General features: G+C 33.1%; 12 protein-coding genes, 4 long non-coding RNA genes and 1 pseudogene across 38 annotated transcripts in view; 7 read left to right on the top strand and 10 right to left on the bottom strand.

Moving 5' to 3' along the window:
• Positions 1-5463: 5463 nt before the first annotated feature.
• LOC117212951 (28S ribosomal protein S24, mitochondrial) lies at positions 5464-6903 on the bottom strand. The gene is made up of 4 exons (XM_033458121.1): positions 6824-6903; positions 6549-6724; positions 6282-6459; positions 5464-6101 (listed from the first exon to the last, which is right to left on the bottom strand). Exons 2-4 carry the CDS (start codon positions 6573-6575, stop codon positions 5812-5814), a joined length of 495 nt encoding a protein of 164 aa, XP_033314012.1. The 5' UTR covers positions 6576-6724; positions 6824-6903; the 3' UTR covers positions 5464-5811.
• Positions 6904-9783: 2880 nt separating this feature from the next.
• Positions 9784-136484, top strand: LOC117212947 (tetraspanin-5). 5 transcript variants are annotated; one of them, XM_033458111.1, is made up of 10 exons: positions 9784-10304; positions 88135-88255; positions 101586-101659; positions 107629-107703; positions 109457-109555; positions 112454-112582; positions 113389-113439; positions 117435-117545; positions 128476-128592; positions 130738-136484. In XM_033458111.1, the coding sequence occupies exons 1-10, from the start codon at positions 10215-10217 to the stop codon at positions 130804-130806; spliced, it is 936 nt and encodes a 311-aa protein (XP_033314002.1). In that variant the 5' UTR covers positions 9784-10214; the 3' UTR covers positions 130807-136484. The 5 variants fall into 5 exon arrangements, with proteins under 5 accessions (XP_033314002.1, XP_033314005.1, XP_033314004.1 ...); XM_033458112.1 differs by lacking the exon at positions 9784-10304 and adding an exon at positions 76208-76368; XM_033458114.1 differs by lacking the exon at positions 128476-128592 and having other exon boundaries at positions 10215-10304.
• On the bottom strand, positions 33999-38712 carry LOC117212942 (histone-lysine N-methyltransferase SMYD3-like). The gene is made up of 6 exons (XM_033458101.1): positions 38458-38712; positions 36226-36948; positions 35520-35761; positions 35229-35390; positions 34838-35158; positions 33999-34321 (listed from the first exon to the last, which is right to left on the bottom strand). The coding sequence occupies exons 1-6, from the start codon at positions 38615-38617 to the stop codon at positions 34283-34285; spliced, it is 1647 nt and encodes a 548-aa protein (XP_033313992.1). The 5' UTR covers positions 38618-38712; the 3' UTR covers positions 33999-34282.
• Positions 136485-141604: 5120 nt separating the features above from the next.
• On the bottom strand, positions 141605-143082 carry LOC117212958. Its single transcript, XR_004488568.1, has 2 exons — positions 142569-143082; positions 141605-142464 (listed from the first exon to the last, which is right to left on the bottom strand). It is a non-coding gene; the product is annotated as an uncharacterized LOC117212958 (long non-coding RNA).
• Positions 143083-148012: 4930 nt separating this feature from the next.
• LOC117212952 (NADH dehydrogenase [ubiquinone] 1 alpha subcomplex subunit 2) lies at positions 148013-149218 on the bottom strand. Its single transcript, XM_033458122.1, has 3 exons — positions 149075-149218; positions 148843-148949; positions 148013-148247 (listed from the first exon to the last, which is right to left on the bottom strand). The coding sequence occupies exons 1-3, from the start codon at positions 149155-149157 to the stop codon at positions 148153-148155; spliced, it is 285 nt and encodes a 94-aa protein (XP_033314013.1). The 5' UTR covers positions 149158-149218; the 3' UTR covers positions 148013-148152.
• Positions 149219-150564: 1346 nt separating this feature from the next.
• Positions 150565-151699, top strand: LOC117212955. The gene is made up of 3 exons (XR_004488565.1): positions 150565-150862; positions 151248-151449; positions 151625-151699. It is a non-coding gene; the product is annotated as an uncharacterized LOC117212955 (long non-coding RNA).
• LOC117212944 (E3 ubiquitin-protein ligase MSL2) lies at positions 150982-159887 on the bottom strand. Of its 2 annotated transcripts, none has more exons than XM_033458105.1 (5): positions 159168-159887; positions 153188-153351; positions 152532-152726; positions 152106-152421; positions 150982-151317 (listed from the first exon to the last, which is right to left on the bottom strand). In XM_033458105.1, the coding sequence occupies exons 1-4, from the start codon at positions 159745-159747 to the stop codon at positions 152149-152151; spliced, it is 1212 nt and encodes a 403-aa protein (XP_033313996.1). In that variant the 5' UTR covers positions 159748-159887; the 3' UTR covers positions 150982-151317; positions 152106-152148. The 2 variants fall into 2 exon arrangements, with proteins under 2 accessions (XP_033313996.1, XP_033313995.1); XM_033458104.1 differs by having other exon boundaries at positions 153116-153351.
• On the top strand, positions 152421-153071 carry LOC117212957. Its single transcript, XR_004488567.1, has 2 exons — positions 152421-152644; positions 152766-153071. It is a non-coding gene; the product is annotated as an uncharacterized LOC117212957 (long non-coding RNA).
• Positions 159888-160473: 586 nt separating the features above from the next.
• Positions 160474-168455, top strand: LOC117212940 (U2 snRNP-associated SURP motif-containing protein). 2 transcript variants are annotated; one of them, XM_033458099.1, is made up of 20 exons: positions 160474-160756; positions 160828-160867; positions 160960-161076; positions 161149-161245; positions 161504-161818; positions 162174-162238; positions 162545-162710; positions 162922-163085; positions 163241-163303; positions 164026-164069; positions 164156-164260; positions 164341-164568; positions 164655-164897; positions 165048-165234; positions 165332-165518; positions 166012-166145; positions 166332-166420; positions 166588-166747; positions 166866-167017; positions 167741-168455. In XM_033458099.1, exons 2-20 carry the CDS (start codon positions 160844-160846, stop codon positions 168018-168020), a joined length of 2820 nt encoding a protein of 939 aa, XP_033313990.1. In that variant the 5' UTR covers positions 160474-160756; positions 160828-160843; the 3' UTR covers positions 168021-168455. The 2 variants fall into 2 exon arrangements, with proteins under 2 accessions (XP_033313990.1, XP_033313991.1); XM_033458100.1 differs by having other exon boundaries at positions 160474-160628.
• Positions 168456-168717: 262 nt separating this feature from the next.
• Positions 168718-179044, bottom strand: LOC117212946. 4 transcript variants are annotated; one of them, XM_033458106.1, is made up of 3 exons: positions 178821-179044; positions 170065-170232; positions 168718-169930 (listed from the first exon to the last, which is right to left on the bottom strand). In XM_033458106.1, the coding sequence occupies exons 1-3, from the start codon at positions 178846-178848 to the stop codon at positions 169083-169085; spliced, it is 1044 nt and encodes a 347-aa protein (XP_033313997.1). In that variant the 5' UTR covers positions 178849-179044; the 3' UTR covers positions 168718-169082. The 4 variants fall into 4 exon arrangements, with proteins under 4 accessions (XP_033313997.1, XP_033314000.1, XP_033313998.1 ...); XM_033458109.1 differs by lacking the exon at positions 178821-179044 and adding an exon at positions 170369-170647; XM_033458107.1 differs by lacking the exon at positions 178821-179044 and adding an exon at positions 170338-170647.
• On the top strand, positions 172200-176678 carry LOC117212949 (elongation of very long chain fatty acids protein 6-like). The gene is made up of 3 exons (XM_033458119.1): positions 172200-172283; positions 174765-175171; positions 175867-176678. The coding sequence occupies exons 2-3, from the start codon at positions 174843-174845 to the stop codon at positions 176402-176404; spliced, it is 867 nt and encodes a 288-aa protein (XP_033314010.1). The 5' UTR covers positions 172200-172283; positions 174765-174842; the 3' UTR covers positions 176405-176678.
• Positions 179045-180622: 1578 nt separating the features above from the next.
• On the bottom strand, positions 180623-184379 carry LOC117212941 (annotated as a pseudogene).
• A 9067-nt stretch (positions 184380-193446) lies between these two features.
• Positions 193447-201904, bottom strand: LOC117212938 (GTPase-activating protein). Of its 6 annotated transcripts, none has more exons than XM_033458095.1 (16): positions 201800-201904; positions 200478-200598; positions 200246-200352; positions 200083-200173; positions 199692-199848; positions 199388-199575; positions 198900-199235; positions 197658-197859; positions 197345-197563; positions 197139-197263; positions 196929-197060; positions 196346-196387; positions 196163-196269; positions 195820-196063; positions 195415-195756; positions 193447-195251 (listed from the first exon to the last, which is right to left on the bottom strand). In XM_033458095.1, exons 1-16 carry the CDS (start codon positions 201852-201854, stop codon positions 194705-194707), a joined length of 3015 nt encoding a protein of 1004 aa, XP_033313986.1. In that variant the 5' UTR covers positions 201855-201904; the 3' UTR covers positions 193447-194704. The 6 variants fall into 6 exon arrangements, with proteins under 6 accessions (XP_033313986.1, XP_033313987.1, XP_033313983.1 ...); XM_033458097.1 differs by having other exon boundaries at positions 195171-195251; positions 195415-195470; positions 195548-195756; positions 200083-200352; XM_033458096.1 differs by having other exon boundaries at positions 197441-197563; positions 200083-200352.
• Positions 201905-211051: 9147 nt separating this feature from the next.
• On the bottom strand, positions 211052-212433 carry LOC117212959. The gene is made up of 2 exons (XR_004488569.1): positions 212306-212433; positions 211052-211702 (listed from the first exon to the last, which is right to left on the bottom strand). It is a non-coding gene; the product is annotated as an uncharacterized LOC117212959 (long non-coding RNA).
• A 75-nt stretch (positions 212434-212508) lies between these two features.
• LOC117212954 (putative SERF-like protein) lies at positions 212509-214335 on the top strand. The gene is made up of 3 exons (XM_033458123.1): positions 212509-212655; positions 213330-213441; positions 213786-214335. The coding sequence occupies exons 1-3, from the start codon at positions 212649-212651 to the stop codon at positions 213862-213864; spliced, it is 198 nt and encodes a 65-aa protein (XP_033314014.1). The 5' UTR covers positions 212509-212648; the 3' UTR covers positions 213865-214335.
• Positions 214336-217964: 3629 nt separating this feature from the next.
• LOC117212948 (glucose-6-phosphate 1-epimerase) lies at positions 217965-256192 on the bottom strand. 3 transcript variants are annotated; one of them, XM_033458118.1, is made up of 6 exons: positions 256043-256192; positions 255216-255267; positions 222995-223053; positions 222290-222627; positions 221511-221819; positions 217965-219028 (listed from the first exon to the last, which is right to left on the bottom strand). In XM_033458118.1, exons 1-6 carry the CDS (start codon positions 256110-256112, stop codon positions 219020-219022), a joined length of 837 nt encoding a protein of 278 aa, XP_033314009.1. In that variant the 5' UTR covers positions 256113-256192; the 3' UTR covers positions 217965-219019. The 3 variants fall into 3 exon arrangements, with proteins under 3 accessions (XP_033314009.1, XP_033314008.1, XP_033314007.1); XM_033458117.1 differs by lacking the exon at positions 217965-219028 and adding an exon at positions 219771-221414; XM_033458116.1 differs by lacking the exon at positions 217965-219028 and adding an exon at positions 219771-221419.
• Positions 256193-256859: 667 nt separating this feature from the next.
• Positions 256860-288358, top strand: part of LOC117212937 (FERM domain-containing protein 5) — a 58092-nt gene continuing 26593 nt past the window's right edge. For 4 of the 7 annotated variants that reach the window (XM_033458088.1, XM_033458089.1, XM_033458085.1 and 1 more), the window contains exons 1-7: positions 256861-257241; positions 269819-269923; positions 272867-272909; positions 275548-275724; positions 279578-279789; positions 284651-284803; positions 288328-288342. In XM_033458088.1, coding sequence (XP_033313979.1) covers positions 257146-257241; positions 269819-269923; positions 272867-272909; positions 275548-275724; positions 279578-279789; positions 284651-284803; positions 288328-288342 — 801 coding nt within the window. In that variant the 5' untranslated portion in view covers positions 256861-257145. Of the gene's footprint in view, positions 257242-269812; positions 269924-272866; positions 272910-275547; positions 275725-279577; positions 279790-284650; positions 284804-288327; positions 288343-288358 lie in introns of those variants that run through there. The other 3 variants (XM_033458091.1, XM_033458087.1, XM_033458090.1) reach the window with 3 other exon arrangements.

A 288358-nucleotide genomic window follows, 5' to 3' on the forward strand; every position in this document is an offset into this window, starting at 1 on the left:
TCACTGATATGGCATACATATTTGTGTGTATATAAAAGAAATCAACTGTTTACAATTTAATTAGATGTAACAGTATTAACAATTGATATATGTGATAAAAAAAACGTATATAAGACGTTTATAATGAAGGCAGTTAACAAACATTCTAGAATTTACATTATTTTGTTTAACAACATCCTTGTTTAGCAATATTTCATTTTAATACATATGAAACAATACTTCTTCTACTATATTAAAACAAAAAGTCTAGTCAATTAGCGCTGTATTAAAATTAGATTATTACACATTTTTTAATAAACTCTTCTTTATATATCAATATTTGTAGAATTGATTATAAATAAATGAATTATTTAAAAGATGAGATGATTACATACGTATGACAATAAATGGAGTACTTAGATAGAATTAAAGAATCATTTAGATAAACATTTACTTTTAATGAACAGAAATCATACATTAATGAAATACATTAGTTCATTTCAATCCGCTTTGTGTGTAAAGATATGAGTTTGTGAAATTTTGTTTCAATTAATATTAAATTTTTTCATGTTTAATGAATTAATGCTGCAGGAAGGATATATCAATATTGAACGATGTATTTTTAAGATAAAAAAAATATAATTATAAAATTTATTCTGGTATTAGTAAACAAGCAGTTAATTACTTTATATACATATACATATATTTTAATACAACTTTACACACACTTTACATTCCATATTCATAAAGATATAAATGATCAAGTAATGATTTTATTGTGAAATATTATATTTTTGAATATAATATTTAATACCTTAATTAGTACTTATATTAGAACAAAATTTCACTAGAAATCATAGATTATTTCTTTGTGAAACCCACTAAATTTTATAACAAAAACAAAAATGTACTAAATTGTTATAAATGTGTAGAATTAACTGGAATGACGCTGAATAATAAAATGATATAAAATATTGACAATATGAGAATTCATCGAACTGATATAATATGATTTCAATTATGAATTTAAAAATATTTTTTGCATATAATTTGCATATTTACAATTTTATCTTATTAAATTCATAAATAAGTTTAAAAATAGTTATGGAATTTTTTAAATATGTTAATTTTCAATCTTCTGAGCTCCTCCATACAATATGTAGAAGATTCAACATTAGTTTTAATTAACTAGTAATAATAAACATTTTTATGTGATTAAAAATATATTAGTTATCAGTCTTGTATGATGTGAACACAATGTTTTGTTTGAAATATTTGGTACATCTTTAACAATTTGATCAAACGTATGTAGTCAATGCCTTTACCTTTCTGTACTCTGTAATTTTGGGCATACTACGTAATATAAGTATATATACATAAATACAAAATGACACTATACGCGCAATGTTAATAGAATAATATTGCTTTTAAATTAAGTCCAACAATATAACAAAACATATAGATTTGAAATTACCACACTGTAATAGTGTTTAATAATAATAATTTATCAGAATGTAGTATATAATATACTTATTTATTAATATATACGTACATATATGTAACATAATATTTAAAAATATATTTGCATTTAGCAGTTATATGGTACAATATAACAAACGACACCAAAAGAACCATTTTTAATACAAGACACTTTATAATAATTATTTATTCATAAAAATATTACTTTTTTTAGTTTGTCGCACGTGATACTAGAATTCTTACTAATATCTTAATATTGAACAAATATTTTATAATTATCTGGTTTGAAAAAAATATGGCTTATTAAAATCAATATACTACAATTATAATTTGCAGTATATAGCCATTTTTATATATTATGTTTCTGCAAACGATCTTATATTAAGTAGAAATAATACAATAATAGAACTAATGCAAAATACGACATAATTTTTTTAACATAATCCCAAAGATAATTTGATATAAATTATTCTATAATTTCATTTCGTATTGCCTCGTGTATGTGATTTATTTGCTTGAACAAAGTGCAATGTTAATTATATTCTATATAATATTGCGTGATAGTGTCGATTTTTGACTTCCATAAATAAGAATAGAATTATATTAGAGTACAATAAGACAAGCACAGCACATTTCAGTCTGTACTTTTATAAGAACACGATAACAAATTATAAACATTGGAACATAATTCTTGCGTCCATCATAAGAATAATTACATTTCAGTGTTAATATTGTAAATTCAATCAGATTTCGTGTACGCTTTTGGAAATTTTTTACCTGCTATATTGGAAATGTTGGAATCAAGACTTATTTTATTAGAGTCTTTGTTTTGTCTCTAAAGGTAAAAAATATTAATTTAAGCAAATAATTTAATCACTGAAAGAATAAAATTCTTTAAAAACATATGATATAATTATTATAATATATGGTTACACAAAATTTTTTAAATATCAATTTTTTAATCAATGAATTTTTAATGATTAAATATCTTCTAAAAATATATTTTTAAAGCGATGTCATTTTTACTTAAAATATGTCATGTACAATATACTGCATAATCATAAATTTGTAAATTCTATTCACAATTTTATATAAGAATGTCTCATCATAATAATTCTTCATATAAACATATTATAAATTTATTGCCAACTATAATTGTAATTTTAATTTTTTCACTTAATTAGTTAATGATGATTCCTCATTACTATATACCTATATAAATACTCAAAGATCTATTGAAAGTACAAATATGTAGCAACACGATCCTGATTGAATAATGGAAGAAAAGAGTTGTAAAGACATACTAGAGGAGAGAATGTGTCTAGTAGAATATATAAAAGTTTGAATGCTCTGTCAGTTTGCACTTAAATATCTTTTTATTTAAATACCTATCTTAAAATAATATGTAATTTACTTTTTATTGAAAATGCAATGATTGTATATGGGCTGCGTTTGAGTCATGATTGAATGTAACAGTTTATTAACTAACATAAAATAAATTAAAAATATTCAGAAAATAAAATAATTACATGCTTATTATTATATGGAATAAAATTATATATGAACTTTTTTGTTCTATATAAAATTTGTCAAAATTATATGGGAAAAAACACTATTGAATTATATCAAAATATGATACTTTTAAAGTTGTATTTAGAATATATTTAATGTTAAAAGTTGTATAGTAAAAGAATGCATATTGTAGTAAATTAATAGTACATATATCATAGATTTATGTTTATTTTTATACAATATAATTTTTATGATAATCATAGCTAACATTAAAGTCAGTCACATGTCAAGGATAAATTATATTACTTATACATATACATATATAACATCAGTTTTGTTTTATACTGTTACTATTAGTTTCATTTTAACTGAACAATGTAACTAATTGGTTAAAGGTAAATATAATCAAAAAGTAAACTTTAGTAGCTGATATTTCATACAAAAAAATATCGGCTATTTTAATTATTTTATGTTTATTTTTACATTTCTAAATTGAATATAAGCGGTTACAAACCAACTTCCTTACATATAATTTCGAGTAATAAAAATCTACAATAATCTTCAGTGACTTATTATCATCTTTTACTTCGTAGTAAATATGCATTCGTAATCGGAGTGTAATTTAAATAGATGACCAAACTTTGGTATCATATTTTACTTTTTCTAATAATCATTCAAATTAAGTAGTCGCAAGTAATGATATTATTTCTGCTCTTGAATAGATTAACATGTATTATAGTAAATCGATCTCTGTTTAAATATTTTACAAACGTAATAATCACTCTGGTAAAATCCAAATCTATGAAATAGATTTTTAATCTCACGTTTATACCACTTTTTCGTATTTTTAGGAAGAGCAGAATACAATATCAAACTTTGATCGCCTATTTTTAATGCACCGTGTATATTTAAATAATGTGCTTAAAAATAAATAATTAAACTTAAAGAGTAAAGAACTACAAATTAAGAAATTTAAACTATATCAGATTTTTACTTTTATATAAAGAAGATTATTATTATAGAGGATTCCAAAGTTAAACATACTTTTGTCAATAAAATAAATTAAAATTACTTCAAAATTGAAAATACGCGTACGTATCTTCCATGTATTCGCTAATAATATAATAAAAAATATTCCCTATTTAATATATCAATGGTTGGATTTACATATAACATATATAAATACTTTACAAGTCATTGCTTAATATTTGGGAATAAATAATTTTTACTTTGACTCAGGTATAAGGTTATATTATATTTATATAAACAAGTCTTCTTTTTATACGAGCATCTATGTCTATGTATTGATACAATGAAATCTCGGACTAAAACTTAACCATATATGTAATATGTATTCATGCCGCTTGATGCTTACGGCTCGGGTGAATAAATTAATTGATTACTAATAAAACGCAGTACAGCGTCATAGTGTAACCAATGTAATTGAGTAACCCAAGACGTCGAAGTAATGCGGTTCACCCGCTGTTAGCCACTGTTAGGGCAGTAGTTAAAGTTTACAGTTTTCGATGACCGTAACAAGTAATTAGGGATGCATTGAAGATTACAACTTGTAACTTACAAGGAACCAAGTTCTCTCTTTGCGCTATATCTAACAAGATTTGCCTCCTTGTGAAAGAGAGTGGATATGAGTCATATCTAAGTTATATTCTGGAAGTTCCAATGTTATAGTTCATCGTTCAATTACGAATGATAGTAGAAATTGATTACAAAAATCTGGCGCAAGTTACGTGGATGCGAAATACGTACAGCCCTAGCTATATCACTTTTATCGAGTGTAACTAATTCTTGCTGATACATCATCATCATCTTTTTAGTAATTAGATTGTTTCAGATTTTAGTCAATATTCTGATTTGAATCAAATTCCTCACAAATTTATATAAGGGGTAATATGCAGCTGGTAAGACCTATAAAAGTTAATGACCTTGTAATGTACCCCCCCCCCTTCAAATATTAACATATAGACCTTATTTTTTAAAACATTGTTGGTTTACTTTTATTACATATTTTATAGAGCCCTGGTTGCACAGTTTACGGTATGGCCGGATAAAAATTGTACCTCACGTCGCCATAAGTGACGTTTATTTGTTTCTTTTTATATTTTATGTTAAATTATTTTTTTATGTATTGTCTTGTATCTTATAACATATTTCACATATTAAAAATAGTGTCAAGCCTGAAATTACTACTTATTATAATTCTACAAAATATAATATGACTTATATATTATATATAGTATGCTTTAGACAAATTTATGAGATAATATTTATGTTAGATGATATATACACCCATCACTATTTTTTTCAATTAAAGTAATATTTTATAGAAATGAGAAAAAAGACATTTATGAATGAATTAAGAAATAAATCAGTACATAAATCTTTTTAAGAGAACTTGCAAATATATTTCTATACTGATTTATTTTTCATATAGTAATAAAAGAATCAAAGAATAAAATTAAATGTATAACTTGATAAAATAATAGCATAATTGTAATGTAGAATCGAACCTAGTATTTGTACAAATTTCAATATATTATATATATTTTACAATATTTGTTACTTTATTTCCATATGTTTTAACCTTATATATAAGTATATTAATTGCAATGTTATGTGTAGACGTACTTAATTTAAAAGGTTGTGCAGTAAAATACATGAGTTAATAGTAGTACATGTAATGAATACATGTAATTGTAAATTTACTTTTATTTATGCAATGTAATTTTAACAACTATAGCTTAATTATAACAATTATGCTACGATTAACATCTTCACAGTTCTTAGATCTATATATCAGAATAATTAAGACCTATGAACATGTTAAATAATTTTATATATAACGTCATCTTTGTCATTTACTGTTGATATTTCCATCTTTACTGGACAATGTAACCAATAGCTCAAAAGTTCTTCAGTATAACCAAGTAAAAAGTGCATTTTAATGGGTGTTACTTTGCGCACAACAATGCCAGCGATCCTTATGATATTGTGTTGACGCTTAATAATTATCTCGCTTGCAAACAATCCATGCCAAGTTCCTTGTACAAAATTTCGAATAAACAAATCTTCTATGGTAGTTTCTGATGGCCTATTACCATCCTTTACATTTGCTAAAAAAAAAAAAAATACATTTAACAATTCATATATATTCAAATAACGTGTAAATATATAAAAAGTTGAATGAACATAATATAAAACTAAAACAAATTTTAAATTTTGTATATAATTTTAATTTAATATTACCATTAAAAGTTGTTTTATTAGTAAAACAAATTATAAAATATGCCTACATGTATTCCATGAGTTCCATGACTTTTTAGAAGCAATTTCATGTGGTGGATATGCCATTTCATATGTCAATGGTTGCAGTACCTTTGGTTTTGGTCTATAACGTCCAGCTTGTACTTTATGAAGTACTGTGCTGACATGTAAATATCTTTTCGCAACATTATTTTGATTAATTAATATCTGAAAAAAATATTTCATTTCTAATTTAGTTTAAGAATAGGGTTATGTTACATATGTATTTCATGCACCACATATAAATGTGTACATACAGGTCGTAGATATGGTATTAAACTCATTATTTTTAATTATCTATGCGATAATTAAACAAAAATTATATTTATATTATATTTCAAATTTGGTAACATTTAATACATTGAACACTGAATTTAACAATTTGAATTCGTGGCAGTAGTTTCAAACTCTCAAGACACATTTAGACCTTCAACTGTATAAATAAAAAAAGTGCAAATTAAAATGAAATTAAATTAAATTAAAAATGTTACTTACTTACTAATAATTAATTAAAATTAAAAATGTTACTTACTTAGTGATAATTTAAAAATTGATTTTACATGGGCTGGCATCCATGAAACTCCAATTTATCTCGCTCAATAAAAGGCGCGAGAGATTGAAAAGAGCTATTCGAGGGTAAAAATAACTTTTGTCATAGAAGTCATTGATTCGAGATATTATTGTTTAATTTGAAAAGTTTCTTTTTTTTCTTCAGCTCTATGCATCTTTCTTACCTAATCCAAGGTGTTTTCCTTAGATTTTCATGATCCAATAGTAAGATAAGTTTCACCTCATCGATCTAAAATTTTCTCCTAGATTTCGTCTTCCATCTCTCAGGGTGGTAGAATCGCTTCGTGGTTGTTTCATAATGTAGAAACGAAACGAAAAGACACCTTCGATGAAATTTATGACCATTTTATTGTTAAATGCAAAGTAATCAAGATTAAGTATCTGTAAACAGAACACTTTTCAAGGATCGTACGTGACTTTAACGAAAATTTACCATGGTCGCTAATAACTAAACTCACAGCATTTTAACACTAGAACTACCACACTAGTCAAAACGACTGGTTTTACAATTTTATTTTAAAATTCCTACTTCATGTTATATTTTTTCCGCAATGATGTAATGACTTTCGCAGTGATAACTAAAAGAATAATATAATGAATTTTATTTTGTTTGTTATGTATTCAAACTCGAAATAATTTTGTATCAAGGCTACTTATACCAATACCAGTCGAAATGACCGATACTTGTCAAAGTGTAAAAGGGTCCTGTAACCTGTTTATCGAATCCCAATTAACCAATTTTCTCGTTTTGTACAACTTCCCACACGTTTTTACAATTTTTACTGCGTATCATTCAATATAATGACATCAGTTATCAGAAAAATTCCGGGACGATCGCTAGATCGCTAGATGCTAATACGTATTTTGCGATTTATGTACATATATACAGGCAATTTCAAAGCTCCTAATATACATATATACATATCGATATTGATATACATAAAGCCGAGTTTATACGATTGTGTGAAAAAAGTAGATAATATAATACTTTAAGCTTAAATATTGTTAGTAGGCATCAATATTTTTTTATCAACATTAATCAATCATAACTTCAATAAATTATATAATTTTATATGTGATACACATTCGTGGTTTTGGAATAAACATTTAAAAAGATGATTCCCCTTACTTTTTAAACTTACATCTACTAATATAATTTTGTGTATATGTTATATACGTTGTGTATACACGTATTAGCTTCTAAAAATTTGTATGAAAATTTAATAACTATTGTTGCTTATCATAATTAAAGTACTGTTTGTAAACATCGATGGCACTTAATTACACCCAATAATCATGAATAATTTCCGCAAGTCGCATAAGTAAACATAAGTTTTATGTTTATAATTATAGACAGTAAATACTATGTTGACAAAGAATTCGCTTGTCATCTCTTGTAGAAGAAAGAAACAAATAATTATTAAACTGAAGGCTAGCGTTGCGTATTCTGTCACAACGAGAATTTCTTTTAATATATTAAATAAAAGGTACAATATACGACACTACTATTATTAATAATAGTAATAATTACTTACAACGAAATTGAATACAAACATGCTGGAACAGATGTTAATTTGACATCGAAGAAAAGAAATTCATTATATATAAACTTATTGTTGTAAAATAAATGGATAAAGAAATAATTTTTATAGAGGAAGAATATTTTTCAAATTCTAATATGAATGTAGCAACTATGACAAAATTTGTTATATAATTATACTTGATATAAAATACAAGCCACAGTAAATAAGATAATAACCTGTGAGAAGTTTGAATGAAGTAAGAAATTAAGAATAGTCTAATATAAACTAAATTATATACGAGCAGATATATAATATATGTACACTTATGCAGTATAATAGATAAGTATTGTATAATATATATATAATCATACATATAATTATACATATATAACATTAGCAACATTTTACATTTTCTTATATTTGCAGGAATTATTAAATTGATATCTCGCATATTAAAAAAAAGATCGAAATTCATTCCTGTATTAAATGTTACGATATATAACGATATATATATATATATATGGTTACAGATATTTAAAAAATAGTTTTGTAGGAAAAGATACTGAAGGGAGAGAAAAGGAATCGCGTCGATGATAATCGAGGGCAAAAACAAAAAAGGAGGAACATAAAATAATAAAGACCCGATGCACACAAACGACGCGGCAGCGACACGTTGCCGTAGCAGTGTCGCTGTGCGATTGTTGTAAATTATAGACGTGCGATGCAATATCGCTCGTATGCATTGCACGATTATGTCCGATGCAGACGAGCGGTTTACGGCAAATCGCCGCAATGGCAACGGGTTAGAAGAACAAGGAAGTACATATATATGTATTCTTCTTTTGTGAGACAGAAGATCTTTATTTCTATGTTTTTCCAACGACAGCAGAACGATGTCGTACAGGAGAAGTTGGTTGTCTGCAACGAGTCTTAAAAACATATACGTAGCCGCCAAACCTATAGAGATATAAGAATAAAGTGTGCGAGTCACATGTACCGTGTAAGTGGATACAACTAATACGATATAACGATAGAAACAAAACAGAGGCCCTTTTCGCCCTTGTCTGATTAGACGTGCACACTGACACCGCTCGTTGGTGTTATGCTTACATATTTACTATACGAATATACATGCGTTATTAAACAAGGATACAAGGACCTCTACTCAGCGTTCTCTTTCTATCCTTGTATCACTTTTTCATCTTGTTCATGCACTCTGTTACTCTTTATGGCCGAATCGCACAAAGTTGCTATATCGCTGCGGCATCGTATACCTGCCGTGTCGCTCGTGTGCATTGGGCCAAAGAGTAGCATAGTTGGTTCGCGGGAGGTGGTAAGGTGGGGAGCATCGAAGGGTGGAGGATCGAGCGTTGGAGGGGCAAGCGAATGAGATTTAGTTGGGTGGGAGAGTCGGAGGGACGAGTGGAAAGTCTGAGCTGCTTGCAGTCTCGTTGATCCAGCCTCGGGTAGTATGTACCGTGACGTGACAATGGCGGTAGTCGTAATTACGAAACGGTACGTTATTGTGATCAGCTGATCAAGCGAGCCCAACGGAAAGAGCAAAATCGAGAAAATACGCGCGATAAATAATAGAACGAGGATTCGAGACGGAATCGAGGTATCGAAGCTCTGCGAGATAATTCGAAGACAAAAAGTCAAGAGAAGAAGGGAATTGGATTTTCGGCTATGTCATTGCGCTTGTGATTTGCTCTGCCTCTAGGGCACCGGTGCTCTTTTGTGTTGTGTGAATAGTGGCTTGCGTTTTTGCGGCTGTGTTGTGTGCATGTGTGCGTGAAATTCGCAAAAGCGATAGATAAATGTGTCTTAGCCATGCCTGCTGTGCGGAAGTATAGAAGGGATACCAGTGAAGTGAGCTGCTGTCTCAAGTATGTGATCTTTGGATTTAACGTGATGTTTTGGGTGAGTATTACATCTCGATATTGCATTTCTAGCTTTCTGTCTCTATTAGCAACGCATCTCGTTTTCTATCATGTTTTTGCAACGTTATTGCTAGACTACGAATATTCATACGAAGTCATATCTTTACAAAGATAATTTAGAAAATGTAACTTGAATGCACAACTCTTCTACATGTAACATAATATAATATTATCTTTTAGCTACTTTATGTATATATCGATACATATTACACGCATTTCTAACGCCTCCATAAATGAATAAAAATCCGCTGCTTAGTTACTATACTTTATCAAGTCGATTGTAATTTTCATTCGTTTGAAGTTGAAATTTAGTTTTCATAAAAACGCGAAGAGCTAGTAACTTTTGGCAGTATGTCTTGTTCTAAATGGCAAATAGGGGTTATGTCGTGATTAATGATTAACTTATTGACTAATCTGGTCAGTGATTAATTGACGAATTAACATTTTGTTTGCAAAAGTATATTTTATCGTTTCGTATAATATGTTATTAGTTAATATATAAGTAGAATATACGAAACTGAGCAAAGATTTATACACGAGTGAACTGTTTGTTTTAAAATATACGCGTGAAAGAAATGTAGCTCATCGAGAAAAACAACAAAGTATTTTAAACAAAGAGTACAATGAATAACCTGCAATGCAGCCCTTGTGTACTCCAATTGCTCCAACTGCGAAAATCATGATACAGGACGTCCATTTACATACGTTATGATTTCGATGCTGTATAAATATATATATAGCATATTTACATACAGACTTCTCAGAATTAAGAAGTATACAGCTCGCTTTGATTTCTATTCTGTAAAACGTAATCTCTTTCTTGTAGATTTTGAGTTCCAAGTTGGATAAGTAGTTCTGATAACGTGACACTATAATTTGAAATTATGTGTCTAATAAAATTATATATAGGTATAGACTTAAATGGATGTTTGTTTTCGTCTGTTGTTTAAAGATAAATTTATTTGCATCTTGCACTTTCCCTTTTAATAATTATATATATAAAGTTTGGCGATTAAAATTATATTTCTGCTTCAATAGTATGAAACAGAACGAATTTGCATTACGACGTGAATAGAATGTAAAACGAGTCGTATTTCACTCATTATATTTATCGTAATTTGAATTAATTAACAGATTGATATTTAATTTCAAAGAATTAAATCCAGAAATGTCTGCATTATTAATTGCTTGAATAATATATTATGAATTATGCAATTTTTATTATATCATTCGTTTGATGATCATTTAAAAAGTATAATTTTCCTATTTGAACCAAAACATCTTTCGCAACATTTTTTCTCGTCAACAATAAGAAAGTTACTATAATTTTTAATTTATAATTTTTACCGTTAAAATTATAATTATTATCGTTGGCCAAAAACTATATAAATATTATTACTTTGTCTTTACAATAGAACAAGTTAAAGGAAGAGAAACCTTATTAGAGATGTATTTACATGCATTTCTACGTACATGAATTGTTTACGCTATTTATTCGTTATCTGGTTGAAAATTTATAATAATCGCAGTGAACGTGATAAAAATCGCCATAGCGTTTCGGCGTTCTGATAGACGTTATTATTACGACGCTGTAATTTATGACTTATGAATATAACCTGACCTCCTGATCTTTCTCAATCTTCTCATTTAACTCGCTAGAGGACAAAGGCAAATTGAATAGACAAGATAAAAAGAAAAGCAAAAGAGGGGCAAAATGATTCGGAATGAGCGTACGCCTGGCCCTGACATTTTTTAAGCTACAAATCCACCTATAATTGGCATCGCGTTATTCAAATATATTTATAACGTAATTTACATATATTAGCAGTAAAATCGATAAAGCGCGATAGTAAATTAGAAAATTAGCCAGGATAGTGCGTGTTTGGTTTGGGACGCATTAAGGGGAGGTAAGGTTAATTCGTACAAAAATAAGGCATGTTTTTGTGAATTATTTGTGACGACACAGTTAAAATCTCTTTATTAAAATCAATAGTACATTAAAGTATGACATTCGAAGAATATTGTATAAAATTTTCACGGAGAAATATTAGAAATTACGGCAATGGCAGTAATTATTCGGACGTGTCTCGGAAAATTGCGGTGCCCCTGATAACTTGGTGCTGGATCATCTGAAATCAAAAAATCAAAATTCATTCGTTTGGTAACAGTTTTCTACAGGTAACGCTGGGAGGGTTTTTCGAAATTTCAATTTTTCACTTTTTTGGAACACTTTGAAGGGAAAATTAGCCGCAAATTTTCGCAAAATCGGCTAATTTATCCCGGGGGGATTCTCGTGTTAGTAAACTCAAGTGACTTTCATGAATGTTTTTTTTAGACCAGCTACTAGTTATATGGGGCGAGACCTTTTTAAGATGTAAATATAGTCTTGAAGAACAAATATCACTTTTAATTCAGGTCTTATTGTTCATTGTATATTGTACAAGTGATTTGATCATCTTTGACGATGTAATCATCGTTACCGTGTAGTATAGCGTCTATCGCAGCCATCGGTAGACTGCGGATGTTCATGCAATTCTGTGCTTTTATGAGCATAATTAATGAAAGCAGATCTACATAGAAATTTGTTTCATCTACTAAACATCATAGCAAGTGCTCTACTTTAAATATCGTTGTTAATATACGAAAACCATTTCTTAAATCAGAAATAGACTAAAAAATTACTTGTAAATTGATATCCTGCTTATAGTAGTGCGTTAAAAGTATACGGTATCAGGTTCCTGTTACCTTTTACTCGATAAAAATTGTTGCCCTAGTAAAGATTAATCTGTTATTGTTAAAGGTTAGAAGATATGCTTTTGAAATGGGCGGGAAGAAATAGAGAGCAGTAAGATAATTGTAAATGGAATTCGAGATTCCTATCTTCTCCTATAACATATCTCGAATTTCTGTTTTGAAAATCAAAACATGTAAGCTTTAGCTTCCGACAGATTTTATATGCTGTATACTTACGTGTATTATGTATGAGGCGTGTTCTATTTTTCCGGCTAAGCTATAGAGGTATAATCTACAAGTGAAAATAAGAAGAAAATGTTCCATAAAATTTGATCATAAAGGTTCTGTTATAGAGCTACACGTAAATATTGAATGCAGTCTGAATATGTGTGTAGCAACAGATTCTACATTATTCCTATTATTATTATTTATTTTATCTAAGGCTAGTTTTATTAATAAATTTGCCGCTCATATTTAGTTCGATTCTCAAGAAATTCGGAACGTAATAAATTCCATGCTACATCGATGTCGAGTTTGTACTGCGAATATCAGCGTACTGTAACAATATGCTGTGGTCAGAATTTAAGTATTCAAGCAGCTCTAGTTGCGTATAATAGGAATAACGTAGAAACGTATAGAAGTTCGTAATTCGCTTTACCGTATCTCATGTCCCGCTTTCTGCATATTCCTGTTATACACTTTGTTAATCGCTTAAAATGCCTTAAATAAAATAAATAACAATAATAAAGCATTTACGCATAAAATCTCAACATGTGACATTTTCCTCTTATTTTCACTTGTACATTATATTCCTACAATTTGATCGGAAAGTAGGGAACCCCCTATGCTATAGAGCTACTCACATTAATATTCAGACACAATACTACGTATATCCCTGTATTTGTGGCTTCGTATAAGAGGGGATGATTTAAATATCCTGCTGCTTATTCTATGAAAATATGAACCACTTCTCGTAGCTCGACAGTGCGTAAATTAATTTTTCCCTAGCAATTTTTTAATTAAACAACGTTTAATTGTACATACAGCAGATTTTTACCAAACAATTGTCTTATTTTCACGTCATACTAACATTCGGACTCTCCGTTCCGTTCTGCGATTTAGCGATTTTTAAAAACGTTTCCAAACGCGAAATAAATTTATTCTGTATAATTAAGCCAGAGAGAGAAGAAATCAACGTGAATATTTTTATATCGCATCAAAAATTCTAGCATGTTACGAAAAGGAAAGAATACTAGTTTTGTTAAAAGACGATTCGCAATTTATTATAGAGAAAAGGGTAAAAGTTGTGGTGAAATTGCTAAATTATTGGTATTAATTGCAGCAGATATTAGAATACGCGAAAAAGAGGACCACATCGAATTTAAGAAACAAAGAGAATAATCTTCTGTTTGTTTAAAATTTATTGTACAATTATACGCTAGTTTTAGAAAGAAATTCAAGCTACAATAAATGCTTCATTATATTCGTAGAATAAGCAGCACAACATTTAAATCATCTCCTCCTACACAAACCAACAAATACACAGACACTGTTGTGTGCGAATATTAATGTGGATAACTGTACCTATTTATTGCGAGTCTAATTATAGAGTAAGCCTGTAATTTGCGGAACCTTTCAAACGATATGGTTGAATTCTTTCTATCATTTGGCAGAAAATTATGTTCTATATTTCAGAAAATGTAGACACAATTAATATATATATATGTCGGAGATGAAAGGACATCGGGCATTTCTTTTGGAGTTTTGGGAGGATCCCCAATGCTTTGGTCTAGACTGTTCATTATAGCTGTACTTAAATGATAGAACGATGATTATGTTTGTCCGAGATTTGTGACAATGGGCTTGGTCTCGAGGTGACACAACTAGTCGCTGAACGTAGCCACGGTCACGGGATGAACGTTTTTACCTAACAGAAAAAGTACCAATATTGAGGGACACACGTTGTATTAACCGCTTCCCGTGCTATTTAGTTCGACGAAACTCGGGCCCAATCGGTAGACATCGACGCGCGCTAAACAGACCAGACTGATGCTTGTAAACAGTCGCAATACGAACCGAAATGTAGAAACTAACATTCAGTGACGATCGTAACGGGCAAAAAACAGTCCGCGAGCTCGGTTTGTTATGTTTACGTTTGGCCCAAGTGTCTGGTCGCGAGTCGGACTCGCCGATATTAATGTTTGGGCCAAAATCTTCATCGCGAGTCTGACTCGCTAAAGTAAGAGAGGGGGTTAACAAAAAACCCCGGGCAGGAGCAATGTCGGCTCTACGCGGGTCTGCCTAGTAACGGCGCCTGGAATTTTGTTGATATCCCCGGTCAATATTCAATTGACAAATGTGATCGTATCAGTCTTTTATTCTTGTGATCACCTTGGACAGTTTACACACATCGTCTTGTCAGTCAGTCAGAATGATTCCGAGCGTCACAGCTAATGTCACTTTATGTTTCTATTGAACAAAGAGTTTTCCCCGTTGACCGTGGATTCGTTATTGAACCTAAGAACATTGTCTTTAACATCTAGAGTGTCTAATCACTACGGTTAATTGTCAAACTCTGTAAAATCAACATTTGTAGATATAATTGAAAATATAATCTTCATTGAACAACAACGATGGCTTGTCCTAATGAAGATACGTTACACGCCCCTAAGTCTAACGATAATCCGACATATATATATAAATATATACAGCCGGTTGGTAACTGGTGGTACAAGCGGAAAGGGGGTGATTCTACGCGAAAAAGAAGTCGAAAATATAGAATAAAAATCTTTTTTTAATTTTTTTTCTAATTTTTTAAAAAATCTACAGTGAGATCCGTTATAACGAGACGTGATAAAGTGCACGTGTACCGAGCGAAAATTCAAAGTCGATTTTCTCGAAAACAAAGCCTCGAACGAAAAATTTTTATTCTATATTTTCGACTTCTTTTTTCGCGTAGAATCACCCCCTTCCCGCTTGTACCACCAGTTACCAACCACCCTGTATATACATATAGATATACTAGTATTCGTATGCCTTCTACGTATTCATAATAAAAGACATTTATAATAAAATGCAAATATTAGAGATATGAGATGACGATCCTTTCGAAATTATTCAATTTTGATGTAAAATATTTTCATTTCGGCATCATCAATTTCGAAAACGTTCGCATGGACAGATTTAAATGGGCCATCTTAAAAAAGGATCGTATGAATATTAGTTGATTGCTTCTGGCTGTATCCATATATATACATATGTGTGTACATACATAGTATGATATAACGAAAATGGTATATCGATTTTTATTGCGTGAGTGTAATACTTGAATTTGTGCGATTACTTAACTCGCCCTGTTCGTTCCAAAGGCCACTGATTGTCCATTAACAGGATAAACGAAATACGATCGTATTTCATGTAATTAATGATATTGTAATAAGTCAAATGAGTATACAAAGTATTACAAGCCAAACGCACAAACAAATACATATAAACGAAAACAGATATATAAATATATGTATACATTTTATTAGTTTTCGCCTACAAAAACGAGATTGATTTACATAGATTTCTTATTCAACTTCAATTAGGCTATTACATATATATTTAAACTTACTCTTAATTATACACTGTTTACTTTATAGCCAATTACTTCAGAAATACCTATATTTAAAGCGATATCACTTTTCACATTTCGCCATTTTTCCAAACCTCTACTTTCGTGTTATTTTAAATAAATACAGCAATATAAATATAGTAAGAGGTAAAAGTATTTCCAATGTAAGCTAAATTAAAAGTATTAATGCATCGTTGACGCATGACGATTTTCACGCGACAAACATGAACATATTTTTCGAAAATATGCGGGAATTGCAGTAAAATATTTATTTCACAATTATATCGTGTACTTTTCTACCTTTTGTTTTTTTTACCTTAATAAGGTTGAAAGGGAATAAATCGTGTTATATTTTAAAAGTATGCATCTTAATGGGACACAAGGATCCAACACGATATTAATATCTTAATTAATATGCAGATTGTCAACTAATTTACAAGGTTTGTTAGTTGAGAGTTGAAAAGGAAGAAAAATATATATGTATATGTATGTGTTACCAGTGACTCATCGGAAATACTTGATGAGGACACCTGCACTTACGACTCTTCGGAAACGGTTGAACGGCCTTGAACTCGGTGAACAGATGTTCGGTAATGAACTGTTTCTCATTCATAGCAACGGGTTGTACTGTTCCAATGTGTTCATAGTCTTCATAATTTCTATCGAAAAATCTATCTATACCTGTACCTTTGGAATTGATAAGAAATATAGAACAATGTTTAAAACGTTTACTATAGTAACGAGAATATCATGAGGTAAGAGAAGATTATGAAAAGATTATATTAGAGACAGTCACGAAGATTTACACACACTCCTTAAAGTCCTTACTATGATATAAAATATCATAGCTCTGTGAATTCTTTTTTCTGTTATTAAGATACATATTTTTAAAATGTAACACAATTTATTGATCCTCGTTTTTATTAAGAAAAAAACAAGTAGAAAAATACAAAATGCATTGTTAGAAATATTCTATATACCCGTTGTATCTACATGAAATCATAAAAATAATAGGCTTAATATTATATGAATATGTTGTTGAATCTTTTTGTCCCATTAAGACACATGTTTTTAAAATGTAACGCGATTTATTCACTTTCACCCTTATTTATTAGAAAAAGAAGGTAAAATATGTACAAGATACAATGTTAGAAAAATTACAGATACCCGTTAGATCTGCACGAAATCATAAGAATTGTAAGCTTAATATTATATTAATACAATCTTGTAGTCTTACGTAAGCTTCAATACATAATATATTACAGCTGTCTGTCTTCTTGACGTTGAAAAAGTTGAAGGTTTTGCAATTATTTCTGACTTATTCTGACTTTCCTTCAGTGTTTCGTCTTCAGTTTCTTAAATCAGATAGACCAAATCCGATAAGTATACCGAGTCTCTCATGACTGACATGTATCAAGAAGAATACTGATTAATTTATTTTTAAATTCGATCGAATTTCTTTGCAAGTATTCGCATAAAACTCTATAGATATAAAGATCGTGATCGATAGCCATACTATGTCGCCCGAGTGGTTTACCTGAATCAGCGTACAAGGTACTATTTATTGGCATTAACTGCCACGTTTATTTCTAACCGAATCGCATGCAAAAGATTGAGTCAGCTTCAAGTAGCAGCATATTTTAAATTTCCAGGGAATTTTGCCCAAAAACATTGCAATCAAATTTATTTACAGCTTTCGGAATACGAAAATGGATTTCTGCGTTTAATAAAAATTATTCAATAAATCTAATTCTTGTTGGTCATGGTTAATGATTTCGGAGATAAAAAATGATCTAGGTTAATAAGACATGTTAAAGCCGGAGAAATTTTCATTTATCGAAAACGTCTCATCTCACAATGAAACGTGTCCTTTTCTATTGCGGACATTTAAGAGAAATTAGGAAAAAATATAAAATGCAAAACAATATCAGTGAAATCACGAACATACGTGAAAATATTGACAACGTAATTATATTCTTCAAAGAAATCAAAATTTATGCTTAATTATAGAGACAAGAGGAAATACTTAATATATGCATATACCTATATAAGTTTATAGTGATGTACGGCTTTTTATTACATATACCACGTAAAATCATATAAATAGGAAAATTTTCCAATCTCTATATACCTTACTCATTGATTATTATTAGACTCTGAATTTCTATGAACTTATAAGAAATTTGAAGCCACAAGAATACCTATTATATACCTCTATATACTTTACTCATTGATTATTATTAGACTCTGAATTTCTACGAACTTATGAGAAATTTGAAGCCACAAGAATGTACAGAATGCAGGTAATATGCAAAAACGTATAGAGCATTCAAAGTAGAATACTCGTTATAGTATTTAACACCTAAATTCCATTCATTTAATTACATTGATAGCAATATGAATTTCCATAAACATGCGCAACCTAGTTACATATGCTTTGACAGTATATTTGTATAAAATTTCCTGCTCTGAATCACACTCTGACTCAATTAGCCAATTTTTATTCATCAGATTGGAAAGTTGGCATTGGAGTTGCCCTTAGTGGAAACGTTGCTTGTTTTCCATCATTACTACTTCCTTTCTGTAGCTCTTCATCCTTATTGTCCCACTCGTTGCTAGGACTGTTTGAGGAATCTCATTACAAAACTTGCCTGTAAAACCGGTTTCTAACCAGTGCAACCGGCCACCATGGCATGGGTTTGCTTTTCTCGAAGGAAGTGTGACTTCTTCGATTCCTTTGCGCAGTAAGAAGGCAAACTTTCGGTATCGTAAAAACTCTCGTGTATAGTTGCACCTTAAAGATGCTTCGCTTTACACGCTTTGCAGTTTGCTTGGAAAAATAAAAGAACGAAACTAAGGGAGAATCGTTTAATCGAACACACAGTGATTAGAATTTTGTTAATTCGTTAAGGACCGAACAACGGTTTATCAGAATGTCAAGAATACCTCGATTTCTTTATATTTTGTACAATTGCAAAATCTAGCTAGGAGAAATAGCGACGAAAAAGATATTACGCGAATTTTTGGAATTTGCTTTCGTAACCACAATATTGAGAAACAGATTTGGTAATATAAGACGATCGAAAGAAATGTTGCAAACGACGAGTGATTTTGAAATTATTATTTTTTAATTAAATATATAAGATACAAATTTCTTGCGGTTAAAAGAAAGCTATGAGAAACTTCATTCAGTAAATTCTTCATTCTATTGAGCAAATATACTTCATCGAGTTTTAGCATTGCTTCACAGCTGTGTATTTATGCCATAAGTATGTTTTAATGACCTCTTTGAAGTCGTGCAGCAATGTTTTCCTAATGTAATTTTTGTATCATTATTTTAAGCGTAATCTCTGAAGTATACAGTTGTATACAATATACATACAATATACATTGTGTACAATATAGTTTGTAAGTATACAATCAGAGAATAAAGCACTTTATATATTATTCTAATATATTCCTCGTCCTATTTTCTTCTCGTCTAAATGATTTCATACTTGAACGTCTGAAATTTAATACCTGATAGATACTTGCAAACTAAAATAGAAATTTGCATTAATATTAGATAGCCGAAAATGTGATTCTAAGAATTTACAATATATAGAGGAGGATGAATTACTTTGAACAATATTATATTTAATTAATAATATAAAGTTGTTCCTAAACCGAGAAACCTATTTACGCATTACATGTTATTTAAAAATAACATCTTTAAACATCATTGGTACGTAATTAAGTTTATAGAGTCATCCTGCATTTACATAATTAATTAAATAATTAATTAGAGTATATCCAAGTATATTCTCTTTGCTTCCTTAGATGGCTTCTGTTTTCGAATTATTTTATTCACAAAAAGTCTGGAATATACAAAAGATAGAAAAATTACATTGAATAGTGAAACGAAATATTTAGAAACTATGTAAAATTCCCTAATATCTGAGACGGTCGTTGGTGAAGGTGCCCACAAGAGATACTCTTCGTGTTCAACAATAAAGTTTATTCAACTATTAACGATTAATAACTAACAACGATTAACGATTAACAACGATTAGTCCCTTAACCTACTATTTACGTTCGAGAATTTTGGGCCGAAAACGTAAACAAGCTATTATATATTACATTATATATTATATTTGGCCCTATCATCGTACTACGGGCTATGCCTCTAACACTTACGTTTGGTCCGATCATATACTACCGGCCATGCCCATAATATTTACGTTTGGCCCGATCATCGTACTACGGGCTATGGCCGTAGTTGTAGGTTAAGGGATTAACGATTAATAACAACTAACGATTAACGACTAACTATCAAGAGTTATAACCGCGTATCTCTAATAGTGTTTACTTCGCTATGACACTTAACCTTTCGCACTTGACAGCTCGGGGCTTCTAGAAATCTTTTCTTTGTTGCCCCTCGACATCCCTACTACGCACGCGTTTATTAGATGTCGCGACGGTTGCCACGTATGCATTCTTCCGAATATTCGGCGAAAGAACCGTAGGGATATCGATGGTACATTAGGCATGGCGGCTTTACGCTTTGAAAGTATAGCGCTTTGTGTCGCGAAGCCGTTGAAAAGTACACATATCTATATCACAAAGCCACATATCTATTGAAATGTAACGTCTATTTTGGATCATATAGAACCGAAAAGAACAGTAGAAATTTCATATCATTTAAGCTACTAGTTTATAGACTTATCCTGCAGTTTGGTTAGAGCTGAGTGTAATACGAAAACCACGTTGCAAGAAATTTTATTGAATAAACAGTAATTCGTAACATAAGACGTAGCATATTATAACGGAGCGTACCGTCGGTTCGCTTTCTAATGATTACGTAACTCTTAAGTGCTATAACAATATAATAGTCACTTAGAACCTACTGTTACAGAAGACAAATTAACCCACTTTTTACAAATTAAGTATCGATATAACTCGATATCGAAAAGAAAATATAAATAATATTAAAACAATGAAATTTGTCATGCTATAAAATAAAGTGACTGCTGCGAATTATCTGCACAATGTATGTATTTACTGTAGCATTTACATATTAATTAATCTCTTCTTCACGTTTGTATCTCTTCAGATATCTTCCTTTTCCACTAATTTCTTCGTAGAAAGTCTGGAATACACAAAAGGTAATTCCAAATAAAGTTCCATACCTATTGAAATATAAAATCCTTTTCTGGTCATATAGAGGTCAACAAGGACAGCAGAAATTTCACACCGTCTAAACTATGGAAATTTGATATTATGAAAATGAAATTAGAATTTAATAAAAATACACTTCATAGGAAAATGAGGATATGCAAATACTTTTTGTTACTGAATAAAGGACTTTTTTTACACTTCTGTGTACATTGGACTTAGTGTCTAGAACAATGATATATCACTTCGATATTGTATTTCAGTATTTACGAGCCTTATGGTGTCGTGACTTATTAATCCGGTTATAAACAGCTTCCGTATAATATAAGAAGGATTATGACTATTAGTTTTAAAAGCATTCATAGTGTCGCTGTTATGTGATTAAATCTGACAAATCTATTCAGGCCATCGTATTGCGTAACGAAGTATAGTAATCTTTTAGTAAATCTTTTCCATTTTTCTCGCAATATCTGCAACTTATAACTGATGGAAATTAACACTGGGAAACTACGTATAATTAAAAGAAATTTTAAAATCAGATTATATCGGTTATTACTATATCGACACTGTGGAATCGTAGAGTACTGGCGTTGAAGTCATAAAGGTATCGTGATACCTTCTGACTATTACTTTTTGCATCGTAATAACGCACCGTAATAACACACGTTTATCACTGCTCATTTCGTATACCGTTTCTTCTTGTTATAACTCTTTTTAACGATGCTTCCAATGGCATATGTCTATATGACATTTTCTTTTTGTCTTGACCTATAGAATATAATGACAACGTTTGGTAGGGAAAACTGGGACCCCCTGTATATCCATAAACTGAAATCAAATTTAATACACAAGCACCATTTCGTAGGATTCGACTGCCAGCTTCGATACTGCAAGCTCATTACTCAGTCAATAGATTAAAGGCATAATATATGAACTGTTTTTGACGTTTTAATAGAACAACAATCGTGCTGTATATATTTTTGCAAAAATCGTTCTGTTAAATGTCAAACGTTTTCTAATAAAGAAAGAAATTCGAATATTGCTGATAAGAGAATACGGTTCGTTCATTATGCTTGCCAAGTATGCGATCTTCACAAGCTGGTTTCGAACCTCGGAACGAGTTTCAAAAATCTACTCGTAACGAGATCTTAAGTTAAAATTCGTAACAGAAGAAGAAGACTGCTACGTCCCTGGAAGAAGACTACGTAGAAACACACGAATGATCTTTTTCCTTGAAATGATACGTTACAACTCTGTGCTGATGTGTTCTAATGAGAAATGCATCTACGTAATATATAGCTATACATTGGCTAAATCGTAAAGTTTCTTCGAGATACAAAAAAAGAAACTTGTAACAGCTTCGATATCTGAGCGAATCGAAGCCCTTGCGAGTATCACTCGAATCACGTGTGGCGGCACTCAACAGCAAATACCTCCACTCGACACTAACTAGCGTCGGACGACGACAGCGCAGTGGTTAGCGCCTTAGGTTACGAACGTTCGGAACCCTGGTTCGAATCCCGGCGACCGGAATTCGATTCTTCTTCTACGCATCGAAAACGGAAGAAAATCAGCGGTATCCCATCAGCGACACATCCACAGCCAGCAAATTAGAAAGACATTATTATTACATTGGAACAAATGTAGAACTTGGAACAAATGTAGGAAAATTATAGTAGGAATTATTAAGAATATAAACAGAGGACTCCTGTAGATTTTATTTGAACGTTTGTGATTGGGGGGTTCAGAAGTTCCCATGAAAAATGACTTATGCCGAGTAAATAGCTCCTCGTTATATTCGGCGACACTGACAGTTTATGATGAAGGAGTTATAAATGGAAAACTGATTTACACCGATTGACTTCTGACGTATATTATTTAAGAACATCAGTCTAAAAATATGATTTCATGTGAACGGGGAATTTCTTGGCGTGTTCATTTCAATTCTACTTGGAAGTACTTGTTTTATTTGCCAAAGTAGGTTCTCATGGATGTTCCAATCTGTCGCGTTTAGGTTGCAGTCTATTTGAAAGTACAGCTTCTTCTTTTTCAAAACACTTGTAGAGGATTCGGATCTGGTCAATGAATATTCCAAATTCGAACTTAATCACGACGTATTTCGACCTATCGCTAATTACAATTATTTGTCTCAATAAATCTCGTGCACTGACTGATTAATTACCCACAAAACAAACGTAGTAACTGATACTAATAACAAAAATATCGTACTAAAATACGGTATGTCATAGCTGTTATCCAAAGTGATAAATGTAATTCTAGAACTGCGTTTATTTTTCTTACCTGCTCCACTTCTTTCAGCTACCTAGGCGAGTAGAGTTAGAGAGAGAGCAAAGATCTTGCGTCATTAATTGGCTCGAATTAACGAGCCATAAATCCTAGTAGAAAAAGGAAATCGAAATGTTCTCCAGTTTTTTTACTTCGATTTCCATTTATCCGGATTCGTGCAGCGTATATTTTCACAGTCGGTGCAGGTTTTTATGCTCGAAAGAGGGTTCGATGACCCTTTGTCATGAGTTACATGGACGAATAAGTGTAGCATGCGTGCGTGAAACCCTATCTTCCGGCCACCGGAAAATATTATGAAGAGCATTATTACAGTATCCTCTCTCGCAACTACATATTAAATGCATTTCCGACCAAGTAAACCTTTTGCTCCGATTAAACCGATACGACACTTTGAGGTTTGACACGCTCTATCAACTAACCAATCTTCTAAACATACCGAGTTATTGCAATTAACTCGATACCAGCTGGAAACTATATCTATTTGCAAAAATGCACGTGATAATGTGTATAGTGAGTAGATTCTGAAAGTCGTTGCTGCTTTTTTAACAATCGCGTATCTCTAAACAGAATGGGTACGTACCTCGAAAGAGAATAGAAAATGTAAGGGAAAAGTAATTAAATTTCGAAGGATCTGTAGCGGCACAGGAGTCAACGGAAGATTGGAATCGCAAGAGACTCGTGTTGTTGTGCCTTGGAGTGCCAACGTTGTTTTGGTTTGCTACGTTCAAAGGTAAACGAACTCTGGACAAAACATTCTCGCCGTTATTTGTAATCGTCAACCGGAGTTATACTCGAACTTTTTATAATATCACCGATCGATATAAACAGACGAACGTAGTCTATAGAATTATTATAGCGAGTCATACTGTCGCATAGCGAGCCTAAAGTTGAACAGTGCCATTGAGCGAGTGACGGTTATCTCTGTACTTGTATTTAAAGTGATTTTAATATACACCGACTATTACAATTTTATCAGTCATCTCTTTAATAAACCAACATGTATAATAAACCACCTCAGATCGTTTATCGTTCAATAAGATAGTGATCGAGAACAGGAGGCAAAAATGCATAATGGATAGTTGCTACAAATGCCATCAAACGACTTAATATATTCTTCAAATGTAGGTATGCACGTCGGAGTCACCAACGAAGTGAGGTTTATGTGAAAAGGACGTTGGTACGTGAGGTTTAATGACGAGATTGCTCGTTGTTGAAACCATCGAATATATTTAGAATAATAAATTAATATACAGCCGTATACGTGAATCGTCAGTACAAAGTATAAATCGCAAAATAAAATCGCGGAATAAATACTTGTAAATGCTCGTCGCGTAACTTGGTAGATACTCGAAGATATTATAGGTATTTTTAGATACTTGTGATGCTCGGAGATACTCAGAGATACTGTGTAAATACTGTACGATACTGTTAGATACTCGATATGTACTGTATGATACTGATTACTGATTACTGTAGATTATATGATTACAACATTTTAACAAAATTACGCTAAAATCAAACTGCAATGATTTCATTTCTTATAAGCATCATGGCTAGATATAATATTTAATTATGTAATATTACCATAGGTTATGATATGATTAAATTAGTGTTTGGGGTATTGTCTATATTCGACAATAAATCTGGCTTTTGTAACCGTGAAACTTTATAGAATTACTTTGTTGCTTGAGCAACTCTTTCTCTAGATCTCTTATCTTTAGATTCTATGATTTTTAAATTATAGGTCGGTTTGAGAATAATATGCTAAACTGATGGGATTATTTTCCATGTTAACATTACCAATGATAATTAAATAGCAAATGTATATAGTAAAGAGAAAAATACATTACTGCTATATTTTTGATAGGTAATTCAGATCTGTAGCCTGAAAAAAGTACCCTTCTATAAAAAAGTAGCAAATGTTGTTTCTAATTACTAATTAATTCATCATTAATTTGTACACATTGATAGAATTCACGTATTGTTGTTATAAATCCATAAAGCGTCCGCACAATTACGAACGACGATATAATTCTGGGTGTAAATTCCGAATATCAATAGTATGAGATAAAAAGACGAGTAAAACAATTCGTAATTAAGAACAAACAAGAAATAAAATTTGAAATATCAACTAGTACCTTACAAATGAGAAAGAACAAAAACGAAAATGCAGAGAATCGGCTGTTCGTTAGTTGACAAAATATCAATAATAAATTGACATTGCGCTCACTTTTTTATCTTCATTTTTGACACATGTACTATTTTTTGTATCTAGTTGAATCGTTAATGAATGAACGCACCTCATTTACCTCTTGTACAAATTTGTATTACGCACTTCTTTTTTTTTTTATTTGGTGGGCTATTTACAATCAATTCTCGTTGAGAATTTTAAATAACTTCATTTGGCGCGGTACAATAGCTTAGTTTATAATAATTTATATTATGTTGATTCTAGTTGAATCTAATACTTCAATCTAAAGGGTATTTTCCTTTTAATCCGCAGAAAACGTACCTCTTGTACCAATAATAAATGTTAAAATAACGCACGTAATAGTTATTTGCTGAAATAATTTCCTAATGCGGTACACATTTTGATTGATTACGTGGATGTCTGCGAATCTCATCCAATACTGAGGCACAGACTTGGTACATCAACAATTGAGGACACGGATGCAAGAACAGTATAAGTGCACTTACCCTCCTTATGCGTCCGAGCGCATCATCCAGCCCTCCATACCTGACCTACTTACACGAAGTATACTTGCGTAATAAAAGGTCGGTTAAATCATACAGTAACGAGAAAGTCATTTTCATTTATTTTTAAATCATACACAGTGGCTGCAGAAAATATCTGTGCGTAACCTTATTTTTCAATGAAGCGTTTCTTCTATCAGCTTCCACATTTCATTTTCGTAGCATTAAATTTTTGTAATTATATAGAAGTACCTGATAATATCAAATGGCCGGAAATTTAATATACTTAATTAATTAGTATATCGATTGTAATAAATATAATCCTGTACAAATACTTTCTGTAGTCACTGTATAATGCAATGAGAGTCAAAAATAAATATATACCCCGTTTAAAAAAAAATTTATTCAACAACTCTCACACATATTATAGTAATTAAACTATAAGTAAATTCTAAACCATAATGCATATTTATACGTTGGATATGAATTTTCTCAGCTAATGAACGATCAATATCTTTGATTTTCGTCAAACTCTACTTCCCCCGCCTGAAATCTAATTAAAAATTGACAAATTTGCACAGGCTTACGAAAGTGTTTGAATACTCGTAGATGCGTTTTATAATGTATTACGTGTATTATACGGAACATTTCGAAATTTAATTAGTACTATTACGAGACTCGACTATCGCAACACTGTTACAAAATATTTAGTACAAATGTATGTTTCGCAGAAATCACAAACATTCAACAATCAATTTGCATTGCATATATTAACAAACTTCGATGTTTCAATGTGACTAATTTTTTAATAAATTGTAATTTCGATATACACTCGCATTCCGTATGAATTTACTTAAATTCGTACCTCTATGTAAATTTGTCCATGTAAAATTATCATTTTGAGGATGTTCTTCTTTCTGTAAAAATCTAATGTAGACTACTGTTCGATAAAAATATTGCTTTAATAAGCAACACTCGCAATTTTTGTTTAACACTCCGTCTGCAACTTTATTAAGCAGCCTTTTTTAGGCTTTCGAGTTTTAAAAAATCCCCCAGTAATTTCTTTAAGAAAGCAAAATTTGGACAGAAGCGTGGAGGAAATGAAAAATTACTTCAAATTACTGGCCGAGAACGACCCAGTAAGTTAAGTATACTGCTATGCAAGTAAAGTACATCATTTTCAGAGTTTTATTATTTTATTCTTAAGATCTCAGTTTTACTCCAGTTTCCCTAATGTAGAACCATGCACGACTCTTCATGAAGAGTTGTTAGAGCTTAACAAATAAATAAATAAAAAGGCATACGAGTTAGTAAATTCGAGACACTTTAGAACTTTACAGGTACATACTATCTCATAATTGAGAATCCGCTGAAAAAGATGTTCATACCTCTTCCGCATGAAAAGTACCGTGTGAAATTATATTCAAGTTCAGCGATTCGTTTTAATTTTTAAAGCTCCTTTGCCACGGCTGGTGGTGGGTTCGTTCTGCGCGAGTGTGCCGTATTCATTGTGTTTGATCGACCGTACTGTCCCCATGTACGTCGCGTTAGCCTCGCCCTTTTACGCAGATTTCATTTCCCTCCGTTTATCATTCCCCCGTTTCACTCCATACTCATTATGACCCTCGTGAAAGTGAAGTTGTTTCTGTTGGGGTAAAACTTTCAAGCACATTGAGCACAATGGCCACTGTTGTGTCAACAAGAGATTGATGTTGGCGTAAAAGTCTTTTCAGACTTCTTAAAGCGGCATTATTTTTAAACAGTTGTGTCATACAGTGGCGGGCAGAAGAAAGTTTCAAATTGATGCTCGTGTATATACAAGTGAGATTTCTACTAAACAATCTTTCTGTACTAAACACTCGTCCGTTATAGAACGGGCAATTATATTCTGCATTCGTCCCTTTTGTCAACTATACAGGGTGGTCGGTAATTGGTGGTATAAGCGGAAAGGGGGTGATTCTACGTGAAAAAAGAAGTCGAAAATATAGAATAACAATTTTTCGTTCGAGGCTTTGTTTTCGAAAAAATCGACTTTGAATTTTCACTCGGTACGCGTGCAGTTTATCGCGTCTCGTTATAACGGATCTCACTCTAGATCGTTGTCTCGATTGACGTTACTTTTTTAATTTTAAAAATTTTTAAATTTTTAAATTTTTATTCTATATTTTCCACTTCTTTTTTCGCGTAGAATCACCCCCTTTCCGCTTGTACTACCAGTTACCAACCACCCGGTATATTAGTTTAGTAAAATTACAGCGTTTCTTCCGTTTTACTCTTCCAACTTTCCTTTCACCGTATCATTTCATACGCAGTACAGCCTTCCTTATCTGGGATAAGGAAACTATTCGGTTAATGGAACCATGAATCATTTTTCTCATATGAAATTTCGTTTATTCAAATACGCATTAAGATTAAGTAAATTAAAGAAATTAATGGTAATTTCTTTAAACAAGGGGAGAGGAGAAGGGATGGGGCAGAAGGTAATTGGCAAGAGCAGGGTGCGCAGCTTGGAAAATGCACGTAAATGTTGAACGACTAAAGAGGAAAGGAGCTTATTTCGTAAAAGCAGTGAAGGGACATTTGAACACTGGAAGTGGAAAGAAATTGATAGGACAAGCCTAAGCATGGGACAAATACTATCGGAGGAAGAAAGGGCGGAAGTAGTCGAATGAGGAGTAGAGACGGAGGAGAGACGAACCAAGGGGGCTGTACAAAATGTGAAGTGTAAATAGCAACCAATGAAATAGTTTCAGTTAGTTTTAAAAAAGAAAAGTGTTTTATAACAAAACCAAAGGCAATTTCAGAATAGAAAGCAAGGAAATAAATAATTACGTAAGGCAGGTTCGGCAACGAATTATAAACATAATGTATATATCGTAACCTATGTAACCAAGTCGAATTTCTGGGCTAGTAAGCTGAAACGAACAAACTACTGCTAGTTTTGTTTTTTAATGCATGTATTTCGCTCTCTTTGGCTGTTAGACCACGTAATTCTTTCAACACAAGTAACTATATTGAATTAGATTTATTTTGTATTTCGAACCTTCCCAGCTCCTTTTCAAATTCCACGAATGCTTCGGCATGAGAAGCCATCGTATCATTATCACTTTCGTTAGCTGTTCCCATTTGTGTAAAATCATTTACACAATCAATATATTTGCAGCTTTCTTACCGTTGCCATGGAATCTACGTGCTTCGCATAATTTTCATGTATCATGTTTTTGTGTTTTAATGTCCGTGTTTGCGACTCTTGCAGCGCCGTGTATTTTTACTAATTCTGTTGCACTCGCACCGCATTCGAGTGTTTGAATCGTGTCGTATTTCCTTCCGATAGTTATCACTTTCGTACTAAATTCTTACAATCAGAATTCACTGAATCGCATGAAGGGATACATTTTACGTGAAGGTTAATAAAATACGAACATGTCTGAAACGAAAAAGGCATGGGAAATATTACGTTCGGGTAATAGAGCGGTCGGATAATAGAATGTCCGGATATTAGGGTATTTGGATAATGGCTGCTCGAATAAAGGAGCTCTACACTGTATTAAAGAAAATGAGACTCACATGAAAAATCATTAGGGTCTTGCTAAAGCTTTTGTGGCTATGTCGATGGAAGCACGGGCAGGGGAGAATCCACATGTTCTATAATGTAATAAGAATTTTATAAGTGATAAAATTCAATATTTTTTCTCCAACTCTGTTTCCTTTAACTTTGGCATTTGTATTGTTAAATATTCCATTTGTAGCGGCACATGAGTCAATGGAAAATTCCAATCGAGAGAGACTCACGTTATTGTGCCTTGGAGTACCAACGTTGTTTTGGTTTGCTACGTTTAAAGGTAAACGAACTCCGGACAAAATATCATCGCTGTTGTTTGTAATCGTCAACCGGAGTTATATTCAAACTTTTTACAATACCATCGGTCGATACAAACAGACGAATGTGCTCTCCAGGACGATCATTATACTGAGTCATACAGTCGAATAACGAGCGTAGAGTTGAACAGTAGCATTGAGCCAGCGACGATTACCAGCGGCATAAACTACCTCTGTATTTTGTATTTAAAGCGATTGTAACACTTTGACTGCCACGTTGATCATATATGACCGGCCACGGTTTTTCCTATGACGCCACAGTGGTCACCGGAGCGCTTGAGCTTCTTACAATTGTAAAAATTGTATGAAAATTGACAGTTAGGGCATTTTGAATATAACCGATAAATAGAAGAGACTTTGAAATAAAAAGTGCCCCATTGAACAATTGAACATTTTTATTAGAACATCGATAAAAAAAAATGAGAACAAATCTTGCATCTAACTGTGCACTGTGTTTGCATCCATATCTTCGAGGGGTAATCTACGAATATTATTATAAACACAGCTTAGAAAATAATCGTAAATGCTGCTTTATAATCGTATAATTGAAGTTAGAAGTGTGAACATACCTTACTATTACATATAGAACGAGCAAATACCGTTTACTAATATCTTCTACACGTTTCAACAATATATTCTGGACGTTTTGCTTACGACGAAGTAACGAATGCCAATGGTTTGTTGAAATAAACGAAGCCTCGTTATAATATGTCGCTATCAACTGTTACCAAGACGCCACGATGGGCACCCGTGATCACCAATAAGATAAACGGTCCATTGGGGAAGAATGTTGTCTTACACCATCGATTTATTATTATTTTGCCATTATATGCTTTGAATAATAAAAATACTCCTATAGCGTCCTGAGCGAAACGTGTGATTTTGGCGTGGCAGTCAAAGTGATATACACCGACTATTACAATTTTATCACTCGTCTCTTTAATAAACCAACACGTATAATAATCCACCTGAAATTGCGTATTGTATATGTTATTCTAAGGTTTCATGCATTCTATAAATGTATATTTCACTAGTGAAATTAGATGGCTTTTTAAATGAGCTACTTAAATCAGTCCATGATTATATTTGAACATGTATAACCCTATATGGCCGCAAATTGTTCTAAAATAATTATACGTTAGTTCATTCGAAGGTGAAATAATTCTTGTGTAAACCGTCTCATTATTTGGCTGTGAAGCGAAAGAACCTTTTACCTTATTCCTTATCTCGAATCTCAATACATTTTTAAGGGTGGTCCGAATCATAAGATCGCGAGGGGTATGAGATCCCAAACTTATTATATTTTTCTATAACTTTTGCCAATGACTTTCCCAAATTTTTGTGATCGATTAGTCGTCCTATTATCCAGATCAATTTTTATTGTCTCGCCTGAAATTAATAGTTCTAACATTTATGAACGAGAGTATGTACGTATCGCTCATTTGCTAAAACAATGACGTAACTCCAGGATCACGATTTTAGAGAAAACAAGCTTAAATGTTTTAAATTGGTACAGTTCCGTGGTGATTCTGTCGTCGCGTGATGAATATGTAAAGTTCACTTGTAGAACTCCACCAATAGAACGTACAACTGTGTCTTTTGTATCAGCAACCCAAAGACTACGAATTTTAATCGATATCGATCAAATTTTACGTGGATATCGCAACAAACGAGCGTATGTACCAGGGCCAGTCAGATATCAACCGGACTGCGCGCGACATGTCTGCACTGTGTCACTTATTCAGATGGAACTGCGTAGGAGTTCAAATAGGCGTGTCTTAAAGACTTTCCACCCCACGTGGTGCTCTATTTACCATTTCCTCGGTACACAACTCAATGAGCGGGAAGGCAGTACCGTCTTCCGTCGCACGATGCATAATTATTAAGTTTCTAAAGGTTGGCTGCAGAAAATTCATTAGAATTTTGCATAGATTGCGACTACGGTTTTAGGAATGGCACGTTATGAAGAAGCCAAGTGTTCGCGAGACGTAAACCGTTTTTCAATGGACGTCGATACGTTCAAAACGCATCGCATCCGCGACGCTCCGAGACGAGCGTAACATCGGCAAACGTCGAAGCTGCTGGGCAACCGATCGAGCACGATCGATGCACAACGATCGACGAAATTCGCTGGAAGATTAATATTAGTCGTGCAAGTGTGGTTTCCATCGTTCGGAAGGAATTAAAGTTCCGTAAAATCATAGCCACTTAAAGAGGCGTTAGGAGGACAACGTTTCAACAGCCACGAAGAAGTAGAGCAATTCGTGCGTAATTGGCTCTTGACCCAGCCCTGCACTTTCTACGAAACTGGGATGAAAAAATTAGCAATCCCGTGGCGGAAATGTAGAGAGGCAAATACATAGAAAAAATAACCGAACTGTTCTTTTTGAAACATTTTACTGAAATATAAAGTTACAAAGCCCGGTTTATATTTGACTTACTCTCTGATTGACTTTCCTATTAGACATGCACATGTGATCTAGGTATATGTAGGCTTACAAGTGTATGCATATGTACCATTTGCAAGGATTTAACAATGGATACTTAATGACTTAGTCCGTTAATTTATTTACTTTACCGATTTATCGAAGATTTCGCATTTATCTTAGTTTGCAACTATAAAGGCAGATCTCGGAGAGTTCAGATCGTTGTACGTTGCGAAGCTTCGTTAACTCAGGCCGTTAGGTTTCATCCTTGGCCTAATTGCATTGCAAGTAGGACGGCAGTGAATTTGTATCGATACCCGACTTAGATGAGTAGAAATATACCGAAGCATTTGTTCGGCCTCTTGTTTTATAATTGCGCATTGATATTTTACGAAGCACAAACCGTGAATCGTGCACGTAATTTAGTCGCTTATATTGAAAGAATTTTGTTGTTACAAAGATATTGCAATATCACGAGGATTTACATGTTCAAAAGAATAATTGACGCGATATCCATTTTCATATCGACCGCATAGAATTTGCTTGTATTTATAAATATACTTTAAATTTGAAGGGAATTTAATCGAGTTAGGCGAATCACGAAGAAATGAATATATATTTTATATTTGACCATTGTGAAACATAAAATACGAATGGTTAGAATACTTATAAATGTGTGTGTTAAGTGGTTAACTCTGTTATATCGTAAGAATGAAAATACGAGGAGAGAAAAATGAACATAACACGAAGAAGTTGCACATATGAAGTTATCAATATTAATATTTTTTGTTAGACTATATTAAAAATAACGTTACGAGTTAACATGTAGTTAACATTATATACGTATATTAATGTTGTTTTGTTAAAACTAATTGTATGGATAGGAAATATTATAACGTATCTAATTATAATAAAATATAATATAATTATAAAATACTGTAAGCAAATAATACGGATAAATATAGAGATAATAAACAAGCAAAGATAAACACCGCATAAAAGAGTAGAAATGAAAATTTTTGTGTGCCACTAAAAATACGAAGTAAAAAATTAATATTATAACATTAAGAGAACATTAGAAATACGAAAGATTAAGGTTGTTATGCATTCTGCTGGAATCCTCGTATCATAATCAAGAACAAGACTCGTTTACGAAAGTCCAATTAATTGGTATAGGACGTCCAGTAGCTGAAAAACAGTTGAAAATAAATATAAATTAATTTGTATTTAAACGATAGCAGAAAAAGAAGCAATAAGATACAAACTATGTAAAAACTGAAGATTAACAACTTTGATGAAGTGATATTATTCATTTAATAGGCATATATACAGGGTGAACACTGTCTATAATAATTCTTCATCTTTCTTAATAGGTAATAGTTTGTTTTAGGATTAAGTTAACGATACAAGTAACTCTACAAGTTAAGAATAGTGTCTTGTAAATAGTTTTTGCCAATTTCCTACGTAATCAATAATCTGTTTCCAGGGAAATTTGTTACGCATAGATAATTTTGTGACAAAATGCGCGTTTAATTTCTTTGGTAAGATACGCAAAATTCGATAAGCTATTTGCGCAGGCTTTCGCCACTGACTGTATGTATGCGTATTAAATTGAGATAAAATATTTCAAGCTCAATCGAATACAATGCAAGCAAAATTTAGATTTGCAGATAAACCTGTGTGAATAAACTTCGAAATACTTACAGTATCCCGCTTTCCCAAATAGATATCTGGAAGGGCAGCTTTCAAGAGTTCCGCTTCTAAACACGGTCGGCTTCTCTCGTTGTTAATTATTTTGAGTAATTCCCACAAGCTGTCCATATCGAATCGCTTTTTGCGTAGGCGTCTTTCTAATTCTTTCGGTATTTTTAATTTCCCACCAAACTCAAGTTTAAAATCATAATGATATTCACAAGCCATGCAATTGCATAAAATACGTTTCTCTTCTTGTAGGACTATTTGTCGTGATATAAATTCGGTTATGAGAGTTACGGACCGACTTGTACGTAGAAAATTAAAAGTTATCTGCAAAACACTTCATTAGACAAATCTTTATTTCACAAGTTAATAGCAACGAAAAGACGAAATTTATTACCTGTTCACCTGGTTTCATGTCTTTAGCTGCGCGTACAGCTATCACACCATTTTTATGTATCGAATACACTGTATTCGCACAACAAGAGTGAGGAAACAAGCTAAGCAAGGAATACAGATTGTAAACTCCACTTACATTATCTTTGTCAACCGATATATCCTCCTGGAAAATATATGATTAGTAGCTATTACATGAAAACTTATTCAATCAGCGACTTCTTACATACTGTAACATGTATTTTATACAGCAGCGGTTTGAAAGAAATGCAGCTAAAAATTGATTGATACTCACCAGAAAGATGTGTGCATGGAAGATGTAGAATAATCGGAATAATAATTTAGCGACACTTAAGACATCGTTGTGTTCCCGCATATAATTGGTCTGATTTCGTAGGAATGAAGCGGTATGGGCTGATATCAATATATTTCTTGCATTTTTCTTGTCATTCTCCTTCATCGATATACTTAAATTGAGGACGGATTTCAAATTGTCTCCCAAATTATCACGTATCGTACGAAATTCTTTCATCGAATCTATTAAAAATTGAAACGATGTTGTTAACGACGAAGTTACGAGACGATACAAAATTTCTTCCTCATTGATGGATTATGGATGTTCGTGCAAGTTCGCACTCTTACGAATACAACGAAGGAAACAGAAACTGAATCGACGTCTATTTCACCCTTAAAATATTACGATCGGTAATTCTATTTGGAATATGCTGTACATTTTTTGTATTACGTATGTTTAATTCATTCGCAATTTATTAATAAAGTCGAGCCTCTATCGCGGATATATAAAATACACTTGCGAGTAAAAGAGAAATTGTCAAAATTTGGCACGAAGCTTTAAATACAAGACAGTAGTACAGAAAGAAAAAAGAATTAACGTCGAAGAGTATGCTTTTTCTCTCCACAAGCTGGTAACTTCAATTCACATTTATGTTTATATCGATGATGACGGAATAGAGAATTACGAATTAATAAATTATCATTACCTGCATTCATAGTATCGAGCTTCTCGCAATATTTAATGGCTTCTGCAAGTTTTTCGCCGTTTTCTGTAATCTTCATAAGCAAGATTATTACAAGTTGAACATCATCTGGAAAGTTTTTAGAGTTGCATTGAAATTGATGGTATTCTTCGTATGCTTTTGCACGGCATTCTTTCGAACAATATAGCGCGCTATTGCACCGTTCACATGGAAGTAATGCCCTGCGCCGGTTTAGGCAATAGTGACACACGCGTGCAGGAGCGACAGTTGAGTTAAGTACAGACGTTACTTGTGGTTTCTCGATTAGAATGACGTCTCCAGAGCCGATGGGTTCCGTCGCTTCAAAATTTACACCATATTTTGTACTATGAACCAAGCGAACAGCATCGCTCATACCAGGAATATCTTTGTTTTCGTTGTGCGATAGCGATGGTATATCCTCGAAGTGATTTCTGTTATTTTGTTTCGTATGCGGTCGAGAAGCTTTTTTTTCCAAATCCATTTTTGTATCAAGGAAATGCTTGGTGAATTCGGTATTGGGAGAAATTTCGATCGCCCTATCGATATCTATTAAACTCTCTTCGTACATTTGAAGGCATCCTAAGGCCTTAGCACGATTTGAGTATAATATTGCAGACAATTCGCAGTACGGGAAGACCTCTTGCAATGCTTTCGTATAAAAGTTGACAGCCACTTCATAATCCCCGCGCGATTTGGCTCCACTTGCTATTTGCGAAAAAATGAAGCAAGAATATTATTCCTGCATTCCTCGATTATTTTCTCTTCAACGTGTTCGGAAATATGAATTTTCGCACTTTGTTAACTAACTGACGTGTAATGGATCGTGAATAGATGTTGCAAAAGGTTTTATTTCGATATGACGTTTCAGCTCCTTCCGACTAATCGCGATACGCCTCGGACGAGATATCTCACGTCTATGTGTTTTAATATGACAATCAAACGTCGCTCATCGGTTGCGCAGTATTCCATTTCTAATTGAAATTCATAACTACAGTTTTCATTCGACATTTCACATTCATTTATTTAACACTCCGAATAACAGATTTTGGAGGTTTTCAAGTTTACGATTTTCGCTATTCATACTGCTACACTTAGCGGTTAGCTCTTACATTAACCACACAGTTTTTTTCTTTTTTTTTTTTTAGAATCGATTGAACCAACATTTTTTTCAGGCTCGTGAATGGACCTACATCGCTTAATATATTGTTAACGTCTCGACGGAAAATGGACTTACGCCAATCTCAAAGTAAATGATCATGCAATTGCATATACGTATGAACGAAATTTCATTTGATCGAAGCAAACGAATACTTTAAAATTTAATTATAAACTGTTAGAAATGGAAGGTTCACATCAAAGTATATATAAATTTGTTGATGCGTTTAACATTGCTTCGTGTAACGCTGTTTCTTCTCAACATAGCTTTTTCCTGGAAGTCTCGATCAGCGTTAGACGAAGCGGCGTTAGATCTATCAGTGTGAATAGCGATTGTTAGTTGTCTTCATATTCAGAAGCGGACTGTGTCTTACCAACTGTCTTCTATCCGAGACTTTGGGCTGGATATTTTAATTTCTAACGAAAAGATATCCGAGATATGTCGTTTAAAACGTCAACATGAACGACATTGCGATTGCACGATATCTCGTCCGAATATGAAGAGTATTACGTGCCGAGATATTTAATTCATTCGTAGAAGTTAAGCTTCAGTGTTTTAAATAACATTACTATTTCTAAAGATAAAGTTGCAAATCAGGTATTGAAATTTGATCCAAGTTTATGATCGTATGCGATCTGTACATATGTGTATATTTCCTGGTACTCTAGTATCATAAATTTACGATATATAGCTGAGTGTATACTTCCGTTTACAGAAGGACACAAATGCCAATTAGTCATAGTAAGTTAGTTTTGTTAATAATGACTTTTAATATGTAAATTATAAAGACTAAATTAGTGATTATAACGACTAAGCTGTTCCACCTACTGATGGTTTATAAGTAATTTTTAATGCGAAACTCACCTGCACTGATTAGTTCAATTCTATACCGACAATGAAAAAAATTGCAATACGTAATTTAATAAACAGACCACTATATTATATGTGCATAGTACATTTTATGCCAAAGTAAGTTTAATGTACAAAACTAAGAGAAGATCTGAATATCTGGAAATCTGAATATAAGAGATATAATATTCGTTTATTATCGTACTCACCCAAAGCACCATACATTTCAGCGTTATCTGTGGATCTTGTATCTTGAATTATTAGAGGGATTCGGAATAGTTGATCGATGCACTTTTTCAGTCGGTCTTCATCTGATTCAGCTCCTTCAAAATGTAACGAATATGCAAATCTCTCTTCGAAGGAATTCATGATAGGATGCAAAAGTTACTAAAAACAAAAAAAAAATGTTCCAGTTACTCCTCCGCACTAATCACCGTGTAACGTTGTGGAAGTCACGCCGAGGAATGAACCTCTTTTGATTCTGAATATAACTACGTATATATATGTATATATATGGTGGTGATATGTGGTCATATATATATATATGACGACATAAAATTATCAATAGAATGATATGAGACAATAAGAGATATATATCGTAGCTTCGTCATCGACACTTGTGTATTTATTGATAATTCTATGTGACAATACTATGAAATGCACACACATATATGTTATGTCCAAATGATGTCAGATATTAATATTTTTTAAAAGTATAGCACACCGGAGATATCGTATACCACACTTTTTTGCAAATAAAATTCTCCATATGTGCGGTTGTAAAGCATTATTATAAAAAATGCTGTGACTCATACAGACACAAGAAAAATTATGTAATTACAGATAATTATAATTCCCATAGAAACTGTAGAACAAGTAAATTCAGTTACATGCTATGTAGATGAATTTGTAAATTATATAAAATAATACCACTGTTCTGTGCAACGTTAAATGATATCTCCAGAAGTTTTTACGAAATAAACCTATTATTATTACAGGATTATTTATTCAGAAATATTAGAAATTAGGATTTCCAATGATTTCTATCCTATATGATAAATTTATCGATAGATGGATCTATTCACAAATAACAATTTATGACTCGTAACAACTCGACAACTTTCACTGCACTCAACTCTCGACTCACAATCTACCAACTCCTGACAACTCGACTCTCAGATAACGACTGCCTCGCAATTCGTCTTTCTCCCTTAAGCATCCCTTTGTTTTTTTTCATATCCCCACTACGTACTTGTTCCGTAATCGTCCACGATCATGGTCGCATACTTTTTCTTTCGCGTCACTATTCGACTGAAGGACCGACGATACATTGATGGGCCGCTTGGGCCATTGAAATCTCCAGACCCCATCTGGCTGTTGGCACTTAGGCCTTCTCGCAACATTGTTTATAGTTCACTCGATATTTCTTAGATAATCCACGATACTACAATATTTCACTTTATCTTGTATTATAATTGGTTCATTCTCTTGTTCATTCTCAACGCGAGAATTGATTGTAATTTTAATAAATAAATATAAAAAAAAAAAAATTCTCTTGTTTAAACTAGATTTTACGAACGGTGGTTTGTATCAACTCCTAAAATAAAGTTTTGGGTATCGTGCTATTGTATCTGAAATATTATTGTACAAATCCAAGGAAAAATTCATCGTAATGGATATAACATACATTTTTGTAGTTATTGTATGTGCACTGTGTGTGTGCAACGTGACATACATGTTATTTATATGCAACGCATGTATACATACGCATAAAATGTAGAAATAGGAAATATAAAGTGGTAAAATATCCACGTAAAATTCTTTCTTCAACTTTAATGGATAAAGTTAGAGTATAACAATTTTTTGTGGGATTATAATACTACGAGAAGTGCTAAATTGCAGTTTTACTTAAATTGTAATACATATACACATACAGAATATTTCTTTTATTTGAAAGGAACGTAATCACGTTACACTCAAACAATTTACTCAGTACGTTTTGCACTATTTTTTCTGTCTTTCTTGCTTCTTAGTAATATACGTTTTATTATTTTAATGAATTATATATGGTCCATTTTTATTGTTCCGATAGAACAAACAATAAAACCAAATGGATCATACGTAATTCAATAAAATAATATAAAACAACAAGTATTCTGTCTCTATTATTTGCTTATACAATGAAAGAAACTTTTCGGACAATCTAACATTTATCGATTTGCTTTAAAAAAGCTCAAGTTAAACGAAAAGTAAGAATTTTAAACTCCGGGGATGAAAAAGTAACTGCGGCGGAGTAACGCAAGAATTTGGAACTTTCTTGCTCGGTTAGAATTATACGAAGAACGTCGAAATTATTAAATTTCTTTAAGCAAATAGCAAAGAATACTGCACATGTCTTTTCTGGGGCTGTTTTTTCCAAAAGATGAATCTGTGGCTTGTCGCAAGAAGCGCCAATGTCATACTTTTGGAAAAACGAATTAAACCCGGTATTGAGTTCTATCTAAACAGATGCATGTTCTATATGTCGGAGATGAAAGAACACCGGAGCCTTTGGAATTTTGGATAATCCCGCAACATTGTAACCTAGAGTCTACTATAGCTGTAATTGAACAATTGTAGTTATTCAATCCGATTGTAATTGTTCGAGAGTTGTGATAATGAGCTTGGGCTCGAGGCGACAGTCAGTCGCCGAACGTAGCCGCGGTCACGGGATGAACGCTTTGCCTAACAAAGGTATGGAGTAATTCTATAGCTCTCCTTAAAAGAAATATTCGTGGCGACACGCGACAGTAAACATTCCAACGGTTTCTGTCCCGTGGCTCGCCACACGCAGACCCTATTCTTCGAGTAAGATGATTGCCAGATGTCGATGCGTCTCCGCAGTACATGTTCGGCTAGCCCGAGGGCCCGTTATAAATCTTAAGGTTTAGTTAACTAAAGTCCTTCAAACAGACAAACAGTCTTTGTCCCAACTACGGGAAGATAGGGGAGACATATTTTTCAACGAATTGGCGTCTCCCACTAGCAACTTTCCCTCGAGGGCGGCTAGCATCTTTTTCTAACCACCGATATGGAGATTGACCAATTAGCAGCAACGCCAATTTCCCTTACTTTCTGAACGAAGGCTTTTCTCGACGAATCCGATGATCTCGTATCCTTAGACACTCCCCATTATAGTTTTCCTCTGTGGCATCATCGGGACGGGAAAGGCATTCTCGCTCGCGATCTCATTGATGAAAGGAGTAACCCTTTACGACCAGTGAACATTACGCGTCCGACTTAGATTTTGTGAGTACGTTCATCTATCATCCCGTCGACCGCGGATTCGTTATTGAACCTAGGATCATTGTCATTAGTTTCTCGAGTACCTAACTACCACGGTTACTTGTCCGGTTCTATAATAATCGTATTTGCACTAGTCAATGTCTTCTCTATTGCATAACGACAACGTGTAACCCAAACGAAGATTTGTTTCACGCCCCTAACCCTAATTCTAACGTAAACCCGACATATATAAAGAATGACAATTAAGAATTCTATCTAGGAACGACTTGAATGACATTTGTATATGACAATGTCAAAATTTTTCATGAAATAAACTTTCTGCAGAAAATACCTAAATTAACATACGAGACTCAAATAGCATAGACTTTGGTTTTCTATTTTTGCGTTAGAAAAGATACTTGAAACAGCGGAAACTTTCGTATCAGAAACTATTTCAAGTGTTAATATCTCAACTTCAGAAATACTGACATTGATGTTTTCTGCATTCAGCCACAGATATAATCGGTGAAAGATCGTTCCGGGAACTATACAATGAAATGTAATAAAATCCAATTGAAATTATATTATCGCATTTTTCATTGTATTGCCAATATTTTTTGTTATTAAATGAACGATGAGAAAGAATTAAAGACTATTAGTCTTTAATTCTGTTTTTAGATCTTTTTAAAACAGATAGCATTGTAGCTGTTTTGATATAGCAGAAGGAGTATAAAATAAGGTAATATCTATAATAATTATTTTTACTATAAATTGTTAATAGAATAATGACTGTTTGTTAATCAGACTGTTTTTTAAATTGTTAATCAGAATAATGACTATCAGAGAAAAAAGACTGATAACACGGTTCTTTTTTTAACGCGTTGATAAAATCTTTTGAAACCAATGAACAATATTAATCAACCATTATCAGTGACGAAAACGGCTTTTTCCACAATGCCAACGGCAAAGGTAATTATCATTTTAAAATATTCGAGTGAATTTCTTTCATATTTCTGGTATATTAAAATTAAGACAATCTAACGAAACAGTATAAAAAGTTCACGTTTATAAGAATAATTTGCGGGACACTCGGGCTGTTTTATGCAAAACCTTATGAACCCACAGTGATCTAAAATCGAGAAAATTTAGAATAATTTGTAATAAATTCAGAATTTTTTTTTTAGTTGATTGAATTATAAACAAGCGGTTGCGGAGCATGTGCGTGGTGGGGCTAAGACAAAAGATATAAGGCTAAGACAAAAGAAAAGGGGTTGCTAAGGGACATAAACGAATCAACAGCAGTATGAATTGAGAAGCCAGAGAGTGCGAATTGCGTTGTCGAGAGAGAATTGTATCCGTGGTGACGAGAGTTGCAAATTAATTATCTAATTGTCTTAATTATTATACGTTATAGTAATTAGTTCACGTTAAATAACCATCTTTTCGTGTTTAATCAACATCTGTCTAATCCATTTGTTGTAAATAAACTGATTGTAGTATAAGATACTACAATAACAATAATAATAACACTAAAAGGAAACCCCACTAAGTGTAAAAATATATATTATATAAGACTTTTTAGCTTCTTTAGTTTATTAAACTGTTCGAATCATTATTATGCATATATTTTGCCAATTTTTGGATATTTCTTATTATTTTCACAAACATATATATATGATCATACAAAGATGTATATAACATTCCAATATAGATTTTCCATCCCTTTTTTTATGCAAATTATTTTCCTGTAAGGATACATACACATTTTTTATTTGTTAAAATTTTATTAATGGACGATGTTCTACAATATTTTTCTTTAAGTTAAGTACCGTGCGAATACTTCTTACACTGACTGTATATTTTCATACATATTACATGATACAAAGCAAATTACAGAGAAAACACAATTATTTTGTGACAACCTCCTAGCGAAGATTTATAACGTTTAGCGCAATTTTTCATGTGTCCGGTTGTAGAAATAAGACGGAAAAATAGATCGATTTTATGATACACAAAGCGAAGGAAAGAAGACAGGAGAGTTTCTCAGATGCCTCATTTTCGTCGATCTCGCTGCTCGTCTATATAGTGAAATTATTAATCTGCAGCAATAATTGTCCTTTCTCGTCCCGGATTTCGATTAGGAACGCTTGGCCGGCTCCTCCCATCGCACTGGAGTCCTTCGTGCATGTGCTCCCATGTTCCGGAAATTATTTTATCCTTCCCACGATCCTCAAGCTCGGCGAAGTTTTCTGCTGTTCTACTTTAATCTAGAAATTTCAATATACAAATAAACCATCATCACTGTCGATCGTGATTTTATCTAAAAATTCAAATAACAAATGAAAAATAACGTCTGTTGAAAATATAATTTCTTTTTCGAGAAAATGTTGGGAATGCAGCGAATGTGTATGCATCTAATTTTTAATCCATCAAGGAATAATGTTGTGCGTTAACGCACTATTTTAATCGCAACCTTTTTTTCTTTTAGTCAAGTGACACGATCGAATCCTATTTTCTCCATTTTGTTATCTTAGGGGGAAAAATTTGTTTACTATTTTTTTTTTTTTTTTTTGGCTACCATTTTTCGGTTCTTGTACCCTACAGTCTCGCGAAGTTTGAAGACATTTGCAGAAACCTTTATTTTCGACTTTAAGTACGTGATATGATATGTAATTCCGCTTAATGATAAATAATAAACTTTCCCAATTCTTTCATATGTATTTCTTCTCATACTTTTATTATCGTAGATGGATAGATTATAAATATTATAGATGGATGCATTTATAGAAAAGGGGGACTCAATTTGATATTTTATTTCTGTTTCAGGTAAGTTCTGACAACTAATTGGGAAGAATAGAAGTACCTAACGTAACTAGATACATCGTAAATTGTAAGTGAATAGTTCATCACACACACAAATATACTCACGCGTGCAGTATAAAAAATGTAGCGCGATATAAAATACATGTTATCTACAACGTCTATAAATATATACACACTTTCGTATTTGCGGATTTGGCATGATTACATTACCTCAGTTTCATTTATGGATTTATTATGTCGTCCTACAATCTTGATGTTATTTTTTTATCAATATTAGACAAGATTGTTAGAATCTTAAATTTCCCAGAAATACATAAACATCCACGGTCTACTTATCACCCGAGTCATCAATAACACCAAAGTGAAATTTTATTTTCTGAGCGTGTAAAGGAGGCTATTATACTACGTAAAAATTGTTTTAGAATATTTTGACTTTTGGCGTAGTTGTAAAGAAGATATAATCTCAATGAATCATTAAATCATTCAGTAATTGATCTCCTTCTAAAATATAAACGTTGAGTTCCGTTGAAAAATTTGGATTAGTCGTTTGTACACTTAATATTTGAGTATTTCGATTGATTCATATCATATTCACCTAACGAATGTTGAGAATTGATTGTAAAAATAGTCTACCAAATAATAATAATAAAAAAAAAACAAACCTAATGAATGAACACTGTCAAACGCAGCATCAGATGCACAGTAGAAGAGTCTGGTACAGATCAGACGGCTGTATCAGATGCACAGTAGGTGTGCTCCGGAAAGATTAGACGACACAGCGTTCATATCCAGAGAATCTGAATATAAAGAGTTAGTCAAGTAATTAAACAGTTCTATATGGTTTGGCGATTACGAATGCCAGTTTTATTATTGCATATCGACTTTCAAAATTCAATTTAATCGGATTATGATATATTATTCTATCTAGGTATGGTGATTATTAGAACTTGGATTTTTATGCAAATTTATATTTTGACAAACACAAGTAAGGAAATATAGAACTTAAACAGAGATTCGTTTCGTCGATTAAAAATTATAATAAATATTCTACAGTAATAATTTGTCGTGTTATTAAAAATATTTTAATTTCTTTAAATTTTGTAAAATCGTAGAATCTAAGTGGAAAAAGGATCTGACGAAAAAGGATCCCTGCATCCTTTTTGTAGCCACGATAGTAAGAAAACAGAATTCGATAATATAATTTTTTTTATTATTTAATTTTGTACTTTACAATTTGTCCAGCTGGACATTTGGTAAATTTTTCTAACTTAATTGCTAAATAACATGTGGATGGCTACCCCCAGCTGAATACCATCTTCGAGTTTCACTATTTTATTTCTTTAGTCAGATCAGTGGGATGTTTCCTTTTTAGTCTTCTTTCTATCAGAGTTTTGCTCGCTTCAGCAGCCAGCTGGTTTGGATGTGTTGCCGCTCTTTCCTTGTATTTTTCTGCGTACCTGCCGATTTCTTCTTTGACCGTTGGTATTTCTAAGTCTTTGCGTATATCCTCGTTTCTGACATACCATGGGACGTTGACTATTGTTCTCAGTATCTTCGATTGTAGCGACTCTAGTTTATTTATGTGGCTCATTGATGCTGTCTCCCATAGCGGTATTCCGTACGTCCAGATTGGTTTTACTGTCGTTTTGTAGATTTTTAGTTTATTTTCTATGCGGTATTTAGAGTTTCGACTAGTTAGCCGGTGCATCTGTCTTCTTTTTATCCGTATTTTGTCTACATTTGATTTAGTATGTTGTTTCCATGTAAGTTGTGTGTTTAAGTGGATTCCTACGTATTTCACTTGCCTTGTTTGTGTTACGTGCGTGCCATTCAATTGGATATTTGGTGGTTTCCGTTTTCTTAGTGTAAATGTAATCTGGTTGCACTTACTAGGGTTTGCCTTTATTTGTTTATCTTGTAGTCATTTTTCTATTTTTGTGGCGTGCTCTTGTAGTAATGTGACTGCTGTTTCTGGATTAGTGTGCCTGACTAGTACAGTGTCGTGTAAAATTAAGGTAAAAATAAGGAACTTGTTAATTTCCGAAAAGGAGATTAAGTTCTTTTTATTTTTTACTCAATTTATACAATTTTTCGGTTCGCGATGATACACTTTCGATACTTGGATTAGTTAAGAATTTTTTTATTAGACTGACTAGATGATTTTGAAGGGAGCATTTATATTCTTCCATTCGTTGGAGTGGGAGAAGGTTTTGTTTATACTTAGTGTAAAATTCGGAGAACGGCTGGAGTGATCGAATGCCACTCAGGCGGCTGAGAACGGGTGCTGACCGGACGGTCACACGCGATAAGGCGTTCGGAATTTCGGTTTGTTATATACAGTTGCTCGAATTTCGTCTGTGACAACAGCAATGTCGTCCGCGAATGTCAGTATTTTGCTGTCGATAGTTGTTGATATGTCGGCCGTGTATAGTGTGTATAATATTGGTCCTAAGACGCTTTCCCTGCGGTACCCCTGCCTTGATGTCTTTTACTTCAGAATATACATCCTTTATTTTTACTGCAAAAGTTCCGTTGCTTAGGTATGATTTGAGTCAGTGGTGTCATATGTTGAGCCATATGTTGTCTGCTTTTCTGATTTTGTTTATTTTGTTCGTGGCTTTCCATAGAGAGTAATTGGCATTCTAGTGCGCAGAAAGCGATTATATGAATTTTAAGAATTCGTTATTGTTATGATCTTTTATCTTACTTTTTACTTCTTTTGCGAGTTTGTTTAGATGTCTTTTGTTTTCACGTGTTCTATGTTTTTGCCATTTTGCTTTCGCTTTCCCTTTTTCTCTGATTTTGTCAAGGATACCTGTTGGAATTATTTTTGTTTGCCTGTTGTTTGGTTCATCATTAGTAGTTGCTCATACTGCTTCTTGTATAATTTCTATCAATGTTGTTACTGCCTGTTCTATATCTTGGGGTGTTTTTAGTGGAATATTGCAGTTGCATTTGTTCTAGATTAATTCTTTAAATGTTTGCCATTTGATGCTTTCATTGCAAAGCGACTCTGATTTGCTATAAAGTATTGGTTTGCTTGTGTATTCTATTATTATCGATGTATGATCGGAGCTAAGCTCAAGACTGGGTGTTATTTTTAACTTGTTCGCGTTTAGTCCTTTTATAACTGCAAAATCAAGCATGTCAGCAGTTTTGTTTAGGTCTGTCGACCAGTATGTTGGTCTTCCTGTGGATAATATGTTGAGATTACTAGTTCTAATGTATTTTTCTACGCTGCGATGCATTTGTCACCTAAGGATTGAAAACACTGTTCCCATTTTTGCAATGTCATTTTGTGTCGCGCTGGTGTATACAGGGTGGTTGGTAATTGGTGGTACAAGCGGAAAGGGGGTGATTCTACGTGAAAAAAGAAGTCGAAAATATAGAATGAAAATTTTTCGTTTGAGGCTTTGTTTTCGAGAAAATCGACTTTGAATTTTCGCTCGGCACGCGTGCACTTTATCACGTCTCGTTATAACGGATCTCACTGTAGATCGTTGTCTCGATGGGAAAAATTAAAAAAAAAAATTAAAAAAAGATTTTTATTCTATATTTCCGACTTATTTTTTCGCGTAGAATCACCCCCTTTTCGCTTGTACCAACAGTTACCAACCACCCTGTATATTGCTTACGTGTGGAAGTAATTGCCGTTAGTTTCTATTGTAACGGTGGTTGCTCGAATGTGTTCCTAACTAATTTTACTGTGTAAGTGGCGTATACATTTTACATTTTACCATTGTGAAACATAAAATACGAATAGTTAGAATACTTGTAAATGTGTGTGTTAAGTGGTTAACTCTGTTATATCGTAAGAATGTACAGGGGGAGAAAAATTAATATAACACAAAGTTGCATATATGAAGTTATCAATATTAATATTTTTTATTAGACTATATTAAAAATAACGTTACAAGTTAACATGTAGTTAACATTATATACGTATATTAATGTTGTTTTGTTAAAACTAATTGTATAGATAAGAAATATTGTAACGTATCTAATTATAATAAAATATAATATAATTACAAAATACTGTAAGCAAACAATACGGATAAATATAGAGATAATAAACAAGCAAAGATAAACACCGCATAAAAGAGTAGAAATGAAAATTTTTGTGTGCCACTAAAAATACGAAGTAAAAAATTAATATTATAACATTAAGAGAACATTAGAAATACGAAAGATTAAGGTTGTTATGCATTCTGCTGGAATCCTCGTATCATAATCAGGAACAAGACTCGTTTACGAAAGTCCAATTAATCGGTATAGGACGTCCAGTAGCTGAAAAACAGTTGAAAATAAATATAAATTAATTTGTATTTAAACGATAGCAGAAAAAGAAGGAATAAGATACAAACTACGTAAAAACTGAAGATTAACAACTTTGATGAAATGATATTATTCATTTAATAGGCATATATACAGGGTGAACACTGTCTATAACAATTCTTCATCTTTCTTAATAGGTAATAGTTTGCTTTAGGATTAAGTTAACGATACAAGTAACTCTACAAGTTAAGAATAGTGTCTTGTAAATAGTTTTTGCCAATTTCCTACGTAATCAATAATCTGTTTCCAGGGAAATTTGTTACGCATAGATAATTTTGTGACAAAATGCGCGTTTAATTTCTTTGGTAAGATACGCAAAATTCGATAAGCTATTTGCGCAGGCTTTCGCCACTGACTGTATGTATGCGTATTAAATTGAGATAAAATATTTCAAGCTCAATCGAACACAAAGCAAGCAAAATTTAGATTTGCAGGTAAACCTGTGTAAATAATGGCTTCCTTCGTTGTTAAATCCCGCAAGCTGTCGTCAGCTTATGTAGGCGACGTTCTAATTCCTATCTGATGTTCTTAATATCCTATCACGCTCAGGACAACGACTCAATTCACAAGTCGAGCAATCGCATAAAATACGTTTATGTTCTTTTAGGATGACTTGTCGCGGTACAAACTCGATTGCTAAATTTACGAAATTTGTACGTAGAAAATTAAAAGTTATCTGCAAAACACTTCATTAGACAAATCTTTATTTCACAAGTTAATAGCAACGAAAAGACGAAATTTATTACCTGTTCACCTGGTTTCATGTCTTTAGCTGCGCGTACAGCTATCACGCCATTTTTATATATCGAATACACTGTATTCGCACAACAAGAATGATGAACCAAGCTAAGCACGGGATACAGATCGTATACTCCACTTCTACAGTCTAACGATGTATGCCTCTGGAAAATATATGATTAGTAGCTATTACAGGAAAACTTTATTCAATCAACGACTTTTTACATACTATAGCATGTATTTTATAAAATCATATATTGACCGCAGCGGTTTAAAAGAAATGCAGTTAAAAATTGATTGATACTCACCAGAAAGGCGTATGCATGGAAGATGTAGAATAATCGGAATAATAATTTAGCGATACTTAAGATATTGTTGTATCCCCGCATATAATTGGTCTGACTTCGTAGGAATGAGGCGATGTAGGCTGATTTCAATATATTTTTTGCATTTCTCTTGTCATTCTTCTTCATCGATATACTTAAATTGAGGACGGATTTCAAATTGTCTCCCAAATTATCACGTATCGTACAAAATTCTTGCATCGAATCTGTTAAAAATTGAAACGATGTTGTTAACGACGAAGTTACGAGACGATACAAAATTTCTTCCTCATTGATGGATTGTGGATGTTCGTGCAAGTTCGCACTCTTACGAATACAACGAAGGAAACAGAAACTGAATCGACGTCTATTTCACCCTTAAAATATTACGATCGGTAATTCTATTTGGAATATACTGTACATTTTTTGTATTACGTATGTTTAATTTCTGTGTAAATGCTGGAACATTCGCAATTTATTAATAAAGTCGAGCCTCTATCGCGGATATATAAAATACACTTGCGAGTAAAAGAGAAATTGTCAAAATTTGGCACGAAGCTTTAAATACAAGACAATAGTACAGAAAGAAAAAAGAATTAACGTCGAAGAGTATGTTCTTTCTCTGCACAAGCTAGTAACTTCAATTCACATTTATGTTTATATCGATGATGACGGAATAGAGAATTACGAATTAATAAATTATCATTACCTGCATTCATAGTATCGAGCTTCTCGCAATATTTAATGGCTTCTGCAAGTTTTTCGCCGTTTTCTGTAATCTTCATAAGCAAGATTATTACAAATTGAACATCATCTGGAAAGTTTTTAGAGTTGCATTGAAATCGATGGTATTCTTCGTATGCTTTTGCACGGCATTCTTTCGAACAATATAGCGCGCTATTGCACCGTTCACATGGAAGTAATGCTCTGTAATCTCTTAGGCAATAGTAACACATACGTGCAACATCAACGTCTGTTTGAATGATAGACGTTACTTGTGATTTCTCGATTAGAATAACGTCTCCAGAGCCGATGGGTTTCGTCGCTTCAAAATTTACACCATATTTTGTACTATGAACCAAGCGAACAGCATAGCTCATACCAGGAATATCTTTGTTTTCGTTGTGCAATAGCGATAGTATGTTCCCTGTGGAAATTGTCTTAATTTGGGGCCTAACCGGAGCATGATCTTCGATCCACTTCTTTGTATCTTTGAAATGCTTAGTTAATTCGGTATTGGGAGAAATTTCGATCGCCCTATCGATATCTATTAAACTCTCTTCGTACATTTGAAGGCATCCCAAGGCTTTAGCACGATTTGAGTATAATATTGCAGACAATTCGCAGTACGGGAAGACCTCTTGCAATCCTTTCGTATAAAAGTTGACAGCCTCATCATAATCCCCGCGCGATTTGGCTCTACTTGCTATTTGCGAAAAAATGAAACAAGAATATTATTCCTGCATTCCTCGATTATTTTCTCTTCAACGTGTTCGGAAATATGAATTTTCGCACTTTGTTAACTAACTGACTTGTAATCGATCGTGAATAGATGTTGCAAAAGGTTTTATTTCGATATAACGTTTCAGCTCCTTCCGACTAATCGCGATACGCCTCGGACGAGATATCTCACGTCTATGTGTTTTAATATGACAATCAAACGTCGCTCATCGGTTGCGCAGTATTCCATTTCTAATTGAAATTCATAACTACAGTTTTCATTCGACATTTCACATTCATTTATTTAACACTCCGAATAACAGATTTTGGAGGTTTTCAAGTTTACGATTTTCGCTATTCATACTGCTACACTTAGCGGTTAGCTCTTACATTAACCACACAGTTTTTTTCTTTTTTTTTTTTAGAATCGATTGAACCAACATTTTTTTCAGGCTCGTGAATGGACCTACATCGCTTAATATATTGTTAACGTCTCGACGGAAAATGGACTTACGCCAATCTCAAAGTAAATGATCATGCAATTGCATATACGTATGAACGAAATTTCATTTGATCGAAGCAAACGAATACTTTAAAATTTAATTATAAACTGTTAGAAATGGAAGGTTCACATCAAAGTATATATAAATTTGTTGATGCGTTTAACATTGCTTCGTGTAACGCTGTTTCTTCTGAACATAGCTTTTTCCTGGAAGTCTCGATCAGCGTTAGACGAAGCGGCGTTAGATCTATCAGTGTGAATAGCGATTGTTAGTTGTCTTCATATTCAGAAGCGGACTGTGTCTTACCAACTGTCTTCTATCCGAGACTTTGGGCTGGATATTTTAATTTCTAACGAAAAGATATCCGAGATATGTCGTTTAAAACGTCAACATGAATGACATTGCAATTGCACGATATCTCGTCCGAATATGAAGAGTATTACGTGCCGAGATATTTAATTCATTCGTAGAAGTTAAGCTTCAGTGTTTTAAATAACATTACTATTTCTAAAGATAAAGTTGCAAATCAGGTATTGAAATTTGATCCAAGTTTATGATCGTATGCGATCTGTATATAATTCGCAATGAAAAAATTGCAATATGCGCATAATACATTTTATACCAAAGTAAGTATAATGTACAAAACTAAGAGAAGATCTGAATATAAGAGATATAATCTTTGTTTGTTATCGTACTCACCCAAAGAAAGAAACAGTAGAGCATTATTTGTGGATCTTGTATCATCAATTATTAGAGACTTCTCGAACAGTTGATCGATACACTTTTTTAGTCGGTCTTCATCTGATTTAGCTTCATCAAAATGTAACGAATATGCAAATCTCTCTTCGAAGGAATTCATGATAGGATGCAAAAGTTACTGAAAACAAAAAAAAAAATGTTCCAGTTACTCTTCCGCACTAATCACCGCGTAACGTTGTGCAAGTCACACCGAGGAATGAACCTCTTTTGATTCTGAATATAAGTACGTATACATATATATATTTATGTGGGATGGTGTGGCGTGAGGGTTAATTGTTTATAAATGTTGTCAACATATGTTAATGTTGTGAAGGATTGTTGTGAGCGTTACCGAGGTTTGTTAAGGAAAAAATGAGGGTGGAAAATGCTGTCAGAGTTGAATTTATCGTGGTCGAGTGAAGTTCGTTGTGTTGTTGTGACGTAGAATTCGTGAGAAACGAATACGCGAAACGCGGTATTATATTCGATTTCGTGTGAGTGCAACGATATTGTATTTATCATACTCTTTTCTACTTACTTATTATATAACATTCCTATATTTATATATATATTGTGTGCATTTCATAGAATTATCACATAGAATTATCATTAGATACGCAAGGGTGGGATTGATGACGAAGCTATGACACAATAAGAGATATATATCGTAGCTTCGTCATCGACTCTTGTGTATTTATTGATAATTCTATGTGACAATACTATGAAATGCACACACATATATGTTATGTCCAAATGATGTCAGATATTAATATTTTTTAAAAGTATAGCACACCGGAGATATCGTATACCAAATTTTTTTGCAAATACAATTCTCCATATGTGCGGCTGTAAAGTATTATTATAAAAAAAGCTGTGTCACATACAGACACAAGAAAAATTATGTAATTACAGATAATTATAATTCCCATAGAAACTGTAGAACAAGTAAATTCAGTTACATGCTATGTAGATGAATTTGTAAATTATATAAAATAATACCACTGTTCTGTGCAACGTTAAATGATATCTCCAGAAGTTTTTACGAAATAAACCTATTATTATTATAGGATTATTTATTCTGAAATATTAGAAATTAGGATTTCCAATGATTTCTATTCTATATGATAAATTTATCGATAGATGGATCTATTCACAAATAACAGTTTATGACTCGTAACAACTCGACAACTTTCACTGCACTCAACTCTCGACTCACAACCTACCAACTCCTGACAACTCGACTCTCAGTTGACGACTGCCACGCAATTCGTCTTCCCTTAAGCATCCCTTTGTCTTTTTTCATATCCCCACCACGTACATTTTCCGTAACCGTCAACGATCATAGTCGCATACTTCTTCTTTCGCGTCACTATTCGACTGAAAGACCGACGATACATTGATGGGCCGCTTGGGCCATTGAAATTTCCCGACCCCATCTGGCTGTTGGCACTTAGGCCTTCTCGCAACATTGTTTATAGTTCACTCGATATTTCTTAGGCAATCCACGATACTACAATATTTCACTTTATCTTGTATTATAATTCATTCATTCTCTTGTTCATTCTCAACGCGAGAATTGATTGTAATTTTAATAAATAAATATAAAAAAAAATTCTCTTGTTTAAACTAGATTTTACGAACGGTGGTTTGTATCAACTCCTAAAATAAAGTTTTGGGTATCGTGCTATTGTATCTGAAATATTATTGTACAAATCCAAGGAAAAATTGATCGTAATGGATATAACATACATTTTTGTAGTTGTTGTATGTGCACTGTGTGTGTGCAACGTGACATACATGTTATTTATATGCAACGCATGTATACATACGCATAAAATGTAGAAATAGGAAATATAAAGTGGTAAAATATCCACGTAAAATTCTTTCTTCAACTTTAATGGATAAAGTTAGAGTATAACAATTTTTTGTGGGATTATAATACTACGAGAAGTGCTAAATTGCAGTTTTACTTAAATTGTAATACATATACACATACAGAATATTTCTTTTATTTGAAAGGAACGTAATCACGTTACACTCAAACAATTTACTCAGTACGTTTTGCACTATTTTTTCTGTCTTTCTGGCTTCTTAGTAATATACGTTTTATTATTTTAATGAATTATATATGGTCCATTTTTATTGTTCCGATAGAACAAACAATAAAACAAAATGGATCATACGTAATCCAATTCGAACAATCTAATATTTATCGACTTGCTGTAAAAAAGCTCAAACGAAAAGTAAGATTTGTAAACTCCAAGGATGAAAGAGTAAAAAGTTATTAAACTGTTCGAATATTTATTATGCATATATTTTGCCAATTTTTGGATATTTCTTATTATTTTCACAAACATATATATATGATCATACAAAGATGTATATAACATTCCAATATAGATTTCCCACCCCTTTTTTTATGCAAATTATTTTCCAGTCCTGTAAGGATACATACACATTTTTTATTTGTTAAAATTTTATTAATGGACGATGTTCTACAATATTTTTCTTTAAGTTAAGTACCGTGCGAATACTTCTTACACTGACTGTATATTTTCATACATATTACATGATACAAAGCAAATTACAGAGAAAACACAATTATTTTGTGACAACCTCCTAGCGAAGATTTATAACGTTTAGCGCAATTTTTCATGTGTCCGGTTGTAGAAATAAGACGGAAAAATAGATCGATTTTATGATACACAAAGCGAAGGAAAGAAGACAGGAGAGTTTCTCAGATGCCTCATTTTCGTCGATCTCGCTGCTCGTCTATATAGTGAAATTATTAATCTGCAGCAATAATTGTCCTTTCTCGTCCCGGATTTCGATTAGGAACGCTTGGCCGGCTCCTCCCATCGCACTGGAGTCCTTCGTGCATGTGCTCCCATGTTCCGGAAATTATTTTATCCTTCCCACGATCCTCAAGCTCGGCGAAGTTTTCTGCTGTTCTACTTTAATCTAGAAATTTCAATATACAAATAAACCATCGTCACTGTCGATCGTGATTTTATCTAAAAATTCAAATAACAAATGAAAAATAACGTCTGTTGAAAATATAATTTCTTTTTCGAGAAAATGTTGGGAATGCAGCGAATGTGTATGCATCTAATTTTTAATCCATCAAGGAATAATGTTGTGCGTTAACGCACTATTTTAATCGCAACCTTTTTTTCTTTTAGTCAAGTGACACGATCGAATCCTATTTTCTCCATTTTGTTATCTTAGGGGGAAAAATTTGTTTACTATTTTTTTTTTTTTTTTTGGCTACCATTTTTCGGTTCTTGTACCCTACAGTCTCGCGAAGTTTGAAGACATTTGCAGAAACCTTTATTTTCGACTTTAAGTACGTGATATGATATGTAATTCCGCTTAATGATAAATAATAAACTTTCCCAATTCTTTCATATGTATTTCTTCTCATACTTTTATTATCGTAGATGGATAGATTATAAATATTATAGATGGATGCATTTATAGAAAAGGGGGACTCAATTTGATATTTTATTTCTGTTTCAGGTAAGTTCTGACAACTAATTGGGAAGAATAGAAGTACCTAACGTAACTAGATACATCGTAAATTGTAAGTGAATAGTTCATCACACACACAAATATACTCACGCGTGCAGTATAAAAAATGTAGCGCGATATAAAATACATGTTATCTACAACGTCTATAAATATATACACACTTTCGTATTTGCGGATTTGGCATGATTACATTACCTCAGTTTCATTTATGGATTTATTATGTCGTCCTACAATCTTGATGTTATTTTTTTATCAATATTAGACAAGATTGTTAGAATCTTAAATTTCCCAGAAATACATAAACATCCACGGTCTACTTATCACCCGAGTCATCAATAACACCAAAGTGAAATTTTATTTTCTGAGCGTGTAAAGGAGGCCATTATACTACGTAAAAATTGTTTTAGAATATTTTGACTTTTGGCGTAGTTGTAAAGAAGATATAATCTCAATGAATCATTAAATCATTCAGTAATTGATCTCCTTGTAAAATATAAACGTTGAGTTCCGTTGAAAAATTTGGATTAGTCGTTTGTACACTTAATATTTGAGTATTTCGATTGATTCATATCATATTCACCTAACGAATGTTGAGAATTGATTGTAAAAATAGTCTACCAAATAATAATAATAAAAAAAAAAACAAACCTAATGAATGAACACTGTCAAACGCAGCATCAGATGCACAGTAGAAGAGTCTGGTACAGATCAGACGGCTGTATCAGATGCACAGTAGGTGTGCTCCGGAAAGATTAGACGACACAGCGTTCATATCCAGAGAATCTGAATATAAAGAGTTAGTCAAGTAATTAAACAGTTCTATATGGTTTGGCGATTACGAATGCCAGTTTTATTATTGCATATCGACTTTCAAAATTCAATTTAATCGGATTATGATATATTATTCTATCTAGGTATGGTGATTATTAGAACTTGGATTTTTATGCAAATTTATATTTTGACAAACACAAGTAAGGAAATATAGAACTTAAACAGAGATTCGTTTCGTCGATTAAAAATTATAATAAATATTCTACAGTAATAATTTGTCGTGTTATTAAAAATATTTTAATTTCTTTAAATTTTGTAAAATCACAGAATCTAAGTGGAAAAAGGATCCGACGAAAAAGGATCCCTGGATCCTTTTTCTAGCCACGATAGTAAGAGAACAGAATTCGATAATATAAATTGATGGAAAAAGATTGCAACTTAAACGTTGCATTATGACAACATTGGCCCTTGATGAATTGAAGTAATCAAGCGTACAAGTAAAGTAAGTATATGTATAAAGTATACGGTGTACATATTGTCAAAAATATCCACATGCCTGCATACTTTTCAGCGATAGTATAGATACAACAGGTGTATTTAACGTTTCTTTAGTCTTCTTTTCTCTTAATAAACGTGAAAGTGAATAAATTGTATTATAAACTTTAACAATTCGTGTCTGAATGTGTTAAAAGAATTTCTAAAGCTAACGCTTTTCCTAATAATATTTTCTATTTAAAGACTATATGTAGATTTTTCTCACTGACTGTATGCATACAGGGACGAAGCATTTCTGTGCAGATATTTTTGTTCCTATTTGTTAGTGGTAGATATCGAAGTCTACAAGGAACTGCACATGCGGGTATTGGTATAGAACTGCAGTATCGAGTAGTGTGCAAGAAGATACATTCTGTGTTCACATTGTGATAGTAAACGTGCAGCTATGTTTATTGCAAGACACTTTGTAAAGTCTACTTTAAATGGAAATAAGTTCCATATATCGTTCTATGTCCCCTTTTCTTCTGCTCCTTTTCTTTTTTCCTACTTTTCCTCTTTGCTTTCTCACTTTGCCTTCGATTTTTCTAGCATTCTTCCATTTTACATTCCAGTCTCTTACGATTTCCTTCACTCTACCTCCTGTCTTATTCTTTATCGCATCCTTTTGCGTTTGCCTATTCTATTGCTGCTTGCCTTATCTTTTCCCATCTCTTGAAGCGTTCCAGTTCCATTTAATATGACCACCTAAAGTAATTCTGTTGCTTCTACTATTGTGAAGAGATAGCAAAGGAAAAAAGTAATCGAGAGTATCATGGTTAACAAGATTTTTGTCATACATTCGTACATTATGGGATGTTAAGGGTACTGATATTTTTTAAATAAAATGTAACCTCCCAATGTGAAAACTTCTATGTGAAATTAATTGTTACGTATTCGCGAAAAGGTTAAAAGGTGGTCATTTTTTGGCATCGTCTAAAGTTGGAAAATTCAAGAAACGTCCTCGTCATTTTCCCAATAAATTTTGGGGAAGTTGTTGCAAATGAATTCGAACACGTGAATACGATAATGACCCAACTCATCTAATTCGTTGCATTCTATCTTCTCTTCTTTCGAATATCGAACCATTTTCAAAATAATTAACGGAAAGAGCAGCTGATGAATCGACTGTAGTTTGGAAACGAACAAAACTAGAACAGACAATTGTTTTATTCGCTGGATATGATATTTTTATGTCGTGAAATTTCCCTGAAATGCATAAAAAGAATCCTCAGTGTGGTAACGACTGTCTACATCAATTTGGACACACAATTCTCTAATCCTTAAATCTCTGGCTTTTGTTACTTTTATTTATTTCTCCGAACGTTTACGTATTCCATTTTGTACATGTAAATGAATCCTTAACCTTTTTGCCCCTTTTTCATTCTTTTTCAGTTACACTTTAATTTTTTTCAAGTCATTCGGGCATCCGACGTTCATCTTTCTCATTTTTCTCCACTGTATTGTAATATAAACGAGACGATTAGAAGAAATCCTATGAAAATCGTTGTTAAAGGATTTTTTATTTCCACTTAAATAGCACAGGAATCTTTTTTTTATTATTTAATTTAAACTTTACAATTTGTCCAACTGAACATTTGGTAAATTTTTCTAACTTAATTGGTAAGTAACATGTGGATGGCTACCTCCAGTGAGATACCATCTTCGAACTCACCTAGGAGAATCGTTTTTTTTTTTTTATTTAAAATTTCACATTCACAATTTGTCCAATTTGGACATTTGGTAGAATTTTTTATCTGTTTGATTATCATGAGGGTGGCTACCCCCAATGGGGTACCATCTTCGTGTTTGTTAAGATATATCCTTAGGAACCTAGGAGAAACCTGATCGTTATCGACCTTCGCCAGAGTTTGCTATATCGTCTAAGAGACGATAAATTTCATTTTCGCCATTTCTATACGTATAGACTCGACAACGATGCCCGCGGGTAAAATCGATTATCGAATATCGACGTAGAAATATTTCCATTCCATGGAAACTGTTATCCTCGAATTAGCCTGCGGGCTTTAGAAAACTGGCGCGGCTTTTGCATTCTGACTAACTCGTGGTCAGGATCTGTTCTATCTGTGTATAGCAGTCGGCGATCACGATGCTGTCGAACTGATAAAATTCTGTGTCAGTATAAAAAAGTTTCAACTGTACACGGCAAATTTGTTTATTACTTTTTATCCTTGTTTTTATTCGTACGTATGCTACAGGTGAAACAAATCGACTGCATTTATTTGATACTTCAAACGAGATGATGTTCCGATATCACGGTACAATTGAAATGCAAATAGAATGGGATAATTAGAAGGGAAATCTTATTTTTAGCGCAGCTATTTTAGATTATAATTTCGCACGATGGTTGATGTCGTGCTTTTGCTTTCTCGGAATCACTGTTGTGCAAAAGGTACTATACAGCGAACCACAGACGAGATCGTATACGCTTTAAAACCGAATAACTTTTTCAAGATTGGATCAAACGAGTTGATTTTTCTGACAAGTTAAGATTAAGTTTGGTGTGAAAGAATTTTTGGAAAAATTGCTAAGTTTTCGAAAAAAATTGCTACCAAAATCACGATGAAAATAGTAGAGGTTACCTTTTTACAATTTTTTCATTTAAACAACAGGTTTTTTCCTCATTTCAATTTTTATTCATTTATTTAAATTTTACAATTTGTCCAGTAGGACATTTGGTAAAATATTATAGCTTAGTGGTATAATAATATAACATGGTTACCCCCAGAGGGTTCCATCTTCCAAGCTGTTTATTTTATTTCTATTGCGAAGTCTGCGGGATGTTTCTTCTTCAGTCTTCTTTTTATTATGGTTTTATTCGTCTCAGCAACCAGCTGGTTTGGGTGTGTTACAAATCTTTCTTTATACTTTGTTGCATATCTAGCGAATTCCTCTTTGACTGTTGGAATTTTTAAATCTTTTCGTAAGTCTTCGTTTCTGACGTACCATGGAACGTTAACTATTGTCCTTAAAACTTTTGCTTGCTCTGTTTCTATTTTATTTATGTGACTCATTGCTGCCGTCCCCCATAGTGGGACTCCGTATGTCCAGATTGGTTTGATTATTGTTTTGTATATATTTAGTTTGTTCATTATGCTTAATTTAGATTTTCTATTGGTTAACCAGTACATCTGCTTCCTTTTTTCACGTATTCTGTTTATTATTGAATTTATGTGATGATTCCATGTAAGAAAGCATTATAGCTCCATAAGTCGGAAACGCGTTCGTAGTTTTGTTTTTTTTTTTTTTATTTATTTACATTTTACAATTTGTCCAGTAGGACATTTGGTAAAATATTATAGCGTTTTGTTTTGACCTAGACCTTAAATAGATGTCTAGATATTACGATATCGAGTTAGGTTTCGATAAATAAGAATTACGAGAACACAAATATTGCTATGTATTGAAATAAAAATATCCTTATCTATATAGTGACACATGAGTCAATGGGAGATTCGAGTCGCAAGAAACTCATATTGTTGTGTTTTGGAGTGCCAACGTTGTTTTGGTTTGCTAGGTTCAAAGGTAAACGAACTCCGGGCAAAACATTATCGCCCTTATTTGTAATCATCAATGGAGTCACTTCGAACTTTTTACGATACCACCGGTCGATATAAATAAACGAACGTGCTCTCGTAACATCAATTCACATCAGAGACCGGGCCACACACCACGTGCAAGATGGTAGCCAGATGCCTACGCATCCTTGGCGGGTACCCTCAATACTCTTAAGGACCCACCATGGATCCTGGCGTTTTCATAGTTAAGATCCTTCACACCAAACAAGTGTCTTTTATTTTAAGTGCCCCTTTACATTTATTGTTTACCACGGCTTGACACGGGAAAGTTGGTTTTTTTCACGTTCGGTATCTTGCGTTAGCAACTTTCTCTCGAGGGCGGCTAAAACCCTTCCTGGTCCACCAACCTTCTTATTATCCAATCGGATACGGTGTCTACTGCCCTCACTTTCCTAACCAAAATTGTCATCAGCAAATCCGATGGTCCCGAGGCCTTAGACACACCCACCCCTAGCTTTCCTCCGCCACAACATAGTCACTAAATTTATTCTCTATTCTTAGAATAGTCAACATATCTTTACCGGTTTCTACACTTGGACCAATCGCGTATTTGATTTACACATACGCGTCAGTGCATACTCAGTTGTGACTATTAAATGCAAAATAAAGTTTAATGAAAAACAAAGTTAATAGTTGTGTTTCGGTTCAACCTTCTTTCTATCATATGACCCTCAAGTTTATGTGACACTCTCTAGGACAGTGATGATAACGAATCATTATAGCGAGACATACAGTCGAATAGCGAGCGTATAGTTGAACAGCAGCATTGAGCCAGCGACGATTACCACCGGTATAAACTACCTCTGTATTTTGTATTTAAAGTGATTGTAACACTTTGACTGCCAATTGTAAAAATTGTATGAAAATTGACAGTTAGGGCATTTTGAATATAACCGATAAATAGAAGATACTTTGAAATAAAAAGTGCCCCATTGAACAATTAAACATTTTTATTAGAACATCGATAAAAAAAATGAGAACAAATCTTGCATCTAACTGTGCACTGTGTTTGCATCCATATCTTCGAGGGGTAATCTACGAATATTATTATAAACACAGCTTAGAAAATAATCGTAAATGCTGCTTTATAATCGTATAATTGAAGTTAGAAGTGTGAACATACCTTACTATTACATATAGAACGAGCAAATACCGTTTACTAATATCTTCTACACGTTTCAACAATATATTCTGGACGTTTTGCTTACGACGAAGTAACGAATGCCAATGGTTTGTTGAAATAAACGAAGCCTCGTATAATATGTCGCTATCAACTATTACCAAGACGCCACGATGGTCACCCGTGATCACCAATAAGATAAACGGTCCATTGGGGAAGAATGTTGTCTTACACCATCGATTTATTATTATTTTGCCATTATATGCTTTGAATAATAAAAATACTCCTATGGCGTCCTGAGCGAAACGTGTGATTTTGGCGTGGCAGTCAAAGTAATATACACCGACTATTACAATTTTATCACTCGTCTCTTTAATAAACCAACACGTATAATAATCCACCTGAAATTGCGTATTATACAGGGTGGTTGGTAACTGGTGGTAAGCGGAAAGGGGGTGATTCTACGCGAAAAAGGAGGTCGAAAATATAGAATACAATTTTTTTTTTTTTTTTAATTTTTCCATCGAGACAACGATCTACAGTGAGATCCGTTATAACCAGACGCGATAAAGTGCACGCGTACCGAGCGAAAATTCAAAGTCGATTTTCTCGAAAACAAAGCCTCAAACGAAAAATTGTTATTCTATATTTTCGACTTCTTTTTTCACGTAGAATCACCCCCTTTCCGCTTGTACCACCAATTACCAACCACCCTGTATATTATGCTATACGTCATATATTCCGCAAAGCATCCACTCAAGTATTCAACGTGGCCTATCCTGGCACGTCGGCCGATAACTCACTGCCTCGTTTCTTAAACCTCTCGTAGAACACGCCCTACGTTTCTTGCATACCTTCGTTTCTCCCTTCTTGCTTGATATTGCTGGCAAATGTGTCTACAGTTTCCACCATCGATTTAGGCGGAGCACCCAAACGCAGCCTGTTTCTATATATCAATTTATCAGCCACCGCCCTTCTAAACTGCAGCAACGTAATCTTCGTTCCCGTGTGGATTCTATGCAACAAATACGCATTGTTCATAATAACGTGGAAAATGTGTAAGCCAGCTTTCACGTACCATTGGATCTTCTTTCTGTCCCATACGTAGTACGCTACGAAACGATCCGCGTGATCAATTCTCTTCCTATAAAGATTATACTTGTCTATAATCTTCGACTTTTTCACTTTACTATCAAATCTAGTTTTTACCCTGACGAGATCCTCTCTGTATTCGGACGAGAGACTATCAGTTCCTCGCGCTCGTAGCGCTGTTTCAACAAACATACGTCTTCCAGAGAACGGCGTGCTCCTCTTTCTTACAATTTTCTCGATCACATCCAGAGGATTAATTTTCCTGTCTGACCTTAGAGTACCCGTCGAGTAAGTTTTGTCGTACGACAATCGCGTCACCAAAGGTACGGTTATGTTTACATTGTAAAAGAAAACCGAGTGTAAAAATATCCTTCAGCAAAGAGAAATTACCAAGGTACTTAGAAGGGAGGATGAAGTGGAAGTGCCAGAAGAATACTGGCAAGATTCAGATGCGGAAACGAGACCAAAGCAAGGGAATACTGGAAAGAAGAGGGGGGAAAAAGGTGCAGACTATGCAGAAGGAAAGAAGAAGACCTAAGACGTGTAATAGAAGAATGTGAAATAACGGGAGGACCAAAAGACATAGGATAAACGCTAAACGAGACTGGAGAAGGTTTAACAGAACCGAAAGCAATAATAGAGAAGAGAAGCGCAAACGACAAGAAGGAGGCATAGCAAAGAGGCTAAAGACCAAAGTTGCAATAGCTTGTAGTCATTAGTTGATAATTTATAGTTCCTAATGCTTAGTTTTTAGAGGTAGAATAAGCAAGATAGTGCAATAGAATAGAGTGGAAAAGAGGGGAGATAGACGTATAAGAAGAGAATTAGATGTAAGAGATGTAAAACCGAAAGTTCGTCCAAGGCCGAAAGGCACGGACTAAACCCAAAATACCCAAAATATCAATTTCTACAATATATATTAAGAAATCATCGAAATTAGAAGTTAGACAGTGTTTCTACAGTTTCTACAGTGTTCCCGTAAGTCAAAAGTTCTAAAAGGCAACGAAGAAAACGCAAGAATCAGAGAGCAACATTCGGGTTATCTTGTTCTCCTTCTTAATGGGTGGTTCTAAGTTTTTACAGAGGTTTGAGAGAAAAGAGGGTAAATTTCGCGAAGAATGTTCGTCGAAGATTTCTCACATCCACGATGTAGGTCGTAGAAAATGCTACAACTTGTAATTTAACTTTTTTCTTCTGTCTTATACAGTTTCTAAGATATTCACGATAATACGGAACGTCAAGATTTCTTTGGGGGAATGTTTCCATCCCCAAGGACCGTTTTTCAGCTAGAGAAAAGATCGTTTCGCTATTAACATCGCACGAACTACGTTCGTGCAAAGTTTCAAGCGTTTTTGAATTTTCGTGTTGCCAAAATTCCCTCGTGAGATACAAAAACAAGCGTAATTGACCTTTACGATACGCTACGATATTCGACAACAGCAACGAAAGTTTTTATCTATTGGTAAAATTAACAGGAGCGATGTGCTTTGTGACTGGATAACAGTGCAAAGTATTTGTCGATTCGCATAATGAGAGACGGCTACTAAAAGCAGAGCGTCTTAACTCGAAAGAGAAGCGAAGAAGCTTTCAAATAGAAAAAAATCACTCGACTGAAGTTTTTTTAAAAGAAAAGAAAGGCTTGCTGTAGCCTCGGAATAACAAAGTCTGTGGATCGGTCTTTCAGCTGTAAATATTTTCACTAGGAACTTTCGACGTATTTCTCTGGGAATCACGTTTTCGTAAATTAGTGAGCAGGATAACTGGGAAACTGATCGGCTGATCAATTTTCAACAAAGTCCACTCGAATCGTTATAAATTTTGTCCAAAACTTTTACTTTAGTTTTTATTCAGAATATCTTCTCCAACAACGTAGCTTGTTAACTTACCCATCGGAGAAATTTATTCTTCTCTCAAACTCTGGAACTTTTAGAACTTCTATAATTTTTCATGGTTTTTTGAAAACGGTATAATCCCTCTGCGAATTGTCAAACTTTCGGAAACTTTTTTGCTTTCAAACGACTGTGATAGATGTTAGACTGTACATCGATAACGTTGTTACATCGTCGCAGAGATTCACAAGATTTCAACACTGTTCGATAAAGAAGAAAGAGGATCAAAAGAAAGGACTCTTTTTCGTAATATTCGTAATATAGTTAAACGATTCGTCTAATTAGTTTCGAGTAGAATCGCAATTTTATATATCTGAAATATAAAAATATGAATTTGTCAATGTTTTTATCTTCTGAGACAGACATACACTTTTCCCACCCCATAAGGATTGAATTTCGAGAAACGCTGAAACACGCGTTTGTTTATTTTCAATGCGTAGTTCGTACGTCGAATTTCGCGTCTTTAATTTTACTGCATATAGAGATAGGATTATCGTAGAATAAAATGTACGTCTTTTATATTTTTATAATTATATACTTACGTCATAAGAGAAATATACTGTTTCGTCCAAGATCTGCTAGTATGGACTCTTCAGTAAGGCTCACCTAACAGACCTATACCTTAGACACAATGAGAGAAGAGAGAAAGTGAGTGTTTCGAAGAGAAATATACTGTTTAAACTTTACGTTTCAGGACACAGCGTTTTGGGCTGGTTTTTTAGTAAACAGATCACTTTTGCACTACAAATATGGGATATATATGTCGGGTTAGCGTTAGGTTTATGGGCGTGTAACGAATCTTCATTCGGACTAGCCATCGTTGTCGTACAATAGAGATTATATCTCTAAATTTTAATAGAAAGTTTATGCATATTTTATATACTGCTAGCTTTATGACTTTGCTATTTCGCAAATCTTTCTTATAATCTGGAAAGTGTTCCGTGACTTGGAAAAGGTCAACAACCATCGATTTAATTACGTTCGTTTGCGTTTCGCGTTATTGTGTTTTCGCACCTTGTTACGATTGTCGTAAATAAGTTGTTTTTTGTTTCGCTGAGAGCGCGGATCATCTAAACACCGTACACAATCCTCCCTCGGTCAATCGATGCGGCACCCATTTCCTTCCTTTTGAATCTTTCTCGTCGCGTGTAACCAATTGGAAATGACGACTGGAATTATTGCAACTTGCATGGCACACTATCCGTCAGACCTAAGCACTAGATTCAGCTAGATATTTCTAACAAGTAATATTTACGTACATATAATATTATTATTTATGAATTATACTTATAATGAGTTAATAAGTTTATCAACTTATTATAAATAATTAGCCATGTCACTGCGCCACGCCAGAGAAACTTACACAAAATTCTCAATGCGAGAATTGATTGCAAAGTACTTGTAAATAAAAAAAGAAACTTGCATGGGAAAGTCTTTTTCCATCTGTCGTCGCCGTGTTTTCACGCAAAAAACCATCGCCAGTCTTTGTCTTCGATCATCTGAGATCATCCAGAGAAGAAGTTTTGCAGAACCTGTTCCCATAAGTTTTTTTTTTATATTTATTAAAATTTACAATCAATTCTCGCATTGAGAATTATTTCCCATAAGTTACGTCCAAAAATCGTAAAACTCTTTTTCCGTTGTTTATCTTAAAATTTTTAATTTAATTTAAAGAAACTCAAGACCCTCTTAACGTTTCAAGAAATATATTCATTAAAAAATCAACATGTACCCATCTGCCCAAGTTCCTCAAATATTATAAATAATAACTAATAAAATAAATAAAAAATAAATTTCACTTGAAACTTATTCTGATAAATTCACTAGATAACGAATTATTTCAGGTGGTAGTTTTTATTGACTGACTATATGTGTATAATAATTACGATATTTATAAAAGACAAAATCACACACAATCGGAATCTGATTTCTGCCCGTAATTTTGCAATCAAACTACAACTTGTAAATTAAAAATAACCGAGTGTCCCGATACTTTTAAACGGAAGTGCTACTTTTAACTTGAACTAATAAAAAGAAGCAAAAATTTATAAAAGTTATTATACATTCGAGGCTTTTTTACTCGTGACTAGTTTTTCTTCAGATTTTCTGTGCAGAAATTTTACTTTAGAATTTTCACAATCAAAGTGCATTCCACTTCTTGAATGAAAGTAGCCGGTAAAGTTCGCGAGGAAAATCCCGAACGCTATTCTGCATTCACCCAATTTCCCTCGACTCCTTCCTGTTTCGCTCCTTTTCCCTTATACATAAAAGTTTGAGAGTTGAAATGTATGTACAATCTTCTGCTCCGCCTGATACAATCGAAATCGCTAATGCAACATACTAATTTGCAATATAAACAGGATGATTTAAAATCGTAGCTATGCTACTGCAGTAAAACATCTGTTGCACGAGTTAATTGGGGACGAAGGTGTTGGAATAAGCTAATTACGAGCATAATAAGATACGGCATAAACATATAGATAGAAAATAAATAAGAAGATGCAATAGAACAAACAGTGTATATAATAGAACAGAAAGTGTTTAGTGTCGATATTTCTATGGAATATGTAAGAAATAAAATAAATATTGCTTTGTAGGCATTACGTTGTTAATTAATTTATAGCACAGGGTTGTATATATGGAAGGATATTGAAATAAGAATAACACTAAACAGTGGAACATGGTTTATTGTTGATATTAATAACAATTGATGGTGTTACAAGTTAATACGTAATTACCAATATTAATGTTGTTTCGTTGAAGCTAGTTGTACGAGCAATAAACAGTGAGTAAGTCTAACATATCTAACTTTTAATTATAATATACCGTAATAAAATAATACGGGAGACTACAAATAAAAGTTCTTGTGTAACATCCCTCATACGATAGAACGTTTTAAAGTACAATAACTAACTACTACGAATTACCGGAATGTGATATATGACGAGGAAATAACATCACAACATGAAAGAAGTATTAAAAGAAGAAAGATTGAGACTGTTACATATTTCAACGAAACTTCACGTTATGATGAGAAAACAGAGATATTTGTATTTTATAAAATTTACAAAATTCCAAGCACTTCGTGTGGCTGCTACAGCTTTTGGAAAAGAAAAATTAAGTTGTCAAAATAATAAGAACAAATTAGCTATTTAAAAGGAAAACGAAGCAAGATAAAAATAAAATACAAGTTATGTATAAGTTGATAAGATTAAAAATTATATTATACGCGAGATTAACTGCAATATTAATTCAACATACATATCAAGAGAACAATTTCTAAATTGTAAAAAACGCAGAAGAATAAAAATAAAATAGAAGCTATGTATAAGTTGATAAGATTAAAAATTATATTATACGCGAGATTAACTGTAATATTAATTCAACATACATATCAAGTGAACAATTTCTAAATTCTTTCTCTCTTTTCATAACTTACTATACTTTTTCCATATATTTTCCGTGTTATAAGTCGAAGATACAAATCTATGGAATCACGTAAGACGTTAAAAGCTACCTGCAAAGAACAACGAGAAATCTTTTTTTACAAGTTAGTAACAGCAAGGAGACAAAATTTATTACCTCTTCGTCTAGTTTTATATCTTCAGATGCACGCAGAACTATTACACTGCCATTGTCCGTTAAATATATTGGTACCCATGCTGATATCCACAATATATTATCCTGTAAGAGATTAATAAAAATTTATTCAACCAACAACATTTCACATATTGTGCTATATATTTTATAAAATCGTAAATGAATGTTTTTGTGCATTTGTAATCGTTAAACCGTATAGAACCGTTTAGTTACTTGACGAACTCTTTGTATTCAGATTCTCTTGGTATTACTAAAAATTCTCAACGCGAGAATTGATTGTAATTTTAATAAATAAAAAAAAAAAAAAAAAAGAAAAAAGATTCTCTCGGTATGAGCGCTGTGTCCAATTGAAAGCGTTCAGATGCGGACGTCTGATCTTTCCGGGACTCTACTACTGTGTATCTGATACAAACGTCTGATCTGTACAGGATTTCTCTACTGTGAATCTGTGCATCTGACATAGCGCCCGCGATTTATTTATTAGATACAATATACAATACAATATATAATCGTTCAAAATACCTGAATACTTACGAGCAGTGGTGTATATGTACAGGTGAAATCATGCAAATAGTAGACATAATATTATAATTAATATCTTGTTGGTCCTATGTAATCATGGATAATATCGCGCTGTTCTCTTAACATTACATTAAAAAGATTGAAGATTCTATAGTTTATGATATAATTTTATTCCAAAATTTCCATAAGTTAGATGATTTAATCTTTTCAATTCCTTTTAGAAATACATACATAATAATCGTACTGAAATGTAGAGACAACTAATTTTGCGACACACGTTTTTACTCTCTAAAGTCAGAGACAAAATTAAATACATGTCCTACTGGACAAATTGTAAAATCCAAATAAATAAATAAATAAATAAAAAAAATTAAATAGCCGTATGAAAATTTTCGTAACTGACATGTCCATCTAATTAAAAAAGTTAGAAATAAGGGAAATATCGAATATGTAAATAGCAAAGTTTTAAACGAAAATAAAATATTTAATGGAATAAATTCCAAATTAGAAGAATCAAAGAACATACAATTATAAACATGATATAACAACTTCTTATTTAAAAATGAAAAATTTATAGTAATATTAATAATAAATAATCTTGCAATTGAAGATATGTGTATGTTAAAAATGAATTCCTGTGTGCCGTGAGGTCCCTCCCATCTTGCTTATCAGAATACGTCACTGCCTCCTCCATCTCGTAGCCAGATCCTATAAACAAAGTCTCTATTCTTTTTCTTTGTCAATGCAACGTCGGGTAGCTTGGCGTCAGCCTATCTCTCTACCAATCTATCTCTCGCCAAACTGTTTCACTCTAAACAGGTGATCGATACCTCATACCTCGTTTCACGACTTCCAGTCACCGGCTATCGACTTTCCAAATATTTGCTCAAGCATCCTGCCAATCCATAAATTATCATAAAGCTAAATAACGGCGTGGCACGAAATTGCATCGCCGCTAACACGTATACGTGTGTGTGCACGTATAGTTTATTGTAACGAGGCTCGTAGCTTAGTACAATCTTTGTTTATTAGTATAATCTATATTTTTCATTTCTTTATTTGTTTCTTTATACGATATAAAAGCCACACTTCAGGAGAACACGAATTTTGAGAAAAGTTTGAGCTTGTGTAACTTTGTGCTATCAGTAAGCTCTTTGTGCTATGTAATCATCAGTAAGCTCTTCGTGTCTCCCAAGAGGGAACAGCCGAGTAATATCAGAGATTAAGTAATAGAAAATTCTAATAACTTCATTTGGCGACTTAACACGTTGACTGCCACGCGTATTTTCAAAGAAATCCCCATCAGGCCACGCGTGCAGCAGTACCAAGCGTTCTCTGCTAGGTGCTCCCATCGATATTTTAGCAATGCGAATCGCTCAAGCGGTGGTCTCGAGAATGATCTCTCGTTTCGTTTGTTCGCAACATTAAAACCACTAGCTGTTGTTGAATATAACGAAGGAAAGCGTGGTATAGATTATTCCGACCAAATGGTTTCTTATGCCACCACAATTAGAAAAGGAATCGAATGGTACAGAAAACTTGGCGTTCAATTCCTTCTGGGAATTTCTGTTGTAAACGCTTTGACGGTTTACAAAATCGCAACAAGAAAAATATAAATATTAGAATATTTAGACAATTATTAGTTGGAAAATTATTAGGGTCGTCTGAAAATACAAAAGATCCTTGTCTTCGACGGAGTCGGCATAATATCGCCATTCGGAAAAACGATGCCGGAAGAAGCATTAGACGCGCGTGCAAACTGTGTTATGCGAATAAAAGACGTCGAATGGAGCGAACAAAGGCAGAAAAGAATTTGAAGAAAACAACAACTTATTGTCCAAATTGTCCTGACCAACCTCACCTATGTATAGAATGCTTTAAAGTTTTACATTCTAAATCATTTTTTTAATAAACCATTTTCGTATTTTTATTTTATAACAATTCAACAGTTTTATTATTATGGAATATCTTCTCAAATACCTACGACGATCCTTCGCAAGTAGTCAAATAAGCGACACCCGAATATGGGTTACGCGGCTCGACCAGAAACTTCGCTGGCATCTGAATACGGGTGTCGTAGCAGTCAACGTGTTAATATGGATTAATTAATATTAATAATTGTATAAAATTCTATTAATAATTATTGAATATTTATCAATATCGACAACTTTTATATATATAATATAATAGCACGTATTTCTATGATCTATTACTGTGGTATTAATTTCGCATATAAATTTATAATACAATCTCTAATGATGAGAAATTATGTATATCGAAATGAAAGCAAATTATGTAGATACTATTTGATTTAATATCAATATAAAAGCATCAAACGCATGCGATATGCATTCTACCCGTATGAAATTTACATGATGGCGTGTGCAATTCTGCGTAGGAATAATCGTCGAGCACGTTAACTACGGTGTACCATGGACAGTGGCTAGTCGGTTGAAACCATGCGTCCTATTGATTTTTCAAGTACCGCTAACCGATCAATATTTATGCTATCCGGTGCGACGCTCTTCGACACGTATCAAACGCAAAGTCATTTCCCTGTCCATAACCAACCGAATTAAAGAATCATTATTGAATGACGAAACACCACGAACGTCGGTTTTATAGCGCAAATGGTCTAACCGCGTTCTCGATAGGAGACATGAAAATCGGTATTTTTCATTTTATACACATGATAATCAAACAGCCAAAAGATTCTACCAAATGTCCAAATCGGACAAATTGTGAATGTAAACAACTAAATAAAAAAAAAATTTTATGTCACCTCGATTCCGTATAACGATAATTTGCTTCAGCATCTCGGCTTCTCACATTTTAACGTTGTTGTCTCATAACGTTCCACTTCTGTATAAATAAATAAAATGGTAATATAACTTGACAGACACGTTCGTCAAAATTTAAACAGAGACGAGGCTTTAGTTTCACGAAGAGCGCTGGTTATTCTCTATACACTGGCCAAGGGTGTTCTCGGATTCATAAAATGCGAGGACACGCACTGAATCATGCGGGACTCGCACACATTTTCGAGCAAACTACATATTACCTCGTCTGCTAATTTGATGAAGTTGATGCTACTCAAACTTTTGACGGTTAATATACATGTATTATATAAACGAATTCTCGACCGTATGTGTGTGTGTGCATACGTGTATGATGCACGAGAAATGTTTCCTTCTGTTTTAACTATGAAATATTTTGCTTATTTCTTAATTAATTCTAAATCTAAATATTATAGTATCGTGGACGAAAGGCCTGAGAGGTATCGGGTTAACTATAAACAATGTCACCAGAAAGCCGAAGTGCCAACAGGCCCAACAATGTATCGTCTGTCCTTCAATCGAATAGTTTCGCAGAAAAGGCCTGCGTGACCCTGGCCACGAACGGTTGCGGAACACGTGCGTGATGGGGCTGAGACAAAAGACAAAGGGATGCTAAGGGACAAAGACGAGTCTATGGCCAGTGTTAGTTGAGAAGTCAGAGAGTGTGAGTTGAGAAGCCAAAGAGTGTGAATCGGGAGATATTGTTGCTAGTGTCATGACCGGCACACTTTAAAACCGATGGTCTGATGACGGACACTCACCAGATGGCAAGGGACTGCACGCGGCAGCAGCAGGTCCAGGGCCCAGACCCAACACCCGGGGGTCCTCTCCACTTCATAAGATAACCACTTGTGTAGAGATGCGACCGAGTTGTAAGAGCTTCAGTCTTGGAAGGTCACGGCTGTAGTTCGGAAGTAAACTGTCGTTAGCGTAAACAAAGTGTTAGGAAATAAATTCTCTCTTTTGTATCTTCATCTTCGATTTCTTTTTTTTTTATTTTACGTGCCCTTTTTGGCGATCCTGCCAGGATACTGAAAAATGTTTGTTCAGAAACCAAAAGACATTCATCATCTACGGAAGATAGAATTATTTGGGACTACAGTCATCCGCAACAACGAAGAAACTATCACAAAGCAAGTGGTGTGACGATAAAAGGTAAACTGGATTCCTTTGTACGTTACGGTGAAAGGAAACCTAGCTTCAGCAGTAGTAAGACTCGTCTTCGTCCGAAAATAACAAAATCAGCGCAGCAATGCCTAAGACAAACGAACCTCAAACCTCTACCTCAACTGGCCCAATGTTGCGAGCAATATTGGACAGTATCCAAAAACAGAATGAGAATATCCCGTTTACGAGAGGATATGTTACGTTTGCCTATGCAAAGTGACGAAGAGGATAGACACAGAGCAGCAGAAATCGAGGGTCTTGGAAAGTCACAGCTGCAGTTCGGAAGTAAACTGTCGTTAGCGTAAACAAAGTGTTAGGAAATAAATTCTCTCCTTTTTATTTTCATCTTCGATTTCTTTTTTTTATTTTACGTGTCATTGTCCAGAGAGTGTGGTCCGCGTGAGAGAGAGAGAGAGAGAGAGAGAGAGAGAGTAACGTCAATTCATATCAGAGACCAGGTTACACACCGTGGGCAGGATGGCGCCCAGATGTCTGCACATCCTTGGCGCGTACCCTCAATAGTCTTAAGGACCCACCATGGATTTTAGCGTTTTCATAGTTAAGATCCTTCAGTAACCTCCTTCACACCAAACAAGTGTCTTTTATTTTAAGTGCCCCTTTACATTTATTGTTTACTACGGGAAAGTTGGTTTTTCTCACGTTCGGTATCTTGCGTTAGCAACTTTCTCTCGAGGGCGGCTAAAACCCTTCCTGGCTCAGCAACCGTCTTATTGTCCAATCGCAGACGGTGTCTACTGCCCCCACTTCCTTAACCAAAATTGTCATCAACAAATCCGACAGTCCCGTGTCCTTAGACACACCTATCCCTAGCTTTCCTCAGACACAGTATCGTCAGTAAGACTCACTTATTCTATATCCTTAGAATAGTCAACATATCTTTACCGGTCTCTACCCTTATAACAGTCGCGTACTTAACGTATCATTGTAACTAAGTTTTACATAACGTAGTTGGTGATTTATGTTAATTCAGTGTGTGTTCCAGTTTGATTGCTGAATTTGTAATAAAGTGTAATTAAAACAAAATTAATAGTTGTGTTACGACTCGACTATCTTTATTTTATCAGCCAACCCTCAAGTTTACGTGACAGATCCGTGGTGACGAGAGTTGCAGATTAACTATCTAGTTGTCTTAATTATAATACGTTATTGTGATTAGTTCACGTTAAACAACCATCGTTTCCTGTTTAACCAACATCTGTTTCATCCATTTGTAAAATATTATTTTAAATAAAATAATTGTAGTAAAGATACTGCAATATATATGCGATAGTTACAGTAGTTCATAAAGTTTAGTGTTTAGATTTAGAATTCTAATGTAATATGTAGTATAAAGACAAGTAGTATACTGCTAGTAGTCTGCTTATTTTTACCTTCGACTGTATATAAGGATATTCTTTGAATTCTCTGCAGTTTACCTATTATCCGCAAAGTAATACGTACATGGTTCAATTAATTAATATTTTTTATGCAACATAACAGCTATGCTTCCTTTCGAAGAATTTTTATCTCGCTTAATTGCAGGAGAATAATGCGACATTTGATTAATTTCTCAGATTAATCGATCGGCTGGAACATCGAGGATAATCGGGATATAAATGAGAAACACTTTTCGCTACACGATGATATATTCCTCGTTTCCTTTCGCAGGGCTTCGTATTTTATTTTTCGTATTGGTAGCAAATGAACCGGACAGCCAACTGAAAGAGCACTCCAATCGCTCTCATCGCCTCGGGGCGATGGTTCTGTCTGCAACTTGGTTCAAGTTTAATTGAGCTTGAAAGTTTTCGACTTGTTGTCTGAATTCACCTCCACGCGCCTACCACTTTTATCATTCGCCCCCTGAACGACATTTTTTGACGTCGAGAACGATCTCCGTATTCAATGTACCATACACAAAATTAATTCCGAACAACGAACGCCTATCTTCATTTTTCAGTGCATGTCAAAATGATGAAACGAACTATCGTTTGTCGTATGTGGTAATTTTTTTCATTTAATTTTCTAATTACACTGCCGGTCATAATTAGACTGCGAATGTTTATGCATTTTGGGGAAATTAAAAGTTCCAAGAATCTACAGACTATGTATAATATGCAAAAATATATAGAATATTTAAGGTAGAGCACTTGCTATGACATTTAGCAAACGAATTTCTATTTAAATTTCATTTTTTAATTATGTCGATAAAAATTAGAAATCTATTTAAATATCTAATATGATTTGATGACACTTGCTATGGTATTTAGCAAACAAATTTCTATTTAAACTTCATTTTTTAATTATGTCGATAAAAATTAGAAATCTATTTATAAATTTAATATAATTTAATGACACTTGCTATGATATTTAGCAAACAAATTTCTATTTAAATTTATTTTTTTAATTATGTCGATAAAAATTAGAAATCTATTTATAAATTTAATATGATTTGTTGACACTTGCTATGGTATTTAGCAAGGAAATTTCTATTTAAATTTCTTTTTTTTAATTATGTCGATAAAAATTAGAAATCTATTTATAAACCTAATATAACATTTCATTTGTGTTCTACGTGTCTTATAATGCCCTTTTTAGTTCCTTTATTAAATGTTTGTAATTCTTTAATACAGCTTTTTACTATAATTTTTTGAGAGTTTTGTTTAAAATATCGTGAAGATTCATTTATTATTTATTTATTATTTCTGTTTCATATATATGTTCTAGTAATATATGTGTTTCATTACTCTCGCGTTTGGTTATATTACGTGCTTGTTTCTATCAAATAGTGTTAATTATAATGAATGATCAAAATAAAATGCAGTAATATAACTTGAAAATCGGAGTAGCATAATTAATTTCTAAATCAAGTTACAGCTTCATAAATTATTATTTCTATTTTAAAATTGTACTTTTCAGTCGTTATTACCATATTGTTGACTGGAAACAGAATATACATATAAAGATTTATTAAGACATATTAAGATTAGTTTCTTAACAATATAACATATTAAGATTTATTAAGACATTTATAGCATAAAATAATAGAAAATTGGCGGTACAAATACATTCTTTATAAAAGTATTCTTAAACTTCTACGTCGCTCCAATAGTGTATTACGTTTATGTTTACATTAGTCAGGTGTAGCTTGATTTCGAGCGGGAGAGACAAGTAACGGTATTTCAATTGCTACAAACTTGATGTGTAAACAGAAGCGTCAGAGAGCGGCGTAGAACAGCAGTGGAACGAAGTGCAATTCATTACAGAACCGACAATGCTGTATATTTCATTACAAAACAGGTAATACTTTGAAAATTTAAAGAGAAAATTGCTTTCGGTTCTCATTTTTATTTATATTATATAATTAAATACGACATATTAATAAAGTTCATTTAAGTGCTACTGGTATGAACGTGGTTCCATTTTTCATTTTTGCAAGTGAACAAACAATTAAATAATGAAACAACGCGTAGTAAAAATATATATTAATTGCATTAAAATATATTATAATTGAATTATTATAATTGATATATTGAAAATATATATAATAATTGTATGAAAATATACAAGATAGCAATTAGTGTAATATTATTCGGAAATCTTAACAATTAATGAATTCATCTATTATTATTTTATTTATTATTTATTATTGCTTAGTCCGTGCCTTTCGGTTTTCGACGAACTTTCGGTTTCACATCTCTTATGTCTATTTCTCTTCTTATGTGTCTACCTCGCCTCTTTTCCACTCTATTCTATTGCACTCCCTTAATTATTCCATCTCTAAAAACTAAAACTATAAACTATAAACTACAAATTAACAACTAATGACTAAAAACTATTGCGACTTTGGTCTTTAGCCTCCTTGCTGTGCCTCCTCCTTGTCGTTTGCCCTTCTCTTCCCTATTATTGCTCTCAGTTCTGTTAAACTAATTACTGAAAATTCTCAATGCGAGAATTCATTGTAAATATTAATAAATAAAAAAGAAAGTTCTGTTAAACCTTCACCAGTCTCAATTAGCGTGTTTCCTATGTCCTTTGGTCCTCCCTTTATTTCACATTCTTCTATCACATGTCTCGGGTCTTCTTCTTTCCTTCTACATATGATAGTCTGCATCGAATTCATCTATTCTTGGTATAATATAATACAACTTTATATAAATATAATATGAACATAATATAGCTTTAATATCGCAAACAGGACATTTCTAAAACGAAGAGAATGTTATCCTTTATCGATGTTACGATATTGGATAGAAAAGATTATACATGTATTGCTATATAAAAAAATGAAAGTTTTTGATCCAACATTTTTTTTGTGCCAATTTTTTGTGTGCCAGTTTATTGCCTCTTCACCACTGGCTAACTGTTGCTCAGAATATATTTTTTTTGTCGGATTATCGGACATGTCCAAAAAACTGTAGCGACTATTATATTGCATATATACATATATACCTTGTATAAAGTGGAGCTATTGTTTACCTTGGAACATGAAATACCTACGAATACGGAAAAAGTCTATTTTTGTTTTCGTTTATTACAGAGAATGTCATGGTCAAATTATATGCATACAAAAAGGGTCAATAAGAAATACAGTCTAAAATATTATTAAGTTACTACTAAGTGTTACAAAATTTAATATGTTTGAATCTAATTAATTAATATGTAAATTTTACACTGGATACGATGGAGTGCAAACATTTTCTGTAGTCATATATGTACAGAGTGAGTCAATAAGAATCTATCCATCTAAAATAAATCGTTATTGGTCTTATCAAAAAATCGTCTTAAATGAATTTTGTTGCGTTTCAAGGGACTCGTCGGATGCATACAATTTTATTTTCCGAGATACCAGGCCGATCTTGAGCTTTTTAAATGGCTTGGTTTGGTTATTTAAATTTTTCATAATATTAGTCGATCTAACTGAAACAGATTAAAGTTAAAATACCCACCTAACTGATAGCCTTTCGATATAAATAGATTAATAGCTTTTTGTAGAGAATATATGGCTGATTAATATCATAAAAAATAGACAAAACGTAAGGTAGCAGAAAATAAGAAAAGTATCCTTTGAAATGCAACGTAACTCAGTTAAGAAGTTTCTCGATGAAAACAATACGTAAGGAGTTAAGATATTTACACGCCAATGTACCTATTGTAGAGTTTACATATTAATTAATTAAATTCAAACATATTAAATATACTTTCATGTTTTTATTTTTTTTTTATTTAGTTGTTTACATTCACAATTTGTCCGATTTGGACATTTGGTAGAATTTTTTGGTATACTTTCATGTGACTAGAAAAATTTGATATCGTGGAAATGAAATATGGAACTTGCTATAGGAGCGTTTAGTTAGAAAATAAGAGTACGTACTGTTATGAATATTTTCTACAGTCACCGTATGTAATTTACATGTTTACTCGATTTTGCTTAAGGGGGGGTAAGGTTAATTCGTACAAAAATAAGGCATGTTTTTGTGAATTATTTGTGACGACACAGTTAAAATCTCTTTATTAAAACCAATAGTACATTAAAGTATGATATTCGAAGAATATTGTATAAAATTTTCACGGAGAAATATTAAAAAATACGGCAGTGGCAGTAATTATTCGGACGTGTCTCGGAAAATTGCGGTGCCCCTGATAACTTGGTGGTGGATCATCTGAAATCAAAAAGCAAAATTCATTCGTTAGGTAATAGTTTCCCACGGGTAACGCTGGGAGGGTTTTTCGAAATTTCAATTTTTCACTTTTTTGGAACACCCCGAAGGGATAAATTAGCCGACTTTGCGAAAATTTGCGGCTAATTTTCGTTTCTACTGGCGATATATCTGTTACCTTCAAAGTCATCATATTTTACGTTTTATTAACCAGAAATAAAAGCAATCTAACGTTTCAACATTTTTCTTTACCCATTCATATATCATGTGATCTCACAAATAACTCTGATTTCGATTCTCAGAATGTTATGTATTGAAGTAAAGTACGTACATGCAAACTCCTTAGAGTTCAAGTGTGATAGGGGCTTTCCCTGTTTCATGGATAGCACGACTTTCTTTGTTTCACGGACAGAACGACTTTCTTCGTTTTACGAACAGCCATTTTGAGAGACACTCGTTTCCCAAACGAACGGACAGAGAGTAACATCAGAGATTTTTTTTTTTATTATTTATTTATTTACATTTTACAATTTGTCCAGTAGGACATTTGGTACAATATTATAGCTTAGTGATATAGCAATATAGCATGTGGATGGCTACCACCAGTGGGATACCATCTTCGAATGACATCAGAGATAGACAAGACCACAGAAGAAAGACTAATTATTTAGAACATTTGAAGATTGACGGAGAAAGATCGGTAGCTCAGGACGTTGAAAATCGATTGTCGATTTTCAGACTTCAGAATCGATCAGCTGAATTACCACGCGATTAACGATCTTACATATGTATTATTATATTGGGGAAACAGAAGTAAATACTGTTTTCGGTGTCAATTGGAGAATAAAAGTTTCAGTGCATCGTAACAGCACCGAAGAGAGTAAACACGTCTAGACGCATGCGGACAGTGTATTGATTACTAACCAAAGTAAGAGTACAAAAACCAAAAACGCTAGGAAACGATCAGCAGAAAACGTGTAAAAATTCACATAATAATAATAATTTATTATGTGCTTTAAGCTCGTAGCCTGTTACAGAGAGCTTGTTGGGTTCTTATTTCTAATTTCTTACGCTATATCGTATTCTATTCTCAATGCGAGAATCGATTGTAATTTTAATAAATATTAAAGAAAAAAAGTAAGAGTACAAAAATCAAAAACGCTAGGAAACGATCAGCAGAAAACGTGTAAAAATTCACATAATAATAATAATTTATTATGTGCTTTAAGCTCGTAGCCTGTTACAGAGAGCTTGTTGGGTTCTTATTTCTAATTTCTTACGCTATATCGTATTCTATTCTCAATGCGAGAATCGATTGTAATTTTAATAAATATTAAAAAAAAAAGTAAGAGTACAAAAATCAAAAACGCTAGGAAACGATCAGCAGAAAACGTGTAAAAATTCACATAATAATAATAATTTATTATAGCCTGTACAGAGAGCTTGTTGGGTTCTTATTTCTAATTTCTTACGCTATAACGTATTCTATTCTCAATGCGAGAATCGATTGTAATTTTAATAAATATTAAAAAAAAAAGTAAGAGTACAAAAATCAAAAACGCTAGGAAACGATCAGCAGAAAACGTGTAAAAATTCACATAATAATAATAATTTATTATGTGCTTTAAACTCGTAGCCTGTTACAGAGAGCTTGTTGGGTTCTTATTTCTAATTTCTTACGCTATATTATATTCTTTTCTCAATGCGAGAATTGATTGTAATTTTAATAAATATTAAAAAAAAAAATATTATATTCTTACATTGATCTCTTGTTTTCTGTATTTTATCGCTCTTTTATTGTGTTACATTATACCGCTTGATTTTTCCTTGTAAAAATTCACACAGTTAATTTTCCAATCTATAACGGACAATGTTTTACACAAGGAAACTTTGCTGGCGGGTGAAAACACATAAAAGGTAGTACATAAATTGGGAACGTATGTTTTATTGAGATGTTATTTGTTTAAATGTTTTCTTCTGAGATTTTAAAAGGACGCGTAATGAATACAGCATCGACAACAAAGGAACACGCGAAATAAAATATTCGCAGTATATGCAATTCTATGAATCTACAGATTTATACAAATTCGTACAAAAAGAGAAAGGATGGTAACAGAAATTGACGTATGAATAAATTTAACAAACCTAGGAAACACAATAACGAATACGATCTTTTGTCTTTGATGAAAATTATTTTTCATTTTTAACGAAGATGATTTTTTTATCTTTAATTAATGAATTTGATATTGCATATATTGTCGCATGCAACGTGGTGTGAGCTTTTTGGATGAAACTTGAGTACACTGCATAAAGAGTGTGTAGCAAACGATGTGTAAAAATTACACAAAAATGTATAATCGAAATTTTTATTTTTACTGGTTCTCAGTTTCAACTATTTGCGTTCATTATTCGTTGTTTGATTAATGCAGAACGCATAGTCGAACAAGATGTAATACAAATCTCTTGGAATTTTAAGATATCCTTTCCACCATAGTATTCTACGGTTATAGAGCTTTACAAAATATGCAAAAGAAAATTTCGATTTTTAGAAGCCGACACGGTCGCATACTCGCCTTTAATGCGAAAGTGGTGTAAATCTTAAAAGTTGATCACTTACACTCTATCAAATACTTTATCAAAATGTAGAAAAAAGTCGTAAAGGTCGTAAAGGGTCGACTGAAGGATTCTTACTTGCTCTTATCCGCGAGAAACTAAGGAAAATGTAGTATATCCTTATTACTGTCCTTACAAAATATAGTAACTACGAGACGTTGACAGTTAATTTGCAAAAAGCTATTTTTTCACTTGCTGTCCGAAGATTACGCGTAAAGTAATCGCAGTCAAGAGTCGATTGATAAGCGTTCAAAATTTATTTCCTATACATATCCACGAAGCGAGAGAAATTACGCTCAAGTAGCAATTCTCACGCGATCTTTAACTCGTCTCTGAATTATTCACTCAACTTTCTCGATGATTAAAACGGTCCTAATGAACATGTAAATTATTCCGACGTTCTGATATTTAACGAAATCCGCGCCTCGAGTATCTATGTTCGAAGGATATACAACAATACGATGTGCTAACCTCACAATTACACTGTGCATTTCTATGCGCCTGTAGGAAATTTGAAAGTGCAATAATACGCAGAATTTTTTTTTTTATTATTTAATTTATACTTTACAATTTGTCTAGCTGGACATTTGGTAAATTTTTCTAACTTAATATTACACAGAATGCACATAATATGAAACGATATACAGGGTGGTTGGTAACTGGTGGTACAAGCGGAAAGGGGGTGATTCTACGCGAAAAAAGAAGTCGAAAATATAGAATAAAAATTTTTGTTTTAATTTTTCCATCGAGACAACGATCTACAGTGAGATCCGTTATAACGAGACGTGATAAAGTGCACGCGTACCGACCGAAAATTCAAAGTCGATTTTCTCGAAAACAAAGCCTCGAACGAAAAATTGTTATTCTATATTTTCGACTTCTTTTTTCGCGTAGAATCACCCCCTTTCCTCTTCTATCACCAGTTACCAACCATCCTGTATAATAAGATATTCACAGTATAGTGTTTTCTGTAATATTTGATAGGTAAAGCAATTTTCTACCGAGCTTCCATTTTCCCAATTATGACTTCAAACACATAAATTTGCATGGAAATACACACAGATTATTCGGTAATATATGGTTCGTCAATTATTAATTATTAATATTAGACGTGATCGGTTGGCAGCAAACTATCCAAATCATATTCGCTCTAACGTGTTATCTGTATTTTTGTGCTGCGACCGCGATAATGATCAATTATTCAATCGCAGTGTCATAATCGTTTCATTCGGTCGTCTCTGCTTGCAAGAAAGACAACTGTTCGGGATTTGAAGTGGCCACCTGGTAATTACCACGACGCTTTATGTGAACCAGATGCGATCCTCGGGCAGGACGACCGTCAAGGGTCTACGCTATCCTAGTGCGGACCCATCATAAACAGTGGCCCTATTGTACAGTCAAGATACTTTAGGACCTGACGAAAAGACCCATAAGGCACGAAACTTCTTTATTTTATGGTACATCTCAGGAAGATCGGACACGTGGGTTTCCGCAAGTGTAAGGTCACCCGCACGCGAGCCTTCATGAAGGCAGCCAGCCCATCCTCAAACATACGTCTTTATCCAATGATCAGTTAGGAACAGACTTGAGACACACCCATCACGAACCTTCCTCTACGACAGCAACATCACCAAGAGACACTCTTGCACCAGTATTCCAAGAGTCAGCATGTAACCGTATTCAGTCAGTGACTATTATATTTAACAGGATAGCCAGTGAACTAAAGACACAGTAGTCCTCACTTAGTTTGGTTAAGTGCTACAACTAGTACAAATAAAGTGCCGTCTAAATCTAACACTCGAGTTATTTCATCTTCTCCACATTGAACGTTAAGTCATTCGAGGTACGCGATATCGACCGATCGGTTTGACCTGACCGGTTGTTCTTTAGTCGATAATACGCAACAACAACTAACCATTTTATACAGGGTGGTTGGTAACTGGTGGTACAAGAAAGGTGGGGGGAGGGGGGTGATTCTACGCGATAAAAGAAGTCGAAAATATAGAATAAAAAATATGGAATAAAAATTTATAGAATAAAAAAAAAAACGTCAGTCGAGACAACGATCTACAGTGAGATCCGTTATAACGAGACGCGATAAGGTGCACGCGTACCGACCGAAAATTCAAAGTCGATTTTCTCGAAAACAAAGCCTCGAATGAAAAATTGTTATTCTACATTTTCGACTTCTTTTTTCGCGTAGAATCACCCCCTTTCCGCTTGTACCACCAGTTACCAACCACCCTGTATAGCGCAGATATTGCGATTGCTATATACGTAAACCGTAAGACGATATTATTAAATTGTACGAAGTTTCAGCACTTAAATAAAATTACTCGATTATCCTTTATTTGTCGTTGTATGAAAAATATCCTCAGGATAAAATTAAGTTCTTTCGAAAGAATCTATTTTCTAGAATCTAATAAAAAAGAATTTTCTAGAATCTAATCTAGAAAAGATTTTCTAGAATCTAATAAAGAATCTAATAAAAAATTATTTTTTCTCTAATCGGTACAGATGTTAGGCGTATTAAGCGTAAGTGGCATCACGAAAACAGAAATGTTTTTTATCGAATATTTCTATTACGAGAAATTTGACAATTTGATAGAGGAGAACGAGAGAGAAAAATGTTTTCGTCGATCGTTGTTATTTCTACGTGTACGAACAACGGCATTCCCGTGTCAGGCTGGAATGTGTCACTAGCACATTCACGGAATTATTGCGGAATTATTGCGGATGATTGTTCTCCGATCGAGCCAATCTCGATGACCCGTTGCTACGGACAAATCAACGACAGAAAAATGTGCACACACACGAAGACGTATTATGATAAGTCTATTGAAGTATTTCGTATAATCCTGTTTCTCCCTTAAATCATTGTTCTTGAAAAATTCAATATTGTAACTTATTTCTTATCGAAATATTTGTGCGATGTTAAATTTTGCCATTGTTTAATTTTGCCATTGTTTAATTTTCCTTCTTTTCATACAACAGATTACGTTTATCAGGCAAATGAAATGTTTGTTTCTACTAATTAAAATAAATGTTGTAGTATGTTATTAAAAACCAATCGATTCAGTGACATTGTTATAAAGAAACATAGAGTGCAGTAATTTTTAGAATGTCACGATGAGGTATATTAATCTTTTAACCTACGATTTACGTTCGAGAATGACCGTAATATTTACGTTTGGCCCGATCATCGTACTACGGGCTATGCCCGTAGTTGTAGGTTAAAGGGTTAAGAAGAGTCACTGTAAGTAAATGCCCCGCTGGGGGTAGCCACCCACATGATAATCAAACAGCCAAAAAATTCTAACAAATGTCCAAATTGGACAAATTGTGAATGTAAACAACTAAATAAAAAAAAGCTGTAAATAAAAACAAAAAAATATAGCATTTTGAGGATTCTGATAGTGTATTGCTACGATTAGTCGAACATGAATACTTTCAATGTAGGAAACTTTTGATCAGTTTGGTAAATAGAACTTAATATTTTGTTACATGATAAAAGGGGTGCTTTAATGCAAAGCTTCAAATCAATTAAAATTCTGAAACAGTAGGAATAAAGCTGCAACTGTATTAAATTATACATACATGATTTTAAATAAGTACTCCTGTCCATGGATTTTTGGATTTCTTTAAAAAAATTTATTTCGCTTTGAGTCAAGTAATTCTTTGGATTAAAAAGAAAACTATCTTCTCTATACTGTGCAAAATGTCTTGCTGTTTGATATTTTGCTAATAGAAAAGAGTACATGCACAAGGCACTTTACTCCACTTTTTGCGACAGAATGTTTATTAGTAAATATTGTACCGCACATAATATTTAATACATTAAACTTATATCGAATATATCATTAATTTGTAATTTGCTTTATTTTATGTCTTTCGGCCTCAAAATGGAGAGTCGCATTTGTTGCTTGTGCAAATGCAATATATCGCTAATATATTATACCCATTTTTCATATTTATTTGTATATTGAACGTGCACAAACATCTACAGTTTATTTATAACCACATTCCAGCTTGGCCAATACACAAATTAACATCGGCGCAGTTCATCGTGAATACTCAAAGTCGATATATTAAATTTAATAGCACGTTACTCGTTATGCTAATTCGAAGGATATCGCATTTAGCTTGTCAACTTAATCAGTACCTGCAATTTTTCTAACTTCGATATTAAAAGTCTTCGAAGATAAGAAATAGATATTAACATAAATGCTGAAATACAAATACACAATGCCTATTTTTCTCATAAATCTACGAAGTGGAGTTTGATTGAAAGCGGATTTGTTGGTTTCGTCTGCGCCAACGAACGTATTATTCCACTCGCATAATAGATACATGTTTGTTGTCGCAGCAAACTCGATAGTTGCACGATGCCATAAATTAACCTCCAAGGATTAGAAACGATTATCCCGCAAAATACGAACGCGTTATCGCATACGGCTTCAGATGGCCAACTATTTCTATTTAAGCCAATTCTATTAAATGACGTACGACACTGACGCGCATCTGTTAATTACACGTATTTTCCATACAACTATCTCTATTTATGCCAATTCTCTTAAACGACATATGATATTGGTTATTCGGTAAATTCTAAACCTTGTCAAGCTCATGTTTTTGCTAATAATGAGAAACAACAGGAATTCCATCACGAATGGAATAATGACACTATCTGAGATGTAGTAAGAAGTTGTTGTCCTTGATGATTACAGCTGCTGGCTGAAGATGTAGAGTCGCTATAAACTACTGCTGCTTTCTTCTCATTTATGTGCAATGGAAGAAAAATCGGATTACAGGCGCCGGGATTCGAACCCGGGTCCCGAACGTTCGTAACCTAAGGCGCTAACCACTGCGCTACCGTCGTCCGGTACAAGTACAAGCTGCCACAACGAGTTATCAGTCCAAAGACGTTTATACAAAATCGTCGAACGTCTTCGTCAAGACAAATTGCAATTTTTAAAAGAGGAGATCTAAATAAAGAAAGAATATGTAAGAATGTAAAGCGCCGACACATAATATAACATGGCTACGTCGTATCGTCGCGTATCGATACCTTTGCCTAATACATCATGACAAAAATTCACCGTTTATTGTGAATATCAAAATGTATTTAAAATTGTATCTTGGGTTAAATAAACATCATTAAAAAAAAAAAAAGTGTCGAGTGCCGCCACATATCCAATGGCAGAGGATTGTTGTACAGGACGGTGTCTGTTCGCTGAAATTGTATTTTTGAAACGTGTTGGGATAAAGTTTGAGTCTTAAGACTTATCCGTCAATCCCATACTTAACATGGGAGATAAAATGTCATTTAGACGACGACGCAGGAGTAAAGTCACCCTTGTATTCATGTTCCGTTCTCCGAAAGTTTGCCGTCAGTTGTTCCAGGGCTGCAGGTAATTCTTTCAAGCAGCCAAGTCTGGAACAACTTCCATTCTCAAGAAAATTGATAAAACGTCGTCGATGAGCGGCGTCGACGCAACAGTAAGGTCAGCCTCGTATTCGTGTAATTTGCAAATTTTTGTTCTGCATTGTTCTACGGATGTAGGTACGTGTTTCAAAGGACGAACCCTTTACCGTGTATTATCGTCGTCAAAATGGAGAAAAATGTCCATGGTTCTATGGTTACTGTTTCTTCAGATTATTTCCTAAATTGAATACGATAATATAATATAATATAATAATACATTTTGGAACAGTATTTTGGAACAACATTTAGAACAATCTAGAACGACTTTTACGCGTTCGATTCTAAAAAAAAAAAAAAAAAAAATGGGGTCTTGTGAAGAATTCCACTCTTTGGCGATGTTTCTGTAACCTTTCGAGATGATTCATTATTTCTTTGCAACGAGGTAGAACAAGCGTTGAACGACTTGGAACAAGACAAAAAGATACGAGATTTAAAGAACCAAGAGCTAATCTCATACAGGCTACTTATTTGTATACATTCATACTCATACTACCATGTACTCATACTATTACTGATATACTCATGTATACTCATTTGTTCATGTTGAACTTGTGCATTAACTATTCTCTCATCGATTTCGATGATTTTTAAATATGTCGTAGAAATTGGCATTTTGAATAAATTTAAAATAATTAAATAAGTTAAATAAGAAATTAAATAAGTCCTCTGACGAAAACGTCGGATTCTCTTAATTTTCTGTTAATTAAGAACGTATCTTACGTTCAGTGTAAATAGTGTTAAATATCGACCGATGAAGCAAACCTGGACGAAATTTACATTTGAAATATTATTTTGTAAATAAGTACTTTAAATAATACTAATTGTCAACTTAATGATTAATATATTGTAATTAATATTCTTTTTTTTATTTGATCAAGCGAATGGATTTAAAGCTAAGCGAATATTTGTCAAAGTGATGGATTAGAACATTGTCCATTTTAGAAAGTCGTGGGAATTTAATGAAATGTCTAAATAAGAACAAATTTCACATATAATATGAGTTGTTTGCAACTTTGTTAAGAGATTACGACAAAAATACGAAATACCAGTTCCCGTGATTGATCGATGCATTTACTTAAATGAAGCAAACCAAGAATAAACCTAACATAATTATCGCTATTTTGTTTATCCACATAATCATGGTTTTTTTTGCATTGGATAAAGCTACAAAAAATGGGAATATAAATCAAGAAAAGGGTTTGAGAAAAAGTTTTAATGCCTGTTTCAAATTAAAATGTTTCGTCTATAATGTTATAATTAATCCTCGTTGTAACTAATTTTTAAAGTTCTTTTCTCTTGATATTTCAGTGGCTGGGTTTGGGTATCATGGCGGTAGGTGTATGGGCTTGGACCGAAAAGGACACATTCAACAATTTGTCCAGGCTCACAAATGTTGCGCTCGACCCAGCATTTATCCTCATTCTAGTCGGTAAGTAGCGATTTATATTAACTCTTCAGAACTCCATTTATTTGAATAAAAGTTAATCGCCGATTAAGTGAAATTTTGCCGGTTGAATTCACTTTTCTGAACATCAGCTCCTATCGTGTGAACGAAAAATAATAGGTACATAATGAGGGAAGTTGATGAGCCCCATTATTTTTTTTTTTTTTTTATTTGGTAGATTATTTACAAGCAATTCTCTTTGAGAATTCTAAGTAACTTCATTTGGTACAATAACTTGGTTTATAATAATTTATATTATGTTGATTCTAGTTGAATCTAATGCTTCAATCTAAAGAGTATTTTCTTCTTAATCCGCGGAAAACGTACCTCTTGTACCAATAATAAATGTTAAAATAACGCACGTAATAGTTATTTGCTGAAATAATTTCCTAATGCGGTACACATTTTGATTGATTACGTGGATGTCTGCGAATCTCATCCAATACTGAAGCACAGACGGATCTGGTCCGTCGTGTCAAGTAGTTGGGTGACTAATGGGTTATGGTGGTTGTTGACTCTCGTGTTATATCTGCTTCTGAACTTGTGTATTTCTTCTTTGACTGTGGGGATCTTGAAGTCGCGGTGGATTGTTTCGTTGGTGACATACCAACGTGCATCTATTAAGGATCCTAGTGTTTTTGATTGAAATCCTTGAAGGATTTCTATGTTGTTACTCGCTGTTCCCCATAATTGGATCCCATAGGTCCAGACAGGTTTTAGTATAGCTTTATATAGCATTATTTTGCTCTGAGTGTTTAAGTTGGGACGACGACCAATGAGCCAGTAAAATTTGTTAAGTTTAGCCTTGAGTTGCTTCGATTTGGCCATGATGTGTTGTTTTCATGTCAATTTTCTGTCCAGAGTATCTGACCAGATATCTGACTGAAAGCCTCTATTATACGAATTATTCGTCCTCCAAATTCAGTGAAATGAAATTCCACTGTATTTGTTTCGGTCAATTCAACTTTGTCCAATCGTGTGAACAAAGACGTATCAATATTTTGAAGATTAGTTGTAATGAAGAGTAGTTTTTCAAGCTTTTCTGATAATGCAACAGGAAAACGTTTCAAAGAAAAGTTGACCTACTTTGAAACAGCTACAAATTGCAGTACTTAAAACCGCCAAGAAATGCTTCTTCCTGTAAAAAAGCATAGTCATCTTCACTTTTTTTTTTCAATGGTACGATGTATTTTTGATTTCATACATCAACATACATACATCAATTCAACAACTCAATACTATGATCTTCGAATGATCCTGACTTCAGAAATGAAATCCTTGATTTATAGAATTAATGAAATTTAGTTCAACAGAACGTTGGATAGGATGTTTGAAATGACGTTTATGTTGTGAACAAAATATTGCAATAGTAAAAATTACTGGCGGATCCTTTCCCTAGATTTATCCCCGATAAATTTTTTATGGCGGCAGATATTCAGTTGAAAGCACCAGCCCATCGCTAGGAAAGATCCCATCACTAGGCATACCGGTAAATAAACAAAGAGCGTGTTACTTGTAGTCTTAAATAAAAAATGTTCAAACTCGTGGATGGTCAAAAGGCGAACATTTGGTACACGTAACTTGCCATTTCATTCCACATAATTACAAAGAGAAGAAACTATTTGCGCAGAAAAGTAACTTGCTAATTAAAGTTCTCGTTAAAAGAAGTCGGAAAATGAGTTTTGGCCCATCTCGTATTTAGCTTCCATGAACAATTGGCCAAAAGATGCGTACTAATTATTTTTTACCGGGCGAGGGTAATTTCAACGTGTTTTTAGGGTATCGCGGACAAGTTGCTTGCACTTCCGGTGCGTTTTTCCGTGCTTTTTCTCGAGAAGGTGGACTACACTTACACGGAACGCATCTTTTCGCGAGGATCTGGAATTTTTCTCGAGGTCAGCTGTAATTAAGCAGTTCTTAATTAACCTTTTCAAGACACTGAATTTAAAAATCTTAACAAAACGACTCAAAAATAGCTCATTTTCTTTGAGAAAGTATCGTAAACTTTCCAACGAAAATTCCCATCTGTTGCTTTTTCCTGCGGTCGATAAAAATCTTTTAAAGAATTATCTTGTTGCAAAAAAAAGTGGCATTGGTCAAATTGATAAATTTGTAAAATGTAAAGTGTAAAAACTGTTTTATATTGAAATAGTCTCGCGAAAATTATTTCATATCGTAACTGCATCTGTCTGACTTGAACAAAAGCAAACGACTCATCGTAGAAGTTAAGTAGTTGATCGTGTACGTGTAAAAAGTTGTTTTACATTAGTTCTAACAATACTGAAATAATTATAAGTTTATTTCGTTATTATTAGGCTACAGATTTCTACAAGTAGGGAAACGGAATGGAAATAACAATTTCTTTCATCTATTAAATATTATAATAAATATTTTTCTTTCAATATTTTATATATTATTATATATTTTCGTGTACTATATACATTGTGTGTAATTTTACATTTTCAAATTTTTCAAAATTACGCGAAAGCCCGGTTTAAGTTCAACTTTAATTATTATAGAAGAAATAACAACTTTTTCTGAAATACTCTGAATACATTGCATTATATCATATACCATAAACCGATTAAATCGTTTATTTGATATTTCGAAGTACATTATGCAACGTGAATTCTGTGTTCGTCCTTTCGTACCATCTGGCGTTGTAGGAATTTTATTAGAAACAGTAAAGTCCGTGAAATTTGCACGTCCAAATGCGAATTTTTATAAACAGTGCTCGTGCACATTTGTCCAACCAAAATTTTTGTTTGTCCAGCTGTAAAAAAAAAAGTTATCGTTAAAAGTTTCCATTTGGTGCTATCCTTTTTTGTGTAGTCTAGTCAATTGAAAATATTGAATGGACAAACATGAACAAATCGTGGACAATCATATCCTACTGAAAAATCAATGAAACATTTCATGCAGCGCTGATGTCAAACTTTTTACGTTTTTATTTGGTGATAGCTTTTTTTTTTTTGAGGAGTGGTAAATTTTAGTTGGACAAATGTAGACAACCAAATCGCGGACACATCTATACCATTCGCTTTTCTTTTGCGTTTTTTTTTTTTTTTTGTAAAAATTCACGTTTGAGGTGGCAACTTCGTAGGCTCGAAACAGTAAATTTCAAAGCTCGCCAAAAAGTAATCTAATGGCAATAAGTGAGGTCATGAAACTCGCATCACAGCTTATACATCCATACGATTGTCGAATTTTTATAGTATTTCAATTTGGCTCTTTTATAAGCTCTCTTGGCTTTTTTATAGTATTTCAATTTGGCTCTTATTTTAGTAAACGAAAAACGTTTGTCATATTTCAAGAAAATATTCAATATGAAATCATTCAAACCAATAACAATTTTTCCACATTTAGCACAAAATTGAGATATTTTTTTAACGTTAAAAAATTACAATTGGATCGGAAATAATGGAAAGAATGCAACAGATTTGTTGTGATTGTGAGATGGACAATCATCGTATCGATACTACATTGGTATTCGTTGTTGATATAGATTCGTATAATTTTTAATTGGAAAAATTGTAAGTAATTCGCGCAATTCATAGTAATACACATTTAGCGCCGATTATCAAGAAATTTTCGTTGAAAAGATTATTTCACGAAAGCAACTCCGCAGTTCATTTCTAACAAACCTCACGTCGCCAGTTCAATAAACCTCATTTGTGTCGTCGATTTGAAACCATTGCACGTGCTGCATTACCATGCCTTCGTACCACCGTTAACACATAAAAGCTCATACACGCGTATGTAAAGCCACAGATACTCGCATGTACGAAAAAAGTAATAAATAATTTGGCAGAACAAAAAGATTTCCTCGGGTGGTGTACAAAAGTATTAATTAATGAGAGCATTAATTAGCAGAACAAGTTGAAGAACTTAGATGTAAGAACCATAAGAACAAACATTTGCATATAGATCTAATGTCAGCTTTAGGAGAATTCTCAACGCGAGAATTGATTGTAATTTTAATAAATAAATAAAAAAAAAAACTTTAGGAGAAGATGTGAAGATATCGTGTTAAAAAAGACGGATGAAGAAATTTAAATAAGTCATGACGTGTAGCATTAAGCATCAATTAATTAATCATAGACATATTAGCCGTGTCAATTCAAATAAACGTATCTCGACAAAAGGTGGTTTTGTGAAAAATGGCTTTTAGCATTTAGCAACCAAGCATCGACTTGCCTCCAATTTCTTATAGTATAAGCCTTTCGGACACTCGGTATAACTGTTAACTTATTATTTTGTATTAATTATATTATTGCGTCGTTATAATTCTTGCGAATAATTTACTCTTCTTCCGAGTATTTTACATGAATAAATAATTTTAATTTTTTATTGCGACGATTAGTCGTTCTTTTGATAGTCCGGGTCAAGTGTCCTATTTTGTATGAAATTAGTAAATGTTTTATAACATATTACGTAAGTATATGTCGGGTTTGTCGGGTCAGCGTTAGTTCTAGGGGCGCGTTGCGTATCTTCGTTGGGACAAGCCATCGTAGTTGTTCAATGGAGATTATATTTACAATTATATGTACAAGTGTTGATTTAACAGGGTTTAACAATTAATCGTGATTGTTAGACACTCTTAAAGTAAAGACAATGTTCTTAGGTTCAAACGAATCCACGGTCAACGGGAATACTCTTTGTACAATTGAATATATTTTGAAACTCAAAGTAACGTTAGCTGTGACGCACGGTATCTTTCTGACTGACTGACCTGACGTTGCGAGTAAACTCTCCAAGGTGATCACAAGAATAAAAGACTGACACGATCACATTTGTCGATTGCGTATTGACCGGGGTTATCAACAAAATTCCAGGCGCCGTTACTAGGCACACCCGCGTAGAGCCGTCATTACTCCTGCCCCGGGGCTTGTTTCTTAATACAGCGTGTGTCCCTCGATATTGGTACTTCTACTGTAAGTAAAAACGTTCATCCCGTGACCGTGGCTACGTTCGGCGACCAGTTGTGTCAGCTCGAGCCCAAGCCCACTGTCACAAACCTTGGACAAACATAATCAGATCGTATCGCAACAACTACTTCTAAGTTCTATTATTTAAGTACAGCTATAATGAATAGTTTAGACCAAAGTATTGGGATCTCCCCAAAATTCCAAAAGAAAGGCCCGATGTCCCTACATCTCCGACATATGTAACATACTATAACATATTGTATCATAAAGGAAAGTTTGTAAGAGAAGTGTTACTGCAAAATGTCAAGAAATAAAAATATCAGATAAAAGGCAAAGAAGAATCGCCTTAAAGAGAAGACTGAGAATTGTAGGTTGCAAGTATTCATCCACCCTGCGAACAGCATAAGAGGCTAGCGAGGGTTGTTTTATGCGACATAGTTGCAAATGTGTTAACAAGTGCATGGACGAACCTGATACGAAATTAGGGATTCGCTAGGATTATTGTTTCCAAGGACGAATCTGATGCGAAATCACGAAGGTTCTAGGACGAAGTCACGTGCGGACGAACCTGATACGAGGTCAAGGAGTCACAAGAGATTGAAGTTGAAGCTTCGTAAACGAACCAGCAGTCACTAGGATCGATAGCGTAGGCGAACCTGATACGAAGTCCAGGATATTATCTTCCATTTTGTTCAGTGACGAAGCAGTATTCACTAAAAGTGGAAAAATAAATTATCATAACGAACACGTTGGGTTAGAACACGCTAGTTTGCAGTCGAGACATCAACGACAATTTTCTATTAACGTGTAAGATGGAATTATGCCACAGACAGTCTTTAATTATCTCTAACTTGAGAACTAGGGTCCATAGCATATACAGTAGAAATAAAAATAGACTAACATTTGTCTTGATACATGCTTAGAGACGTTCGACTATTTATACCTGTCTCTTATACACGGACACTTGCTGCAATAAATGTAGAAATAACAGTTAACTACATACATAAACAATACGTGGGACGATATTGAGGTATTTTTCTTATTGCTGCATCATGTTGGGTACACAGGATAAAATTGTAGACTGGCATCGTTGACAAGTTGATGTTCTGATATTCGAGAGACTCTGTGAAACACTGTAAATCGGATTACTAGAGATATACAGAGAGATTCCAACCAGAGAGAGTAGAAGGTAGAAGGTAGCGAGTCACTCTTGAGCGGTTAACCACGGTGTAGCTAAACGTAATGGCGAGAATCAGCGGATGTCCTACAAGCCAAACATCCCGACAGAGACGGACTACAGGTTCTTGAAACCGTGCAAGGCTAAATCTAATATGCACGTGATCTGGACCACTGCTTCTAAAGGAGCAAAAATCGAACGAGGATCACGGTGGATGTTGGAAAAGCAAGTACGATTTCCGGATAATCGTTTCTTTCAACCTCATTCCATTCCTCTTGCCGATGGTGAAAGCAACTCATCCAAGCAATTATGTCTGAAATATTTACCTTTGAAAAAGAGATGTATCTTGACATCTTCCTTCATATTTAGAGGAATTTGTTTCGTATTTCTTATTATCGCTTCCTCTGAACAGCTTTTGCTGCCAACGGAAACGATATTTTCCTTTCTTGATGTTTGAGAAATAATTTTATTAGCTGCAGTTGTAGTCCTTTTTATCTTTTATCGATACAGTACGGGAATTACATACTTCTAATTTATAAAGTAGAAAATCCTTAAATAAGGAACAAGCGATATTTGATTCTGCGTTGTGAAAAAGCTAGTAATTGTAAAAGTTTCAGATGCTTAACATAATAATCAAAATATTTGTTAGTATATATTATTTACACTTCTGCTGTTCTCACTTCCTTGAATTAAAATTGTGATAATACCTGCAATTGAAAATATTTATATATCGATCCTAAATTGCATTATTTTATACATATTTTATACAACGAAATCCGCATATACAGTCATCAATGAGGTTTGATCGCATATGGGTGTGTATCACATATGTATAATGAAGTTTGAGTTACCAGCACATTTGTGTACCTAAGTGTTATTTACTATTATTCTTATTATCCTTGTAATGTTTATATCCTTATGTATACATATAACACTTAATGAATAATTGAAATTAATATTTATACTTTTGTGTAAACAAGCCGCATAGAACGAAAACGTCGTACCTTTTACGACATACATTTTACTATTATTTATTATTATTATTATTATTGCTTAGTCCGTGCCTTTCGGTTTTACATCTCTTTTATCTATTTCGCTTCTTATATATCTACCTCCCCTCTTATCAGCTCTATTATATTGCACTCCCTTAATTAATCTATCTCTAAAAACTAACAACTAAAAACTATTGCAACTTTGGGCTTTTGCCTCCTTGCTGTGCATCCTTCTTGTCGTTCCTCCCCGTCTTGTATTGCCCTTCTCTTCTCTATTATTGCTTTTAGCTCTGTTAGTCCTTCTCCAGTCTCACTTAGTGTTTTTTCTATGTGCTTTGGTCCTCTCGTTATTTCACATTCTTTTATTACATGTTTCAGGCCTTCTTTTTTCCTTTTACATAGTCTGCATCTTTTTTCTCCCTCTTGTTTCCAGTATTCCCTTGCTTTGGTTTCGTTTCCACATCTGAATCTTGCTAATATTCTTCTGTCCTTCCACTTCATCCTCCCTTCTAAGTATTTTGGTAACTCTTTTTTGGCTATTTTTCTGTAATGTATGTTATATTTGCTTTCTTGTTCTCTTCTGCTTCTTTCTTTCTTCTTTCTTCTATAATTTGGTCTGCTGTCATCCTTTCTTGCTCTTCTCTTGCTTCTATCTGTGTCCCTCCATTTCTCACCCCTTCTAGTCCCTTCTTTCTCTTTCTTGCTCTTTTCCCTTCCTGGCCATTTCCCCAATTTCTCTCTCTTTCCTTTCTACACTCCTTTACTAGTTCCTTTTTTGATTCTATGGCTTTCTCTTCGTACCTTGCTGCTCTTTTTAATGCTTTTTCTTTGATTTCTATTAGCTTGCATTCTTCTATCAATATATAATTTGGCGTTGTCATATCTAAACCTAAGATCCATTTCACATATCTTCTTTGCATTCTATCCAGTCTTTCTTCCATGTTCCAGCCCCATACCTCTGCTCCATATTTATTATTATTCTTATTATCCTTGTAATCCTTATATCCTTATGTATACATATAACACTTAATGAATAATTGAAATTAATATTTATACTTTTGTGTAAACAAGCCGCATAGAACGAAAACGTCGTACCTTTTACGACATACATTTTACTGCTTCGCTTATTATACCTCTGTCCCCGATTGTATAAATTACACATACATATATCTCCATGAATGAAATAGCAAATCAGTAAGAATAGGTTTTATTTTATCACATTAAAGTTCAATTGCAACAAATCTTTTTTATGCAATGTCTTCAAAGGAAATTTAATATTGTACAAAAAAAAATGCCTGTCATTGTGGCTGTCAACCGCAGCCAACCGCAAATTTATAACGTTGAGGTGCATTTTTATGTGAAATAATGGAGCATTGTACATTGCACGACTATTAATATTCTTCATTGTGGAAAAGTCGGTATTCGGCTTCAAACTTATTACTTTAGTTTGCATTGTTCGAGGTTGTTGACTGCTATTGATTCTGATAGATGACTAAGTTGCGTGGGTGGAGTCGATCGTTTACAAAAAATATTAAAGTTTGATAGAGTGTGGCACCCTTTTCGAGGCGTTGCTGCCTGTGATTTGCAAGGCTCTGAAGAAAGCAGGTAATTTGTTTCAGGCAAACTTTCTTCTTTACGTAGCAAGCTAAAGACACTTTTTACAGTCTGATTGAATCAGGCTTCTCTATTGTCTCTCGTTCGGTCCACAGAATTATTTATAACACTTGGATTTATGTGGTTCCTCTCCAATCGCATTAGGTTACTGCATTTTTGAGATAAAACTAGAATGAATATCTTTTCACTATAGCGTCCAAGTTGTTTTGCAAACACAAGAGTAACAGTTCCTCCAATGTGGTTCTTGCTTTGCCTTCGTAACTTGTAACATATTGAAAGGACAGACTTAACAATAATTCACAATAAAACAGAAGACAAAGATCTTTCTCTTCATCACGTCAAGCGTGTATATTGGATATGTATATTATACAAAATATATGTACAATATGCAATATATTGTGCAATACTGTATAAAAGTGCTCGGTTGCATTTAAAGGCAACAAAGCTGAACTATAGCAAGTAATAATTTTAACTTTCAAATATCTTTGCGTCTATGAAATATCCTTCCATCGTTTCCTCTTATCGACGATTTTAGCAGATTGCTATTTGAGTTGTCTTCGTATTTATTCTTTACAAATCTAACTTAAGTTGCTAGAGATAAATTTTCCTCCCTGATTTTTGAAGATAACTCATTGACTAATATAACAGTCCTTAATTCATATCTTGTTGTACTTTTTGATTATTTTTTAGGCATCACAGTGTAATTCATTTCACTTGTTTTTCACAATAATGTGCTTGCATAAAATTTCCATCTGCTGTTTGTCCCAGCAAAAGAAACGAGGACAATTTAATTAAAGTTTTCACAAACTCATGTTTCCCATTTTCAAGAACACATGTTACAAAATTCGATTTGCTGGTCGAACAATCAGACCTGAGGGAAATTTTGCCACGTTGCTATGTGTGCCCACCTCCTCTCCTCCTCCACCAGCGAAAGAGGAACCTAGATTGAAATACTTACTAGCCACACTAGTAGAAATTTTTGGTAATTGGAATAGTATATGCTAGCAATTACAATGTTTGGTAACAATTATTGAATAATTATTCGATAAATAGTCATATGGTGGCTCACGGAAGTTTCGAAGTCTCCTACAAACTTTTCATGTATTTATTATAAAAAACATTTTCATATTTCATTAGCACTGTAACGAGACATGGCTATCGTGACTGTATTAATAAAATTTGAAACGGATCTAAAAATGTACATAGAAGTTACAAGATATTTATTGGAAGTATACACTTTGCAAAAGTCAGCAAAGTATATTTGAACAGACAGTTGTTCATTTTGTACAAGCCACGATATTCAGTGAGACTATCTTTATGACTAGTAATTTTTCATGAATGCCTTGTAATTTCTACATACAGGTAATTTCTATAAAAGAAGTCGAAAATATAGAATAAAAATTTTTTTTAATTTTTCCACGGAGACAACGATCTACAGTGAGATCCGTCATAACGAGACGCGATAAAGTGCACGCGTACCGAGCCAAAATCCAAAGTCGATTTTCTCGAAAACAAACCCTCGAACGAAAAATTGTTATTCTATATTTTCGACTTCTTTTTTCGCGTAGAATCACCCCCTTTCCGCTTGTACCACCAGTTACCAACCACCCTGTATATCTCCATGAATGAAATAGAAAATCAGTAAGAATAGGTTTTATGTTATCACATTAAAGTCTAATTGTAACAGAAGTCTTGAAAGAAGATTTAAGTCTTAAGTTAAGATTTCAGTCTTTCATGAACAACGGTATTTAACTTTGTCGTCGGAAAAACAGATACAAAAATAGTGCATTACGTCTTCCTTTGTCTTTCATACGATAGGTTTTCAAAAGGCAAGTTAAAATATTTGATCAATTAATGGGTTTTCGATATAAATAGTTTATCCAGTTCCATAGAGAATGCCAATATGGATCGAGTAATATATCGTAAAATGTATTGCAAGTTCTATTTAAAAGAGGAGAAAATTCACCTTCCTATGTGCTCTATCTACGTTTCTATTTTCTTTTTATCTTTCTATCTGTTTATTACTAAAGCTTATTGACATCCTAAAAGCATCCTTAGCTAAAAGCTACTGACATCAAATTATGTCTTCTGCAAAGCCATTTAAGTTTCTTTCGAAATATTTTCTGGTATCATAAATAGTTCAAGAGATATTGACAGGGATCGATTTAAACGCAACACTTTAAATATTTAAAAAATAACCAGACAAGACATATTTTACAGTTTAACTACGAAGTAGAAAATAGATCGATTACACGTGTAGTAATTAAAGTTTCTATTTAATTGTACATTTTTTATTACAAATTTTATTTAAGCTTCCTAGTTACGTAGAATTACATATGAGGGATTCTCTCTAGGAACATGAATTTGTTGCATAATTCCACTTGCAGAGTGAAGCTGCTAGTCGAGAGACAGTTTACAATACGGAATTTCCAGCAATTAACGGTATCTCAACATCCACATCCGACGGTTGTGGCCCACGTACTTACCGAGCTCCTTGATACTACGAGTAAAGTTAGAACGTAGCAATTAGTATTACAGACGAGGAGCAGTTGATAATTATTGAATGGCTTGGTAAATTCGTAGCATTCCGGACAGTCGATGAATTTCTAGCAAGTGAAGGAGTGCCAGCTTCGGTCATTGTCCCTGGTTAGACATTAAATGTAGCACAAGCAGTAAACAAAAATATCTGGGATTGATCAATGAACAAGACGTTTCTCCACGATAGACCTGTACGTCGATAAAGTGTTAAGAAGAAATTGACTTTAGACTGTTTGCTATTTTATATCTTTTATATCTTTATTTTCTACGATCGATAATAACACGTTATTTGCTTATGATTTAGTTTACGACTTATTATTCGTTAGGTTTCGCCCGCAAACTTCGTTCGCGTGGATTCTCAAATATAAGGAACAATCTTTAAGCGAATGAATTTTTATAAATGACTTTAGACTGTTTGCTATTTTATATCTTTTATATCTTTATTTTCTACGATCGATAATAGCACGTTATTTGCTTACGATTTAGTTTACGACTTATTATTCGTTAGGTTTCGCCCGCAAACTTCGTTCGCGTGGATTCTCAAATATAAGGAACAATTTTTAAGCGAATGAATTTTTATAAATGAAATACTCACATATTTTTTATATTAACGGTGGAATTATTCTTCGTAATAAAAAGTATTAAATCACAAAAAGATTTCAGAACAAGTACAGTGTTGACAATAACTATCGTTCCTCCTTCACCTGTACCAAACATGCGAGCGCATATAATTTAGATGCCAGGCTATTTCTCAGCTTCTAGAAAATGGATCAAAATGAGACGTATCCTATTTTCCTTCCCGGGTAGAGAAAACTCCATCAAAGTTCGTTCAGTAGCTTTTACGTGACGCGAGTACAGACAGACAAAAATTCCAATAATTAGCTTTTTGGCCTCCATAATTTATGAGTTGTCTCTGGATGATTGTTCTATTTTTCTTTTTTATTCGATGTACAAATACAACCCTTCTTTATTATATGCATAAATAGATGCATAGATTATTTATTATACACAGTCCTCGCCTATTGGCTTAGGACAGTCTTCTGGTTTTTACATCTTTCGCTTATATCCTACGCTTACTTGCCACACTATCACACTCTCGCTCTCTCCGTTCATTCTTCTCCACCTACACTTTCATTCACACGAAGCGTCCTGTTTTGCGACCAAGTTTTCAGGACAGAAAAAACAACTAAAAACAAAATCGCATAAAAGCTCCGCTTTCCAGCGGCTTAAATCCAAAAAATATATTTTCGACTTCTTTTTTCGCGTAGAATCACCCCTTTCCGCTTGTACAACCAGTTACCAACCACCCTGTATATTTCATTAGTGGAAAGTTTTTCTTAAGAAAAATACTGGCATTTTGTGCTAAAAAAACCGATTATCTTCCTTTATTATTTGTTACAAGGGAGTAATTAAGTATTTTTATTGGATGGCAATTCAATAAATAGTCGGTTCATGAATCCTTAATTGATTTAAATGGAAAAATTCAAAAGGGGAGAGGTTTTAATAGTTTCTGTGTAAAATGTACCATATTGGAAATTAAATGGATTTCTGTATAATCATTCAGCTAGTCCATTTGCAATCGGAATCGAACATGTGTGTTCAGGACTCCCCTCCCGCCGCCTCGCGATTGTTATCAGTGTTATCAGTTGCTAAACAACATAGTGAACACGAGAGAAATGGGAAGTTCTCTTGCAAATGAAATTGGTAACTCTGTACCATTTAAAACTACCTTTAGACTTTTAACGACAATTTTTCTGCTTTCTATTATCTTAAAGCTACGGCTGAGTTCAATTGTGTGAAACGCTCTGTACGTCCAACTTTAGACATTGTATTCTAAGTATGATTTATTGCGAAACAAAACGATCCTAGGAGGATAAGGACAGAAAGATTCCTTGAATAAAAGATAAGATAATGATCAGCCTTATGTACACAAATAAAGATAGAGCGTAACAACAGATAAATTGAAAACGTAAACTCAGCGTAAACGTAGTATCAGCGAAACTGATAAAATATAACAGATGATAAAATATTCAGACTTAACTCAAATAATCGTTCCTCTGTTATAGGTACAGTGACATTTATCATTGGATTTACGGGATGCGTTGGCGCACTCAGGGAAAATACGTGCCTCCTAGCTACGGTATGTATTTGAACATCTAATGAAGCATTTGTGGATTGCTTTAATTATCTGTAAGCACACGAAGATACATAGCTTCTCGTGTGTATACTACCGCTCAAACGTATGTGGACACTTGCTTACCTTTGACAGAATGTAATTGTAACATACGGATGCGAGCATTCACGGTGCGACACGCGACAACCCAATACCCGAACGACAAACACCCGGTCTTTATCTTCATTTTTGTCGTGGGTCCAACCTTTATCGGTCCTTTACAGGTGGTCCCGTAACTTCTAAATTACCTAAAAAAGGTAGGTAGAGGAATACAAAGAAGAAAGAGGGATGTTTCGATACTGTAAATTCGAATACACTGTCTATTTGTAAAAAGTAGCAACTCTAGGATACTATCTAGACGCAGACAGACTTCGTGTCGTTGCTCGTGCGTCTCGTGTGACGACGAAGGCGAAACAAAAGGGGAGAGAGAGATAAGTAGAACCGAGACTCACTATGATGGTTTATCCTTATCGCTACTCCAACATACACACTCAGAATTTAATTGCGATCATCTCATGCAAGATCGGAGGCTATCGCCACGTGACAGTCGCTAAAATATAGAGACGGGATATAACACTCTCCTAGCTCCTATAGCTAGATCCTGGTACCATCCTCGTCGACAGTTCGGTACATAATTTTCGCGCCATACACACAGGGAACTATCCTAAACTAGCAAACATTTATTCACTTATATACGCTCAGTGCTGTCTGGTAGAGCTTCAGGCGAACAAGGTCTCGCGTCGATGCTCACAGACAGAGCTGAAAGCAAAGTCGCGGGCTAGTGGTGTCACAGACATTAAAGCGGAATGGGAAAAAGGCACTTGTGGTTGATGTACAGGCTCGTAAACCGTAGAACAATACACGTTATTCAATGTTTACTGTAAACTGTTCGGAACATAATCCTCCTTCTTAAGACGGGCGATTGTTACTGCACACACATACACATGGATACACGTACGAGGAGCGTTTCCCGCTGATTTATTTATGTCCCGAGAAGTGTAATGTGTTGACCGTACGGGCAACAATTGAACGGCACTGAATTATACACTGTCACAACACGAAAATACACAACACGACACAGGATCACATCACTGGTATCATTCTTCGTTGCGGTGACCAGGAGCCAAATCGGGATGGGCCTTCTTCTTTCCCCCTAGCGCAGTCCTTCCGTTTACTTCCGTCTTGTCGCAGCATGCACTCAGAGTAGCACAGCGGTCAAGATCAGAGTCAGGTTATCGTGTGGTTGAGCACTCGGTCTGGTGATGGAAATACCGCTAAAACTGGCGTCGGATTCTTCACTGGCGCATCCATGAGATTGAGACTCCAAACGTATTCAGGTAGAGATCGATTACAGGGATTTCTTCGTTGTCCGTCTGTGTTCCTGTGGACGCGGTGCTAGGTCTGCTGAACCCCTCCATATTAGTCCCTTTATCTTATCTGTGGCTCCGTCTGGATCTCAATCTTCTGCTTCGGCATCGTTATCCCTTGCGGTTTCGTGGTCGTTTGGGGTACGTTGGCCGTTGCGGAAGAAGGTAATAGCTGACATTCGGACCCTGCAGAGGTGTATCTTCCACGATACATTGTCCTGTGGCTGCGTCCTTCTGCTGGCATTTTTCTGGCGCTAAGGTTAGCTTGAGGTTGGGTTAGACTAGGTTGGGATTAGGAAACTAGTACAGCTTCCCCAAGATGTACTGGTCGCAGAGGAAACATTCGATCATGCGTCCCGACTTTCTCTTTGCTGCGTTCTTTCCTTTAACCGTGCACGAGAGAATATGTTGCTTTCCTGCACGAGTTCTTTTCAGCGCGATGAGTAGTTTGTAATATAAACAGGACTACGCTGTAGACTGTTGCTTTTTAAGTGATTTTTCGTTCTGCCCGGAATTTGCACCTGGTGCGGGGATTATGGGATTCTCTATTGGTAGTTGTTCTCCGTTGGGAACTTCACAGTTCCGAGAACCTCTCGGTTCTGCTTCTGCTCGCTCTTATTATTATTACACGCTCTTATTACACTACGTCCTTTCGCCATCGTATTCCTTACTTCTCTCCTCGCGTTCTTCCTTTTCTTGTAATAACAAAGTCCCGAGAGGTGTACGGTGCACTTCCTTGGTTTCTACTATAACAGCAACAGCATATTATCATTACGAACATTTCAGTGCCAAACCCTGTAGGCAGATAGTTATTATTAAATTCAAATTTTATTGATCTTGTCGTCGATGCGTTTCGATCTGTTATTTTTCGTTCAGTATCCTATAATTCTATGGGATACTCATCTCATGCAATCCCCGCAGATATTTCATCGTCTCCTGTATTAAATATTGCTGATAGCGAAGGTGCAGTTATTCTATCAATTCTTTTTATTTTCAGGATTAATATTGCTTCATTCGATGTATCAAATCTTTCTCTACGCTCATATATCTTTATTGCTGACAATGTGGTTCTAGACAGCGCTATACAGAGAGGTAGGAGGTGCAACTATACCCACTTCCTTCAGAGTTTTAGTGTCTCTTCTGCCTGGACACGTGATCCGAAAATCAATCATCCTACTTGGTAGGCCAAATATATTCAAAAGGACTGTTTTTCATTTCTTCAGGAATGATCCACGCAGTCGAGTCGTATGGTGACTGAGAAGGTGCAATTACGTCGTCTTCAAGTTCTCTCACTGCCTGACACTCTCGTTCCTTTAAAGAGAAACAGTGTAAATTCACCCTTATATACCGGCCTCGTATTGACGGGAATATCATCTACCGTCGGAATTTTGCATGAGATTTTATACATGATAAACGAACACCGGGTAGTTTATATCTCCGTAAGCGTTCTTCTATGGTATGTAACACATAATGTTTCTCCTCTTCATTCAACCGCTCCAGACGAACAACGTCCATTATTTAAGTAACACGATCCTCGGGTGGAGCATGTTCTTCGAACGAAGAACAGTGAACATTGAACTCTCCTTCTTCGTCGCAACTATGGTATGCGGAGGGTGTCAGTTCCTGGCTAAGTACTTCAGTTCCTACGTCTTTGTCCAGCGCGTTTATGCCAAAACGTGACATGTCTGTGGCGGCACTCAACAGCAAATACCACCACTTGACACTAATTAGGGTCGGACGACAGCAGCGCAGTGGTTAGCGCCTTAGGTTACGAACGTTCGGAACCCGGGTTCGAATCCCGGCAACCCGGAGTTCCGATTTTTCTTCCACGCATCTAAATTAGAAAAAAATAGCAGTACCCTAGCAACCACATCTACAAGTATCACAGTCAACACTTACACCTCATGTCGGTTTTTTGAGTTTAGTTTGAAAACGTTTCTCCCACGGACAAGGATATCTCTGATTTGAAGCAGAATATACGCAAGCTGGTGTGTACTATTTCGACGTATTTGTTTACGCATACGTGTTGGTATAGTAAACACTCGTGTACGTCGGTTTGCATCATGCGGTGCGTGATTAGCCCATTTCATGAATGTTATTGACCTAATCGGATCGCTACTATCTAATCTAGATTGTCTACTATCAGTAGAATCGGTGTACTGTTCGTTATGGTGGAAGAGCAACTCGACCGTTTCGGTTCGTAGCAAGTCGATTCCTAATATTACGTCGTTCACTATAGGTAAATTACACGCGATATGGAAAGCATGGAAATTTTTCGGAAATTTTATATCAAGAGCAGCAAGAGTTTTAATAACTTTCGAAACTATACCGGCGATTTTTACGACTCGACCTACATTGACAGAGTCAAATCCAGGTCTCCACATATTTATGAGCAGCAGTGTAGGTGTTTTTATTTTACGGTAAAACCTTCCAACTCGAATGCCTTTAAAACAATTTCAGTCATAGAATATTGATATAATTCATAAAATATCGATAATCGAAGCCAAGCTGCGTCTCCTGCGCTCTCGAATAAAGAGAATTCGTAAAATGATAAAACAATGGTGCAGTGGTTCAATCAATAAATCGGTACCTACGAAACTATCAATAATTATTACTTCTCAGATTGCGGTTCAATTTCACCTCGAAATTTACTACTTCATATTTCTCGTATTAATAAGCACGGTTGTTTGTAATATTTACAATAATTACAATTCTATATAAACTTTCGCTATGTAAATTGTAATTACACAAAGAATTGATAGTTATCGTTTAACTAAACATGTAAGAAAAAATACATTTGGTATTAAAAATTCATGTCATTTCTACAAATAATATTACCATGACTAGTGTAAATGATATTATTGTAACCAGTGTGAAAAAATGAATACCGATAACAGGGAAAAACAGGGAAAGGACATAAATTTATTTTTAATTACAGAATGCTGGACAAATTTCTGTATCATGATTATTGTTATCTCAAAAATTTCTACTGCTCAATGTAAAAAACGGTTTAATTTTAATCATGAATTACTTATAAAGACTTGTAGGGAATTATGTTCGTCGTCTACGTCCAAAAGAGGATATAAGAGTACTCATTGTCATCTTAGGAGTTCTGCGAAGTGGCAAAGTTTTCTTAAAAAGTCAAAAGAGCATTTCGGTTGCTCTCTTTGTTACCACGAAACTAAAGAATCGGCTTTCAAGTTTCCTCATAAAGGAAATGTTTCCTCGTTGCCCGTTTTTTCATAAAGCGCAAAATTAAAGGACGTTGACAATAAATGCCAACATTGTATCTTGGTGATTAAAAATTGTCTGCACGTAGTGTATATTATCCGTTAATGTATACTATATAAATTCAATAATTTACAAATTAAAAATACTTTGTGACTTGAAATTTCAAAAATATTGTGTTGCATATTTTTTATTGATTCGTAATGGTAATTGAATTTATTTGTATTTAATACACACTAACGTGAAACTGGTTTGCAATTATCAGATATGCGATACAGAATATCCTATGGTTAAACAAATAACAGTGCTATTAACGTTATCTTCTTTGCTATGATAAATATTTGATTTATAATGTTATTATGCACAGCGTATGATTGTACAGGTATAATGTCGTGATTATATCGTAACAGCTATCGGATAAATTATAATCTATGTATTTTGGTATAATAATAATCAAATAAATAAATATAAACAATAGATGATTTTACCGAAAAGGTCAATAAAGTTAATGTACATTATGTTTACAGTTAATAAGTATAATTGGAGGAAACATTTAATTCAGATAACTGCTACTATTCTTTGAAGCGTTTCTTTTGAATTTAAAGCATTTAGAGTTTAATTTCAAGTAAATGTTACTTCGTTACATTATTCAGCTGTAACAAAATGCGTAACAGTGAGAATTTCGCGTGAAGTATAATAACGTGCAACACTTTTTACGTGTTTTATCATACGTTTGCCTCACAATTGCTGCAGAACGATGTAATTACACGATGAGTACTTTAAGTATTTCACATATAAACTTACGTACGTTTTTATTTCTTGACGAACTTTCAAGTTACAGTCAACGTAACAATATTAAATTATTTAACACAGATTGAACAATTAAAGGATTAAAATGCAATTGGGAGGAATGGTGAGATTAAAGTCTAAATAATTAATACGATTATTAGCATTATTTTATTAATCGACGATGTTTACTTACGATGTTTTTTCTGTTTATATAACAATTGTTTAAATAACATTTTAAGCTATTAACTTTTGTATTTTTTGTATTTTTGTATTTTGTTTTTTGTATTTTTCTCCGTATTTTTTAAATTCAAATAATTGATAATTTTTTCGAGAATGTGAAACCTGTTATTTTATAGTAATTTTCAAATTGGGAGATCGATAAAGATTTTACAGAAGTAAATTCTTTGATACATAATTCTACTAAAATTATAAAACTGATTCTAATAATCCACAAAATTATTTTTATACTTGTTTTACGATATCAAATGCATGATTTTACATTCTGAAAGATTGAAGTTTATTACAACGTTATTTTATATGAATCTGTTCCAGTATGCGATATTTCTGGCGTTATTATTGTTAATGGAGATGGCAGCCGGTGTCTTAGGATTTGTCTTCAAGGACTGGGTGAGTTTTATCAAAAATCTATTAATATTCTCGCGATAATCTCTACTTATGTCGATGTACATAATGAGATTATCATTGGGAATTATTTGTTGCTACGTCCTTTAAATTAAAGAAATTTCCCCGCGAGCGAACTTGATAAGTTTCATATTTATTAAATCTTCGTAAATATTTTTCTCGTTGTGTCGATATACACGATAAGACTATAATTGGGAATTATTTGTTGCTATGTCCTTTAAATTAAAGAAATTTCCCCGCGAGCGAACTTGATAAGTTTCATATTTATAAAAGCTTCGTAAGTATTTTTCTCTTTCGTAAGTATTTGGGAATTATTTGTTGCTACGTCCTTTAAATTAAAGAAATTTCTCCGCCAGCGAACTTGATAAATTTCATATTTATAAAAGCTTCGTAAATATTTTTCTCGTGTACATAAAATTATATTAATATCATTTGGTGTAGGGTGATGAATAGTTTCCTATATATTCTTGGCGCGACTCATTTATTATATAAACTGTCGCATAAACTTTTGTAGTAATTTTACCAATGTATTTTGTAACCAAGAATAAGACGAAAATGTCGTATATATTATACTTAAGTCTGACATTTTCATCTAGGTTTTTGTCTAAACAGGTTTACACGAATCTTGGAATTCTGTTTGTTGTACGGATCGTAAAATGAATTCGAAACACTGTATTGTATTCGAACTGTTTTTAACTATACGTCGAAACAAGTAATTTAACTTAACGATGACTTTATATCGTAAAACTTCAAAATCTCTCTTCGCTACTTGATGATTTCCAGTGGAATAAGTCAATAAGTAAATATCCGCATATCTATGTTACATGGAATACGCGTAAACGTAATTTACAGTCAGAGTTATGGATGATAAAAAGGAAATAAATTTTATGTACTTTAAATATTGCTTCCCCTCTGTGAAAGATTTATTTTTACCATTCTTTCTGGATATCTACAATAACTGCAGTACGTTAGTTCCATTGGGAAAAATAATATGCAAATTTAAAAGTTTGTTTGAAGTATATGATAAAAGAATCTTCGTTTGATATGCCCTTTTTATAATGTTGTTTCAATCTCTGTGAATTGTTTTTAATAAACAAAAAATATAACTCGATATTGTACCTATATATAGCTCAAAAAACAACTTGTGCAATTAATAACAGCTTTTCCTAATTGTGGCATTTCATCAATATTTGCATGTTTAATTTACGGTGTAGATTATTATTTATTATTTGCCACTTACTGTTAATTATTCATTATTTATTATTCGTGATATAGATTATATTTATAGCGGAAGTATGTGGCGTTTTATATTCGTACAAATTAAAAGAGTTAACAAAAGCTCAATATTTTAATTATGAAGACACGATTAACATTTTTTGGCGTTGCTAACAATTGAAATGTCTCTCTAAAAATAAGTTTCGTTTTGGTACTACAGAACGTACTAAGCACATAACACGCAAAGTTTGAGTTTTGAGTTCATGTACTCGCCGTTCCTATGTTAATAATTTCATCGTATTCGATAGTTCATACGAAATTTCTATTCTCACAAAGGAATGCACAAATGATTGTTCACGTAAGTCAGTAATTAGAAGGATAAAAAGGTTTAATTCTCCTGAAAATGTTGATATGCTACAAATTAACCAAAGACTCAACATACCGTTCATATCGTGTTCGGATTCATTTTATCGATCGTAATTTATCGCAAAACATAGAATTAATACGTTGATTCGGTGTACAGATAAAATCACAAGCCACTGGCGGTTTCCAAGCGTTCATCATCCACTATAGAGAAGATCCTGATCAGCAGAATCTCATCGATTGGATTCAAGAGGATTGGGTACGTGTCATATCGTTATTTGTCCAATTAGATAAGGGAATACGTTTTCTATTACATTAAAAACAGCATGTAAATTCTATTAATGTAACAATCAGTGAACTAATTTCATTTATTAATGCAGATCTATCGATACAATTAATCAGTACAATTAATTCATTAATATTTAAATTAATACAATTTACTGTCTTTATAACCGGTACATATACAACGATTAATTGTGTTGATTAATTAGTTAACTAAAGTTGATTAAATAACTGTATTAATTAGTTAATTTAATTGATAGAATTTATCGATTCACGTTTTGACAAGCAATGTGACACTTCAATAGAAACGTTGCTACGTCGCTTCAGTTTCGCAGATCCTGTCAATAGTTATACTACTATTCCAATCCTCTATTCTTTACGTTAGTTCAATTCCTATCCATGATAGACCGTCATATCGCTGTTCTCGATGCATTTCCTTTCATCTAATGAAATGCCTGCATAGTACTTCGGTATTATAGCATGTAAAGGTGCGTTAAGACGATCAATATTACTGTCACTGTTTCTAGTATCTCGACATTACAGGCATCTTCAGACGATCGATTACAATAATACAGGGTGGTTGGTAACTGGCGGTACAAGCGGAAAGGGGATGATTCTACGCGAAAAAAGAAGTCGAAAATATAGAATAACAATTTTTCGTTCGAGGCTTTGTTTTCGAGAAAATCGACTTTGAATTTTCGGTCGGTACGCGTGCACTTTATCGCGTCTCGTTATAACGGATCTCACTGTAGATCGTTGTCTCGATGGAAAAATTAAAAAAAAATTTTATTCTATATTTTCGACTTCTTTTTCACGTAGAATCACCCTCCTTCCGCTTGTACCACCAGTTACCAGCCACCCTGTATATCGATCGTCTACATTAGACGGTCTCTTACATACCACGATGTTGAGAAGCTTAAAATATTGACCATAATATCGATCGTCTTAACGTTCCTTAAAAGCTACAATACAGGGTGTCTCGAACAAGTAGAACAAGCCTATGGTCCTGACACGATATTGTATTGAGTGTCGGTTAAGAGAAGACGAGATCGAATATAAGGTATTTATTCGTCGATAGTGTTCCTTAGCTTACGCGACTTACAATTAAATAGAAAATAGCAAGTTGTACGCGAGGAACGTCACGAAGCAGTTCCTGGAGACAACCCAACTTAAAGTTTCAGCACTGCGAAATGTGCACTTCTAATAAATACCTTGCAACTTGTATATACAGGGTGGTTGGTAACTGGTGGTACAAGCGGAAAAGGGGTGATTCTACTCGAAAAAAGAGGTCGAAAATATAGAATAAAATTTTTTTTTTTTAATTTTTCCATCGAGACAACGATCTACAGTGAGATCCGTTATAACGAGACGCGATAAAGTGCACGCGTACCGACCGAAAATTCAAAGTCGATTTTCTCGAAAACAAAGCCTCGAACGAAAAATGTTTATTCTATATTTTCGACTTCTTTTTTCGCGTAGAATCACCCCCTTTCCGCTCGTACCACCAGTTACCAGCCACCCTGTATATTTTCAAATTCGTTTGAAATTTTACTAAATTAATTACGAACTCACGATAGTCGTGTCTCAATTTTAAGACATTTAGTATAATATATACAATAATATATACAATAGTATAATATGCATAAAAGTATGCAGCAAAGTTTTATTATTCAAGTGAAATGTATATTTCGTAACGATTGCAAGAAGGACGAAAACTTTTGAAATATTATAATATATTATTTCGATACTTCTGACGTTCTAAATGTAATTTCATTAAAATAGAATCATTAATAAAATAATAAGTCTCTTTAATATAATACTGATAATTGTATTAATATTAATGAAGAGTTTCAGTAATAATATTATTACAATTAATTAATTAATTATTCCAAGTTAAATTATCATACATGTTAGGGAATCATGTGTTAATTAATTGACTAATTAAGACGAAATTACTGATTCAATATTTCTCATATTTATGACGTTAATTAAAACGAATCTTCAATCTTTATTTAATTAAAATACTTTTCTACGCTATTATACTTTATAAAAATCATGATTTCGATCACAGTGCAGTTTTTATAAAGCATTCTTTGATATAAACACCGCTTTGTTTCACAGTTTCACGAAATGATACGAAGAAAATTATTGAATTCACTGAGCGTGAAGAAAGAACGTGCATTTAAGTTTAACGAAGCTCTTTGAACAGCAGTTTCACACGTTCTCTCTCTCTCCCTCTCTCTCTCTTTCTTTCTACTAAGCAAATTGATACTGTGTCTTCCACTTTTGTTCTTTCCCCTCCTTAATACTAACTTTATTTATAATGGCGAGATTCCTATTTCTTTCATCTTTGTATTATTCAGTGCTAGACACTAAAGTACTGTTACACGAAGCAACATGTTAAATACCGATACGCTGCACATACTTGTCGAACTACATAACAAATTAAAGAACATGAAATTGGTGGCACGTAGTTGCTAAAAAACGAAAGCAACACGTGTTCATCGGATTTATTTGATTTAATTGAATTGATTAATGTTCGTTTAAGAGAAAATGTTTCAGCATAACGTTGTCGTAATTATAAAGTTAGAACTAGTAACATTTTGCAAATACGACGAGTAACGATCAAATTTTGTAAATCAATTGCGTAATTCAAATTATATAATTCGATTACGGCAGTTGAAATTATGTAATTCAATTACGTTAATCCCAATTTTGTAATTCTATTAAACAATTCAATTACGTAATTGAAATTATGTAATTGGATTACAACACAATTGAACGTAATTGAATTAATATGTAATCGAAATAGAGTGTTATTAAATTGCGTAATTAAATTACAGTGTAATTCAATTAACGCAACCGTATTTTACAGTTACAGTGTTGCGGCATCGAGGGCCCTAAAGACTGGGATCGCAATAATTATTTCAATTGTTCATCGAGCGACATTGGCTCGAGGGAAGCATGCGGCGTGCCTTTTAGCTGTTGTAAACGAAAGCCAAATGTAAGTTTTTTTTTTATCTCACATTAGTATATTTTTTCTTCACTTGCAATAAAAGAATTTCTTACCTCTGTTAAATAAAGAATTAATTGCATGCGAACTGCAGTGATGATTCTTCTACAATATACAGGGTGGTTGGTAACTGCTGGTACAAGCGGAAAGGGGGTGATTCTACGCGAAAAAAGAAGTCGAAAATATAGAATAAACATTTTTCGTTCGAGGCTTTGTTTTCGAGAAAATCGACTTTGAATTTTCGGTCGGTACGCGTGCGGTACATTATAACGGATCTCACTGTAGATCGTTGTCTCGATGGAAAAATTTAAAAAAAAGAAAAAAAAATGGAGAAAAATGTCCATGGTTCTATGGCTACGGTTTCTTCAGATTATTTCCTAAATTGAATACGATAATATAATACAGGGTGGTTGGTAACTGGTGATACAAACGAAAAGGGAATGATTCTACGCGAAAAAAGAAGTCGAAAATATAGAATACAAATTTTTTTTTTAATTTTTCCATCGAGACAACGATCTACAGTGAGATCCGTTATAACGAGACGCGATAAAGTGCACGCGTGCCGACCGAAAATTCAAAGTCGATTTTCTCGAAAACAAAGCCTCAAACGAAAAATTTTTATTCTACATTTTCGACTTCTTTTTTCGCGTAGAATCACCCCCTTTCCGCTTGTACCACCAGTTACCAACCACCCTGTATAAACAAGTACAAGATTTCACTGTATTTGAAATAAAAATGTTATTAGTAAGTTTATATCTCAGAATATTGTCTCCTAATCATTCCTTCGACGTTTTCAGGAAATTATAAAAAATAAACAGTGCGGCTATGATGTTAGAAAACCTAGCTACGTAAGTAATTTTTTCAAATTCAATATTACCTTTAACACTAAACGTTGTATTATTATAACGAAAGCAGGGATCGAATGAAACTGTTCAAATGTCCAAGTAGACATGAAATAACCGTAATTTTTTAACTGTCGTGTTTTGAAAAAACAGTTGTAAAACGAAGTGCATCTACTGAAACTTTCATCCCATACATTTTTGCATAAATAGGAAACTTTTAGTTCTGTAGAAGCACAAGAGAGTTTTAGTTCAAGCGAGACATTTATTTTGCTTTGAAACAGTTAAAGTTGAATGTTTTCAAACTGCTCTTCAGTGCTCAAACTGCTTAACCGCTCAAAGCGATTTAGAAAATACAAAATATTCTTTTTAAAATGAAACTCTGAACTCTGAGCATATATATATATATATATATATATATATATATATATATATATATATATATATATAAATAATTAACTGCATATTGTTTTGTTCAATCTCATTGTTTGTAAAATGAAATAACTGTATCTATAAAAATCACAACTTACTTTCTCTCTTATACTCATTCTGCTTTCAACTTTTTAAATAATGCTAATTAAAACATAATTCTAGCTTTCATACTTTCCTCTAAAATATTTGTTAAAAGGTATGTATATAATCTTACACAATTTTTGGCATACAAAATGGCTGTTATAAGGGAACTTTTGCAGCAAGTACTAACACAGTAACACACAAAAAGTTTTGAATCAAAGTACTAACGTATAAAGTAAACGTAAAACAGAAAAAGAGTTATTGAAAAATTAAAAGCTCAGTAACTGACTTTTATTTATAAGAGTTAGCTGTTTCATTCGACCCCCCCCCCCCAAAGAAAACTTCTACTTGTCGTGTTTGCAAGGTTTCTTCTCTTAAAAATTATATTTCCATTAATTGTACTCTATATTACTGCATTCATCTATTCTAAAACCATGTTTTTCACCATCACTTTATTTACCGTGACCATTACTTACATTCTTTCTGCGAGCATTTAAAATAACTTCTCATTTCTGCTTTTTCTTAATCAGTGCCTTTCATATATTTTACACTAACTAACTAATAGGCTTGAACGAGCTATTATACTCGTTAAAATATGGACAGAACACTACACTAGTTTTTACGCTTTCGTTTGCTGATTCTCATTTGTCTCGAGTGCTGACAGTTTAATTTTAATCTTTAAATGTAGCTGCCATGTCTAGTTACAAGATAAGCTTCGGTATTAAAGAAGGAAGTTTTGTAATAAAATATGACAGTGGAGATAAAACAATCTTGAAACTAAGACGAGGTTTCACAACTTTTATGTTACTTTTTTTTATTAATCTTTTGAAATAGCTACATTTTGGGATAATAAACGTAAAAATTCAAAAATTTGAAAAAACATACAGAACACATTGAAGTTCTCAAGCAAAGCTGGAAAGCATTTGTCCTATGTGGTTTTTATTTCGCTCGTCCCTGCGCTGTGTCGTCGAATTTGTTAGTTAATTTGTATACCGACCGTTTCATAAATCAATGATAAATAATTTATCCTTTCCATTTTGCATAAATAGATATTCTATAAATTGTTTGTTTGCTATTTACTGAACTGTGAAAATAAATTCTGAGTGGTTTGCAAGATTATCAATCCTCGATAAAGCAGATGTCCTTTTTTATCAAAGATAACGAAATCACAGACGAGGTTCTCGCGATTTATTTTCAAGTGTCTTATCTTCTGTTTCGAATCTTATACTATCTAACATCTTTTTAGAGGCCCTTCAACTTTTTAAGTCTTTCTAACTTCGTAATAACTACGTAAGATACATAGGCATAAAATGTTTTGTTAAATTCCTAGGGTTCTTGATTTTATATGATAGCTAGTTTCAAAGAATAAATCTGTCATATAGTTTGAAATTGTACTTTTTAGTTGCTGCATATTTATTTATACTTCATATTTAGCATACGATTGAAATTTAAGTTTTCTTTAGTTCTGCCATTGGTTGCCAATCGAAGTACATTTTTTAGATATTTTTGGAGAAGAAGAACGAATTCAAAATATGAAATTTCAGTTTCGGCAATCGATACGTTCGAAAGATATACAAATTTTGTCTGAACCATTTTTCATACTACTCGTATTTTCCCAGATATTTGAGCGTTTTGACAGCTAGATAGGACATACTATTGATCTTGGTATATCACACACTTGCGACGAAAGTGAAGCGATTCAAATAACGCGATTTTCGAGTTATCAGTATGAAAATCTGGCGATTATGAGATGTTCAATTCATCTTGTTCATTTAGCTTCATAATTTGGCCAGTAGAGAGCAGTTATTTCGCCCTTCTCGATTCGTGTTACTGTATTTTATAAATTATAAATGTGTACGTCTTATTGTAATTGTGTTTTGACTAGAAAGAGATCCTCCGAAAGTTCCTGTCAAAAATGAAAAATAAACTAAAAACGAATAAAACACATTTAAAATACATTTCATGAATTTGTTCATTCGTTCTATTCATAAATTTGATTTAATTATATTCTAAAATAGCTTTCCTATTCTTCTGTATAACATACTTTCTCAAGTTGAGTCACGTTCGTGGCAAGTGTTCGATGCCATCGACAAATTTAGAAATCGAAATTTTCGAAATTGCGTTTGGAAATCAGATCTATCCAAAATCTTTTATCGTAGAAAATAGGAAATAACCTCACGAAGCCTTTCTAGATCTTTCGAACGCACAAGGCACTTGTGTAAAATAGAAGACATTTAATCGATTTTGATAATCTTGGAATATATCGTCAAATATTTATCGATATTTTGAATATCTTTTCCCATATATTCAACCATCGCTCGTCTTTAATTTTCAGGTTATAAAACAACGTATGATTAATATTTTACGTGTTATTTAACAATTTACTTTGAATAAATGTTTACCGAACAAAAGTTATCAGTGACGGTAACTATATTTGTTACATTTACGAGCTGTCGAAGATCAGAGCGAAGTGCAACATTCTGTACATCAATCGATTCATCGAAAATCATTTTACGCAAGCGTTGGCAGCCGCTTAATGGCGGTCGGATATTAATTTAGCCCAACCTATGACCTATGACCTATTGATTTTTCTTTATTTATACAATATTAAATTGGCTGTAAAAAAAATGCGGCTTACTCTAGAATGAAATGTAATCTGGATTTAATTGAAATTTTTAACGAATATCTCGGAAATTAAATTTGAGCAGAATATACGTACGTATGGGAAAAAATAGTCCGAACGTCGATAATATTTCAACACCGTCGAAGTCGGTAAAGTGCCTCGCCTATTCTACGTAATTACCACGCACAAATTGCCAAAATAAAGATTTCATGTTTCACGCTTTTCTCTCGATCGGTCACCGACGCCATTCGAAACTGCAATCCTTATACAAGGTGGTTCGTAAATAATAGTACAATTGGGTACAGGATGATCGTACGTGAGAGAGTAAGTCGAAAATATGCACTTAAATATTTTCATATTGCGCTCTGTTTCTGAGAAGATGGAATTTGAAAATTGATCAGGTTCTACATTTTTTACTTATTCTCACTTAACCTGTCGATTATTTATTCCTGTTCAGTACGTAATTAGTCACATTTTCAAACTCGATCTTCTCGGAAACGGACCGTCGTACAGAAAAATTGTATTCTACATTTTTGTCGTATTTTTTCTCGTAGAATCGCCTCGTACCAAAATTCTACCATCAATTACGGACCATTGCGTATAATTAAAAAAATTGAACGTAGTCTAATGAACGCAATATAAAACCAGAAGATAGAGAATTAAACAACCGCGCGTAATTCCGATGTTCGAATTCCGAAATTCGATGACTGCACAGTGGTCGACGTACTATTCGTATGTAGAAGCAAGGTATCGTTGTTTGTACGCGTTATCAACATGCCGCAGGCACGACAACGTAATCCTAAATCTTCGATGCAGAAACTTTCATAGTGGTTTCTTCAATCATTTTGTTTGCACTTGGTAAATGCAGACTGGGGAGAGGAGTATATACGAGAGAGGCTGTCTAAGAGCAGGCGAAGAATGGCTAGAATTGAATCTCGTACCTGTCGCTGGTACTGTTGTCAGCACAATGGTCTTACAGGTACATTGCCGTTGAAACGTGTCACTGACTGTGCTAAATAAGAGTTTAAACTTTCTCTTTTCGTTTATACAATTTCTACGATTGCTTGGACACCGGTCGATGTATACATATATATTGATAACCAACTATTTATTCTATCAATTACTTTATTGTTATTCTATCGTATATTTACAAAATATTCGAATTATTCTATTTTAATTCTAATGTATGTTTACAAATTGTTAGAAGTAAAAGTAGAATCCTAATTCTATAGAATTTTTATTTTATTCTCTAGTTTTGAACACAGACTTCTATATATCGTTACACTGCTAACTTCTTGTGTATTCACAAAGAACATAACCTAACAAACACGAAGATAATACCCCGCTGGGGGTAGTCACTCACATGATAATCAAACAGCCAAAAAATTCTGCCAAATGTCCAAATCGGACAAATTGTGAATGTGAAATATTAAATAAAAAAAAAAAAACTACTTGTGTATGAAGCGTCCATGTTATGTACTGCGAAAAGGTAGGGAACTGCGTGTAACATGGAACACCCAGTTTTTAAAGCTGCCCAAAAAGAGAAACGGACGTTTCTCTAACGAAATTAACACGTTAATGGTTAACTATGCAGAAGCTTAAATGTGTCGAAGTAATTGAAAGGCAAAATAAAATACGTCCAATGCGACGAGCTATAAAGATAGTAGCCAATATGAAATACCTAGAAAAGAACACTCTATTTTTATTCAGAAGAATGAATATTTATTTAAAGAAAAAGGACAAGTGAGCAAATATCTTCTTTCTTGCACCGATTTTTCACTATTCTTGTCCTTTTCGTAATTGCCGCCAAAAAATAAACATAGTCCTGTATCATCGTGGTCGTTAGAAGTGACTATATCGTTGACGTGTTCTACATTACGTACACGTAATGTGATTTTCTCGAAAACGAAGCCAGCGATTTTGTTATTCTTCATTTTCGTCTTATTTTGAACCATAGGATCTCTCTATTTTTTTTTTTTTTTTTTTTTTTGATACTGCAAATATTTAGATACGTTTCTTTTGTGTAATTAAACTGATATTGTTAGCGAAGTTGCAAAGTATCGATACTAATAAAGTCTCTTACAAAGCAGCAATAAATTCGATAATGAAACAGATTGTAAAAATAATTTTGATAAATTATAAACGAGCCGATTGCTTCATTTCATAGTTCTCGATTGCAATGCAATGATCGTGACATGCAACATTCGTCTGATTTGTCGTCTGACAAAAATTGAATAGCAAAATTACGTTATAACGTAAATTCCTGCTTTTTTTTTACATTCACAGCGTAATTCGCAAAATTTTATTTGGCGCGTCTTCGCGATAGTAGAAATAGGTGTAATATGAGGAAAATATTTCTTGTATGTCCTGGCACATTTAAAGTCTCGCAAAAGATGAATTCGCATTAAAGTGCTCGGTGAAATGTAACTTTTAAAATGATATATCGCGGGCATGAAGTTGATAAAGGAGTGAAAAAAAACGATGTATGACCAAGCAGAGGAAACGCTTTATAAATAGCTTAACTTTTTTATGCTTTTATTACACTATTGGATTAAAGTAAAATATGTTTCTAACAAAAGATTATTTTAATATCGTGAAAAATTGCCAATATATTGAAAATTCAATACCGATACCGTTTATTCGATGCACAGTAAATACGAGTAAAATAAACGTAGTAAAATATTTTTGAATCGTAGTGAGCATCGCAAAAGTTATAAATCGCACGTACTAGCTTTTTATTAAATTCAGTTTGTATAATGTTACTCTGATCAGAAATTCACGTTCTAGCGAATCGTTGGTTAACATAATATAAATAATGCAAGTGAAATATTCGGGTTCATGTCTACTTAGTTGAGGATTTTCTGTAAAAGAAAAAGTGGCGTAAGACGTAGATAAAACTTGCTACATGGCTGACGTATTTTCATATGTTGTTAGAAACGATACAAATCTCTTCTCCTTTTTTTTTTTTTTTTTTTTTACATAAAAGGATAAAACTCGTCGACCCGTACAATGCTTTAGTTTGTTAGTTGAAATAGAGGAATGAGAATGAAAACATTTTGGAAAAATAAGAAAATGATCGACCGATGTCAAGCTAAAGGTAGAAAAATAGTGCTGGCTTTTTCCTATGCAGAGAAATATTGAAAAAGGATTATCGATGACACGCGATTCAGAAAAGTATCAGAAAGAGAAAGTTTTAACTTTTTGAACGATGTAATTCTTAGTTGAGATAACGAATTGCAAACATGGTGTCGCATGTAACTGTAAAGTGTACCATGTTCTAAGTATGTTAAATTATTTATTCACCTTCCTTGTTTGATTTGCTTGAAGCACATTGTTTTATCATATATTTATATACCTTTTAATAGCCGCTGTTTCTGTAATAATATGTACGATCACTATGTGCTGGAGAAGTAAATATAACTAAACACGTGGCTACGTAACGAAGCAAGTAAGTATGTAGGAACATTGGAAATTTTAATAAGCACGTGGTAAAATGGATAAACAGCGTGTTTTACATTTATAGTTCGTATATTTGCGTTTAGAACGGTAAGTACTTCTAATGCAAGATAATGTTTCAATTGCAAGATTATACCACGCTAGCTTCTATACTTCACACGTAATCATTTTCTACTGATTTTGTTAAATATTACGGTACAATTGTACATGGTATAGAAAACAGACCGATTGGAAACGAGTACTTTAAAAAATCCGAGAAACTATACTAATTTATCGAGGAAAGCAAAATTATTGCGAACCTGACATCATTGCGTAAGCACTAACAAAAGTTCTACTTTAGATCGAGTCTGTATAAATTTCATCCGTATTGCCTTACCGACAGGGTACGTGTACCTTTCGTCGTAACCGAAACGGAAAAAGTTGCAGCATAAGAATTGGCAGATTAGTTTAACTGGTTTTGGTTACGTATAAGTATTATAAATGACCAAAGTGGACGTCACAAATGCTGAAAAAAGATTCCGTTATCGATAATGGTTATCGGTAATCGAAAGGAAATTTCATCACAGACAATGGTTATCGATAAGTAAAAAAAAATTCGTCACGGGAAACAGATATTGGTGAGCAAAAAAAGGTTTCGTAGCGAATACTAATTATTAGGTTATTGGTGACGAAAAAAATTCTCTCGCGAATAATGGTTATCGGTAATCAAAAAAATTCTCTCACTTATAATGGTTTTTGGTGAGTGAAAAAAAATTCCTCCACGAATAATGGTTACCGGTAACCAAAAAGGAATTTTCCCGTCGATAATAGTCATCGATAAGCAAAATCCTCCTGAGCATCATTTATAATGGTTATTCGTAACTGGACTACTTGAAAATTAATATCGTTTAATCATTTAATTGTTAAACGAATTTCTTCAAGACTCGAGTCTTTTGTTTAAACGAAAGTTACCTTCTTGCCAATGAGCTGTTTCAAAAAAATCTCAAAACCAATTGTTATTTCTGATCTCTGCTTACCAATCTATGTTCAGCTTATTTAATGCATGTAGCTTCCCTATATTCTATGGCAATATAACAAATGGACCACTTATGCAAACTTAAAATCCAACGTATGTAATATATGTTTCCCTTGTCTGATAATCAGCGCAATAAATTATGGCCAAGTCGCTGTATAATCATGACATTCGGGAGATTACGTTTCCTTCCTTAGCGTATACAATAAAAGTCTGAGGGAACGTACGAAATGTCATGCGAGCGGCAAACGGTTGCATATTTCAGGCGCAACTGCCTCGTTGTCTCGTACGATGTCAGTTATACAGATACTGGCATAAGTCATATCTGTTGAATTCTGACAGTTAGTACCGATGTTACATCTATAAAAAGATATTTCTTAAATATCCAAACCCTTAACGCTCAAGTTCATAACATTAAATAAGTAGGCGTTAAACAAGGATAAGAGAATATTCTGAAAATAAATAAAAAACAAATTGAAATTTATTTTTCTTTTTTTTTAAAAAAAGATTGTATAGGGGCGTCATGCCAAATGGTCGTAATAATTATTTTCCGTTTTTTTACTGCTACAAGCAATTACTGCATTGTGCACTGGTTAAATTAGGCTTGACACGTATCATCTATACCACTACTATCGATGAAGTAATAAATTAAATGCGACTATAAAGTGGTGAATAATTGCATGGATATTGGCAATTTCCCGCGAATATTATGAAATTAGTTTGTAACAAAGAAGATTATGCAGAAAATTTAATGAACCGTGAATGTGATCACATGATATCTGGAACAGATTATAATTTGTTATACAGGGTGGTTGGTAACTGGTGGTACAAGCGGAAAGGGGGTGAAAATATAGAATAAAAATTTTTTTTTTAATTTTTTCATCGAGACAACGACCTACAGTGAGATCCGTTATAACGAGACGTGACAAAGTGCACGCGTACCGACCGAAAATTCAAAGTCGATTTTCTCGAAAACAAAGCCTCGAACGAAAAATTTTTATTCTATATTTTCGACTTCTTTTTTCGCGTAGAATCACCCCCTTTCCGCTTGTACCACCAGTTACCAACCACCCTGTATATAACATATAAAATATATTATGAATTATATTATGATTTATCTATTTATTCATTATTAAATAAGTTTAATATCTATTCTTTTATATTATAATTCAATAGATAACAGTAAGATATTGTAATAACCATTAGAGTAATTTCTAAACTATATTTTCCTTAATCAACCGGTTTATTCGGATGATATCGTTGTTTTTTCTTGTCTAGTTTCCTATTTTGATCAAATACAAAATTACAGTTGTTTCTTCTCGATATTGTAAAAAGAGATAAGTATGAAGGATCAAAGAATTCGATCAGAACTAGGAGTATTGTCTTATTTCCTTAAATTCAAATTCCAGAAATATATCAATGATGCAACATATCCTAACGCGATAAAATTCGTTTGGGCAAAGTTGTTAACTGTTCGCGTGTACGTCTAAAATTATTAACGTTTATTATTAAGCGAAACGAATACTCTGTGTATATGAATAAGCAAACATTAGCAAACACAGGGTTTACTGTCACATTCACACGTACATACGTTGAAATGTTCGAATTTGCATTAGCAGCACGGAATATCCTTACGGGCATCACTATGTCTATTCGACAGATCAGAATCAAGACAGAATCGCTGTGGTTTCACATTGGATTGATTTCATTAATTTCTTTCTTCTGTTTTCGCGTGTTAGACTCGGTTAATTAATTTTTTAAGTAGACAGTGATACGCGCGAATGAGCGAGAATAACTCTAGAAATACGCTATGAAAACCGTGAGATGGAATAAATTGGCAGTCTCGAGCAACTTCGCCAAGTTCCAAACGAGAACTCTTAAGTAATTGGAGCATCTATCGCCTTGCTAATGAGGCAGTCGCACAACATCACGATATCGTAATAGAGGCGAAATAGTGAAAAAGATTCCAGTAGAACCGGGCGGCAAGTTAGACGGGGGCGAAAGAAAATAAGGGAAGAAGGACGAACGAGGCAGCTAAAAGCGTTGCGTGGTTACTTCAACTCCGGGAGGTACATAAATGTAAGGCGCCGTGTAATAAAGTGGGCTTGTTACTTAGCCTGCCTACTGACGTGACGTTCTACACAGCCGGCTTGTACTTCCTTATCAGTTCCTCTGCTTTTCTTTCACGCTCCGTAATATTCGTAATATCTAGCTACGTAATATTAATGCAGAAAAGTTTACGTAACAATTATTTATATACAGTTCCTCGCGTTTTAATATTCTGACACGACTCTGCCCGCGTATCCAGGCTGAGCTAGAACATGTAGGAACATAGGGCAGGATCTGATTCGGCACAGTAAAATGAGAAGAAAAGTTCACGTATAAACCTGTGACCTTGTTTTCGCGCAACAATTTGTTTCGTGTTGTACAGTGTTGTGTATGTTGTGAACACTGTAACACCTTTTTTACCTACCTTCAGAGAAATTACTCCAAGTGATCAGGTCCAGCATCATAGATTGTCCAACTGGTTCGAGCAGCTTACACGGACACGTTAGCGAATTTGGTCGTCACGTTGAGTTTCCTAAAGAGTTTCAACCTTGTCGATTGACATTTTATGAACAAGAGATTTTAAACGCCTTCATAACTAATTTTTGTTTCATATTTGGTAGACTATTTACAATCAATTCTCTTTGAGAATTATAAGTAAATTATTTTGGCGTGGTACTGTAACTTGGATTATAAGAGTTCATAGTATGTTTGATTCTAGTTGAATCTAATGCTTCAATCTAAAGGGTATTGTCTTTTTAATCTGCGGTCAAGTAATTGGGTAACTAATGGGTTTTGGTGGTTGTTAACTCTTATATTATATCTGTTTCTGAACTTGGATATTTCTTCTTTAACTGTGGGTATCTCAAGGTCGCGATGTACTGTTTCGTTGGTAACATACCAAGGTGCATCTATTAAGGATTTTAGAGTTTTTGATTTTCATGACTAATGATCGGATTGATTCAAGTCTGGAAAGCTGGTCAGGAAATAAGTATAGCATGGCCTATCCATGTGGCAGGAAATTGTTGATCTACCAGGCATGTAAATATGAAACCAGAATTTTTGTATAGAAAATACATGTTTATTGTATGAAAATGATTAAAAATATTTTATTCGAAGTATTGCCCATCGCTAGCTATACATTTTTCCCACCTGTCTGGCAATTGGTGGATGCCACGCCAAAAAAACTGTCGCTCTTTTGAGGCAAACCAGTCATCGAGGCATTTTCGTACATTTTCGTAAGAAGCGAAGTGCTGGTCAGAAAATGCGTGTCTCATCGATGCAAATAAATAATAATCGGATGGAGCCAAGTCTGATGAGTAAGCCGCGTGCGAAAGTATTTCCCAACTGAACGCTTCGATCGTTTCCTTGAGCGGTTTTGCTGTATGCAATGGTGCATTATCACGAAGCAAAATTACTTTGTGTCGCCTTTTTTGATATTCTGGTCGTTTTTCACGCAAAGCTCGATTCAAATCGATCGTTTGTCGTCGGTAGCGCTCGGTATTAACGGTTTCGCTAGGTTTTAACAGCTCGTAATAGATCACACCCTTCTGATCCCACCAAACACAGAGCATTGTCTTCCGTCCATAGCGATTTGATCTTGTAGTCGATGTCGGTGGTTCGCCTGGAGCTACCCATGATCTTTTACGCTTAGGATTCTCAAAATATATCCACTTTTCATCGCCAGTCACAATTCGGTGGAGAAATGACTTTCTTTTGTATCTGGCGAGCAGCATTTCGCATGTGGTTTTTCGGTTTTCCTGCTGTCTTTCATTCGGTTCGTGTGGAACCCATTTTCCCACCTTCTGGTCTTTCCCATGGCTTTCAAACGCATGGAGACGGCTTCTTGTGTCACGTTTAATTGATCAGCGAGTTGTTGTTGCGTTTGAGCGTCATCCTCGTCCAACGATGCTTGCAATTCGCTGTCTTGAAACTTTTTCGGTGGTCTTCCACGTTCTTCGTTCCTCGCGTCAAAATCGCCACTTCTGAATTTTTTAAACCACTCAAAGCCCTGTAATTTACCAGGAGCATGCTCATCGTAAGCTTCGACAAGCATTCGATGCGATTCTGCAGCAGTTTTCTTCAAATGGTAACAGAAAATCAATGCTGTTCGCAAATCGTAGTTTCCAGGCACAAAATTTGACATGTTCAACGCTGTTACAAACTATGCTGTTGTATGAAACTTGTATTGTTTTGAGTCGAAAATGTTTGTGAGATGTCAACAAAGACTTTTGGCATCAATGACGCAGTTTAGTGACAACTACATTATCAGCTAGGGCCATCTATAGACAAATTCCGGTTTCATACTTACAGGCCTGATAAGTAGTGTTTAGTATCACAAAATAAACTGTGATTCGACACCGAGATCATATCGAGTATGTATTTATGTGAACTTTACTGTTTATGTTAGCTTGCTGATACAGTCCCTGCCGCACTTCTCGCATGTTCTGACTCACCTTGTATATTGTATGTACATATATTTATTTCTCCATTCATACATCATAGTTTTTGGATACACTCAATCGTCTTAAGCCTAAATTACACTTGAACGATAAACGTAAAACCCAGGATCTACAGCCTATACATAGATATCTGCGGTAACAACGTTTCTATGGTTTTTATGACAACTCAGTTCTCTTACCAATTGCTCAGGTTTCCTGCTATTCTATCCATGTATTTGTTGCTTTGTGTAAAAGAGGATGATTTAAATATCTTACTGCTTATTCTACAAAAATATGAACCATTTCTTGTAGCTCGAAAGTAAATAATTTCTCCCTAACAATAGCTCTTATACAGATACAAATAGCAACAAATGGAGAGATATTTCCATGTTTAAATATCAATATAATTAATCGTAATGGTATTTTCTTTTTATTAAAAGTTTCATCCAATAATTCTACGCATCTAATCATAAAATCGTTTTTAACTAGATCCACTTTCAACAACTTCAATCTCCCACTTCGTTATGTTCTCAGGTTCTGAAGTACTTTGAAGATACACGGCCACTTGAGAGTAAATCTATCGCGAGTTACACTCGATAGCGTTTGTCGCGAGTGACTCTCGAGAGCAGCTCGCGATAGTTTTACCTTCAAGTGGACGCGTACCTTTACGTCTTCAGCCTCGTCTACACTGACAGACAACTGTCCATAGACAACTTTCCACAGTTAATCTGTGCACGTTGTTCGAGAAAAATCGGGAATTAACAGCAGGTAAAATGCAAGTTTCCATTGCGATAGAAAATAAGGGACAACGTCTATGGACAGATGTTGGAAGAACGTGGAAACGACAACATGCAGTTCAATTTAATCGTCTGTACGCTGCCAGGCTTTGTTTTGATTTTCTTTCTTTCGCCACCGGTTCGGCGACAATTCTCGCCTTCCTTTCTATTTTCGGACCAACTTTCCGTAATAAAATGTCAAAACCAGTTTTCGACATCCTTACAAAATTCTTAAATCCAAGGCCGTCTTCTAGGCTTATTTCCGCAGGAAGATCGTTTCTATAGTGACAACTATTAATTGCGGATTTTTATACAAGTTCATGTTTTTGAGAATATAATTAAAAAGGTGTAGGCTCAGTAGGGAATTGTTTTACCTGTCAAGCATTATAGAAAGTGTTACGCTTTGTACATTTCATACATTTCTTCATATTATGTGCATTCTCTGCAATATTGTATTGTCAAATTTTCCACGAATCCATAAAAATCCGCAGTCTACTGACAGTCTTCGACTAAAGATCTCCGAAATAGTTTAACAGTTCTCTGCTTCATCTTCCGCAAATTACAGAATGTACAATGTGCCCCATAAGTCGCGATAGCAACCTTGCTCAAAGACACGGACCTGGACACGCTCCAACTTTATCACCAAAACTGAATCAAATATCTGACACCTGCGGCATTCTAAACTCTATCGGACATATCCTAATCATCTGTGCTAAATACGATATTGCAAGGGTATAGCACGACCCAACTAATTTGTCCAATGTGTTACAAAAGGAAGACTCGTGCGAGAAAGTTCTAGGTTTCCCCAAAGATATTGATTTGTACAACATATTATACGTAGGTACGCTCTGTGCCACTGATCATCCTCACCGTAGTCACTAATAATCTCGAAAGGTGCATGTGACCTTAAGCGCACAATAGAAAAAAAAGAGACATAACCGGAGACACTAATTAGGTGCGATTGCTGTAGCTGCAGGTATTACATTTTGTTTATGTCCACTTTCTCGTCTCGTTGGAGAGGCTATAAGGGTGTGCGGGTACCCGAAATTATGGGTTGGGGCCATTGTGGTCGTGCAAAAGGTCGGCTGATACAAAATTACGAGTAGCCGGAACCCTCATTAGGCTTTGGCCTTTAGACTGCAATAGACAAACGACATCGTGTGCAGACAGTTTGCATACATGATCCAATGACTGGCAGCGGACACTGTACGAAGACTATTATCTACGGACAGTATCTGTGAGTTTTATCTTTTTTGTTATTTAATTTATACTTTACAATTTATCCAACCGGACAGCTCTGTGAGTGTAGACGAGATATTCACGATGCATTCAGCAGAAGGTATTTTAGTCGACATGCTGCGGCCAGATTCTCTGGAAACAATATTCCTGTTTTTTGGTAAACGTATTCGGATTACTTGTCACGTCCAAACTCTCTCACGCGTCTTCCGAAAATTCGATCCTGTGTCACCCGATAGCTACGTGACTTCGAGCAGCCAGCTATCCTTGAACGTTTGGATTACTCATTCTCACGAAATCCCGCCTGACCATTCGCAGGCTAAAACTCTGCTATAAAATAGAAATAACGAGATAGAAAGGTAAAATATAAAACGTACGAGAGCGTACCGTTTAGTATTAGCTGAATTGACTTTGACGATTTTTAATGATACGTTGCTGTTAATGCAAATATCATATGATAACGTTAATTATTAAAGTATAATAAAAATATTGAAAATAAGGTATAATATGAATATTATAATTTCGTTTACCATGTAACGTATACATAAACGTTTCTTGTGATTTAGTAGTAACTCTTTTATGCTTATAAAAATTTGAAATTATGTAAATGAAACGTAGAATCTGATAGAAAAAATTCCATTGGAAAAAAAGAGAGTATGTGCAAATATCTTTTGCAATGTCTTTATGTAAACACGTTACGTCACGAAGTTAAAATGGTTAAAAACGAGTACTATTATTTATATTAAATATTATTATATATATTTATGGCTGATAATGTACATACATATGTATTTATTTCTTTCGTTTTCTGTCCTGTCTATTTTCTCGTTTCACTGCATCTCACGCTGTTTCTACCAAATATTACATTGGACTAACAACTACATTCGCGAGGTTCGAGAGCACAACGGTAAGCCAAAGTAGCCAATCGCCTTTGTTTTGCAGAACTATGAAGTTGCCAAAGTGATTTATGAAAAAGGTTGTATTCAAGCTGGGGAGGAATGGGTGGAACGAAATCTTCTTGCAATTGTCACTGGGGCGGTTACCACGGCATTTGCACAGGTATAATTTATTATTTTCAACATATCTTTATGCTTGCTATTTAATTCATTAATTACACGTTATTTCTGTATCAAATCTGTGTTATTGATAATATCGTACTACATTATTATGATAATGTCACACTGTATTATTACGATAAACGTTAAATGTCAAATATAATACGAGAATCGTCCAGGTAGTGATACCTGTTTTGACGTATTAATAACAATGCAAATGCATTTTAAAGATGTTTCTTTATTCGTAACTTTAGCATACGTATTTGGAATATTTATCGTAACGTGAGACGAGCTTTTTACCTTCGTTATACAAGACGATTCCACTAACGTTGGAATGTTGTGTTCTCTACTATGATGAGGTAAATACTGGATTGAAAAAGTAGACTTTCCATGCAATCGTTTGACTGGATTACTTACTGCAATGGTGCCACTCTACTGCACTGAAAACACTGTTTACATTATTCCGGTTACGATCCAGTGCTGGATTGGATCACTACAATGTTACTAGACCAATGTAAACGCAGTTTTACGTCCTCAACATCCAGAAAGCGTAAAAGTGCGACAGACGGTACTTCGTTATCGACGGGATGTTCAATTTGCATCGTGATTTTAAACGAACGAAACTTCTACAATATTAGTTATTCAGACACGGAATTTGGTATGATTTGTGTCAACGTATGATTGAAGCTAGGTGGCCCTCTATAAGCACATTGCGTCGTTTTATATGACTTTACTTTCTGGACGACTCTCGTATCTAGACTGCGGATTATTATGTATTTATGATAAACTTGAAAGTGCAAAAATCCATGAAAATAAGGAACTGCATAAAAATCCGCTGATGATATCGATTCCTTCGTTGTTATTTTATTGCTTATCTTGAAAAATTCTTCGAAAACTGAAAGTAAACTATTTTTTACTTTATAGTTCGTACACGTGATGAATTTATTGGATTTGCTATAACGTATCGGCGTTGTAATTCAAATATATTTTGTATTAACCGCATATACATATTTGGGCATGTATACGCATCGAAATGCTTGAAAATGGGAAAACATGTTGCACGAAACCAACAATGGAAGCAATTTGTTACCTACGTTAATTTCTGCCGAAAGATTAATATTCACACGCTCGCTGGTAATAAGATAGCACACGTGTACTATCATTAGATTCTCATCGAATTTCAGAATTCCTGAAATTTTACAAATAATACAACTAAATATCATTATTAAATGGTCGCATAAAAAAGCTCCAGACGACAAAATTACACTTGGAGGACCAGATGCAATGACAGATAAAATCTTTTCTGCAAGTAATTTTTTTTTAGAAGACTTGGAGGTTATTTTCTTTTTAATGAAATTACGTATTATTGTGCACACCAGTCTACATGCTTCTTTATCCTTTGTAAAAGCTGTTAAAGTGTTCGTATCTAAAAATTACTAGCCCAAAAGATATTTTAACTTGAATTTCGTTAAACTTATTGTATGAAAGACAAAGAAAATCGGAAGACAGAATTGCTTGCAATTTTCCTTGTCTTCTATAGGCAAGTTCAACAAAATTAAAAGTGTATTCGATATAATATCTAAATATCATTTGATTTTTATATTTCATCTGTAAAAATGAACCTCTACTCCACTTTTTATCAATCTCCGAATTTTGTTATATAATTAAATGCATGATTAATATTCAATTTTCAGGAGGAGAATGATTTACTTTCATAAGTTCAAACAATAGAAAATTCTGAGGCAAATTTGGAAAACAGCGTTCGTAATATCGTCACTTTTATCTACTTTGTAATTTTTTGTTGAGTGATCTAATATAGCTTCTGAACAATTCGAATATGAAAGCCAGCGATATAATGTTCAGCTTTACAATGAAATATTATCACAAGATAGTATCTATACCACTCGTCGAGTAATTCTAAATCTATCCCTGAGAATCTAGCGATAGCACACGAGTACTATACTTTTATCGAGAAGCATATTTCTCAATTACTTGTAACGATTATCATATTACTAATGGCATTTTATATAAGAACACTGGAAGCACAAATTATTTGCAAGATTATTGTCCATTATTAGATATCACGTATCAATTGAATAATTTTATTGTCGTTAATAAAATGTTAATGAAATTTTTATGTTATTTCCAGATTCTGGGAATCTGTTTCGCTCAAAATCTTCGAGCGGACATATTCGCACAAAAAGCAAAGTGGCATTGACAATTTCGGGCCCCCACGGCGGTCTAGCATCTTATACTAATAGATGCTGATCAGTTGCGTTGATCGAACTGGAAAAGTCGTCGAAGATCTCGAGAACTAACAGACCTTTGACGTAAAAATCGACACAGTTCCACGTGGAAAGTGCAGGATTCAAGATCCAGACGTCCGAACCAAATCGACAAAAGATACAGATATTTTTTCACTCTTCAATTGCTGACACAATTACGAAGACTGCGTACTTCGACGAGTTTCGCGATTTCGTGCAAACACATCACTCATGATCACCTATAAATGTTTATAACTAAAGTCTCGACGTTTTATCATCCAACGTTTATATTGCATTTTATAAATTGACAAGCGAATCGTTAAGCGACGGATCACGTTTAAAGGACGATCAAAGTTCCAAAGTTTCAGTGATAATTATCATTATTAAATTATCACAGCAGCGTATCATTTAGTTTATAATGACGATATAGCTCAGCTTAATGCGGCAACTTGTTGCATATCCTCAACTAACTATTTTATTGCCAAAATGACGCGAAGAAAACGGTGTCAAAGTTCCATCGCTGTTTCGTTTTATTTCTGTATAAACTTATGGCGAATTTTATGACAAACCAAAACCGTTATCAATCAAACCTTAGATTCTTACATTACAATTACAATTATTGCTCATCCTTATTGTTCTATGTTAAGGGATTATTCGAGCTGATCGGATTGAACACTTCTTGTGAGTTTACGTGCTTTCAAATATTGCGAACAATCTATGTTTAATTTATGTTTTTGCGTACTTTATAATCAGGCTGAGGATTTTTATACATTTCTGCGAAAAAGGACGCAGAAATGCATAGAATGCATATACCCAAAGTAGAGTACTCATTATATTTTCTAATAGATAAAACGAATCTCTATTGACTCTCTATTACTACGAAAATATAAATTTGCATAAAATCCACAGTCTATTTATACTCGCAACAATGACAAGTAGCGCGCTGTATTTTAGTTTAAGGCACTTTCATACATCATCGTTTCATCGTTATAATACAAGAAGCGTGTGAGCAAGAAGAAGAAAAATAAAGAAATTTGCTTTGAAGAAGCAAATCAATTGTAAAATACGATTCGTTCGAGGACTATAAAATGCGTAAATTAACAAATCGTCGAAAGTAATGCGTGTATTTGCAGCGAAAAGAGTGTTGTTCAACTTATCAGTAGACTGCGAATTTTTGTGCAAATTCAAGTGTTCCAAAATACAATAGACACTGTAGAACTTATGAAGAATATCAGTTTACATACAAAGTATTATAAAAAAGCCCTATGCTTTGGATATCTTACATATCTTTTCATATTACGTGCATTCTGAGCGATTTTACATTTTCAAATATCCCATAAATGCATAAAGGTCCGCAATCTACCCATCAATTTTCTCAAACCTTGCGCAAGCCATTTTCGTATTTCACGGTCTACTGGACGTTCCTTGATACTCGGTTTGCGCCTGTCATAATTATAATTTGAGCGAACAAGGCGGAAAAGACGTTGCCTCGGACTTTTCCGATTCTTCGTCGAGATCGATACCGTTCTTCTGTTCTTGACGAAGGGAAAGTCGATGAGTTCGGATAAGGCGCGTAGAAACGAGAGGAAGGGACAAAGAGCAGAGAGCAGAAGAGACAAATAAAGCAGAATAATGCCTGCTCGGTTTACGAGGAACGGTGTGTCGAGGCATTAAAGTCGATTGACGTGATGTCGTGGGGGCGCGGTGAACACGACTGAGCTCACCGCACAGCAAATTCTTGTGGCATGGCCACGAGAGTAAAAGCCATATAACACGCAAGTGTACAATAACCTTCTGTTGCTCCAATTGATCGTTAAAACGGTTGCTCGAGCCACATTGAACATATTGATCCTGTGCTACATGCCGACACGTTCCCTCCATCGGTAGGCCAGGTGCCTGTCGTATCGTATATGCTGCCGTCACGTGGCTAAATTATATCGACGAGAGACAGTAGCGGTGCTAGTTACTCTATGAATTAAAAAATATTGGCCCCTTAATTAATATGGGCCAGTATGCAGATTCGTTCATTAACTGCCAACATTACACTCTGACACATCCTTTCTTCATTTTTTGACAAACAGGGCAAATATGTGTCAGAGTATCTCAACTAACAGCGAACACATGCGGTGACTAGTAGTATATGTATATATTCACTGATTCACTTTTATATTTTGCCTTCTAAAATGCCGTATCGGCTTCTTTTGCGTTGATTCTGTTTTACCGACTTAATCCACTGATTCGTGTAATTTGGTTCCTAAAGTTCGTTTTACATACTTCTCTAGTTTCCCGGTTGTACTTTCCTCTTTTATTTTCTCTTTTTCTTTGTTATTCCCCGTTCAAGCAGTGTATTTTTATAACAGCGCAAGTACGTTTAAACAGTGCGTTTTCCTTCTCGAATAGATAAAAATGGTTTGCGGCTCTAAAACAACAATGCCATGCTTGTAAATATTCAATGTATACATGCATACATTTGTACATACAGAGTGTTCTAGTTCTTTTTGGGAAGACGATGCTAGCGTGTTTCACAAGTGAAGATAAGAAAAATAAGTAAATGTTTACTGAAAAGTTAGAACTGGATTGCGGATTTATATACATCTATGGAAAACTTTAAAGTGGAGAAATATATAAAATGCAGGTAATATATAATAAATGTTCAAAGTGAAGTAATTGTTATCTTTTATGGGTAAAACAGATGTTTATGTAGGTTTCATTGCCTTAGATATGTAAATAAACATATGATATCGCATACAAATCCGCAGTCTAGTTACAACAAATATACAGAATGATAATTGGTAATTGCTTCCTTTAAATGTAATAGTTAAACGAACATTAGTGTAAGCACTGGATCAGTTCATTTCTTGAGTTCCAAGATAGGATATTCCGCCGTTGGACTTTTATTTAAAAGATACGCGCAAAAACTGCTACAGAAATAGTTCATAATGTATTCACTGAATTGAAAAAGAACCGACAAGAAACTCGCAATGCAAAAGTGTTTGTAATTCAATAATTTCAAGTGGAACTAACATAAATTCCGCGAATCTGTTTCTACTTTATCGAACGAAAAACTGGAGCGTTGTTACTTCGTAATTTTGTTACAACTTTTCAAAAAATTATTTGTCACGCTATGTTTAGAACTCATAGACTCTTCGCAGCGTATGCTCGCATCGTTTTGCAGAAAAACTGAGACATTCTATATATCTGTAAACGTACCAAACGGAGCGTTCGTATCTTTTGCGTTCCTAATTCTCACGCGAACGAATGAAGAAAGAAGGAAAAGCGTCAAACTCTCTACGCTAAAAGACAAAATAGAAAAATGCATAGGTACTAAGGCGAAGCAAAAGAATGTTTAAAAATTTAAAAACTAGGATCTTCGTAAGAAGTATCCAATTTGTTTCCTCGAATTTCAATAATTCCCAGATATAACTTAAATTAACTAAACTGAACAATAAATTATAGTTGTTTATAAATAGCAACCACTTGTTATTCCTTGAATTAAGATGGATCATTTGCAAAATTAAAAGAAGAAATGTTATCGTTTACAGGAAATCAATGTTGCTAGAAAAGAGTAGCGTACTCGTTTTACACGATGTTTAACTGTTGTTCAAATAACCGAAGGAAACGTATTATACATTATGGATTAGGTTTGCTGTAAACCAGGCTTGTAGAGTGAACAATACTTTAAAAGATATATATTTCCAGAAAATAGTAATAATAATGAAAGAGAGAATACAAATATAAAGGATACTTGCGAGAATGACAATCATATCGAAATATAAAACAACAAAATGTAACTTACGATGTCTTGTAATATTGTATTAAATTGCGTACGTGTTTGAATCGTTTCTCACACTTGTAACTAAAGCAGTTAGTTTCAATGAACATATGCAATAATTCTAGTCCGTCCGTTTGGTACATCAATCTCGGATATGAATTAAACCTTTCAATTGATCGCAATAACGGGACGTGTCGGCACCGCACATTGGTCCAACTTGTGTGCAAATTCTCGAAACAGCAAATTATTTCGTTGAGACGTTTGAAAAAGGGGTCAAGGATCGGGAAATAAATCAATGAAAATGCGTCTGAAAATTCGATCGGTTGTCGAAAGATTGGTCTTTACGTATAATTTAGCGAAGGAACAACAATTATATGAAAGTATCGAGTCCAAACTAGTGATAGCATTTAAACATAGCAAAGAGCGGCTGGCCCGCGAACTTGGTGTTTTCAGTTTCAATGAAAATACTGTTTCATAGAGCGGAGTATCAAGAGATATCTTTAATCTTGATTTTCTTGTTGTTTCCCGAAATAATTTTTATACGAATATGTACATATGTACATATACATTAAGATGATTCTTAATCTTACAAATAACTGATCTGAACGAGAATTATTTCTCTCTCATCTCGCGGAATTCTTCTAATCTGTGATATAATAATAAATGAGCCAAATCGGTTGACTCGACGAAACAGAAAGCGAAAAATCTTGATGAACAGCGACCAAGTGCTTTGGCATTAAAATATCGAAAATTTTAAAAACAGGGTATAACCACTTTGGCCTGTGAACGACTCAAATAATGCCTCGATAATTCAAACACGATTGGATAACAATGAAGTGTACTCGAAAAGTATCCAAATTTAAACAATATGATATTTTAACACGTAATCCATACTCTTTCACTGCGTTGTTCAAAACTTTTAGTGCTTCTACTGTTTTTAAATCTTTCTCAAAGCTATAGCTATAAGACTTTTAAACTAGACTGACGAGCCCAAGGCTGAAGTATTTATGCGTTTTATTAAACAGGATTATGGAAATCTAGAAGCAATATTAATTGCAAATTGTGATACCGCTTGAATAAAAGGACTTCCAAACTGCTACAGTTAAATTTGGAAACTTCTGGAATACATTTTGTAACGTTTCGATCAAACTTATGGCATTAAAATGATAGTTCTTCATAGATTACAATAATTCCGGTGCATGAGAGCAAACGATTTCCAATGAAACATAAGAACCAAGTACATCATACGAGATGGTCCGTATAAAGTATTATGAGTTGTTTTCCAGAGGATTGTTGGACATAGTCGCCACACATTTTCTATTTAATAATTCACCTAATTTAATATTCATGGATGAAGGAAACTCTGTCGTTAAATGATCCTAAAGAGAAAATAGTACCATGACTGTGATAAGAGAAACAATGGAAGAAGAGAAGAGAGAAGAGAAGAGAGAGAGTGTGTGTGTATTTGACCACAACCTGCTAGTGAACTCATCTGTTAGGCTACCTACTATAACTGAAAGCGATACAATAAGATCACAAAATTGGCCAGTGGTTAATGTTTACAGTTTTGATCACCGCAATCAATAATTTGAAATGTATTGGGCTCATAAGGACCCTAGAGCTTCGTTTATGATCAGTCAGGCGATATCAATTCTAGAACTACTTCTTCCTCTCTAAAAAGAAAAATAGTCTCCTTATTTATAATCTCTATTCCGGTTTTATGACTCATTGTACGACACGTTGAACTAAATGATATGAGAAATAGATTTTAAAAAACATAGGTGTAGCATACACACCCACTAGTTGCGTCTAGATCAATAGACAGGCGATATCAACTCTAAAACTATTCCTTCCTCTCTATAAAAAGAACATGTCTCTCTATTTATAACTTCTATTCCGGTTTTATGACTCATCGTATGAAACGTTGAACTGAATGATGATAGAAACTGATTTTAAAAAACGTGTGTGTGGCACACTAGTGGCACACTCTTCATGTCGTTTTCACCTGTTATATTTTAGACGCTGAGGTAGTAAAAGTCAAGGTGAAGGATTGTATATAACTATAGAAAAGAATAGTAGGACGAATAGGAGAATTGTAACTCCAGTTTTCTTCTTTAATGAAATCACATAGACATTTTCATATGTATTAATTTGTAATAATTTCATTCTATAAATAATTAAAGGAATGAAAGAGTGGTTAATTTGAATTTGATTTTAATGAATGTTTAAAATGCTGTTTTATGAGATTTATAACAACAACTGTTTCCACACTTGTGAATTATTATTGTTACAATTCTTATAACTGTCCTTCATTGCATAGAAAATAAGAGAAATTCATATATCGTATCATCTGTTTCTCATTTTATGTGTTTTCTATAATTTATACACCGACGATGACTGATGCGTTATTTAGAAGTATAAGAAATGTTCCTAGGACTATAACAAATTTCATTTTTCCATAAATTGCGAAAAATATGAAACAGCGATACATTTTAAAACCAGTAAAAGTTTCTATATATGTGTATGTCCAATAGTACGTATTATACTTAGCAACTTAGGTAATACTGAAAAATTGTTGTAAATTTCTACAAAGCTGCTTCGATACTGTCCTATAGTACAGCTGTATTCCATTTTCTGAAATCTTTTCTTAAGTTGAAGGAACAGGAAATAGAAAAGAACGTCCGTTTTACTCTTTGGAGAACTCATTCGTTCTCTGAAAGTATTCGGTGAATGATTAAACGTTCGATAAAATATTTCCTTCTATTAATCCTCGAGAAGATAACTTACAATACTTTGCGCGGATCATCTAAAATTTAAAAGGCAGAATCATCTAAAATTTAACAATCGTAAACGTGTTGACCGTCTTTTGATTCAGATATACATATATGCTATGTATAGCGTAAAGGCTTAAATATTTTATACTATTGGATCCTGTGTTCAGATACAGTACATGAAATGTATCTCCAAATTTTTGTATAGCTGGTCGCAATGTGCTAGTTAGGTTGGTTAAACATTTGTCGAATCGTAATTAACATAGCAATAACTCAAAGAAGAATATTATCGTTGTTTGCTCATAATGCATTCATAATTCCGATGCATTAAGAATAGTTTCTACTATAACGCTATGATGATAATACGTGATGTTAAATAGTCAGATTTCTCAAGTATACTAAGTTAACTGACGATTGCAATTTCTGCCACGCTGCGAACGCAGTGGATCGGAGTTAAAGTGGGCAGAGCCTTTGTAACTCTCAAATATACAAAGGAGTCATACAGTGATAATATTTTACGAAACACGCATATTTTATATAGTTAATTCATTTATTAATTCTCGATATCTCATTATAAAAATCTGTCATGTATCTAAAACTGTTTTGTTAATTAAGTAACTACCTATTAAGATCCGACTCTGTCTATGTACTAAATAAAGTATTTTAAATAGTTTCAGAAACTTAAAATTACAACTACAACAGCGTTCATAGAAATATAGTTTCTATAAAATCTGATTAACATATGGACTCATTTATAATTCTTTTAACAAGCGAAATGTTATAACGAAGCTCTTGATCATTCCGTACAATCGAATAAGCAAAACAAGACAAATTGTGCGCTTTGTATCAGCATCAGCATATACATATATCTTCTAAACTATGCTGAATGCAATGACTAATTAAAACTTCGTATAGTTATGTATATTAACTTAATTTGCCAACCTGATCCGATATTCTTCGCAAGATAGATCATCTTTGGACGAAGAATATACGGATCACGTAATAAGTATATGCGTATTTGTTTAAGTTTCTCTGACGTATTATTAACCCTACTGCGGTTCTCCGATTTTTCCGTCTCGTCCCTATGTCGACAGATACAAACGCTTTTAACGTTCTAGGAAAATTTGTAACATAATATTCAAAGAAGGAATTTGCATATCAGTAACGATTGTTTCATATTTCCTCTGAACTGAGGAAACTTTTTAACGCTGGAAGTATACAGGATCGAGACGAGGATGAGCCGAGGAACGCAAAGTAGAGTTAATAATAGGTGTACAAATGAATAATCCAATGAAATGAATAATCTTCAGTGCTCAAAGTCCAAAGCTCAGAGCTGTATATCGAAAAAATACCGCAAGTAGTTCAATCAAAGTATTTGTCGCTGCCTTTTATAACTTCAAGCCACCTATTTAGGCAAGTGATGAATTCCATCACGAGAAAATGTGTCTTTGGATTCATTATAGATTCATTTATAGAATTTACATTCATCATAGAAGATCCGATCGTCAGGACACTGATAAGTGCAGGGCACGCACTGCTTCCACGACGAATCACATCATAAGGAGTCTCGGATGGGACATGTTTGCTTTTCGTATTCAACCAATTTAGTCCCCACCGAGATTATTTGCGTTGCTTACATTACACGTAGCTTACGTATATGAACTTGGAATATTCGTATCTTGATATCAATAAATTGACAATATTTAATATATTATAATCAGATCGATATGTTACAGCTTTTCAAGGACGAGCGTATGACTTTGCAAATCGCTATTGCGCGATTGTGTAATACTACGTTACATGAGAATGGGAGACAGTAATTTTTGGAGTTGCCTAATGAATAGTTAATAGTTGATTAATTAAATAGTAACAAAAATGGCATTGCCACAATACACGATCTATCAATCCTGACTTTCATGACCACACTGGCACTTAGGGTCGCTTATTATACCTGTCCAGGCTGATGAGATGCCCAGGTTGTAATGGCCTGACCTACACCTATTGGTTGCCATTATAATTTCTCGTTTTTAATTTTCCTCCGCATACTATGATTTGGCCTTTTGGTCACGGAAATGTAGAAAAACAATTAAATCCTTTGGCAATTAAAAACAGTTGAATCCGAAGCCTTCTTCGGCGACGATGTCGTAGGTGTTTCCTCTTGCTACCGTCTTAACGTGTTCCTTGAGATTTCTAATGGGAATTTTGGAGGAATTCATCGGTACTGACTTGGCTGCATCTTTTCGGGACATCCTGCAGCAGCTAGCTTATTCACTAGACATTATTTCTTCGGATACGAAGTTTCAATTAGCGGGTGAGACAGAAAAATGACACAACGATCGGATCTGGTCCGAGGACACGGCATTTTTCGCTGATGAAATTCAGCACTTGCCTGATGGATGGCTTGAAGTAATAGAAAGCTAAGGTTTGATACTCTGATTGCATAACTTGCTGTATTCTTTTTCAACAAATTTTGAATTTCACTGACACTTTCGGATTATTCATCTATACATCTGCCAGTTATTTTGGTTTGAAGAATTTGCTTCGAGTGTTCATCTAAGGGTGCAATTTCTGGTATTTTTATTTGTAGTAGTCAAGTATGGTGTAACTCCAACACGTCGACCGTTAATATGTATTGTGCATTTTTCCACAATGTTATAAAAAAGCGGTCGCTGCAATGGCCAACAGAGAAACATTAATTTTCTGTGCTTTAAAATACAAACTACATAAATATATTACATGATAGGATTATATGTACTTTTTATGTCAGCCAAATATTTATGTATACTCATTTTTTATGAATCAACGATTCGCAATCGGTACTAGATGTTTGAAAAGAATAAATTGATTTTTCCATAATCCTCTGTACACGTGGCACATCCTCTTTGTATCGTAAATTGGTCTGTATTTGCTGAAATGCTATAAATGTTACTGCTTTTTGTGTTTTGATAGGAAACCTAATAAATTAATTATCGTGTATTAAAAGTGGAACGATGTCAAAATTGACGACGATACTAGCCAAACTTATGCTGAAATTTATGATAGCTGTAGGAACATCTAAATAATGTACAATATCATATTTGAACCTGTATCAAATTTGGTAGAAGAAAAGGAAGAAAATTTTATTTATTTCAAGTTGAGTAGAGAAAATATTCCATTTCAAATCTAAATACACATCGATTTCACGATTTTATCGTGTACAGGATTTTTAAATGAAAGCACATCCATATTATTGATAATGAAATTAATTATTTATCACCTTTTTTTAACTGAGAAAGTGTCCTATATACGTAAGCTTTATGTTGCATTTTACATTCCATTCTTTTTGCAATAAATAATTTCTGGTTGTAAATTTCTTCTTTGTTGTCATATTATTTCCAACAAAATTATTAAAGCAACTTTCGTTAAGTCCTCTAACTTGCATTTAGCAAAATGTCACAGAAATTAATTTATCTTTATTTTTTAATTTGAACATATTTTTATAAATTATCATACTTTAAGTTTCCAAGATAATAATTTTTCACTTTCGATTTATTTCTATATAAAGATTAATGTACACAAAATCTCACGATAGACCAGAAGAGGAAAATTTCTTCATATAGTTTTATCTCCCACAACCATTGCCTTGAAAAAATGAAGGAAGAATGTTTATGAAGATCATGTAAATATTGTATATGTATTTAAGAATAAAGAAATAGGTAACTGCTTGACCAATACGAATAAGGTGCGAAAGACTGTGTGATGTGGAACTCTATCCTAAAGTAAGGACTAATTAACACTAATAATTTTAAAAATTACATAAAGTACTTGTGTCATTATTATACACAAATTAGAGCAAACAAATCATCGTGCCAAATATTGAATCACGTATTCGGTTGTAAATTAATGTGATACCCTCTAGGATTATATATACTTACAAATTTGATATTATTTTCTTTAAATGAGTATATAGAAATTTGTAGACTCCTTTTTCCCTGTTATAAAATTGAATTATATAATTAGTCGCATTTTGTACGAAGTAAAATAATGCAAAAAAAGAAGAAAACGCAAAAATGTATGTTTCTTATACGATATCTAGCTTTACTGCCATGTTATAAGTAGAAATTTACGAAAAGAAATGCAGAAATGTATTCGAAACATTATTATATTTGATCGGAAACCTTTAACACGTGAAACTTTTATTCAACGTAATTAATTGAAATAATACTAATATTATGCATTCCTTTTATTGTGTTTAAGATATATTTCTGGTAAATATCAATAAATTATTTACATGTTACTGTTTAGAAATTACATTTCCTTCTATTCATAGCGTACAATTTAGGCGGAGATTATAAAAAAATACATTCTTTTAACGCTCTATACATATATAATATAATAACCATATGTGACTATGAAACTATAAACATTTATCAGTAGCTTTTGCATACGAAACCTTCACTACAAATATGGTCATTATTACCAAGTGTTGAAGATCTTGTAAGCGTAAATCTATGAATATACCTAACAATTATTAAAGGAGTACATTATTTTCTAAAACGTGAGTTGTTAATCGATAAACCTTTAACTATAGTTAACGTGCTTACAAATGAATCAATATGAAGTAAATATAACAATTTCATTGACAAAAAGTGAAAACATATTTTTCTTACTGTATGTTTCCATCATATTATGTAATTTACGATAGCATCAATTACGATAACTTGTCATATTGAAATTCACATTTTAATGTTTCTTTAAAATTTGACTTAAAACTATAAATATAACACACTTACCTCTCACAAAATAATAGGTATTCCTCCACTAACTGTATAGAAACATACTAACAAAGTTGTGTTTCTTTTCCTACAAATACTTGGCACATCGAAATGTCACGTGAATGTACATAAAAGTGTAATATTAGTACAATATACCAGTAAACATTTCCTTCCAATTCTGTATGTCGAATTTAGTATTGGAAAAGACGTTACTGCTATCAAATTCGTTGTTTTGTTGCGTCGAATATTGTTTTCGTGTCAAAAAGTTATTTACTTCAACTTCCGGCCAGATAATTCTTTCTTTATCTTCATAACCTGAAAATGTATTGAAGATATTAAACGTTAACCGTTTAATTGAAATTGTACCATTTCCCTTAAAACGTAGTACGTAATTCTGTCATCTTTAATTAAATATGTACTATTTCGCTATTATTTTTCTCAATTATGATAATACTTGAGTGTACTGTAATAAACTATTTTCTGTCCATTCTCACACGTTAATGCTAAAGCGAATAGAAAACTTTACAACTGCGATTTATATCGTTTCGAATATACGTGCAATATGATTGCCACACATCGTCCAATTTGTGTATGTGTGAATAAATACGTATAAAGGATAGTAATAATACTTCAATACATAATCGCCTTTGTAAATTTATAATATAATTTCATTAATCTGGTTGAGTTTGTCACAACAGAAGGAATCCATAAATTAAAGAATTACTTGTAAAGTACATACGTATTGCATTCTGTCATCACAGTTTTAATGGATATTTGCGTTTAATAGGACAGATTCTACAGATAGGTCTTATTCTAAGGTTAAATAACAAAAGAAAAAAAAGCTAGATAGATAAACCTTCAGTATCTATCATAATTCATAAGTGTGTATTATTGACATTAAAAGAAACGAAGTTGTCAAATCATGTGTCATTCGTAAAATATTTCTTGTACGAAATAAATAAATAAACAAATAGGTCTCTGGTAAACTAGCAGTCGTTAGAAAGTTACAGGAATTTAGCATCGATTTTTCCATTTTCAGGAATATGGAGGAAAATTGTAGGCAATAATTTATAAATAATGACATAAAGAGATATGTCATTAGCATACGTGTAATACAGAAAATGAGTTTATGAAATATTTGTGCTGCTAATCGAAAATGTACCAAGAAGAATGCATACATACATATATTTAATGGGCATGTTTCCTGTTTAATTATTCATTGATGCATTTATAATAACGATTTTTTAATAACTAATTTTTTAACCATAAAAATGTTTCTCAGCGTTTCACAGATTTGCGCCCATCATTTTCCTGTTCCTCGCATCACGTATACAGAATACATCGTCTTCTTATAATTATTTCTATACTATACTGTACCGTGGTATACTGTATTATATTATATGTACATATTTATATTTTGCTACTGTAAACTTTCATGACTTTGACAGTCTACTGGATTTCCGTGAAATTTCAAGAAAATTGTTACTAAATCTTTAAAAAACACAATAATATGACGACTCGATGGTTTTAAACTATGTAGATGAAAGTATGTACGTGTATACATGCACAGGCTGTTTCGTTTATCCTGTCGTCTTCAATATTTCGTCACCTTTGCAGATACGAAAAAATATACGAGGAAAATGTTGTTCGCTTTAAAACGACAAATATTGCGATTCGTGTTTCTCCCCTTCAACGAACGGACATCATATCGAATTTTTCTTGTAAAATGATACAAATTTAGGGCAGAAACAAGAAATTATACAATTTGTTAATTCCCTTTAAATTATCTTGAATTTTCTACTCAAGATCCCTTCAAGATCAACGTATCTACACGTTTGAAATTCATCTCTTATCAGCTATGATAATACGATGATAAAAATGTGCCATTATTTTACAGAAATCCTTAATGACCTTGAAAACTCGAAGAAGAGTGATGTTAAAGAGAAAAAACGTAAATCAGAATATTTGCTGTTCTAAACCGAACAACTTTTTCCTCCTACTCCGTTTCGTATCCGCAAAAGTAACAAAGATATTAAAGTGGACAGGATAAACGAAACACCGTGTATATGTAGTCGTTTATTAAGTCGTTTGTTTGTAGTATGATTAAAGATACAGATGCGATAAGCACAGTACTAATTTCCTACTTGAGGAGTCTGAATAGGAACAGATATCATTAATGATGCAATCTAATTTGCTACAACAATTGGTTAAGCATTTGTATAGATAAAGCAGTAAAATGAAGAAGAACAGAATCTCCAATAAGGTTATTAACTTCTTGCGAATCATTTATATTCTCGCGTGACTATCGTCGGATATATTTGAATGAATATTAAATTACAAACGTTTTTGTACGACTGCCATTACTGTTAATTCTCTACATCTTTCTTCGCCTGTGTATTTTAACTTTTTATCATACTAATTTACAATTATATATATATGTAATATACTAAACAATGCGTATTTTTAAATGTAACAATTGTAATTGATTAATGTACATATACATACATAAAACTGTATACTACTCTCTGCGTAATAATTAAAACGTTGCTGTAACATTTTCTATCGGTAAATTAATATTTATACTTATATTGTCATATAAACTAATAAAAAATTACAATAATTGTGATCTACGTAATTCTATTTAAAACACATTCATGTTAGGCATTCAAATAACGTTTTCGTGTAACAAATTTTGTTTTTCTATAAAATTCGCGAATAAAACGCGAAAATTCAAAGTCGATTTTCTCGAAAACAAAGCCTCAAACGAAAAATTTTTATTCTATATTTTCGACTTCTTTTTTCGCGTAGAATCACCCCCTTTCCGCTTGTACCGCCAGTTGCCAACCACCCTGTATATCGGCCAAGGACATCAATCTTCGTAAATGTACTGAAACTAAGGCTTAAAGCTAACTTTGCAGCTATAACTTAACAACAATTAAAAATCAGACTTAAGGGTAACCTTTAAAACTTCCGACAAAAAATAAGTTCCCCATTGTCCCTCACCGACCAACGATCGTGTTTAAAGTTAACTTAATCTAAATTTTAGAACTAAAACCTACTTGTAAGCAAAGCTAGACTAAAGGTAGATATTAAAGAGATACTAATCTAAAGTACAACGTTATATTCGAGCAAAATCTTTTAACTAAAACTATAAATGCTTTGGCAAACCAGTTGCTCTATTTAATAATTTAATATTTGAAAGGATTATATAAAAAAGCTTCCAACTTTTCTCACAAAAAAGAAAAAGCGCTCACAAAATGGACCTAGTCTAGATATATTTATATCCCTGTTGAGAGTCAGACGGACCACCATGGGGTTTTAGTCGATATAGTCCTACACTACCCCGTCGCTTTCTAGAAGAGCAGTGGGGTGTTCATGAGGATTTCCCCATGTATAAAAAAAAAGATATCTTGAAATCTCAATTAAAACTAAAACGCACCTATACAACGATGTTCTTGCGATGTCCCACGATGTCCCACGGTGTCCCACGGTACCCCCGCAGGGGTGTGTCAGACAAGTCTAGATTACCGAAAAACCGCAAAAGAATTTAACATGTTCTAGGGTGGCCTATGTTAAAATAGTTCTTAGCTTGAGTCTGTCGTTTTACAAATGCTAATATATTTGTGATATTTTTTAAATGTATATTATATTGGTTTCCTAATATCTACAATAGTATTTCGAGCTATTAATATTTGAGAAACAACTACCGGCACCCTTACACGGGGAGATGACTACGCTCGAGTCCAATTATAAGTATATCAAATGAGTAATTCTAATTTTCCATAAAAATGTATCCTACGTTGTATTAGATCTTGCTTGTTTTAATTTAATGCAGAATTCGAGGGAAGGGATAGGATAGATTACATAGGAGGTTTTTAACACGCTGAGCTAGCGCGTCGGTCGTGTGTTCCTTATATACCTGATGGCATACACTTGACAAGGTGCCGGAAGGTTTGCTGATATAAGAAGTAGTTTTTCCATTATAACGCAAACAAATTTAATAATTTTTTAACTTTTACTTTATGTATAAAAATATTAAGGAAATCAACGAGGAGTTTCACTTTGTTCAATCAAGAGTATGATCATTATCTATTTGCCTTATGCCATCCTGAAAATAAGTTTATTACAAACTATTTTCAATTATATATTTCTAATACTTTATCCGACCACTAAAATAATAACTTGTCATACGAAAATATTGTATATACATGTAAATTGTACGAAGCTCTGGAATATGTATATAAAAAGAATACTATATGCAAAAAATATATGATACGCAGATCATATGCAATATACAATTTATCCGAAATAAAAAATACTTATTTAAGATCCTTTAATGATAAAAAGACTAGGTTCCATTTATTTATCTATTTTCTATTTTCGCGTTGTGTCTAATTATTATATTTTCTTTATATGTTGTATACGTTTAATTCAAGTAATTAAATTATGAATTTTATTAAATTATTTGCCACGTTACTTAATTATAATTAATATAATACAATATAAAATAGAACAAGATAAGAATACATATCTATGATCCAGATTCTATCTCAATGGGAAATATACAAAAGCATTAATATCTTTTGGGGTGATACCATCTTTGAAAAATTTATCAAATATAATATAAAAATGTATTTTTCATATAAATATTAAATTTATATAATTTATATAATAAGAATAAGAGAAATCATTAACAAAGATTTTATCTATATTAAAAGCATTTTTCTTTCTATCAACGAAAATTATTAATAAAAGACTTATTACTTCTAAAGTTATTACGCCGGGCCTCTCTGCCTGGCCCAGGTCACACACCGCGGGCCACACGGACACCAGATGTCCGCTTTTCCGTACGGCGTACCCTCAATATCCTTAAGCACCCGTCATAAACCCGAGTCACTTGCCTGCTAAGGTCCTTCAAAACAAACAAACATCTGTGTCCGAAAAATTTCTAAAGACTATTGTCTACCACGGCGGGACAAGGGAAAGTTAGTTTTCTCACGTGCGCTGCAACTTTCCTCCCACTAACCACTTTCTCTCGAGGGCGGTTAAGACCCTTCGGTTAACCAATTAACAGCGAAACCTGTTTCCCTCACTCTCTTAACTAACATCGGCACCAACAAATCCGATGGTCCCGTGCGCTAGACACACCCATCCTTAGCTTTCCTCCGACACAGCATCGTCACTCAACTTCACTTCTTCTACATCGTTGGAAAAGTCAACTACTAAGTATACGCTAATGCCCAGCGGGGCAGTCTAAGCATAACGCGAGAGTCGGTCTCGGTATTGTCGAGCATACATTTCCTGTCCTAAATATCTCATAGTGCTACGTCCACTAATACATTGAATCCACTTATAAGAGCCCTGCTCTAACGCACATATCTATCTTAGCTTCGTGCGACAAGTTGTTAATTATTTCTTTCTCTACGTCAGTGTAATCTAAGTGTTGGAAGCATATAATTTATAACTCTGTGAATCACAGTGTTATACAACCTCAATCACCCCTATTATCTCAACGGAAATCGGGGGATCGATCAATTCGTGGTGTCGATTGTTATAATTGTAACGGGGATTTACGACCCCCGTTGACGTCTCTCCTTGCGATTACGTCTCCCCGCGATTGGTCGAAGAAACAAAAGTACATACTCATAACTAAGAAAGAATTGAACGGTTTTATTCTGTTATTTTAAGAATGGATCATTAACATTCATAAAAATTAACATTCATAAAAAAGAACAACTTCATTGGGGATACTGCTACAATCAGGTATCACAAATGAGAAGAAATTAAGATTTATACAATATTAAATCTGCATTTATCTTTATTTCGGCACTAGTTAAACATGTATCTTTTAAAAATCTAAAAAATTAGTAAGAATGATAATTTATTGGAAGCTATTGATATACTTCTGATCTACAATCGCAATAATACATAATTTATACAACTATTTTATTGAATATTTAAATAAATTATAATACATACATACATACTAATATATCAGATATATTATTTTGGTTTACTGGTTGCTAGTTCTTGGATACATTTCAATATTTCTTCAGATTTTAGATTTTGTAGAGACACACGACGTTCTACTCCAAATTCTAGAATATAATATTTTAGAAAATGTATTATTATTATTAAAGAAAACAGACACTTGGAAACTTAGAATTAAATATATACAACTAGTTCAAGCTCTGAAAAGATTAATTTTTGTTGAATGTGATATTCTTAAGCCCATGCTTTATCGCCATGGAGGAAATTTTGGGATGCAAGGTAAAACAAATTTCTCATAACAAAGGAGATTGCAACAGCATAGGAAAATGTTAATTGTGTTCCAGTGAAACAGTATTTAAAAAAAATATATAACAATCTAAGGAAGATTAAAATCATTTGCAGCTTGTGTAGAAGATATACATGTGGAAAGCACAGCAAAAGGATCGATAACTTACAAGCAATGCGAAATAAATACATCATCGGAATAGAATAATGTATAGCAAATGTAATATCAATGTGTATTGTGAAATATATTTTATATATTTTGATTTGATTTAAATACCACTTAGTCCGATATTAATATGCTAGGCACAAAATGGCCTATTGCTGGTAGACTGGGTTTTAAGAACTACATATCTTTGTAATGCAAGGATTAAACATTACGCACATGCATTAGTATGAAATAATTAATGTAGAATTTACCATATCGTGCATATAAAACGGGTTCCGTGTCAGAACATTCCCTAATTAAAACTGGAAATTGTGGGTTACTTCTTTTAAGCGGCACGTATTGTTGTTCGATAAAGTCTCTAAAAATATAAACAGGTTAGAGGGCAATATAATCAATTATGATTGAAATTGTATATTAATTAAAAGAGGTTAATAAAAAAAAATATAAAGATAGTACATTTTACATAATTAATTTCGCTATTACCTGACACCCTTACTAGATTTCGAGGTTTGACATAAAAGAATTCGTAACTCTTTCAACTGAGGTCCAAACTTTATTGCAGCCATTTTTAGACATATAGCATACACAGCCCCTAGCTACGTAACCACAACGTTACGTTATTGCGTCAACTTAATTGTAATACGTACCTTAATATTGTCTCCCATGTGACACTAACCTTAGGGTATGTGCACTAGTGAAAATAAATAAATTACGTACGCACAGCAGCGTAGTCGTGGCGAAAGAAACAAAAAGAAATTGATAACAAATCTATTGATTAAATGTCAAAATTATTTATTAGTGATAATTATAATCGCTCTATGGATTTGTCATAAGAATGAATATTGTCAAGGCATAAATCAGTCGCTTTGCTACATGATAAACTCCAATAAGAACAATTTTTATTAGTATTAGTTAATAACAATTTTTCTTATTGGATCATAAATAAATCGCGTATTTTTTATGTAAAATCCAAAGACATAAATAGACGAAAGAATGACAGGCTAGTCTCTGATATACCACCGTAGAATAATTTCAATAGTTTTTTAATATATTATCGAAGCATGATTTTGAACAGCTTTTTAAGCTAATCCACGGACAACCCTAGTTTCTGAGATATTCACAAAAAGCTGTCGCTATCACTACAGTAAATTCTGCCTACAATTGTGCATTTCAATGTTTCTTACAAGCGTAAAATTTGTAATAGTTTAAAGTTTTTCTCGATTTATAGATAGTTTTTAAAATACAGTCATTTTGTCTCAGAGTTTAATTTGTTAAAGTTTGTGTTCGTTTCTAAACCATTCAGTAGTTATTAGGTTTCCTTAATTTGAAACTTACAAGCGCGAGTAAAATGCTTTAACACTCCATGGGCAACAAACCAGTCTGAAATCCCTCAAAGTATAGTTCATATATTGAATAGGTAATATGCAGTAAGGTATAAAATAAACATGGAAATTAAAGTTAATGTATAATTGCAAGAACTTCAACTTTTATCATTATGTATTGAAGGAAGAAATTACGATTAATACAAATATATCAAACGTGAAAGTTACAACTATGTATTTAAAAATACAAGTATTTAAGAATATATGTATATATATATAAAGAATAAATTACCACTTTATCTTCAAATGTAAGGAAGATTGGATTAATAGAATTATATTAATTGTTCAAAGAGAAGTTATCTTTATTGTGGGACATACTATCATTTTTATAATTACAGAAAGAATCAATTTCAACCATGTGTATATATAACTACAATGGAAAATAAATTTTATAGTAAGACAATATTCAAGTAAAACAACATATTGTATGTCTACAACAAAATATATGATTAATAAATCAATAAATTAGAAATAGTAATTGTGGTAAACAATTTCTTTTTTAGCATAATAATACATATATCGTTAATAAGCGAAGATATATATGTTAAGGACTGTGTTTGATTTTCTTTAAAACAACTGTTCACAGCCCTGTGATAAATGCGTGAAATTAAAAGCAGAATTCAAAAAGTTCAGTACAGCTAACAAAAATATATCTTGCACGTAAATCAGAATTCGAAAACTCGAAAATCGACAAGGTATCTATATATGTGGTATATTATTCGCGTATCATCAACCACCTGTCGCGTATTCATATATTCAACAACACGTATACATATATACATACTCAGTACGTACGTACGTACATACGTACGCTTATATATACATACAGCAATGATACGCGTATCATTGGTTAAAAATTACTGTCATACTGACTCGTTTAAACGCAAAGGTAAGAAATCATTAATATCTTTATGATTTATACGATATAATATCATATATTTTTCGATATTTTTTAACAAAATTTTAAACATATATCTATTATAAAGTCAATTTGAATTTTTATACATATTTACGCCATTTAAAACTATAGATTCTATAATATGAAACAAATTTTAATTTACTCTTTATAATATTTTGTAATACAAATGAGACATTTAATATTTTTCAGATTCTCTGTCAGTAGTATAAGATTCGCGAATATTTTGTATATTTGTATGAACTCACATCGTGCTCCAAAAGTAGATAAATAATACCTGATTGGCCATTAACGTAATTTTCATAAATGAGAATATATTGACACTTGTTCGGCCCTTTTAAGTATTAATATAATTCAGGGACGCTCGATTTGACTCTCGCGGAAAAAGGGCGCCTGCCACTGCTTGACGACAAAGCTGCGGACAAAGCCTGCAAGTGACATCAGCAGTCAAAATAAAGCAAAGGTATTGTTGAATAAAAATTTATTATATCATCCTCGGAATAATTTTAAACGTACGATGCAAAGTACTCCTGAAACTTAACGATTAAGGAAATAATCTTGTAAGAATTTCAACTTTTATGTCCTACTTATGTAAATGAATCTTTATTTAAGTATTTATTCAACTATTAATCATATAAACATGATCTTTTTCACTTTGCCGAAGTAAAGTAATAGTAATAGTAAAATAGTAATGGTTATTTCTGTAATAACTACTATTATTTGAAATTTTTGCAGGTAAAAAATTTTATTTGTAAAAACCTGGAACAAATGCAACGTGACCTTCAAAATTTTTATATGATGTATTAATTAGAAAATTTCATTATAATCTTGCACAATCTCTACATTTAGCAGGGTTGCTCCCCATGAAAGTGTTACTTTCGTGCCTGCTAATCTCTGTGTAAGTATAAAATGTATCTGTAATAGGTTCAACAGCTCTGACATAATAGAAAACTAATGGGTACAACTAACCAAAATAGTGTATACTAAAAGAAAAGCTATAGAAGTATATTTAAAAATATTTATTGGGTATTGTAACAATAAAAAAGTGTTCAAACAAAATATTAAAAATAACATCATCATCATCATCATCATCATCATTATCAATGTATTTGCTATATATTAATTACGTACTATCCTTTTGTCATGTAGTTTGAACTTTATCCTATTTAAAAAACATCTGTCTTAACTGCAATACCATTCTTTACATTACACGTACCTTATTATATTGTACATGACGATTAACAATATCGCTTGAACTGTCACACGTCAATCTGTATATCACTGTCTTCGGCTTCACTTTCGGTACTAATCATAGCATCTTCTCCTACTAACAAGGCTGCAGGTAGATTTTGTGGAACATTGTCGATATCTAATCTCGGAGTTGAATAAACATTTAATACTTGAATCGTTGTCGGAGAAGTTGAAAGGCATTGTGACACTGATCCTAAAGGATCTGAATTTAGTGTGTCACAATCCAAAGAAGTTGATAATTGTAACTGTAAGTTATGTAACTCAGGTATATGCGGTCGAATCTAAAATGTAAAACAATATACGGTATCATCAACTACACTGTTTAAAAAAAAAGCTTTGGAGATACAATTTAATTAATTTTATTGATACTATAATATTGTAATTTTTCTACCTTCAACCCATCTGCTGTATGAGGATTTCTACAACCCCTGCATCTACATTCAACGCAAGGTTTACTTTCAACATAACAGGGACAACGTTGACCACAACATGTTAATTTCCCAGGTATTGCTGTAGCATTACCACATCTACATCCTTTTCTTTTACTTCGAGTAGAATTTGATCTTGGTTTTTTAAAAGCTGATGACTGAAGTGAAATAAATTCTTTACCCTTTAACTATTACAGAAAATTGGACTAAAGTAAGGATTATAGATTAATGCAGACATAAGTATTTAATAAATAAAAAATATAATATGTCATAAAATGCAATCTAAAGTTGATATCTGCATCAATCTGGGTATGGGACCTAGCAAAATATATATTCAAATTTAAACTAGTGTTAGTCTTGAAATATAATAAAGAATGTTAATTGAATATAAGCTACGTTATTAAGTGTTATACAAATCTAGAAATATGATTGTACCTTACAAGTAATATTAACGAGGATGCACGTCATTTAGCATTTAAATAAAAGTTATAGTGCAATGTAAACTTCCTGTAAGGCATAATATTAACCGAATATCTATTGAAATTACTTTGCTGCCCTTTGAAGATTTTTTCTGAGAAGGGGTCCCATATTTAAGGTGGGAAGATGGAATACATTTTACCCCTCCTACAGAGCTGTGTGAATTTCCATCCATATCCTGTTGTCCTACTTCTGTATCATCTGTAGCTGCTGCTTTCCGTTTTATTGTTATTTTGTTACCAGATCCAGCATACATCACAGAGTATATCGAAGATCCGTTTGATACAGTACGAATGGCAGGTGACTCTACAAATACATAAATAAATTTCTCTACATAAACAAATATATCTTTCTGCTTTCTTATGTAATTACAAGACATTTTAATAATAAATAATGATTATCTTATTTTTCAAAAATGATCATTTATCATCATTTTCAATAATGTGAAAAATTGAATTAAGAGATGATATAATATTTACAATATTTTAGAAAAATATTATGATTGACTGATTACTTCTTTCATTTTTTAGTTTCAAGATCACCACCACTTTCCTTAATAAAATTACATATTTTGAACCACATCTCGTTACAGCCAATATTAAAATGCAATTTAACGATTATGATAAAACGACCATGCCAAAAATAAAATATTGAAATCTTGGATGAATCATCTTTGTATCATTTTTGAGTTATGAGCAAAAATAATCAGTTAAATAGTCGAATATCTTATAAAATATTACAAAATTGAATATAAAATTAATTGTAATAAAATTATGAAAGGAAATTGTTGTCAAAAAACGCGCAGAGGTAAATGAAATTGCATTCTCGTACATTCGGTTCGTATACGAGCTGTCAATGTAAAAATAGTTGACAATGTATAGAAGATAAACTCTATAAATGAAGTAAAGATAATTCTCAGTATCAACAGAAAATGTTTAAAAATTCAAACACTTTTCAAGTAACAAAAAAATTTTGTGAGATATTAATAGTTACAGATACAATATTTCATCTAGATAATTCCAATATATTATATTCAAAAGTATGTACATATATTTTATTTATTTTTCGGTTTTAAAAAGGTTCTGAAAAAGCACTATTTGAAGAAACTATTAAATTTCGAGAATATATTTATATGATATATTATATTTAATAATTATACGCTATAATTTATAATTCAGTGAATACGTAGTTATTTTACCTGACTTCAACATAATAAATTCAAATAAATTTAAACAAAGTACTTAAAATATGTATAATTATATGTTATCTGTGTAAAGAATGCGTATAATATATCTTTTCTATTGCTTACTTTTCTATAGAATCTAGAAAAAAGAAGATCTAGAAATAATTCTTATAGTCTAATACAAGGTAATATAAATTTTTTAATTATTTGATATAAATTTCATAATGAGAATCAACGAAGCATTTGTTATTCTAATTTTATAATTACAATTCCTGTATTTTAATCCACTTTTTCGTCTTTTTGTTTAAACTTTTCTATATTATATATTTTTATAAAATATCTTAAACAACATTATACAGGGTGATCCATGTAATTGTATCACCTTATAACTCTGTTACCAGTGCAGTTACAAAAAATGTCAAAAGAGAAAAATTCAATGAAGATTCACTTATTATTTATACTTATTTATATCCGTAGGATCTCTCTCTCTCTCTCTCTCTATCTATCTCTATCTCTTTAAGAAGCACAATGATATATATACAATCAGCAATCGCATAGGTTTTTAATATGAAGATAAATACTTTTTTTATTACATGGATAGATTTTTCTCGCCATTCTACGTACGTAAATGAATATGGGGTTAAAATAGTAACAAAATTATTAATTATCGAGATATTAAGAAGAAAGTATTTATTGAAGAAGATGTTCAAACGCTTGCTCTTCATCACTTTGTAAACATTTCAGACAACGCTTTTTAATTATTTTCATAACTGAGTTTAAGATTTTTATGATTATCGTTGCATTTCGGTATTATCCGTTCTTTTACATCCTCTACAGAATTTAACGGATTTAAATAAATTTTTTAAATAACGAATACGTATCTGTTTCTGTCACGACTACCCACATCAATGTCGATAATTACGAATTTGCTATGAAACGTTTGAGCATCTTCTTCAAGAAAGATATATTTAAAAAATATCTCGATAACGAATAATTTTTTTACTATTGTACCCCACAATACTCTTTTACGTAGAATGACGGTAGGAAGCTATCTAAGTAAAGAAGTATGCATTTCCACTAAAAAATCATGCAATTGTTGATTATATATACATCAGTGCTCGTAAAAAAAGATGATTTTACGGATATAATACTTACTGAATCGTTCATCTTTCTCCTTTGACATTTTCTCTGAGACAAGTACCTGATCCACTTATATATAATTTACTTCTAACAACATGTTTAACATAAACTTTTTATAATTTGATACAAAATAATAATTACATATCTATATTTTAATATCTTCTCTCTTCCTCCCTCCCTCCTCCCCCTTCTCACTCTCTGATATTAAATAGTATAAATATACCTAACCCGAATATTAAATGTTTTATATATTTCGTTGCGTATATTTTACAGGACCATTTTGTATTTCTTTGAACATATATTAATCTAAAAAAAAATTTGGTAATTATTTAGAAGTACTGTCACATTACCGATTTCAATAATTTTTAAATATGTTATAGAAATTGACATTTTGAACAACTTTTTTTTCTATACATGTAATCGCCATTCGGTCATAGTTTTCGAGATATTTGAAAAACACTGCCGGTACTGAATTCTGTGATGAATCCTGCTTGTAATTATGCGTCCGTAACAACATATGCGTTAGCATTAGTTACCGGCCGCCTTACGGCGGCAGGATAAAATGGTACTTCAGCCAAACTTATATAAACTATAAACAAAAAGTAAAAATTAGATTTGGGTTAGACGTTATTTTATTCAATACTAACGTATAAGCTATCACAAACGCACGATTATAAGTAGAATTCACTGTAGTAGTACCGACAGCTTTTTTGCAAATATCTTGGAAACTAAGACCAAACGACGGTTACATGTGCAGGGAAAAATTGTTCAGAACCATATCTCCGACGATATATTAGAAAATCATCAAAAGCCAAGATGGGATGACATCTTTCTAAATAATTATTGGCGATAATTGATTCAAAATAATTACAAAAATTAATTCGTAATATGGAATGTTGACTTAAAGATATTTTATCCAGAAAACCCAAATGATAATAAAATAGTATATAAAAGTAGCAAATAATAATTAACGTCTTTTGAATACTTCTCTGGACTACTCAATGATTCGTGTTTATATATATATATATATATAGATGTTCTTCTAAGACCCCTCCCAGAGACTTGCTTCTATTCGGCCAAAGAGTACGTCGTAAATAATTACAAGGACATAATAAGAAATAAATATTTTGGAATACAAAATTACTTTTATAAGAAACTTGAATATTTTATATCTAATTGTGAAATAGAAATACTAAACACTTTATCAATTTCAATGATGGAAATTGAAGAATTATAAAAAATTTAACATTATATGATACATGTTAACAAAAGAATATAAGTCTACTTATTTCATCTTTTATTAACACAGATAAGTATGGATCTTTTATTAATACGGATAAGTATGGATAAATTAAAATAACGTAATTAAAAATTTGGTTTTGACCAATTAAAATGTACTAATAAATTATTATACATGGTGCTCACCTCGTTAATTAATTCAGAAGTAATACCGCCGGAGCGATAAAATTGTATCGATATACAGTTGTGTACAAAAATAAGTAGGCAAGTAATGGATATAAATATTAGCAAAGTTTCGTTAAATAGGATTTGTTTGCACAAAAATGTAAATATTAATTTCAATAATTTACTATGCAATATATGCACTATAAAGATATATAATACTTACTTCCCCTTCCTGTACATCTATTTTTGCCCCGAACTGTATGTAATCTGTTACCAAAAAAGTTACCAATATCGACTCTGTACTATGGCAGAGGCATATATATGTATATGTAAAATGAAAGCAAGAGTGTGTGACTCACGGTGTAATTAGCAACACTTTCTTTAAGTATCAAGAGGTTCACTTTGTACATTTTTATATTCGTATTAACCAAAACATTTTAAGTTTATATCACCAAAGTAACAATTGGTATATACTATGCAGAGCTGTTTGTATAGAAAGAAATTCTCTGAGACGACACACAGTGTTATATCTTTCAGCCAATAAGCATATCAATGTTTAATTGTTAGATCTATCAAAAATAATTAATCAATCTCTTGCTCCTTTGTACCTCTGCATAGTACTTACACATAAAAAATGTATTTAGAATGATCCAAGAGAAAACTGATTAATTTTACCAATATGTTTGATAGGTCATTCTGAATCACGAAGGTCACGTAAGTATACTATGGATTTTAGGTGTCTTCAAAATAAAGAATTTTTAGACTATATGTTAAATACCACATATGATGCTAGCTATTGGTGAATAAAAAACTATATACAACGCTCAGTCTCTTTCTAGATTCTAAGTTATTAAGTTCTGTTTGGTAACTTAGTTTCGCAATGCTGTGTAAGTTTTCAAACTTAGAATATGCTAAATAATAATGCAAAAATTGCGATATATAAACAATGATATCCAAGAAACATATCACATCATCCTATATTTTAAAATATGTTCAGAGAATTAAAGAAAATTGATGCACAATTGTCTAATAGTAATATGAATTGTTACTTTACATTCAGGAAAATGAATAATATTACATAGACATGAGTTTCATCCTACTGGTAAGGTAGACTCCCCTTCTACTACAAAATTATGTAGCACATATTGTTTTGTATCTGGCTTCACACATTCTTTTTACAGATGAAGTTCAGAGTACCTGTGATAGTATAAATAACAATCATAATAATCACATTACTGAGCAACTGAAAATTCATATACTATATTTCAATAAAGTTTCCAGTACTGAGTTCCATTAAATGTGTGGTATAACATCATTAACACTTATCTTTATTTAACCACACATAATACATGAATGACTCATGCCAGAATGTTACACAGATTTCTTAAAAAACAACTTGCCTTTGTATTTAAATAAAGTATTTTGTTTGCAGTGATAAGAAGAATGTGATTCCAACATGATGGAATATCACCATATTCCAAAAAAAATGTTACGACTTTGTTAAATACTCATTTCCCAGGGAGTTAGATGGGACGATACAAACCTATCCCATGATTATCCAGATCAACGAATTTAACTCTGTTGAATTCCTTCTTCTGGGATTATATGAAGTTGAAGGTACATGGCAATGGTAATCCAGTGTCAAGCTAAAAATTGATACAAGCAATACGCAATGCAAGTGATGGTATCAAAAATGAAATTTCTACGATGTAACTGTAACGATCGTTATAACATCGAATACATATGTTTATGAAAGTAGAGCTATCGCTTTGAACATTTCCTTTAGTATATACAAATTTAGTATATATAAATAATAGTATTTATAGTATTTAATATATACAAAAGTAAGAAATCCATGGAAAATAAAGAACTATCGTTCTATTCTAATATTGTGTAGAATCTTCTTTTTAAATAAATCAATAATAAGTAAACCATGACCTTTTTGATTCAGAATGACTTGCTAAACACATAGATAAAACTATTTAGTATTTCAGTATTTCAGTATTTCAGTATTAATGTCAAAACTGCTTCTGATATAATAAAAGTATATATCAAGGACAAATTGTTATATTAAAAATGAAGAATCTTATTCATTATCATAATATTTCTGCTTTTCTTTTCTTTTTTAATTAAATAACTTCCTTAAATATTATTTGATGTAGCAAAAGCAGTAAGGACATTTAAAGCTTTAATAAATTTAAATAAATTTTAATAAAAAAATAATGGAAGGATCTAAAATATTTAAAAGAACATTTAATAAAAAAATGATTTCTTTTTATCAATATATGCATAGTTTTAAACACTATAAATTTCAGTTCTAAAAATTATTTCTTCTAGTTGAATATCCTAGATACAAATAATCTTACATGATTATAACAAAAATAATATACTATACCAGATATACTTTGTGACACTGCTTCAGAATTTTGTATAGTATTTCCTTGAGTTTGAGTTGAGGTAGTACTTGTATAAACACATGGTAAAATACTGTACGCAGATTTTGACAAACCCGCTGTACTTTTAAATTCATCTTTAAAGCCAGAACCCTCTTGTATGAGTTCCATCAGGCTACTAGCACCGATAGCTGATGCATTATTACCTGTTTTATTGGAGGACACTGAAAGTATTAAACTTCGATAAATGTTTGTATTTGTCAAGTATTCACACAATTTCTTATAACACTGTAACAGTATTCGTAATTGAACATTTTCAACATATTTGTCATAATCCTTGCACCAACCACATGACGGTTTCAATTTTTTGCGTCCACCTCTACAACCACGACACACATGATGTTGACAATTAGTTTCAGTTGGTGTATGAGGTTCGATTAACAAATTTGAACACACAGTACAACTTAAACTTTGTCGCAAGTATGGAACTAGCCTGTATAAATCTGTCCATGAATTTGGATCATCGGTATCCGCTTGTAAAACTAACCGACACGTTGATACATAAAGACTTGTGGCATTCATCTTCCTTTTTTGAACTCTCTTAAGAGCCCCATAAGCAATACGTATAGTTATATCGGAAAGTTAATTAAACAAAGTAACAGAACATATTCACTACACACAAAACAAAATATCCGCCATATTTAATTTTCTTTCATTTGTATTTATAGAGGGCTCTCTCTGAATTACTCTGACTGCAAAGTATTGCTAGATGGGAAAATCTCTTAATAAAAAATTCCTAAATAGTTGTTAAAAGATTTAACAAAACTAATAATGGCAAAAATATTTCGAGTTATATTTGTTTCGAGCCGATATTTTTTATTACAATGAATATTTAATATAATATATAATTGTAATTATGTATACATATAACCATGTATTTTCAGTAAAAGTAATACTTTTACGCAGGTGCATACATTTATATATACATATATTCATGCGCGCACCACATACACACACGCGCGCTGAGAATATTGTATATACAGTATAAGATAGTACGCATACATACATGCATGCATATGGTATAATGCCATATTTATCGTTACTCAAATTTATTACAGTAACAGTTTTAAGACTGAACACTTTTTATCTGTTAACACAAATACATAACTTATCTATATATACAGCCTACAGTACGTTATTTAATCAGACAGTACTAAAAGTAAAACATAATGTTTGATTGACGCACATCTTCTACCTAGCTTATATATGACTATTCATTGTATATTGTATATACAATTATCAAACTGAACGAAGATACGATACGTGTTCAATTTATGATTACTCAATTCTTTAATGCAAAATGTATTGAAATACAAATGTTTTTAAAAATATTAAAATAAACTCTACATGATAATGTTTAATTATAAAAATTTTTAAACGCGTCTTTCAAATACAATTATAAGGTATAGATATTTCCTATGTTAATAACAATTTTTAATACTTATGGACGATGTAAAACTTCTTACATATGTTCACAAATTTTAATTATCATTTTTCATAAAATTTATTCAAAATTTTCCTTTGTTTAAAAGTAAGTACTATATACTAATATATCCTTGTAAATCACTATCGTTTGATGTTACAAACTGAAAATTTTTTTAGGTTAAATTATTTACAAATGGCAGATAAAGCTATTATGAAGGTAAAATTAAATAAATTTATTTCATATTTCAATTTAATTTTAGTATTTTTATATCATAATTGCACCCATTAATGATTATTTTAAATATATAGCAAATAGCAGAACAAAAGCTTAAAGCATTTTCTATTGGCACAATGGGTAAAAGACCATTGAGTAAGAAAGAATTAGAAGAACAACGTAAAAAAGAACAAGAGCAAGCTGCAGCTCAAGTAAGCAATACAAAATTAAAAAATTATAATTGTAAAGAAAGTAAACATATAAACATTTATTTGTATATATAGGCATTTGAAGAATTTGTAGCAACGTTTCAAGAAACACCTAATAAAACAACTAGCAAAGTTTGGGTAAAAGCAGGGACTTATGATGCAGGCAAACGACGTAAGTTAATCCTATTCTGTGAAATGGGAGATATATATTTAAGATAATCATAGTTTGAGATTTATGAAATATATTAGCAATTTTTGTTTTGAAAATAATGTAATGAAATATACTTGTTGAAAATATATTTGCTAAAGAAAAGCCATATAAATAATTTATGTTCTAAACTATTTGATTTATTACTTATTACATATTATATTGTTGATTATGATTGTTGTAACTTACAATTTTATGTGAAAATATATATTTATTCAATAGAGGAAGATACACGCGAAAAGGGAAAACTTTATAAACCACAATCAAAAATATCGGAGCTTGTAGATAGCAGATCATCAGCCGAGCAAGCGCAAGAATATGCAAGATTATTAGGATCGAATGAAAGAAAATTAGATAGATTGGGCAAAAAGAAAAAGGAAGGTGAGAAGAAGAAAAGCAACCTTGAATTATTTAAAGAAGAATTAAAAATGATACAAGAAGAACGAGAGGAGAGACATAAATATAAAGGTGTAGTGAAAAACGTTATTTCTACCCAGTCAGAGGATCCAATGTTAGCAGCATTAAAATGTGTTGAAGGTAATTTAGTGATAAAGATACGCTCAATCACAATCTTACATAATTATAATCACTCATAAAAACTGTCTTAAAAAACATAATTGTTATTTTTTAAGCTAACATATTTTAGTGTAAATAATTATTTATTATCCCTATATTAACAATTTAAATTTATTAAAATATATTAGGTTGCACATCTTCATATCCTGATTCACGAAAAAATAATCTACATAACCTTATTGATGATCCACATCTCCTAGCCCTGATTTATGAGGGTAAACAGTACCCATTTCTAGAATTTCCTCTACTTAATTTTAAATGTCTGTTTTTTAGTATTAAAATTATATTAAAAATATAAAAATGCTGTTTTTCATAGATGGATCATTTGACAATGGCGATCCTAACACAACAAATCTATATTTGGGGAATTTAAATCCAAAGGTATAAATCAAGTTTAAATATTAATTTTGTATTTGGAATAGATCTACATCATAGATATATTTACATAATATATCTATATCACATTTCATTTATTAGAATAGTGTTTAACAAGCTTTACAATTTTTCTTGTAAAGTTTTGTAAAAATTGTACACTATTATGTAATTTATTTCTGTATACTATTATATATTACAACGAAATGAAAATTAATATTTAGAATTATAATTCTGTATAAAATATTCTATGTAAAAATTATTAATAGCAGCTTATTCTCATATATATATGTTTTATTCTTATGTTTAATGTAGATCACGGAACAGCAATTGATGGAAATATTTGGCAAATACGGACCATTGGCTAGTATTAAAATTATGTGGCCACGTAGCGACGAGGAAAAGGCCAGACAAAGAAATTGTGGTTTTGTTGCATTTATGAGTCGTAAAGATGGAGAAAGAGCATTAAAAAATCTTAATGGTGAAAAGATAGTTATATTATTTTAAATTTACAAAAAATGGTTGTTCATCAGTTAAATTAATGTTTAATATTTATGAATGTTTGTCGGAGTGAATATTTTTCCATTTCTTTTTAATGATTGAATACATTGGATATGAGTGAATATATATATATATATATATTATTATGATACGATTATACAGATATTTCATTACAATATAATGTTAATTAGGTCGTGACATAATGCAGTATGAAATGAAATTAGGCTGGGGAAAAAGTGTACCGATTCCACCTTATCCCATTTATATTCCACCAGCTTTAATGGAAATTACCCAACCACCACCTCCGTCTGGTCTTCCATTTAGTGCTCAACCACACCGCCGTGATAGACATAAGGTATATGATATAAACAAAATTAAGATATATTAAGGTCGTTGACCAAAAATATGGAGTTGTAACTTACATGATTGATCAATAATGTATTAATGATTTATAATTATTTATAAAAGAAATCAATATAAACCTGTGTAATTTTATAAATTTGATCGTAGATACCACCTCGCAATCGTAATCTTCAAACAGCAGACCCTCAGGAAAAAGAAAATTTTGAAAAGGTAATTCTTGTCCACTAGTAAAAATTTTTATTTTTTGCAAAAACATTTGTTATAATTTTATATATCAATGTTTTATTAGAAATTAATGTTTATGTTTAAAATATCCTAATAATAACAGTGCCAAGTAATATAATAAGAAAAATTGAAATAATTCTTACGTGCTTATAATATACAGAATGACGTAATTCCTTATGAAAAAGAATAAGAGAAAATGTAATATGACATTTTTTCATTCAAGATTTGGTCTTTGAGGAAGACGAACTTCAAAATTTACTGTATAAAAATAATGTAACAAATAAGTATATTACTATTTGATGCAAAGTAGTTCTGTTCAGATTCATTTTTATCAAGAACAATTTATTGATCTATTAAAAATATTTTCATTGTGACAGGATAGAAATCATGAGAATTTCTTTACTCCTTATTGTTTATATATATCTTATGTTTTAATGGTAAAGAAAATTTTAAAGACAAATTTAATTCTGTAATTCTTCTGTAATTTCTATTAATATCTATAAATTTAACATATCTATTTAAAATATAAAAATATGTTATTTATTATACATAATATTTTTTATATAAATAGTTTTTATATTTGCTATAATTTATTTGTTACAAATTCCATTATAACGAATTGACGATAATTATGTTTGGGATGGATCAATTTGGTCTGGAATGTTCAATTAACTATAACCATTGCACTGTAATGGGAATTATCATAGGTTTTACAAAATGCAGTTGTCAAAGTGGTTATTCCTACAGAAAGGTATGTTGTTATTTCTGCTAATTAAAAATAGATATACCACAGTACTTTGCTTATAAATATTAAAGAAGTAAGTTTTTATGTTATAGAAATTTAGTTATGTTAATACATAGAATGGTAGAATTTGTAATTCGGGAAGGCCCTATGTTTGAAGCAATGATCATGAATCGAGAATTAAATAATCCAATGTTTAGGTTTGTATAATGTCAAGTAACTATGAAAAGTTAATATTTTGTTACATTATATATATATATTAATGATATTTTAATTTTAGATTTTTATTTGAAAATTATTCCCCAGCACATATTTATTATCGATGGAAATTATATTCCATATTACAAGGAGATGGACAAAAGGAATGGCGCACTGAAGACTTCAGGATGTTTAAAGGTGGAAGTGTGTGGAGACCTCCTCCTATTAATCCATGGACACAAGGAATGCCTGATGAATTGATTGAAATGGAAGAAAGACAAGAACCTAGAAGAGGCAGTTTGTCAAACAGGTGTTACAAATATTGCAGCTCTTTACTAATTTTATTTATGATTATTAAAATCCTTTTTCAACATTTTGTTATATTTATATTTATAGCCAACGAGATCGATTGGAAGATTTATTACGCAATATATCGCCTGAAAGGATAAAAGTTGCAGAGGCAATGGTATTTTGTATAGAGCATGCTGAAGCAGCAGAAGAAATCTGTGATTGTATTTCGGAATCATTGTCAATATTACAAACTCCTGTTAATAAGAAAATTGCGAGATTATATCTCATATCTGATATATTACATAATTGCGGGGTAAAAGTAAATAATGCTACCATTTATCGAAAGGCGTAAGTTGTTTTATTTTAGTTATAAAATGTTTAAATTATAATTTTAAAATATACAAATTAGTGATTCATTAAGTGTATTTGTGTCTGTTATATAGTAGTTAATGTAATTGTTGATATGAATTGACATCAGTAAATGTATTTTTAATGCAGGTTTGAAACTCGACTTTTGGATATATTTAACGAAGTTCATCAAGCTTATAAACAATTTGATAGCAGATTAAAAGCAGAAGGATTTAAAGTTCGTGTAATGAGAATGTTTAGAGCATGGGAAGATTGGGCAGTTTATCCACGAGACTTTCTTGTTAAATTACAAAACACCTTCCTCGGCCTTGTTTTGGTAAATTTAACGCTGTATATCGTAAATCCTTCGTATTAACGAAATAATGGGAAGTAAGCGCGAAAGGTAAAAGTAAAAGGTAATTTTATTTTTATAGATAGATGAACCAGAGCCAGAAAATGATGAAGATATTGATGGAGCACCTTTATCAGATGTAGATGGAGATGGTGCAGAAGATTTGGATGGAGTACCATTAGACGGTGCTGCTCTTCTTAAGGGTGCTATGAAACATGGTTTAACACCACAAACAACATCTAATTATGATGACATTGATGGTGTACCTAGTAAGAATATTTGAATTGTACAATGTTAAAACATGTGAACGATATTTATAAAGTATGATTCTGGACATTAAGACAATGACGAAAATTCGTGTACAAAAGTGTAATGACACTAATTTTTTAAATTATAAACAATTTAATTTTACGCTAGAAATACAGCTATATTAGCTACTGTAGGCCAATGGATCAGCTAACAAAACCTTTCTCTCTATTTTACTTACACTTTGCGTTCTGAGGGAACAAAGTGAGAAGCCTCAAAGCTTGGGTGCATGAAGTGTGAGCAAAATACAGAGAAAGGACCATCAGCTGATTCATTGATCCACGCCTACGCAATTGTCGGTATATCTATAGCACAAAACTAAAGCAAGCCTCAAGTAATATTTTTATTACATTAACTTTCTCTATAAATATCGCTTTTTTTTGCACTGTGTATTTTTATTATTATTCGCTTTCATATAGTTAGTTTCATATAGTACATATCATCATATGTTTTCAGTGGATGAGGATATAGATGGCGTTCCTATGGATGAAGATGACTCTTTAAATGTACAAAGTAAAGAAGACGATAAAAAACCATCAATTCCTGCGGGTTTTGTACCATCTCGTTGGGAAACTGTTGACCCTGATCAGGTTGAGACAATTATTTTGCAAGAGGAAATTGTGATCTAATTGTAACAACAGTAAAAAATTGTAAAAAAAAAAATGGCGGGGAAATGTCCTGTGATTAGCTATTTTTAAGGAAAATAGATCACGATTTCTTTTATAGTACTATTTTATGTTTCTCATTTTATAGAATAAGTTATTTTGTTATATTAGGTTGAAGCACAAGCTATGACAACTAGTAAATGGGAAGAATTAGGTCAAAATGATGATTCAAATTCTCAAGATACTAGTATGGATTCCAGGTAATACATAAATGTTCGACTGTTTTTTATTTTTTCAAATAATGTAAATATTACACAGCAATTAGATTAAAGAAATACTATATATACACACATCATCTTTGCATGTTTCAAGTAATAATCTGATGTTTTAATAAAATTATTAATTACAATAATCTTTAATTTGATAGTGGTAGAGATTACAATGAAGAAAGAAGGAGCCGATTGCGCGAAATTGAAGTTAAAACAATGCAATATCAAGATGAATTGGAAAGTGGCAGAAGGACACTAAAATCTGGTATGACGATTCAAGGACAGGTAGAACATTATAGAAAAAAACTGATAAGGAAGGTAAAATTTTCTGCTTATAACATTATTTTAAGTTCTAGTATAATCTAGTAGAATAGATTTTATAAGATATTTTTATCATAGAGTTTTTATTATACAATGACTAAATCTTTTATTATAGAGTGAAAGGGAAATGAAAGATGTAAAAAGCGAAGAACGTGACGATGAACGACGAAGAGAAAAAAAGCGAAGCACGACTCCAGAATCTCCAAGCCATTATAGAGATCGAAGACGGAATTCGACAAGTCCATCAGCTAAAAGTAATAGATATAGGTAAATATTCTTAAAAAATAATCTATCGCAGAGATTCCGATTCAATATGAAAAAAATATATAACAGAAAGATAGTTCAAACAACAGTTCATTGACATTACATAAAGAATATATGGGTATTAAAAAGACACTAATAATATCCTCTTGTTACAAAAGAGTTGATGATATTTTGTGTTTTTTTTTTAACAGTATCATACTTTATATTACATGTTAATAAGAAAAATTTGCAAATTATTCACTAATAAATAACGACTATTCGTAAAGTATGCACAAATAAACTATACCAAACAATTACAGACATTTTCAGAAAGTAGACAGTGATTAAAGTGAGTGCCCAAACTGCATCACACTTTCTGAAATACATTTTTGCTTTTTCTTCAATGAATTCTAATGCATTCTAATGAATTCTGCAGCTAAATACTTTACATATATGTTATATATTACAGTTTTAGGAAAATTTATGGACTATGATTTAAATACAAATCAAATTATTTTATCATGATTAATATATAATGATATAAATATAAATTGGAAGATATATCGTTATTTAAAACAATCTAAAATAACACCAATTTTGATGAAAAGAACTCGTCAAAATAGAACAGCCAATACGTGGAATATCCTATATTTAAAAGTGTGAAAGCAATTAACAGTTTCAATTATAAAATGGGCTTCAAACCTAGATTATAATATTATTACAAAATATTTATTCATTAAATTTCAGATCACGCAGTAGATCACCACGTGGTAAACGTAGATCGCGATCACCATATAAAAAGAGAGTACCAATGACACCATCTCCGCCACGTATTCGACGAACACCTTCTCCTTCTTTTTCATCCAGAATATCTCGTAGATCACCCAATAGTGAACGAAATGACAGAAAAAGAAGGGCTAGATCACCATCATTATCACCACCACCTCCACCACGTACTTCGAAACATAGAGCTAATAGTCCCCCTTCTCCATCTTCACGCAAATATAGACATAAGCATAAATATTAAGATACTTTACATTTTTTCTATATTATAATGTTAATAGAATTACAAAACAAATTACGTTACAGAAATTGTTACATAAAATTAATGAATGCAATACTAATTGTGTATTCAATAGTTTACAATAATTTTCTGTTCTTTTAATGTTTTCCTTCCTACAACTATCTTTAAGTGAATTTATTTTATATGCATATGCTGTTTATATATATGGTATGTGACAAACATGTGCATAAAAAACAGAGCGATAGAATACTTAATTATAATAAAAAAGGATTCTATTTATACATATACCTTTATTTATATTACTAATATATAACCGCATTATATGTATAAAAAAAGTGTACAGATTTAAAACTAAAAGGTGACTTTCTTATTCCCTTTTGTCACTTTATTGTAATTATGTAGTTGAAAATAAAATTAATTAGAGTATTTGAAATATTTGAAAATTAAATTTCATTACATTGATTCGTGCATGGGCATACTTCAGATATTTTTCATGAAAAGTGTTACATAAAAATTTTGTCGGATTATACATAAATTGATTAGTTCATGTATAAATTTGTAACAAATATATTGTCAAAAAATGCTTTCTAATACAGTTTTAATTTCTATTATTTAAGCACATCCGATTAAATATATGTAAATAAATACATTATTAAGTTATAATGTTTAAATTCCTGTTCTTTGTAAAATAGCACAACAGTGACATATTTCGAAAGATGTATTTGCAAAAATTTGGTGTTCATATAACGAAAAACGATACAATAAATGAAAAACTTAAACAACTAATCCAACAATTACAATAATTCATTCCCAACATACTCCTAATATTTTCATGATTTCTTAATTGCACAAGTAAGTGTTTAATTAGATAAAGAAAATTGAAAATCGCATAATACATTGTACTTTCATAAATGAAAAATGAACCCTTCTTTTAATTGTGTTAAGCATATTTTTAGTAATGCAATTACTTCATCACTTTTCATTTCTTCTGTTTCTGGTAAAACTCAGAAATATGCTAATGGTTGCTTCCATCTCTTCTCCATTTTTTTTCTTTGAATTATAGATTCAGACCCACCTCCGTATTGTGCTCTCAGCTGGTAAATGACATCCGCTTATCCTTAGTTTATTATAAACTGATGCAGAATTGTAAAATATCATTTTTGCTAAATCTTGTTCTTCGGTTGTATATGACAAATTTTCACCTTTCAGTTGCAACTTAATGAAAGTCCTTACGACGTTGCTTTTACACCCATGTCTATCTAAAAATTCATCCACAGTCTCTACTTTGCGCAACTTGTTATAAAAATGATCTCTGGAGGTTTTGATTCGTTTGACTTTTTGTTTCAGATATTTTAATTGTGCTTTTAAATCTCTATTCTCTTTCATGAGCTGAACACATTCATTTTCCAATTTCATTTCACAAAATGTTTTATTTTGAGAATTTTCAATTTGTACTTTGTAATTTGTCATTTCTGGTTCAATCATTACCCATTGCATTGTATCCTCATTGTCACAAAATGTAAATGGCACTCTTGTATAATTCAGCAATGGTTTATTAACACGTAATTCTTTTTCTTCTTCTTCTTCTTTTGCTACCTCTTCTTCTCTTGCATTTTGTTGTTGCTGTTGTCGTTGTTGGTAGTCGCGTTGTTGTTCGTCCCCTTTTCCTCCTTCTTCATTTCCTTTTTCCCCTTCTTCTCTCACCAGCTGTCTTTTATGTACATCCTCTTCTTTTTCTTCTTTATTTTCTAATATATCTTTTGGTGGTTGAGGTACAGCATCCATTTTCAACATTTTCCTTCTACTGATATTTTGTGTACGGTTTGGTTTAAACATTTCAGGTGAGAAATGTTCAGCACAGATACCCATTCTTCTTATGGTAGAGCTAGCATAATATTGTAGAGCTGGATTGCCTGATAAAGAGTAATAAGAAATATAAAATATAGGTAGCAACAGAAAGTAATATAGATAGAAAGAGTAATATTGATATAGAAAATTAACAAATGCCAAACATACATAACGTACAGTATCAACACCCTGTACTTACCAACTCTTGAAATCCATTCTTTACGAAGCGGATTGTTTTCTTTCGGAAAGCAATAAAGATGATTTCCTCGAAGTCGACTATTGTTACATTTTATGTAGGCGCAAATATCCACTAATCTAGCTGCTATGTTCCTCTGCAAATCCATAGCCTGAAAAAACCTAAAACAGACTACAAAAAACAGTATGCAAATTCAAGAAAATTTGCTCTTTTAGTACAAAGTACGAACGAACGAACGAATGAAACGAAGATTCAAATAAATGGAAATTATACTACACAGATATTGGTCATCCAACGTCGTTCATACATGCAAAGAATTAGATCGATTTAATTTCTTCGTCCGATTTGTTACGACTGAAGATACATGAGCTAGATCTTTCAAATGAAATTTCTAGTTAAAATTGTTCATAATAACAGTGTGGCCAACAGTTTAGACCAACTAAGTCTAAGCGAATGCTCGCTGTTCGCCGCATTTTAGTAAACTTTGATAAAATGAAACTGCAAACGAGCATTCGTTATTTAAATTTAAATCTAATTATATATAATCTAAATATGTGTAAGAAATCATTCGCTTATTACTTCGCCGAACTCCGAACGAATGCTTGATTACACTTTCATCTGATAATATGTTTTTATCCTGCAGCTTTTTCACAAATACTCTATTAATTTATAATAATTTATAATGCATTAATTAAAACTATTATAGCATTAATTCGTAGCAATTAAAATTAATGATCTATTTTATTCTATCTATTATCAACAAAATCTTTGAATTCTTTCAAATGGTATTTTATTTCTATTTAATTCTATTTTTTAGTTTTAAATACGGTACTTAATCTATATCCGCTCAAACCAAAGCCATCGATTGCTCACGCTGAACTTTCCGCTCAGGCCGATTTGATAATTTCACATAAGAAGAAACATTATCACGAAATGTTTCATAATTTATTATTAATTGATACGTAATTGTCATGTTTAGTGTAGTTATCATAACGCGAGTCATTAAAAGTTTTGCATTTTTAAAGTTTGGTACTTTTAGCCTACTGTATAGCTTACTTTAGATTTATTTAACATTGGTTTACTTAACGTGATAGCCATTTATGTCGAGATTGTTTATTTGTGCGAAACTATGATGCAAGGTACAACGTAGATAATTATTCACCGCATATTTAAACGTATTAAATAAACATTACATTCTGCTATGTTCTTATACATGTGGATAATGAACAGTTGAATACGGAAATGCAGCAAGAACTTTGATTTATATTTGCAAATAATTTTATGTGCAAAATTGAATAAGACGTGTAAGGCATGGATATACGAAAAGCTTGCCGCGTATAACTTGCCCTAATATCGATACGCGTTTGTGAGATCCCTCATTCGCGAAAGGATCAGACTCCTTATCACCGCATTATTACGAGCAGTTCGCAAATCACTTTACCATTTAAAAGATGCGTAATTTATTTTTTTGTATATTTTTAAATTTCTGTTTAAACTTTCCAAAGTTTGTTGCTTGGACATTTATAACGGGCATATACACAACGGAGCCCCGAGTATAAAAGTCGTTGAATTATATTTTTAAAATCAAGGCTTCAATATTCTAACACTATTCTAAGAGGAGATAAAACCAAAATTGAAATTAATTTAATTAAACCTGCTAAAATAATTAAATATTGTAATCCATTTTAAATTCCTTTATTAACCCATCAGGGCTACGTCTGTACGTCGTACGGACTCTCCTTTCGTTCACACTGGCCAAAACACACTGGTCGCTAGTAAAACATTAGTGAGAAATGAGAATGAAAGTAATCCATCTGATGATTCAACACAGATTCATCCTTGAGGTTCACGCCATGGTCACCAGAGTATTGTATTGCAACAGTTAATTGTCCACTATATTAATAAGCCACAATACGTAACGAGGCTATATTTAACTTTTATATACATTATACATGTAAAGTTTACTATTATAATCACAATAGCAGTGTCTCATTACAGTGTAAACAAAGATTTTAGAAAATAAGGATGTTTTATGTAATATGTTCATAAAAACATCCTAGAAGAAATAGACTGATGTTGAGAGTGGGATAGCCAATATATACTTGAAGCTTTTCTCCTTAAGTGACAGTAATGATCGGTTAACTGAGCATGTAAGAAGAAGAACGATAAGTGACTTCCTTTTTGTCTTGTCTTATTAGTTCCAAGTAATATTACACAGAACTGTAAGTATTAACGTTCAAGTATTCTATTTTTCAACAAGAAAAATCTAATCTGAAATTGAAAATCTGACCTACGATTTATTTTAACAGAGTAGATATGTAACGAAACAGTCTTGATAAGTTTATTTGATATATGACGTGAAGTTTTATGACTAAATTATGCATATTTAGGCAAATAAATTCAGATGTTTGTCTGTGGTATGTTTCCTTTATACTTCCAGTAAAGCTATCATGTATTTTATTAAGAAGAGAAAAGAAAAAAGTTTATTTGATTATTCTCTGTGATATATCGGTTATGCCCCGTATAATGTATTGCTTTTTATAAATTGAGTTAATTATTTTCCCCAATGCACCGGCTATTCCCGAATTGTTTTGTGCAATTTACTTTAATATTTTTTATCAATTTTTAAGTTTTTAATAACGATACCTTTTCTCAACAATGAATTGCTAATATTTTATCGAATAAAAATGTAATCCTTCCACGTTTTGCTTTACTTTTATCGTAAAATTTATAATAGGAGCATTTACTCTGCGATCGACGTGTATACTCATCATTGCTTGATTTTATCTGCGCATCCCATAACGGATTTTTGAAACTAAACTCCGCGGTTAACAAGTTAAAATATATATATACGGATATTTTTGTATCATAAATTTACACAAATCGAAATTAATTTGAAATTACGTTATGGGTTAATAGATTACACTCAGCTAAAGTTGTCAATGATAACTTACCAACCGTTCGGTACCGAAGACGTCTGAATGATGGTTTCTAGCAATTTCGATTTACGATTATATAGCATGCAATGTACTGAAAATTTCAGTCATTCGTTACGCAAGTAATCAAATGAATTTTTAATACTTTTCATAATACTTTATAAGTAGGTATACGTTATTTATTCATAAACAATTCTATTTATTAGTATATTTATCAGTAATTTAGTATACAAGTATATATATATATATATATATATATATATATATATATATATATATTTAATATTGAATTTAATTATTCGTAAATGTTTGTTTAGTAAAACTGTAGAACTGTCATGTTCCCTTTCATTTCGGTGAGTTTTGAATATATTTCCGAGGGCATAATTTTGAACAACTTCTCCCTGTATATGCAACTGTCGTTCGACCATAGTTTTCGAGATAATCGCAAAAAAGCTGTCGATAACACTACAGTGAATTATTCTGCTTATAGTTGCGCGCTCGTAACAGCGTATGAGTTCGTATTGGCTGCTAACAGCTTTTATTGCTAAACGAGACCTAACCCTTATCTTTTGTTTTTTTGGGTAAAACTCCGTCGCAACAGTATATGCGAAACTGTAAGAAATGTTTGTTATAGTTCAATTATTAAAATTGAATATCGTTTAGGTTAGCCCTTTGAATCCGGCCGGCGATGCTCGAATGATAAGAAGTTAATTATATGAATAGTACGGTGAACGAATAATTGATATTATTTTACGAAAAGAATAATTGTCCTTATTTTACAAAAGTATTGCTAGCCGTCGTGCGGCGGCTAGATTGAAGAAAACTAGGCCAATACACGTTGCGCATGGCACCTTTAAACTCGTCCAACCGTCGAAACACAACTATAGATAGAATTCTGTAATGAGAAAGAAGGCTGTAATGGTACAGGCAGCTTTTCGTGAATATCGCGGAAACTAAGCGAGTTCAGCCTTTACATGTATAGGAAAATGTTGTTCAAAACGTTGAATTTCGCTATATAAAGGCAAAAACCATTGAAATAGAAGGGTAAGTTAGCTTTTCTACAGTTTCACCTTAAACAGACTTGCCAAAGAAATAAAAGTAAAAAAATTCATACGCGCTAGTAATGTTCCCTAAAAAATTTTTCTTTTCCATTGCACCATTCATTACATACAAATAATGTTCCTACTTTGTACGAACTATTTTTATATTTTCTATTTATTTCGCGATTATGATTACGATCTACAATATAATTTACAGAAGTTTCTACCGCGTACGGAATATCGTATCTAATCTAAAAAATAATGAAAAGTAACCAGATTTCAAACGGGAAAATTCAGGGATTTTAATGCTCTCTACTCTAGAACAGTGTCATTTTATAAATGACAATCCTACACACAGCAGATTTGGACGTCTCGTTATAAAATTTCATATAGTATTTTAAAATCGTGTAAGATTGTTTGAAAAGCAATTTATTATTGAAATAATCTAAAGTATTTTTTTTACAAACGTTACATTAATTCGTTTGATATGATCAATTCATTTGTTACCTGGTATTTTTATTTGTTCCTTAATTTCAATAGAAACGACTAATCTGCAAAAGTTACTCTGAACTATCATTCTAAATCTTTTGGATCTGTAATAATATTTTGTGTTAAGTATTAATTAAACATTATTAATTTGTTCTGTTAATATTTTATATTATTTGTAAATATTATATTTCCTACATTTAAAAAAATAATTTCAATAATCGGGTTTTTTGCTTTTCAGTAGATTGGCAGCAGAGGTGAAAGTTGCACCTTTTCTTTAATTTTTTAACGACCAGCGAGTAGAAAAAGATATTCCAAAATGATACACAAATTGAATCACGTGCCGCTAACTGTACCTAATTACTCGTATGCCTTCAATTTTGAGAAAAACTTTGTTTACTCGGATGCCCTTACGACAATTACGAACCATTATCCGTACTGCTTCTACTATTCTGCCATTTATGTCATCCTAATTTTTGCTGGAAAGCATTACATGTCAAATAGGCCGAAATTCGAACTGAGAGGTGCCCTTGCCTTGTGGAATATATCACTTGCGGTATTTTCCATTTTTGGATTTCTTAGAATGTGGTCGGAAGTGTATCACGTATTAAGCTATCATGGGTTCTACCATAGTATCTGTGTACCTAGGTAATTTAACATTCGTACCTTATTTTAGCTTTCAAAATATTTTCCGTAGAATAATAACTTGAAAACTAATCATTAACTAAATATGTATTGTTACAATTATTTACGAAAGCGTACTATCCAACGACCTCGATCACCTCGAAATACGTTCTTAAGGTCATCATTTTGAATAACTTTCCACTTGGTAAAAGTTGAAAGATAGCAACAACAACAACAGCAACAGCAACAACAACAACAACCATAATATACCCTTTATTCTGGAAAATTCTTTCGTACGGCAGTAAATAAGGCAGATATTTAGGTGATTCCGTTTGGCTGGTTCATATGGTATATTAACGTATTAAAACAGTCATTGAAGTAATCCTACGTTGTTTTATATTTGAAATAAGTTGGCTGTATTTTACAATTATAGTGCCTTTATCGTTTAATTTTTCGAGCCTGGACCTACTCTATATACAAAAATATTAGAACTTAACGATATTGAGTTTGCAGTGGTACTGCGATCGCGCTCGTTGGATACAAAATTAATGGTTGACGATTCATTCATACATATGACACGATTATCACGTTTCTTTATTATCGAATATTGCGGGCGGCATCCATCTCTCATCAAAGCGGTATATGAAATCAATTTACAAAATAAAACGATATTCCTAAAATGTTAAATCATAATAAAACCATAATTATGTTCTTTCTAGCTTCCTTACGCAAGATCCCGTTGCTGCATTTTGGTCACTGTTGTTCATCCTATCAAAGATCGTGGAGTTCGGCGACACAGTTTTTATTGTACTACGTAAACAGCCGTTGATGTTTCTACATTGGTACCACCATGTAACAGTTCTTCTTTACGCATGGCTATGTTTTGTAGAGACTACAGCATACGCCAGATGGAACTCTATAGTAAATTTTTTCGTTCACTCCTGGATGTATTCTTATTATGCTTTGAAAGCAACGCGCTTTAATCCACCAAAATGGATCGCCATGCTGATCACTACGTTACAGACAGTACAAATGATTTGGGGTTGCTTTGTAACTATTACGGCTTACAGCTATGTAAAAAGCGGTCAAGTCGAATGCCACATTAAGCCCCATAACGCGAAAATTGGTCTGTTGATATACTTGAGCTATTTCATTCTCTTCGCTAGATTCTTCAAACAGGCTTACCTGTCTAGCAAACGTGGAATGAAAGTCAAAAAGAAGAATAATATTAATCACAAGCTCATCAAAGCTAATTGAAGCACATGCAAATTTCTGAAAACTTTTTCTAGGGATGCATCCAAGTGACGTCTCTTGTAAATATTTTATCAGAATTATTTTACAAGTACATATATTTATATTTGTGCATATACATTTCAAGAAATGTAATAGATTTTTCAAGTCTTTGTTAACAAGTGTAAAATCATGAGTAAAATAATACAACATCAATTGTTGTACATTGAATTTAGCAATAAATTTCATGACAACTCGCTTAGTACGAGTAGAGGAATTAATAAAGATATTTTTAAGGAGATATTTTACTTTTTCTTTAAAAATGACTTTTCAAGCAATTATTCAATGAATCTATTTCGGAACGTTGTAACGTTTCTTTATAAAACAGTATGACAAAATTTTATTTCAGTGAAAATAAATATGTAATACGTGTATTTAAAAACGCGATATGCAATAAATGTTCGTTTAAATACTTTACATTTTATTAATGTGAATTGTGATTGGGAACTGCATAGCAATAAAAGATACACTAAACACAGTGAGACCTGTACAGCAAACTTGGCATACTTTTACTAAATTCAATAACATATTTGTATATGATATATCTATTATTATGCATGACAAGAAACATATAATGAATAGCGTGTGTTGCAGAATTTCTGAGCAGGCGAGCCGTTACCCGTTTTTTCTATATAGCTGCCTGTTACATTAGCTGTTGCTTCTCTTAACTCTAAGTTTCTGCCTAAATTAACACATTAACGCCGGTGTTATGTAGGAGACATAAAAAATCACGAAACTGACAAATCGCCGGTGATCTCTTCGCGTCGCAGTTCAAACGTTTCAAAATAAGGTGAAAAAATTGAACTTCGTACATGATAATAAAATTTATTATCACGTCATTTATTAATGTCACAGAGTGACGGTTTAAAGTGTTACAACAGGATGATTTAAAGAGTTACAAGAGACTGATTCAAAATGTTTTAACAGACTGACTCGAGCGCTTATTTTGGAGGAATTTTATATTGAGATTTTAGTCCCTCTGGACGGGTTGTCGTCTGGTGTAGTATCTCAGAGGCGCCTATTCCGTTACTATTTGGTTATTGTTTCGGTGGCTGTGGTACGCGGGATGTCTAGCCTATCCTATCCTATTACTGTTTCTGAGCGGGTAGTCTTCTTGAGCGTTAGTTTAAAATTAAAGAATTAACCCTTAACACACTTTTAGTGCCGAACTACTTGCTAATATCGTTGCGTATGCGAACCCACCTTATTATTAGCAGTACTTTATCTCTTGAATTTCTGGTTCCCCTACCAGACTGCTTGGCGGCCCCAAGGCACTAAGCTGCCAGCGCCTAAATGCCAACACCACACGGAGTTCCCAAGCAGTCACCACCCACCCATCTAAGGTATTATCCGTGCCCAGTGTTGCTTAACTTTCGTGATCGGATCATGCGGCCAAGTGCTAAGTTCAATTAAAATTAGCATACACAAGAACTTATAAAATTAGGCATTTGCCCTGTTTGGTCGTAATTTAGCATATACAAGAACCTATTGTATCTAAGCTTAAAGTTAGGGATCTGCCCTGTTTGATTACACACTAGCGTAATAGACAAGAACGTATTGAACTCTACGCTACAAGAATCTATTTAATGATGTAAGAATGATAAAATCGCGCGATAATCAAACTAACTGTAAGTTGCCTAAGAAAGAGAAATTAATTGTTTACAAAACATCGACAAGGCATCGCAACGGCCAAATATTGTTTGACATTATTTATTGAAATCCGCAAGTATCCCAATTATGAGATATAGCACGCGATGTATACCAGTATAATGATAAAGAAAACCTGACATGCATTAAGGTCTGCAGAGAATTATATACAATTCGAACTATTTCCATCACCTTCTCATAGCTTCAACTTTATTACAATCCGTTATTAAGATAAGCAACTCCTCATCGGACAGTACCACATCGATAGATTCCAACTAAAATCATACAGATAATAATAACATATATGAAATGTAATATTACACATAATAATAGAAGATTTTTATCAGATTTATCTGTTCCTTTATCATTTTGTTTTCTTTCTATCATTTATAGTAGTACCGATTGCTTATTACTTTGTTTTTAGAAAATTGTTGTTGTCATTATTATTATTTTATTACTATTATTAATTTCACTTTTTATTATTATTTATTAATATTTTATATTACGTTTTATTATTAATATTACTTTGTATTTTCGTTTTCTATTATGTTTACCTATGCTGTCGTTACATTAGTTATTAATATTAATGTAGTAATGGTAATGTACGTCCATTAATATTAATGTTAATTAATATTAATGTTAATTAATATTAATGAACGTACTAACATGTAATATGTATTTCGATAAATAAATAATTTAGTAACATATTACACTTATCATGTACTTACATACGTACCATCAATTTTATCATGGCGGCATTGCATTGCCCGTATGCGAAACACAGCGCAACATCGGATTGCATATTGTCATTTTCTTGTTATAAGACTACGGGAACTCCTTACCGAGCCATTAGTTCTTAAGTGTACGTGTATGATAACTTGTACGTTAACTTCACACTATTCGTATTGTAACCTTACTACGTAAAAGCTCTTTGATAATAAATATGCAAAAAAAAAACACAACACAAGATAATCTTACACGTACATAATCTTACGTAGCAATTTCACGGATGACTAAAAGGAAGACAGAGTGGGTGAGCGAGTTGAAAAAGCGATATGGGAATAGAAAGAAAACGCTGCATATGAGCCATCTTATTTCCGTGTCTACAGTAAATATGTGTAAAGTAGTAATACCGATCAATGAGCAGCGTCAGTGTGCGTGTCTGATCAGACAAAGATACAGGAGACCTCTATGCAGCTTTCTTTCTCTATTCCCATATCGCATTTGCTTAAACGGTAATATAGAACACATGACATATGACTTGCGTACTCTATCTTTATTCTTCATACCTTTATGCTAAAAGTTCATTCACATTAATCAATTAATTGAATTCAAGCGGCTGGGATACGAAAAGCTTGCTATTTTGCTTGGTTTGAAATATTTTTCCAAATTTCTACGCTTGTTTTCATGATAATTAAGTCTCTTAACTTCAGGTAATTTGAAGCACTTTACTAATATATGATATATTATTGAATTTAAGATTCTTTCAAGTATCCCTTGGTTTAAAAGAAACAACAGCAAAGGAGGTTACTAACTAACATGTTATTATCAGTTTTCTTTTTTCTGATTTTGGTTCCTTAAATCAAGTTGACCTTTCCTAAATTCCATATTCAGTCGCTTTTTACGTATGCATGTATGTACATAATATTTTCATAAATAAACTATTCTCATCGTAGAGTTTTTCATTAAATATCCGTTTGAAGCTTAAATTATAAACTAATAATTGGACTACCTTCTTTCTGAACAACGTTTAAGGATATTGTTCATTTATTTTGGTCAAATTAAATTTAAGACATTAATATTTTATTTTTACATCTCTTGAGAGTGGAATACTGGAAGAAAATTTTGATCCTTATCTTACTTTTGTTTATTGATATGTACATTACATTAATTTCTTTTAAATAACTATACGAAATTTATTTAGAACTTTTATTCATTTAGATATCAACTTCCAATAAAATATTACAAAGATAAAATTTTTAAAGGTAATTTTATCTCTTTTGATTTCGGTTCCTTAAATCAACTTGATCTTTCCTAAATTCCATATTCAGTCGCTTTTTACGTATGCATGTATGTACATAATATTTTCATAAATAAACTATTTCCATCGTAGATGTTTTTCATTAAATATCCGTTTGAAGCTTAAATTATAAACTAATAATTGGACTACCTTCTTTCTGAACAACGTTTAAGGATATTGTTCATTTATTTTGGTCAAATTAAATTTAAGACATTAATATTTTATTTTTACATCTCTTGAGAGTGGAATACTGGAAGAAAATTTTGATCCTTATCTTACTTTTGTTTATTGATATGTACATTACATTAATTTCTTTTAAATAACTATACGAAATTTATTTAGAACTCTTATTTATTTAGATATCAACTTCCAATATAATATTACAAAGATAAAATTTTTAAAGATAATTTTATCTCTTAAACTTAAGTTACCATAATTAAACGGTTGTGTTTTAGCCGTTACTTGTGTCTGCTTTACAAACCTAAAAAATGTCATCAATATCGATATTGAATATTTTAATAAATATTATTAGTAAAATATATAAGTATTCATAATTACATTAATATTCATTCATGTATGTATAAGCCAAAAGATTACATGATTAACTGACTATTAAAGTATATAGGAAATTTCTTCACTTAGGATTGTACAAAATTATTTATGTAAGATCCTCCATGCTCGTCTAATTTATTATTCATTATATATTATTGGTTTTATACAGTAATATTTCATTTATTAAATATGGTAACTTGCTTATAGAAATATAAATTCTGCAATTTCAATAAATTCTAAAAATGTTTCTCACATTGGATATACGTACAATTCAGTAGATTATTTATTGTTTTTGCTTCCACGTTACTAAACTGTTGTTTGTTACTTCTTTTTCATGCTCACTATCTTCTTCATTATCATTTTGTAAAGTTTGTAATTTTCCATATTTAGCTTCAAGTTTCGCAATTAACTCAGTATCGTCAAAATTTTCGATTTCCTCCTCTTCTTCTTCTCCTTCATCCTTTTCTTCTTCCTCTTCCTCTTCTCCCTCTTCCTCTTCTCCCTCCTCCTCTTCTCCCTCTTCCTCCTCCTCCTCCTCTTCTTCTTCTACTTCTTCTTCTTCTTCTTCTTCTTCTTCTTCTTCTTCTACTTCTTCTTCTTCTTCTCCTTCATCCTCTTCTTCTTCTGTCCGTTCTCCTTCTTTTAACATTGTCTTTTGCACAATTCCTATTTCATCCGTTTGCTTCATTTGATTTTTATTGCTCTTATTTTTTTTGTTTTTTATTTCATTCCATCTTATATTTTGATTCCCCTCTTTTCCTTCTCGTGTTCCTAATACTCCTTTCTTTTTTTCTTCTATGTCATCTTGATTCCGTTTGTTCATTACTTCTCCTTCCTCTTCCCCTTCTTCTTCTCCTACCCCTTCCTCTACATCTCTCTCATCCCCCTCCTCTCGTTCCTCTTCTACTCCTTCCCTTTCTTCTTCTTTCTCGAACTCAGTATCTTTTTGCACAACAACCTGTTGTCCTGTCTTTTTACACTCTTCTTCTCCGCGCTTATATTTCTTTGTTTCTATTTTTCCACTTTTCTCTTGCACTTCTTTTTCATGCTTTCCTATTTTAAAAATTGTTTCGTCTTTCAATATAATTCTTTATTCCATATATTTTTTCTCACAAAAAATTAGTTTAGATCGATTTTAAACAGAAATAATAACTTCTAAACGTTAAAAAAGGTAAAGATTAATCACTATCATTAAAAGTGCATAAAAATGATACTTTAGCCTTCATTTAAAAGTATTTATAACAATAATTTCTTTGTTATTTTAAAAAATTTATATGTCCCCTTACAATGCCATGATATTTCTATGATTGATTCATGAAATAAAAGTATTTTTTAAATGAATTTTATAACTTTCTCAATTATATTTTAAGACATTGAATAAATGTGAAAGTTAAGTAAAAGTGTATTTAAATTTAACATACAAAATAATATTATATTGTTAAATATGAAAGATGATTCAGTAAATATTGTATAATTTTACAAGTCAGAAAATTGAAATTAGATCAGAATTTTGTCTAAATGCAATAAATTATACTATTTGTAAAACAAAAATGTTACAACATTTACCATTATTCCATCGTTTCACAAGGACAAAATGTGCAGCGACAATAAGTGCCACACCGACTCCAAACTTCATTGCCACTGCAACCATCAGATGTTATTTTTTATTGAGATTTCAAAAGTGTAATGAGAAATAAAGAAGATTCTAAAACTATGAAAATCTTTTATATCTACGTTATATTTTATGTCAAAATATGAGAGCATGGAGGATCATTTTACATTATGAAAAGATTCTAATGCAACTTTGACACGCAATATTTCACTTACCACTAGTAGATTCTTCTTCTATTTCTTCTATTTCTGGCTTTACATCTACATCATTAACATATTCTTCTGGTTCTGTGTTTTCTACCTAATATAAAGATGATAGTGTGATAATGTGCTACTATTTAAGAAATTGTATTGTAGAATTATTCATATAAAAGTGTACGGTAACGTATAATTTTTTAATTTTCTATAATGAATAAAATTATTAATAAATTAGTATCTAAGTAATATCTTTTGTAACTAATAAATTTTACATCTTTCAATAAGTGCTATTTTCTTTACATTTGTTATCAGAAAGAGAAAAATTTCATAAAAAATTATAGTTTCCTGTTTTATATATAAAGAGATAAAAATTAAAAAGATATAAGAAAATAATTTTTCAAATTACAATGAACACCAACATCTTTATATTCAATTATCGAAAACTCATTAAATTTTTTATATAGGAGAATACATAACATAAAATAAAGTATGTACAAGTAATATTTTTCATAAGTTTTATTACTTTGATAATGACGTCTAATCATATTAAGTTTACCTCTTCTAAAGGTTCTATATTGTCATCATTAATTTCCTTAACACCAGGAATGTCGTCTAAAAATGTCTCAAATATGTCTTCATTTCTTGGCATTTCTAATATTTTATCAAATTGGTTATCTACTTCATTTAAAACAGATTTTTCATCCGAGTCTTTCTCTGTACTAATACCATATATTTCTTCTAATACATTAGTATCATCAAACGTTGAACTAATATCATCATCTTCTAATGTAACTTCTGTGTGCTTCCTGTTTTCATATTTACTCTCGCGGCTTAATTCTGTATTGATATCTTATATTAAAGATTTAAAATTTATAAGAATATTCTGAATATACATTTATATTCACTACTATATTTTAATGTTTTGTATCATGTAATACCTTCTTTATTTGGAAAAATTTCACTTTCTTCTTCGTTTGATTCATTTTCAATTGCAGTTTCCTGGTCTTCCTCTTCTCCTTCTTCTTCTTGTTCTTCTTCTTCTTCTTCTTCTTTCTTTACTTCTTCTTCTTCTTCTTCTTCTTCTTCTTTTTCTTCTTCTTCTTCTTCTTCTGTAGATTCATTCAACATTTCATCATCCTGAACTTCTCCAGTTTCAGTTTCTGTATCAGTTTCAGTTTCAGTTGCAATTTCAGATTCAATTTCAGTTTCTGTAGTTTCTAACTTTTCATCGTCTTCATTATACCTCCTTTCATCTTCTATTTGTTTAGTTTTTTCATTTTCATTATCATGTGATTCTTCATTAGATAGAGATAAAGAATCATCTACCCACCCATCAAAGATAAAGGCCCAACGAGAAGACTCTAATGGTGTACTAACTTATAACATGAAATATATAGTGTTGACATAATACATTAAATATAATAAGTGTAATTACATTAAAAATATAGAGAAAGTTTACTTACTGTCTGTAGTACCTCTGTGCTCAATAATAACTACACCGATTAAGCCAACAAGCATTGTTAAGACAGTAAAGAATATGATTCGAGCACACCAGTGTCCACCTGTAGTACTTTCTTTATAAATATGTATAGTTACGTTGTCTGTTAAATTTTCACTAGCATTTCCCACTGTAGGTGATGGTATAATGTTATCTTCTTCATCTAAATATATTGAAGTATAATATATTGAATAGTTAAATGACAATTACTAATTACTGATAAAATGATTATTATAATACGGTATAAAAGTTATTGTAAAAAATATTGCATATTGTACATACATGCACAAACATAAGTATGTATGTGCCGTGCGTATACAGATTGTATACAGCGTGTATATAGATTGTAACGTGTTTATATGAATTAGAAATTGAAATATGATCGAGAAATTTGTTAACATTATATTATAAAAATTATTTTTAAATGCCAGAAAGAATAATGCTTTAGTTTACTCTTATTTTGTTTATTTAAAACCTTTCTAAATAGTTATCAAAAAGTTCATTTGTTATTTTTACAAAAATAATAATAATTTAATATCAATGTTAATAATGAAGTCAATAATAATTATTATTATTTGCGACATTATTTTTTTACGAAAAGTTTATCAGACATTGTTTTCTGTAATAAACTTTGAGATAAATATAAAATAAATAACAATTTAACAACTTAATAGACAAACTTTAAAATAATACCAAGCAAAATACTGTCATTTTTGTAAATCATTATTATAAAAGAGCACTTTTACAAGTATTCTCTAATATTGAAAGTATGTATTTCCACTAACACAATATACATCACGAATCTATATTTATTACTTTGTTTATTCATCACAATAATCTGTTACTTGTATATTTCTTCATTGAACTAATAATCAAATTAAAAGTGTTAAATTAATATTTACTATAAATAGCAACGAGTTGTACAAATACGTAAAATATATAAATAAATTGACGAAAAATGTTTTTGGACTGGATAATATAGGTTGATCTATTTTTGAAAGCCAAAAGCTAGGCTGATCAAACTTCTAAGACCCTGTATTTTCTAATTTCAGCAACATTGCCAAATATGCCTGAAAATATCTGAGGCTTTACGTTTAGTATAGCATTATCGTAACACGCCCACGACGCAATAAACAATTTAAAATATAAGTTCAAAATAAAATTGTATTATTTTGTGATATTTCGCAACAAAAAGCATAAATATAAATAAGAAATTTTCACTGATTTCATATTTTCAAGCAAAAATAAGCGACATATATATAAAAATTACATATACGCTCAGGCGCGCAACTCGCATATACACGCACGTGCTTGCGCATACATACACATACGCACACATGTATATACTATAATTTAAATAAGAGATCATTGAGTTTCACAAATCTTTTTCGTAAAGTTCCATCAAGGTATATAGTAGCAAATGAATCACATAGTAGCATATAAAAGCTAAAGTTAACTTATGATGTCTGAATAATTCTTTAAGATATTTTTTCACTATTCTAAAGTTCTTACAATTCTAAATAATGGGATTCACAAAATATTTTATAAAGAATGTGCAAACTATAATTTATAATTATTTAACAATTGTATTGTAATTGTCCAATATATAAAGTATATTATGAAATGTGATACGTGTATATAAGTATATACACTTAATGCGTATGTATGTATGCATTATATAATATTTCAGTATTAAAACTTGTAAAATGAAGCATCAACAAATAATATTCAATAAATATTATCATTTAATAACATTTTCCTACAATTCCTCTTTCGTATTTAAAACAAAATAATGTATGTAATATGTTTTATATATTTTAGAAAATAAAAAAAATAACAAAAATTAGTTTAATATATCCATATTTTTTAATGTATAAATTTCCTGTGATAATTTTAGAAATGAAAATGAAAGCATTGTCACTTGATATTAGTAAATACAAAAGTTAGAAGTTGAACGTTGAAATTATAATAATTCTCTCACACTTTCAGTATCCTATTTTTTTTACCCTTTTTACGTTTTTTCTCTCTCCGTTTCCTTGCTTGAACATCACCAGACATCTTCCACTAGGAAATATAACTGTACTTTTTACAATCTGAGAAACGCCAAAAATTAAGTTTTTAAAAAGTCGAACACGGAACCACGTCTATTATAATTTGATTTGTAATGACTTCAACAAGTGTTGACATAATACGAAAATCCCTAGTTACTATACTTGAACGTTTCTTTACGGTGTTAGTTCTCAGCAGGTTCTCAGTATTTTCCAAACCTTTTCCATGTTCAAAATTTCAGAAAGGATATGTAATGAGATATGTATAACAGAAGCTAGAAATTACAAAGAACTTAGTGTTGTATAAATATGTAACACGTTTGTAATGTTTATTATAATTTAATACATAAATATTAAAATTAAATAATTTTAATATTCCTAGTAAAAAATTAGACAATTTACAAATTACTAGCAAGAAGTAATCATTTTTGTATGATATAAGCAAATATTAACATACATGGTGATTTATTATCGAATATTACATTAATTAAGAACTTATGGATGTATGTATTCTAATAAGAAATGTTAATGAATCAAATTATAAAAATATCTCTGATTAAAAGCAAAAACATTTCAATCAATATAACTATATTAAAGTATTTTATTAATTTATTTAATTATAAAGTCACAAATTTACTTAGATTCATTAGCAAGAAATATTATTAATTTATACAATAGCATATTATTCATACTATTGTAAAGTACAGGATACTTATTTATCATATTATCCAATACTCTTGACAATATATCATGAAATATAACAAGAAATGTAAATTACATGATCATAGTACACACAATTTATTAATAAGAGAAATTCAATATAGAAATTAATAAACATATGTATATTGCAGTAAAGCAGACACAAAACAAATATTTCTGTATATGATTACAGTAAATGTATATTATGTATATATATATATAATCTTAATAAAATATAATAAGTGGGCTCATGATACTTTGTTATATTTCCTATATATAAAAAATTCTGGTTCAAAAAATATATTTTAGTCAAATGTTTGCGTAACTTTTATTGTAATTTCATACTAAATGACTTAAAATTTGTAAAATCTATTATATCTTTAATTTAATTTCACTTTAATAATAACCTTATATCCAAAGAAGTAATAAAAAAATGTCAATCATAATTCAGTTTATAATAGCAGAATTTTAAAGAATGTTCTATGTTTTATGAATAACATATATAAACTATCTTGTGAACAAAATGTGTCATAAACTATTTTACCAGCTATTTTTAGGGAATACCTTAACATGGTTTACTTTACTAAATATACATTAAAGGTACGAGATCAATTTATATGATATAAACAGATTAATGTTTATTGATTTTTCTAATCTTCTCACTCTCTCTCTCTCTCTCTCTTAATTATTTGGTTAATTTTGTAAAAAAAAGAAAAAGGAACGATCATTTCTTTTTCTAAAAATGTTTATTAACTATAAATAATTTCAAGTAATAAGAGAAAATCTTATTTTTCGTATAATTTTATAAAACTATTTTATTAAATGTTTAATGATTACTATGTAATTATTATGTTCTATGAGTATGTTTTTTGAAAAGAAAATTCTTTGCATCTATTAAAATGTGTAGTATATATCTTTTTAAATAATGTAATTTGAGAAAGGCCAAAATGTTTGTTACAGAATGTTGATTATAAGTTTTGTACTCTCAAAGGAGTAAATTATATAAGATTATCTCAATTATATGTATTTTTTATAACAATGAATAATATTGATCAGTTATAACACTTAACAAATTGAGTAGGGCATAAATAAAATTTTATTAAGAGAGCAGTCTTATTTATATCCACATAAGAATATTTTATAATTATAATCTTAGCAACCTTATTAAATGTTTAAATATTAAAAACTATTGAAACATATATAGACAAAACTACAATTTTAAGTCATTAAAGTATAGTAATAACTATTTACAAATTTTATATGTATAAAAATATATTAACAACAAACGTATGTAAGGAAATTCTTTTCATTTATTTAAAATAGATAGTATACAAGGTGCACCAGAAGAAAATTTAACTTTATCAGCATGTTAATTTGTAATTTAAAAAGATCATACATCTTAGTAATTCTTAGCTCTGTTTTGATGTCAATTTTGTTTACTCTGTATATCAAGTATCAGTATAAGATCGTAACTATTGGTGACTAGTGAGTTCACTCTGTCTCTAGATTTTATATTTATGTAAATATGCATTTTTAAATATGCATTTCCTTGAAAGATGGATAGGATAATATGAACCAATCTTATAGCCACCCCAATCACCTAATTTAAGTCCACTGGATTTCTCCCTTTGCGATTACATGAAATCACAATTTCAGACAACCGATACAATATATATCCAATGCAAATAACAGTATTAAAAATGAAATATTGCAGATACAGTAGCTATGTACATTACAAGGATAACATGCTGAACATCAGCTGTAGAATATAAAAGTGAACCAAGCCAAGAAATGCATTAAAAATGTGCAGAATTTCTCTTTTTAAATAAATCAATAATAGATGAAAATCTGTATGAAAACTTTATACGATCATCTTGATTCAGAATAACCTACTAAACATATTAGTAAAGTTCTATGGATTTCTCCTGAGACACCCTATATATCCATTTCCTATATTTCAAATGTAGGGACATCTTTACAAGAATAAATGCAAGAGATATACATCTGTTTTACAAATCATATACATTAAAAAAAAAAGGAAAAAAGAATAAATTAGATCAAAAATTTTATAAAGTTTAACAAAATATGTTAATATAATTATATATAATATATATATAATTTATAATTTTATACATATTTTCCTTTAATAAATTACATTAAGATACAAAGGCAAATTTGAAAATCGTCGCTAAAACACTATTTATAATGCCACTATGTACAAATTAAATACTACTTGTATTGATTTTATATTTGATACTGTATTGTATTATTTGATTTCAGTGTATAAAAATTATTATTACCTAATATAATGTTTTCCTAATATTCGAAGACTACATATGTTTTGCTTATTTTCACAAGCATTTAGAAATTAAAATTATACAAATACTATTAATTGTTAAAAGCATAACATAAAATAGAAGTACTATAATTTTATAAAAATATAAACGAAACAATAGATCAATTAAAAATATATTGTACATATGCAAATGTCTTAATGAATATTGGTCATAATATAATATTTCTCTAATAATGAGATTGCTGATTTACTCTATCAATAAAATACAGTTCGCTATCATACTTATAGATACATATATTTCTACTTTTTTTTTCTTTTTTCTTTTAAGAATAAAACATAAATAAATAAATAAAAAAGTTTTTATTGATGTGAAATGTCATACCTTGTAGTGCATGATAACAAACTATAGAAGTAATTTAAACACTCCTTGAAATATTGCTCATTGCATATTTCTATTAATAATTAAGCCATTATAGAACTTATGCAATTAATTCGATGAAAACGCACACATAAATAAAAAAAACCCCTTGAAGGAGAGTCAACAGCATATAAAATAGGATCTTACAGTATATTTAGTTTAAGTGTTTTGTTAACATTCAAATATGTTTGAAAATGCATTGTATAAAAAATATTTTTATCATATAAAATGATGTTCTGTTTAATAAAAAAAAGATTGAGTTAATTTATTTTATGTTTGATATTAGATATTAATTTTAATCTAACAACAACAGCTTATCTGATTGGGAAATTATTGTAATTAATTTTGTGAAGTTGTACATTTGCAAAAGCAATTTGCATTTAACAATCAGCATGCGATTTAGCAATGCATTTAGCAATTGCTTAGTTATTACTATATTACTACACATTTGATATTATTATTATTATTTTTATATTATCATTTACTGTAGAATTATGTGTAATTGCACATCTACTATAAAATATTGCTAGATTTGATCAGTTTAAAATATACGGGGTGAGTCATTTTAAGTAAGAACAGTAAATAGTTTTGTTGGTCTCAATGACAAACAATTTAATTTTCATGCAAAATTATATTAATGAAAATTTCATCTGCTCATTTTTGTTTAAGCTCATACGTTTTTACTATTGCAGCGTTATAATTAACAAGTATAATCTTATGGTTCATTGCATTTGCAAATTTTCTTTTGAAATATTGTTGTAAAAAATGTATTTCATTGTGTCTTGTTTCATATTTTCACATATTTTTTTAACAAATATTTTTGTTTATAATATCACCTATGCTAAAACTTAATTTATGAACATCTCTGATTGAGTGGAAATCTATTTATATTAAATATTTTGTAAAATAATATCAAGATACAAGTATTAATAATTAATAATTATCAATAATAAACGAGGCATATATTTTGTACAAAAGAAACGTTATAGATATATATGGAGAGTATTGAAGGGAAAGATGTTTCATTAATAAAAAAAATAATTTTATAAAATATAATTTTGATATGATTGCAATGTATATTTGACATTTTACATATGTGCATAAGTATTAGGAAATAATTTAATGATTGAATTGATATTTGTTGAATGTTACTTTCTTGTGAGAGAGTATGTAATATGATTTTAAAGAATGTAGTCATCACATGCTTCAGACGTTAACATTCTTTAAGTTATATTAATAAAATGATTTTAGTGAATTAATTAAATAAAGTTTTTTACAAATTTTATAACGAGTAAATAATAAGATAATAGTACTAACTTTCGTTTGTTAGTCTCAAGGAAGAATAAATAAGCATTCAGGATGATTCTAGAAACCAAGTCATACAATAACTTTATTTTAACAATGAACATCATTTAAGTGACATTCAGTGATTTTAATTAAATTTTTAATACTACTATAAGCATGAGTAAAAGATATTTATCATGAGCACTGATTGGCTACCTATTAGAGTGTAGTAAAAAATCTCGTAGGCATAGTAAATAGGCGAGAAATAGAATGATTAGAAGTTCTCCTATCAGGACATAAGTTGGTCATAAGTTGTCTATATCTGTGATATTCATAGCAAACCTAAAATGAATGGCAAACGAAGAGAAATTATAATTATTTAAAATCTTTAAACTGTCCTTAATGACTTCAAAAATCATGACTAGTAGCATAAATTTTTGTAGCTCTGACAATTCTTATTATACAGAAGGTAATTCCAAATACAAATCACATGAATCGTTGCCTGAAATATCATAAAACTTTGAAACACACGAAAACATAACATATGATGTTCGATAAAATAACGAGCATATTGTTACAATTCTAATATTTATTTGAATATTTTTGTTTGTAATTATATTCAGGAATTCACAATTTATAAGAAGAATTACAATTAAGAAAAAAAGGAGAAACAAACAAATAAAATGTTTTAACAAGCTGTTTTTATCACTCAATATTTTTATCAAAAGATATATTTTAAATTATTTTTCTGTATTCAGTAGTTCAAGATATTCAGAGAAATGTTCTCATCTTTGATAAGAGAATGTAACAACATTTTCATTTCTGCAGAAAAAATAGAATGTGTCGTATTAAATATTTTTTAAAGAACAATGTCATACAAAATATTTATAAAAATTAATAGTTATCATTTAAATGACGTATCTTGTAAGAGAAACTCGAGAATACTTAATCATACATAAGTCATATTGGACATAATTAGGTAAATTCTGGGTTTTTACAGAACAATTTTATTATTTTTCACAAATAGACTCCTACCAATAAATTTTTATATTATATTTTTATATTTATGTTTTAAATTTAGTTTAAAAATTGCTTCAATTTTAATTCGCCTAGCGATTTTGATGCAGTACTTAAGTACAGTTTCACATAAGTTACTCTTCTATATTATATTTATATTTCATTATATGTATATTTTCAATTAAAAAGTTGTTTCAATCAATTCGAAACAATGCATATTTTAAAATAAAGTAATACAGAGGGAGAGAAAGAGAGAGAATATATTGGTGTGGAGAACATTTTATCATTCCTCTTTTAACTTGTCAATAAAAACATTTAATTTGTAGAGAATAAGTTGAATATGCTTATGCTCTGTTTGATTTGTAATGTTCAACTCGTGTCTACTGAGTTTATTCTTTCTTATTCCCAGATATAGTTGTAGTAAGGCTGCTCTGACGTTTGTTGCTAATATATCAACTGTTCTGTATTATTCATACTAATAGTTTTACTACATTATAGCCAACCTTTAAGATATAATTAAATATTTACTTCTTCAATTGATTTATACTATTTTTATATTACTTATATCACCTGTACTAATTAAAAATCAAAAAAAGAGATGTTTAATGCTGAAGATTTTTTTAAATAATGTAAATCATATTATTATAATTGATCTAATACAAATAAATAAACAATAAAGTAATTGATTAAAACCGTTAGTTAGCTAGTCAGTGTCTATTCTTTACAAAAAGAAGTCAGAGTGATCGGATTTGAATTGATTTGAAAATAAGAAGTCCTAAAATATACAGACCCGCGCTTAATCATGGCAACAGTCACTGTTTAGTGCAAATGCAAATATTTATAGTAATTAAGATAAGACATTCAACGATGAACGTTAGACATTTTCAATTGTATTTATTAATATCTAACAAATTATTCGCCATCTGTATCTATTTTTACAACATGCACAAATGGGGAGACTTTTTAGTAAATAAGTACATTAATGTAACGAAACAATTGAATATTCAGGATTAATTTACGATAAAAGTAACCTAAATTAATAGTTTGGAAACAAAACGATTTTAATAAGAAACAAGAAATTGCACCATTGAAAGAAGAATATATTCCAAAAAATTAACTATGTAATTGTTTTCTATCTTACTTATTTACGCTAGAGAAAAGCTGGCCCACTTAAAACAATTATTTGACATTTTATTGATATTAAATTACGATATTGAACCAACAATATGTTAAAACTCTCCTTATCACAGAATAAAATGTTGTTACAAACGAAACTGTTAGTAACTTCGAAATATTTAAACATGATATAATAGATAAAATTTGAAGTAAGAAAGTCTCTTGTCTAATACAATTTAATATAATGCAGATTAGAAATTGTCGAAATTCTGTCATATGATGGAAACTCGATGTTATTCTTATGTAAATTAAACTTTAAAATTCAGCAATATTACATGTGTGTAAAATTGCGCTTATATACGATATTTGAAACTATGTATAATTGAACTATATGTCATAAATGTATTTTTTGTACTAATTACTAATGTATTTATCATTAAGGATGGAACATATCTTGTCTTGTTTACATGTACGTTTACTGCAATCCAAATAAGCTGCACTGGAATACTTAACCCTTTTCTAGAGGATTGATTGAGAAGAAATTATTGGATCACACGTTTACTGCAAGATAAAGTACTAGTAAGAGCTGGCATTTTGGTTTGTACTTTAAAAGGATGTAAAAGATTTGAAATCAATAATAAAGACGTGATTTGGTGAGAACTTGACTTTGGTGTTTTTGGAGGAGATTCTCATTTTTCCCTTTTTTTTTTTAATGAATTAATGGAAAATGCCACGAGATTTTTCTAGCTTAGCGGAAAATTCACTTAGTTTTAAAATGTAAATAGAGTGTATATAAATGTAAATTCTCGAGAACATAAACAAAACATATTCAGGTGACATACCATGTTAAACTACACAACAAGCAACAGATCTTTTGACTCTTCATAAAATTGCAATGCTGACCAGAATATTTTTTTCAAAAACACATGGTTAATGTTTAAAATTTTCAACAGTACTCTGTGATTATTTTTATTCGCACTGATTTTGAGCAAGAATTTCAATAAGTTTTGGTCTGTACTGTGAGGTACTTCTAGTAACAGAAAGATATAAAGGTGAAAGAGTATAAGTGAAGTGAGATTCAAGGGTCTGAGAATTAAATTAAAATCTTGAATAGAAGATTTAAATTGAAGAAGAAATAGATAATACAAATTTTTTAAAATTAATTTACAATCTTGATAGTTATATACATATTATATTTAGAATGAAGACTTTATCTTTAGTTTAGGAGATCTTGAACTAATTTAAATTGGTCATTGATATTGATATATTGGTTCTGAACAGTTATATAAAAATAACTTTTAGATATGAATAATTTCTGTTTTAGATCATTTTATCATGTCATTAAAACAAAACAAGAACTTAAAATCTAACAATGACTCACCCAACATATTGGAACAATAGTAAACATTTAAACTTCATTTAACCTTTCAACAAGCAATGCATAGTACAAAATCTTATTTCTTCTTATGTTACTGTCTAACAAACATTTCGTGCCATATCGATTGTGCTTAAAGCTATTTTTGTAAATAATTTTAAATAATTATGAAATATTTATATTTTGACTTAATATATAAGAAATAACTTTTTAAACGATACGATTTTTCATTTCATTTAAATGTCGTTTCAATCTTTTCAAAGCATTGAAAGTTTAAAATATTTTCCTGTTCCAAAATTTAACAGCTCGAAGATTACTGTTATATACACTTAAACTCCATATACTGTATACTACTGCAAGAAATATAATCTTGTATGATTTTAATGAATTTAAAGACTACAGTGTGCCTTTAATATAACATGAACGTATGAGACAATATCTTAGAAAACTTTATAGGAACATGTTTTCATCTTCAAAATTTAAATGAATTAATTAGTATGCTCATTCAAAGAATTACAAGATATATCAGGTTTGTCACCTTTGAACTTTGTTATTGTGCATTCCTTTAATATTTTGGTATGGTCATAGCTATTAAACTTTCTTGATAATGTATTAGAAATAGTAATTCCATCTGTTGCTAAAAAACTGGAACTATCTAAAATTCTATTGTTTTCTAAATTTACATTTTTTTCAGAATTATCTGTCCTAAATGTATTATTTAAACTATGATCAAATGTGTTGAGATCATTTTGGATACTTCTAATAGTATCAGTAGTGCTTTCATATCGTCGTACTAAATTATTTTCGTTCTCATACCTACGATGTATCGAGCCAGAATCTAGACGTTTTCTAAATGTTTCATCGTATGATCGTTGATCCTCTATTCGTCTGGAAAATCCGCTGTCATAGCAGTGATCTGTTTCTACATAGTGTTGATTTAAACTGTCTATTTCATAAGCACGTTTTGTTAATTGACTTTCAAATCCAGCTCTAGCAGCTAAATGAAGGTAATTATCATCACCAATTGGAGCTTGCCTACAGTTACAATAATTTTTTAAATATATCATACTATATATTAGATACACAAATAATACAGTTCAATTATCATAGTGAAATGGAAATTAGAAAATGTCACATTAACTGTCTAATGTGTACTATTGTTCTAATATCAAAGAATATATTATTTTAATAAACTTACTTGCTTCCATATTTAGTATCGCGCGCCAATCTTCTAAAGTAGGCTCTATGCTCGTGCTGTAAAGCATATGCAGCTTCTCTTAATGCAGTTAAAGTTTTAAAACAAGAGGGCACATCTTCTATAGGAGACCCACCTCCTGGTAAAATACACATGTCATTAGCCCCATAAACAGCTTGACATTCACACGCATTCATTAAAGTTTCAAGTCGCGGCATATTCGTAAATATTAAAGAATGTATTCGCTGCAAATCTCTATCTGGATCTAGAACCATACGCAATCCAGCTTCCATTCCTGGTGATACTTCGCTGCATCCTAGAGCAGTTTCTGCTACTGCTTTACAACTATAAGCAATATTTATTAATGATCGAAAGGTATATTGATTCAAATTATATTAAATAACGTACCAAAGCCAATGACCATTAATATATGCACTTGGATGATATTTTTCTAATCGATTGCTGTTTGTACGACAAATTTTTGTTAAAATATCAATCCATTCTTTTTCTTCTACGCAATTTCCTGCTTGAACATATAATGCCCTTTGTGATTGAATAATTTGAAACATGTTTTTCATCTTAAAAGAATCTTCTTGAAGTTTTTCAACAGCTAATATTTCTTCAAGCGGTATTTTACATAAAGGTTCTTTACCTGTGAAATGCATTATCAAACATAATTTGATAGAGCTCAAAATAATAAGGTTAATTCTTCAAAGATACAATATTTTCAAAGATCAATGTATTCATTCACCTTTCGTTTTTGAATAGGTTAGATCCTGTGTAGTAAGCCTAAAGTATCTTTGTTTAAAATTTTTCCGACCAAATCGTTTTCTACCTTGTGCCCTCTTAATCATTACTCTGTAATTAAGCAACAATAGTGACAAATTTATACTATGCGAAAATTTCAGACCAAAGATAAGGTATTATTACAAACCTCTTCTTACAATCAGCAGTATGCATGAAGAGAAAATATATTCTATTATAAATGCTTTTTATTAGCAATAATTATATTTATGTGAACAAAAGAATATTGTTATTTAACTTGCCTTGTTAAAATTAATATTTAACAAATAGATAAGGAAGTAATATATGGACGATGCATTTATAAATTTTTAATTTTTATCATAATTATTATAGTTATTTTTAAGTATTTGCCCGATGCGGACAAGCGGATTTATTCGCTTAAATACTGCGCAAATATGTAGCTCTTCGCGGCTATTACCCGCTCGCCTGAATGTCACAATACTCGTAAATGTTTTAGCAACACAAAAAAGGATCAAGATAATTAATTTTCATTTGCCGTCATTTGGGTCTGCCCACTCGTCTGCGCTTTCTTGTATAATTTAGTGTATTAATAAAACGTCCAAGAAATGCTTGTGTAACAAAATTCGCTCGTCTGCATCGAGCTTAAAATGTTCATTTTTCAAGTATATGATAAGAAAGAATAAAAGTAATAGATGTAATATAAATAAAGTATATTAATACAATATGCTAATATAAAAAATCATTAGACATACCCTTCTTTCAATACAATTGGTTGTTCTTGCTGAGTGCTTGTTCGTTGTTTTGCAATACCACTGTTGCTACTAGTTGATATTAATTCTAAAAATTGCTTAACTGCTTGTATATGTCTTTCTGTGTAAAATTCTCTGAAAAAGTAATATTTAAATAATAAAGATCTATTTATTTATAAACTAAATTCCGAAATACATTTATTCCTAATGTACCTATACACGCATTCCATATATTCTTCTTTACAAACGCTACCAGCTCCACCTCTACAACTTACTAAGTTTCCTAGACTCTGAATTGTTTTAGAAATTAATGTTAACGTTCTATTAGTTTGAGAATCCTAGAATAAATAATAATATATCTTAATTTCATTATAAATCAATATTGTTGCTTTTCTTTTTTTTTTCAATGACAGTCTTACAATTTGTTCAGTAGTAATATCAAATAATCTTGGACCCAATATTGCAGGTGCAAAAAATCGTAAAAAAATAAATCCACTGATGACTGAATATCTTACTTCCTTATTTTTTGGGAAATGTGTCGCTGCAAGTTCTCTTAAACACCAGAACATTTCGCACATTAATGGTGGACATCGTACACCAGATGTTGTAATAGCAGTAAATACCCTCTCAACATATTCCTATTAAATTATAAAAAAATAAAGTTTAACGTTGTTCATATTGTTTAATACAATAATAAAATGATAAGGAAAATTAAATTTGTATTTTATATACCTTTAAATTCGCTAAATTGGTTTGAATTGTATTTGCATCCTTTACTCTTGTTGGATCTATTTCGCATGTCTTTTTTTCTAAGAATACTTGTTCCATAGCTGGTCTAAGCGTACTATGTAAATAGTGAAGACCTGCTAATCTCATACCTTCATCCATCATTTTACTTACTAACGTATTACCACGAAATATTGTTGTTGGGTCACTTTAATAAAAATCATAAATTACATTATGTATATGAATAATATATATGATATTTCTATCGGATGTATGTGACATTATTACAGAATGCTTCGAAACATGCGGGTACAAAAATAAATTTAGTGATAAATTCGATATACAAAAATAGAAAAGAAATGAAACATATGTTCAATATAATGTTTCCGAGTTACAGCCAGTTTTATTTGTAAGTTACCTTCTGCTTATAACGAACCAATGGACAATATTAAGATACTTTGACACCATATTGAAGACAGTTTTCAGCAAATCCAAACAGTACTTGTCAATTCTGAACAGGTAAAGAGTTGTGTAAGATGTGTAGGATGTAAGAGTAAGATGTGTAGGTAACAAGTATAGAGCCTTATTTGAGCCAAAGGTACTCACTTTGAATAATTTCTACGAAAGTAGGTAACTGGCATAGCAAAAACACAAGTGTAACTTGAGAACGAGGTAATATTGGACATATATTTTTCATGCTAGTATATTGATGTTATATCCATGTTTTGGAACATTCTGTATATAAATACGCAAGGTACATCTTAATAGCTTCTCCAGATACGTTCAATAATCTAACAAAAAAATGTTATGAACTAAAATTAATTAGCATTATATCAATAACAAAATACACTGCACGAAAATTGTTAAAATACTATTTCTCAAATAAAAAATTCAAGCCACCCAGTGGTATAGATATTATACGTTATTACACTTAACATAAGCAACTTTATCCGATTTTCGAATTAGTCTTTAATTTTTTATCAAAGTAAGAATGTTTTAACATTGTCCTTTATTACTGATCAAAAAAAAGCTCACTAATTTCTGTTCATATCTTTTTATCCGTAGTTATCTGTAGTGTTTGAAAAATCAAAACAACTGCTACAATGGACACTTCATATATATATTATATAATAATGACTTTTATGAATTATATAATATATATAGTAAATTATAGAATATTATATAGTAAAATATGAATATAATATATAAACTATTAAAATTAAGACTGCGTATAACTGATATACTTACGTTAATTTAGAAATTTCATGACTAGCTAAAGCTCTCATTACAGAAACCAATTGTCCATAGTGTACCAATACCCTAACCAATGGTTGAGCAGCTTCCATTTTACTTGCCACAATTTCTCCCAAAATATAAACAGCGGACGATGTTATTGGTTGAATATTGACACTTTGTAACAGCAAATTCCTTAATATATCATACATCGCTGATTGAAAAACATGGTCTGCTGTATAATGTATTTTTAACCGCAGAGATCCCAAGCCTGGAACTGCACCAGGTGATGTAGAACTGTTCGAAATTTTATTTGGGCGATGTTTTACTTGTCGCGGTTGTAAGAAGTACCTGTTAATAACGAAAATATCTAAAGATGATGACATAATAATGATAATTTATTGTTATAAAATCTTGTAAAATTTTATAAAATTTTTTAACTGAAGAAATTTAAAAAAGCTAGCAATAAAAATCATTTATCTGAAAATAAATATAGAAATTACCATGCAGTTGTTGTATTAGTCGGCTGCTTTTGTAATCCTTTTAAAGTAACTCTAACTTCACCAAGAAAAGCTGGTTGCTCTCCCATACCAGAAGATGCATGCCATAAACCTACGACAACCTCACCCACTTCTCCACGTTCAAGAGGATAATGAGAAATATCCTTCTCTTTGGATTCTGTTATTTCTGGCTATGAATAAAATTTAAGACATAAATAATTATTCAAATGGCACACAATTTTGTACAGCTGAAATATAATTAAATGATGGTAAAATAAATAGATATTTCTAAATTAGTTAATTTTACCTCAAAAACAAATGTTTCATTAAAGTATGGAGATATCGTTTTTTTTTTAATTTTTGTGCGTTTTAATACTTGTTTACCATTACTATAGTTAACCGTAACAGTTGCAAATGGATCACAACCACTATTTTTAACAGTTAATTCACTACATTCTATTATCCTATAAGAAACAATTATGGTTATTATCATTAGAAATTTCATCTTGATATATAATTATAGAGTGACTTATTCTATTCCAAACATTATTATCTATGAAACAGAATTTTATATAAATACGCATACAAACATACATACACATACACACACGCACATATGCACACACCTAGCAATTATATACTCAATGTAACAACATTTAATAATATTTGTTTTATAACTATTTAATGAACTGAATTACCTTACTGTAAGTTTAGGTTGAGCGTATCCAATTTGAGGTTGAAGGGCAAGTTCCAAATGTGCTTTACCTTGCACTTCAGAATCAGCATCAACTAGTCTCAAGGGAAACCAATGTTCCTTATTATGATACGTTGCTAAATCTTCTCTTTTTATTGCTACCTTACCCAAAATTTTATCTTGCTTTAAATGTCTATCACGATCATAAACATAAATGCCAAGATAACGAAATTTTCTAGGTACTTCAAATTGAAATTCTTCTCCAAAAAATGGACTATATTAAAACAGAAATGCTTAAATTAGCTACTTGCTGAAAAATTCAATAGGACATATGTGTGTATATATATATACACATATATATATACATCAATTTCTAAGAAAAAAGCAAGTAAAATTTACTTGAGAGTTCTTTCCATTGTTGTTGTTCTAAATATTTCTTCTTGATCGAGAGATAATACACAATACACGTCCCTTGCACCAGGAGATCCATGGCTTCTGCTTTGTAAATTTTTCACCTCACCTAAATATAATTGACCAAATACTTTTTAATAAACAAGATATTTATTATTTATAAATTAATAGAGTTAACTAATTTCTCACTTACAAAGTAAACGGAATTTTTCTATTTCCATAAAAACAAAAAAATATAAACTCTACTGCAATATCTAAGAAATTATGGTCTTACAAAATTATTTGACAAGAATCTTGTTAAATTAATTTTTTTAATAATCAGCGTTGAAATATTTAAACAATTAGATATTAATAACAATTGATTAGTAGATTTTTAACAATTAACAAATAATAAGAACAAAATTTATAAAATAGATTTATAGATCTGATTAATTTAAGTAATTAATGATATTAAGCTTATTTAGCAATATATCATTACAAAATTCATACATCTTATTGTATATTAATAAAAAAAAAGTCCAACTTGTAAGTAATGTATTATAATAATTAATAAAAATAATCGTATATCAAGAAATGTATAAAATTAGAAAAGATACATAAGTAATTAATAATAAATTGAAAAGATACTAAGGAAATATTTATATTTGGCCTACTCAAAAAGAATATCATTTTTGCATAGTAAAGTCAAGTTATTTCGTTCCAAGACATAATGGATGTAGCGAATAAAACGCTATATTTTGTTTTCTTAAATTTATACTGTCATACTAACGTGTATAAAAACTATGTCATAAGCAAAACAACAATAATTCTTGATATATTTAGGATAGAAATAATAAAAGGAGGAAATTTATAATTGCTGATCATGTATGACGAATTTGATTAATATTTTTATATTAAAAAGTGATCTTCTATGATATCAATAAGTATAATCAATTCTTTTCAGTGTTAACTAACTAGAAGCATATATTCGCACAGGGACAACGGTGCGTGGGAGTCGAAAATGTACGCTTACGTGTGTTGATCATTAAAGTTTAGCAGAGATACCACTACTATATGATTGTACAATAGATTTGTCAAGTTCATACATGAAATGATCAAATGACTTATAATATTATATTTTTCATTGAAATAGTAAAATCGAATAATCGAAGAAGTCGAGCTGGGTGACAAACGGGTCCCAAACAAGTAGCACGCGTATAATAGCACCTCGAACTTCTTCAAATAACAATATCCTTGTAATATCAACACATGATAGAATTCGTTGGAGTTTCACATTCTTAGTAAACGATGTTTTTAACAAACTTTCGTACCGATTTTAATCTTTAGTCTTTCTTCAACGCGAACTAGGCGCGTCTCTTCGGCCATGTTACCTCCATGACACTACTGAGTGAGTACATGAACAGAATACAAGGCGGTACGTTCATTCTGTGAATGGATTTTAAACAGTATCGTGCTAAGCTATACACGTGCCCAATCTTAAATAATATGCACGTTGATCATTTTTATAAAGATTTGTGATAACGGTTTATTTGTAGTTAATAGATGAATAAATAAGGAAATCTGACAATAAGAATATAAATGATGAATAAAATTTGATTACTAATTCATCGGCATCTGTTTAAAACAGATACAAATAAGTTGAAGACATTTGTCTAAGAAACGTTTTTCGTTATGAAAATAATAAACGTAAAAGTTATAAAGTAGGTAATACTGTTTATTCGTACAGTGTTATATTTATTTACGTTTTATTAATTATCTATATCATTGATATTTTTAAATATGATATACTGTTATATATTATATAACATATATATTATGTTACTTAAATTACAATAAATTACAATCGGATAGACAATAAGTGTTTAAATTTGCTTTCCTCCCATGATAAAGAATATTTAATGAATATAGTTATTAAAAAGCTTATTCTGTTTACATGCCTTATCTACGCAACAAGTGCATATATGTATGCATATGTATGTACGATACATTTAAATGGCATATTATAATTTTTCAGTAATCGGAGAAGTTATAAATATAATGAATTGTATCACATATTTTACACAAATACATTATCCATTCATTATTGAAAAATACATTAAACATTTAATAATTAAATATATTTTCTTAGTCAGTAGTAAAACAAGATCAAAATTACATGTTTCACATGTCTTATAAATATTATAACAGTTATCAATACGATTGTCCTAAATATTACATTAGGTATGTAATATATCTTACGCTATATTTAGTATTATTCTCAATTATTGTTCCATCGACGAAAGAAGCTAATTTGTTATCGATAGAGTAAATTGGCTTCGATATTTTAATTTCAATTAAGAAATTTCCACTGTTTTATAAAATATTTTATGTTTTTATCATTTTTGCTGTTCCATTGGAAATTACAAGCAAATTAGGTAAATGATACAAGTAAATAAATAAATTATTGACGAAAAACAAACAAATATGCAAGTTGGGCGTTCGCGCGCGAATAAATGGTCCAGGTATTATAGAAATCGAGAACTTGCGAGAAGGAAGGAAGCACATCTACTGAAATAATGAAAGAAGATGTCTTTGATACACCAGACTACATAGATATTAGAAGACATTCTGATACAAAAGCATACGAAAGCAAATTCATACTACTTATCCAAGTTTCAGAAAATAACATTTGAGGAATTACACATAGTTTAAAGTGCCTGGATATTTGTCTATTATGATCTCGTAGCTGCGTACGATAAAATATTATTGCAGGATTAAATCAATTTTTAAAGGCCAACGATACAATCATGAAACTTTGTAACTCGTATATAGCTGCCAAAACTTGTCGATATATCTTATCATGTATTTGGCAAGCTCCCTCTGTTCAGACTCTTTAATTTCTGAATTATAAGTCAAATTTCTAAATCGATATAGATTTCTGATATCGAAGTAGTGATATTCGAATACCAAGTATATGTATAGCATTGTACATATATGTACGCACGTCTTTTAACAGGCAATTTAAACTAATAACCTGCTGATTCCATAAAAAAAAATACCAAGTGCTGTTTTCTAATTATTACTTCATCGTTAATTTGTGCACTTTGATCAAATTCAAATACTGTTGTTACAAATGGACCAAAGTGTTCGGATGCTTATGGGTGACAGTGTATGCAGAGTAAAATTACTATTCCTATGATTCGCTGTCCTTCTCATCGCATCACTCTTGACCACTATCTATACTCTATCTTTATTTCAATGCGTTAAGTTTGTCCGCCTGTCGTAGAACGAGAACAAACCTCTATGTTGGAGTATGGTTAACTACACTCGTGTAAGTGGTGAGCCACTTCCTGATGGCGCAATAGCCCGTTTCCTCTCCTCTGCGTTTCTCTTTGCTCCTCACTCTTTGTGGAACTCTATAAACCACATTGCTTTTCCACTCCTCCTACGTCATTCTTCTTTCTCGTCTTCTCTCTTACTTTTACGTTTTGTTTGACTTTTTTCTTTTACTATGATTGTTGTACAAACACGATGAAAATATTGATAATAGCAGAGATGATATTAATAATAATTAATTATTGTTTGTATATAATACATTATATATATTATAATATTTATATAAAATAATAGTGAATTAATGTATATTATTATTTCCTGTATTTCTAAGACAATACAAAATAGAAAAGAATAATGTGTTGCTAACATCGGAATATATAAATTTCACAATTTTCAGATGGGCCATTAAAACACGTTCAGAGAAAAATAAATAAAAATAAATTCCAACATGTTTCTCCGTAATGTTATTAAACGAAGAACTAATTAATATCCAATGCACAGTGGCTACAAAACGTATTCAGCACTGGCACGCATCTTTATTTTCCAATGAAGCGTCTTTTTTTTTTTTTTTTTTTTTTTTTTTAATCAAATTCTACATTTCATTTCCAAAATATGTGTCAAGTTTTCATAGCCGTATGAAGTACTACTTGATGATACGAAATTTAATTTGGAGAAATTTAATTTTGGAAATTTAATTTAAATTGGCTCCAAAATAATTTGGAGCCAATTTATTAGTACGTAAATTTAATATATTTGGAGCGAATTTATTAGTAGTAAATTCTAGTAAATTAGTACGACGGTACGCCGTCGAATTAAATAAACAATAAAGATGGATTAATTTAAATTAATTTACACGATTTAATCAGGAGTAATAACTTCTGTTATTATGTTGAAACAATCTTCACATTTTTACAATGCAAAATGCAATTGCATTTTCTGATCTATGCCAATTTATGGTGTCTTTAAATGAAAATAAAGTGTACAAAAGCGAAAAAGTTAAAGTTTCCTGTGCATTCTTTTATGCTGGAAAAGTTACACATTAGATAGACGAATTATATTCGTCTCGCAATTTTCATCGAGAATTATTTGTATCCCTATATTAGTTAAGTTTATGTAACGGTTTATTATATTAGATGTTATTTCATTTGTGTGAAAATTTGTTTATATGAACTTGCTTGTGCTCAGTATGTACGTATATATATGTATATATTTACAAAGTTAATACGAAGAAATAGTAAATATTAGTAAACAGATTACAATGTCATTTAAAAGTCTAAATAAGAATAAAATAGAAATTCTAGTGATATGGTGTTTTTCAAAAATAACAAAACAGCCGATGGAAGTTAATTATAAAACAATATATGCTGTAAAAGAATTACATGATAAAATACGATTAGTAGAATCGGATTAAAAGCTTTTAAAGCTAAACAGCATATGAGTGCTGGCTAATATTTTGCTTCCATTTCTATGCAGACTATACATTTTACCCGAACGGAAGAATAATTTTTCATTGTCAATGCGTGAGCATAAGTAGCCGTTCTCATGAAGCTTGCTTACTATGTCGTGACTCTTGAGCAAATGTTACGTGTTTTTAAATACAGATATCGAAATCAATAAAATAAAACTGTAGCTCAAATTACAATCGGGTAGCTTACATTTGAAACATTCCAAGCATTGCATATCGCGATATTCATAAATAATTTAAAATAACTTTACGAGTAAGTAACTAGTTAGGTAACATTAAAAATTATTACATGTTTGTTACGTTTTTTCGTGAAATGTTAATTTATTTTCACATATAGTGAAATAACAGAAAGTTGTCAGTTTTAGGTCTCGCTTCCATATGAATATAAAATTGTTTGAAACGATACATCTACTGGTATTAAGCTCTTCGAAAAAGTATAATTATTGGCTGTAGGACAAGAGGCAGGAAAATCTGCTTCTACGAGTTACAGTGGAAACACAAGTTAGTGAATTCATAAATATGCAAAAAGTTTTTTTTTTTTTTTTATTTAAAATTTCACATTCACAATTTGTCCAATTTGGACATTTGGTAGAATTTTTTATCTGTTTGATTATCATGTGGGTGGCTACCCCCAATGGGATACCATGCAAAAAGTTAAGTAATATAATAATTCTCCGTGCGTGTTATTTGTTTTAGGCTTTTAGATAGCGGCACATGAGGACAATTCGAATCATGTTGTTGTTTTGCCTCGGAGTATCAAGATCGTTAGGATACATATAATGTAAGAATAAATAAACTTCAAGTAAAACAATGTCGCCGCTACGTGCAACCGTCGATCAAAGACGAATTTGAATTTTCCGACTCTCCACCGACCAATGTAAATAAGCGGACGCGATCGCAAGGAAGAGTTACGGTCAGTTGTCGATCAGTTATCAACCAGTTATCAACGAATGATCAGCGATCTGATTAACGAGTCATTAACGATCCTATTTTACGATTTATACATTGTACGAGCGTCTTGGCGAATATAGCCTGTATACTAATTTATTATTTTAAATATATTCGACGATTTCAACAACAAGCAGTAACATTTAATAAATCTCACGATCAAACGTCCTACACAAGTCCTCCACGTGTTCTCCTCTTTTCCTTTTTATCGTGAACATGAATTATGCTTTATGTGAATATTACAATAGTTTGCCACAAGAGCCAAACTTTATAACTGTACTACACTTGCAAAATCTGGAAATTTGTTTAAATTGTGGCAGTACGATATTTAAATGGCAAAATATGGCACGTATGATATTTAACGCTAAAACGACGTTAAGATAAGAGAGAAGTGGATATCTCAATTTCACTTTTAAGATAGCTAGGTACGATGAATCGTGTAAAGTATAAAATATTATAATTGAGCTAATGTAGGTGTGACGTAGTATGAATTACACTTTAATTGGACATATCTGTGATTTCTAATGTAATAGGTAAACTACGAATATTTACGCAAGTCCATACGCGTTTACGAATAGAATTAAAAAGATAGGACTTACGTAGAAAATTGTTTTATCCATTAACCGTTTTAGTGCCAGGGTTTCTTAAAAGAATCCGTGTCGGATTGTGTCACGCAGCGCGATAGCGCTTCGTTCATTTATTTGCGAGAAATTCCTTTTTCCGCTTATGCAGGTGGTTTACGATTATTTGAAAAAAACAGTAATTACGAGAGGAAGCTCTGATATGACTCGCGACGAGCTACATTCGGAACCGAGCGCGTTGCGAATTGACGATCCTGACCAAACGTCGCGACACAGTTCACCACGCTAAAACAGTTAAATATTGTAAAATTTATTTATTATATTATGGATATTTTATATATATATTCTGTGTATATTTGTATTTTCAAAGTTTCCTATAAAAATCCACAGTTTGATAATAAGCTAAGTAAAATCTTAATAACTCGAACATAATGCGGAATTTTATTCGTTTGTAAAATAATTAAAATGAATGTCACTCGATTTATTTATATGGAAGGAAAGACCAATGTCTACATCATCCGCGTGCATTCAGCATAGATTTCATCAAAATATTATCATTATTAATATTACGTTATTTATTTTAAAAAAGTTAAGCAGATTAATTAGGTACAATCAGTTATAGGAAAGAACAATATGAACAATTAAGTGAACGAAACATATGCTAAGTCGGTGGAATATAGTTCGAAAGCAGGATACAATTCCTTACACGGAAAAAGGAGATGCGGAAGCTGCACACCGTACACCGTTTAGAAGACACATTTTAGCAATTCGATAAATTGAAGAGCCGGGAGAAAGTGATCACGTTACAAATATTATTTATTAAATTTACTTTCGATGTCGCTGTTATTAATTTATTATTCATTTATTTATTCTTAATCCCGGAGTTTATACATTGAAATAAATGAAAAAATATCGCGCTAACGTATGTTCTACGTACGTTAGTTTCTCAGTTATGGATGATTAAAGAAAATATTCAAAGTTTCCGTTTTACACCAAGGATATTCCTTAACACCACCGCAAACCTATAGAGAGAGATAGATCCATTGCAATGAGAAATAAATCCATTAGGTTCCTGGTTTTGAAACGTTTAAAATCTATTATGTATTCAAAGCAAGTGAGCAATGTATACGATCCACGAAAAAAGATACAGGGGATGGAAAATGGATTTGAGGGTATTTGAAAAATGCGCGATATTTGCGCGAAACGTGCAGTAACGCGAGTTGAAGCACAAGGTGTGTATTTCTTTAATTATCTATCACTCGAAAAGTAAAGTACGTAAGACGTATATTCATAAAAGGCTTTTTTATCTATTTCAGTGTGTAGATTCATCGCCGAAGTACGAAGATGCATTTATGACTCACCCTGAATGCAGGGGTGAATTTAATCTCTGGGCATCTAGAGATAATAATCATTTCTGGGTCTTTGAGTTAAACCAAACTTTAAAGAGTTCAGCCTGGCTGAATGAATCGATGTCTGTTAAACCAAAAACAAATTAATATTTACATTTAAAGATCGTTTGGCGAATCTGTCAGAATATTAACTTCGTGTGTAGTAATTAAAATGTGCACGATGCGATAGCCCGTGAAAACTGCCTTCAAAACGTTGCGTTTTTCACGCATTCTAAAAAACCCAAGAATCCTCTAGAATATTCCGGGATTCGACGCTTATAGTGTCAACTCCTCAGAACAGTTCGAGTTGTTTGGGCCAATCTTAAAAAAGTTAGTCTGTTTTAAAATCTGCTCGGATATTAATCTAACTGTCTGTAACATTTTAATTCAGAATAGGTAAGTAAAGCGTAAATACGATGAAAGTTGGATAAGTGATAAACATGATCTACGCTGTAAGTGCAGGATCGTCACGTTCACCACTGGGCGAGTTTCTCGCAAGGAACGAAAAATCTAAGCAGAAACAATTACATCTAGTGTGAAAATATATGGTACTGTCAACACTTTAACTGCCACGCCGAAATCACATGTTTCGTTCAGGACGCCACGGGAGTATTTTTATTATTCAAAGCATATAATGGCAAAATAATAATAAATCGATGATGTAAGGCAACATTCTTCCCCAATGGACCGTTTATCTTATTGGTGATCACGGATGACCACCATGGCGCCTTGGTAACTGTTGATAGCGACGTATTATAACAAGGCTTCGTTTATTTCAACAAACCATTCGCATTCGTTATTTAGTCGTAAGCAAAACGTCCAGAATATATTGTTGAAACGTGTAGAAGATATTAGTAAACGGTATTTACTCGTTCTATATGTAATAGTAAGGTATGTTCACACTTCTAACTTCAATTATACGATTATAAAGCAGCATTTACGATTATCTTTTAAGGTGTGTTTACAGTAATATGCGTAGATTACCCCTTAAAGATATGGATGCAAACACAATGCATTGTTAGATGCAAGATTTGTTCTCATTTCTTTTTATCGATGTTCTAATAAAAATGTTCAATTGTTCAATGGGGCACTTCTTATTTCAAAGTATCTTCTATTTATCGGTTATATTCAAAATGCCCTAACTGTCAATTTTCATTCAATTTTTACAATTGTAAGAAGTGCAAGCGCTCCGGTCATCGATGACCACCGTGGCGTCACAGGAGAAACGGTGGCCGGTCATATATGACCAACGTGGCAGTCAAAGTGTTAATATATGAGCGTTAGTTGCTCCAACGACCAAGCTAGAATATGCAGAGTGTTCCAAAAGGTTAAGGTTAAATTTCAGGAGCAAAAAAGCAAAAATGTCTTAATAAACATGGATCTGAATGTTTTTAATATCGGAATTATAAGAGGTTTTTATCAGTGGAATATCATCAATTTAAGAATGTTATATGATAAGGAAACAATTGGTAATTTATATGCATGTACATAGTTTTCCATATTGTGACCGGACTAACAGTACCTTCTTGGGATGCTATTCTTCGACAGGTTCTGAGAGTTGATTATGATATCGCTGATATCAATTCTTCACAATCTCGAAAATTACCTTCCAATGTTCGATACAGTTATTGATATATGACACTGAACACATTACTAATTAGGTGCATACATGTCGGGAAAATTTCTTTACGCAATAAACTTTCTTGTGCAGTCACTGACTTACAGTTGAAAATGTCTTATAATTCAGAAATGATTAGATTGCGGATGTTCATGGATTTTAGGGAAAGATTTCAAATGACTACAGGATGCATATAACATGAAAAAATAAATAAAATAAAATATTTAAAGTGAAGCACTTATTATGATACTTAATAGACGAAACAAATTTCTATTTAGATTCCATTTCTCTAATTATGTTCATAAAAATATAAAATTATATAAATATTCGCAGTCTACTAATGATATTCGGATCCATATTTATTCAAATGTTTTTCTTTGTTTTGATGAGTACAGCATGCTCCTGAAGTTTCATCTCGATTACTTGAAATATTCTCTATAGACTCCCGCCATGAGTGACGAGACATTTGCTAATTTTAAACACAAGTTTTAATAAAATAGGTTTTTAACAAAAACCTTCAAAATATAATATAACTTAGCGTCCCTTATAATACACGCAATTAAAAATTATTGATTTTCTTTTGTAATAACATTTATCTATGCCTATAATAAATGTCCCGTGACTCAGCCAGAGTAATATACATGTACAACTGATGGTTGATTTCACGATGTCAACAAGAACTCTGTGTTCTCCAATTTATATCTTTTAAAATGATTAATTTGAGGATATCTCGATAATGATTAATCTTAGACTCTATCATGTATAATACTTTTTTACGTAAAGTTTGATGCTTTATCCAAATTCGAGAAGAAACGTTAAGCATTCTATCTAAAAAGCTGAAGGTGACCATCATATTTTGATGAAAAAAAACCAAATAATAACAAAACAATTACAATACTGTTATTCTGGAAAGTAGTACCATGGTAATACATACAGCTTTTACTCGAAACATTTTTTTGTACAGCGAATAATTAATTTACGAGTTACGTCACGTTGCGAGACTTAACCTGTACATGCGTTATCCCTCCTTTTCTTTTAAAAATAAATGTTTCATATAGTACATATAGTGATGAAATCGGTTTTCAATAGAATAATTGTACTACTGTTGTTAATCCTAAACACTCTTATCCACACAAACAAACATAAATAGATATTGCTCCTATTCTTCCTTAATAAAGAAATCAAAGAATGCTTCGTTTGAAGCTTAATATATGAAATATTATAACAGTAAAAAGTACATAACCAACCACTTGTAAATATGACTTTTATTCATACAGTTTTCACAATTTATTCTATTGTAACATTGATACTATCACCAAATAAAAAAAGAACACGCTTAAAACAACATTCCTTTAACAATGCAAAATTATTTTTTTTTAAATATTCTCATTCTTAAGTACCATAAGGGTAAAACTAACTGACAGAGTACGCCTGCATTTTGTAAACATATCCTTGTTAAAATAACAATATTTTATGCTCTGTTCCTATGATAGACTTATAAAATCCTTCTAGGTATTTTACTGTCATGTATCTTCAAAAACTAATATATTACTGTAGAACTATGACCTCTAAATCTTTTAATAATCATTTGTTTGCATTCATAATACATTCATGTGTTATTAGTTTCTTCTTTATGTTGGAGAATAATACATAGGTATTATGGATATGTATTATGGATAATTGCCAGTAAATTAAAAATTTGTCATTAATATTATGAATATTTAAGAATATCTATGCTTTTGTATCCAGTATTGTACTGGGATAAAAATTACACAGAATATTTGTAGCAGCTAACAATTTGATAATATATACTGGATGCAAAAATTCTCTGCATTTTCCATATGAAAACATGATATTTAGTCCCAAATATCTATTATGAAAGATAGTTTATATAATTTCTGTAATTAAGATATTAACATATTGACATTTATATTGTAACATGTACATTAATAAATATTATTATATTATCATAACTCAGAAATACACTATAATTATTCTTCAATATATTGAAATATAAGTTTTCTAAACAATTGATATTCTGATAATGAAGGTATATGCGGTGTTTCAAACATTTTAATACCATGGCAAAGATATCAAAATTGATAAAATTTAAGTTTCTTTTTTATTTCTATGGCAAATCTTATCAAACGATTTGAAATTCAACGTCCATAGTTTAATATTGAAAAATGTTCAAGTTATATCTTTTATATATATATATATATATCTTGCTTTATCAAATAAATTTTCAATATTTTCAACTCACTTTATTTGAAAAGGAAAAGCTTCTGTTGCATTTTATTAGAATTAATAATAATAGCTATTAACTATTAAAATAATGTTAAAATATAACCACATTTTTCATACTTCAAATAATATCATTATTGAGTTAAATAAGTGAGATCAAAAACTGCAACTTCTTTTATAACAATTAATATTTCAATATAAATATATTCTAGACCTAAAGTGTAAGATTACAGAGGTTATAAAATTTTATTGTTTACCACTGACAACTAATTAGAAAAAGATGTCCAACATTTATTGTCCAATTACGTATTTATAAAAACACTATTTATGTATATTTGAGATCTTATTCTCATTTATTAGCTATATTTACGTATTAGGCGATAACTGCTTTGTACTTTTAAAATGTCAGAAAAGATCAATTCAAGGTATAGATGGCATTTACATCGATATTCGTCAACCGAGACGACGCAAGATTTATTTTAGTTTAGAAATTAGTCAACGATCGTAAAGGGAATATAGCTGTTCGGACGTGCTTTTTCGCGTCACTTAATCGGGCCAAACTTTTAAGTACTTGCTTATCGGAGGTCAAGAACTGAAAGAATGACCCGTAAGTAACTTGCATTACTGTTTATACGAACATATACGAAACAGGCATAAAAGAACAGGGGAAACTTGGAACAGTGTATACTTTGTATCTGCCATTTGTGAATATGTATTTTAAAGATTGAAAATACAATATTTCAGCGTGAGTTATAATTGATTGTTTACATTTTTTCTATTTACTTGTAAAAGGAATAATTTCTAATAAATATGTATAATTTTGCTTTATCATAATCCTTCGTATCTAAAGAATTTATCCCTCTTACATTGTTCTGTTACATTTACATTTTTTTGCGAAGTGTAAGAGTTTTTATTCTATATTTCGTTATCTTAACAATTTCTTGCCGAGGAATACACATTTTGTACAATTTACATAATCATTTCAATGTAGTACTTAGGTTTTGGAAGGTTTTGCTCAAACTGGCACTTCTAGAAAATTCCTAATTCGAGTTTATGGTTATAATATTATCTCATATTTGTTATTTATTGTGTGCTTTTGCCGCGAATATACTATTATATTTTTGTTATAATTTACTACTTTATGCCTTAATATAAGGCATTAAAATGTAATTTCATTTCTATTGCTTAAATCTTTGCTCATGTTAAATTACAGTTAAATTCTACTACTTAGACTAACTTTTATTCACAATTGATGCAATTATATTACAAATTTTTATATAGGTGGAAATCAGCGAGAGTTAGCACGAGCCAAAAATATGAAAAAGACTGTTAAAAAGTCTGCAGCTGAACAAGACAGCAATAAGGGTCTTTCATTAGAACAACGAAAAGCACGGTAACAGTATTTAATATGTATTAAAATTTTTTTGTACGCTCATATATGTTTGATATTTATGAATGTATTATCAAAATCATCATGCCATATTATATGATATAAATCTTTAGACATACAAAATGTAATAATTACAAAGCAATATAAAATTTTAGGTTATATGCACATATTTTCTGTACTTAATTTAATTATCATTGAGAATTACGTTAAAAAGCTAGATAACGTTAGATTCGTTTTAATAGGATTTTTGAATGGTAAGAACATTTAGAGACTTCAAAATAATTAATTTCAAATTTTTTACATACACTGTGTATTATATTACGTGAATAATGTTTTCGTTGTTTTAGAGATGCAGAACGAATGAGGGAGAAACAACTAAAGAAACAACAAGAGCAGCAAGAAAAAGTAAAGCAGGGTGCGAGATAATCCCTACTATTGCAAAATGTAAATTGTTTGACTGAATTCAAGAATAAAATTTTAAGTATGGTTTTAAAATTCTTGATTCTAAAACATCAAGGCTATGCTTAATGTGAGTGCATAAAGAATTCATAGTGTTTTTAATTATAGAAAATATCTTCAGACTGTATAATGCAATATATATTATAAAACTAGGTACAAGTAATCATGTTCGCAAAATATTAATAGTCAGTGTGTATAAAAATATTGTTATCTACATTGTAATGGTTAAAGAAAATGCACATTTGACTGGTTCACCTAGATATAAGGACATTAATTAATTAAGTATAAGAGTATTTATAGTACTAATTTTTAATTTGTAAATTCGAGTTTTCAGTTATTTAATATGATGTATAAGTGATTCATAAATTGTACTACGTGAAGGAGACATACATTGTCATTTTGTTTGGCTCATAATAAATTGTTCAATTTTAAAATAAATATTTTAGAATTTCTTGTCTCTATACTACATTAATATTAGTAATTCTATTTGATTATCTTTAATACATTATATTATACAGAGCAGATCATTCAAATAATTGGTATTAATATCAACAGGTATACCATATATTTTTATTATGTGCGTTTGTTTGCATTTATTGTACTTTTGTATTAAAGTGGAATTCTAATCTTTTATCAATGAAATTTCTGTATTAATGGAAGTTTCAATAAGTTTAAGATAGAATATATATGGAATTTACAAAGAAAGAAACGGTATTAACTGACCATTACCTACATTTTATTGCACTTTCCCAGAGACAGTACATATTCAACATATTTATTTATTACTTGAAAAGCCTAATGTAAATTACAAACATTTGGAATATTTAAAACGGATATATGAAACAGCGATAAAAGAATGTGAAATTTTCTAATAATTCATATGTAATGTTTGCCGAAAGATAAAAATCTTAATAATAAGATATATAAAAAAAAAAAAGAAAATGATAATATGTTGTACAATAAGCACGTTATATAGCCTCTAAAGACTAAAATCCTTATAAAATAGAGTATAATTAAAAACCATTTTCGACTTATTTCTAAAAAAACTAAAAGAATCCAAAATTTGTATTTTGTTTACCACTAAATTGTGTTTGTTAGCTCACTAATACATTTACAAGCAGAGGATTTCCTCTCTTATTAATCGTTTATAGATTATCAAACTTTTCATATATAAGGAACCGTATTATATATTGAGCATTTATTTAATTATACTATCTGTTCCAAAGCATAACTATAAATTTTCATCTGATACATTTGTATTAAGCGAAGAACGAAAATAATTGAATTAAGAATTAGTTTGTATGAAAGATTTTCGAAACAATGATAATGATATAAATGCTGTATTACATTCTATTTTAGATCAATTTCAATGTACGTAATATAAAACGAATAAATTTGAGTATATATGTATATAAATTTGCAGATTATAAGCAATACATATCATAAATATAGGAATACTTTTTTTATCTTAATGTTGCCTCCATTTTACTGGAAAGAACATATTTTACCAGATAATTGAATTTTTCTGTAAATAAGTTTCGTAAAATAAATACGAACTGTGATTTACAAATAGTTCAGCGTTTTTAACAATAAGTAAAAGAAATATTCTTCACACACATTTAAACAAAGATGTAGTATAGTAGAAGCAAAAATTATATTGTATTATTATCGATATATCAAATAGTAGAATTTATCTATTATTAATATCCTAATTTGCAGCAACTAAAATATGTCTACCGTATGAGAAAATTTTCTTTGCCTAAATATTTAAACTTTCCAAAATTCAATATGAAAATATGGAATGATTAAGCATTAAACAATATTAACTTGAATATTTTTTAGTAATTAAATATAGATCACATATTCTGCTTGATAAATAGGTATTTTTATAAGATTCTTGACACCTAATTATAAGTAAATACAGAATTATCTTTTAACAAATGGAATATTGTTATACGAGTTAAGAATAATGTCCGAAGTTATTAGAAAATGATAAAACTGTGTAAATCTGATAAATTTCTAAGATATAAGCTTAATTTTATCCAGTTTTTCAAGTCATATTTGTAATCGGATACTAATGAATCGATTTGCTTGTCCATAGTAATGTTTGTAGGGGAATAAAAATTGTAATTAATCAAATATCAAAAGTTACATATCTTACCGAGTTAGACGAAAGAATACATTCATAATTAAGATTAAGATTCATACTTAAGACTGTATTAATGTAATAGAATCTCGATTATAAATTTTAACATATTGATTGTGTCTTATATCAGAATATCTTAATAATCCAATGCAAAACATTACTAGTAGAATTATGACCTTCGATTAAAGTTTTTAAATGAATATAATGTCATTAATTTCGAACAGGTATATAAGGGTGTAAACAACAACAGTTTTTTTAAAGATCTTATCTATTCAGTGAAAACGCTTATTTATCCGCTAGAAAATACCTAAGACATGTAATTAAGTTACGAAAACTATCACAGAGGCCGTAACGTGTTATAGCATACAATTGAATATGCTGCAAATTATGTTATTTATCAATGTACATTTAATATTGCATACCGGATACGCAACTAGATCTAGCCATAATTTTGAAATTAGTTTAAAAAATATTTTAACTTTGATTTTGTAAAAATCATTGCATGAAAAGTACAAAAGCACTGTGATATTTCTTTTCTTGTATTTCATATGACAAGTTGTATAAAGTTAAAGTATTTTGTAAACGAGACAACTTTTGCCCCATTGTCTTTTTTCTTTTCTTTTTTTTTTTTAATAAAGAATAAAAAGATACATTGATAGGTATATAAGAGAATGTATAGTCTCATTTAGTCAAGGAAACAGAGATGACCCTAAAATTTCCAAGATATTTCCACTTCTTCCAGAGTGAACACATACAGCAGCAGGTCATGCACCATTCGAAGCTATTCAATTTTATTTTGTGAAATATTTTTCTGTCTCTTGCCATTTCAGTCACACTCTGGCCAGGAAGACACCCTGTATATTTATGTTTGACATATTATTCATGTTTTGCACTAAATTATTAATATATCCTATCTACATCGTAAATCTTAATAACAGTATAAATATTAAGGACTTAATAGCAAACCGTAGATAGTGTTGTACACAATTGTATTCCTGTAGATATATTTCAAAATCGATTTCGCTTCTAAAGAGTTAATTACTGAATATAACATAGATATTGTAATATTTTTACAAATATTTAATACATATATAGAGTCGTTTTTATTATACTAAGAGTGCTTAATATTATATGGTATAAATATCCTGTTTACATCTATTTCGAAGACATATCATTGTCGTATGCCTTTCTCAGTTCATACGATACAATATAAAGTGCATAGTGTACTTGGAAACTTGACAAAAATTTGTCCCTCTGTTAAAATTACAGTAATAATAAATGCTAATTGAGCTTAACTATTGGAATAATATACTATTAAAACATTGTGTTTGTAATATTAGCACCATAACTGTATGTATCATTTTGTAGACGAGTTGTGCACTCAGAGTTAATACAATTAAAGTGAGTTTACTACGTATACCTTTGAAATACGTTAGAAGTAGAACTATAATGTAATAATGTATCCAAAATTGCACGTTACAAAGTTTCCTAAATATATAATAAAACTTGAGAGTATGGAAAACACATAAAATTTTGTACATAAGATAGTTGAAAGTAGCGTGATAGGGGAAGAAAATTATGATTCTTTAGAAAAAGAAAAAGAATAAAAAGAGAAAAAGAAGAAAAAAGAAAAGAGAAAAAATGAAGAGAAGAAAAAAGAAGAAGAACGTAAATACGGGAATGTTTTAAAATATCAGCACAACTCCAATATCAGAATGTACGTACATTTTACACGTTTCGTATTAGTATGTTTAAAAAATACATATAATACATTTATAGCCAAGTAACATTTGGGGTTTTTGAGATAAAAATTGTCTAATGGAAAATTGGTTGGGAATATTAAAAATGTTGTTTCTAAATAAAGTAGTGGAGTTATTAGAGAATGTGAGACATCACTTTATAAGTATCAATGAACATTGTAATATCTGCGCTAAAACTTTATTACATTAATTTATGAAAGAAACACAACAACAAAATGTCATATGGTATAATTTAGGCGAAAAGATGTCTTTATTGTTTAAGTAAAAAGTGAAAATGAAAAGAAATATGTATATATATTTTTTAATCACAGCTGATAAACACATTAATTATATAATGTTTCTGTCTTGCTTGTCCGAACATTGAGCTTTTTTGTCAAATTAGCTAAATAAGTTTGAAGATACGTTACTGATTTTTCGTTTTTGATTCACGAGACTACAATATACAATGTATAGCAATATAGGAACGTTTTCCCACTATATATCATCAATATTATTAAAAACCAATAAAAGTTCATATTTCAAGCGTGACGCTACTCTGTTTAGCTGTAACAACAATTTAAAAAGTAACCTTTCCTTCGTAGGTTGAATAGTAATTGCAGAGTAATTTGCAATAGTTTGAAGCTATTATTTTTGCGTAGCATATTATTTTAAGTATATATTTATAATAATATAATAGGAAGAAACAAGTTTTATTAATAACTTCTTATATCTGTTCTGTTTATATGTACGTCGATATATTTTTATAATTGCATTTCACTTGTATCCAATTATGTTGCATAACGATACTATTGAGCGACGATAGAAAAGACATGGAAACATATGATTTGATGTAATGAAATGAATAGGGTTTTAATTGAAATGAATTATAATGTGATATTTAATATTGTAGATGTTGCTGTAAAAGTATCGTGGGAGAAGTGGATAAAAGCAACAAAAGATGAAAGAAGTATGTGAAAGTTGATTTTTCGTAATATTCCTTTTAAAGATTGAGAGAACATATAGTGCAAGTTTGAGCGATACAGTGAGCATGTAAGCGCGATGGATGTGTCGAAGGTGTTGATGGTGGTGGAGGTGGCGGTGGCGGTGGTGGAGGAGGTGGTGGCATATATAGCCATCCGGTACTAGTTGGCCAAACGGTACCTGGTGGAGAGGAAACCGGAAATAACGAATTCGTATTATTTCCGGCTGTTACGTGCGGCGTTGGTCCACCCTCTACTCACATTACCTAAAGTACAGAAGTAATGTAATTCGTATAAATATTAGAACAGCTAATTGAAACTATTACTAGGTGTTTAATTTGTATGATTTGTATGATCTGTTTAATTTGTATAATTTGTACGATCTGTTTAATTTGTTTAAATAAAATGGGCAAAGGAAGCACTACACGAGCATATCGCCAAGGAATATCTATAGAAATGACTGAAGAAATTATAAAAAATACCTAAGGGTATCTAAATAAGGGTACATAAATGCAAACACGAAACAACAAGGCTAGAACGTACGACAGTAAGGAAAAAGACGCAAGGCTCTAACCGGAATTGAATACTCGAATGGATATGACGAAGAAGTTAGCGATTTTTACAATTAATACAATCGTACAAGGAGTACAATTGGGTAATACATATGGATAAAAAGAAGAAGATCGTAGAATCAGCATCCGATAAATAATATCAGAACACAAATATTGACTTGAAAAGTCAGAAAGAAACGCTGCCAACAACAAGGTGTGGTCGTTGACAACGTCGGCACACGTAAACGCACATGTGTACATACGCACATAAACAAACACACAGTTGAATGTATATAATGTGAAAAAACAGTGCAACCGTACAATAGGAAAGGACAAATTGAAACAGAAGTGGCAAACAGTGGCTAACGAAGGCGTCCGAACACTTACGTTCGTAAGGTTTCTGTAACAGGTGAAATACGAGCACCGAAATAAAGTGTTTAAAGCAATATACATGTAGTACACATGTAGTAAAGTTGTTAATTTAAGAGCGCGATTTATTTCATACAAAATTTAATACAACGCTGAATAATACGTAGAAGCAGACATAAAATGATTCTTTTCGTTTCTGAGTAAAGTAAATTTGAAAGTTTATTATAAAGTTTTAGACCAATCGTTAACTAAACAGGATTCGGCACGCTTGTTCTCGAGTCACAGCTTATTACTCTATGCTGTGGGTATTACTTGGATTTTGGATCAACGATTTCCTGACAAATATATATGCGGGGTGGGTAGGTCGTGTTGGCCTTGTTTGAATTCATTCGATCATTGGTTATCGAGGCATTTAAAATCCCTTGTTTACATATAAAGGTACGTTGACGTTGTCCGTTGAAACTGTTTGATCGTCAACGTGGCCATCAACAATGTATAAATCCGTATAAGCCGTTGGAAATAGTTGAACAATGTACGATGCGATGCGATGCGATGCATTCGTGCTCCTGGCGATGCTGGATCTGATCATTTTAAGCAATTTCTCAAATGGGGAGGTAGGTAAAGGAGCTGTCTCCGAGTCTGCGTAAAGAAGATAAGAAGGCGCAAGCTGTTACTCGAAAACAAGGTCATTGTCATTGTTGTACTTGCCGTGTGTTCCGATTGAGTCTTTTCCTATATCGAAGAAATTTGGAAAGCCAGTTTTCTCGATAACTAAGCCTCCGACGAAAATTCTTATTTATTTTTATTTAGGTCATTCTATCACCTCATACTCGCTTGTATTACATGTTATCCAATCTGTCATATGGAACGTTTTGAAATTTCATTAGCACTGCGAGAAGAGGCGATTATCACGATAAAATAAATAAATAAACACGCGCACACACACACACACACACACACACTCTCAGAGTTTAATATTCAGAAAGAAAAATTTTGGCGTATTTGTTGCTGATTCTGCGATAATATGGACCACTTGTAGCTTGAAAATACGTAAACAATCTAACAGCATTTAATTGTAGAGTGGATTTTCAAGAAAAAGAAGGTCGTCGTTTTTGTTTGTTAAATTCAACGCGTTTCTTTATATCCGCAAATAGTATCTGCTACAGTCGATATTAATAATTATACAATTTTACGATAATCTTTATCCTTGTTGTTTATAATAAATTACAAGTTGTCATTCATCAAAATTAGTATTCTGTCGTTTCGTGGCATATTAGATTTCTTGGTGTATCATAAAAATATTGGTGTTAATTTCCATTTTCGAGTATTAGTTGTACAAGATAGATAGTAAGAGTTGTACAAGTATACAGAGTAAGTGTATTTGGCAGTTGCTAATCAATTTCTTTCGAACAAGTGCTAGATCGTAGAACGTGCATGCGATGTTAACTAACATGCGATGAGAAAATGAGAGAATTCTCTTGTAAAGAATCTATTGTACGATTAAATATCGTTTAGGATAAATGGTTCGTCATTTCGTAGAATAAGGTAACATCTTGCTCGAAATGATACTTGTGATGTAAATAATACTCCTGTGCAATGCAACGAACGTAGAGCTATTGTGAATCGTTGTGAACGTCGTTGGTGATAATCACGTGTAATCCGGACATTTAAAGATTAATATCTTTCAATCGTTTTGTATTTTTCAGGAATCTGTTTGTAATTTGTCGACAACCTACGCTTTATATAACATTATTGAATTATTAGATGGAAAATATATAAAAAAAAAATAAGAATAATTGTTACTTTAGATGTGTTGCTACTATTATACCTGTAAGATTTGACTAGCTTCGAAAGCTGTTCCAGGAAGTAATATAACAGGGCTGCTGACGTGTCCGCTTTCCACGCATATCATGTTGGGAAACTCGTCATCGCCGAAATCTGGTATGTCACGAGCCTTTTCCTGCCACGGATTCCAAACCACTGTATCAGGAAAATTGTACTTTTGTACTCGCATTTTCCTACCGGATACGACGTTAGTAATGATGTGTTCTGGCTGCGTGTTCTGATAAATTCTGTCTGTCCATTCGCACACGGTCACTACGTCGCGACCTTCTTGAAAAATTTGGTTGTCTCTTGTCTGAAAGGAAGAATAGGTTTCTTTTAGTAGATATTTCTGAAAAATTAATCAATAGTAAAAAAACCGATTTATTGGTTCGAAGGGAAAATTCGTTCCGTTTCTACTGCCAAATCGAACAACGGTGTTTGCTCTTTTGTATTCGTTTCTTTCAGATTTACGTGTCTTTCGATCGGTGTCATTCAGCTATTCGTTCGTTAGTCCATCGGCGTACAATTGTTGTTCAATGTTGAGAGAAAGAGACGGAGTCCAAGTTGCAAAGAATAAGCGACAGTCCGAGCGTGCAATTCTTGCAAGTTGCAGCAATTTTTGTCGCGTGGCTTCTTGCGTTTGAACTCGTGCCAGGTGAACGAAAAGCAACTACTTGGAAATAATATTTCTTTAGAGCAATTGAATCGTGGCTAGAAAAAACGGAAGGAACTTTCTGTCCTTTTCAACCTTGTTGATCGTCGATAACGTTGCTACGATTATACCTTGTCGATAAACGTGCATCCATGAAGGCCGGTAATTTGACATCTCCTAACATCTGGCACTTTAAAGTAAGTATGCAGCAATAAATTAAAACTAAACGTATGATCTTTACTAGGATTGTATACGCCAATGTTAAAATGTAGTTCCTTTTCCCGAAGTATCAGTCTGTATGTCAATTTGAATGGGTAATTCCACATTGATCGGGTGAATTCGCTGTCCATAATAGAGAAAATTGCTTCGACGTCACCGCTCGGCAAACGTTCAGGCGGCTTTTCTACGTTCCAACGGACGATTCTAGCAAAACCATGAGGCGGTCCAAACGTCCATGCTCCAAATTGTGCTGCGTCAAGTGGAGGCAATACGCGATTAATATTATTAATTCCGTATATTGGTGGCGGACAAAAGACAGTCGTAAATGGTAAAATTGGTATTTCATCGGGACAGATGTACCGACTAGAATTTGAAAGCGAGACAAGTTTTACCATGACAATTTTATGCAAATAATGGCTAAGTTTTGCTTACTTGACTTGAACAATAGTAATTAGAAAATGTGATGATTGTCGTTATTCGGTAATTTCGTTTTACCATGTTTCTTGCCAAATGAACTTTTAAGCTTTCTTCCGTCCGCCACTCTATATTTTTCCTAATAACTTTTCTTTTGTCGATCTCCAAGCAATTATTTATTCCGTTTTGCCTGGCGTACTTACGAAAAACGAATGGAATGCCTCCTCTAATGGCTTTCTTCCCATCGAATACCGCTTGCTTACTGAAATAGAAAAAATGATACTAAAATCAAACAGCGTATCTATCGCAACCATACGATATGTTCTATCGATTTACACACGTTCGGTCTCATTATCGTTAACGTTTTACTTTTATTAATTAACATTTATAAATTGTAGTATCGTGAGTGCTTAAGGGTGTAGGCGTCGCTGCTGGGTACGGCCGCTTTTCTTCTCATTTTTGTATCGTGGAAGAAAAATCGGATTCCGGTCGCCGGGATTCGAACCCGGGTTCCGAACGTTCGTAACCTAAGGCGCTAACCACTGCGCTGTCGTCGCGCGACTAGTTAGTGTTGAATGATAGTATTTTGCTATCGAGTGCCGCCACAGGCCTTTTTTTTACGATACTACATAAATAACTCGATCCTTTGACTCGTGACATTGAGTCATGCTCATCATACGGATTACTTAAATCAGGTTGTATTTTCTTTGTAATCCGATGTTTCTACGTTGTCTTTGTCAGAGACCAAACATACGACTTGGTAGGAGAATTATACATAATCAATCCTTATATATAATAAATGCCATGTATAGCTAATTTTCGAATAGATTTATCAGTTTGACAGAAAATAGACTTTTAATTTCTAGATTTCCAGATGTACGATAATAATCAATCCTTATATATAATAAATGCCATGTTTAGCTAATTTTCGAATAGATTTATTAGTTTGACAGAAAATAGACTTTTAATTTCTAGATTTCCAGATGTACGATAATAACGCGTGAGATAAATAACCTACGGTGTACGACACATGGAAAAGCCTGATACCTCGAATGGAAGGAAAAATGCTGGAATATCGGAGATAGAAGACCGACAAAAATGAGCTGATACGCTATTATACGAAAAGAGTCGTAACGTTGCGTTGTACGCAGCAACTAACATCGTTTAAACGCCATATAATTTGCTGTATGGTGTTTCTCGAAGGAACGAACTCATGTACGAAAAATTGCTGCGACAATCCTGATCCTGATCCAAAGTCCACCGACGAATCTTTCTCCTTGCTTTTCTTCGAACGTTTAATAAAATTTCATCTGAGACTTTAGTTTGAGATTTTCATGACCTTAGGTTGTTCGCCTTTTTCCCTTTCACACGATCGCTATACTCGTAAAAAGCACGTATTTGTACATATGTCGATTATACGACCTTGTGACAAGTCAAATCGACCGACTCTTTCTAAAGTTATCGATTTCGCATTATCCAGATACGCCATTTCTATCGAACGTCTTGGAAAGCAAATCTTTCGAAAATTTCAAGGAAGATCAGAAAATACGATAGAGAAATATGTTGGAAACAGGCGTTGCACGATTTCGAGGCAGATATTTATTTTACCGAGCAACGATCTTGAAAAACCTAAGGAATTCTTTAATAATTCTGTAATAATAATTTAATTTAATTTTAAACTTTAATTCTTCTGTAATAATAAGTTTCTTACGACATTCCTTTAGCCGCTACTTACTTCTACCTTTTGCATAAACCAGGCAATTGTTCTTCCTAAGATGATATAAAAAGACTAAAATCATTCTCAAATAATAAATGTAATTATACTAAGTTTCAATATTACGATAGTGTGTAATCCGAATGTACGTACGTATCCTCGAAATGTTCCTGCTCGAGTAACGTCGCGAGATCGTAATGATATTTATAAATCAGAAATATAACAACAGATTGCTTACTCAAACAGATAACGAGATTACGTAGCTTTCAGTTTCAAACGATTTCAAAGCGTATACTTTGTTATCTCTGGTTTCCAACTCGATGGTAAGGTTGATTCCTATACGAAACCATATCTCGCGTTTATACACGTTTTAGACATTCGCAGAGAGTAACAGTATTTTTCAATTTTGCTGTATCTGTCGGTTGAACGAACCGACCGAGTTAATGACCAAGACTTTGATTTTCACCCGTATCCATCGTCGATACGTGTATCCTACGGAATATCGTCATATTTCTTAACCTAATCACGTAATCCAGTTTTCGAACGCGTGAATCCTGCAAGTTGAAAGTAATTTTGAAAGCAAGTTTATCCGTTTACGCTGCACGGCTCCTCGAGGTGGACATACGATATACAAAGAGAAAGACGAGAGAGGCACTTGCTGGAGGGATTGTTGAGGGACGAAAAGAGAAGAGCAAGGTGGGCAAGAAGAGGACGGAGAAGGTAGTGAGAAAAGAGAGAGGAAGAAGGGGGTAGAAGGAGCGATGTACCACCACGAAGTACGACGCGGCGGTAGGAACGCGGCTGACGCCAAGCAAAAACGATCGACGCTGTCTGCCGTGCTTTTTGCAGGCATCACAGTTTCAACCTCTCCTCCTCGTCGTTTCTAGCTGCTGTTATCTGCCGCTACTGCTGCCCTGCTCTGCCCTGCTCTGCTCTGCCCTGCTCTGCCCTGCTCTGCTCTGCTCTGCTCTGCTCTGCTACTTGCGAGTGGCATGCAATTTCTGACGCAGTTAGCTGCTGATATTCTTTACCGAATACTTTTCTGCTTCGCCAAATGAACGCGAGTTTCAAAGAGGACATAGATGTTAGATTTTAAATCTCGCGATAAACTATAAACAGCATCAGCAGTGACACCTAGACCTCTAAGCAGTTGTTGCGAACCAATGAAAGCGTTGGTAGTTATACTACATTGTCGACATTATCGTAGAGGAACGTGCTGATAAATTGAAATTGAAACAAGAAATATACCTGTCATCGAGCGAGTTTCGTATCTATCTTTAACATCATATCTATCTTTTTTAACGTAAACTCGATGTTGAAACTTTTAGAATGCCATTGCAAACACATATTCCAAACGTTTCGACGGATGTTTTTTGCATTCGTAATATGACATTTAATGCGGCGGTGTTTAGATTATACAGTTGTACAACGTAAGAAATTAGAAACAAGTATCCAACAGTCTGCTTGTAATAGGTTATGGGCTTAGAATACAAATAAATGTATCGTTATTATAATTAATATCAACCATTTTTCATACGTTTATCGCCGTCCATATGGCTTGTACGTACGTACATGGCTATGTCAGTCGAATATATCACGAAGGGAGACATTTCAAAGGAAGATTACACGAACGAGCTGTATTTGAAGTACATTCTTTACAGCGTGTGTAACGCGATCCACTGTTATTCTGCCATTTGCGACTATGCAACCAAAAACGTTCTCGGTTGTACTTTAATCGCGTCGAGTGTATTACGAACGACGATAGAGAATTTCTAATCGGATTTTCCGAAAACACTTTGTTTTCATGACGAGATCAAGATCCCTTTGGATGACGAGTAACGTAAGTAGCAGCGTATGTTGTTTTTCCGATGAGATCGAGTAGGAAATTTGACGAGAAGACTCGACAAGCGTATTACGTGATATTCTTGTCAACTCTCTGTCAGTGTAGGTTTGCATCGACGAACAATCGAGTTTCGTGAGAATCTCAACGTTCTCGAAGTATAGTTCCGATAAAATATCTATCGTAAACTTCGAATTACTTGAAACGTTCGGAATTTCAATTTTATTTGAATAAATAATTTTTAATTGAATTTTAATTGAATAAATATCACGGATATTTCGCTATTCTGAAATATCTTTTCACATTCCTATTTCAGTTGAAGTCCAGTCGAGAGACTCGAGTGGAAGAAATTCTACGTTTTCACGTTACGATTTATAATTTACCGTTTGAGTCGAATTATTCTAGAAATTTATACGAAGCGCTTTCCGTCTATAAATCGCGATAAGAGAAACGTTTCATCTGAAAAACTATGGCTCGTACGAACAAACGTTTGTTCGAAACGAATGTTTACGATTTCTAGAGGGACCATCTCTTTCGACGATAGCCTTGAAGAGCCGAAATTATATTTTTTCCTTGCATATTCTCGTAACCGACATTGAAAGATTCTCGAAACGCTTGTTACTTGTACTTAACAAGGATGGAAAGCACGTACACGATCGACTGCTTTCACAACCGCACCACGATGTACAAAATGTACAAAGCGCGGATGTAAGACCATTGTCATGGACATTGGATAACGACGATGCTGTCGGTGTATCGAGTTCGAGATTATCTTCTCGGTTTCTGGCCGGAAAAACCACATGTAAACGTATGTATGGTGTTTTGAGAATGTTTCCACGTCGGTTACGAGAATACGCGATAAAAGGGTATAGTTGCAAGGTAAAATAAATCCATTTAGGCGCGGAACGTTTGCTCGCGAGTCGCACAACGTTCGTATCATCCGTACTCTGCGAGATATTTGGGTGTTTTCGTTATAAAATGGATACACGACGATTCTACTACAGGGTGGTTGGTAACTGGTGGTACAAGCGGAAAGGGGGTGATTCTACGCGAAAAAAGAAGTCGAAAATATAGAATAAAAATTTTTTTTTTATTTTTCCATCGAGACAACGATCTACAGTGAGATCCGTTATAACGAGACGCGATAAAGTGCACGCGTACCGAGCCAAAATTTAAAGTCGATTTTCTCGAAAACAAAGCCTCGAACGAAAAATTTTTATTCTATATTTTCGACTTCTTTTTTCGCGTAGATTCACCCCCTTTCCGCTTGTACCACCAGTTACCAACCATCCTCTATATTTATCGTGCACAGGTATCGTCAGAGAGCTTTAGCGATCAAAGTACAAGTCCATTATTTCGTAATTGGTCGTAATTGGTCGTAATTAGAGGTATTTGGTGGAACTAGAAAACAAACGTGTGCGTAGGAACGATTTTCACACCATTCGCAGAAGGAATTTCATCGAAGACGATAATTTTCATCTATCAACGCGACGACGATTCGCGCATCGAGCAACGCGAAACACGAAACACTGGCTATACCAGAGGAAGAAGAAGAAGAAGAAGAAGAGAAAGGAAAGAAAAGAAAAAGATATCGCGAAGGCTTTGACACGAGCTAGCTCGATCCCCAGACTTGAAACCTCCCAGCAGATTCGAATTTGAAAATTTTTGCGGAATAACGGGCAGAAAAGCAGTATAATTTCATTGGTAAATTAGCAAATTATTGGCTGTCTATCGACAAGAACGCGTTACAAAATTTGATTTTATCAAGTTACTGTGTTAATTCTCATTTTTTTTATTTAAAAAGCAACGTTGCCTTGTTTTCTTCTGTAAATTGTATCTTTTCGTTCTTTAAAAATAAACTGCTGTTTCCTTCCTTCGTTAGGACCAAAGTATACGTTCGTTTCCCCAAAATGCTATCGTACGCAAGCTTGTCGTTAAAATGGAACGATCGTAAGATTCTATGTATAAAGAATACGATGGTTTTATGAAAATAATTATGGACCAATGTTCGAGGAAGCAAAATGTCAAGAAAAGAGAGAAAACTCGCGAGGCTCGAACAAAGAGGTACAAAGAGTCGCTTGTCTCCTTATCTCGCTGCTTAGGCCCGAGTCGAACGAGCGAAATGCCATCTGGGAAGAAGAAAGGCAAACAAAGAAAAGCCTCTTCTCACCTCACTGCTTCTTTACCATTTACCAATACGATGCTTCGAAATAGGCGTTTGAAACGTCTCGCATCTATTAAATTCCGAATTTACGTTGTACAAACGGGAAAAGTGTGTTGCAACGGATTGTTGGATAAATAGCGTTCGTAAATTGTGAATTGCGTCGATCCTACCGTACGAGAGAGTCCAACGATCTACCGAATCTTCGAAAGCAAGTTTCGCAGGTACCGCTAATAGCTGTGGGCGAAACAATTTGTACACGTGTATCAAGCACGATTATTAGATATCTCCTGAACATTGGTATAACGAAACGATGTTCTTTGGTATTTCTGTTTGAAATGCCGCACCCTTCCCCTTACTGCCATTCGTAGCAGTCTAACGAATTCTACGTTCAACTCGAATCATTTCCACCAGGCTTTGCACCAGACTGCCATACATCCCCATGGCGGAGGTCTTTGTTTCCTTTGCAGGGGCGGAATATACAAAGAGGGAAACGAGGGCGACGCACGGTTTAACGTAACGTTATATCTGTAAATCGTAGCGTTCGGGACTACAGACCGTCTAGCGAGAACGTTACATCGTAAAATAAAATTATACGGTAAAAGTGAGGAGTTTGATGAACTTGGTTTAAACACGTTCGTCGCCACGTCACCCATAGCTATGTGACGGATATACTTCCGTGGGGGCCCCGTCACAAAGTATGGGTGACGTTCTTCTTGTTCGAGTTAATCGAATATAGGATATTATGTATAGAATATACAACATAAAAATATCAAAAACACATTATACCATACTTTGTATTAATTTATATTCTGGATAAAATATTACATTATGCTATATCGCGTGGCATTTGTTAAAACGTTCCAAACACATTTGGGCTGATTTTCGGCACTTCGAACGATAGTCGTAGACTTCGTCATCGCTACTCTCCTCGCTTTCAAATATATTTTCACGCTGTTTACTGAACATTTTGAGGATGAAAAAATCACCGATGTACGTCTCACGAGTTTGCTTCTCGACTAAATGAAAGATCCGAGATATCTGCCATGAGATCCCTCGGAATACTCTAGCTGGAAAGCCTATCGCTTTCTCCATTTCAGAACTAAATAATCTTTTCTTTACCATGAATCGAAGGCGATAAACAATGAATGCCCGCTTGTCTCTCTATTTACGTTCTGCGTACCGGCGGTCGGATTTGGGCCCCGCAGGAAGCTTAGCCGAATCACGCTGGGCGACCAACGTGTTAACCAACGAGGAAAAGTTCCATCAAAGAATTACTCGATAACTACTTGGTCCACACTAACGTTCTTTCAACATCTCTCAAACTACGATAATTATAACGAAGACATTTATTCGACATACCTTTTCGCACTTTAGCCTGCTCTTCTTTCTATTCTAATCGTTCGTTCATCTATATCTATATATATATTCTACAACATTCGTTTTAGACGTGTTTTTGGATCATTCACGCGTTTCCAGATATTCTGTGTGTTTCTAGATGCTGATATTCATCCCAGAAGCTGATCCAACTGCACTGTGCGTGCTTTTTCAGCTCGGCAAGAGTAGCTTTACCGCTCCATCCCTTCCATAAAACATGGAAAACACAGTTTCGTGTCGTACGTTAGTCGTTTGAAAATTTTCACCGTGACGGATGAAATGTGATGTTGGCGATGGCTCGTCACAGGGATTACGCGCTAAGTATTGTGGCGGATGAAAAGAGAGTTTGCGTTTCGTCCCGGGACTGCCGGTGGACTCGTCAGTAAGGCTATGCCCGGTAGTCCCTGCCTTAGACGTAGAGCGAGTCTCGCTAGGTGCGGTATTTGTATCAATCGCTCGTATATTCGACCGCTAGCGGGTTAGACAGACTCGTTGTCGTCGTAGCAGCCCTCTAGTGTTGGCGGTTGGTACCAGCGGGTCGCCCGGGAGGTGTTGCGCCGCGTTGATGCCTCGACCTGTCGGCGTCCTCCTGTTGATACCGATCCGCCACAGTATGAAAACTGCGAGGCTCGATAACTCGACTTCGGACCGCTAGGTTTCCTTAAAATTTAGCTACACGTACGTTGTATCTTTCTTAACACGTTACATCGATCATCCTTCGCAGTTCTCGATTCTCAGTTCTCAGTTCTTCTTCGGACAAGTTTGGTTTTATAGGATCTCTGGTACGTGCAACGAGACCTTTATCACATTGGACCGTTTATTTTCAAAGTGGTGATACAAGTGCGTTTCTCTTTCTTCCAATGACATTTCAATATTTAAGTTTCCATCTTATATTTGCTTTGTCCACGCTCCTATGTGTTTACGTAGATGTAAATTCATTACGCAAATAGTTCTTTCCCAATTAACTGGACCAAAATCATCTCCCAGGATCATAAACAGCCTCACGAGGATTCGTATCACGCGCAGTTGTTATCGTAGATCAAGTCAATTTTGCATTTACATGGGACTCGCTGATATACGCGCATCGATGTTTGAAAACGTCTGAGAAAGTTACAGAACCCAAACAAAGAGCTAGTGACGAAATATCGCTACTTTCTACTAATTCGAACGAAGTGTTAACAGCGTACAATTTCGTCGAAACTGCGTTCATTGAAAAGAGCTGTTTAAAGAGGTAAAACGTCGTTAGGAAGATACCGCAAACGATTCTAAGCAGTTTAAATGTTACTTTAGGACTAAGACGAAACCCAAGTTAAAACTAGTTATACAGAGTGGTTGGTAACTGGCGGTACAAGCAGAAAGGGGGTGATTCTACGCGAAAAAAGAAGTCGAAAATATAGAATAAAAATTTTTCGTTCGAGGCTTTGTTTTCGAGAAAATCGACTTTGAATTTTCGCTCGGTACGCGTGCACTTCATCGCGTCTCGTTATAACGGATCTCACTGTAGATCGTTGTCTCGATTGACGTTATTTTTTTAATTTTTAAAATTTTTATTCTATATTTTCGACTTCTTTTTTCGCGTAGAATCACCCCCCCGCTTGTACCACCAGTTACCAACCACCCTGTATAAACGCAAATCAAGCGACAGCAAATCAAGTAAACGGAAAACAGTTGAAGAAAAGTTTCGCTTAACAGTTACGCCTCGTAGATTCGAATAATTAAAAATAACGAAGAAGATAAATAAAAAGAATGGAATTTGGCAATCATCTGGCTGACAATAAGCAGTGTCTATGCCAATGGCTTATATAGCTTTTCAAACTCCTGTATTTCTTTATCCTATATTAATTGTGAATCTCACCTGCGCCTTTTTGAAATACGTCGCGGATTCTTATTTTGCGTGCTTCGTTATTTCAATAGCTCTTTTTTAATGTATTAAGGTTTGAAGAAAGTCAAGGACACGTTACGGCGTAAAAATTTCACGTAAAAGATCGAACGAAAGTGGTATATCCAGGAAATTTTGGAAAATATTGCTTGCGAATAGATTTCCAAAATTATTTTCCTACGATTGGCATGCGTTTCGAAAAATTGTTGAACCTAACGGTCTAACCAGTGATCGTGAAATACGACATACGTATACATATAAAGATAATATACGTACGAGGAGAATGTACACTGAAATATTGACAGTACGTATTACATGGAGGATACGCATTGATCGTCTCAAGTTGCCTTTACAAGTACGACGATATCCGAAGAACCTTGAAACATCGACAATACTGCTGATTATCCGAGGGCAGTTGTCCGCGAATGAAAAAATAATAATTTCAAGAGAAAAGGCCGCAGAACATGAAAATATTTTCGGTTCAAATTGCAAGATTCAAAGGGGGGTCGAATTAGTAATAATTTCGATATGTAATATACAGGGTGGTTGGTAAGTGGTGGTACAAGCGGTGATACAAGGGGATGATTCTACGCGAAAAAAGAAATCGAAAATATAGAATAAAAATTTTTTTTTAAATTTTTCCATCGAGCAATGATCTACAGTGGGATCCGTTATAACGAGACGCGACAAAGTGCACGCGTACCGACCGAAAATTCAAAGTCGATTTTCTCGAAAACAAAGCCTCGAACGAAAAATTTTTATTCTATATTTTCGACTTCTTTTTTCGCGTAGAATCACCCCATTTCCGCTTGTACCACCAGTTACCAATCACCCTGTATATAAATTTTTCTGTGGAAATAGCTTTGACAAAAATCAGCAAAGACTGACACCTATATTTGAACGTCTATATTTCTTAAGCAGTTTCGATATCGAGACAACGACGATTTAAATCTACGTATCTCTTCTTATCCTACGTTTGTACGGATTACGATATACATGGTTTCTCGCATTAACGGTTGGATACAGCTTTAGCTTCGTAATCGTTGTTTCCTATAAGATGGAATGATTGAAATTCTACTTAGCAGACAATACGAATTACCTAGAACCACAGCTTGAAAATAAACAGTTTCTTGCTAACAGGTACATTTAATCGCACGATAGTCTGTTAAATTCGACCTGGTCTCTTTCTTTGTACGTTTCAGTAATATATTTTACCATCGATACTAATAATCGTGCAATTGTGCGACTTTGCTCTGACAGGTTTTTTCATACAATCGTAAATAAGACAGATATTTAGATGATCTCATTTAGCTGAGACACCCTGTATATCGAACGTACTTGTTCCAAGCTCTGACGAAGCTAGTAGTTTTTGCGTTTGCCCGTTTTCAATGGTAGAAGCGGCAACAGCAGCAGCAGCAGCAGCAGCAGCGATAGTAGCAGAGGCAGCGATACTAGCAGAGGCAGCAATAGCAGTGCTAAGAGAAGCTGCGGGATTGGTAATGCTCTCCTCCCGTACCTCGCCTTGCCAATGCTTGGCTCCTGGCTCGGTGGAACTTTGTTTAACTAAGGCTAGCAAGAAGCAAACCTATTTATACTAGGTCGGACACGTTTACGTCAGTGTGCCTGTACCATGACCGCTTCTACTCTCTCTCTCTCTCTCTCTCTCTCTCTCTTTCTCTCTCTCTCTCGCTCTCTCTTTTCAGCGTCACCCTTACCCTGAAACGGTCGTGTGAAACTCTAAGCGAAGTACAGTCCTGAAAGCTGCTGATAAATGAGAATATCGTGGACAAAAAGCCTTGCTGCAAACAGAACTTTCCGTCGTCATTATGCTAATAAAGCTGACCACGACTGACACCGATGAATGTTTTAATTAAACAAGAAAAAGAAAACAGACAGAAAGGAAAAAAAGCAAATACAAATTTACGCTCTTCCTATTGTACCTACATAAAAAATTAATTCATCGTTACGCTTCCTAGCTAGCAGCATATGCATAAGTAGCCGATAAGTGCAACGCTCGTTACAAATTTTACGACCACGAAAATATATTAATTTTTTGCAAGGATAAAACATTCTTAGTTTTATTATGCGCCTAACAAATTGTTAAATGGCTTGTTTTTTCAACGAGGAAGAGAACATAGCCGACGTCCCTATAGCTTATTTATTTAGCCTATATATCGTATATATAGGATAAAGAGAATCTCATTAGGTGAAATTAAACAGTTTCGGATGATGTAGGATCCGGTGCGTACAGTGTACACACATTATGAGAGTGATGGCATTTCCAATATTTCAAAATCGCCTGTATCTTTTCAAACGGGCCTATAATTTCTTTTATACATCGATCGGTGGTTCTCTGTATTCTCTACAAGAAAGTATTAACCAACTTGGATCGAGCAATGCTTAAAAGATATTTTAACTTTAATTCTGTAAAACGTAGCGTACGAGAGACAAGGAAGGACAACAGACGCGATATCTTTACGTTTACCTTTTCCTTTTCACGTACTAAGAAGTACAATTCCTTTACCTTTTTTCTCTTTATCTTTTATCAGCTTCGTTTATAGCAAGTAACGGTTCGTCCGTTTAACGCCACAAACTACTTATCTCTCAATCGTCAAAACTCTTTCTATAATCGATATACAATTTGTATATGTAATTAAGGTTCAAATGGCTTGTAAATGAAACAATTTCGGTTATTAGTATCCTAATATTTTTGTACGGATAATGCGAAGAAAAACTAACAACGATCGATGGATAAGAAAATTTGCAAGTCTATTTAGCAGAACAACGAATAACATAACACGTTGACTGCCACGCGTACCGCAGTACCAAGCGTTCTCCGCTAGGAACTTCCATCGATATTTTAGTAACGCGAGTGAATCATTTTTTTAATTTTCGTATTACTTTTAGAACAATTCGATAGTTTTATTATTTCCTCTAGAATATCTTTTCAAATAACTACGACGATCCTTCGCAAGTAGTCAAATAAGCGCCACCCAAATACGGGTGACGCAACCCTACCGGAAACATTGCTGTCACCCGAATACGGGTGTCGTGGCAGTCAACGTGATATTTATTTATTTATTGTTCCTTAGACCGTGCCATTCGGCTTTGGACGACTTTCGGTTTTACATCTCTTTTACCTATTTCGCTTCTTATACAGGGTGGTTGGTAACTGGTGGTACAAGCGGAAAGGGGGTGATTCTACGCGAAAAAAGAAGTCGAAAATATAGAATAAAAATTTTTCGTTCGAGGCTTTGTTTTCGAGAAAATCGACTTTGAATTTTCGGTCGGTACGCGTGCACTTTATCGCGTTTCGTTATAACGGATCTCACTGTAGATCGTTGTCTCGATGGAAAAATTAAAAAAAAAAATTTTATTCTATATTTTAGACTTCTTTTTTCGCGTAGGATCACCCCCTTTCCGCTTGTACCACCAGTTACCAACCACCCTGTATATTTACCTCCCCTCTTATCTACTCTATTATATTGCACTCCCTTAATTATTCTGTCTCTAAAAACTATGACAACTTTTGGGCTTTTGCCTCCTTGCTGTGCTTCCTCATTGTCGTTCCTCCCCGTCTTGTATTGCCCTTCTCTTCTCTATTATTGCTTTTAGTTCTGTTAGTCCTTCTCCAGTCTCATTGAGTATTTTTTCTGTGTCCTTTGGTCCTCCCGTTTTTTCGCATTCTCCTATTACATGTGTCAGGTCTTCTTCTTTCCTTTTACACAGTCTGCATCTTTTTTCTCCCTCTCCTTTCCAGTATTCCCTTGCTTTGGTCTCGTTTCCACATCTGAATCTCGCTAATATTTGTCTGTCCTTCCACTTCATCCTCCCTTCTAAGTATTTTGGTAACTCTTCTTTGGCGATTTTTCTGTAGATTCCCTTATCCTATTCCCCCTCTCTTCTGCTTCTCTCTTTCTTCTATAATTTGCTCTGCTTCTCTTGCTTCCATCTGTGTCCCTCCATTTCTCATCTCTCGGTCAACGTGATAATATAATAAAGTATAATAAAGGTGCGTCGATTAATTAAGATATTAAGAAATAGACGATTCCATCTTGAGAAAGAAACCTTCGCATGATCATTACACGCTCGCACGCAGAAAAACTAATAGCATGAGAATATGCACCCCTCGAAGCCGTTCAACTTTTACCTGAAACATTTTTCGATATGTACGATCGATGGTATCGAAAATATTTCAGCGTCGACTCTTTACTTTGTATACACCGGATCGTGCGTTACTTGAAACTATTTAATTTTGCCTCGGAAAATTTTTTGATATCCTCTATCGATTCACGGCAACAACTTGTCCCAGTTACGCGGGGCATCCTATAAAATTGCATTTTAAGAGAGAAATTCGGCCAGAATATTGGAACATCGGCAAGACGTTACCAATCGGTATCGACAAGGTGTGTTTGAGTCGCGTTTCAGAGCAATTAGACGGGCATAAGTCAGGGTCGGAATTTAGTTATCGAGAATTGAAGAATCAGATTTTGTCGAACACAAAACGCGGATCAGGAGCTCAAAGACGTTTCATAGTTTTCAATTTCACGATTCGGATTGAACTGTATTACAAAACAGGCTCGCTTCAAATGTAAACAGATGTTATTTAAGGTAAGTCTACTTGGATGCAGTAAGTGAGTTATGTCAACGAAATTGCAGTTCGTTGACAAATGACAAATACAAAGGTGGTACGAGATACTATGGAAATAAAAATTATTCTCCACCTTATTTATATTTATCTAAAAAAAATTAAACGTTGATACAAATAATTGACTAGCATAGTTTAGCGCAGCTGGTAACGTGGTCGTCGTTCGTAGCCTTCCGTTTAATGTAAATTATACAACGATAAACCGCAATACAGGGTGGTACAAGAAAAAAGAAGTCGAAAATATCGAATAAACATTTTTTTTAATTTTTCCATCGAGACAACGATCTACAGTGAGATCCGTTATAACGAGACGCGATAAAGTGCACGCGTACCGAGCCAAAATTCAAAGTCGATTTTCTCGAAAACAAAGCCTCGAACGAAAAATTTGTATCCTATATTTTCGACTTCTTTTTTCGCGTAGAATCACCCCCTTTCGGCTTATACCACCAGTTACCAACCACCCTGTATATTATATTTGGTCCGATCATCGTACTACGGGCTATGCCCGTAATTGTGGGTTAAGGGGTTAAATAGAGAATGTACAGCTACGTTCAAGATTTTATAAAACATGCGCGGTATTGCTATCTTTTTCGCCCGTCGATCGCAACAATTAGGGCAACTCCTGACTAGAAATCGAGAAAGGCAAACGAATACATGGATAAGCAGATTTCCTTCGGAACTATGTTCCTGTTCATTCCATAATCACCAATTTATTAATCTAAAGGTACTTTTTATTTAATAACTCTACACTAGACTTTTGACAAAGGCTACGACTATCGACATGCAGCTACATAGGTTTCCATTCGTTGCGAGATGTACGACGTTGCTGATGAAGCAGCTCTCGTAATAGCGTTCGGAAGATTAAACAGCGATAATCGCATATGGTCGCAACTGTGAGGTCATCGGCGACTACTTAGGGCTACAGATCACGCGTGTATCATCGTTGTACTGGCGTACAAGGGCGTATCCAGGACGCGAAGACGCTAGTACTCCAGACTATGCTGAAATAAGCATACGGAACACCGAATAAATCGGGACTCGAACCGGGGATAAACAACGCGTTGTGAATATTGCGAATATTCATTTTCATAGACACGCTCCATAGACTCCAGTGTCCATTCGTTCAACGATTCAGTTTGTACGACCTTACTCGGTTCGATAAAGTGTCCTGGACCGTAGATACTTTTCTGGGATAGCTGATACACGTGATGATCGATGGGTCTGGGTATAGCTAGCGATAACACGGAGCTTTGAACGTTTCATGTTAAATAATCGTTGATAATTATAGGGGAAAAAACAGATCCATTTCGATGACCTTGAAATATGTTTTCATGGCCAACTTTTTGAGTAACTTTTTTCTATACGTCGCTCGACCTTCGTTTCCGAAATATTCCTTCGATTACGTTTACATTACATTTTATTCCGGCATATAGGTGACCTTGTTTTTACACAGTTCTATAAGCTTAACTCATCGACGCTAATTATCTTTGATACAAGTAAAAGAAGATAAATCAGTGGGTTATATTATCACGCGCGTGATTTCACTTTTATTTCGTTCGATTTTCCAAGTGTATCGTCAATTAGATTGCTACGATTTATCGTTATTTATACAGGGTGGTTGGTAACTGGTGGTACAAACGGAAAGGGGGTGATTCTACGCGAAAAGAGAAGTCGAAAATATAGAATAAACATTTTTCGTTCGAGGCTTTGTTTTCGAGAAAATCGACTTTGAATTTTGACTCGGTACGCATGCACTTTATCGCGTCTCGTTACAACGGATCTCACTGTAGATCGTTGTCTCGATGGAAAAATTAAAAAAAAATTTTTATTCTATAAGTCTTCGACTTCTTTTTTCGCGTAGAATCAGCCGCTTTTCACCACTTACCAACCACCCTGTATACAGGAACTGTAACAGAACATGCGGATGAGCCGATCCTATGCAAAGGGTTCGTTGTAAACGTACGCTTTATGCTCCGTCGACGTTTATCAGATACAACAAATTTACTCTGTAAACAGAGCAACCACCCATTGTAAACGCCGAGATAATAAGGTTCACGGATTAGATGAAATTTATCAACAAGCGGTACCGGGTAACACCTGCGACTATTCACGGTGTAACCAGATCCATGAGACGACGTCTAGAGAGGAGGCTTGTCGTAAAGTACAAGCTGGTCGTTTTCAGTATCTTCTGTAAACATAATTAGATAACGCGAAAGCAAAACGGAAAATTCCTTACATATTCCGTTACACATTGTACATTGCGAAACATACTTTTCTGTATAATTCAAGAACTATGATCGTACGTTACGCGTCGTCGGACATGTACACGATATCTGCTGACTCAAATTATCAGTACGCACCAGACGAATAGACAGATTGCGAGACACAGTGCGACGTTCTCTCTAGATTCATTGAAAATTATTTCATCCTAGCGTTTCCAACTGCCTGCTGATAGCTACTTTGGCCCAACCCATGACCCTTCCTCTTCATTTCTTATTTACGTAATATTGAAAACGATGATCGTCTCTCTGATCAATTTCGAGTTAGCTCTCACTACAGAAAGATGCGCTCGCCTACTCCAAAATTATCGTAACACGAATCGTATGGAAGTTGTTCGCGAATATCTGGGAAACTAAGGCCGAGCGTCAGTGACAGGTATAGGCAAAAGTTGTCGAGGGCGCGCCAACTTTGACAACGTGTTTCAAGGGTATTGAAATCGACTTTTCCGTATAATTATCCAATTCTTCAAACCTAAAACTAGGTGTGCATTTCAGAGTAAAACTGTCGAGAGTTGCACTCGAGATAGGTCGAGCTCGCTAGTCGACACTTGGACGACTCGACAGTGACTCTCAGATAGTTGACGACATACTCGACGACATACTCTTCGACATCAACTCGTGACGGATTTACTCTGAAACGGACACCTGCGTTAAAGCAGGATGCAAGTAAAAGGCAGGTCGGTTTTTACATGTACGATGCGAACAATATCATTTTTTCACTTCTCAGCCAACTTTTATTCTCAATTTGATTTACATAGAAGAAGAAATATCACACATGTTGGCAGATTCTTGCATCTTTAAAACAATATAGCTCTCTAAATGAACAATTAACGAACATTCATATAGGCGTACACAAAGGTGTTCGAACGAAACGTCAATGAGTGAGCAATAGAGAGCGAAAGAGAGAGAGAGTGAGAGAGAGAGAGAGGGAGAGAATATGTAAACGATTTGTCGGCTTTATCCGATTACACGCAAGTGCACAAGTTAACCTAAATGGACGAGTAGGCTGAGAATGAGCAAATTCTTCAGGAATGATGATGTTACGTTTCTTATCGCGATTTAAAAACCTATTACTGCGACTAATCAAATCTGTTCGTTCGTATAAATACGTCGATGCGTACAGATTACGTCAGATTTATTATAACAGACAAGAGCAAGTTTAATTTAATCCGATACAATTTTGATCCACCTATTATTTCATTTCTAATAATAACGAACGATATAAGTAAGAGATGAAACGCCGATTAAGCAAATTTACGTTATTTGTAGGATGTTTCGTTTAAAAGTTATCCTTGTTTCGATACAACCTAGGCACAATATACAGGATGACTTGTTGTTCAGTGGCGCTAAAAATACAACATTATACTGTGTATTTCATAAATCTTAGATCGTATCTTGTTAACATATATCTTAATAACATGTAACGTGTATCTTATTATGGCAATATGCTTACGCAACTAATGACGTTAGAGAACGATAAGGATAAACCTACACAAACGTATATCTCGTGAATGAATGAACGTATAAAATAGTTTGAAATAATAATAATAAAGCAATGTGGACAGCGCGAGTCTTGCATTTGATAAAACGAAATGTTGTCAACTTGAATGGCTAAATGTTGGTATTTTAATTGTTTAACGAATATGACGTTAGGCGAGATTCTCTGGTTTTGTTATTTCGATAGGATTTTAAAGCAACTGAGAAATGTACGTATCGTACAATAGAAGTACGCTTAGCGAAGAATTAACATACAGCGTGAATAGTAAATAGCCTGGAACGTACGATCGGTGCTAAAGATGTGCCTCATTATAATAATATATAGCGAATAATTGACTGTGCACATACATCTTTGCAAAGTGTATGATTCGTATAAATATTTTGCAGCTTCTATGTATTCATAGGAACGCGACAGTGCTGTCTCGTTGCAGTGCCAATGAGATTTCTTCACGATGTTTCGTATAATACGAGCGTAAAATGTTTCGAACAATATCCGAGTACTTTGGTGAGCCACTGTGGACACATATTGGGTGTAGGAGAGCTGGCTCGTTATTAGACAACGTATAGACGATTGAATTAAAAAGGAAGAAGAAACACTTGTTACGTGGCTACGTGCTGATCCCTTGCAAATTTTTTTAAGCTTTACAAATTCATCCACCTTCTGTAGAATTTAAGAAAAGCCCGTAGTGTCATCTTCTAGCTAATCGTAGTCTGTAATTCTGACAATTACATTCATTTGATTTACATAGAAGAAGAAATATCAGACACGTTTCATATCAGCACTTTGGAAGAGCGAGGAGAGAATATACGAGAAACGCAATACTTGTTTACCACGTATTGTTTTATATTTAATCCTTTGAGCCTTTATATCTAATCTGTCACCAAGCAGAATTTTATCAATTGCCCGATCGTAAAGTGCGATTATGAGAGAAACAAACTATCAAATAATCCTATTTTGCTAATAAACGATTAATAAATCCATATTATTTTCAATTGATTGGTATCTATATTTTTCTGGCACAATGTTAGAAAACATATAATACGCGATATTATGGGGATCAGTGTGCAACGTTTGAAAAGTAACGAAAGAATGTTATCACCCAAGCAGCGGATTTCCACGCTGGTATTTGGATCTACAGGGTGGTTGGTAACTGGTGGTACAAGCGGAAAAGGGGGTGATTCTACGCGGAAAAAGAAGTCGAAAATATAGAATACAAATTTTTTTTTTAGTTTTTCCATCGAGACAACGATCTACAGTGAGATCCGTTATAACGAGACGCGATAAAGCGCACGCGTACCGAGCCAAAATTCAAAGTCGATTTTCTCGGAAACAAAGCCTCGAACGAAAAATGTTTATTCTATATTTTCGACTTCTTTTTTCGCGTAGAATCACCCCCTTTGCGCTTGTACCACCAGTTACCAACCATCCTGTATAAACCGAATCACAAAGAAGGTTACGCAGAAATATAATGTACGTACGCGTGTCGTAACTTTCAATAATATCCAATATCCGATATGAATTGTTAACTGGATAAAGATTTCAATAAATTTGCATGTATCGCTTTATTTATGATATTTATGTAAAAATATGACACATAATATGCTGTGTTATACGAGCGTGTGGAAAAAAATTATTAACGATAATTCGCAACGAGCGACACATAAACGACAGCAAGGCGAATAATATACATACAGTCAGTTAGAAAAGTCTACATAGCACATTGCTCGAGTATAATGCGTTATAATAAAGACGTTAGGTCCACAAACATCCTTTACTCATTTAGATGCACATTATAGCACCTTGATCGAGAAAAAAAGAAGTCAGAAAATGATAAAATACAATGTTAGAAAAATGACATACATCTGTTGTATCTGCGTGCAATCGTACAAGCCGTTGGCTCGATGTTGTATCGATATTAGATCGATAATCCTGCTATTTCTCCGCAATTTTATTCCAAGATTATTCCGAGCCGAATGGCTTGATTTTCTAAATTTCTTTTAGAATTATGTTAACGATCGTCGATTCCTCGACGAGTCAGACACGAATAAGAAAGACAACTAAAGGATAATATTATACTTTACGTGACTATTTATCAGGTATCATTTTAGATTTATCAAACGATTGTTAAAAAGAATGAAAATACGTAAAATATGGATATAGAGAATAAAACTTATAGACGAAATGAAAAACGTGGAAACAGTGGTAATCACGTTGAGCGCATAATGTTTATACGATAGGATTTGAGGATTTCCAATGAGTAACCGGCGTTCTTTCGAGATTTGCGAAATTTTCTAATTTTCTGTCCTAAGTAAAATACTTTAATCCCAGACCATTTTACTAAAATTTTACTTCACCCGGTATAATGCCACGTTGGGTTATAAGCTTGGTCGTAGACTAATGATCTCGAGGTCTGCGGTTTTTGCCGGCATTCTACAACATTCCCATTCGACTGGATTCTGCTCCGGAGGCTCCATGATATTATTTTCTGTCTATATAGCATTGTGGAGCACGCATTACTCGAGTTTCAAAATTTAAGCACCGTAGATATCAAGTTATATTCTATTATTGTTAATTCACATCTATAATTAGTATCTGTTTCTTCCGTTTATATACACATTCCGTACTATCCTTTTATGTGTTTATTGTCGAAGAGAGCAGGGAAATACATTAATTGCAAGTGCAAAATCTATAGGATCTGGTCTCGTGCCCCATAAAACATTGATACAGTGACTTCGTAGATATCAAGTTATATTCTATTATTATTAATTCACATCTTTAATTAATATCTGTTTCTTCCGTTTATATACACATTCCGTACTATCCTTTTATGTGTTTATTGTCGGAGAGAACAGGGAAATACATTAATCGCAAGTGCAAAAGCTATAGGATCTGGTCTCGTGCCGCATAAAACATTGATACAGTGACTTACAAGAGTATCCAACGCTCGTAGAAACTTATTCCTATCATTGTCGCGAGACACGTAATTATATCGCGATTATACGATGTATCACCGAAAATTAAAATTAAATTAAGATCACCACCTCTCGTTTCTTCGATACGAAGGTAATATCGTACACGTTGATATCTCGTGTCATCAAAGAGGAAACGTGCCGTATTGAGCGTTGGCGGGAAAGAAAAATTACTTCGAAAGTTAGGAAAAGCGAACAAGTGTCGTACAAATGGGAACAATTTGCAACGTTGAAAGATGTACGTACGGCTAATGACGTCAAAAAATAGAAAGCAAAGCAGAAATGTAATTGAGAATCGCTCAACTACTTCTAAAAGTAGAAAATCTTGAGCGCGATTGAAAAGTGAATGTACCGATGGTTTCTATAGATCAGCGATAAAGGAACAATCAAGTATGTGGGTTCGTACAATGTTGCTGATCGACGACGACGCAACAGTAAAGTCACCCTTTTATTCGCGTTCCGGCCTTCAAATTTTTCTTCCGGTTTCTTCCAGAAGAAGAATACTTCTACTTTATACCGTTGCTGTCAAAACGAAAAGAAACATGCGCATCGTCTTATGGGTACAGTTTTTGCAAATTATTTCTTTGACTAAATATGATATCGAAATAGTACGTTGGAACAATGTTTGGAACATGTATCGTACATGTTCCATTTTCAAGAAATGGGTGGCTGGTGAAAGATTCACCTTTTTGGCATTGTTTGCGGAATCTTTCCAGACGATTCGTTATTTCTATGGCACAACGTAGGACAAACCTACAACTTGGAAGAAGAACGAAAAATTGGTAATTGAAAAATGGGGATTAACTTTGTACGAGTGACATTGTCAGTGTCTTGGTCTTCCTAGCTTTTGCAAGTCTACAGGGTGGTTGGTAACTGGTGGTACAAGCGGAAAGGGGATGATTCTACGCGAAAAAAGAAGTCGAAAATATAGAACAACAATTTTTCGTTCGAGACTTTGTTTTCGAGAAAATCGACTTTGAATTTTGGCTCGGTACGCGTGCACTTTATCGCGTCTCGTTATAACGGATCTCACTGTAGATCGTTGTCTCGATGGAAAAATTAAAAAAAAATTGTTATTCTATATTTTCGACTTCTTTTTTCGCGTAGAATCACCCCCTTTCCGCTCACCAGTTTCCAATCACCCTGTATATCGGCGTATTTCGATAAACGGATATCGTTAGTGTATGTGATATTTTTACAAATTTCAGCTTTCTCGGCTCTTGCTAATATTCCGGTGGCTACAAAAAGTATCTGTATTTACGCTTATTTACGTTTATTTTCCAATAAAGTGTTTCTTCGTCGAGCTCCGCATTTCATTTGCATAGAACATATTCGATTTTTCGGTGTTCGTAGTAGGAAAGTAATACCAAGCGATACAAATCTTAATAAGGTTGGACTTGATCAATTACCATGTAAATACCGTAATAAATGCGATAGCGGAGAAATACTACTCCTAATTACTATATTTTTCGATATGCGGAATTACCTTTGGTTGTATGTTCTTTAAAGAACAACGCGTTTCTTTTGTAACTACTTTTATTCAAAATAAATGAAAAACATCAGAAAGCGTAAAATTACGAAAGGTATTAATAAGACGATCGACTTTGAATTGAACCCTGTTGCGATTCTCCAATATTTATATCCCGAGAATCTAGTAATCTAACAACGATTCAAAGGAATATTTTATATAAAATCGAAACATTAAAACAGAGAAATCTTTACTTACGTTCAACTTTTTTTAGCCGTCTTCATAAGAATATAAAATTTCATAAATATCCGCGGCCTACACGCGAATCTACATACATCGGAAAAGTTAAACCTTTTATCAATTTTACAATTTCATTGCATAAATCTACACGACCGATATTCAATGCTATACTTTCATGGTTTATTTATTGCAAGACGATGGCATAGATAATGGCAATTTCCAAGGTAAATTTGAAAAATCGTATTTAAAGAAGCAAACGAAAAGATGGTATTCTTCAAAGCGTAAAAAGAATTTGAATACATGCGTGCTCTATAATCAAATGCTAACTACCGAAACTGTAGCCAATTTTACAATACAATACTATGTTACCTATGAAACTGTAAACAAATGGTAACTAAGACTTTAACCTAATGTAGCGATTTTTAACTGTTCTTGATCGTGGTACGCGTAAACTAATTACTAGAATTCTAGGGCACGTGAAAAAATATATCACAGACTGTTGCTTTCGTTTAACAATAATTTAAGGAAGAAGAGGTCGGTGCCCCTGCTGATCAAACAGTCGGATATCGCGTGTCTTAAAAATCCCTGCGGCGCACGGCTTAAAAATGATCCTAATGGAAGAACTTAAAGCCCGTTAACTGAATAGATATTTTACGAGAAAATATTAACAATTTTTTCAGAGAGAAACTACGTATTACGATAAAGGTGGAATATGCCAGCAGAAAACAGAGTTAAGTAAGGCCTGTAGGTGTTGGAAATGTTCGTACAGCATGCCAACGTGCTGGAACATTGATTTTAGAGTAACAATTTTCTAAATAATTTTCAAAATAATTGTCCAGTATCTCTTCACGGAAAAGCTATATGAAAAAATGGTTGAATTTTATCAAAGAATATATCGATGAACGTGTACAGTGGCATGTATCGATGAACGCGTACACTGGCATTTTTAGATGAAAGTAAATTTGATATTTTAAGCAACAGTATTTACGTTTTTACGTATTTACGTATTTATGTATTTACGCAGGAAGCAAAAAAGCTATTTAAATAAAAGCGAAGTTGCGCTGAGAATTCGTTACAGCGTAGTGTTGCATGACGATTAACGATAGAAGCACGTGCGTATATTATCAAAGAAAGTCTTTAAGTTATCGCAAGATCTCTACCCCTAACGCGTGACAACGAATCAAAGTTCGAGTTACAGAAAATGCAAACTAGAAATTTCGAATATTCGTATGATCGACGATGTTTAGATGCTTAAACGGACGATGCTTAGAGAGATCTATGTCACGCCTCCTCCGCTAAGTTTCCCGATGCGAAACGTTCGTGCTAATTCCGCCCCCCGTTAACCAGCCTAAAATGTAATAAGTTTCTCTGTCAAATCCGAATATCGTTGTCTCTGTATAAATCCATCGCCTTGCGTGAAATTCTTCTACGCTCGTCGTACAACGACCTATCAGGTCCGTTTCGGAATTCGAAAAATCACTCGTTTCTACAATATACAGGGTGGTTGGTAACTGGTGATTCTACGCGAAAAAAGAAGTCGAAAATATAGAATAAAACTTTAAAAATTAAAAAAATAACGCCAATCGAGACAACGATCTACAGTGAGATCCGTTATAACGAGACGCGATAAAGTGCACGCGTACCGAGCCAAAATTCAAAGTCGATTTTCTCGAAAACAAAGCCTCGAACGAAAAATTTTTATTCCACATTTTCGACTTCTTTTTTCGCGTAGAATCATCCCCTTTCCGCTTGTACCGCCAGTTACCAACCACCCTGTATACGGTTACTCGCAATCTCGTTAGAATTCTGACACAGCGCTATCTCTGTATTCGTCGCTTCGTACAAGAGAGGATAATTGAAATATCGTGTGGCTTAGTCTATGAGAATACGAACCACGTGCCGCGCGCTATTCCACCTTCCCACCGCGCGGTTTTCCTTCCACGCGTTAAGGGTGCAACCGATCGCGTCAAAAGAATCCTTCGTCAGAGCAATATCAAAACGGTTTTCCTTACAGTTTTCAGGACAGAAAAGCAAATAAAAACAAAATTACATAGAAGCTCCGCTCCCCCAGCGGCTTAAACCCAAAAATTATATTAAACACGAAAAATGTAAAGCGCCGACACATATTATAGCATGACTACGTCGTACCGTTGCGTATCGGTACCTTTGCCTAAAACATCATTACATAAATTCATCATTTATTGTGAATACCAAAATGTATTTAAAATTGTATCTTGGGTTTAATAAACATCTTTAAAAAAAAAAACGGTTTTCCTTACGCAGCAGGGTCCACCGCCACGACCAGAAACATCGGCCGTTTACAAAATACCCTGCTCGTGTGCGAAGTTGTACATCGGTGAAACTCGAGCAACACGAAAGTCGCGTTAACCCCAAGTGTTCATAGCCGGCAATAGGAAAATACCGATTAACCCACCTGGGTATATAAGATAAGAAGAATCGACAAGACGTCTGTCTTAGCGAAGAACAAGGGTTATGTTACGTCGCGTAACACTCTACCTAGCCGAGGCCACACACCGCGGGCAAGATGGCAACCAGATGTCTTCGAATACTCACTGCGTACCCTCAATAGTCTCAAGTACCTTCCATAAATCTCATAGATTTCCTAGTAAAGGTCCTTCAAACCAAACAAACGTCTGTTTCCGAAGAATTTCTAAAGCCTATTGTCTACCACGGCGTGACAAGGGAAAGTTAGTTTTTCTCACGTACGCTGCAACTTTCCTCCCACTAACCACTTTCTCTCGAGGGCGGTTAAGACCCTTCGTTTAACCAATTAACAACGAAGCCTATTTCCCTCACTCTCTTAACTAAAATCGTCACCAACAAATCCGATGGTCCCGTGCGCTAGACACACCCATCCTTAGCTTTCCTCCGAGACAGCATCGTCTCCCAAGACAGTACTGATTTTACATCCTTCGAACGGTCAACATCCTTTAACCGGGTATACACACCCGCAGATCAGTCACTCACTCATCTCGTACATACGCACCAGCGTAACTACCTTCGTTATAAGTTGTTGGAATAAACGGTGAAATATAACTTACTACTGTGTCATATTCATTTAACCACCTCTGTTATCTTAACCGAAACAGGGGAACGACTACTTCGCGGCGTCGATTCACCGAATCGTAGCGAGAATTTACGCCTCTCGCTGACGCGTTTTCCTCGCGACCGCGTTTCTCCGCGAACGGTCGTAACAGGTTATTTGCCAGGGAAATATAGAGATCGTGAAACATCTGGACAACCCTCCTCTCATTCTTTAATCCATCGATCGACCAATTAAATTGCCGACGAATTCTTTTGCTCCCGTTGCATGCGGCTCTTTTCCAAAGATCTCAAACGACATTGAATGTATCGGTGCTAAATCCAACGGTGTGAATCGTTACTTATCGCGGTTCGAAAGACGACTATTACTAAACAATTTCTTCCTAACGGTAAGATTCGGTCGTACAACGAATCTTGAACGAAGAAGACATAGATAATCCTATTTTGTAAATTATCTCCTCGATCTTCTTCATTTTATTTTCGCGTATGTTATCGATAATAACAACAAGCTAATTGGATTCAATTTGATCGTACGACGATATAAAAGTAGAATCGAACTTTGAGGCTAGTTTACTTTTGAACTCCGAATACTTATATTATCTACAAAAGTCGCGACCGAACTTACGCCGCCTGTTAACGAGGTCAAATGGAAAAAAAGAAGTTTGCCTAAACTTATCTCCGAGAATGCTTTATCGAAGAGTTAGTCGATCTTTTAAGACTCGCGTTATACGGAATCACAATTACTTCTTATCGACGGTAATCGTTTACGCTATCCGATATATAGCGTGCAGAGTGCAGGGTTGCCAGAAGAAGGGCCCGCATGACGTCACATTACTCCCATTGTCGCTCTACAGCTATGTCTTACGTCTCTCCGCGTCGCGACGTGACAACGGCAACGTTGTTGGTCCTCCCACCTCCAATCGTATAGAGCAACGTGTACACGCGACGAGGAAAGTAGAGTAGCAGAGGGGACGATATGACGTCGTGTAGGCCCTTCCTTTGGCAACGCTGCACGAGCCCTCTATCAGTCGTTGTGACGTCTGTTCAGGGTTGCCAGACGATTCCCTTTCTGAAATTCAGCTATTACCTGACGTCACATTACCCCCACTGCCACTCTACAGCTACGTTGCTCGTGTCACGTGACGCGAATTTAGAGGTCCTACGTCTGTCCGCGTCGCATCAACGATATTACCCCGTACTCCACACGTCCATTTGTCTACGGTACGAGTTACGACGTCGCTAGACCACCAACTATACCACTTACCCTACTACCAGCAGGATTTTTCCCTCGTTTCCCTCAGTCTGATAACGCTGCGACTATTTCATTTCGTGTGCGTTCACAGTCGTGTACCTAGCGGCGTCTGACTGGTTCCTTCTGCGATTAGAATCAACGACTACGTACTTTCTGAATTACGCGATATGCATTTTGTGTACGGCGAAGTACGACTTTTACTTGACGAGTTTCCAAATCGCCACTATCCACAAGGAGAGTTCTTCGAAAATATCGATCACAGATTAAGAGAATTCGGATCTTTCCATGAATGTCATAGCGTCGGATCGAATCAGATCCAGCTACCAAAACAATCGATACAAAATTCCCAACGCTTCTAACCCTTCGATAAATCATTTCCGGATATAAATTTACACGAATTTGTTTTATTCTTCGCTCTTGTTCGCTTGATCTCATTGACGCGTAGTGCGAGTTTGGTGTCGACCAATTGTCGTTTACCCCTACTCCCGCTGCCACTTTTGAAACAATCATAAAGATAAGCTCGCGTATTGGCGGAAAGGTCGCATATATAAATAAGATCGTATCGCTATACGGCAGTGACAGTGGCAACGAGGATACGATTTAAAGGAGACGTCTGGCAACTCTGGTCCTCCCGACCATCTCGAACTCCCTCTATAATAATATTCCGAAAGCTTGCAACAGCGTGGAACGCAGCAAAGTTAATCGCGACAACGCAAAGGCACGTTTACGTTGTTGTAACTATCAATGGCGCCAAGTACGTGGCAAGCAGGTTGATACGTTCATTAACTAGATCCGAAGCCTCCATAAATATTTCGTATATTACGTACTTTGAAGCGAACAACTGACTGAAATCTAAACGCGACAGATTCGAAAGCTTTACGAGTAGCTACTTTCGAAAATAAAAAAGGTACCGCCGAATGGAATGGAAACTTTAATCCGCTTAAAATCATTCTTCCCGGTCCTACATAGATGCAATCGCGAATATCAATATAAAATTCCTTTGGACGCTGTTCGATCGCGAGTCTACAGTTCTGTTCAATTTGTCCAAGTTTGTTAGAAGAATTCAACAAAGTGACAACGCCTTTCCGTTTCTCGTCATTTGATACTTCTAAGGGATTCGATTCGTTCGAGCATCGAAGTGCTTATAAGTAGATTTCCGCGGGTAGATATTCGCGATAAGCATTCGGAACTAGCTTAGAGAGTAAAGACGTGATACTTGGCTAGTTCGATGAACCAGCCATTGTATCTTACGAGTAGCACGTAAATTCCATGAGGTAAACCTCAAGTATCGTCTTTGACTCGGACTTATTAATATTTATTAATTATATTGGAGATTATATCGAACTTGGTCCCATGACGATATAAATTATGACGAGTTTTACGGAATTTTTCGATGACGTATAAATATTACGAAAGCGAGCGCAAAGAGCAATAGACATTTCACCGAGACATATCGATCTCTTTGGATAATTCCGTTCCCTTCATCTCATTTGTTTTCATATCTTGTTTTTTAAGCCGGACCGCCGTGGAACAACCGTGGAATACGACATTAGCTCGAATATAGATACAGAATATAGATATCGAGTATATATATATATATATTAGAAAGATTTCAGGCTAAAGGTAAGCGAGTAAAGGTTGAGAGATAAAGCTATCGCGAGTTGCGAGAGGATTTCTCGCAAGTGGACGAGAGTTGATACTTGCGCCATTTACTTTGAAATGAATACAAAGTCTGAAACGTTAAATCTCGCTCTACACCCTTGAAACGCGCTGCGATGTACTCTACTTTCGTGAAATTTGTGTCAATTCGTGATACGATACGAACGTTGAAACGACAGTTTCATTACTTTCCAACTCTAACGTTATTGTCGTTAATTTATATCAGCGACCACGTCGATCATAAAAAATACAAAATTGAAGAGCATTCCCGATTGGTTTCGATATGGATTCACCGATACGGATCTATGCTCGTAATATGCATCGTGAGAAACCGACGTGTCGACGATCCGTGCGTCGCAACGTGTTTCGATGTGAACCGGGGCCTTTAAGAATTATCGCATATATACTATAGTATGTGGCGAACTGTGGTGTTCCACTACGATCTCGGAATACAAACGGTGAAATATAGTTAATAAATCGCGAGATTTAACAGAATATTGCTAAACGGTCTAGAAACTCAGCCGAATCTCCGCGATGTCTACGAATCGGGGAACACATCACAGCTTCTTTCGGAACAAAACTCTTAACAGTTACGGATTTCAAGTTGAAAAGTATAGAGGAATACAGTGCTGTTTTGACGTGCCTGTTGTTCGTACAACGATATGTAACGGATGTAACGAATAAACCTTAATTGAGATTTCATAAGCTTAATAAGAAAAAGAAAACATCTCATTTGCTTGTAATCTCCTGGATACATATTATCATCGACGTTTTAAGTCTTTGTGGTAAAAAAGAGAAGATTACGATGAAAGTGACGATGAAATGCCTTTGTATTTTGAGATGTTTATGGCGTCAGCGAGAGGACTTATGATTAGATGGTTCGAGACACAAGACAGAATATGATTCTACTTTGTTCGATGTACCGACAAAATTTTAATTTAGCTATAAACAAAATGTAGAACCCATAGATAATTTGAAAAATATTACGTTTACGTTCTATCGTTTTCTTTGTAATTGTTCTTGTATTATGAATTTTCAAATATATATATATATATATATATATATATATAGAGAGAGAGTAATAATAATAAAAAGAAACGGGTATTGTATTATCCTAACAGTTACGCGTTAATTCGGATACGGAAGGTTCCGGTATACGGCCATATAATATAGGTTATGTTTTTCTGTCTCGTAGCAAAACGATGATACTGTGGCATAACCATACTTCAGTTCCTATTCAAATTACAAATTACCAGGAATACTTACGTAAAATAAAAAATATACTGTATATCGTCGATTACAACAGAAAAATGTTATAGGTTATAATTAATTGTATACATCTATAATTGAAATGATATTACATTTGGCATTTATATAGACGTTTATATTCAAATTGAATTAGAAATTTTCGTACTTAATCGTTACACTCGTTAATGACGATTCGTTAACTTATCAAACTAATAGTATCAAAATTTAGTCTATTTATCGATAACGATAAAAGAAAATCTACCTTAAATCGGTATATATATATATATATATATAAATGACTTTACTTAAGGATATTCGTACAAACAACAGCGAAAAATATTTATAAATTTCAAATAGAATAATAATGCTGACACGATAATAATAATAATAAAATTATAATACCTATAATAAACAGAGTATTTGTAGATAGTTGAAGAACATGTACATGTAAAGACACGAGGAGATACGTGAATGTTACGACTATACAAGAACGTATTTCTTAGACGCGTCTCGTACAAAGAGATTCGTATCAAACCGGACATACCGATGTAACTTTTATAGCTGTTTCCACGGGAATTGGAGTAAATTACTAGCGTGCTTGTCGGCTCTCTTTGTTATGGAAGCTTTCGCTGTCATTTAGAATTTTGACTTTTTGCCTATACGTATGTATACATCCCTTGGCTAAATAAACATAAGAACGCCAAATCAAATATTTGTAGCATCTGTCCGTAGAAATTTTCACCATATTCCAGTATTACAAACTGATGCACCTCTTTTTGAATTTCAACCGAAACGTAAGCAAATTATATCGTTTATGCGCTTGTAAAATTTACGGACTAATTTGACCAATATGATTTTGATGATTTTATCTTTATTTATTTTCTGTTGCGTGTTCCTTCGACGCATATTTGAAGGGCGATTGATTGGTATTTAAGAATAGGAGAAAGGGACAGAAACAAGCGGTCCTGACAGCACCTTTAAAGTCGGAAGAACCGATGACTAGCAACTGGCGAGGGGCCCTGAACTTCGTGTAAAAGGTATATACCTACTGGTCCAGAGCGCCCTTGCCTTCGCTTCGTCAGTTTTTTCATCGTCTGCTCTCGGACTGCTGCTTTTAAAGCGATCGTCACGGGCACCGCGCTTTTAAGCGGCTCTTTCACAGCAGGTGTGCACGCATGTCTTGCATGCTGTCGTTTCTACTATACTCGCGCTATTTTCCTTCGATAATATTTCTCCCACTCGTTAAAACCTTACTCGTGTAACTGGTGTGCGCATTGAAAGGTTATACGGTAACGATGCATATACATAGACGAACGAAATTTGTCACGCGCCTTTGATTAACTAAAAATACTTGTCCGTTCTATTGCAACGCGTGTCATGCCTAATACGATGACTCTACCCACAAACACATGTATGTTATCTGCTTCTCGTCTATTACAATTTAGTTGGACAAAACGGTTTAATTTTCTGTGTTTTCCATAAATAAGTTTCCTAAGTTTTTCATAACACGTATAAAATGAATGTTGCAAGAACATTAACGTCAATATTTTATCTTCCTCCGTCGAAACAATATATTTTCTCGGTATTTTTAACAAACTAAGGAACGGTTACAATCTATTTCTTTTTAAACGATATAGTTTCTATCGCCATGCCTGTCCGTCGCAAGTAAGTGGGTTTTAAGAACCCAATGAATCATACTTTGTAGATTTTTCTGTCGTCTAGTTACATCATTTTTCCCAATAATCATCGCTTTGACAAGGATTGTCCTGTTTAAACGAGCTAAAAGCTGCACGGTATTTTCGCCAACTTGACGATATACAGCGTATTCATAATATCGACGAACCTCGTCAAATTAATTTGCAACTTTACAAGTTTCTACACACTTTGTTCCGTCACGTAACGTTTTCATTCCGTTTTACTTTAAAATGTTTAAAAATTATTACGATATACACTTTTGTACGTATTATATGCACGTATATATTATATAATAAACGGAAAATATTAAAAATTGTCGAAATATTAATATAATATATTAATCATCGAAAATATTAAAAATATTAAAAATTAAGTGATTTTAATAAGCACTGTAGAAGAAACGTCGATATTTTGCTAGCATTTTGCGGATCTAAGCTTTCTTAAAGATTTTACATAAAATGGAACGTATAATTTACATATAGCTTATATTACATATTATATATGTTATAAGTTCATAAAATAAGAAGAATAAAACTACGCTTTTTAATGCAAAAGTTACAAAAGATCCGTAATGTATCAATTTTAATCTGTCTTTTATTCGCCCTTGTATCAGTTGTTCAATTTTGACACAACCCAACCCTATTATTGGGAAGATTTATAAAGTTAACCTATAAAATTCTTCTAAATAGTCAGAGAAAGGAAAGTTTCGAGACAGATTCGTTTCAAAGATTGATTAAATTTAAAAAAGGTTACTGTTGTCTTTAATTAGAGAAAAAAATACCACGGTACATCTGCTCTTCCGCCAAGAACGTTAATATTTTTATAATATTTGTGTTTCATAAGATGTATGTGTTTGTCTTGTCTAATAAGTAGAGTGTCGATTTTTATGCATCTATGGGAAATTTAACGGTGCCAAAACGAGTCACTATATTAACGTATCATAATTCTCTGTAACATCTATAATAAAATTCAATGTTCCTCGATGATATGTACGTAAAATTCTGAATTTTTTAAAAAAGAATATCTGGTACTACCCAATAACTTTATACATCTCTTTAATCAGATAAATTATAAATTATTGTTATACTTGTAATTCACTTGTAATCAATATTTTGCATTAAAAATTATTCAATTTTCATTACATAAACTGTAACGTCAAAAGGACGTTAGATATCCATTATATATAGTATCGACGTAAACTTATCGAAAGAACAATGAATATTGTCATTTGTTGCAAAACAAGTCTGATAGGACAAATGTCCTATGGAAATATATGTATAAAAGAGAATGAGTAATCGTTTGTAGATATGTAAATTTACATTTTATTAATTATATAAATACGGTAAGGTCGCTCGCGCGTTCCATTGTACGTGTCAATCGTAACAGCAAGCTACTTCTATTGACATAAATAGTACACAGAAACGATGATCTTACCTGACAAACAGTTGTTCTTGATTATTTACTCTCCAGGATACCACAGTAGCTCCTGCAAAATGAAAAATTTCGATCAAAATCTTAATTTAACATCTTCTTTGCTGTCGTTCACGAAAATAATAAACTTTCTACTGTTAGTTCGAATAGAATTGAAGTGTACGTTTGTCATTTAGCTAAATGTCATTCATATTCAAAAATTTGAGGAAAACGTACGGTGTGTTTACAATGACGATGCCGCGAATAAACGGCCACTTTAAAAGAAATGTCGAAATGCATTTAATGTATGAAAATACACGGCAAAATTGATTGCAATGGCACGTTAAACTTGTAATTGGACTGCAAACATTTAATAACAACGTAGACATGTATAAATTAGTGGATACACGATACACGTATGAAAACAGCACAAAAACTGGAGGTTAGGCTTGAGTAAAGGCGCGCACACACTTTGTCTTCCTCTTGAACAAAATATAAGAATACGACACAGATCTGGGAGCGTTACATTGCCAATATATCTTACGACACGTTCTTTCAAACTGTGTTCCTACGCGATCAGTTTCTGTCGAAATTTTTTTAGCAACACCTCATGATGATGTGGAATATTGCTTTTCGGCGTAAAGATGATTCGACAAGTGTGTGTATGTGTCGTGTGTGCGTGTGTTGTGTATGTGTGTCGTGTGTGTGGGTCGCGCGTGTCGTGTGTGTATGTCGGTATGTGTGTCGTATATGCTTGTATTGTTACACGTTATGTCAAGAAGATTTTAATACAACTCGATAGTCAACTCGTAAATCTAATGATTTGTAGCAATCTGCACGCGCGCACACACCGTGTAAATTGATCGTGCAGGTGGTATTGTTGCCTCTGTCGAGTACGACAACGCTGGTAGCCGCTGCCATGTTTAAGTCGTGAATGCGCCGCCGAATCCTCGACCAACGCAGTCAACCTTTGTTCAATGCCCCTAGTTTACCCCCACCATATTTCGATTTACTACTTTAATACACAAGTCATTCATCCTTTAGTGCCCTCTATGGGCAGCCACTGTAACTTTGTACACAAGCAACGTTTCGATAAGAACGATATTCGACAATCAGAACACGATTATGGAAAAAATGAATTGTTTTACTCAATGTTGGTATATTCTGGTAGAAATGAAATTGTTTTATAGTTAATGCTATATAGATATCGAATATCTTAAATGTCACTAAATGCACTTATTTTCTCTTTTTTCCCTCACAAAAATCAGTACCGCATTAAGTGCGAATGGTTCACACCAACAGTTAATATTTTTTACTATTTACGAGTTTTATTAGAATAAGACGTACATTACGCACTAGTTAACAGGACTATTAACTATATGTAATGTCCAATTAACAACTATTAATCATTTTTAATAATGGTGGAACAGGTTCATCGACAAAGATAAGCTATATTTTATTTTATTCAAAGATTAAATGCAAACAAAAAAGAATAGTATATTCGTTAACACGCGTTGGATAATTTGTTCTATTTATAAACGTAGTTAAAAGAACGCAAACGCCGGTTATTCGTGATTTGACGTTTTAAATTCCCGCCATAGTCTAGCTATGGACCAATCGTATTACGCAATTGGTGTATTTCCGAACGGCAACATTGGGTTTGTTACGTGAGTTGAAAACATGGCATCATTGCAACAGTAGGTCAGAAGACGGGACCGGTTGACAGAAAGTTTGCTATTCTACTACGATTATGTGTCGTTCGTTGAGTAGTGTCACCGTGCGTTATATCGACTTGACGAAAAAATTACTGAAAAGTCGCGTGTCAGCGACAGTTATAACCATTTACGGCAAGAATAACGTGAATCGAAAGTAATTAGCTGGCAGTGTGTGGTGCTGTGGGGCAGGAGACGATGAGGGTCGGGGGGATAATTCGGGTGGCGACTTGAGGGCAGAAATGTTGAAATTTGGTAGTAAAAGTGACGTTACGGTGGTGCATCGCGCCACTATTCGACTTCTAGACGACGCCGAAATTATCCACTGCGACTTTCAGGTGAGATACTGGTTAACTAGTCACCATACATTAGTCAACTATTGACGGTGCTTGTATACACGCTTTTACCCCTTTTCTTCCTTGTTGCCGGTAACGATCGTTCAGCTTCAAACAAGCCGAGAGTTTTTGCCGGCTTGAGAACGCCTAAAATATACGTATGTAAAGAGTCGAAAAGATTTTCCATAGAGGCCAGTGTCTCGATTCCAGCGAAACAAGCATTTCGATCGATCCCAGAAAATGACCGCTACAACCATTTGTTCATTCAAAAATTCTTTTTCCTGTTAATCACGACTTGACGAGCTAACTCGATGTAAAACAATTTTTTAATTATGCGAGAGATTTAGCGGTTTCGTACTTGTGCTTTATAAACTCGTACTTGTGCTTTATAAGATCAACAATGTCTTTTGCATCCTATATAGTCATTTACTAAAAACATAGCAGTATAGTAGTATAATTAGATAAAGATGTCATATCTTGCTGTTAAAAGATTCTTTATTGCGGAGCGATGACATTTTCGATCTTGTCGGTTATAATATTTTAAGTCCAAGATTTCATTATATTATGTAATTTTTCAGTAAACTGAATGTAGTTTCGGTACGGTTACGGTATATTGCCGAATGACAACCGACTCGAATTACGAAACGTATTTACATTGATATTTCACTCGTACTGTCTACCGTGTAGGTAACTTGTATATGTGCGTATGTATGTATTAGGTACACACGTATACAATAGTATCGATGGTTTTCTTGGGCCGCAAGACCACGTGCACGCGTATCGACAAGAACGTTACAATATTATAGAATACTACTTTAATAACTACATACGTATATTTTTGGCATTAGACACTCTGATATCAACTGCCACTGCATTTTTTCATTTTTGCTTTATTATTTTACATTATGAGTAATAAGAAAGAATGTATGCGTATGAGACGGTCATTCAGGGAAGTTGTATGTATATTTCAAATAGATGTTGTCCGAAACACTTTTAATCTTTTGATAATTTCCAACAACTTATTAACAAATATAGAAGAATGATAAGTGTGTGAATGAGGTACGCTGTACATTCATTGTACGCATATGCACATACATATGTGTATATATGCGTTAACTTTATGTATTTTTAATTCCACTATAGATTAGAGACAAAATGTTACTTTCATCAAATATTGAAAAACGAATATACTGTAAGAAAATTAACTTAAAAATTAAATTACCGTGCTTATAACTTAAACTTAGAAATTTAACATTTTATATTGTTTTTAAGATTCTTTTATCTTTTTTTCACCTTTTATACACGATATATATATTTGAAAGTAATATAGTCTAAATACTACGAATAGAATTAAATATGTACATATATTAATTTATATGTACCTGATTACGTTTGATCAACACTAACACTGAGTATATTTGTTTGCAAATGTATTCTACGTATGCAATATTTCAAACACTTTGTAACTTAATTAACTTATTTTTTCATCATTACTACGTTATATTTAATATTTAATTATAGATATAGCGAGTAATACGAGTTGTTTAGACGTCTGTATTTTCGCGCTTGTGTATTTGTTAGACGAGCATTCGGCAAACACATTTTTGTTATTTATTATGTTTCACATAATGGAAGTACGACGTACCTTCTATATATTACAATTTATATGGTCAATCACGAAAGTCTACGTACATCCGTCGAGTTTTTTGTTACAAGCTTATCAAAGAAACTGAAAACGCACTTATCAGAAGATTATTCTACTTGTATATCGATGCAATTATTATTAGCATGTATTCCTAAAGAAGCAATTAAATAAATTACACTGTTTAACTGGAAAAGATATTGAAACAGAATTACATCGACGTAACGTTTAATTTTTCCAACTACAAGGAGACAGCACGTTATTGACGCTTACGTAGTATCTACAAGATATTACTTCATATTTTTGTGATTTCATATCTGTTATATCTGTATATAACAGGTGTATGTAATATTTGTAACGCTCTATTCTATATCTTTGTTTTCTTCTTTTTTCTTCGTTCACGGAGCTAACATTCTTATTACGATTTATTATGTTTAAAGAGTGTATACATGTGTATATATATACTTTTGATGAAGAGACTCATCGTATATATATTTATATCAACAATATAGTCGATAAAGTTGTGACACAGCCTAGTTGAACAATTCGACAACGTTGTGTTTTCTCTTCTATAAAAATCGCAAGATATAATTATTTATCATTAGTGGCAGAAATACAGCATCATTGAAAAGTATCCGGCCACTTGCTTATATCTGACAGGATGTAATTAAATCGAAACGATCTGCGATGATTTTCCTGTTTATCATTGCTACAGCTCTGCTAATGAAACATCGTGACACGCAGAAATAACATCTATTTTGCAAACTGTTTGTTTTCGGGCTGCTCAACTTCTAAATTGTACATGAGATGAAGTTGGTTCTTCTAAACTGACACAAGGACCGCTAACGTTATTTCAAGCAATAATCGTAAACTATTTAATAAAATATTATTCATATAATTATATATAATAATATTATAATAATATATATTATATATAATATAGTAATATAATAATTAATATAATATAGTATATTAATTAGTATGGTAATATAATAATATAATAATTATATAATATAGTATAGTAATTAATATCGTAATATAATAATTAATATTATATACAATAATATAAAATATTATTTAATAGCTGAGCTTCTTGATATACAGCGTGTTTAGTCTGTCTCGGGCCACTGAAGTATCTCGAAAAACACGAACGATATGAAAAAATGTTTTGGACCAACGGTTTGCTCGATACCGAGGTAGACGTGCTATAATCTTGTATATTTGATCTTGCGATGCCTTTGAAACCTCCTGTGTACATATTTTTCTAGCTGACATTCGGTCCAGCGCGTTTCCAAACTAGCGAGATATTAGTTGACGTCGTATTAACATATAACGTATAACATATTTTTCCATATCGCACATAGTTTTCGAGAGAGATTTCGTATAAAAAAGCAAATAGGATGGAAGCAGAAGGGAAGGAAGCAAATATGGCCAAAATTGGTTTCGGAAATTATTAGATATCCGTGCACTTGACTCTGCCCCCCGGTTAGCACATCTCGTCGTATATCTGCCCGGACTTTTTATATCCGATAGCTAAGGTTACACGATTCGAGAAAAATTTGTAATTTTTAAGCAATTCGTTTAATTCACTTGTAACTCTTACAAGATGAAATTCGTCAAAGGAAACATGCCGAACAGATGCACCGGACTAAAACAGCTTTATTCAGATATTATTTATAAATATCGTGTTGCTTATTCTACGAGAATTATTACTGTACAATTATTTACTGTAAATGTACATATTGAAAATACGTAAACAATTTCTCGCTAGGAATAGATCTTTTATCTTCTTTGTGTCTTAAACTCGACGCGTTCTTTTCTTTTATATCTTCTAACGATATTTGTCACGATTAATACTAATATTTGTGCAATTTCACGATAAATTTTACTCGTTGCCGTATGATAGAAATTGCAAGTTGTCTTTTATCAGAACTATGGTATTATAGTATTACAGTGTTGCCATTTCGTTACGCGTTACGCATTTCTCGGCGTATTATGAAAATGTCGATGTCTCTTTCTTTTCGCGCTAATTATATTAAATAACTATACGAAATATAATATATTTCGCAATTGCAATTGTTTCTTAGAATTTCTAAGAAATTTCATTGTAAAACGTAAGAAAATAAGATAATTTATAATACATATTATTAGAAAGAAATTATTTTGCACTCTCAACGTACGACAGGTCGTTCGTATATTCGTAGAACAAGTAACACGATACCTAAATCGTCCCTTCTAATACGAAGCCACAAATACGAGGATAATGGTGGGAATATTAGTGCGAGCAACTGTTTTGCGTGTGAAGGTCACTTATGGATGTATTATACGACTAACTCTTTGTAAGCGATGCTACCCACCGTTATTTTGTTTTCAATATGGCAGATCTTTTAGACCAGACGTTGATTTGAAATATTTCTCTTGCTCTCGTAATTCAGCAAATGTTTCAGATTGTCGTACGTGTGATATGTAATTAACATATAAAAATGTTAATTATTTATGTTTCATACGTGTTATATGGATCTTATTAAAGGTAACGATAATATTACACGATAGAAAAAGAAATATATAAAGATGCTTTTAAATCTGAGAAATTCCAAGTTTCTGCTTTCGCAGGCATACTTACGGCGATTTCTCGTAAATCTCCACTGAATTCTTCGTTAAACGTACGACACAGTATAAAACGTAAAGGTATTAAACTTGCTTTTTCGAACTCTCTTCGTTTATCTGAAGGAAGGGTAATAGGTAAACGGTAGGCTATGGAAATGTAGTGGAAACCCGTTCTAACCATCGAAGAGAACAGTGACTTGATCGGTGACGACTATCGTGGGCTCGTTAGATTTTTCTTTCTCGCGATTGGATTTGGATTTGGACGCCGTATAAACCAACCGGCCTACACTCACTCCGTGCTATCATTGTATTCATCGTATCGTGTACGTTTTGACTCATTCGTATTTTTAGTTTATTCATTTACTGTTCGTTTACAGCATTGCTCTACCTCTAGTAATAACTGCAGGCGATTGCAACATTTTTCTCTATTATTGTGTGCTATATATTGTGTGTTGGTAAAGTTTCATGAAAATTGGTATGTCATACTCGACCGACGTCACTGGTAACTATCGCATACGCTTCAGCGGTAACGATCGTTTGGTAAAGCCTTGTTTTATCGTTCTATAGCCTCAAGCATTGGGATATTCGACTCTTGAATCTGATTTCACGTGCAAATGTGATTTATTTTTATTTATTTATTTCAACAGCGGAGCTTCGCTAGCAACGCAGCGCGGCTAACGGTCTGTAATTTCAGACACAATTTGTAGATGTCGCGAATCGAAGAAAATCCGACAGATTCTGGCTAGAATGCACCAACTCGGTTGTATCATTAGACAGTTTAGTGGTTTCTCTCTCGTGGTCGTAGTTTTGCTACCGCGGTGTAATATTTTTGACAAAGAACGATACTTTGCATTGTTCGCAGCTAGGAGACTCATGGTTGGTCGGTAGATATAAACGAGTGAGTGCTGCGTGGCCGATCCTAATTCCGCTAATCGACCACTGGGCTGTTCGATTAATCGTGTTTGGGGAATATATTTCTATAGAATGCTTTTTTACGAAAATATTTAAATAATTTTTTGCATTGTACGTGACATAGCGAATAACTTTGTTACGTTCCCTGGTGTTAGCTTCCAATTGTTAGTTTTGTTGCCTTGTTTGCCTGTTCGTCGTCCTGAATATATCAAATACGCGATGGTATCCAACGTGTCGTTATATTTTTCCCCTCCGCGATTGCTGCAAGATATCGCATCGTTGCGAGGAAAGCGACACAGCTGAGGAAACGCGATTTTCGCAATTATCGCTGTGAAAACGTTACAAAGACGTTACTCGACCAATTATGGTAATCTTCGTAATTTGACCAATAGAAAGTAGTCCTAACTAGAAGAAGGGTGGTCCTCCAAGATTAAGGTCCAGCAACTTAAAGCGAAAGAAAAGACGCCTGTATCACGAGCGTTGTTCCTCTTGTCCATATACAGGGTGGTTGGTAACTGGTGGTACAAGCGGAAAGGGGGTGATTCTAGACGAAAAAAGAAGTCGAAAATATAGAACAAAAATTTCTTTTTAATTTTTCCATCGAGACAACGATCCACAGTGAGATCCGTTATAACGAGACGCGATAAAGTGCACGCGTACCGAGCCAAAATTCAAAGTCGATTTTCTCGAACGAAAAGCGAAAAACGAACAAAGCCTCGAACGAAAAATTTTTATTCTATATTTTCGACTTCTTTTTTCGCGTAGAATCGCCCCCTTTGCGCTTGTACCACCAGTTACCAACCACCCTGTATTATAATATATAATATATGGAATAATAAATTGATTCGTAAATTCGATTTGCGTTTAGAAGCAGTTTTTCGTTTCTTTCGGAAAATATACTTTCTCGAGTTGTGTCGCTTTCCAAGCAAAGATGCGGTATGTTTCCTAAATTTCTTGGACGAATGGAAACGACCGATGCCTTTTTTCTGTTTCGCATCCAGCAACCAGAGTTTTATTTCAACAACGAATAACGTGGCAAGGTTTATTCGACGGAAGATTAGTCGTTAGTCACGAATAAATTCGTATCTTTATTCGTTGTTCGTTATTGAATTTCGGGAGTAATTGTAAGTAAGCGTCCAGGCAGAAAGGAAAATTGTGCCAGGGGCGGGCGGCGAGATGCCGACGCCGACGCCAACAGTGGTACTCGAAGCCAAAGTGGTTGCCCGTAGCCAGAATCGCCCGATGCTTCTTCGCTCGATACAGTCGACTTTGTCTTTTTAAGTAAACGTTCTCTACTCTCTACGTACAATATTCGAACTTGCAGGTGGATAAGTTCACAAGGGGAGCTATGTTTTACGTGATATGTATTTGTTATTTTATTGTCACTCTCTCGTTATTTATCTTCGTGGAAAATTCATTCGCGAAACCGTCTTAGAGTGCGACACATAATCGAAACCAAATCGCTCTATGTAATCGAATCGTTACTGTTACGACTACAATTTTCTGTGCAGAGGATCTTATTTCTAGCTTCAATCGGCATGAACGAGACACGCCAAATTTATGCCTATTCGTCGCTACAATAATTTTCTTGCCATTGTCGTACTTACAATTTTGCATGCGTGAGCGGATGTGCGATAAATCTAGTAGTTGTAAGTTGTATACGCAAGGCTGTGACGTGTGATGTCTGTGGCGGATATTGCTAACGGTACGATACTGCTACTTTTGCTCTATGCAGGATGGTTGGTGAACGTGTACGTCCATACGTACGAGGGATGAATGTACGCGTTAAATTATGTTAAAAATGTCATATACAGCTATTCGTGTGTTTTCGTTACTATATTTTATTATTATCGTCATATCGTTATATCTTTCGTGTATTTGCAGAATCGAAGTTTGAGTATAGCGAGTATGGCGGGTCTTCTGCCTAACCGATCGTTAATTTTGTATATTTACCCAATTAATCGCGGTGTTTGTTCTATTTCATCCTATAGGTGCCTTGTGCGTTACGTGTTCATTTTTTCGCTATTAATTGCCAAGGACTTGTTGATAAGTTTCCAAGTTCAAGATTTTTACTTTTACAGTTACCACTTATCGTTTTCGTTCCTCCTGTTCTTTCATTCGTGAGCCTGCTGCTACATATCAAGAATCCCATAACTGCTCCTTTATATTGTTTCTGTCGTGCCATTGAACTTAGGTTCATCTTGTCTCAGTGTCTGGCGAAAGTTAATCGCATAGCCAGTAATACAATTTAATCCAAATTATCCTGCAGTCATCTCTTTCCACTCGTTTGAATAGTCTTTGAACGCGAAGTTTGCTCGTAGTATGCTGTCTGAACTTTGTCTGATCCTCAGCCTGTAGGATGGGTGGGTGAATTTGACGCGTGGGCCTGAGGAAAATGCGATTCGGAAACATTCGATGGGTCTGCTTGATTTCTCCTTTACACACTCCTGGAATAAACGATAGTTAGAATTCAACTGATTCGGTTTCTCGATCTTCGCCGTAATTCTTTCAGTCGTCTCCGTTTCGTTTATTTTCGTCTGAAAATCCGAACCGAAGAAAGATTCATCTATTGCTGTTTGGTGACAGGAAAAGAAAACGCGAAACCTTCAAACTCTCCCGATAATCCTGCTACAATGAACGCCTTCCTCGTCTCGGTCCAACTATACGTAGCATAATTTCTACCACCAATTTTGCCGCATCTGTCAGCGACATTGTTTCATCTGTGCTTTCTTCCTCGAACATCGATAGATTAATTAGGTAAGGAGTCCAAGGGCGTCGAGGCTGATCGTTGGACATTTGCCACGCAGTTGTCTCCTCTTACTCGCATTTTCACTCAAAATGCCCTTAATCTCGGCACTCGATCGCGTCTAAAAATTCTTACACGTAGCCAATAATTCCTGCTTAACTTAACGACATTAATTCCTTCCCGTACTTTAACGTAAGATTTTAGCCCAAACATGAATATCGCGAGTCAGACTCGCGATGAAGATTTTGGCCCAAACATTAATATCGGCGAGTCTGACTCGCGACCAGAAACTTGAGCCAAACGTAAACATAACAAGCCGAGCTCGCGGACTGTTTTTTTTTGCATCAGTCCGGTCTGTTTAGCGCGCGTCGATGTCTACCGATTGGGCCCGAGTTTCGTCGAACTAAATGACACGGGAAGGGGTAAGCGAGCAGTGGATCGAGATGTCAGGGATCTTCGAACCTCGCCTTATTCGGATCGTCGTTTTTTCTTTTAACTATCAAAACATTCGCCTGTTCACGAGGACAACAGTTTTCTTTCATCTTATTTAATATTCGCCACTGTCTTCTAGTTTAGCTCGCCATTTCGTGTTACCATCGGTGGAAACGCGTTAGTGAAACCTTTGTGCGTCTTACCACTCGTGTAAACTCTAGATTCATAATGAAATTTCTAAACTAAACCCGGTTTGCTATTCCAATATACTCGCTTCGGCTTATTCGCGTTCCTCCGACCACTGGCTGGTCAATTTTTCGCTCCACTCTGAGCTCCGCTCTTCTTTGCCAGGCCACGTGTTTCTCCGTTCACCGCTTCTTCCAACAAATCAACTTTCTCTCGCCCCTTTCCCTTACTTCCGTTCTTCATCTTTTCAGTTCTACAGTTTTGCCTGCTGTCCTTTGCGCTTTCTAGCCGTTTACGCTGCTTTCGCACCGCCTTGTTCGAGAACTTTGCTGAAACTGTAACCCGTAATCTCATTCTATGCACGTGCTACACCTAGGGACACGAACAAAAGGGAATGACGAACGCGTAAGACAGCAATCTTTTTGCTCGCTCTAAAGGTCGCGACATCTAGGCGGTAAGAAGGAGATGCGAGAATGAGGCGCGAAACATAATTAAAAATCGTACTAGTTTTTCGAGAGACAGGGGAGAGCAAATATGACAAAATTGATACAAGCTGTCGTATTAGCGACTGAAAGCTGCAAAACTTTTTCTGCAATTAACACGTTTTACAAAGAAGTTTATTGAGTCCAGAAAATACAGATTTTAAGTACATTATTCACAAGAAACATGAATTTTTGTAATGGTATGTTAGGCAAAGGTACCGATACGCGGCGGTACGACGTAGCCATACTGTATTATGTGTCGGCGCTTTACATTTTTTGTTGTATGATGCAGTTTTTGGGTTTAAGCCTCTGGGGAGCGGAGCTTTTTTTTAATGTATTTTTTTTATTTTTTTTCTGTCCTGAAAAACTTGGTCGCAAAACTGCGATTAACACGTTGGTCGCCCAGCGTGATTCGGCTAAGCTTCTTGGGGGGCCCAAATCCGACCGCCGGTACGCAGAACGTAAATAGAGCGACAAGCGGGCGGGCATTCATTGTTTATCGCCTTCGATTCATCGCAAAGAAAAGATTATTTAGTTCTGAAATGGAGAAAGCGATGAGCTTTCCAGCTGGAGTATTCCGAGGGATCTCATGGCAGATATCTCGGATCTTTCATTTAGTCGAGAAGCAAACTCGTGAGACGTACATCGGTGATTTTTTCATCCTCAAAATGTTCAGTAAACAGCGTGAAAATATATTTGAAAGCGAGGAGAGTAACGATGACGAAGTCTACGACTATCGTTCGAAGTGCCGAAAATCAGCCCAAATGTGTTTGGAACGTTTTAACAAATACCACGCGATGTAGCATAACGTAATATTTTATCCAGAATATAAATTAATAAAAAGTATGGTATAATGTGTTTTTGATATTTTTATGTTGTATATTCTATATATAATATACTATATTCAATTAACTCGAACGAGAAGAGCGTCACCCATACTTTGTGACGGGGCCCCCACGGAAGTATACCCGTCACATAGATATGGGTGACGCGGCGACCAACGCGTTAAAGCGTTCAAATGGTTAATCCATACTGACTCTGTATAATTCCATATTGATTTATTATTTATTATTACTTATATTTATTTATCATATAGATTATTTATTAGACAAGTTTTTGCTTAACAGGTTATAATATATTCTTCCGTTACTCGTGCAGTACATTTCCCATTACTGCTACTGTGTTGATTATTACTATTATTCCATTTTTCAGAACAGAGTTGTTTGTACGTACGTGCATTAAACTGTTTAATCATAGCTGCCAAATTCGCTACATCGTTGACAAACAAACGTCGTTGTTGTTCGTTTATCCACTGATCGTCAATCGGGAAACAGAGCGTGTAATTTCATTATTCGAAACGTTTTCAAATTACGGCTGCATATTGTTATCGATGGAATGTCACCTTGTAGCCAATAATTTCTCGGTATTTCCGTTATCTATTGTCTTTTTCGGGAATAGAACGAATTCAATTTTCCAATTATCAAAGTATTTTTGTATCATGCGTATTTGCACTTATTTGGCTGCTACCAGCGCATGGAATGGAAGACTTTGGAAGAAAGCGCATTTGCTGTCCCGTTGACCGTGGGTTCGTTATTGAACCTAGGATCATTCTCATTAGTGAAATTCTGTAATAATCATACTCGTATCGGTAAATATAATCTCTATTGCATAACAACAATAACTAATCCAAATGAAGATTCGTTACACGCCCCTAACCTCAATGAGAACTCGACATATATATACGTAATACATTTCTAATAGTATTCGAATACTGTTGTTATGTCTTTATTCAGAGGTAGGATCACAATAGCTATTATTATATTCTATGGATAAATCTATCACACCGTTCTGAGCCAAAAAACCTTTATTGCACGTTCTTACATAGACTAGGGATAAAAACAAAAGAACATCTTAAACCTAACGATTAAATCTATCGATTGTATCTAGAACTATCTTCTAGTTATTTTTTCTTGTAACTAATGCATCTGCATATAGATGGCGAGCACGAACTCACGTTGTCAGTTTCAACAAATACTTTCCTATTTATACCATTTGTACCGTCGTAGAAGAGAACTACTGCAATGAAAATTTAGTTATCGCTAGTAACGACAAGTTTATCCCATTAATCGTCTACCCAACGAGAATGTTTACTTGGTTAATCAAAACATTAAACGTATGGTTCATTGAGCTTACGCGTACGAGCAAAGTAGGTGCGGCGAAGCATTGGCGGCAAGATATTGGAAAAAATGTACCCAAACTTTACCGAAGAATTCCGCACTGACCGACTTCCCATTTGGAAGCTTTTGTTTACAGATGGAATGATTAGAGAAAGAACAAAGTGAACATACGCCAAACACGATGCATGGAAAAAATCGTATAAAAATTTGTTGGCTCTGTGCGATGAAATCGAAGTAGGTTAAAGCTAGAATTGAAATATCATCGGTTCAAGATTTTTTGGTTCTTATCCAAAAACTAATCGATATTATAACGTGAAAGAAACTTGATTTCTGAAGAAAGATGCTTTTGGTAATGGCTTTCGGTATTTCTGACAACTGTTCCGATTTTTGTCAAAATATTATTTCAAAAAAATGTCGCGAAAAACATTGTAAGTACTTTTAATATTAAGTGAAGACTAAACTTAAAGCTAATCTAAAGCGCAAGGAATACATAGAGTCGACGTAGTCGTAAAGATAAACACAAACGTAAAGGTATTAGTCGAAAGTGTGATATATTGTACATACAAACAAAAGGATATAAAAACGCGTGGCGGAAAGCAGTGACCTTGCTTGTCTTCTTTCCTGCAACGTACGCTAGATAGAGTAGTACGGTCACGCTTTGTTCCTATGTTTCGTGAATGTTTCGGTTCGTCTCTTCGGGATAGTAGATTCAAAACAGTTTCGTTTAACTAGAAACTGTAGAATATCAAAGAAGAAATTAAAATTATCAAAAAATTATTGTTACAAAAGTTATTCGATTCGAAGGCGGGGGGTGGCATTATACGATGGAAATTATCCTTATGCAGATATTCTAACTTTAATTTGTGAAACTTAGCGTACGAAGGAAAGGCGCGAAGCGACATTCTTGTGTTTACGTTGGTTTCGTCTTTCACACGTCTTAGAAACAGGAGAATACCGTTCGCGTTAAATTTGGCAAATTCGAGCTTTTATATAGACAGGTTATTAGTTCATTATACTGTAATATTTTTGATAATATTTAATTGTATTTAATTATACATTAGCGTACGTATAGAAATACAGAATATTGTTTCAAATAAGGTAAAGTTATACGTAATATTCGAGGTTATATTTCGGCTGCTTATACATGTGTGACGCAGTAACGTTGCCAATATTGTTTTAATTTTTCTATCCGCTCTACGTTCCGATTAATTTGTATTTAAATCACAATTAACATAATTGTGGGATTTAGAGAAATTTCAATTAGAAGGAAGAAAATAGAATACACGCGATGTGCTTTATAACATACACACATGATTTAAAAAAACAGTTACACAGTATGTAAGATGCTTCCATACTCAAATTAGTCGCAATCTCTTTTCTTTTCTTATTGTTGCAGCCTCAGGACAAAGGAAGGTATATTCTCGAATATGTATGCAAGCAACTCAATATCCTGGAAACGGATTATTTTGGGCTTCGTTACATGGATCATTGTAGGCAAAGGGTAAGTTCAACCATGTTTTTTTCCTAGATTCTTCTCTTTCGATTTAATTTTGCAAATGCCAGCCCCGAAAGCTTATCTTTGATATTACATCTGTTACCAATGGTCTGATTAATACGCAAAATATGTCGCTTCTCTTTCAACAATATCTTAACTTTTTTATTTTCCAAACACAAGACTTTCAAACTTCTTTTTTTATTTCAACATGCAAATTGCATTCCTGGTGCATTAGTAGCGCGTAACTGGTATGAAAAATTTGTTAAAAAATTAAAATTTTATTTTATCGTTAAAATTTTATTGTACAAAGCTCGTAAACTCTTACGCAAACGCGTTATTGTCTTGGCAGGTAGGGACTCTATCTTCGTATAAACTATCACGACATTCGTATTTGGTATCCCATTTAAATCGATCTCTGCGAATGTCTACGATATTATTTACGATACTATTTACGATACCGAAAAATATCTGGAAAATCCAAGTTGAAATTCGTCGCGACCAGTCTACAAAACCTCTGGCAACGATCTTCCAAATTATCAGACTGACGTAAACTGTCCGTGCGTGGAACCGGACGATCTGACGCTTTAATAGGAATTTTTACATTTTCCACCTACTCTATCTGGAAAACTAATTATCGGCTCAACTTGAAAGGAACATAGTCGAATAAGCAAGATAGAAATGTCCCTAAACTAAATTAAACTCGCGATAAGCGAATGGAAAGAGCTTCCTAGAACAAGCATTTCGATAATATTTTAGCCCCTTACCCTCTTAACTATTAGGGTAGTTATTCACCTAAATAGGATTTGCAGTTTTTACTTGATTTCTCTTCTTCTATCCCATAGGGAAATATTTTGATTGAAAAAGTTATTTCTCTGGATTTTTCGAACAGTGCGTCATAATTCAAAAAATTAGAAACCAGTATTTTTATCTTCTTGCGCGGATGACCTACTTATACAGGGTGGTTGGTAACTGGTGGTACAAGCGGAAAGGGGGTGATTCTACGCGAAAAAAGAAGTCGAAAATATAGAATAAAAATTTTTCGTTCGAGGCTTTGTTTTCGAGAAAATCGACTTTGAATTTTCGGTCGGTGCGCGTGCACTTTATCGCGTCTCGTTATAACGGATCTCACTGTAGATCGTTGTCTCGATGGAAAAATTAAAAAAAAAATTTTTTTTAAATTGTTGTTCTATATCTTCGACTTCTTTTTTCGCGTAGAATCAGCCCCTTTTCACCAATTACCAACCACCTTGTATAATTGACATAACGCGTGCATCATGCGAGTGTTATATGCGATTCTAAATAATTTTAGTCTTATTTTTAGACGAGTGAATTTTATACCCTCGTTCTACCAATCATTTCAATTCATTCGATCACAGGATTTACTCGCTCGACATGAACGCGCTCATCCAGCATACGATAAATCGTAAATTACCGCAGTGATATTTATAACTAATTTTTTTTTAGTGGAGGGAAAGAGAGGGAGAGAGAATGTAAAATTCGATAATTCGTGAGATGTTTGAAACTAAAAAGTCAGGTGTTTCGTGTAAAAATCTGAAATACCTCACGAATTATTGGTACGTAGTCGGTTCAACGACAAAAGTCGTGATAAGCACGTGATAGAGGCCAGGTGAATCAGCCATCGATCGAACGATAAAGCCGAGAATACACTTTCTTTAGAAACATTCAGAACCAATTTTTATTCTTCGCTCGTCGTTACGTTTGTGACTTTCAGCGACCTTGAACGACGTGAGATTCGAATTCATTTTGATCGAAGGATTACGATCGCAGATGTTCAAAAATACATCTAAACTCGTAAACACGTCCATCCAAGAAGAAAATATTCCGCATCGCGTAATAATTCTCTCGGAATCAAACAACTTTTCTTTCAAATATTTTTCTGTGTCTTAAAAATAGAAAGAGTTATTTATACTCCCGTTTATAACATATAGCGATGCGAAACTGATTTATCTAAGAAAAAAAACATTGCTGTCCAATGTCTGACCAAGGGAAAGAAATATGTCGTTACGCGCGAAATTCGTGTCGCGATTGGTTACAACGGGTTACAAGGAAGATGGCTACGACGTATTCTGGCATTATAGAAATATCACAATACGTTGCGGTTGTTTTCTTCCTTACCCACTACTCGATACGAGATAAATTTTGGAGGACATTTTGTCCCTGTCCCCGTGACCTGACACTTTGGAACCTCGGACGCTCGAGAGGGTCGCAGGGCTGCGTGAAATCTTGTTATTTCAAATCTCTGTTAATAAAAATTGCATTGGCACTTTGGTAAAATTTTTCTGATTAAAATCAGACCAAACACGACGTAGTTTAAATCACGTTTAAACGTATATGCGGATAAATGTATAATAAAGGGGAAAAATAGGTTAATAAGCGAATGTCGCTAAATAAGCAAATATGCTGCAAATTATATCGCCTGTGGTATTGTTTTTGGTAAGAGAAGGCTCACAGGAATCACATCGGTAACCGTTTTAGTCGATAAGAAGTTGCGTCGTTGCGTCAACATTCTCTGACCGCTGTGTTGTTTTCTCATCGAGTCTCGACCTCTTTCGGACCTCTTTCGGACCTCTTTCATTCGCGCTGTCTTTTGCCAAGTTCGTATTTACGAAATACGATCGAGTCCTGTACGATAACTCATCGTCAAGTAGTCTTGATTTTCGGTCAATTACGTATACGAGAAAATACGTATTTACAAAGGTATATGTAGTTGCTAATACGTGACACAATAATAACAATTTTGTTGTTCGTATTTGCCAATAATCGAACAAAAATTGGACGTTGAAAATTCATTGGTTATTCATTAAAATAATCCGCTAATCACTTGTTAGATCGTAGAATTATATTTGATTTGTATTTAATATTACTAAAATGAAACGACTGATGTGACAAATAATATTTAATTAACCGTATTAAATGAATCTGTTTCAGCATTGGTTAGATCTGGCAAAAACAGCGATTAAGCAAGTAAAAGGTTAGTACTTGGAACTCTATTGCATTGCTTGAATGTTTAAGGTGATTGTTACTTAAATGTTTTATTGCGTGTCTTGTAAAAATTCCTAATATTTTAGTACCATAATTTTTCCACACTGTTAAAATATAGCAAAAATATTAGCGAAGGATATATCGTTAGACCAAATGTTTTGCACGTAATTTATTCGTAAAAGGCTGGTATTTGTCAAACACGATTTGATTTCGAGAAACAATTGAAGCTACGTAATCAGAGTCACGCGTGAGAAGAAATTAAAAAATGAGAAATTATATTAAAAATAGATTCCTGTAGACTGATCTGAATACATATTTTAGGAATTAAATGAATTAAGCGGAGCGAAATAAACTCTGCAAGGTTTCCATATAAGAATTTCTGCAGGAGATAGCACGTAAATTCGATCGTGTATAACAGTGCACAGCTGTGGCCAAGGTTTCGATTGCTGTGTTTTTTCTTCTTTCTGTAGTCGATCGTCGTGGGTCGATGTCACATGAAACTTTCAAACTCTAGTGACCCAATACGTACCGTATTATTCCTATTCGTCCAAATAAACAGAAGAATTTGGTCTTAGGAAAGAAAATAAGAAATTTCATTTGACAATTTACCATAGTCTCTCTCTCTCTCTCTCTCTCTTTCTCTCTCTCTCTCTCCCTCTCGCTCGCTCGCTCGCTCATCCTTTTTGGCTCTTTTAAAATATCTCAAATATTTTTTTTCGCGATATCAACTTTTACTCTCTATATAGGCATATAACGTTGCCTTCTTCTAGTAACCTGCCAAGGCTGTCCCGTATAAACATTTCATATTTTATGCCATTACTGAAAATTCTCAACGCAAGAATTGATTTTAATTTTAATAAATAATAATAATAAAAAATATTTTATGCCAGTAAGCGTTCCGTTAATGAAATATATACCGATTATCGTCGTTGATTATTAACCTGTTTCATCAGTTTCGTTAGTTGATAATATCCGCAAATTTTCCACAGACCAATATCGTATATTACCCGCATTTACTTTCCATAAAACTTTCGTGAAACTTATCTGATCGGTAAATAATATCAGAGCAAATTGTATTACCGTTTATGCGCATTTGCGGAATCTTATATCATGCGGAAATTTATGCTCGACGAGAATTCTTTATACGCTATGCCCGCTAATGTCAGATTAACGTTCGATATACCTAATTAATCAACTAACTGATTAATTGATTAATTAATTTTTAACGCGTCTTACTTTCGTAATATGCGAGGTACTCAACCGGTAAACAAGGGTTAACGTGGCGATCATGCCTACTATACCGATTCCGTCTTTTGGCAATCAGACTAGTGCCACCTTTCCTATAATAATTATTCGTTTCACAATTCACGATTAACATGGTGTATTAAATAATGAAAAAATGTCTTTTGCACGCACGATAAAACGGCGATAAAATTTTGTCCAAAGTTTGTTCTCTTTAAAAATAAAATATTAATCGGTGGTTTATAAAACCTAATCAAGCATAATCCTTTTCTTAATATGAATATGCTGTTTGACCGTATACCATCTAATCGGCGTGTTGATAATTGGAATATTTATAATAAATATTTTTAATGGCAAAGAGAACTACTCGAACGATATAACGCCACTTGACGTACATGGTCTCTAATTTCTTACCAATGTTTATTATTATTCGTACTCTTTGCCATTTCGCTTTTTGCTTTCTTCGCATTCTTAGGCTTTACAAACGCCTACGTATAACCGAGTACAACGACTAATATAGGTGCAATATTACGAGACGCAGCTGTAGACTCGTTAGAGCACGTGGTACGATCGATGCGGATGTGCACGAGCTTTAGTTGCGCGATGATTTCGACGTTGCATCGATGCGTGAAGCGCGGATGCCATTGCTTGTGCTAAAGGTCGTTGAAATCGTGTAAACACTTTCTATTTTACTATGGATAAAGAAATGCAGCGATTTGAAAAAGAAACGTGACATTGAAATCTCCGTAAATCGTTCGATTCTATAAAAATATTATTACATAATATAATATATATATATCGTGAATTGTGTAACTATATATATATTACACTATATATATATATATAGTATGAGTTGTTTAGAAGCCACGCTGGCCATGGCTCCATGAAGCTTATTCTGAAAAAAAGCATATTTTTCTCGTTTATGAAAAAATATTATACACTTGTCGATTGTTGGAACCAAGACGTCATTTTTTCACTGATCTTTTATTTCGTATAATACGGAATCGCGTAACACGGCATTTTTTCTCGGGAAACTAACCAACTAACGTGTTATAGAGAGATACTCGTGCAGAAAAATTGCAAGAACAAGGACTCTTGCGTAAGAATTTCGCAATTACTGCGATTTGCAGTTATCTAATTTGTCTTCTTGTAATAAATGAATGCATAATACTAGGCCTAGTTTTTTTTAAATTAACCATCGTCGTCGATGCATAATTTTGTTAAACAAGATAACGGAATTGCGAAAATGGTAGAAAAGTCTGTGATTTGAGAATCAGATCTGTATACTGCAGTTATTTCATTGGGGCAAAATTTATTAGCAACTACGATTCTTTTTTAGTATATCACAAGTAAAATACGTTCTCTTTATTGCGAATGTGTTCTAGACATGGATCCGATTCTGTTCAGTTTTCGTGTGAAATTTTATCCACCGGATCCTCTGAGGTTGAAAGAAGAAATAACTAGGTATCAGGTTTACCAACAGCTTAAGAGAGACCTTCTTCATGGCCGACTATATTGCAGTCCGGGTGAAGCAGCGCTGCTCGCCGCATGCATCGTGCAAAGTGAGTAGATCTTCTATTCGATACGACTTTATTAAATAAAAAGTTATTGTCGAGTGATTTTAACGCGAATATCTGAATACCAACCGGCAGAATGGTCTATAGCTGGTTCTGCTCGAAAATCTATGGTATGGTTCTAGCGGTGTAACGTTGTAAACAAGAAACGTGTTAGGTGTTTGAGATTTACCGAATAAGAGTCTGTAGCACATCGAATTAAGACAGTTTCGGTTAAGAAGTTTTCGCTCGAAATATATATTTTTCTTCACAAAGAACTTGTTGTTCATTGTCGTTATTAATCCCTTCCCGTATTTTAGCGTGTCAGACTCGCGATAAAGATTTTGGCCCAAACATAAATATCGCGAGTCTGACTCGCGACCGGATACTTGGGCCAAACGTAAACATAACAAGCCGAGCTCGCGGACTGTTTTTTTGCCCGTTACGATCGTTAATGAACGTTAGTTTCTGTTTACGAGCATCAGTCTGGTCTGTTTCGTCGAACTAAATAGTACGGGAAGGGGTTAGTTACTTGAGTCTTCGTTCTAATAAATACTGGAATAAAACGTATCGTTACGGCTGTGTCCTAACCGTCGATTTGAATCTTTCGAAGGAACAAGCATGAACTAAGTCACGAAAGAGCGTCGTCTGAACATCGTAACATTGTGAACAATGTAACTTACAAAACGATTCATCTGGAAATGTTATTTCCGTTTGGTACTCATTTCTTATAAGGAGAAATATTCAAACTGAAAACATCGGGAATAGAGCGATAAATTAACATTTGTATAAATTACAGCTGTCTGTAAATTGCATTAAATAAACTATAAGATCTTTTGTGTTTCTTTTGCTTGTAAACGTGCTAAACAGACTTCTCTGTTACATGGATCTTTGTTATGTATTTATTTCATAGTATGTTACGATAAAACTTTGTCGTACTAGATTCGTGTACATGTAATACTAGTAACTTATGTCAGACTCCATTACGTTACATATGCTTCATTGCATATTTAAATATTCAAATGTACATGTTTAGAAACGTTACGATAACGTTTCATTTTCTTACGCTCATAAGTTAGAGAACATCTATTAAATGAAATGGTAATACGTTTTAATAATTATTAGATTGTGGATTTTTATGCAAATATATTTCTTATACCGCACAAGTACCGAAGTAGAATTCGCATAGCAAATCATTGTATCTATTAACATTTATAACGAGTATTTCACTTTCAATACTTTACATACTTTGTCCATAAAATTTTCCAATTAATATTCCAAATATTCTCAAGGTTTCCAAATCCTACGCACACTTTGCTAATCGTATTTAAAGAAGCGAAAAAGTGAGGACAGGGCTGTGAGAAAATTACAAACGAAAAACACGACTCGCTCTGTGTAGTAGTTTCGGTTCGGCAAAAATTTACAGAAGAATGTAATCTAGGCGTGTTTTCAACAAAGCACGATGCAGATGCGGCGAAATTGCATCTAAGATTCTCTATAATTTGATTATCTTATTTTTAGATGCTCTATAACTTTCAAGTTTCAAGTATCGATTTTCGATAATTTATAGTACATAGAGCTATCACCCACTGCATATTTTTGCCACACTGCTCGCACGTCCGCGACTTGTTGCTTCCAACGTGACCGATTCGGCATAGGATGAAACAGCGATGCAAAATGATAGTTGCAATGGAAACTAAGTAGGACGTTTTATTCGTTTATCTGTTATTCATATTGCCTTGCGGCTAAAGGATGACTTTCAGTTGTCTCGTACGATCGATATTTCGACTAATTCTATATCCGATCGTAATTCTGTCTATGTTCCGATAATTTAACTGCTTCGAATTTTTATTTACGAGAGCATCGTAAAACTTTAATTTTCACAATAACATACACTACGTTCATACTTTGCATATCCGCTGAAAAACCGGATTATTATCGCTCGTGACAAAATCGTTTTTAATAATTTTACAAAATTGCAACAAGGAAGAATATTAGAATATTTAGACAATTATTAGTTGGAAAATTATTAGGGTTGTCTGAAAATATAAAAAATCCTTGTCTTCGACGGAGTCAGCATAATATCGCCGTTCGGAAAAACGATTCCGGAAGAAGCATTAGACGCGCGTGCAAACTATGTTGTGCGAATAAAAGACGTCGAATGGACCAAACAAAGGCAGAAAAGAATTTGAAGAAAACAACAACTTATTGTCCAAATTGTCCCGACCAACCTCACCTACGTATAGAACGCTTTAAAGTTTTACATTTCAAATAATTTTTTTAATAAACCATTTTCGTATTTTTATTTTATAACGATTCAACAGTTTTATTATTATGGAATATCTTTTCAAATACCTACGACGATCCTTGACAAGTAGTCAAATAAGCGACACCCGAATATGGGTTACGCGGCCTGACCAGAAACTTTGCTAACACCCGAATACGGGTGTCGTGGCAGTTGTCACGTAAAATAACACAAGAAAATAGAAAAAACAAATTTTTTTATATTTACTAATATTTACAATCAATTCTCGCACTGAGAATTTTCAGTAATTTTTTCTGGCGTGGCGCAATGACATACGGCTAATTATAAAAAACAAATTTAAGATGAAAAGTAAATAAAAGGAACATTATTTTTTTTCTAACACCTAGTTTACAATTTGCTTCCGAGCTCTAAGCCTGACTTTTCAAAACTGACTCTTACAACTCGACTTCCGACCGGATTCGATTATTTTTCTTTTGTCACCCCTCGATATTCCCATTGTCCTTGAGTTTGTTAGGCGTCCGCGCCGTTGCCACGCACGCCCTCTTCTCGAACATTCGGCGGAAGGACCGTTGGGATGTCATTAGGCGACATACATTGTCGCCTTTATCTCCATCTTCATCTTTATCATAACACTTACTTATAAATTATACTTATCTATAATAAGTATTAACTTATTATAAATATTTAGCCATGTCATTGCGCCACTTATAAATTATGCTTATTTATAATAAGTATTAACTTATTATAAATAATTCGCCATGTTACTGCGCCACGCCAGAAAAAATTACTGAAAATTCTCAATGCGAGAATTGATTGTAAATATTAATAAATAAAAAAGAAAATCTTTATCTCCATCATCAGTCCATCGGATTTGAAGCGTGCCGGTCGTGACACAGGCTTCGGCGTTATCTATTTTTTTTTTTTTGTTTAAAATTTCACATTCACAATTTGTCCGATTTGGACATTTGATAGAATTTTTTGGCTGTTCGATTATCATGTGGGTGGCTACTGCCAGCGGGGTACCATCATTATCTATGATCCACTTCGACGTAATCGAATTACCGGAATAAGAAAAATAATTTTTCTATCTTTTATCGTATTGGTAATCGCGAGGTAAGCTTAGTCGGATTATCGAGATCTGTACGATCGAAATGATACGAAAGAACGAAAGAAAAATACGCGAGCAAGAATTTCTAATCCGTCTCGTCCGCCCTGTCTACTTCTCTCACTCTCGATGCGGATACCGTGCACCAATTCTCGGAAAGTCGCCTCTCCGGATACATAGCCAAACACATGCCCGATCGCTGCTCATTCGTCCGGACGTTATCGTGTTTAGTTTTCGTTTCTCAAGCCCTTCGTTCACCCTTGTTGCTCGGACATTCCAAGCGTGTCCTATTTCGAAGCTCGAAGTATGTAATATAATTTTACTCTCTCGTTCATTTTCGATGCTTCTTTTTCGTGAAAACCACTGGTGCGATATAGCTGGCGTATTATCGAATTATACGTATCTCCTTATGTATCTTATGACGTTACAATAGTCAGATAAGTAAACACAGTGTGCGAACTAAACGTTTTAACGATAATTTGTGATTTTAGGTGAAATAGGAGATTATGATCCTAAACTCCACGAAGGGAATTACATTTCCGAGCACAAATTACTGCTTAAACAAACGGAAGCTATCGAGGAGAAAGCTATGAAACTGCATCAAACAGAATTGAAGGGATTCACCCCGGAGCAAGCGGAAACTCACTTTCTTAGATTAGCGTCGCAGTTGGACACGTACGCCGTTGACCCACACCCTGTCAAGGTAAGACCAGAATGAAAAATAATCTTTTCCCTCGAATTGTGTCTTCCTGTGTCACGCGTCTTATCCTCGTAATTTTTTAATTTTCTATGTAAGAGAAGCAAATTCTTCCTCTTTAATCATAATCCATAGGAAGCGAGAGAGACTCATTGGTATCTAGTCGGTTAACAGATACACGCATACGGCAGTAGACGAAAGAAAGTTTGAAGTTCTTAAGTAATTTGTTCGCCTATGTCCACGTATATACAATTTTCGCATTAAATTAGATCAGATTAGATCAGATCTTTTTCTACCGCTTGCGTTTAAACTTTCTTCCATCCGCTATCCTTTATGAGGTACATAACAGATAAAGACGAAGCTGATGTGACGTAAACTTGAGGGTTGGATGATCAAATAAAATAGCTGAGTCGTAACACAGCTGTCAATTTTGCTTTTATTAAACTTTTATTATGAATTCATTATTATGAATTATTATGAATTTATTATTTTAATTACGAATTCAGCAATCACAATGCAATACACACTGAATTAACATAAATCACAATTCGTTCCAACAACTTTATGTAAAACCTAGTTTTTTTTCTTTTTTTATTTAGTTGTTTACATTCACAATTTGTCCGATTTGGACATTTGGTAGAATTTTTTGGCTGTTTGATTATCATGTGGGTGGCTACCCTCAGCGGGGTACCATCTTCGTGTTTGTTAGGTTATGTCCTTTGTGAGATCTGTTGGGTGTCTAAAACCTAGTTACACTGATACGTTAAGTACGCGACTAGTTTAAGGGTAGAAACTCGGTAAAAAGATGTCGGCTATTCTAAAGGTAGAGATTGACTTTACAAAGGAGTTTATTGAGTCCAGCAAATATAGGTTTTAAGTACATTATTCACAATAAACATGAATTTTTTGTAATGGTGTGTTAGGCAGAGGTACCGATACGACGTAGCCATGCTGTATTATGTGTCGGCGCTTTACATTTTTTTGTTGTATGATGCGGTGTGTTTGGGTTTAAGCCTGTGGGGAGCGGAGCTTTTTTTTTTATTTTTTTTCTAACCTGAAAAACTTGGTCGCAAAACAGGACGCTTCGGTCTAAAGATAGAGACTTCTTTTTTTTTATTTAAAGATGTTTATTAAACCCAAGATACAATTTTAAATACATTTTGGTATTCACAATAAACGGTGAATTTTTGTAGTGATGTTTTAGGCAAAAGTACCGATACGCAACGGTACGACGTAGCCATGCTATAATATGTGTCGGCGCTTTACATTTTTCGTGTTTAATATAATTTTTAGGTTTAAGCCGCTGGGGGAGCGGAGCTTCTATGTGATTTTGTTTTTGTCTGTTTTTTCTGTCCTGAAAACTTGGTCGCAAAACAGGACGCTTCGAGTCGCAAAACAGGACGCTTCGGGTCGCAAAACAGGACGCTTCGAGGTCGCGAAACAGGACGCTTCGTTGAAAATAGAGACTGAGTAGTATTTTGTGACGATGTTGTTGTTTTTGTTTTGATTTATTTTTTTTCATCTTTCATTTTTATTTATTTATTTATTTTTTTCATCTTTCCTTTTTTGTCCGCGTTCAATTTCGTTCTTCCGTGCGTGCGGAAAACGATCGCGATAGTACGACCAATCGTATAATTGCGTAGAATTGTGTATAATTACGAATAATTGCGTCTAGGTATGACATCGTATTTTAGTATCGGTAAGGTCTTAACTTTATTCGCTGCGTCAAGCAAATTATCGTCGTCACGTTTGTACATTCAGCATCCAATAGCGCTGCTTCGGTAGGTGCGTTTTTCAAAACTTTGCTTTTCTACTTAGACCATGTTAGAACGTAAAATAGTTGTTAATGCAGATAGAGTACGCCATGCAGCTACTTACCTACGTACGTTGTCTAGAATACTGTACGAGTGATTTTCTGTAAGAACCGTTCGAACAAAATTATTTTTTTTTTATTTATTAGTATTTACAATCAATTCTCGCATTGAGAATTTTCAGTAATTTTTTCTGGCGTGGCGCAGTGCCATGGCTAAATATTTATAATAAGTTAATACTTATTATAGATAAGTATAATTTATAAGTAAATGTTGTAAATAAGTAAATATTACTTAATAAAAATATCTAATTAAATCTAGCGTTTAGGTCTAACGGGTAGTGTCTCTTCAGCCTGCGAATCTGGTCCGACGTATCGAGTAGTCCAGTAATTAGGGGGTTTCGATGTTTGTTGACTCTTTTGCTATATCTGTCGCTATATTTTGCTATTTCCTCTTTGACTATTGTCATCTTGAGGTGAAGGACCTTAATTATGAAAACGCCAAGATCCATGGTGGGTCCTTAAGACTATTGAGGATACGCGCCAAGGATGTGCAGACATCTGGCTGCCACCTTGCCCGCGGTGTGTGGCCTGGTCTCTGACGTGGATTGATGTTACAAATCGATCGTATATAGCTATAGCTTGATCAGTCACAGCGCATATGTCTATGTAGATTGCGCTCGTTTCAAAAGACGTAAAACAGATCGAAGCGTAGAATTTGACGAGACGTAGAGCGCTGCTGTTACCGCAGCTTCTAAGTTATGGCCAACGTTGCCGGATTAACCCCTTAACCTATGATTTACGTTCGAGTGTAAACACTAGACCTAAACCTAAACACCTAAACACTAAACCTAAACACTAGATTTAATTAGATATTTATATTAAGTAATATTTACTTATTTACAACACTTACTTATAAATTATACTTATCTATAATAAGTATTAACTTATTATAAATATTGTCACTGCGCCACGCCAGAAAAAATTACTGAAAATTCTCAATGCGAGAATTGATTGTAAATAATAATAAATAAATAACAATTTTTCATTTATCTTTGCACACAGCATCACTTTCTAGTTGGTTGATCATGTCCCGAAGGACAGCCTTTCTTACATTCATATTTAATTTTAAATAAATTTTTCTGTGTAAAGGAATCGATGCGAATCAAAGTTGGTGAATTTTTTAAATAGATTCGAGCAAATAAGAAAAGAACGAAATATTTCTACGAGCAAATACTCTGAAAATATCTGAAAATATCGTTCAGTGTACATATCACTATTTTGTATGTACGCTTTCAATTCGGTATAAATAAAATATTTATTTTACGATGAAATATGTAAATACCATGGTAGCGGATTGCAACTATCTGTTATTTTTTATTTCTTATTTACTACTTTTTGTAGAGGGTTAAAAGTGTAAGACACGGAAAGGAATTTGAATCGGTTGCCTGCCTGGTTGTCGACCGACGCAATACACTGGCATGCAAAATTAAAGGATCGCTAAATTTTCGATGAAAAATTCTCCATGTTTCTTCTACTGTTGTGACTTTGGGGGAAAATAAAGTCGTACGAGGATCCACCTGGACTCGGTTAACCACGCGAAGCTTCTTCCTCTTTCACGATCCTCTGTGTTCATATTTTTCACAGTTGTTTTTACATCGTGTACAACGGCTGAAAAAGCGAAGATACTTTTTCCTTTCGAAAATTCAACAAATTCAAACAACTCTACGGAATCAAAAAAGTTTTTCTTTTTTGCAGATACGTTTCCAGATAACTTTGTAAAGGGAAGTCTCCCCTTCACAATGACCTGTAAAAAGTTGATGTACAATTTTTTTTTATGTTTTATCGCACTTTGAATGAAAAACGTAACATCGGCGCTGAATTAACTCACGCCACACGATCGGACTTATATCTTTTGTGTATGTGTGCATGTGTGTGCACGTGTGTGCACGTGTGTGCATGTGTGCGTGCGTGTATGTGCGTGCGTGTGTGTGCAGGTGTGTGCATGTGTGTGCAGGTGTGTGCATGTGTGTGCAGGTGTGTGCATGCGTGTGCGTGTGTTGTAGTAATGTATGTAGCGTATGTGTCTGTTGTCTTGTGAGTTGTTGACATAATTCGTTTAATGGGATTGGAAAGTAAATATACTTAAATATACTGTAAAAGTAAGCATACTACATAAAAATATTGGAATATAAATATAAATAGTCTCTATAAATTAGCGATAAGGGAACACCAGGATCTAGATGTTATATTACGCGGGACAATTTTGAAATTTGAATAAATATTATTAAAATTGTAAATGCCGATGTTGAAGGGAGAAGGCAAGGATGGAAGTGGCGATGAATGTAGTATATCTCTCATTTCAAAGCGTTGACGGAATTAGAGGACTTGGACCGTTTCAGGAGCAAACAGAACGTAGTTGAACGTAGCTGAATGTATTAAAACTGATTTATCCGATTTAGCAGCAAACAGGATATAGAGAATGCAGAAATAATTGAAAAAATACATTTATATTATATCATACGAGTATAAGAAAAGATGCTCTGTTATTCGGAAATTCCGTCGTCCAAACAATTATGTCTGGCATTTAGTTGCTGTTTTTCTTTAATTTGTTTAATAACAGCGTGTCTATCACGAGCTGTGAGAGTACAAGGACGCCTAGTCTAAGGATCGAATTCAATTTCATCTTCGTCTCTATATCTGTTTACGATATCTCTTTGTCTGTTCGACGTCGTACTCGCCGTTTTACTTATTTTTAAGAGACTCGCATTTCTATGGAATAATTTTCCTTCTCATCGATCGAATATCGACAACTGTCGTACCTCAACTTTCGCGAGTCTTTGCGAGTCGTCACTCGCCAAATATAGCAAATAGTAGTTGAGGAGATAATCTAAAATTAAAAAAGCAATACTAAAAGTAATCTAAAATATTACGTACATACACGATATTAGATTTTATTAGATATTCAATTTTATATATATATATATATATATATATATATATATATAAGATACATTATACGCCGTAGTAAAAGCGTCCTTTTCTTTTCATTTTCAGGACCAAAAAGGTGCGCAGTTATATCTCGGCATTAATCATTGCGGAATCCTAACGTTTCAAGGATCCCGTAAAACACACCATTTCCGCTGGCCGGAGGTTCAAAAAATCAACTTCGAAGGGAAAATGTTTATTGTACATTTAACGATAAGCGAGGTAAACGCTTCTTCTTTTAACTTTATTTCTTCTAATTATAAACACACGGCTGGAATTTTACTACTAACTCAAATTAGCTTTGACAGGAAACTATTCATAAGATTACGAAGATTATTATGTTAAGATTAATTCCGGATAAAATGAAACAGGTGTTATAACGACGCGTGTATTGCCTCTATATCGTTATAGAAATGTATTACGTATATGTATGAAATACGTGTATATTTTATTCATATGTATCTATATTGGAATGTTTCAAGTCATCAAACATCCTTTTTATTTGTTTCCTCGATTTAATCGATTCGATAAGATCAACCAAGCTCGTATGTTTTACGTTGTTCGCATTTGCGCTTCTTACAAATCGATAGAATAAAATACAATTTATGTATAATATAGATACGTATTAATTTTTCTCGGCACTGACATGTCGAGTAAAAAATACTACGTTTTGATTATTAAGGTGTATCGATTTGCTATTATATTGCAAAGTTTTACGCGCTTGGTGGGAAATTTAAAAGGCGTAAAAATACACGGAATGCAAAAATGTATAAAACATGTAAAACGGAGTAGTCGTTTTAATATCGAATAGGCGGAACAAATTTCTATTTACATTCCATTCTTTTCGCCATGTACGCAAAAATCTAAAGATACATTAAAGAAAGATTGGCAGTCGACAGACTATCGTCCTTTTGACTTTGCTCATTGTAGCAACGTTTCCTCTGAATAATCGGTAAGCCGACGTTACTATCTTTCGTCTAGTCTTTAGTTCTAATGGCTGTTATCGTTGTAATACAGATATAGAACGTTATTACGTAATATAGACCGTTTATTTCGAAAGCGATGGAAGTCCATATCTGGAAAAAGAAGTGGAGAAGAGCAAAAATTTGCGTATACTCTAATACGAACGTTTTGTTTATGAACAATTTGCGATTTAAATCTTAAAATATTCGTCGGTTGAAGTTTCGTTAATAGATGGTTTTGCATAATCATTTATCTTGAAAGTGCATTTTCTGTAATCTGTGACCTGTCTGCGAACAGTCTAGGCATTAATCAAAAACAGATGATATTGAAATTAAACAACGGTATCTCGTTTTTCCTGCTCTCGTAAGCGAAAGCATAGATTAAAGCGTGAAACGCAAGTTTCAAACAATGAAAATTTAACGACTCGTAGAATTCGCTAATTCTTAAAGTGTTGTATATCCGTTTGCGACCCTGAAAAAAGATATTGCTCTGTTTGATCCTCGAGAGCTATTTGTATAACGAATTTAGTCGCTTAGAAACTGGACAAAGTATAATAGATCTTATCAGGAGTTTTCAATCATTAAACGCAAGCATTTTGATATCTCGAAACAAGGGAAAGTGGAGTTACACCGCTGTCGAAATAAACTGTCCGCGCGAAACTGTATGAAACGTCAGAAATTTTTAGCGTCGCGTCGTCCAAGCGAGCTTTTACTTTTCTGTCCGTGTCATAAAAAGGTGAGGCAACGACGCGATACATTCGTAACAGTAACTATTATAATTACTTTGTTTCGCTTACTACAGTCGTTTTTTATATTGTTACTTATCGTATGCAATTTTTCTTAGTTTACGTAAATTTGTCTAAGATTGCCGGTATTGCCTAAGATCGAGTACATTTTCACATCGTCGTTACGTATGGCAGCGCGATGCTTGCCTGTATATCGAGGTCGTTCTTTATTTCTTTTTTCTTTTTCTCTCGCCTGTTGGAATTATTCTAATCCTATAAATAGAGCCTGTCGTCACATCGATTCATCATACGTATAAAAAAAATCGGGTGATCAAGCGATCAATATGAGAGCTCGTGCGTTTTCCTTCGACTGTATTATCAAATTTAATATTAAAGATAGTCGAATTACTTTTATTTTCCTTAAAAGCGACGAATGACGAAAGCAACAAAGTAATCGCTGTTATTACTTTAATCATTTCTTGTGAATGTGATCGATGAACCAACCTTGACCCAGTGTCTGAACGTGGTTTATAGGATTACTAACTCCATGAGTCTTCCAATCGTTTCAAGTATATCGACATGTCCATAAATACAATGTTAAAAGTGGAACGGAAATAGACGGTTTCTAAATATTTGGAAATTAATCTTAATTCTATAACGAAATTAATCTTAGGATTTTATCCGTTTACGTTTAAATTAGACGCGTTTTACGTATTCCTACGTAATATCAAAAGAGAACGTGTATGCTACTTTTGAATTAATTGGATTTTTTATGAAGAGCGATATTAATTGAATAAAATATCCTAATATATATCGTAGGATATGCAATATATCATTAGAATATATTATAATATTATGTTAATTAATTTTAATAGTATCTATAAATATAATTAGTTAAATATCGAACCAAAAGACACAGTAAACGGTAAAAGCGTGTGAAACTTATCGACAGACCGATGTATAATAATTGCAATAGAAAGATAGAATCTCATAAGCAAGAGAAACACGATTATTAAAGATTAGAGATTAAAGTTAAAAACCATAGAAACAGATCGTATTCGGTGTTTCCATTTTGTATTCGGATATAAAATTAGATCCTTCAAAAGCTTCTTATTTTCCTGTTAGATACACCGCGTATACAGGTTCATGATACATCGCGGGTCACGAAAGTATTCCAACTTTTTACGTATGTGTACGTTATATGGAAGAACTTGAAATCTCGTTAAACGTTGTAACGAGACACGACTATCGCCGTTACGTTGACAATGCGTGAAACTGATCTAAAAATGTACACAGAAGTTACAAGAGAGTTATTAGACGTATACGAGTTGTTGAACGGTGATGAATAAAATCATTCGTTACACTGATAAGCTACCTACGACATTCGGTGAAACCAACTTTAGCATTAACCAAATGTCTACTACTATTACTCTATCACTATTACTGCTGTGTACTAACTTTCCATTAAGCGTACGTTTGCAATAAATGTTTCCTAACTTGTTTATGCGTGTACATCGTCGAATGGGTTTCTGTTATGTGGGAATTTTGCTATTATAACGATGATAATCGTGTCTCGAATGCAGAGTCCAGTCGAGCCAAAAAGAGGAAAAAAGAAAATAAGAAGAGGATACAGAGTAAAATTTTGTTGGCCGAGGTTGAGTTTTCAAGAAAAATTAAATGGAAGAATTTGCGAGAAATTAATGTAGCAGAGCTGGCATGGAAAAATAACGAAAGAAACGTGGAATAAAATTCTTTCGTCGAAGGTTTCGGTTTCGAGAAGCAGCAAGACCGAACATACTTGGCTACGAATCGATACACGCGTACGATTCTTCAAATTTATTTCCCTTAAAAATAGCCGACATATTAAATGCGTAGATACGCGTACATGTTTGATTACTTTCGCGAACCGCTACCTCTACGCTCTTCTCACGAATCATCGTTCATTCGTATGTGCTGGCATTTACTTGAATCGAAGTCAGACACCTTGTACGTTACGCGCTCGATATTGTTACGAGTTCGACTAATCTTATTATTTTCTACCGCTGCTGGCCCTATCCAGGACGTGAGAACAAAGGTGAGTCGTTTCACAG

Source organism: Bombus bifarius, unplaced genomic scaffold (genome assembly GCF_011952205.1).
Source record: "Bombus bifarius isolate JDL3187 unplaced genomic scaffold, Bbif_JDL3187 scf7180000008421, whole genome shotgun sequence".
Classification (NCBI taxonomy): domain Eukaryota; kingdom Metazoa; phylum Arthropoda; class Insecta; order Hymenoptera; family Apidae; genus Bombus; species Bombus bifarius.

Coding starts and splice junctions, on each gene's coding strand:
- LOC117212940 (XM_033458099.1), top strand. CDS start 160,844: ATGGCAGATAAAGCTATTATGAAG. Junction 164,070..164,155: donor GTGGTTATTCCTACAGAAAG/GTATGTTGTTAT, acceptor TTTATGTTATAG/AAATTTAGTTATGTTAATAC. Junction 166,748..166,865: donor GAAAAAAACTGATAAGGAAG/GTAAAATTTTCT, acceptor CTTTTATTATAG/AGTGAAAGGGAAATGAAAGA.
- LOC117212954 (XM_033458123.1), top strand. Junction 213,442..213,785: donor TTAGAACAACGAAAAGCACG/GTAACAGTATTT, acceptor TCGTTGTTTTAG/AGATGCAGAACGAATGAGGG.
- LOC117212938 (XM_033458092.1), bottom strand. CDS start 201,854: ATGGCCGAAGAGACGCGCCTAGTTCGCGTTGAAGAAAGACTAAAGATT. Junction 199,849..200,082: donor CAACCTAAACTTACAGTAAG/GTAATTCAGTTC, acceptor TGTTTCTTATAG/GATAATAGAATGTAGTGAAT. Junction 197,564..197,657: donor CCAATTTAGCGAATTTAAAG/GTATATAAAATA, acceptor ATAATTTAATAG/GAATATGTTGAGAGGGTATT.
- LOC117212947 (XM_033458111.1), top strand. CDS start 10,215: ATGCCTGCTGTGCGGAAGTATAGAAGGGATACCAGTGAAGTGAGCTGC. Junction 109,556..112,453: donor ATTGGATTCAAGAGGATTGG/GTACGTGTCATA, acceptor CGTATTTTACAG/TTACAGTGTTGCGGCATCGA. Junction 113,440..117,434: donor ATGTTAGAAAACCTAGCTAC/GTAAGTAATTTT, acceptor TGGTAAATGCAG/ACTGGGGAGAGGAGTATATA.
- LOC117212944 (XM_033458104.1), bottom strand. CDS start 159,747: ATGAATGCCACAAGTCTTTATGTATCAACGTGTCGGTTAGTTTTACAA. Junction 153,352..159,167: donor AGTGTCACAAAGTATATCTG/GTATAGTATATT, acceptor ATGTATTTGTAG/AGTCACCTGCCATTCGTACT. Junction 152,422..152,531: donor ATACAGCAGATGGGTTGAAG/GTAGAAAAATTA, acceptor TTTACATTTTAG/ATTCGACCGCATATACCTGA.
- LOC117212948 (XM_033458116.1), bottom strand. CDS start 256,112: ATGGCAGCGGCTACCAGCGTTGTCGTACTCGACAGAGGCAACAATACC. Junction 222,628..222,994: donor AGGCATTCCATTCGTTTTTC/GTAAGTACGCCA, acceptor CACTTGACGCAG/CACAATTTGGAGCATGGACG. Junction 221,420..221,510: donor AAGCTAGTCAAATCTTACAG/GTATAATAGTAG, acceptor TGTTATATAAAG/CGTAGGTTGTCGACAAATTA.
- LOC117212951 (XM_033458121.1), bottom strand. CDS start 6,575: ATGAGTTTAATACCATATCTACGACCT. Junction 6,460..6,548: donor TAATACCATATCTACGACCT/GTATGTACACAT, acceptor TATTTTTTTCAG/ATATTAATTAATCAAAATAA. Junction 6,102..6,281: donor ATGGAACTCATGGAATACAT/GTAGGCATATTT, acceptor TTTTTTTTTTAG/CAAATGTAAAGGATGGTAAT.
- LOC117212942 (XM_033458101.1), bottom strand. CDS start 38,617: ATGAATTCCTTCGAAGAGAGATTTGCATATTCGTTACATTTTGAAGGA. Junction 36,949..38,457: donor TGAAATGTATGGTGCTTTGG/GTGAGTACGATA, acceptor TTTCGCAAATAG/CAAGTGGAGCCAAATCGCGC. Junction 35,391..35,519: donor TCCATGCACACATCTTTCTG/GTGAGTATCAAT, acceptor TATATTTTCCAG/GAGGATATATCGGTTGACAA.
- LOC117212946 (XM_033458106.1), bottom strand. CDS start 178,848: ATGCAATGCCGCCATGATAAAATTGATG. Junction 170,233..178,820: donor CCGCCATGATAAAATTGATG/GTACGTATGTAA, acceptor TGTTTTTTGTAG/TCTGTTTTAGGTTTTTTCAG. Junction 169,931..170,064: donor AGAATGGATTTCAAGAGTTG/GTAAGTACAGGG, acceptor ACTCTTTATCAG/GCAATCCAGCTCTACAATAT.
- LOC117212952 (XM_033458122.1), bottom strand. CDS start 149,157: ATGGCTGCAATAAAGTTTGGACCTCAGTTGAAAGAGTTACGAATTCTT. Junction 148,950..149,074: donor AAATCTAGTAAGGGTGTCAG/GTAATAGCGAAA, acceptor TTATATTTTTAG/AGACTTTATCGAACAACAAT. Junction 148,248..148,842: donor CGTTTTATATGCACGATATG/GTAAATTCTACA, acceptor ATTATATTCTAG/AATTTGGAGTAGAACGTCGT.
- LOC117212949 (XM_033458119.1), top strand. CDS start 174,843: ATGATACACAAATTGAATCACGTGCCGCTAACTGTACCTAATTACTCG. Junction 175,172..175,866: donor CATAGTATCTGTGTACCTAG/GTAATTTAACAT, acceptor TGTTCTTTCTAG/CTTCCTTACGCAAGATCCCG.